The sequence below is a fragment of the Chamaea fasciata genome, unplaced genomic scaffold (assembly GCF_029207755.1).
Source record: "Chamaea fasciata isolate MVZ Bird 193981 ecotype frontalis unplaced genomic scaffold, bChaFas1.0.hap1 SCAF_7, whole genome shotgun sequence".
Lineage (NCBI taxonomy): Eukaryota > Metazoa > Chordata > Aves > Passeriformes > Sylviidae > Chamaea > Chamaea fasciata.
Genome location: NW_027094092.1, coordinates 55,983,765 through 56,263,925, shown reverse-complemented (window position 1 = coordinate 56,263,925; position 280,161 = coordinate 55,983,765). Strand labels below are relative to the sequence as shown.

The 280,161-nt window shown below is 42.2% G+C and overlaps 3 protein-coding genes and 2 long non-coding RNA genes across 14 annotated transcripts; 2 read left to right on the top strand and 3 right to left on the bottom strand.

Annotated features, from left to right (window-relative positions):
- Positions 1 to 1,261: 1,261 nt before the first annotated feature.
- On the bottom strand, positions 1,262 to 18,716 carry SGPP1 (sphingosine-1-phosphate phosphatase 1). Its single transcript, XM_066188998.1, has 3 exons — positions 17,933 to 18,716; positions 7,823 to 7,912; positions 1,262 to 5,587 (listed from the first exon to the last, which is right to left on the bottom strand). The coding sequence occupies exons 1-3, from the start codon at positions 18,524 to 18,526 to the stop codon at positions 5,036 to 5,038; spliced, it is 1,236 nt and encodes a 411-aa protein (XP_066045095.1). The 5' UTR covers positions 18,527 to 18,716; the 3' UTR covers positions 1,262 to 5,035.
- Positions 18,717 to 36,865: 18,149 nt separating this feature from the next.
- Positions 36,866 to 38,141, top strand: LOC136292787 (uncharacterized). Its single transcript, XR_010721961.1, has 3 exons — positions 36,866 to 37,015; positions 37,108 to 37,167; positions 37,520 to 38,141. It is a non-coding gene; the product is annotated as an uncharacterized lncRNA (long non-coding RNA).
- On the bottom strand, positions 37,475 to 42,543 carry LOC136292788 (uncharacterized). The gene is made up of 3 exons (XR_010721962.1): positions 42,471 to 42,543; positions 38,032 to 38,429; positions 37,475 to 37,898 (listed from the first exon to the last, which is right to left on the bottom strand). It is a non-coding gene; the product is annotated as an uncharacterized lncRNA (long non-coding RNA).
- Positions 42,544 to 52,109: 9,566 nt separating this feature from the next.
- SYNE2 (spectrin repeat containing nuclear envelope protein 2) lies at positions 52,110 to 226,219 on the top strand. Of its 3 annotated transcripts, none has more exons than XM_066188996.1 (118): positions 52,110 to 52,143; positions 69,738 to 69,853; positions 79,863 to 79,924; positions 80,900 to 80,995; positions 81,267 to 81,344; positions 81,437 to 81,529; positions 82,705 to 82,886; positions 84,490 to 84,686; positions 85,127 to 85,227; positions 85,940 to 86,041; positions 86,783 to 86,920; positions 87,741 to 87,905; positions 89,796 to 89,908; positions 90,599 to 90,755; positions 92,424 to 92,514; positions 92,674 to 92,861; positions 93,048 to 93,212; positions 94,436 to 94,609; positions 96,804 to 96,947; positions 97,199 to 97,372; positions 98,290 to 98,415; positions 98,566 to 98,721; positions 99,377 to 99,588; positions 99,892 to 99,967; positions 100,559 to 100,677; positions 101,263 to 101,386; positions 102,231 to 102,391; positions 102,840 to 102,990; positions 104,154 to 104,752; positions 105,361 to 105,540; positions 106,500 to 106,650; positions 108,428 to 108,586; positions 109,282 to 109,443; positions 111,791 to 111,892; positions 113,165 to 113,365; positions 114,317 to 114,482; positions 115,237 to 115,349; positions 116,099 to 116,301; positions 116,663 to 116,782; positions 116,887 to 117,175; positions 117,534 to 117,703; positions 119,044 to 119,353; positions 119,962 to 120,126; positions 120,988 to 121,344; positions 121,828 to 121,962; positions 122,941 to 123,102; positions 124,144 to 124,290; positions 127,053 to 127,208; positions 127,576 to 127,841; positions 128,889 to 130,995; positions 131,681 to 132,003; positions 132,699 to 132,843; positions 133,231 to 133,446; positions 133,815 to 134,080; positions 134,837 to 134,993; positions 136,312 to 136,467; positions 139,107 to 139,247; positions 139,582 to 139,764; positions 140,272 to 140,409; positions 141,476 to 141,661; positions 142,667 to 142,789; positions 144,360 to 144,542; positions 148,181 to 148,306; positions 150,650 to 150,844; positions 151,394 to 151,468; positions 152,133 to 152,252; positions 153,027 to 153,134; positions 154,745 to 154,939; positions 156,653 to 156,820; positions 157,787 to 157,906; positions 158,856 to 158,968; positions 159,619 to 159,760; positions 160,665 to 160,796; positions 161,358 to 161,510; positions 161,762 to 161,971; positions 163,137 to 163,238; positions 164,288 to 164,407; positions 164,559 to 164,759; positions 165,114 to 165,287; positions 165,873 to 166,004; positions 167,766 to 167,962; positions 168,188 to 168,320; positions 168,964 to 169,146; positions 169,579 to 169,725; positions 171,362 to 171,538; positions 172,718 to 172,873; positions 174,247 to 174,396; positions 176,729 to 176,905; positions 178,093 to 178,226; positions 178,682 to 178,886; positions 180,810 to 180,989; positions 182,414 to 182,539; positions 183,036 to 183,190; positions 183,538 to 183,685; positions 184,416 to 184,510; positions 185,780 to 186,014; positions 187,414 to 187,608; positions 188,209 to 188,334; positions 190,301 to 190,456; positions 193,982 to 194,140; positions 195,071 to 195,237; positions 207,532 to 207,694; positions 211,126 to 211,313; positions 211,465 to 211,615; positions 212,053 to 212,235; positions 213,532 to 213,669; positions 214,569 to 214,763; positions 215,623 to 215,905; positions 216,263 to 216,331; positions 217,148 to 217,284; positions 218,102 to 218,228; positions 219,826 to 220,037; positions 222,179 to 222,379; positions 222,717 to 222,845; positions 223,322 to 223,510; positions 224,157 to 224,246; positions 224,461 to 224,507; positions 225,088 to 226,219. In XM_066188996.1, the coding sequence occupies exons 2-118, from the start codon at positions 69,775 to 69,777 to the stop codon at positions 225,311 to 225,313; spliced, it is 20,976 nt and encodes a 6,991-aa protein (XP_066045093.1). In that variant the 5' UTR covers positions 52,110 to 52,143; positions 69,738 to 69,774; the 3' UTR covers positions 225,314 to 226,219. The 3 variants fall into 3 exon arrangements, with proteins under 3 accessions (XP_066045093.1, XP_066045092.1, XP_066045094.1); XM_066188995.1 differs by lacking the exon at positions 52,110 to 52,143 and adding an exon at positions 57,702 to 57,838; XM_066188997.1 differs by lacking the exons at positions 52,110 to 52,143; positions 216,263 to 216,331 and adding an exon at positions 57,702 to 57,838.
- A 4,330-nt stretch (positions 226,220 to 230,549) lies between these two features.
- ESR2 (estrogen receptor 2) lies at positions 230,550 to 277,125 on the bottom strand. Of its 8 annotated transcripts, none has more exons than XM_066188991.1 (11): positions 277,056 to 277,125; positions 276,121 to 276,325; positions 275,482 to 275,575; positions 260,805 to 261,277; positions 256,431 to 256,606; positions 253,468 to 253,584; positions 245,252 to 245,551; positions 240,045 to 240,183; positions 237,271 to 237,404; positions 234,984 to 235,158; positions 230,550 to 233,001 (listed from the first exon to the last, which is right to left on the bottom strand). In XM_066188991.1, exons 3-11 carry the CDS (start codon positions 275,500 to 275,502, stop codon positions 232,812 to 232,814), a joined length of 1,725 nt encoding a protein of 574 aa, XP_066045088.1. In that variant the 5' UTR covers positions 275,503 to 275,575; positions 276,121 to 276,325; positions 277,056 to 277,125; the 3' UTR covers positions 230,550 to 232,811. The 8 variants fall into 8 exon arrangements, with proteins under 8 accessions (XP_066045088.1, XP_066045084.1, XP_066045090.1 ...); XM_066188987.1 differs by lacking the exon at positions 277,056 to 277,125 and adding an exon at positions 276,886 to 276,968 and having other exon boundaries at positions 276,121 to 276,346; XM_066188993.1 differs by lacking the exon at positions 277,056 to 277,125 and adding an exon at positions 276,886 to 276,968 and having other exon boundaries at positions 276,252 to 276,346.
- Between the last annotated feature and the right edge of the window lie 3,036 nt (positions 277,126 to 280,161).

Genomic DNA, 280,161 nt, shown 5'->3' with positions numbered 1-280,161 from the left:
TCCCATTACTTGCTCCTGAACTGATCTTTTACAGTTTTGATAGTTCAGACATACCTAGAGTTGTCTTAAGAGCTAATTTCCATTTCAGTATTATCACTCTGATCTTTCACCTTCTAACAAAAATAAACTTGTGGGAAAACTTAGTGACTAATTTAGTCAAAGTTCAGTGACTAATAAAATTCTCCAACTTGATGGGAATTATTCACATTTCCTAGTCAGTATCTTTAAGGTACTGTTATCCCATGTACCCTCTCTTCTCCTTTGATCCTTACACTGTAAGCACACCCTGTTTTTCTTCCTTTTCTTACAAGAATAATTGCAAATAATGCAAATAATTTCTGGTGCAGAATGGAGTGCAAAGAAATTTTTCTAATGCGTGGCTAAATTTGCTTCAAAACCAGCATGTGATAGTTGCTTTTTAGAGAACACCTAAAGTGCTATATCCTCTCTGCCACATGGTATCACATTTCATTTCCAAATTCAGCTTTCATTGCCTTTGTTCAGTATTGCAAGAACAATGATGTCAGGGACCAAATTAATCCATCAATTTGACAAATATATCAATTTGACAAATATACCATTTGCAGTAAATTTTAAAACTGGCTAATATTTATTTTTTTCCAAAACAAAAAGGCCACTTAAAAGCTTTCCTATAGAATAAAGTCTGGTAAGAAGTCATTCAACTTCCTCCCACAAAAAAAAGTTAAGTTTCCTCAAAGTTGTTTGTAGAATACAGAAATAAATTATATAACCAACAAACATTCAAAGGACCACTCAAGAATCAATTACAATGAGCTGAGTCACAAAACCCCAAGAAGTCAATTCTCCTCTCATTTTATCTACTGACTTTATTCTGGGGTCTCTTCATTCACAGAATTCTGGTACAGACGGGGAGGGTTAGAAATGTGCAGCCAGTTCCACCTACAGAGAACCAGCTTCCAAGTGAAGCCCTTTAGCAATCTTGTAAAAATTGGGCTAAGTGTGATTTTGACAAGGAAAATCACCCAAAAGCAAAGCTGTCACATTCAGAAGCCAAGTCACTTGACACACACTGAGCCTGCTCACAGCTCAGCACGGACTGGCCCTTCAGGCTCCATTCTCAGTGTCGTGGGGAAGGAACCAAGCGCTAAACTCCCAGTAAAGTCAGCAGGAGTTTGACAGCAATGCCCCTTCATACCATTGAATTATTAAATATCTTCTGTATTCTGTGTGAAAACCAGAATTTTTTTATTGACAAAGCAAATACTGAAACAGAAACAACTTTTAGCACAACAGATGTATTTACTTACAGCATGCAAAGATTTGTTTTTATATATTTTTGCAGCTAACAACCCTTAATTATTTACAAGTTCAAAAATTACAATCTTCACATAAGTAGCAATTGCTTACAGAAGTTCTGGACACTCCCTCAGAAATAATTAAAAAATGGAGTAAAAAATACTGAGAGCAGTAATTTAAAAAAAAACCAACAAAGGAAAACATACTAGTTTTTAATATCCAGACAATTTAACACTGCTCTGGTAAGAAAAAAAAAATAACACAAAAGCCACATATCACATTTGGAGATGCCATTTTAAAAGAAATGCATCTTTCTGTTTGGTTTTTCTTTCCAGGAGAAATGCTGTACATAACCTTAAAAAAAAACTAAAATAAATAAACAAAACCCAACTCCCCATGGTTTGCCAATTTACCTCCTGTTGCTCCTCCACTTCCTGATCAGAGACCCAACAGCTTCACAGGTGATCACACAGGAGAAAGCAAAAGCAAGGCTATTTTATAAATATGAAACTTTTTTCCAAAATATCAGATTCTAAAACTCACCCAAGATGCAATGCACATGTCAGCTCTGACTGAGGGCCAGGCCAGAAAAAATCCTGCTCCTATGTTTAAGGCAGTCTCAGACTAATCACTGTTCAGCCTCTTGGAAAACAGAATTTTATGTCAAATTGCTCTCTACCTGCCTGTTGGTTTTAAGGTTTATTTCATACAGTATTTTTAAAAAGGCGAATTTAGCCTGCAGCTCTTTGTAATAAATGTGCATTTATACCTGGTTCTATAAATTAGTATTTCTCTCTGGGACTGAGGGAGTTCACTAGCAGGATGTTTTTGCACTATGCCATAAAGTGTTTCAAGCATATTGTCCTTCTGGAAAGACATTTGACCATCTCTTAAAGCTATGTTAACTTTATAAATAAAAAATTTGGTACCAGCTGGTGCTCACACTAAAAATACTTTTCATGTTCAGCTCTAGGAATATATTAGGGCAAAGAAAGTGCTCCAGTTTTACCTGCTGCTTTGTTATGCCCAATTCCAAGGTATCTTAGCTTATTAGTAAACAAAAATTATACCTCAATACAAATACTTTACTTGGATTTTTAAGCATTTGCATTATTCTCTAAAGGTATTCATATTGCATGACATTTTGTGCTAACTGCCCTCTCGAGCCTAACCCCTTATAAAACATGAAAATAGAACAGTAGAACTTTTTCTCATGTAAACTTCAGTGAAGTAGTTGCTGAAGGTGTTGTACAAACACTCTGATGGACATTTCCTGGGTAGTGGTAGGTGGAACGTGACATTTTAAACTGACTCAATGTAATGCATAAAAATATGAAAAATACATTTATGACAGTAGAATAAGCTACAGTGCAATTTTCCTCAGCCTGCTGAAAGCTCTGTGTGAACTTTTTCACCCCTTCCAGATCCTCCACAGTACATCTCATGTTCCATTAATACTAAAAGAGAACAAGCACAGCTAGAAAATACAACTTTATTATGCTCTTTGTGATGTAAACTTGAAGTTTCTAGAAGTCCAATATGTACCTTAAAAAAGTAGTTTTGCTCACTTACCTTTTCTGTGCTAAAATTTAAACATTTTTTGCTATAAACTGTAAAGCTAGGATATTGAAGGAGAATATGCCCTAAATTTCAGAGAAATTATCCTATTATTTTTAACAGTCTTCAGACTAACTGAATATAATTGAAAGTACACCACTTGCTTAGGGCTTTAAGCATAAGGCATTTTGTGTACATTCCCACAGCTATTTATTTCAAGGCTATCTTGGTGTGCAAAGCCAAATCAGTGGAAATCCCACTCCCAAAACCCCAGAAACCAATCTACCTTTTACTGCACATTCAGCATTGAACTGCAAAAGAGGAACAGACACAAAAATCAAATCCAGAAATATGCACTGAAACAAGCTAACCATTTTCTACTACTGGGTAAATCTTTTCAGCTGTGGAAGTTGTTTAACACTCTCAGTTCTGAATACCTCTGTTTGAATACATTCATAGCAGTGCATTCAGGATGCACTGGAGAAAATGCACCAGAAAAGTAAATTTTTCACATCATGCAGTGCCAGCGTACCATAGACCTCATCTGCTTCAAAGAAAGTGAAGTTAATTTTGTAAATCTACATGCTAACAGCTTAGAGAGATCATCTCCAACACACACACACAAAAAACCAACCCTTCTAAAACCAAATATTGTTTACAAAAAAATGTAGGGTTTGTATTCTATCTAATCACCACATTTCCCAAGCAAATGAGGCTTTTCCTGAAAAACATGTTCAATACAAACTGAAGTCATTTGTGTCTGGTCAGACACTAAGACAGCACTTCCTGCATTAACTGTTCCTGACGTGCGAAGAACAGGTCAGGCAACACATGGACAAGACAAAATGAAACAGAAAAAAGCACATGAAATTACACTTGAAGGGAAAAGGATCATGAAAAGCTCAAAAGAACATAATAAAATCCTGCCAAATTTAGACATCACAAACTGTTCATGCATTGACCATACTGTCTTGGCTGCTCACCATCTGTCAAGCAGAATGATTACAAGTTTACTTGAATTGTTACATTGTCTTATAACTATCTAAATCGGGTAAAAGTGATTATCACCTTTAAATATAGTATATTAATGCATAAAAATATGGATTTTTCTAGAATAAGTATTATATTTTCTAACCAAATATCTAAAAGCAGTGGTCCTTCTAGATTAGTTTGGAATAATAAGTGAAGCCCATTTCTTTGCAGAATGGGGTGATTTTATTGTTCGTATGTTTAAATAATTTATTTTTAATATCCATCCACTATATAAACAATCTCCAGAAAAATATATCCTCTTGCAGTAACTTACAATACACATTAAAAATACTTACAAAAGGGACTACTGTTCATTTACAATATCTTGAGCTCAAGGACACAATTCATGGGTCATTTCATTTATGCAATTTTGATCAGGAAAAACTGAACATTCTGGTTAACTTGGACCATGTCAGCAACATGGACAATCTAACATTTTTTAACATCTGCCTAATTACATAAGATTTTTAATAAAATTAGGCATTTTTACATCACAGTATATATGGCATTTCTTAATTGAGCAACAGAAAGGCACAGTTATTAAACCATAAAATATAGTACCTGAATTATATATACTCTAGTGATATCTACCAATGCTAATCCTGACATTTTTCTCTGCAAAGAGGGCTAAAGAAAAAGGCTTCTGCTTGTTTATTTAGAAAAATTCAACCTCATTACAAGTTTGGTCCGTTAGAAATACCTATTAGCTGAAGCAGGACTTCAGGAAAGAACAGAAGAAAGCAAATTTAACAGTCTATGGCCCAACAACTTGAACTAATTACCGTGAAATGGCAAACAGATCATGACTGGAGCCTTCCGATGAGCTGTCAGACATACCTGCTGAAGTGTCAGTGTACAGGGACAGGTACAGACTGGCAGCCAGCCCAGATACATTCACTGCATCACGCACACACAGATTCGGTTATAGCAGTAAGTCCACAAACAGCATTTACAGAGGTCAGCACTTCTCCTGGACTGATGCTTGACTGTTGGCCCTAAACCATCCCCAGAGATGTGCAAAGCCCTTTAAATGCTTTGCCTGCTTTGTATTGCTGTTAATAGGAAGACCCTGCTAAAGCCAATCTGGCCAGCCTTCCCTTAGCAAACTAGTGCACCTCTTCAAAAAGTAACTAGCTCAGTTCTCCCTACCCAAAGTGACCAAAGTGCATCAGGAGAGCCCAATGAAGTGGAAGAGGCAGGGAACAATGAACATGAGGGAGAAGCCAACCATGCCATAGGTGATGTAGCGGTAGGGCAGCTCCACCTCCATGCGCTGCCGGGCCCTGCGCACGTCGTCGTGCGGGATGCGGAATATCTGACACGCCAGCGGGATGGTGGCTTTCTTCATGGCCACTTTGGTTAACAGCAGGACGATGACTCCAATCAACAACCTCAGGATGGCTTTTCCAAACACAGCCACGGTGAGGGAGGACAGAGACAAGGGCAGGCTGTGGGGAGCGGGGTCCAGCTGCAGACCCAGGATGTAGTTGACGTGAGAGCCGCAGGCCACGCCGGCCCCGCAGCCCAGGATCTGAGCCGTGTCTCCTCGCGACGTGCTCCACGTGTCCAGGGTGAAAGAGAAGATGCCCAGGGCCAGATGGAGACTGATGATAATTAAAGGTGCATATTTGTAAGTTAAGTTGAAGTTGTCAATCAGGTCCACAACTGGATGGAAGACAGCCAGGATAAGAACAGCATACAGAAATCCAGCAATAACATCCTGTTGAAGAGAAACATATGCTATCAGTGTAATAACTATTTTAAAAAAACAACCACCTCAAGTTACATCAGCAAGAATACAAGCCTAGCTGCTGTAGTATTAAAAGTAACTTGTGGGTCCCCATCTTTTCCCTTTCACAGGTTTAAATCTTTCTTATGTTAAACATAAGGTAAGGAATTGCATTTGATCACCTCTTAACAAATCACCTGCATCCTGACCAGATCATGAATGAAGTTCTGATCAAAGGATCCTTCATCAAACTTGCAGGTCTGGACTTCTTAGTAAGGCCTGCTGTGACAGGGCAAGGCCTGATGGTTTTCACTAAAAAAAGGGAGATTCACACTGGATATAAGGAAGACATTTTTTTTTCCAGTGGGTGTGATGAGGCACTGGCACAGGTTGTCCGGAGAGGTGGTGGATGCCCTGTCTCTGGAAACATTGAAGGTCAGGTCAGATGAGGCTCTGAGCAATCTGTTCTGGTTGGAGATGTCCCTGCTTATAGCAGGGGGCTTGGACTAGGTGATCTTTAAAGGTCTCTTCCAACCCAAAACTAGTCTGTGATTCTTCTAGGATTTTTTCTACTGGCAACATTGGTCTGTGTCCAGGGCATTCCAACCTACAGTCAGCACAAATCCAGCCCAGCTAAATATGTTCTGCCAACTTAAGTTTGCTGAGACAGCTCAACAGTGGCTCTGAGGGCCCGGGTGCCAACACACCCGACACTGGCAGCAGCTGGTGCAGCAGTCAAGGACCACTGCAGCCAGGCACTACAGCAGCTTCAACTTTCCACCAGCTTCAGAATTAACAATGCTGGAAGAATTGGAACTGTTTCCAAATATTAAAGGAGAGGAAAAGATAATCTCTGTGGCTTCCTAACTGGTTTTCAGTTTTACTATTGTTTTTAAACGTATTTTCTTAATGAAAAGGTTACTCAATTTTTTCTTACATCAGCATTAAATTTCAGTTAACTGTTGACTGATCACTCAGTTGCATGGAATTCTCTGCTACTTTTGTCACCTTCAATTGTTAAAGAAGAATTTGTGCAATCCCAGCACTACAAAGTGGCCTGCCTTCATTTTCATGCTTATCAGCTCTTCCACATGAGCCAGGAGGTGGGACTTCAATCAGCAGTCTGTATTGCTCCAGCTTCAATGAATCATCTTTATCTGCTTCCACTAATTGAAAGCTTGATAAAAGCTCTAATAAAATTGACTGATATAAACATCAGACTTGTTCATTTCAGAAGCAACAAAAACTTTCTGCTCTATTTGCCACCTCCTCCCCCCAAACTCAGGCATTGTGGTTGATGTACATTGCATGGTGAACTGTATTCCCTCACTCTCTGTAGAGGATTCAGATGTGAAACTGCAAAATAGCCCTGTCTGCATGCTCACTGGTGCATGACTTTGTTCTATGACATTTTGTGTCAGCTGAACTACCAGCCCATCACATCATCCGTGACACAGTGGTTTTAGATTGGGAAGCCTTCTAACCACTGATGCAAAAACGTCATTGAGTTTTTCTGAGCTGCCTTATTTTCCCGTGCTCTTTTTACACTGTGTTCATCCACCAGCTTTTCTACTCCCTACCAGGCTTACCCTTTTGTGTCTGTCAGCTTTTCTTCTAGCACAGGATGCTCAAAAACATCTTTAGTCATCCTCATCAGTGGTCTTGCATTGCAATTACCACTTTGTAGTGTTCTTGTTTTCTCCTTTTTACATTGCATACACTTGTGTTTCACTCAGGGAGTTTTAATCCTGAGTTTGTTTTTCAAAGATGACAACCTTGTTACCTGGTTTTAGAAACTCTGGTAAATGAAACTCTAGCATGTAGTGGCACTCTGAAATGCTTTGAGCATTTGACATGCAGTGAACTTTTAACAGACACTTTCTCACTCTGCAAAATTATTTTTACTCTGTAGAGGAAAATTCAGTCTATACTTTAGAGCAGTCATCAATTTCTGCAGTAAAAAATGACATTAAACACCTGTTAAGTTTCAACTGTGGACTGAGTTTATAAAAGACAAGTATAAGTTTAGCATGAGAGCCACTTTTAGCTATTTTATCAACTTCTATGCTGAAGAAATGTAAGTCTTCTATTTTTGTGTGGTATGACATTCCAAAAAATACACCTGCATACAATTTTGCCCTGTAAAACCTTCAATGTGATGGAAGCTTATAAAATCAGAACAGGATTAAGTCACAAGTTTAGTAGTAGATAATATTATTTTCTTACCAAAATTGAATGCATTCCCATATAAATTCGACTACAGCAAACCAAAGAACACCAGCAGAATGCCAGGATAAGCCCAAACATAAAGGGATACTGGTAGGGAAGAAAAATGCAGAAACTGTATTAGAATTCAGAAAAAAAAAAAAAAAAAATCACTCTATGAACGTTCCATAATGAATTTCAATGAATGCCACCGATGCTTGCCCTTTTCCTTGCCCTAGCCTCCACAGGCCTAGCAGAGCACCTCTTCATAAAGTCATTGTTAAGTCAAGCTTTCAACCTTCCCCTGTCCTCTCTGCATTCAGGATACATGAATTTCAGTGCTCTGATCAGACATTTTCAAAGCAATAAGAAATGCATCAATCTCTGTAGCAGTTGCCTTGCCATGCTCTGATATCCCAAATTGACCAGGAGGGCAGAGACAAGTGTGTTCAACTATGGAACAGTTTTACACTGGGTGAAGCAGCTCCATCACACACCAGTATTGGTGGCAATTACCCAGGCAGAATAGTGTGGCTTCACTTTGTTTCCTGAGAAGGAGGAACTCAGAACAAAATTACAAAGAAATTCAATTCCTTCCTCAAGTCTTTGTTTCAGAGCTTCTGCAATCGTTGACTCAATCTCTGGGCATCAGCATGAAACTCCTAAAACAGTGATCTTTTTTGTTCTTTCCAAGCCCACATCAATTTCCTCCTACAAGCCACATTTGTTAAACAAAAAAATCATCAAATAATTACTTCCAATTATTTTCGTCTTCTCACATTTTTTCTATTAATAAGGACTGTTTACCAGAAAGAAATAAAATACTTTGCTTTAATAAGTACATATCATGTAGAGAAGCACTTTTTTAACTTTCTCAGGTTTTGCATAAAACTATGCTAATTTACATGTTACAGCACAGTAAGAAATACTTTCCCCACTATTGCAAAATGTTGTACAAGACAGGACAGAGCTTCCTTTTTTTGCCACTATTCTATAAAAGACGCAGTCACAAGATCAAATGGCACGTTTCCAAAATTGCTTTGCTTCCTACGATAAACATTTTCAATATAAACAGGCAGCCTCCATGTACTCCAACCTAGGAATAAAATCTAAGAATTACAGGCAGTTTTCTTACCCTTGTTCCTTTTATAGGTAATCTGAAAGGTTGAATATCCAACAAATTAGAGAAAAGATCTTTAAAATTACTGGAGGAAGTTCTCTGTCCTCTGTGAAGGCCACTTAACAGATTGTGAAGTTCCAAAATCAGTCTTTCAGTAAAAGGTTTGAGATAGGATTATCACTCTTCTGTATTTTTCCAACTTGCCCTGAATTCTCAAATCCAGAACCATGTTTGCCTGACAAACCTAAAATAACATTCTCAAACTAAGAGAAAATCATGAAGATTTTGTGTGCAGATTTCACATTAAAATAAATTCTAAATGCTCAGCTCATAGTTGTGTTCCATCTTGACTAAACTCTACTTCCTGCAGCAACACTTATCTTTGCTTCTATCACATCCATCTACAAAGTGGATCTAAACAGAACTGTGTGACTCATTTCTGACTGCAATGGTGAAGGAACAAACTCCAGTTTCCTGCCTTTCAGAACTCTGCTAACCCCGGGCAATGCACCGGTGACTGTCACACACATGACTGCAGAGTTACCAGATACCAGCACTGCTGCAGCAGCCACAAACGCAGCCCTTTGGTACCTTAAACTGCAGCCACACCCCTCTGCTCCACTGTGCTTCTCCCTTTACCAGGGCTCTCAGGGTAGAAGGAATGGTGCCTGCACTGTGCTGCTGCCCTCTCCCTCCCTCCCTCCCCACAGCCTCCCCAAGCAGTGCTGTGTGCATGGACAGCTGTACCCTGGGGCCTCTGGAGCAAAGAGCAGCTTCGAGTTTCAAACTGTTTGGCATCACTTGATACCCCCGTCCATCCTTGTCTCCTGACACACATCTTCGGTGCTTTCAGAGCCCAGTTAGGGGTAAGGCTTTTCTTTAATAAATAAAGACTTGTCCAGTTTCTGCAGCACCTGACAGAAACAGGTGCTGGAGCTTTAGCAGGAAGATGGATGAAGTGCCAGGCTCAGCAGGGCTCAGCAGCCATTCAGGACACTGTGGGTAAGAGGTTGGGATTGGGGGAGGGAAGGGCTTAGAGCAACTAAACAGCAAAATCCTGAGAACATGGAGCATAAAGGAAATAGTTCGGTGAGAAGTCTTGTTTTAAGAGTCCTAAGCAGGGGACTGTAAACAGCAGGGAGACTGCAATTCTGAAAATGAAAGAAGAAATGCTTGCTGTCAGGGAATTCACAGGGGAAGGATGTTTGAGGAAGAAAGAAACAGAAACTCCAGCTCTGCAGAATGCTTTGGAAAAATTTTTTGGCTCTGTCATCTCTCACTCTAATTCTGAGTAACTACCCCTTAAACCACCTGGGAACATGGACTAGTTTAGTTTCTCTGTAGCAAAGCACAGTAGAATGGTCTGGGTTGAAAGAGACAGGTCAAGGCCTTCTAGTCCAAGTCCCCTGCTAGGAGCAGGGACATCTTCAACAAAACCAGGCTGCTCAAAGCCCATCCAGCCAGGCCCTGAACGTTCCCAGGGATGGGGCACCCACCTCCTCTCTGGGCAGCCTGTGCCAGTGTTTCAGCACCAGCAGTAAAAAACTTCTTCCCTGCATCTGATCTAAATGAACCCTCGTTCAGTTCAGAACCATCACCCCTTCGCCTGGCACAAAAGGCCAACAGGAGTTGGCTCCCATCTTTCTTACAGGCACCCTGTAAGTGCTGATCACTAATTAAACACAACACCCGGCCTGTTTTCACTCCTCTGCCCTTTAAAGCAGCCACTGGGTTCAAGAATTCCCAGAACACCAATCCGATAACACCTGCTTAAAATCTGCCCCCAGGTGGTAAGACGAGCTGTGTTTGGTCCTCACGAGAAGGGAAAATGCACAAGGTGACTAAAGGAGAACACCAGCACTCCCACACACTTCCGAGCTCAGCAGCATGCCGAGTCATACCACCGACAGGGGACATCACCTGGATCCTTGTAAAAAAAGCTGATGCCATAAACTTACTTCCAGATTGTTGCCTGCAAGGCTGAGGTACCAGCAAGCCTTATAATAATACTGTTTAGTAACAGTGGATTTCAAAAATCTCCTCTCCCAATCATAAATGAATATTCAAATTTAAAAAAAACCAAAACAGCTTTTACTAGGTTTTCTACTTAAAACAGGCACATTTTATGAGAGTAATGTGAAAATTTGAATATAAACTTATATCTAGTGTTCAGGGAAGAAAGTCATAAGCACTTTTTCCTTTTATTATGTTGACTTGGGTCTCTATTTAAATGAGAGATATTAAAGCAAGACAGCTGAATTCCAGCATTTCAGTCCCATGGTTCCTGGCATGCCAGATCAGAGGCACAAAGAACAAAACATCCCAAGTTTACTTCTACCCACCTCCCCAGTTCCCCAATTCCCTGTTGGTTTTACTCATTTAGGCATCAGAAGGCAGACTGGCATCACTGTCCTTCCAGATGAGGGGGGGGAAGGTTATCAGAGATCACAGCTGAGAGGCAGACACAAACCAGGTTTCATTCTCTCAGCTGTTCTTTTTGATAAAATAGTTGGTGTATCATGGTTCTTGGCCACCCTTGGTGACACTTTCAGTCAGATATTCAGGACATAAACATCTCAAACCCTGTCTCCATGCCCTCAATGCATATCCTCAAAAACTCCTCATGTCTCCATAGCCAACATGCCACCTCAATGATTCTGAGTGTGGGGTTTCTTCTGAACTGCATACTGCTTTCATTTTTATAAAATAAAAAACCTCAAACCAATATGCATGTTATTTTAAAAAAAATAAAATTTAATTAGATTTCTTAACTTCACATATTAAGGTAAAGCTGGGGATAAAGCTGACTGAATAAACTACTCATCGTGTTTCAGACCTCAGTTTTGTACCCATATCCAGAATCTTGTTTTAATCAAAGAAATTGAATTAAATTCATATTTGTAAAACAGCAGTGAAACTACTCTCAGTAAGTCTTTGAGAACTTTATGCCCTGTGTTTTTAAATGAAAACTCCCATCCTATAGAAAATTCCACTACATCCTCCAAAACAGGCTTTGCAAACTTCTGACTGGACAACACACAAAACCCTTCCCCATCCTCCTCCCTCCCCTTGATCTTTTTGCCAAGAGTCTTAATAACATAACCATTGTTTAAAAATGCCCATAAGGAAACAATCTGTCCTAAAAGCTTTGACCTAGGTCAGAAAATTCCTTCTTTCATAAGGGAACATTGTTAAAAGACACTCTAAATGCTCACTTCTTTACCTTTTTAAAGCACATTCCTTATCAGAGAGGTTTCCAGCACTCACAAATGATTCCAAAGTAACTTTCTAATATTTTCAGTGTTCTACAGTATTCAGTGATCTTTTTAAATTATATCATAACTCAGAAGGTCAACTTGAGTTTGAGACAATTATTTTGGGCTAAAGTTTCACTGAAGGAATCCAAGCAGCACTTGCAGCACCAGGCTTTTACTGAGGTATTTGGGCCATGTGTTGGCAATAGTCATATGAGAAGCTGTAATCAATGTTTATGGGATTGACTCCAGCACCCTGGCTGGACAGATGAGTGCAAAAAGCACAGCAGGAAAATGATTTTGTGAAGGGAGCAGAAGAAAAAGGAGAAGAGCATCGTTAGAAAAAAGAGAGACGATCAATCGGTCATCTTAGGAAAAATAAACTATTTCTTTTAAAATGGGCCAGGTAGCAAATACCACTGGTTAAGCTACATTTATCAATTATTTTCTCCTTTCTTGCACTGACCAACATTAAAATCATAGAGAGACATAAAAACTTCAATGTTACAAGTCACTTTAAGAACCTCTTTTTAAAATTCCAAGATAAACTTTTCAGTGCCAGTCCTGAAGGAAGTTAAATTGTTCATTTTCTGCCACACCTAATCTGAAAATTATTACTGAGGAGTAATAATAGGAAATAGCTTGTTATTTCTTCTCATTGCAGTCATTAAAAAAATAATCCCTCTCTGAACACAGCTAGCAAGAATCACTTATGGCTCGCTCTCTTTATGCCCCAATACCTAAAACTACATTTTTTTCTGCAAAATAATGTTTTCTCAGTTTAATCAGCACACCCTGTTTGAAAGAACAAGGAGTGCTTTATATGTGTACAATGCACCAAGAAAAAAGGAATTGCTTGAGAAGTATTTCCTTTGAATTACTTTTCATCAAAAACTCTGTATCCAACCTTAGAGCATTTGTTTTTACATGTTTTCCCCCAAGACTCTTTACATTAATTAAAGATTTGCTTAGGCAAAACTGGAAAATACATTTCATGACAATCAGCACAGTCTAACAAGACAGGCTGTGGTATTCCTCTCGCAGAAGCTCCCCAGTGACATTTGTCAGAACTGGCTGAGCCCTTTTCTAACTTTTAAGAACACCTGCATCAAACAACTTTTTTCGGCTTCCTTTACAAAAAACTACAGGCATTAACATGGCCCACAGAAGACCTCACACCTCAAACACACCAGACAAGGCCAGTGCTGACCCTCCAAATTCCCATCTCTCCTCCTCTCTCCTTGTGGGGGTAATTCCGTGTTTTCAGATCATCCCTTCAGCTGTGCTTCCCATGTCAGGAGAGTTTTTGTTTGACTGTTTAAGAACCATGTACAAGAAGATCAATCAGACAAGCATGCACACATCTCTTAGCCAATGTTTCTTCTCAGCATTTCAGTATTTTAGACACAGGCCCATTTGGGCTTCTCTGAGAGGTGATGTGTCTCTTCCTGAAGGGGCTGCACTTGCTCCTGCAGACAGATTTTCTATGTAAGAGATGGTTTTCTATGTGTAGCTTCCAGTTTATCACTACATCAATCTTACTGACAATGCAAGCCTTTCACCAAGGACAGACATTTCTAACTAGGATGTGCCCCTTTCTGCAAAATTCTCACTGCAGCACTGTTGTGATTAGGCAGTTTATTCATCCCCAATAACCAATTATTCCCTGTTTCCAGTGGGGATCAGAGAGTTCAGCCTTTTGAAATCAAAGAGCAGGCAGATAATTCTAGAGGTAATCTTCAGTAGTGGTCAGTCAGAACCACCGAGCAACCCTGAAATCCCAACACAGATCCTGCCAAACCCATCTCATTTCATTACGCTCCCCAGCCTTGGCTGATAAAAGCCAGAGTGCAGATCAAAGATTTCTTATGTGGTAACACATCAGAGTCTTACACGACCAGCACCACAGAGAGTCAAAAGAGCAGTGAGTAAATGAAAACCGCCAATGAAAAATCCATCAGAGAGGTCCCTGGAGAACAGCTGCACCTGCAGTGGGTTTGGCAGTGCTGTTTATCCAGGCCAGCAGCAGCAGCAGGCACTGATGACAGGCTCTGCACATCAAACACTGCCAGGCAGCACCCAGGGAGGACAATGCTGCCACACTCAGCACCACAAGCTGCCTCAGAAGGTAAATCAGCCTTGGTTAATAGAGTTAAAGGCTGCTGCTCATCAGTCCAGGCTCTGGGCTGCTGCTGAATATCAACCAAAGTTTGCTCAGTGGCTCCAGCGAGAGTCAGCAAAGCCATCATTCCCTAATGCACACAGCTACTGCCAGAGCCAGGCTGCATCCTGGGGGAACTCTGGGAGAGAAGGGAATTTTCTGTATCCCCCCCAGCTGACATTTATTTTTTTCTCCTCAAAATCTGCCAGCACAGTTATGGCACATTCAGCTACCATCCCAACTCAATGACCATTTCTAATAAAATACATCTTGATATCTATTTGAAATCAGCAGTTCAACATAATCAAACAAAATATAAAGAATACTTTCTCCAGTAGTCTCAGCCTGAGAGTTTGGAGATTTTGTGGATAATTTGCAGTTCACACTTTATCTTCCTCCCCCCACGTGGGACATGATATAAGCCAGCCTGGCTCAAACTGTCATTATTTCAAAGATACCTACATTGTATCAAGATCTATAATCTCACTGTCTTTTAAGTGTTTGCCCTCCTCTTTCAGCACATCAAAGACAGGGGGGCGGGGGGAGGAATCCACATAACATTCTCGTGAGTCCTTGACATGAGCTTTGTATTTCAAGGTTACTGAAGTGTCTTTGAAATAAATGCTTCTCTCTGCAGAAGTGTAACATATCAAATAAATAAATATGGATTATGCAAGTAGAACCAAAAGTTTCAGGCAAGCTCTCATAATACAAGGAGAAACTGAAAATTTTGGGTACAATGGACAGAACAGGTTGCTCTTATGGAAGTTATCTTAATATGTAACTTGCTTTTGTCTGAAAGACAGTTCCACTGAATATTCCTCATGCCTGAAGTCTCTAGCTGTGATAATTTACCAAACCCATCTTTAAAATACATTACCTTTGAAAATATTTTACTTGAACAATTGCATTTATAGAAAGTATTTTCGTTTTGTAGCCAAAAATCCTTCTGAATACTATGTGAAAAGAAAAGAATTGTAACAGGATTACTTAAAGGTATTGAAAAATTGAAAAGCACAAACTCAAGAGTTAAAAACAAAACCCTACTGCAATCCAAACATGTTTTTAAGTGCACAATTTGGGCCACACTAGAAAAACAGGGGCACATTATCTCTGTTCTCTATGTTCTTCAAGAAAAACACTCAAATAGATTGCCTTTGACAGAAAAGAACCTTTACACAATAGTGGGAAGTCACAGATCACTGAAAGCAAACTGCAAATGAGCTACACAAGAAGGAGATTCCCTCCTCACTGGTGTGACATCCTTTAGAGCAAGAGCAGCTTTCTTTGGTTTGCTATAAACTTCAAAGTGACAAACTAAAGCTGCCTGGATTCCAGAGGAAAAGTCCCTGCAGAAAGTGACACCTGTACCTGCTTAAAGACATCCTCAGCCTCGTTCCACTCCGATTTGCTGAACCAACAGTCCCAAGTTATTGTCTCATCACAGTCAGCCTGTGTAAGGCTTCTTTACACTAAATAGATACAGAAAGAGTTTGCCAGCAGGTTTAAATCTGCACCTACTGGTATATTTGTAGAATTTCATAAAAACCACATTAAAAACTCCTCTATCTTTAACAGCTTTCCAAGAGCTTCTGAAGTCAGTCTTTTTTACCAGCATTTTCAGAAAAACACCATTTTCCAAGACAAAAAAGATGTCACCTAGGTTCTACTCCAATAGAAGTAAAACCAGGAGAACAGAAGAAGTGTCAGATGAAAGGTTAACTCTAGGGGTTAATCAAAAGACTCTTGACATGCCATTGGTTAATTATTGATTAATTTTTGGAAATAATTTAAAAATCAGAAGGGTTTTTTTTAGATGAGTATTTTGAAATGGCAGAAGTTGGTTTCAGAGAGGTCATTTATTCATACTCGTTTTCTAAGAAAAAAAAAATTAAAATCAAGATTCAAACACTTTGCTTCTTCATTTCTTAAGCACAGTCCGACGCAAATAACAAGGCTGAATGTTTATGGTTTCTTACCAAGCATTCATGGTGAGTACGTTTAGTCAATTAGCAGAGAGTTTCACAGACACACAAAGAAGTACGAATCCAGTTTGTTCTTCCAAATGACACCAGCCGCACGCATCCAACCAGCAATAATCAAATATACAGCTTTTGGTCATTTAAATAAAAACTACTCTGAGATGAAGCATCTCAGTGGCAAAACTTCAAATATTTATTTCAAACAGTCACAAAACATGACAGTATAATTTTATATATATAATTATATATATATATATATAATTATATATATATATATATATATACACACACATATATATATATGTGTGTATATATACATATATTATGCCTGCATAAATCCAGCAGATAATATTTCACCATTTCATAGCAAACACAAACCCCTAAGAGCTTCCTTTTGGGCACACGCATTCACCTTGCAGAAACAGATACATATCTCTGGTTAGAGAGGCCAAATAAAACCTCTAACCCTTAATCATCCCATTCCTTTCAGTCACCCATTCCAGATGCTAAGATAGAGCCACAAAGTGTCAGGCAGCGCCAGCCGACAACGGGTGATTGTTACCAGTAACTGGGAAGACAAGAGTTAAGCAAAACCCCCGCACGAAGCTCAGAATCAGAGTCAGTTCTCTCTACCGACATGATTTATATCCAACTTAAACCAGGCAGGCATTACAGTAAGGATTAGTAAACATCAACAACTTAAGAGTCGAGTTACTGCCGAACTTCTTCAACATTACACAACAAAACGCTGCGCTGGACATTTATCTGGGAAAGCGCTCTCCCTCAGCCACAACTGGAAGTGGTGCAGTGATTTAGAGAGCTGGATGTGCTTTCTTTGGAGTGGCTGCTGTTGCCATACCTCCAGCAGCCAGCGCCAAAGCACATGCCGCTGCTTGCGTAAAGCAGGCGATCAACAGTGTTATTTTAACTTACCTATTGACCCCCAGTGCAATACCAGATTTTAGAGATTCTGCTGAATGAAAGCGCTGAAAATATCACACATTATCAGTCCCTGCTAATTATGAACACATTGATAGATTGTTGAACCTCCTGAAAGTACAAATACCAGAATCATTTCCAGCTTGTGGTTAATGAAAATAAAATCGTTAAAGAAAAGGCTAAAGCTGGAACTCAGTGACGCTACAGAGTGACTCGAAGCAAAGAAGGATCAACAAGAAGCCCTTTAGTTACTGGCTCTCCACCAAATTCTCACTCTAGAAAGCCAAATGCCTGTAAAAACACTGGATGCTTATCCAAACTTCACGCAAAGCTGAAAAAAAAAAAAAACCCAAAAACAAAAAAACCCCCACAGGAACAAAACGCAGCTTGTTACCGCGGAGTTTTCACGTCTGCTGAGCTAATCCCCAAAGCCAGCACAACTTCCATTCACAAGACAAAATTACTAGAACGCTTCTCGTTACCTGAGCATTCGCTTAAATCACAGGAAAAAAAAGAAACAAAAATAGGCAAAGAAAAAAGGTACGAATCTCACATTTTCCCAACCAAAATCAGCAGTCAGCCACCTCCCCTCCTGCAGAGAAATCAGGTCTGCCTCATCCTCACACGCCGGGAGTGGAGAGCGCACGGATGAGGACACGGAGGTGCGAGCATTACCTGCCAGCGGCCGTAGCTGAGCAGCAGCAGCGCCAGGGGGATGGCGGTGCCCGACATGGCGTGGGTGGAGGGCATGCTGTACTCGGAGTTGTAGAAGACCTCCAGCTTCACCACGGGCGGCGAGGCAGGACGCGGCCAGCGGATCACGTCCTTGGTGCACTGCCCCAGGTACATCACCCACACCCAGATGATGATGAGCCTCCGGCCCAGCCAGGCGTCCACATTCCAGATGCAGAAAGGGAAAAAGAGGATGTAGAAGAGCTCGTTGCCCAGCTCTGTACCCAGGCTGAACAGATAGTAGAGGAAGCGGCTGCGAGTGGCGAACTCCTGGCTGCCGTCCTCCTCCTCCGTCAGCGAGTTTCGGCGCGGCCTCCTTCTCCAGCGCCGCGGGGTTGCCGCCGCGCCGGGCACGGCCCCGTTCCCGGCGGGATGCGCCTGCCCGCCCGCGGGGCCGCCGTTCGCCACTGGCCCCCGCTGCTCCTCGCCGGCCCAGCCCGAGGGCCCCTCCACCCCGCAGAGCCGCTGGAACGCGGCCACTTTCCGCGGGTCCTGCAGGTGGGCGGCCAGCCGGGCCAGGCGCTGGCCGAGAGACATAGCGGCGGGACCGGGGGCGGGCTGAGGGCGGCGGGGGACTTCGTCTGAGAGGCGGAGAGGGGCACGGGGGCTCCGCGGACAAGACAAGCCGCTCCCTGAAGAGAACCCCGCTGGAAGGCGCGGAGCCGCAGGATCCTGCGGGACTACCCTCGCCTGCCCCGGTCCCTCCCGCCGCTGGCTCCCGGCTCGCTCCCTCACGCCCTGCCCGCTCGCTCGCTGGCTCCCTCCCTCACGCCCGCGCCGGCCCCGCCCCGGCGCGCCTGCGCGCAGCCCCCACCCCGCGGGAAACGTCCATCGCGGCACGGATTGGCCGCGGCCCTCCCTCGGTCCCGCCCCCACGGGCGGCGCAGCCAATCGCAGCTCGGCACTGCGCGAGGCGGTGCGCGGCTTGAGGTGGCCTCGAGCGTGAGGGGCTGAGGCGGCGGCGGGCGGCTGGTGGGATGGTTGTGGGTCTTTCGCGCCTTCGAGCCTTCTCTTTCTCCTTCTTATAGAAACACAACATCAGTTGGGGTGGAAGAGACCTCTGAGGTCATCGAGTCCAGCCTGTGACCGACCACCACCTTGTCCGCCAGACCACGGCACTGATTGCCCCATCCAGTCTCCAGGGACAGTGACTCCACCAGCTCCCTGGGCAGCCCATTCCAACAGCTAATCACCCTTTCCGTGGAGAAACTCTTCCTAACGTCCAACCTAAACCTCCCGTGGTTTAGATTTCTCTTAAGATTTCCCTGCTTAAGGTTTCTCGGCGCCTAAATCTGGTGGTGTGAACACGGGAGGGAGAGCGGAGGCTGCGGTGGTCACAGCCGCGGCGGTCAGGCCGGTTCAGCCGCGGAGGCGGGCAGTGACCGCCGGGCTGCGGAGCCGCTCGGGGAGGTTCTGCAGTGCCTGGGGCGAGGAGTCGTGTCTCATCCCGTCTCTTATAGTCGGGAGGAGATTCCACATCTTCTTGAGTGTGTGTGTGCAGGGCTGGGAGTTCAGCAGGACCAGGATATTTGTGAGCAGGTACTTGGCAAGTCCACAGTTTCTTGCGGTTTCCATTCTGGAAATGCTGTGAGAAATGAGATCTCTCGTCACCTCTGCTCGCTGTTGCTTCTGCATCTGTACTGCAGATGCTGCTCCTGTGTCTTTGTGTCTTGCCTTAAAATCAGGAGGTTAAATAAGGGATAAACTGCTGCTTTGTGCCATTTTTTACAAGGAAGAGCAATATGACCCAAGCAACTGGTTAGCTTAATAGTTATCCTAACCAAAATAGAAAATCTGATGTGGAATTCAAATAATAAAAAGTTGGAACAAAGCAATATGATGCAGATCTACAGTGTTTTAGTTAAAATAGCTATCAGTACAGTTCTGAGGAGGTACTTGACTCGGTACTGCATGATATTCTCATTATACAGTGCCAACAAGCCATACGAATGGAATTTGCTGCCATATCTCAAGAAGAAATCTGTATGACAACTTAGTTGAAAGAGATGGTGCCTAAAAAGGTCCTAGTAGCAGGTTCCATGTCCTGCTACATTTTTAGCAATGATCTGGAAGCAGATTCAAACCTGCTGCTGTAAAAAATCAGCTTCAGGATTAATGGAATTGTACATAATGATAAGGATGGGGCACTGATCCGTACAGTTTGTACAAGCAGCTCATTCAAACCTAGTGAATTTTCATTCTTCAAATCAAATAGCTGTGTATCTTAAAACCCAAGTGTGGAGACCATAACTGAAATATAGAAGACTCTGAAGGTAATGACTTTGAGAAGGATTTAAGGGTCAGATAAGTAAGCAATCAGATAAGGGCTCTCCTGTATGCTGCTACAGCAGAAAAGGATTAATCAATGTATAAACAAAGGATTTAAAAAGTGTTTATTTTACCTCTCATGTTTGACCTCAATAACATCATCACAGGGTAGTGCATACAGTGCTGGTTTTCACATTTTAAGAAGCACATTGGAAAATAAGAGAGAGCCAAAGAATGAAGCAAAATGTTCTGGTGGCTGGAGAAAATGCCTTACGCTGGGATGTTTTAAGAGTTCAGGCTGTTAAAGTTATCTGGAAGAGAATTGGGAGGTGACTTGATTGTAGTGTCTAGGAACATTCCTGAGGGGAAATACAGGATATTAAAGGGTTCTTTAATCTATTGAAGAAAAGCATAACAAGAAGTAATGGCCAGAGGCAAAAGCCAGACAAATTCAAATAGGAAATAAGACACACATTTTTCCATGGTTAACCACCAGAACACATTCCCAAGAGAAGCTGAGGATTTGCCATCATTTCATGTCTTCTGTTGAAGATTACATGTATTTCTGAAAATTAGTTTTTAGCTGAGCAGAAGTTATGCTTTATTTTATTGGATGAATGCAGGTTGAAATCTGATGGGCCATGATAAGCACAGCATTAAGTTGATCTACTGGGAACATTGTGTTTCAAATTCTAAGTGCCAGAAGCAGACATTTCTTTTATTACCACAAGCATTAGAATCAATTCTTTTTTGCCTTGAAATACCTATACACCATAAAAAAGCTGATCTGAATTAAGCTTTTGGCTGCAGAATATATTTACTAAGAAAATAGCTAAAGGTTTTGGCCTTTTTCTTCCTAAATTTACACTCTTGGGATTACTTGGGAAAATTTCTTTGCATTTTAATTTAAATCTCTGAAGGAGTAGATCCTTGTAAGAAAATTCATTTGGTGCATTCTGGTTCTCTTGGCCTTGAGGCAATTTGACATACTTGATGTTCACACTGTGAAATATTTCTTGTGGGATTATTATGCAGAGTGCTCAGGTAACTGCTCCAAATGAATCCTGATAGATTTCCTATATTGTACATTATGTATATTTGTATGTGACATATGTTTTCATCATACAGCCTTAACCTCACTTGAGGCATCATAATATAAGCAATTATATTACCAACAGAGGAGCTGTTGTTACTGAAAGAGGGATGAATGAAATAAAAATAAGATTTCAGATCAGTAGTTTGGCAGAGAAACAAGACAAAATCCACCCCCGAAATGGTACACGATCAATTTTTCTGTCTCGAGACTGGAAGGCGTGCTGTCATTTCTCTGCCTTCTGAGAAATGCTAATCCTGCAAGATGCATGTGCTTCCTAATTTACATGCTTCCCTGGCTCTTGGGCAGAAAATGCAAAGACAGGAGCTGAAAAACAAGCTGCTGCCTCGTTTGTGCATTTTCCCAGAGTCAAGCCACAAACGATCTCCCCTTAAACACGGAACAAACTGAAATCTGTTAATTAACCAGATGACGAGTTCTGGAATGAGATTTGAATAACAGTACAGGGGGGGAAATCAGCGATTACAAAGCAAGGCTTGTCTTTATGGTATGTGCTTGGTAACTTAAAAAAGCAGAAAGTGTTTGTGTGTGTGGCTGAAACTTGTTTACTTTGACTTTGAACTGTTAGTGTGAAGACGGCGTGACATTAATACCGAGGGAGCTTTTAAATTCCCTCTGGGCATTTTAAGGCAAGTAACCATTGCAGTGGTCACTCCAAGAGTGGGGTGGGTTGTGCCCTAACACTGAATTTGGACAGAAATTGTGTTTCTTTGTTGTGTCTGTAGAAGACGGCCCCAAGGCTGTTCTGGATCCATTTCAGCTCAGCACACAAGGGCTGCCTGAGCTGACACCCATAACATGCATTTCCAAGGATGCCTGGCAAGGCAGCGCAGTCGCGGCCGTGTTCTGCAGGCTGGCAGGATTTGACAAGACAGCTGTGGGAATCCATGGCAAATGAGGTGCAGAGCACATCACACTTACAGCTGCTGCTGTCACAGCCCTGCCCCAGTGATAGGAACAGCACCAGGAGTTCCTTTTTGAAGAAGAACCTCTTGCTTGGCACCCACTTAGATGAGCACTGGTATTGAACACACCGGTTCTGCCTTGTAAAGCTTTTACCAATTGCAGATCACTTTGTTCCAGTCAGCAGAAGCCAGTTGCTTTTCTGTCCTAATAAAACAGAAGGAGCAGGTGGCAGGATGTTCTCCAGGATTGAGGGATTGTTTTCTGTCAACACCAGAAATAGCTTGAATCCAGTCATCTTTTTGTGCCAAAGGTATGTAGGATAGCATTTTGTCAAGATATTTAAGATTATTTCCCAGAATGAGGAAGGATGGAAAGGAGTATCCATAGAGGTCTGAAGGACTGTCTTCCCCTTGAAATAATTACTCTGATGCTGCTAGGGTTGTGTTATATTATTAATGATGTTAAAGTGCCTGGAGTCAGAGGAAAGCTTCATTTTAGATGATATTTGAATGTCAATGAATAAAATGTGCTAACCATATCAGGTTTATTATTAATTTTTAAAGAAATTGGTGAGTTGAGTGCCCAGATTCAAGAAGGCAAGAATGTATTTATTATAAGGTTTATTATCAGTCTTGAAAAATACATGAGAGAATAAGGGAAAATGGATTTTATTTCTAATTAATGCTTATTGCTCTAAGGAAAAAAAAATAAAAAGAGGCTGGAAGTGTTTTAATTTGCTCTTGAGCATGAGCTATTGCAATAGCTCAGTGAAGGAGCTGGACAAGTGCTAATGTTCCATTACAGCAGTGGGAGAAAGAACAGACTGAAGGGTTTTAAGCTCACTTAGGCTGTACTTGGTTGTTGCTGAGTCCTGCACAGTACTTTTCTTAGTAAGGAATTTAAGGTATTAAAATATTGCTTTTCTCTGTAAAAGTTACTGCTCATGAATCTCAGTAATGGCTTTTCCAATGGAACGTAAGAAATTCAGCTGTCTTTAGTAAAAACGTATGTAATGAGCCAATGTAACACTTCTCTTAGATAAGGTGTAACAACTATGTCATTCTGCCTGGGCAAAAAAAACCCCAAAAATCCTCAGTAGTTTGGAAAGAATAAGGTTTGGTTCTTGTGGGTTTTGGGGGGTTTTGGGGGGTTTTGTTTTTTGGTGGTGTTCTAATTGCTATGCTAAAAATTTTACCATTGCAATAAAAAATTAATTCAATGGCTTGCTGCAATCTCCTGATTTCAATTTAGCCTGGTTATGCGTTTATTTCTGCAGGATAATGCTCCAAGTTCTGTATGCAAGAGAACCTTTTTTGTTGGTGGTGGTGTTTTACAACATTTTGCTGCATTATTTACTTTGTTAATCTGTTAAATTGTGCTCACGCTGTGCTTTGGCATTTGGGTGCGATTGGGAAAGGTCACCGGGTACTTCAGAAATCTGATCCCTTGGCAGACTGGAGAAATTGAAAGCTGAAGGCCCAAATAACTTTCCCTTAGCAATAGGACCATGAGCACCAAAAGCAGAAATCACAGGCTTTGTTTGAATGGTGCGTGTTTTGCTCTGGAGTTCCAAGCTCGGATTTTGCAGGGAATGGGATCAGCTGGCTTTGGTGTGTTGCTATTTTAGCCCAGGATGGCACAGCAGCACATGTCCTCACGTCACAAGATGTATTTCTCATTATACTGCTGCCTCATTTAGATGAGAGCCAAGTGTGCCCATCATTCCAGAGTCTGCCCAGCTGCTTGGGTTGGTTTTTCTTTTTTTTTTTCCTCTGCATGTCTGTATTGGCACATAATCTGGGAAAGGCACAGAATTTTAGTGACAGCGTGGTTGTATGTGCATGCCAGGTGTGTAATGCTGTGATTTGTTACAGCAAACAAGAATAAAAGAGTTGAAAATAAGTAATAAAAGGGCCTGCAGTGATGGAGTCTCCTCTCTAACGTTGTTCTAGGAATGCAGTTGTTATAGTCCTTTCGTTCTTCTGTGAACTTAAATCCATGTATTTAACCCTGCCATCTCAAACACAATTCAGATAAGGTGTCATTATTTAAGGAGTGCTTCTGTTGTGTTAAAAATGAGATTATTCCATTTTCAACATTATCTTAAAATACACTTATCTCAGTTTCTTACAGTTCTTAATTGGCAACGTATCAGAACAACTCTGCGAGGGAGTGGAACATGTGATTACCACCCCCTTAATTTTACTACTGGGAAAGAGATACTGATTTGGTAACAGTTTCATTATACTTCCATTTCTTCCATTTTCCCATGTTCCTGTAATTTTATATTTTTTAATTCAGTGATGTTCTGACTGTGTGGTGAGAAAATGAAGATTTTTTTCCCCCCCCTGTGGTTTCTCAAAGAGACTAATAAATCCTAAAGCAACAATAACTCCTTGGTCTTTTTGCTTCCTCATCCCAGGATTTAGAACTGAAAATAATTAAATTTGGGGTGCCAGGGGAGACATCGGTTGCTTTGTAGGTGGGCAGAATATGTTTGCTCTTTTTCAGAAACACAAAATAAAAAAAATTTAGAAAAAGAGGAGGAGGTTTAGGTTCCTGCTTTTTCTAAAGTTTGAGCCAATAACACCTTGTTGTGGGTGTGAAACTCTCATTTCTGGAAGTTGTTTTTTCACTCTGGCTACCAGGGATAAAATTTTAGAATTGCTTGTTTTCACTTGGAATAATTGACTGTGCTTTCATTCCCATGCTTCCCTTTATTATTCACAACATTTTTCTACGCAAGGGCCAAGTTGCTAACTTGTGCCTGCACATGTTGGGGTGCCATCACTGTGTTATTTTATAGCTATGTTTTATTACTAGCAAGACAGCAGAGGAGGGGTAGAATTAAAAAACCCCAAACAACCAAAACCTGTGCACAGCCCTTCATCAACCTGGAGCCCAAAATTAGAGGGTTGTCTCTTCCACACATCATCTGGACTCTGGTGGTTATATTGTACTTTCAGCCTTTTTATCCCTGGAATTTCTGCAGATCCCTTCAAGATACCCGTCCTTTAAGAAAGGCGTGAGTTCTTTCATGCTGACTCGCATCAATTACTGCACATTGGGCTGCATTTTGTGTGCAGGAGTGGCAGTTACATCCGTGTCTGAAAGCCAACTGTGCTGCAGGGGCAAACAGCTGCTGGGAGCTCCTGGGAGCAGGGAGATTCTTGTTGGAGCACGCTGAGAGCAGCAGGGATCCCTCTCCTGGTTCCCCAGGAGCAGAACCTGCTCACTGATGGGACAGTTCAAAGGCCTTATCCCCAGGCCCAGGGTGAAAGCAACCCCCTTTTAGGGCATCACAGAGTTGAGAGGCCACCTAGGAAGATGATCACATCCTAGGAATTATAGCTTTGTGGAAAAAAAAAAAAAAACAAAACAAAAAAAAAAAAACCAAAAAAAAGAGCTCCTTTTTAAGAAACTAGAGCCATTCTGATTCCTTGGGCTCATCAAAGAGAGGCATGCCACACCACAAGAATGGGAAGGAATTCATGGGAATCAGCCTGAAGGGCAGGAGCAGAAAGTTCACCACGTGGCATCCTATGACATGAAAGGGAGGAGCATGTTCAAATCTTCCCATCAGGCTCAAAAGTTCATGTGTAGGTAACTAGGCAAGGCATAGATGTGCCAAATAAATCCCTAGGGAAGAGGGATTTGATATACTGAGAGAATCAGGATGCAAAGTATAAGATGTACAGCTGAGGGGAATTTGCCTTTGCATCCACAGATGTGTGCTTTAGTCAGTTCTGGTCTTTTTCTTGGAAGACCGCAAATTGCCAAGATTATGAAATGGAGCAGATTCATGTTCAAGGGTGTGTCAAATTACTCATCCCTGGTGTAGGAGGAGTGAAAGCTTCCCCAGGGTCCTTTCTGACAGCATTTATTCATTTTCTATTCAGAGGGGGAAGAGATGCCACAGTTTTTAAAATGTGTTCGTCATTCATGGAATCATTCACTGGGAAAGGCAGATGCCTTGACAGATAGACAGACAGAGCAGAAGATCTGCAGGCAGATGAGAGAGCTGTTTGGAGCTGGCTGATAACAAACCAAGTGCAGGGATGGCTCTGAAACTCCATCCCACACCTCAAGCCAGACTAAAAGGGAGATACCTTGAATTCAATGCAATACAGAATCTACTGATGGTAGCCAGTTATGATTACTTTTATAAATAATTGGGTAGCTAGCACTTTTTTAGAGGTTAGGATGACCACTTTTGATAAAAATGCCAAGTGGTCAGAGCTCTTGCCAGGGAAGGACATTTCTAAGCCCTTTTAACAATGGGATAGCCAGTATTAATTCGCGCTCATTGTGGTCCTGTTTGTTGCAGGGGAATTGAGGACATCCACGACATGGCCAAGAGCCAATTTTTTTCAATCTGCTGAAAATGCCAGCAATCCACCTCCATCTTCGGAGTGTTACATACTCTCAGTGCTAGGGAGGTTCTCAGGGAAAGGCCAGGTGTGCCCAGCACACATGGTGATGATACTCAGAACAACTTGCCTGCCTTACTGCTGCACCCTTTTTCAGGTAATGCAACCCGTGCATCCCAGGGCGATTCAGAACCTGTATGACGAGTATTTGGGATGGAGCCGGTGGTTCTGCCAGCTCTCGCTCGCAGGGTAATACTTGCTGCTCTTTTTAATTACACAGAAAGTGCTCAGAATTATGTGTGTGTGTGTGATATTTCACAGAATCACAGAATATCCTGAGTTGGAAGGGACCCACAAGGATCATTGAAGTCCAGCTCCTGGCCCTGCACAGGACACCCCACACAATCTATCCTAGAGCGTTGTCCAAACACTTCTTGAACTCTAGCAGGTTTGGTGCTGTGATCATTTCCCTGGGGACCCTGAGCCATTTCCTTAAATGTAAATTAATCCTTAAAATATCATCATGAAGTAAGTAATTAGATGTTTGGGGTGGTGACTTAAAATACATAGGGATATGTGACTTGCCCTCAAACATCCAAGTCATTAAATAAATGCACTGTCATGATGGATAGGTTCTACAATGTTTACTTTGGGCACCAGAAATGGGGTTCAGGTGAATTCATCTGGCCAAGTTCAAGAAAACTACCTATCTTCTAGATACCTATCAGGGAAACCATTTTCTGCTGTGGCAGCTGTTTGAGCGTAGAGGTATGTAAAAATTCCTACCACCGACTGTCCTGGCAGTTCCCTAGGTGACTAAACTGGGCTGCCCGTGCCTGCACAGGTGTCAGTGATCAGTAGGGCCAGACCCTCAGCCTGATTCAGGAACACAGCAAAGGCAGGAGTGTATCCCACAGTAACAAAAAATGCCACTGTAATCCCTGGAGAAGCCCACTCTGCCGTGCTCACTCAGAGCCTTGTAGCACTGAGCCGGTGCCATTCACAGAAAAACCACAGGCTTCTGTGAAAAAGGTTAGGGAAGAGAAGCAGCAGAGCTTCCTTCCCGTAATATCTTAACAAATGTAGTCAGCTATGGAGTGGGAAATCTCAATTCGGTTTCATCTTGGCCTGATGGGATGCAACCCACTCATGACTCAGAAGGCTGCTGTAGCCACTAGGTTATGGCATAATCCAGGGCATTGTGTCTTGCATCCCTCCTCCTGATTTTAACACCTTTGTCAGAGGAATTGGAAGAAATCTAGGATTGCAAGGAGTTCTGTGACTGGGATTTTGGAGATCCACATTTGATGGAGCTTCACTGCGTTGGCTGAGGGGGGAGCAAAGGCTCTTGATCAGGTGTGACCTCCCACAGGCACTGGGAGTTGCAATTTTCAGGCCCCCAAAGTCCTGCCCTTGGAGTTCAGTGAAAGTAGTGTTTCAGGGTTTTTAGGATTTTTGTTTGTTTGTTTGTTTGCTTGGGTGTTTTTTTTGTTTTTATTTTTTGTTTTTTACTACTACATTTGTATTTTTAATATTCCTAGTGAAGAACTGTTATTCCTATTCCCATATCTTCGCCTGAAAGCCCCTAATTACAAAATTATAATAATTTAGGGGAGGGGGGTTTACATTCTCCATTCCAAGGGGAGTTCCAGTTTTCCCTAGCAGATACCTGCCTTTCCAAACCCAGACAAGTAGTCATGCAAACAAGTCATGCAGCTGTAGATTTGGAGTCAGGATATGTAAATGGTAGAAATTGGCCAAGAACACAAGACTGCTGATTCACAGAGCTGTGGAGCAACCATGCTTGAAGCATAACTTGAGGATGCAGCAGCTCTGTGCTTGTTTGCCTGCATGTCTTCTGATACCGCCCTCGTGATATGCCGTGCCTCCTGAAAAGAAACAAATAAAAGACTTTGAGTAGGAGAAGCCTTTTCTAAAGAAGTTGTTAATTTGGGCGGCAGGAGGAGACTGTAAATTTTTGATCACTGTATTTCAGAAAAAAAAAAAAATATGTTTATAACAATACTGGAGGAACTTGCAATGTAGGTTCATCAGTTAAGGACCTAAGCATTCTAAGGATTGTGTAGTTTTGCACCTTTATTGTGCTTGAAATGCCATCCTGCTGATGGAGGGGCTTTTCAAACCAGCTTAGCTAGACAACAAAAGAAGATAAAACACTATTATGAAGGAGCTGGAATTATCATACTCTGTCTTAAAATTTGCAGGTTGTCTGGCTGATCAGATGGTTTTATCCTATTTCTTCTAGGCTGGAAGTGCTCTTTTAATGGATTCTGATTTTGCCTTATGACTGCAGTGCTGTCCCCCTCTGTATGATGTATATGTGTGCCCATACACCTTTTTTATTATGCCTTGTTCTCATTAGCTCTGTCTGCCTTCTCCCCTGCATTGGTTTGGTTGATACTTCACCCACATGTGCAGTCAGGAGAACTCTTAAAAGTCTCTTGGCTTTGCGTACATAGGGTGTTGGGCAGAGTTCCTGCAGCCACAAGCTGTACAACCACTTCTGCCCTACTCTTTAATCCTACCAGCACCCCTGGAGTGCTCACACCTCTGGTCATATGGTGGGGCCAGGGTCATGTTACTCTATTTCTTTTTTTTTTTCACCCTTGAAGTGCCAGCTGCAGAAAAGCACTGGCAGAGTCCTCCTGACAATGCCAATAGCAAGAGCATAACTGGATTTGTTATGGAAAAAATAAACACCAGACAGAATCACTCCCTTAGCAGAATCATTTCTTTCTTGGATATGGCTTGTCAGTCCTACATAGGGAAGGACTCTTTCTCATTTTTCCTTATGAACTTGGACTTCATTAAGAAACTGGAGACACAGGGTGACACAGTTGCTGGAGAACATATCATATGTCCTTGGATGAGTAGACCATAATTACCCGATATCATTTACAAAACCAAATCATAAACAAAGCATAAGTAAAGTTAAATCTTCCTAGATACAATCACAGGCTTCTGCATGTTATCCAGTGTGTAAATAGAGTTTACCCTTCTGTCCTAGAGAAATTTCCAGCCTCTGAGTCTGCAAGATTTGGCATTCATGCCAACAGCAACATATCTAAAGAATAATGTGGAAAACAAGGCAAACATGGTGTAGCAATGACTAATAGACGTATTTCAGGTGTAATAAGAACATCTCCTTTGCTTAACAAAATCACCACCCTCCTAGAAAACCCTCACTAAAATGGCACCAGGACTTCCGTGTCCAGAAGGAAATCACATCTAAATGTCGCAAGAGATTGTTCATCATCATGATGCTGCTATTGCATTCCATGTCCAGTGAAATCCTGGCAAACAGGACTTCACTCAAGTGTCAGATGCTATTGTTTAACTATAAGACAACCGCCTGCAAGACTTTTAATGAAGACATGATTAAGATTTTTTTCTGTAATTTAACAAGCTGATTTCCTTTTTGAAACAAGTGCTTGGAAAAGCCACATGTCAGGCTCTGTTATGAGCTCAGTGTCTGTTGGGGCACAGCCTTGCAGCACCCCAGCAAGGTGAGCTGCTGACACCAGCTGGAATCAGCTGCAGCCCAACAAGGGCTGTGCAAAGGCACAGCAGGGAGGAAGGGCGATGCTCAAGCCAGGAAGGCAAGTCAAGGAGGTCAGGGCAGGATCAGGCACCAGGCCAGGCAAATCTCAGCCTGGAGGAGCCTTCTCACAGCTCTTTTCCCTGCAGTCTTGTCCCAGGTTACAGCGCTGGCCCTGAACACGAGCACCAAACCCCTTGGAGCAGGGTTGTGAAGGGTGTGTTGGTGCTTAAACATCCCTGACCCTGTAAAAACTAAAATGCAGTTGTATTTGTTAGGGCATGCAAAATACTTGCAAAAACACCTCAAACCAGCACAAATTACGGATCTTAAACTCAGATCAGATTCTGTATAAGCCTGTCTAAGTTTTACAATCTGTCTCACTGAACCTGAGCCATGCCTTCAGCAAGTCTGGCTTGAGTTATATATTTTGACTTAAGTGGTTCAAAACCTGAAGTTTAAAGGGTCTGTGTAAATAGTCATTTATAGCCTTCTGGTTTCAGCAGCTTTTTTGGCCACATACTGATATAACTGCTCTTTTCACACAGAGGTGGAGGAGCCCTGCGTGCAAGAACCTGGGTGGCACTTAAACCAAGACCTTAGAAAATGCCACCTTTTACTTTAAGAGGTATTTCCTACAAGGCAGTCTGTGTGGGTTTGCAGCATGAAGTGATCCCCAAATTAAAGGCAGCCACACTATTCTCCCAAGTGTATCATTACAAAATAATACCTCTTTGTAATACCCCACCATGAAATGTTTAATTTCCAGTAAAGATACTGACCGATGCTGTGATTCTGCAAGGGATTATCTTTATGCATCGTGCTCACACATTCCTCTGAAGTCACAGGGAAGGCACTCAGTGCTGGAAGTTGAGCATGTTTGAATCTTGACAAGGTCATAAAATGTTTGGAATTAGTTTTGAGAAGCATGTGGCCCTACTGCTAATAGAATTAAGATGCAGCTTCTTTCTTAGTGTTGAAATACTCCCTGTAAAGATAAGAAGTAGATTGAAATGTAAAGAAATTATTTAGGTGAACATTGATAGTTTTTTAATAGGCCCCCAAGGCTCTCTTAACTCCAGATAAAGTCAAGAGAAGCCAGAAGTCTTGAACCCCTCTGCAAGCAGTCATGTTGTTAGGAAGAATAAACCTTATCAAGCCCTTTTTCCTCCCTGTGCTTCTCTACCAGTAACAGTGAAATAAAGACACTGATTTCCTTTGTAAATCAACTGGTGAAAAGTGCCAAAAAAGTTGCAGTGAAATGCAATGAAAACCTGCTTTTTGTGAATGATTCCCATGTGTCATTTCAGATGCAGGATCTTTGGCACTCATGCAGAAAATATTATTACATTGAATCCACGGATGTTTCCATACCACAAGCAATTAAAATTTAAGGTACAAACTGCCCATACAGTCTTTAGAAAAATAAAATCGATACTTCGAAAAAGCTGTTTTCACATTCTTTTCTTTGTGGTCTAGCTACAGTCAAAATAATTGAGAATAGTGGATTATAACAATATTTCTTTGTTGTGCTGGAAAATGGATGTCAAAGTATAGTAAAACAGTAAAAGCATCACAGCACAGCACACGTGTCCCATGACTAGCACAGGACTAACAAAGTTTAAAAACAAAGAGGATGATGATCCTGACAATGACAAGAGAAAAGCTTTGAAGGGGAAGACCTGATGGAAATACCAGCCCCATGGAAAGCATATCACATCCTCCCATGAGCTGTGACTTTTGTAGTGGGTATTTCCAAGGACTGGAAGAAGGGCAGGGCCCTTTGGGCAGGAGGTGGCCCTGGATGCTGGGCACAGCTGGGAGGGGTGTCCAGCTGCCTCCCAGAGCAGCCCAGGGCTGTCACTTTGATATCGCCATCTGGGTACTGCCTCCTCTGCCAGTGCTTGTGCTCACTGGGAGCCACCCTGCTGAAATCCCTTTGTGCATCCACAGCTGCAGCACGGCAGGAAACAGCTCTGGGGAAAAGACTTCACCTCTCACTGCTCATGCACCACAGCTGTCTGCTCCAGCCTGTGGGCACAGTGAGGTAAGAAGAGATGACAGACCTTCATGGAGGAGAGTGTTTGAAAACAATGCAGAGCTGGGATCAGAGCTTGCTTCCACAAGGACTCTTCAGCCACATGAATAAATCTCCACGAGGTGAAGAGGAGGAAAGAGAGCATTTCACCTGAAAAACATTCTGTATAAAGAGCAGAGTTGACAAGTAAGCTAAGAGTTTGATTAGAAAAAATAAAGTCACAGGACAAAATTCACGGAGTGTTGGCACGAGGAGGGGAGGCTGCAAAATGCAGAGTTGGAAGAAGCTAAGGAAAAGACATGGAACTGATTTTTAATTACTCTGTTGGGAGAAGATTATACAGAGATTAGGGGAAGTGCATGTTTGCAGAGATAATACAGCTTGAGGGACTGCCAAGAGATCAGAGGTTGTTCAGAGGTTTACCACTCGGCCAGTGCCTTTCAGCAAGTGAAGCCACAAATTGAGGCACTCACTGGCCAGGAGGCTCTGCCAGCACTCAGAGCTCCAAACTGTGCCAGGCCAAAGCAAAAGCACAGATTATGATACATCTGTCTGAGCGTGAAAAATCAAAACTTAATTTTGATTAGGATAACTGTAACCTAAAGATCAGCTTAGACATGCACCTACACTGAGGTAACACAGATGGCTCTTGCCCATGCTCTGTGCCCACCAAAAGCTGGGTTCCTGCATCCATGTGGTGCCAAGCTCCAGCAAGAAAGCCTCTGGGAGCAGAGGATATTGACTTTGAATCAGCACCAGGCTACTGTGATAACACAGCTTTTAGTTGGATTATATCATGGACACTTATGCTGTATAAAGGTGGCTTGAAAGGTGCTTGTATAATGAAAAAAAGCATCACATATTTCTAATTGCTTTATTTATTCAGTTATATTACTGCAGAATCACAGATTCATTTAGGGTATAAAAGACCTCTAAGATCACTGAGCCCAAACACCACCTTGTCAACTAAACCATGGCTCCAAATGCCACATCCCGTTGTTTCTAGAACACCTCCAGGGATGGTGACTCGACCATTTCCTTGGGCAGCCCATTCCAATGCTTAACTCTTTCTGTGAAGAAATTCCTCCTGATGTTCACCCCAAACCTCCCCTGGTGCAGCTTTTACCCAGCACCAGTTTTCTCCAATTAATTTAACTATGATCTTCCTCTTCCCTCAGAAATCCAGGGCCTCTGGGAAAGCTGTGTATTGAAAACCAGCTGGTGGGAAAAGCTGGCTGCTACAATCAGTGCAGAGACTTGGATCCAAGCAGCACAAATCAGGACCTGGCAACCAAGAGCACACAGAGCTGCACCAGTGCAGAGCAGCTCCAGGTGTGTTTGTCTCAACCTCTTGCCCAGCTGTGTCCATCTTTGTTGAACATCTGGAGATCGGAACCAGCTTTACACAGGTATTCCAAATGAGACTCTGCTGTTTTCCAAAGCAGGAGCCTTCTCCAGCCTTTTCATCAATAGTTGACTTTCCTCTTTCAGATCTTACATCCTGTGTGTTAGATTAGTTGCAGGATTAGCCCCCCCCCCCTAAAATTTACATGTGAATTTCACGTGTTCTACCTGAAAGAGCTGTTGGTGCAACTTTTCACACCACTGAAGGGCACTTGTCAGGAGACAGCTCCATGGTGTCTCTACAGTGAATATATGACCATTTTTGTAGCAGGAAACAGGAGTTAAATATGTGAAAGGAAGGAAAGTCTGAAATGAATGAAAAATGCAAATCTTGAGTTCATCTGCCAAATCTCTAACATCTTTTAGGTCTGTCTCTGCCCAACTCAGCTCCTTTGTGCTTCAAATAAAATACATTCCATTCAACATGGCCCAACTTAAACAAAAACTCAGGGGAGACGGGTGTGCATGTATTTTTTTTTTTTAACACTGCTGTGGATTTGTGACCCTCTTTCTTCCCCCTGCACTATTCTGTACACAGTCAATGAGCCCCTCAGGGCTTTTCTTTCTGGAGAAAACTTCAGACACTGCGTGCTACTTGAAAAAGATCCTATCCATAGCCAGATATCTGCAGTGTTTAGGTGTGAGCAAAGATCTGTAATTAAAATGGTTAAATTAAAAAAAAGGAGTAAAATGTCTGAGAAGACAAAGCTGGATTTACTCTTCCTGAGGACGTGGTGAGGCAATGCTTTGCATTAACAAATACACATCCTGATTCTGTGTTACTAATTGGTTTATGCTAATGAATTACAAAAATGACTATTATAAAGTTCGACAGATGCACTATTTTGCAAACTTCCATAGCTACACAGAAATGTGTCTGAGCAGACACCTTAGGATACCCAAAATCTGGGAATAAGTCCACTGTAACAAAGTCAAAGCTAAGCATTAGAAGAACAGATAAGGGATTTGTAAAGATTTCGCTGTAAAACTACGGGAATTTAAGAGCTCATCTGCTTAAGGATGCCGTAGCTTTCTTTGTTCTGTCTTTCCCAGCGGTTTGATGATTGCACTTAGGAGCAGTTTCCCGCACTTGTAGTGACTTTGGGGAAAGAGGTACAAACTGTGGGGTGGAAAAGCCACCTAGTGGTACAGGGACATGGTGCCAGGCAGGAGCAGCTACCTCTGAATTCCGAGGAAAGGTTTGTTCTCATGCTGGGACACCGTGCCTTGGCATGTTTTAAAGGGTGTTATTATTATTCGTGGAAGTCTGGAATGTCTATTGTGGATGCACGAAACCCACATGCAAATTAGATAAATTTTCCAAAGGACAGCATCATGAAACTTTGTGTTGGATCATTGCCTGTTTCATATGTGTTGTGTAGACAATAGCATCTCATTAAGAGCTATTTCAGAGAATTAAGAGGATGAATGAGTTTGCCTCATTTTTCTTTTCACCTGTCCAAATAAATGTAGGAGTTGCTAGAAGCCCAGCTGCCTAGAGCCCAGAAAGAGAAGAAAGGTTATAAAGACAACACCCATCCGTAATTTTTTATTTTAATTTTGATTGTGTCATAGCTTTGAGGCATGACAAGTCAGTGCATATGCAGAGCTGAGGACTGGTTATCCATATCTCTGGTCTGTATCCATTGGTGATTTTTCTGAGAATAATTTCTACATGTGCTGAAAAGAGTTGGGAAAGCCATTCAATCTGGGGAAACAAAAATTCCCCCTCTAGCAAAGGGCTGCTGGTTAGGGCTGATCTGGGCACTGCATGAGCCACACCCAGAGTAAGTCTGTCTCTTCAGAAAGGCTGAGAGTGCTTGGGGATTATTCCAACAGATCCATTCCTTCAAGACCCTTCAGCTCAGTGCAAGCAGCACAGAGTTATTGCAAGAATGAAGGCATATCTCCCTTTGGCACATCCGTGATTAAACCTGAGCCTGTGTAAAGAGCAATAGAACAGGCAGCATGCTCTTATCTAAATAGTCAAAATGGGAAGTCACAGCCCACATGCTGAGGTTTGGGGTTTATAACACCAAGGTCTTTGTGCTCAAAGCAGAGTGTTCTCTCCTTTGTAGATTCGTCTGTGCACACACAGACCAAGGAGCTCTGCAGACGCGAGGGATTTGCTCCGACAAGGATGCAGACACAGATTGAACAGCCTCACAGGGCTCTGCAGCCTGGGCTGGGTGTTGAGTGCAGGGAGAGAGAGGGGGGTGACCATGCCAGGCTACAGCTGGGTTAGAAAACTGCTGGAAATTGTGGGACTGTGCCAACAAACACACCAGCACACCCCTGACTGCAGCCCCTGTGTAACACGTGCATCCAACTGTGAGGATCCAGCAGCCCTTAGTCACTGCTTACCTCTCAAATAAGGGAAAGGGGGTATGGCAAAGCCCTCAGCTGTATAAGGGACAGATATGAATGAAGGGGACTGTGAAAATGAAGCCTCTTTAGGTAAATGAATCTCATCTTCAGAATGGGAGGCTTAACAAGCCAAGCTAGGCAATTAGAGTAATTACCCCTAAATGTTTAATTACATAAATGCATCTGCAAATACACGCCAGGCCTGAGGTTTACTGCCTGTAGTAAATGCGCGAATGTGCCGATCTGTGCATCAAATAAATCACAGCATTTGTGAATGTGAACTGACAGAACTGCATCTGCTGAGCTAGAGGGGGAGCAAAGACATGTAGGAAAATACCTGCAAGCACCAACATTGCCCCAGTGGACATGGAGCTTGGCAGCCAGGGAGGTCAGGATGTGGGAGTAGGGAGCAAGGACAACCAACCCAACAACTGCCATGTGAGGTCTGCTCCAAGCTCTGGGGTGTTGTTCTGAAGACAACAATTTCCTCTTTTTGCAATACTTGGCCACCATACGCCTTTGAGGCACCCTTGAGGCAGGCACAGTGTGGGCAAAGAGAAACCTAAACCAGGAGGTTAGAAATCTGGGACGAAAGGTAAAAGGGATGCAGGAAGGAAATTTTGGAAACGTGCCCCATGTGTAGGGTTGTGAGGAGCAGCATTCCCAGACTGTGTGCACAAACATTACACATAGCTTGGTGTAAATTACCCAGCTTTCCAGATGAAGGTAAAGAGAAACCCACGTGTGAGAAGGCACACACGCCTCCCAGGGCACTCATATTGGGCTCTCCATGTTTATTAAAGCTAACAGGAGGCTAATTAGGGTGATTGGGTGTGGGGGTTGGGCCAGAATGCCTGAAACGGCTGGAATTTATAGGTGGACTCGAGGCTGCTACACATGCACTGCTTGTCTCTGGTTAAAACCTTTCAGTTTGGTAAAGATTTCCAGGGGTGCAGCAGCTGAAATCTCCATGGACTCCCTCCTTGAGCACTTCCCACAGGTCTGGACATCCTGCACAGCTGTAGAACCTGCAAGAAGTTACCCAAAACTTCTTAAGCCAAGCTGTTACAACCCCACTGTCTAGTTTTTCAGGGAAGTTTCTTTGCTGCCCTTCCACAGTCCAAGTGTTCTAACTGTTATTCAATGAATCAGGTAATTTCAATTTTTTTAAAGCATAAGTTCTGTCTATCTGCAAATTTCACCTGGTGCTTCTGCGTTGCACCCCTCAGCTTTTAAATGGTCATGTAGGAGCCTGTTCAAATCAATGGTATCACCAGTTGTAGAGTCACCATCCCTGGAAGTATTCAAAAAGTGTGTGGATATGGCACTTGGGGACACAGTGGTGCGCTGGGCTCACAGTTGGACTTGATAATCTTAAAGGTCTTTTCCAACCTTAGATTTTATGACTCTAAATTAGATTCTATGACTCTAATTTTGTTGCAAAGTGCTGCTTAACAAGGATAGCAAGAACACAGGCATGACCTGTATTTCCCTACTTGGGCAGAGGCTGGACCAGCTGACCCAGTATGGTCACCATTCTGTGATTCTGTGAACCTGTAAGCTACAGATCCATAATAAACTACTGCAAACCTTGAGAAAGGATGGATTAAAGGGGCCTGGACCTTGGGAGCTGCACATCAGCACTTCTCTGTACAGCCCTGACTACACAGCTGGGAAATGAACCCTTCTGCTTCCATTGCCTTCTGCTTATACTGCACTGATTTGTGCTTTATGGGTGCATGGTGGGCATGAAAATAACCCACCGTTGGTAAATAGGTAAAAAAGGAGCACTGCTGCTTCATCACCTTGATTGGAGACTGGAGGAGGTTTCCTGAGCCCCAGCACTGAGTTCAGACATCTCTGTGGGTGTGAAGAGGAAAGAGCTGTGGAACAGGGAGGCATTGGATGTAACAATGTCAGTAACAAGGAACATCAGTAACATTCAAGGTTACTGGGAAGCCGTGACATGAGCTGGCACACCTAAGGTGACAGCAGCTTTGTCACCTCCATACTCACGTTAGCCACAGCACAGTGCTGTTGCCCACAAGCCCTCGGGTTGGTGCTGGTGTGTCTTGTCTGGGTGTTTCAAAGGAGAAAGTAAATACAAAAGCATATATGGTGGGTCTGTAATACTGATACTGTCTGGTCAAAGAGGCACTGCTGGGAATTGATTTTCAGTCTCCAGATCCGGCATTGGAGGCTGGAAGAGAATCCTCCCAGGCAGCCAAGTGCAGACGTGATTGCCTGTTCAATGCACATCGCTGTTCCCATGTAGTCCACTCTACTGAGCAAACACAGCTTGGTGCTGGCAGGGATTACTGTTTGTTCTCTCCAGCTGCAGCTTTTCTTTGTCTGTGACTAGCTTTGCCGAGTTTCAATTTAGGGTCCCAATAAAGCTTTAACAAAGCTCCAAACTGCAAAGGCAAACAAAAGAGAGGGGGAAAAAAGGTAATGAAATGTAATGAGTAAAATACTGTTGTATGACCACAATAACTTGAGATACTGGGAGCTGCTCAAGAAGACACTTTGCTTAAACAGAAGCTGCCACAGTGGAAATCACTTCAGAAAAGCACTCCAGCTTTCCACTTTTTCATCCGTGCTGTGTGGATGAGAGATTCATCATCCCTCTGCATCCAAGTCCTGCTATTCCAGCCAAGTCAGGCAGGGAGCCTTGCGGGGTCTGCGAGATTTCTGCAGCAGCTGAAAGGGATACTGTGTGACACAAGACCCTTTATTTGGGGAGCAGCTCTATTGCCTGTTTAATACACTCCCAGAGCAGAAAACATGAGTCAAGTATTTACCCTGAGATTTAGGCTGAGCACTACAGCAATCCTGAACAATAGAGAGTTCCCTATTAGTGTTAGGTTTTAATGAACAATCCTAAACTGAGGAATGCTTTAGCTCTCTGTGTAACCAACCTTATCATTTAAGGTCCTGATTACATTTTTTTCTTTATCAAAACCTGGTCATGTTTCGTAAATTTTCTTTGCAGCCATAAGAATCGCTTGTTTTTAACAAATTTCTTTGAGTCAATGAAGTCAATCAAGATTAGACATTCTCTTCTACATATTGCCTGAGAATATGTCCTGTTTGATTACAGGTCTTATAATTCAAAACTGGAAAGGTAAAGTTTTCACATGTTTCTGATTCATGCTCAAAACTGTGGTTTGTGGGCCTGTGCAACCCTGTCAATACTGCCTTGCTGCCCCTCTCCTGGGGGAGCCCCTGGAAGCTGCTTCTGTCCCCATGTCTCCTGTAGGAAAGTTAGCTCTTGGAGGGATTTAACCTTTACAGTCTAAAGGATTTTTCATGACATGCAATAGCATTTTTCAAACAGAATGCGTATGGGTAGACCTCATCCACTTTGAATTTAAAAGCAAAATAAACCTTAAAAGCACAGCTCCCCTGGTTGTTCAGCCTCTTCTTGCTGGCTCTTGCAGCAGCAGGTTTTTCCTGTAGCCCATCATGGTCTCTCCCACCTTTATCTCACAGTTGTTTCTAAACCGTGGGAGGCTTATCATTCCCTTTGATATCTTTGTTCTTATCAATCAGGGCTATGAAACTGGCTATTGCCTTTTCAGGTTTCTAAGGAAACACCTCCTCCTTTAACTTCTCTTCTAAATTCAACTTATTGGCAAATTGTCCTTTAGAAGCAGAGGGAGAGGCACAGACTACAGACATAAAAATTCTGATTTCTCTTGTTTTCCCAGGGATTGTCAGATATGATTGTGGAGCAGCAATATCCAGCACATGCCCCTGCTCAGTGTTTATGTAAGCGGGCAGCATTGATCTCTGTACTGCAAAATAGGTTGTAATCCAAAACAGAGTTAAGCTCGACAGCAAGATCCCTTCCTTCTGCTGCTTTAACGCTTCAATTTTAAGGCCAGTTTGAGGAGCTTTGACTCCTTAATGCTTAAAACAGACTGGAAAACAACAGGGTGGGTATCAGCTCTGCCCCAGAAACTGGGGGGCCACATAAGTCATTTATAGTGACTTTGAAACTGTTCATTATTGGTGCCTCTCCAACCATAATGGTGGTTCCTGCTTGCAAAAATCCCTTCCAAAGACTCTTTGCCGGCTGCCAGAGTAACGGGGACTCCCCACTAGATGTCAGCGTCCCCCCTGCAAATCACCGGGGGTTGATTAAAAGCCTCTAATGAGGCTCCCTCATTTAGCCAGGCTTCAGTGGGGCTGGTGGTGATGCTCCTGTCAGCCGGCACCTGGACCACACACTTTCCAGAGGAGATTTGCACCAAAACGCTTTCGGCATCGCTCGGAGGATCTGTCGCACTGATGGGAGCGCCTGGCACTGCCCTCCATCCAAACGGCCACTCTGGTCACTGGAGTTGTTTAATTGTATTTATTCTGCTGGAAATAGGGCTATTTATGATTAAATATGACCCTCAGGTGCTCTGCCAGGTTGAAGGGTCCAGCAGCCAGCACGGGCATCAGGCAGAGTTCTGGATCTGACAAGAACCTGGTCTGCTGGGGCAGAAAGAGTATTTTTATTTCCAGTTTATTTGATTACCTGGCTAAGGACAGCTCAAGAAACTCACTGACTATTGAAAAAAGAAGGAAACTTGTTTTCTTCCTCTTGCCTAGGAAAGGAAGAAGGCTGAGGGTGAGAGTTAGCACTTCTTGAAATCCAGAAAAAACCCTCCAAATTTAATTACAGGAAAAGCTCCTTTATTTAATGAATGAGTTAGCTTTATTTTTTTTTAATGTAAGTTATGTGTCATTTCCTGTATGTATTCAGTTATTTCATAGAGTAAAATCAAATTTTAAAGCACTCCTATACTCATTTTTTATTGCAACCCAACTTGACCTAAGAGAAGAATAATCATGTTAAAAAAGAAGCACTATTCACCATTTCTAATAGTTTTATTAAAATATAATTAGGAATCTGAATAAATGCATATACGTGAATAAGTAAAAGCCACAGGTGCCCTCCTGGTTAGTCACATCTAATTAATTCCGACAGCCTCTAAACTTAATCTTCCTTTAAAAATTGGAATGACTGCAGAGAACCAGTGCAAAGAAGAAATTTAAAATAGCAGATAGATATTTTAAATTAAGATTTCCTGATTGTTGAACTTTGTCATTGTTAAAATTCATCACTTCAGTCCTTCCCTGAAATGTACAGTTAATCAGCTCCTCTAAATACAAAGCACAGGAGGCGATTACCCTTCTGCAGCTACATCTCTGGATTCAGCTTATTCATTACATTGTAACTACAATGGATCCCCAAAGTTGTCAGCTGTAGAACCAAAAATGAACGTTTAATAGCACAAACTAAACATCAGCTATGAGCAACTTCAGCTCTGGCCTCTTGCCCTGATCCCATTTCATTTTTGGACTTGTCTGAAGTGAATAAAGAGCACGGAGCAAAATGATGCAGTGAACTTTGTTATTGAAACAGCATGGAATAATACTTTGAACTTGAGAGAGATTTACATTCTGGTTGAGTCCATGGTGGTAGTGGAATAACAGAATTTTTGTGTCACACAGGGCTCTCTTGGGGGCCCATAAGGCACTTGGAGATAAATTGTTTCACTATCCAGCAAGCACACTCTCTCCCACACCCAGCTTACCTTCCTTTGCATTAGCAAGAGCTCAGTTTCATCCTAAAATCGTGTTCTTTTATAGAAATGCAGCCTGCTCGTGCACATCTGCCTGCAGCTTGGTTTGTGTTGCCTGGAGAGACCTTGACCTGGCTTTTTGCTGGGGTTGGTGAAACATCTGGAGGTCTGTGCTGCATCTTGCTGCGTGAGGCTATACTGGACAGTTCACTGCTCATCTGCTGGGCAGCAGCAGTTCCTGCCTCCTGCTGGCCCTGCAGCTCCTGCTGCAAGGTCACACTGGAGGGGTGGCTTTGGGGAGCAGCTCGGTGCATCAAACACCAGCACAGCCAGTTCCCCCATCCCTCCCTTTGGTGCTCTGAGCACAGTCTGCCAGGGTGCTCAACCAGCCCAGCCTGAAAGCTATTTTTGTGTCTTGAAATGAGCATTTGGTTGGTTCAGGTCCCTGAAGTACAAGGTGGCTGCATGGTCAGTGGGTACCAGTGCCAGCACCACAGTCCTGCCCAGCCAGAGTGTGATGGGGAGGGGACCAGGGACAGAGAACACACCTCAGGGGCTGGGGCCACATCGCAAAATCACACACTTAAGATTACTCCCTTTGCATTGTATCTAGTGTTGACGTGTCCACGGGATGAATTTGTTCAGTAAGCTGATCTGATTGATCAGAAGCATTCCAGAAAGTGCCTCCACAGAAGAGGAGAATGGAATAGAATGTCTCAGTTGGGAGGGACCTACAAGGAACATCTCATCCAACTGCCTGAGCAAAAGTTACAGCATGTTATTAAGGACATTGTCCAAATGCCTCTTAGACATTGACAGGCTGGGGGCATCAACAGCCTCTCTGGGAAGCCTGTTCCAGTGTTTGACCATACTCACTGTAAAGAAAGGCTTCCTAGGAGCTTTCTCTTGGATCTTCTGGCTGAGCTGACTCACTCTGGTGACCTCTCATCACTGAACCTGGAAGGAGAGGGCACAGCTGAGGCAGCTCAGGCTGGGATCACCCTGCTGTGACTGCCCCACTTAGATCAGCTCAAACAAAATCCTGTCTCATGCTCACCCATGTGGGCAGAGCTGCCAGAAGCTGCAGCCTGTGGTCTGCCTGCTCTCCCCTTCCCTGATCCATCAACCAGGGCTCCTTGTGCTAGCTCCAGCCAGCCCACTGATAACCAGCTATACACCTTTTCCCAGACTGCTCTGCAACTCCATCAGCTCATTTAAGCTGGGATTTATGCTTCCCATAAGTACCAGTGTGATGCAGAGGAGATGTGAAGGCCACCTGGCTAGTGGTGGTGGGGAAAAGACAGAAATGCATCCTGGAGCAGCAGTGTGGCCCTGCATCAGCTACCCTCCACCTGAGCCCTGGCCCTGCCAGGACTTCATTGCTCTTCACACCCACATTTCCCCCTCTTTGCCCTTGTCCTCACCTGCATGAGCATCAGCTCTGCCAGGGCCTCCTCAGCTCCAGTGTCCCTCCAGATGCTCACCCAGACCACTTTGCTCCCTGCCCACCAAACCCTGAGGAGCCTCAAGCATCAGTTTGACCAACTTAGGTTTGAGCAGGTCCAACCTCTGCTGCCTCCACCAGGAATGAGGTCCTGCACAACGACTAAATTACCTCAGATACCTCCAGGGCCGTGCACAGGCTCTCCTTACCCTTTTTCTGCTAGTGGCAGTGATATGTCCCTTTGCTACAGGAGACTCCTGGATTTTAGGCACTGCAAACTCTAAAAGTAACAACTTCTGGAAGAACTGCAATCATCACAAAATTTCTGCCATGTCTTGATGTTCTCCTTTGGCCTTGTTTTTTCAAATGCAGGCAGTTCATGATCCATGATAATGTATTACATTATTACATGTATCAGTAGATATTCTCCAGAAATTCAAATTTGAAAAAAGCTTTTAGTTTATTTCTGCAGAATAAAGGCCAGGGATTCACTGTATGGCAGCAGGGAGGTGTCCAGCAGCTTCCTCTGGTGCCCAAAGCTGGCAGGGGTAGGTCAGCTTCCTGCTGCACCCAAAGACCCTGTCTCTAGTGTATATCTGAGTGAGATCTGGAACTTGCACAGAACAAGCTATACCAAGAGCAATTTAGGAGTGATAATGAAAGGAGAAGCCCTGATTGGCAGAGGCAACAAAGGGCTATTTCTGCCCTCTGAGGCTGAGCCCAAATCCAGCTGTAGAAGATGTGACCAGCTGTCTCTGAGCCAGGCTCATCTCCAGCCCTAATGCTGGGTGAGCTCACCCTAACACAGGGTGCAACATCCCCAGGATGGGGATGGAGAATTGCCAGGCTGTGGAGAGGTGTGGGGAGACCAGGAGGTTGTGGGGTCCCACCTGTAGGGCCCTGCAGGGTGCAATGACAGCAATGCTGCTCCAATCCTGGTGATTTAACCCCAGCTTTGTGCTGGCATGGACTCTTCCTGCGATCATTTCCTTCCCTTTTCTTTGAGATGGGAGGGTGACTGCCGATATTTGGGCTACACACAAAATAACATGAGGGTTTTGTTTGGGTTTTTTTCTCCTGCAAATTCAATCAAGGTGTTGCCCTGTGGTCAGAGGATGAACAAACAAACCTGTGACTGGGACTGACACTTGGCTGGTGGCTGCCTGCACGGAATGGGATTGTTGGAACACGTGCTTCTGTGGAGCAGAAGATTTCCCAGCGCCTGACACCAGGGCCTTGGTGGCCAAAAATAGCTGGGTCTGCCACAGGGAGGACAATATCCCTGGGAGGCTGAGGCCACACTTCAAGGGACAGTGTGTCACACAGTCAGAAACTCAAGTGGCTCATTTAGCATGCATTTCCCTGGGTCTCAGGAAAACTGCTTGTAAATAAATATCAAATTGTTTGCTTAAGAGAAGAAGACTTGGCTAAAAACCTGCCGTGTTGCTGCACGAGCAATTGGGAGTTCAGGGTCCTCACGGTGGGATAAGGGAGAGGATGTGTCCACTAAGACTCTTTTAAAATAGACCAGTGTGTAAATGACAGAGCAATTTACAGACTCCAGGCAATGCAGGACAGCAAACGTCTCTCAAAATATGGGATCTGTCCCCACACGAATTATAACAGATGACAGTTTACTAAATATATCTGCAATGCCAAAACAAACAGCACTACATTCCAAAGCAAGAGGTCACTGTAGTCTGTCTTCACACAACACTTTTCCTTCTCATCTGCAAAAGACTTTGACCAGGAGGACTGAAAGATGAAGCAGAGAGTTTGAGTGTGTGTATGTGAGGGTTTGCCAGGGAGACGGATCCCCATTTTGGCAAATGCCATCAGTTGTGCCTTCAAGGATCAGTGCAGCAGCTCATTATAGTCCCTACCTATCCCCTGTGACTAAAATAGTCACAGTCACCCACAGAATCTTACACAACAGCAACTTGACACAAATAAGGACTGAATGAACGAGACTTTCCAGACAGAGATAAATTGGATAAATGTTGAAGGTAATAAAAAATTAATTGTATCGCCTGCCCTGAAGAACATTTTAAATATCATCTGCTTTTCAGGCTTGTGCATAAATACGCATAATTCTGCATCTTTAATTGAAATATGTATTCAGCTCGGTTGTTTTTCTGCTGACAGCTCAATGGAGTTACTCTGTTAGTGATCATTACAATTATTTAGTGGTACTGAGATCTTGCTAAGAGATTCTCTGAGACTATAGAAACCTGAAACCAAAATATATTTCCAGCCCAAGAGCTAAAATTCAATAATAATTTTTTTTTTTAGTAACAAAACCCCTTTTGTTTGAAAATAGCAGCCTAAGGGAGTGAGGAGCCCACAACAAACTGAAATTTTTTAGAAACCATAATTATGATTCCGTCAGTCCTCCTTGAAAATCTCAGCCAACTGAGTCATCAGGGAAGAAATAATCATTTTAGTGGGACTCCTACATGCCCCCCTCCCTACACAGGTCTCATCCCAAGTGGGAGCAGTACATGGAGTAGGGCAGTGTTCAGGCAGGCTGATGTTTGCCTGAGCTTTAATCCCCTTGCAGACAAAATCCTGAACTTGAATGCATGGAAAATTGCTGTTGATAATCTTATTTTGAGGAAAAAAATTATTTACTTCAACCAGCATCTGGCAAGGTACAGACCTTTAGCTTCTGACTTAGAAAAATCCTTGTCTGCATTTACACTTGGCTGGCTGGTAAAGTTTCTGGAATTACATTTTTTCCTTTAAAATTTTGGAGACACAATAGCAGCCTGAATTCCCCTTTCCTGTGTTGTGTATCACTGCACAGTGGCAGCAGGGCAGGAGACATTTCATAGGCCATAAAACCAGAATGGGCTTAATCCTCTTCTCACAGTAGATTTACATTTTTGTGACTGTTAGTAAAGTTGGCAGTAAAGATGTTGACAGAGCTGAGGGCTGGCTGGGGCCCAAGGGCACTGATTTTTAAAGGTGGCAACTGGGATTACTAAATACTGCTTCCAAAGAAGCCTTAGCCCCACTTCCTACCCTTGAGAGCTTTTTTGTTCTCCACTGAATCGTGGCTGAAAATGGGCTGTAGCCACCCAAGATATGTCAGTGTTGCAGGGGAAGCCGAGACAAAGCAAACTGCTGCTGCCTGAGAGCTGCTCGAGGGAGCTTTGTCCTGACCATGGAGGGGTGAGAAGGGTGTCTCATCCAATATTTCTGTGTCCTGATTTCCAGTCCTCAGCCCAGGTGTGTCCTATATTGAACTATCAATGCCTGAAACTACAGAGAAAGTTTTTTTCTCTTCATTTCCTTTCCATTCTTGAAGGTGGCAAGGAAAGGAATTAAAACACTGCTCAAAGTAAAACTACTGCAGGTCTTGTCTGAGCCTCAGTGAAAGTGCTTCAGGGGTGAGAGGAGGCCAGCAAGAGGAAAATGCCCAAGCCCTTGCTTGCCTTCTGCTGCTCAGTTTTGTTTTACAAGCACCTGAGCTTGCAGCTGCCGTTGGAGCTATTTGACAAAGAAGCTGCTTGTCCAGCTGCTGTTATTTCCTCATCCATCCTGCGGGTTCCTGAATCCAGACCTGACATTTGACCACTACACTCTGTTTCTCAAGCTTCAGCTATGGTCAGCTGAGTAGTGTTTCTTGGCAGGTTTCTCTCACACAGCCTCTGAGAAATACAGCCAAAAGTGAGATGCCAAGCTGCTGGTGAGATACAGAATGCGTGGGAGGCACCAGCCAGCCTTGGAGCACGAGGGCAAAGCTGACAAGACTGGTGTAGTCTGGATTGTAGGCACATCACTGTGCTTTTATAAACACAGGGGCTGTAGCTGTGACAGTCCAAGGATAGAAGGGATATTATTTTTTCTTAGACTGACTCATGTAAGTGAAAAAAGTGGATAAACGTTTGGGTTTAAGAGAAGGGGATTCTGAATCCAAAACCTTGCCTGAATTTACTGATAAGGTTGGGTCAAGGTCTTATGGGCTCCTAAAGGTCTGTAAAACCTTGACCTGATCAGGAGTCCAACAGACTCCAAACCACAGTGTGCTAAGCCCACTAAGCCAATCAGGAATGCAAGGTTTCAAGTGGGATCCACAAAGGCACTTCAGTACCTGAAGCAGGACTTAGGTCAGAGGTAAATACCCTCAGTAAATACCTGTGATCCAAAAACCTCACTAAGATGGAATTGAGGGATAGGGATGATCATCTTTGAATATTAATTTTCAGGGTGAAACCTGAAGTTACATTTCTTTGTGTAACAAACTCTCCTCACCTGTACCTCAGAAGCTGGTGCACTTTGGGAGGTGGGAAAACAGAGTGGAAACCTTTATTCATGCATGATGCCTGTGCTACAAACGGAGCAAAATGAACCCTGCACAGTTCAGATGGCAGGTGCCTGTCCTCAGGAGACTAACCTGGGATGTGCCTCTGTATGAGCAGAATCCAGTGCCTTAGCTCTGAAAAATTTGAGAGTTTACACCAGCACTGTTTACTTTAAGACAGTAAACACCTCCCTTAGGCAATCCTGTATAGAAAGAAGGAAGACACAAGTGCATGATTCTGGCTCCTGGATGCTGCTGTAAGGTTCAGGTACTAATCTCTAACTGTAGAAGTCTTCAGTTCATCCTGTTTTAGCCACAGGAACCACAATCCACAGGCAAAATCAAGGGGAAAAGGGAACTGAAGAAAAGGTGAAGATTTCTTCTTTGAGAAGTGTAGATTTGCTAATTACGGACCTAATAATTCCAGGAGATTTCCTGCAGATTTGCTGCAACTTCAGCGTTATTAACCTGTTTTTCCCTTTTGGAACTGTGCTCCTCCATCCTAAAATTAGCTGGTGACCTAACAGAGCATTTAGGCATGGGCACCTTTAGCCATCCAAGTGTTTCCACTGACTTCAGCAGAAACACCCGGGTGGTGGAGGCAGCGTCGGCGCCCCGGTGATCTGCTGGAGCCGCCTTACATGCCAGGCACAGTGTCATACACAGAGCTTAGATTAAATGGGAGGGGAACAGGGAGCATTTCTAACATGATTACTGTCAGATTTTCTTTTATGTTTTCCAGAGGAAAATAGCATGCAAATGTTGCACGTGCCTGCATGGATTCAACCTTCCTTTCCTCTTTTTTGATCTCTTGAATTCTGACAAACAAGCTGGCTGTGATTGCTGAAGGGAAACTCTCCCCAAGGTGTGGGGCCGGGGGCATTTTTTTGAGGGGCACAGTGGGTTGAGGCAGACCCGTGTTCACCTGCTTCTGGCTTCACTTTCCCACTCCAGCACTCTTTCTCCAGTTGCACCTCAGTGGAGACAAGGTGAACTGTGTCTGGGAACTGAGCCAGAGTAAAAATAACTGAGGAGGGGAGGGTGCTGCTTTTTTAAGCAGTTTCCTGGTCTGTTTGACAACACAACAGCACAAAGAGCTGCACCAGCACAACAGAGGGAGCATAACCGGACTGGACCATCAAATCACTGCCACCAAAAATGATGCCCGCAAAACTGCATCCATATTTCCTTGGTGTTGCTACATCAGCAGGGTGGAAGGTCCTTTGGAAAGTCCAAAGGTGAGTTTCTACTCTCAGCCCTTCTTCCCCTTTCCTAATGCTGTCTTCTGCAAGTGATGGGGTGAGCAGAGAGCAGCTGGGCACAGAGGCTGATGTTTCTGGCACAGTGCTGATCCCTTGTTTTCTTCCTTTGTGTCCTGTACCCAACTCCAGCTTCTGCTGTGCATTCCTGTCCCTGTGCTGGATCCTGCTGCCCCCTCTGTCATGCTGACATACCTCTTTGTGTGTCCACACACCACAATCAAACCCTGGGAGCAATCCAGATGAAAACAAAGTATTCTTCTTCAGGGCTAACTTTCATCTGGTTCCCAGCTCCAGCACTCACACCGTGCCAGCACGGCTCAGGGGGTTGCACAGAGGGGAAAGAGGAGGGTCACTGAGCCAAAGGTTTGTCCTGGCAGACTGCAGAGCAAACATGACTTGGAGTGTCCAAACAAAATCAGTTTACACAGCCATCTCAATCATTCAGAGTTAACACTTTATCCAGATTGGGGCTGGGACTTGGGGACATTTGATCTCCCTCCAATGCTGGAATCTAGACATGCAAATTCTGTGTTATGGAGGGAATGTCCTACTATGAAGCTCATGCTGCTGATTCCTGTGGGAGCTATGGACCAATCTTCCAATTATGATTGGAAAAGACTTCTGAGATCATTGAGTCCAACTGTTAACACAGCACCATGACATTCACCACTAAACCATGTCCCCAGGTGCCACATCCCCATGCCTTTTGAGCACTTCCAGGGATGGACATTCCACCACATCCCTGGGCATCCTGTTCCAATGCCTCACAACCCTTTCAGTACAGATTTTCTTCCTAATATCCAATGTAAACTTCCCCTGGTGCAACTCGAGGCCATTTCCTCTCGTCCTGCCACTTGTTACGTGGGAGCAGAGCCTGATCCCCACCTGGCTCCACCCTCCCTTCTGGGAGTTGTAGAGAGTGATAAGATCTCCAGAGTCTGCTTTTCTCCGGGCTAAACACCCCCAGGTCCCTCAGCTGCTCCTCATTACACTTGTGCTCCAGACCCTTCCCCAGGTCTGTTGCCCTTCTTTGGACACGCTCCAGCCCCTCAATGTCATGAGGGGCCAAAACTGAACCCAGGATCTGAGGTGTGGCCTCACCAGTGCCCAGCACAGGGGGACAATCACTATCTGGATGCCTTATACAAGAAACATTCAGCTCTGTGACTTTGCCATTCTGGGTGGGGTGGAAAGCTGGTGAGGCAAGAATCATTGCTGAACTGATCAGACCCTCTTTCAGGAGGGAATTTCATAGGAATTGTGAGGGCTCCTCATCCCCACTGCAGTTATATTCACCACTGCCTAACAGTGCTGCTCTGTAGGGCTTTTCCCCAGGGCTCTGTGCATCCATCCAGGCAGCTCATTTTGGACAGCCATAGACAGCAAGCAAGAGCCCTGCTCACACAGCTTCCAGATCTTCACCTTCTGCAAAGCCTGATCTGTGTCAGCCGCCTGCTATCCTTGCTGGCAGCACCCATACACCTGTCAAGCAGTTATGGCCTGAGCACAGGGCCTTAGCAGCTCCTAGCTGGAAGGCTGTGTGGAGAAAGAGATGAAAGGTTATTTTCAGAGTGTCAGTCTAAGTAATCAATGGCCCGAAGATTTGGATACAAAGTAGGCATATATGACTTAATTCTAACTTAGTGTCTCGCTCCTTTTTTATAGAATTACTATTTAATTGCTCATGTTAAACCTGTCCGACAATACCATTTAGTGTTAGCAACACTTAGTGTCATATCTTCAAAGTGCTTTACAAGCAAGTTATGAAATGTGTAATTTGAGTGAAAACAAGCACCTTGGACTGAGACCTGTGCTGTGTTTGACACAGCCTGGCATGCCTGCAGTGCTCTGTATGCTGGGATAAGGAGCCCTGTGATTCATGGCAGGGTAAAGTCAGTGAGAAGAACATGGAGAGATAACGTGGGACGGTGTTCTCTGAGGTATAAAAGATCAAGGCTCTAACGGAGCTTGATTTTGATATTGCATCTTCTTCTCTCCTTCCTCTAGCACAAGACTGAAAATCGGCCGTCAAAAGTCATAAATCAGTCAGAAATGTTTGTTTCACTTCGAGGATATGCATTAAAGTAGCCATAACACAGGAATTAGGAAACCACAGCATAGCCCGAAGGCCTTTGCCTTCAGCTGTGTCCATGGAGCACCAGACAGCTGTGTCACTATACAAACACGAATTAATCCTCAATAAAACAAGTAAAAAAAGTACACAAAGAACCATCAAGGGTTGGTTTGTTGCCAGGATGGCAACAAAGCATGAATTGGACCAGGTGTTTGCCAAGGCAGGGCAGTCGAGTTGTAGCCAGCTTTGATTGTTGCTTCTGCGAGTCACTGTGTTCTCAGGCTCCAGCTGAAATGACACTGAAAAAGGTGCATGATTCACTTTTGCCTGGAAAAGGAAAATTTCCTTGTAGAAAATCAGGGCTCCAAATCTTGCAGAATTTCTTGAAGTAGATCTGTGTAGTAAGCAGGTACATTTGGTTTTGTAGCCTTCAAATACAAGACCTCACTCGCTTCCCACTTTTAAGGTGGTTGGTGTTTTACCAGCACAGACTGAGGAGAAGCCCAGTGTATGGCCACTGGCAGGAAGTGGCTTTTGGAAAGTTACATTTCCTTTGAATAGCTGGCTGACCTCCGGGGGTGTAAAGCAAAGCTCAATCCCAATATTTGCATCTTCTCACTTTGTGAAGTCTATGGCAAAAAGATATCCAGTATCAAACGGGACAAATCTAAGGAATTTCTTCCTTTTCCTCCTCCAAAAACCCTCCACCGAGTTCTAAAAAAATACCCCCAGCTTATGTTTACACAACTGATCCGCATCTGCCTTCCAGAGTTGTGGCTCGGCATGGCCAGATGATACTATCCCTAAACTTGGGGAAAGCCTGAATCTGGAAGAGAGGGGAGGATGGGTCATGCCTGGGGTCTGTTCCTGAGGTGAGGGGAGCTCAGCTTGGGGAGGGCTGTGGAGGCAGTGCAGAAACTGGGGAGGTCTTTTTAAATTTGATTTGGGGGTGCTGCACATCCGTGACGAAGTATTTTATTTTGTGTCTATCACCTGTAACCCCAAACGTTCCCAGATCAGAAAACGGATCCTACCACACAGGGGTTTTCTTACTTCCAGCACAAGTCCTTACTCTAAAGCACATGGACACATGAGCGCCTGTGGCCCTGCCCGGCTGCTCACGAGGGGCGGGATGAACAGCGCCGTCCCGGTAAGCGCCGGGAGGGAAAACACCGGGAAAGCCCGCACGCCAAAGCCGAGGCTGGTGAGGACAGTCCCCTCCTGTCGCCGGGCAGCCGAAGACCCGCGGCCGCTCCCGGCGGGGGAGGCGGGGCCGGGCCGGGCTGAGGGGGCCGCGGCCGCGCCGCCCTCCGGCCCGCGGGCGGGGAGCGCGCTCGCTCGCTGGCAGCGGCCGGGGCGGGGAGCGGCCGGCCCGTCCTTCCTCCTCCTCCTTCTCCTCCTCCTCCCTCCCGCCCTCGCCACCGCCGCCCGCGCCCGCCGCCGATGCCCGGACTGCGCCCGCGGTGAGTCTGCCCCGCCGGGACCCGCCCGAGGGAAGTTGCGGCGCGGCCCGGCCGCGCCTTTGTGCGGGAGCGGCGGCGCTGCCCGCTCGGTCCGGCCCCGGCCCCGGCCCCTGCCATGGCCCCGGCCCGCCGGTACCGCCGCCCCGCTCCGCTGCCCGCGCCCTCCGCCGCGCCGGTACCTGCCGCTCTTTGTTCCCCGCCGCCGCCGCCTTTGTTCCCTCGGTGCCGGCTGCACCTTCGGCACCGCCCGCGCCCCCCGCGGGACATCGCTGCGCGGGGAGGGGCGCGGATGGAGAGACCGCGCTCCCGGAGCGCGTCCCCCCCTCTCCCAGCGCTGCGAAAGCCGGGAAAAGGGGAAAGCACCGCGGCGGGGCAGCGGCGGGAGTTCGCCGGGCTGCGCGCGGGGAGCGCGGCGGGCTCGGCCGGTGGCGGGAGCGGGCTTGGAGCGAGCTTGGAACGGGCTGGGAGCGAGCTCCCGCCCCCGCGGTCCTGCCCTGCCCTCCCCGAGCGGGGGCCGCGCTGCCGGAGGAGCTCCGGCCGGAGCCGGCTTGTCCCGGGGCCGGCTTGTCCCGGAGCGGGGGAGCGCGCAGGGGGTGCGGGCAGGTGACCGGCGCTCCCCCGGGGAGCCGTGGGTACCGCTGGGAACGTCGGTATCTCTTGGGTTGTGTGTTTGGGAGCTGATGGTGCAAACTTACTCCGGCAAAGTTCTCGGGATAAGGGAGCGACTGCTTTTCTGGGGGGGCCGCAGGAGGCACCGGCATCCTCCCTGCGCTGTGTTTTATTATTGCCGGTGCTGCTGCCCTGGGTGAAGCGCTGCCCGCTGAGGACTCGCGCGCTCTGTGCTTCCCGCTGCACATGGGCTCCTTTCTCTTTCCCGCCTTGCTGCCAGCCTCCCTCCTGCCTTCCCTCCCTTCCTCCCATCTTTCCAGGGCTCCTGGCAGCCGCCTGCTTCCTCTCGGAGCAGTTGTTACGGATCTCTGTTATTCTAGCCCATGGGATGCCGCACGTGGGGCTCCCTGTCTGTAACTTGGTGCTGACTTAGTGTCAGGTGCTCTGTGTGTGTGTTTGTGGATTTAAGGGAAGGCTCTTTGTCCTCCTTTCACCTTCAGAACTAAACCTGGGCTCAGTCCTATCCCTGTCTCTCCAAAACTGAATCGTTCTTCTCTGTTTCTCCTGAGAGTTGCTGGAGGCATCAGGAAGTAGAGCAGGTGCACTCTCCTCAAGTTACTCAGAATCTCCAGAGAGAAAACTTTGAGCAAGTTTTAGAGTTTCTCGCAGCCTTTGTAATGTCTGTGACTCTGTACTCCTCATGCCTCTGCTTTCCTCTTTCCCTGTGTCCCGCCTGTCCTCTCCCTCTCTTTCTGTCGTTCCCGGGTGTTCCTCCCTCTCAGCTCCCGGGGTGGGGTGATCTGCCCTTGCAGGACAGACAGACGAAGCCGTAAGTGCCACGTGCGGGTCCTGGCTCGTTATTCTGTTTGGCCGAGGGAGCAGAGCCGTAGCTTGGCGGGCACGTCTGTTTACATCTCTGTGTGAAATGCAATTCCTGCAGAAGGAACATGCCTGGCTGCTGGCGCCTGGTGAGCTGTGTCACGGTCTCCAGCCACTTCTGGGGTGGCTGTATAGCTCTGAGGAGGAGCGCGGTGGCAGCTGTTAACTCTGCTCACGACAACAGTATCCGCACACACGGCCACCTCACGCTGAAATCAGGGCAGCCTAAATAATTGATTTCCGAGGCAGAAGGCAGCGTGTCAGAGCAAGAGAGGATGGGGTGGTGTGGAGTGAGCAGGAGGTGGCAGGGGAGAGGGAGCCCTGGCATCTGCAGGCGGTGGCAGTGGGGATGAGTTGGAGAGGGATGGGTGGTGATGCTGGAATTTAGAGGTGAAACACCAGCAGTGACCACAATAACGTGTCACCATGTACTGATGTGTGCAGTGGCAATGTTTGGGCCCCCCAGTGTGAAATTATGTACAAGTACCTCTTCAGAAGTGTGTAACTTAATGTTCATTCTTCCCTTCTTCCCAATGAATGGTAATGAATGATAATTACCTTTTTACCTGAGTTTTCTATAGAAACATGTATTAATGTTCATTTATTTAAACAATTCTTTACAAATACCCTCAGGAAATTCTATTTTAAGTGCTGCTGATATGCAGTGCTAAGACTTGAGCGTAGTGGTTTAAGAGGGGCAGAGGAACTGTACTTGGATGCTCCTTGGGGGTTCTTTCTAACTCCAGATGTTAAGTGATTCTGGAGATTCTAAAAAACGAGCTGATCTCTCTCCTGTTCAATCTGACGAAAAGTTCAGTAAAGTAACTGAGAATTTTGTTGGTGTCAGTAGCACTTGACCAGTCCTGTAGTGTGCCAGCTATTTTTTATTTATTTGTCAGGCAAAGATTTTAAGCACAGACACAATGAAGTAATTCAGGAACGGCATGCATTGCTGGCTAATGATCTAATAGCTTGAAAATGCTTTATCTCCCTAGCTGCTAATTTTAAGTTTTATGGTGAAAGAGAAAGTAAGAAAAAAAGTCCCAACCAGTTACTGTTTGTTCCTTTGCAGTTTTTATCTGTGTTTTTTATGTTACTCCTTGTGATATGTTTTTGGGAAAGGTTACTTGCATGCTTTGGGAGAAAGTTGCATTGTTTCAGGGGGAAAATGGCCCACAGTTTAACCCATTTATTGAGTTCATTATGCACGTTGTAAAACCCCTTTACTAGTAATTATTCCATGAACAGTGACTTCAGCTCTGCTCAGTTTCCTCAACATGTGAATATAGAAAGGAACTAAATAAGAAGTCCCAAAGTGGGTATGAGGAAGCCCAGCGTGGGAGATCAGGTATAAAGAGCCTCATTCATTTTGGTTTATCTGTAGTACAGGGATATGCCCTTACTCCATGAATCATCTCCTGACATCTGTTTGCTGCGCTGTTTTCTTAGCAACTGCGGCTCTGTTTTAGATCTGGGCTCTCAATGGCCGGGTTTGTGCCGAAAGATGCAAAGAGACAATCCAAGCTCTTCCTAGTGAAGCTGTGCCTTTCAGCCCATTTAGCCAATTTATTTTCTTCCCTGAGGCACAATAAATACCGGTTTTAAAAGTCAGCCAGCTGAGATGCTTTTTCTGTGTCGGTGCAGAGATGCTTATCTGTTGCTTACCACAACTGAAGTGTTTCCCCAACACGACTGGCAGCGTGGGAGAGGATGGCCATGGGCTGTGTCCTGTTGGAGGGATGAGCTGTGTGTGCACCACGCTTGCTCTACCTTTCCTGCAGGTTCTTCTGAGCTGTAATGGTACTTCTAGATGTGGGAGAGGACGTGGTCTTGAAGGAATGCTCCCAGTGATGGCAAGGACCCACTCCTAGCAACGTGCCTGTTTGAACAAGTAGTTGGATTAGGCAGTGGGATTATACACAATGTGGACTGTGGAGCACTGCATGAGTAACGCTCTGGGATGGATCCATAAGCTGTGATTAAAGGGAAGGTGACATTTCATACACCTCTCACCTAATCTTTCCTTGCTTGAATTTCATCCCTGGACGATTTGGGTGGGGGACTCCTGTAACTGAGGCAGAGGTGGCCATGTAGACACTGGCAGAGCAGGTTGATCTGATTTTGCTATTTTTGCTCTCTAGAGGAGGGATCAAGACCTGACTTGGGTCAGAGGGAGTTTTTAACTTCAGCTGTAAATGTAAATGTAAATGTGGTATATCCATGTTAAGGGACAGGCAATGTTCACCCCACTCTCTTTGTGCCAGCATGCAGTTCCTGCAGGAGGAGCAGGAGTTTATACCTGCAGTAGAACATATAGCTACTGGACTATGAGTCATAAAATGCAGCATGTATTATCCCATAGGACATGAATTTGACTGCCTTACCCTTCCTGGACTGACTTGCATCCTGCAGAGCATGAAGGGTGCTGATAGCAAGTAGTCACTGTGAAGGAGGAATGTGTTTTGACTTGGGATAATTCTGAGAGGGCAGAGACCCCTCATGTTTAGACCATTTTCTTTGCAAAAGGATTGCAGAGTGCAGATGGGAAGATTAAATACTGTTGCAGAATACTGGCCAGCTTCCTGCTACCTTCATGGATCACACACAGCTCCTGGTGTTGGTGAGGGAGAAGACAACCTCTATAGATCACCTAAGTGACTGCTCAGAGCAGGAGATGGAACAATCTGCTTCTGTGGAGATGCAGAGGGACCAAGACAGGGGCAGAAGAGGGAGCGGGGCTAAACCTTCTGTTCAGCCCAGCTTGTGTGCACAGCAGAAAGCTGTGTGAGGGAGAGAGCTGGTGTAGAACAGGCTGTTATCTCCCCACAGACGGAGCTTTGACTCCAGGCATAACTTTGGTTAGGGAGGCATGTTTGCTTTCTAACCTTCTTGCAGCCTGCTGATAACTCCCTGCACAATGCAGCTGCACAGATTGGCTTGAGAGGTTTTTAAGGAACTGCTGACCCTGGTACAAGCAATGCTGTTTGTGACCAGGGATGAGGAAGAAAAGAATGGTATTCGTTATCTGAGCGTTAAGACTTGGGCTGCAAGTTCTATCAAAGGAAATGACAATTAAGATGGAAAACAAAGCACTTGTAATTACTTTCATGGAAGTATCGGGAGGAGGCAGAAATGTGAGGTTTGCGGGAAAAGGTTCTGCTTTCTGAATCTTCTGGCCTGTTGGTTGCCAGGAGAAAGACCAGGAGTTGGTGAATGGTGGAGCAAAAGGGTTAAGCAGAGAGGGGAAGGAATACGCTGGAGACCCCCTGGTCTGTGACACACAGCCTGTGTACATCCATCCATGAAGTGGTTATAGAGACACTTGAGGCATGGGTGCCGTTCAATTTCCATTAGAGACCTCTGTGTTGTGTGGGTTTGTGTTGTTAATAACCACCTAAATGATGCAGGGAAAGGAATGAAAGCTGACTCACAAGAAGCATGTCCAGCTTCTTGGAGGCTCTTGAATTGTGAGCAATGTGCAGCTCTGCTTGCAGGAATATTTGGTGAAATATTCAAGTTCAATAACTAAATTAAATTCTAGCAAAGGCAAGTCCAAGGGTGAAGGTGGTTGTGTATCATCTAGTTACAATGCGTTTCTGGGGAAGGGAAACACAGAGCACTTGGAGGGTGTTCTCACTTCACTGTAACCTGAGGGGGTGCTGCTATATCTCCTTCCTTTACCCCATCTTAAAAGGCCACAGTTCATCTTGCCAAACTCTATAACATAACTATCTGCATGAGAGACAGTTCTCCAGACTCCTTTCATAGTCACTGGAGAGGAGCACACGCTTTTGAGCCGTGATTCATCCACACCGAGTTGGATATCTAAAAATACACTGGACAAACTGCCCTAAAAGTGCCTGTTCCTCTCCATTGTTTCTGCTGAGCTCAAACAATGAGCACTTACAGAGGTATTGCTCCTGTGGCTGTTTAGTGTCAGGAGAGCTGAATCTCGGCCAAAGTGTCTCATGTCCCAGCAGAGCGTCTAGGAGGGCTCTGAGTGTCCTCATTTCCACCAGACTCGGTGTTGGTTTTGCAGTGTAAGGTATTTGGCTGTTCCTGAGACTGGGGAGCAGACAGCAACATCCAGTTTAAATCCACCCTTCACCCCTGGACTCACTCAAGCTTCGGGCTGGACCTGACAATCTGCTCTAAATAAGAGGCCGAAGGGGATTTGCAGAGTGGTGTTTTCAAGGTCGCACATCAGGTTAGTGGCAGAGGTGGAAGCAATGAGGACACTCTGGGCTCCCAGGGGTGTGCTCCTTCCGAGCACCTTGCAGCTGCCTTGCAATCTGCTGCACTCCCGGGGGCAAGGCTGGCACTGGCTCTCAGTGGTGGACAGCACCTAGTAGGTACTCACTTCATTTGGCTGGAAACCTTTTGCAAAATTACAGAGGCTCATCCTCCTTTCCTTGTCTTTTCTCTTGCAAAAATCCATAGTTCAGGCACAATGCTGACGTGTTGTTCACCCACGAGGCTGGTGGGGGTGACTGTGTGTGTGCTCTCAGTCACAGGCACCTAAACCTTGGGGTAAATGTCCAACGGTTCAGTCTTGTTGTGGCCCAGGACAGCAGGTGTGGCTATTCCCTGGTGGTTGGGTGATGTGTGGAAACTTTGAACAGACACATCCACAGCGTGCAATAGGTAAATCTACATGCAAACCTCAGGGAGCCACTCCCCGGTCACTTCTGAGGTGTTGCTGCCACCATTGTGTTATTTAGAAGTCTGGAAAAGCAATCACCAGCTCTTGTAGCAAAAGCCGATCTGTGCTGGTAAACCAGGTAGGCTAAGGATAAAATTCCTCCTGTGTGGAGAACTAGTTCACAGAAGAAAGACTTGTTTTGCTAAATGAGCTAAATGTCAAGGGAGAGACTGGGCTGAAGAAATTTGCTTGTGTAGCAGAGATATGAAGCACAGGCAGGTACTGAGTGTTAAATGGATCCTGTGCACGTCTGATTCTAGACAAATACCAGACTATTCTATCTTGATACATGAGAAAGAATATGATAGCCATGAAATAGAAAGAACGTGTTGTCTGAGCCAGAATTGGATTCCTGAAGTTCTTCTTAGGGGGTCTGTGGGTGAACTCCAGGAGGCGAAACAGATTGCAATTTGACCCAGGAGAGAACAACTGGGGAGAGGAGGGAAAGAGCAAATTATTAAATAAGAGCTGGGAGAAAAGCCAGTCTCCAAAAATACACTTTGAAGATCAATTCCAGGTATTTCCTGGCATTGTCATCCTGCTTCTTCAGCTGCTCGGACTGGAACAAGCGGTTTCACAGTTCACAGGCTGACAGGTTTAGGGTTGTTTGGTGGGGTTTTTGTTTTTTTTTTTTAAAGAAAAAGAGTGTATGATAAACTGTTTGCAGTGTTGTTTCTTATGCAAAACTGGGTGGAATGCTGGTGACGAAATACCCCTGGGATGGAGAAAGCAAAGCTTGTTATTGTAAGAGGGATTCAAGAGCAGGACCGGCTTCATTTTGAAGAGGTGAAAAGTCTGAATTTTCTTCCCAATTACATATCCAGGTCACCTCAGGAGTTCATAAGCGGGTGGAAGTGGGTATCTGTGCAATTTAGTGTGCAGACAGTGTTCCTGCAGAGGGGAGTTGTGCCTTCCTAGTGCTGTAGGTAGCCTTGGAGTGACTTTACAGATATTGTCGGTGAGTGAAGGCATCACCTTGGCAAAGCTCAGAGGTGACTCTGAGCATGTTTCTTCTTGCAAATGTTCTGCGAGAAGCCAGTCTGGGAGTTCACTGTACTGAAAGCCAAGTGTGTGGATTGCGAGGAAATTGAAGCATATCCTGTTCCAGGGGCTTGTGTTGGTGATCACACGCCATCTCCCTGCTGGGGTTTTGTTCTGAATGGTGACTCGGAGAGGTGTGTCCCTAAAAACTGTACAGAGACACGCCTCGGTGGGCTGGAGTTGGCTCGGGCTGGAGTTGGCTCATGTCTTACCTCACCTGCCTGGCCCTGGCCGTGCTGCCTGGCCCGGGACAGGATGGTGCAGCAGCTCTGCTTACGCAACACAGCCTCTGGTGCTTGACTGGACTTGTCTGTCTGTAAGTAACTTTTGTGTCGGTAGTGCTGGTGCCTTTCAGCGAGGGAGATGCACGGGGCTCATGGGCATCTGTCCTCGTTTGTCTGCATTGTAAGAAATCCTGATTCTCCAAGAAAGCACCCTGGACACCCTGTGATTCAGACTTGGATGGGAAGACTGTTATCACCCTGAGTGTGCAGAAGTGGAATGCACGATAGAAGTAAGACACCCTTTAATATGGGCTGTTTTGAATTTGCGGTACTTGGCTTTGCAATTGCACCTTATTTTATATTTTTATTTTGTATAGCAAGAACAGTTTATTGTAGCAGTTTACTGTGCAACATTAGGTTCTTCCTCTTGGGTTTTCTATGAGCCCTTTGGCTGTTTGGTCTTCTCTGGCATCAGCACTGGCAGGAGTAACAGTGTTTGGCCATGTTTTCCCTGCACAGAAGAAGTTACTCTACAAGCTTGAAACAATGCTATAAATCAGAGATTTTAGTTTGTGGGGTTTTTTTCTTTCCCTTAAAGCTGCTAATTCTTTAAAAGCAAAGATATTTTATTTGTCTTAAGCGGTAAAGGAAAGTGCTTTTCTTAGTGGAGAAGGTCCTGCACTGTCAGTGTGGGAGATGGCACCGTCGAGGGGCCCCTTTCATGTGTGCAGAGCCAACACAGGCATGCAAACGTGCAGACTGTGCTTGTAGAAAGGCTGCTCTGCCCACAGACCTTGAAGTCCATGGGACAGAAGGCATAAAACAAACGAACAAGGCCCTGAACTAGCACTTTGAAGGGAATTTTCAGCTGGAAGAATTATAGGGACATGAAAAACTCATTCTTTGGAGAGTCAGCCTCTGCGAGTCAGAGGAGCGGTGTGCTGGGGAAGCATTGTAGCTTGCATTGCTGTAGCCTTGATTGGACATGCTCGAGAGAGAAGCTGATGAATTCACAGCTGCCAGGCTGGGACCTATCATTTAAATTGTAATTTGCCCTTCAAATTTGGCAAGCTTCGTTTGCCATTTGCTTGACAAATCTCTTTTGTGTTTTCACTCTGCCCGCGTAAAACAGTGAGCTCTGCCGGACAGAGCTACTTGCAGTAGTCGTTTTCTCTGCTATATTTAGTGGTCACAACAAGTTTGTGATCCTTGCAGGAATATTGCCAAAGCAGACGAGTTTAGCTTGAGACGTGCCCTTTCTCTTTGGCTCCCAAATCCACGGTGCAGTTCACTTTCCTCCCCTTTCCCAGCGCCGTCAGTGGCTCCGTCTGCGAGGTCTGTTGTGCAAACATTGCTCTGCTGCTTCCAGGGATTCTGCTCAGTCAGAACAAGTCCCTGCTTTAGTGGAAACTCCTGCGTTCAGATTGCCACTATCCCTAGTGGCTTTCTCTTTTCCTAACTTCCTGAAAGAGCAGATTACTGCTCCTCGGGAAGGTCTGTTTGAACAGTGTTATGATTTAATTTAGAAACTCCAGGCCTTTTATTGCTTAGGAGAGCTTTGCCCCACAGAATAATGTGTTTGTTAACCATCTAACTGTTTCCTTTATTTGGGGAAAAAGGGAATTGGGAAGGCAGTGGGAAGGAAACATTTTTATTCCTTCAAAGGCAGAATATTACTTGGAGCCTGTTCCTCATGAATGTCATGCCATTAATGCCAAGCAGGTGTAGTTGTTATAAATTGCTGTTTTAAATACCTTTACCATGCAAAGTGGTTCCAGTGTGCCTGTGAGTCTGGATTAAAACACTGACTTTCAACTGCAATCCAAGGGAGGGGAAGGAAATGCTTGTAAATAAGAACAACTTGTTGCAATGCTTCTTGCTTGGTTAGGGTAGGCAGTGTTGCCCAGTTTGTTCCAATCAGGCATGAGAGCTAAAGCTCTCTGTGATTGCAGATCCCATCCCTTCCCTACTGTACAGTGTGACTCAGGGCCAGGAGGGGCTGTGCTGAGCTGAGCTGTGTCACAGCGGCTCTGGCTGGGAGCTGCACAGCCAAAGGTCAGAGGTCTGTGTGCGGCGCCGGCACTGCCCGGCCGCGCTGCGCCCTTTCCCCTTCCCGCAGGAGGCCAGGCCAGGCTCAGCATGGCCACTGCGTGCTGTGCCTGGCCACAGCCTGAGCCTGAGCCCAGCTCGCCGCGGCAAGCGGCCAGGTAGGGCTGTCTGCCGTGGGAAAAGGGAGGAAGGCTTGTGGGAGTGAAATGACAGCGATTGCCGTCTTGCTGCCTGCTTTCCTGCTTCGCCCGGCGCGGAGGAGGAGAAGGAGGTTGTGTTTGTGCGCTGGATGCAGTTCCCAGGTACAGCGTGGATCTGGAGCCAGCCCCTGTTCCTCGTGTTGTTTTTGTGATAACCCTTCCCCACAGCCCCGTTATCTGCGGGAAGCGGCCTTGGGGCTGCTCTGGCTGGCGGGGGAGTGTGAGACCAACCCCTGCTCTGGAAAAACTCTTCCATTCTGGCCTCACAGCAACACACTGTTCCAATGACATGGCTTTTTGGGAGTCATTGGAGGCTTCTGGGCATTGCACAGGTAGTTTTGGGCCAGGGTGTGCTCATGGGGTTTGTGTTTTGGAGACTGAATTGTGCCCAAGCCCTCAACTTGATGGAGGCATGAAGTCACCATGGTGGTTTTGGCTTCCTGCACAGCAGTGGACCCTGGGGTGATCGAGGCGTATGGCATCAGCCTCCTGAGCCTCCAGGCATTCAACACTCCTCTGTTTTACCTTAACAACTGTGATTTTAAGTCCTGAGCAGTTCTTGCATTTATTAACAGTATGGAAAATCTTGGAAACTGGTTGAAAGCTGAATTGTTTCTGCAATTTTAGTCAGTGCGCTTTGGCTCTGCCTTCCCACTTGGGAACAGGTAAGTGTGAGATGGGCTCATATTCTGAGGGCAAGTAATTTCATCGTGCACCTCTATGGGTCAACCTTTGTGACTGTGTGAGCAAGGCTTAGCTCTGTTAACAAAAGCATTTCTCTGTGTGTGTGTTAACATCAACACGGAGTTAGCGCAGTTTTCAAACTGTGTAATTGTACCAGGATGACTGATATATTACTACCCCCCAAAAAAGAGAAAAGGTCGAGAAAGACACTTAGCTAACAGTGTTTTAAAATTGATTAACAGAATGAGAAGATCCATTGTGCTTCTCTAACAGGAAGTGTTACTGATGTGTAAATCACAGACAAACCAGCAACATTTGCTGTCCTTAAAAATGGTGTGGCTTTTGTATACTCATATGCTTCTCCTGGCTGATTTTCAAAAACTATAAATAGATCACTGGGAAGTCCCTGGATAACAAAAATGTACTGCTGCTGCTTGTCATAAATAAACTTACACGAGCTGCCTTGGTCTTGCAGCTCTTCTTTAGAGGAGTCCTTACTTGTCCACTTGGTTCCAGAGCATCGGGTCACATGAGACAGGATAATTTCTGTGGCAGTGGGGTGCAGCTTCATGTCCTGCTCTGAATCTCCTGAAGATCTTATGTTCTCTAGGCCTGGTGTCTTGCAGATATATCTAATGTTGTCTTGGCTTGCTTCTGCCTGAGCAGAGTTGTTCAGCCTTTTCCAAGCTTTTCTCTTTTCGATCCTTTCACCTCCAGCTACTGATAGCATAGGAGTACGCAAGGCTGGGTTTATTTCAACTTCATCCCAGGCAGTGCAGAGTCTCTCTGATGCCACATGCACTAATTCCACTTATTAAGACTGGCTGATACCCATCTGACTGCTGTTGGGTGTTACGTAGGATCAGGAGGCTATAGCCTCTTTTCTGTATCACTTTCAAAGGGGTGGAAACCTAATGGAAGCATTTTTCTTCCTCCAGGGAAGCACAGAGAATGTCATTATTGCATACTGGATAATGACAATTAATTTTTTGTCTGCCAGACATAGAGGAGTTGTCAGTTCCTCAAGAGGGTAAGTCAGGGTAGATCTATCAATGATACTGTCCTGATTTTTGCCTCCTGAGGATCTGGCTTTGAAGGGAGGGGGATCAGCATGTTTTCTGTGTGATCACATTCCACCTGGGAGCGTGGTACAATGTGAGATGGTCCAGAAGAGCGATGTTGGCAAGCGCTTTGAAGGTGGAAAGGATGAACTTCAGTTTAGAGTAGGATTGTAGAAAAAAAGAAGGAGTATTTAAATGCAAAGATGATAGAAAATGCATCCTTTTAACATCCTTTTTTTCCCCACCACTGAGTGAAAACATGGTGAAACCATTGTAAGTGAAGTCTTGAGGAGAGAGCGGGACCATCAAACTGAAGTGCTGTGTGAACTTCTCAGGCTTAATAGAAGTGTGAGTACATCAGAAGTGATAGGAAAACAAAATATAAAAGAGTGAAAACCAAACCAACTTGATGTGGGGTTTCCTGTGATAATTATTTAGGTCATGGGGTCATGATGTGGATGCCAACAATTTGCCTTTAGGGAGGCTCTGTCAAGCTTGCAGAAAATTAGCTTACCAAAAAGGTGGCTCAGAAGCACTTTGCAAGGCTCAAGACTGGCACCTCTGAATGCTGCTTCTTCTCTCTGAATCTAAAATAAACAGAGATCTTTGTTAATAGCCAAAAAGGAAAGGGTCTTCAGTTGGTCAGCATTGTGGAGCTCTACTTCCTTTGGATTGGTTCAGCAAAGATAAAAATCTGCTGTTTCTGTTCATGGTGTTGGCTTGGCTCAGTGCATGAGTAATAATAATCTGTTGCTAGGAACAGTTTTCAGTTTACATGGAGAGGCCTCTATGGAGGGCAGGTCTTTGAGTCCCTGAGTGGGTCATAAATAATCAGTGGCACTTCAAAGGAGGAAAAGTAAAAACAAGTGGTTGGAGATGCCATGAAAAGATGTCTGTAATTCCTATTGCAACACCGGTGGAAAGCATGTAGCCAACATAATTGGGAAAGTATGGGGCATGGATCTCCAAAGGCAAAACCAATGAAGCAGGGATTTACTAACAGTGGGTTATAATATTCAGCTAGCTCTAGCTGGGCTTGTTTGCAAGGTATGTGCTGCTTTCAGCTTCAAGGAGGGCAAAACTGAGCTAATTTCATGGTGTATGATTTTTCAAGATTGGCTCCTGGGGAGGGCCGTGAGGGTACATCTGTGCTGGGACATGCACAAGTTAGCCATGAACTCTGGGACTGAAAATGCTCTTACCTGGGACAGTGTGGAAATCACACGGACTAGTTTACATTGCTTCCTGAATAGCTGCTTTGTAGAGATAGCTTTAAATTTATTGATGGAATACCCATTTGCTGTTTTAGCTGTAGTTACATGCATTGCTTTTTGAAGATGGCAGTGGTTTAACCCTAAGGAGCGTGCTGTGTAACTGCTGGGTTTTCCATGCCGTGGAATCTTACCATCTGCAGTACTTGGAATAGCTGAAAGCCAAGGTTTGCAAACCACCCTGATCTGAACTAATGTTAAGGCTGTGAAATCCTTTCTAATGAATCCTCTAAATCCATCTGAAACTTTTTTCACCCTTTCTTCTGAGACAAGAATGTCCTTATAAAGACCCTGCTTAAGAAGAGCATCTCTTAGGTCTCATTAGGACTTAAGCCTCGCTGGAGACAAGGTATTTAAATCACTGTTGTCTATTCTTATGATAATGGAATGTAAAGCCTGGGTATGATTATTTTCAGGTTAGTTCCTTGAGATTTGCAGTCTGCTACTTGCTCTTAGGTTTCTTATCAGTGTGCCGATGTATGTATGTTAATGCCCAGGATTTTCTGCAATCTGCTGGCAAGTATCAGCTGATTTTGGTAGAGGAAGGGAAATTACAGTAGAATTGATGTGATACAACTGTGCTGATACAATTTCCACCAATTTTTTAGGTGCCTGTTGTGGAAATAGCTAAAGAGGTACAGGAAGAAGAGTTTGAGTCTTAGGAGTGCCCTCAGCACAAGGAAAGCTTTTGTTGATGGTTTAATCATTTGAGCTCCAGATTGAGCCCAGGTGACCAAGAATTTGCCCCTTTGGAGAACATCTTGGAAAGCTTTCTTCTACAGGAGGACATTGCTAATGGCACCTTTCTTGTACAACTTTTTTTATCCTGTGTTGAAGAAAAGATGAGCTTGCAGAACAGCTCTGGTGCAATTCACATAAATTAATTCACAGGAAATGAATCCACTGGAAGTAACATCCCAGTGTGCCTGGAAGCTGCCTCTTTGATACTTCACAGGCTATCCCAAGGTGTAAGCAGTTAATGCTTTCCTACATTAATGCTAGACTCTGCAGAGAGAGGGAAAGACAGGGTCATTCCCTTCACCTTTGTTTTTATCCCCACTGACAAAGTGTGGTTTGAAAACATTTGATTTATTTTTCAACACTGTGGGTATATATTTCCTAGTTGTCCAGCATTTTTTAGAGAGGAAGGGATTGACTTAGTTCTGCAGTTGATTGAGTTGTTATGAAACAAAATAACTGTCTAAAATATGAAGTAGAAAAGATGATCCTTCCTACTGCCAATGAAAACCATTGCTGGTTGTTGGTTTTAGACTCTTCAGAGCTTGATTGTTTTAGACTCTTCAGAGGCTGTAACGATATCATTAAAGTTAATAATGCAGCTGTATTTGAATGAAATTTGGGGCAGGGAGGAGGACAAAGCAGTCATATCATCCCTATATAATCCCTTCTCAGACAATCTGTACCTTGTACCTTTTAAAGAAGACTAATCCTTGCAGGTGTGTCCTCCAGGACTGTGTTTGTGTCTCCCCTTCAAAGCGGCCGTGGAGTCTTCTGTTGGGGCAGGGCAAAATGCATCTGCTGTGCTGAATGGTGAATTGAGGTTTTGAGGGACATAAAAGCTTTAGCGTAACTTTACCTGGTGTTAGCTGTGTGTCTTTATAACCTGCACTGTGGATTTGTTGAGTGGATGTCTGTGTTTAAAGAAAAAAGTTTAAAATTTCCCATCCTTTTGGGAAGGAGGCCAGAAGCTGACTTTAAAAGAATATAAGAGCATATGCTTTTCTTTACTTATATATGTTCTGTGATCATGTGCTGTAATTTAAGTTAATTAATTAATAAGTAATGATTAAAGTTTATTCCTGCTTTAGACCTTAATATACTTTCTGCTTTGAAATCCTGGAAGTTTTATTAGCTTTAACTACTTTACTGGTTGGAGATCTGAACTGAGATTGGGGTCCCATCACATAAAGTGTAGTGCAAGCACATAAAAGGAGACAACATGCTGTCTTGTTGCTGTAGCTAGCGGAGGTTAGGGACAGAGGAGGAACAGTCACAGAAAGGTTAAAAATATATTTTGTGTTGTTTATGAAATGTCCATCACAGTTGTTCATGGATCTTGCATACTTTCCTGTTATTATAACGGAATTTTAATGCCGAATCCTGCTCCCTTTCTCTGGACTGTGGTCCCAGTGACTCTAGCATCATGCAAGTTGGTTGAACATAAATTGGCTCTGCCCGTGTAGTCATCTCAAATGTGGATGCTTTGAAGTTGAACAGATACGTAAGTTTCCATTGTTTGGGAGTTTGCTTACATACTTCCCACTTGGGCCATTTGTCATAATCTTCAAGGTGGTGATCAAAAAACCAAATGCAAGACTTAGTCATAGCCAAAAAATACTAAGGCCACCTGAAATTTTGCCTTTTCCGACTTAGGGTTTGTATTGTTTAATCTTGAGAGAAAAAAAAAGGGAGTCTCCCAGGAAAGATTGCTTTGCCTTGGGCATAGGCAGCGTAGCTGTGAGCACTGGATTCTTGCTCATCCATTGCCCATCCTCAGTTCTTTAAGAGCCCAGTATTTATTATAGAATTCCAGGTGGGAAGGGACCTCAAGGACCATCTTGTCCAATATTTTGTGCTAAAAGCATGGTCCAGACAAGATGGCACAGCATCCTGCCCTGTCAAATCATAACAATGCCAATGTTGTAGAATGCACCATTTCCCTGGGGAGATTAATCCAATGAGTGATTGTTCTGTGAAAAATTTTCCTCTTGTGTTTAATCAAAATCTCCCTAGCAGTAACTTGTACCCACTGCCCCTTGTGTTTTCCATGTGACTCCTTGTAAAAAGTGAGTTTCCATCCTCTCTGTGGGCACCCTTTAATTACTGGAACATGGTAATAAAGTCTCCCCTCAGCCTTTTCTCAAGGCTCACCAAACCCAGGTTTCTCAGCCATTTCCGCACACAGGCCTCCCAGTCTTCTGGTCATCTTTGTGCTCTTCTCTCTCCACCATGTCCACATAATATTTTGTACAGTGTGGTCCCAAGCTGTACCCAGTATTCCAGGTGTCCTGACAAGTGCTGAGCAGAATGGGACCATGACTTCTCTATCTCTGCTGGTGCCTTGTTTGTGCTGCCCAACATCTTGTTGGCTTTCTTGGCTAATTTAGATACCTTATGATTTCCATCCTAACTTCAAGGCTTGGCTTGTTTATATCATCATGTTCTTGTGCCAGCCAAAGATCAAATCAGTCCTTTTCCTCCTGTTTTTGATTGCTAAACATGCCAAACTCTTGCAAAATATGGGGTTTTTTTGATTATCCAGATAGGTCTGACCTTCGCCTGCCCCAGCTAGTACTCCCCTCTTGCTCAAATCTTGTGCCTTGAGCTGCAGCTCTAAGTTGTTGTTGACTTGCAGAAGTGCTGCATGGTCACTGCAAGAGTTGGAGTCAGTGCTTCAGCCATATGAACTAATGTCTATTTCTCTGGAAATCCAGAGGCTTGTTTTGTTGCCTTTTTTCTCTCTGTCTGGCCTTTGCTTGTCATCAGTAAAGTGATGTCCCATGGCAGGGGCAGGACTGATGGTCCATTCCAGCCCAGAGCAAGCTGTGGTTCTAAATGTGGGCAATAACCCCTGGTCTCACGTAGGTGCTGTAAATGTGAATTGATTGATGTTTGTGAAGTGTTCAGATGCCAGAGTGATGAGTGCCACAGAAAATCTTGTGAGGGACTCCATAATCTTGTCATCAGAGCAGCTCTTGGATGAAGCACAAGGACGCACATTGTTCAGGGTGAGGAAAGTAAAAATATTGAAGAGCTCCTCGTGGAATGCATGTTCTCCTTTCTGCTCAGCAAAGGAGGCTGAGAGTGAGGAAAAATAGTATAGAGTGGAGTAAACAAAGGCTGCCTCATGATTCATCTGCACAAGGGAATGGATGTAAGAATTTCTCTGGCATTCCTTAGTGTTGTATTTCCTGACTCATCTACTCACGCCCTTTATTTTGACATATACTTGGTGGATGAGTTGTTAATATATGGTGTGGAAATCCTTGTGTTTCTGGTGAAAAGGTTACAGTTGTGTAGGTAACAAAGCTTGTTTAAGAGGGAGCCCTTATTTAATATGCGGCTTAATTTCTGTTTGAATTTGTTTAACTGCTGGGTTCTTGATGAAAATAAGTCTCTGTCTTAAGCATCCAGTTCTTCCTACAGTGGCAAATTGAACATTACTGCAGAATGAGGAACACTTGTAGTTTTTAAAGGAAGATACAGCATATTGTTTTCAAAAGTTGCATTAGAGATAGGGGATGTATCCAGGGAGAGGAAAATGGAGGAGTTGGAAAAAGAAACTCCTTCATGGTGGTTGAGGAGTAACAAAGTACCAGAGACAGCAGTTGTGTTGATTCTCATGTAATAACTGCTACTTTTTCATTTCACCTTAATCTTTGCAGATTCTGCCTGAATTATTTCCATTATGAAACAATTATCCAGGCAGGATGGGAGATCTGAAAGGTACAAGGATTAAAAAAATGAGGTTTGGCACCTACCAGTCTGCAGAAGGCACTGTGGGCTTTTGTCACCTTGGCTTTCTCAAAGAAAGTAACAGTGTTTGAATTTTCTTAATCCTGATGCTTTAGTTTTCATGGCAAGACCCACTGGGATCCTGGTTTGTATTGTGGAGTGCTGCTGGCCACTGTTAAAAAAGAGTCAAAGGACCAAAGCTGGGGTTCCTGCAGTAGGAACAGTCACTTTATTCTGTATAAACAAAGGAAACAGCTGACCAAGGGAAGAAAACCCAAAACAAAATGCATATCGTGGTGCCACATCATCCTTGGACATCATCAATTTTTATGTAAAACTGTATGTACTGATTTTTTAAAAAAATTTAATTTTTTTTTTTTTTTTTTTTTTAATTTCAGTTTGGAAATTGATTAAAGACTCTCCATAGGATTCAGTATGGCATCACCGCAGTCATCTGCATCAACAGAGGAGCAGGCTTCCTCTGAAATAGATGATCTCCATCTAACGCTGCAAGGTAAGTCACTGAAATTTTCCGTGCCTTTTTAATTCAGATTTTTTGTCAAAAATCTGTGACTGTGTGTGCAAGTTGAAGGGAATTCTGAGAAACCTGTTTAAACTGGGGTTATGGTGAGTGTAGTTAGTTCATGTCTGCGCTTCTTTGCAGATGTTTCTGTGTCTCAGGAGAGAGGCTTCAGCAGGGAAATGACAGATAAGCTCTTGTAGTACTTTCTCATGATATTTTCAGATCAGTTGCCTTTTTTGGTACTGATGTGCTCACTGGTTCTTATACTTTGTTACTCAGAATACATGTTGGTGTAAACTGTTTTCAAAAGAACCAGCAGCTTGAAAACAGGCCAGTTCATTAGTTTCCATGTTTTGAATTTGCTGACAATTAGGTAGTTGCATTGAGCTATCTTAATGAAGTTCTTTTCTTTTCTTTTCTTTTCTTTTCTTTTCTTTTCTTTTCTTTTCTTTTCTTTTCTTTTCTTTTCTTTTCTTTTCTTTTCTTTTCTTTTCTTTTCTTTTCTTTTCTTTTCTTTTCTTTTCTTTTCTTTTCTTTTCTTTTCTTTTCTTTTCTTTTCTTTTCTTCTTTTCTCTTCTCTTCTCTTCTCTTCTCTTCTCTTCTCTTCTCTTCTCTTCTCTTCTCTTCTCTTCTCTTCTCTTCTCTTCTCTTCTCTTCTCTTCTCTTCTCTTCTCTTCTCTTCTCTTCTCTTCTCTTCTCTTCTCTTCTCTTCTCTTCTCTTCTTTTCTTTTCTCTTTTCTCTTCTTTTCTCTTTTCTCTTCTTTTCTCTTTTCTTTTCTTTTCTCTTTTCTTTTCTTTTCTTTTCTCTTTTCTTTTCTTTTCTTTTCTCTTTTCTTTTCTTTTCTTTTCTCTTTTCTTTTCTTTTCTTTTCTCTTTTCTTTTCTTTTCTTTTCTTTTCTCTTTTCTTTTCTTTTCTCTTTTCTTTTCTTTTCTCTTTTCTTTTCTTTTCTCTTTTCTTTTCTTTTCTTTTCTCTTTTCTTTTTTGTTTTTAACTACTATATTCCCCACAAGTGGGGATAATTTTTGTGGCTTCTAAACAAATTTCTTATGGGTCAACAAGTCTTTGGTTCTTTCTTGTCATGTGTTATAACTTGTTAAGGAAGCACTCAGTGGTGATTTTTAATTATTTCAGTTTAATGGCATCAGTTAAATGATGATGAGTGCATCTGACCTGGCCTCTCAGAACTTTTGAGTTTTCCTTACTCATATGTTGAGTTTCCTTCTGTAAGAATTTTCTGTGAAGGTTGACTTTGTTGTGAACATATTCCTGAAGACTATCAAGGAGGGGCCCTGCTGAAAAGCTTGTTTTTGATGTGTTCAGAGCCTGGTTATGCTAGAACGGATGGGCTAACTCCTGTTTCCACAGAGCTATTTCCTTTTAGCTCCCTTGCAATGAAATTTCTGTGGTGCTTGCTTGAGAGCAAATATGTTGAAAACAGATGGTGCAAAAGAATATTCTGTCAAGTCACTTCTGTGATCCATATTTGCACTAATACTGTTGTTGAAGCCGTGTGTTTCGACGAGTGAGTGTTAATAGTGGTCTAAAGCCAAGTGTCTTTAGTGGTGAATTTTCTTCCGTTTTGCCTCAGTATTGCATTTTCAGGAGAACAAGCAAAAGCTTGTAGCAGACAGGAGCTAGTCTGACTTTTGCACCGAGCCCAGCTTGTCAGACACACATTTGTTGTGCCAGTCAAACTCAGCCTTGGGTAGAAAGGCTGAGATGGCTGTTGTTGTGAAACAGATTTGGAAAACACTCTCTAGCTTGAAGGCGGATTTGAAGTTACATGCAATTTTTAGGACTGGGGTCTACTTTCAAATTCTTTTTTTCCCCTGAAAAGTCAGGTTGGTGTTTGTACTGAATAACAATTAAGTTTTTTGGTCAGTATCTCATTGAAGGAGCCCTGCTTGGCAAAATTGAAATGTATTTCTTTCCTGTAAGAAATGGAGCTCTGACATTATGCCGAAATGAACACCCTGCAAATCTTGTGCCCAAGCTGCCTGTGCCTGGCTGTTGTAAAACATTCAGGAGACATCCCTTAGAAGTGACAGGAGCAATTTTTTGTAGTGATTGAAGACACAACAAATGGTACTGACACATTTTGCGTATGGAGCTGAGGCGCTGCAGCGTCTGCTCAGGGTCAAACAAGCAAATGGCAATACAGCTGTGAGGAAGCACCAAAGACACGCTCCCTGACATGACATATAGGGACCATTAGCAGCCCTGCTCACAGATCTGTGGTAGCAAAGGTCAAATAAGAAGAATAGGGTCACTCAAGGAAACAGGTTTTTCCATTAATAGGAATCTCGAGACGAGATTTATGGAGCAGCCGGTGACATTGATTGCTTTAAATCTTCAAGTCCACCTGGGGAAGTGTTGGAGAAATTTCAGATTCAAGGAGTAGCTGCTTATACCTATCAGAGAAGCAGCTTACGTTTTGTGTGACAGCAGATGGATGTAAAACTTGATATTGATCTCCTTTTTTAAAATGCTGGGATATAGCTTCAAAGAATATGTCCAGCATTGTATAATACACGGCATAACAGGAGATGTGCATAAAGGAAAAAGCAGGGGTGAGATCTAGTCTGCATGTATTCTAGATATTTTTTAATCTGCTTTTTTATTCTTTGTGATCTAACCTTCCATTATTCCTGAAAGGCATCCCATGAGGATAGAGCACTTTTCCAGTCTGGTTAATTAGGGCAAAATCAACTTAACATGTCAGCTGGTTTGGTCATATAACTTTGTGAAGTTTAGGCCTAAAAAAATGTAACAAAAACATTACCTTTATATTTTTTTTTCGTTCCCTACCATATGTAGGTATGTTATTTTAGGTATGTTTGACTGCTATTTAAGTTACAGTCTTCTGTGAGGACAGCACTTCTGGGAAGAAAAATAAGGAAAAGAGGGAAAGAACAATCTCCTTTAAGTAATTAGTGCAGAGTTTACTACTTAGTAATTATAGTTATTATAGAATTCCTGTTAATTTATGGCTAGTTGGTTAATAGTGTAAAAGCTTATTAGTGAGTTTTTAGGTAGAAGAGTGTTCAGGGGTGAACATTCCTTAATAGTGTTTGGCCTAGAAGATGCCATAAAGAAATTCACTGGAAAATAGGTAATAATGTAGCTTTGTTCTCAGTGCATCTTTCTTGTTGGCTAATTACTTTAAGCAGACTTAAAAAACATGAAGAAAATAGCTGAAGAAATGAAAGCAGTGTGCTTTTAATGCCCCCATCTCCAGACATTTTCAAATGGTAAAGCTAGTCACAAAATCATGAGGCTGAAGCAAAAAGCTGCAAGAATATAAACGCTTTTATATGGATCCTTTCAGATTTATATATTGCTCTTTAACCATTACCAGTTTTCAAGCTGATATCCAGATGAGAGTAATAGTTACCCCTTCCCTCCCTGCCAAGAAAATGGAAACTGCTATGAAAATGCATGATGTCAGGAACTGGCAGGCTTCTTTTATTTTCTTTTTTCCCTTCCCTCTGTCCCAGATGTCATAATGAAATTTAATCAGATTAAGGTCAACATTATCTGGGCCCTTTCCTTCAGCACCTCTCTGCTTCTTTGCAGTTTTCTGATGCAGCACAACTTAGAGCATCTGCAGGATTGCTTTGTGTCCTTGCACAGCCATGGAAAAGTGCAGGTGCAAAGCCTGGAGCTGGACCTGTTATGGCTATATCCAGTAGGAGAATACTTAAAGAAAGGGTTTCTGCTGCCAGGCAATCTGCAAACATTTTGGTGAACAGAGGATGCTTGTCAGGGAGATGCTTCATTGCACCTCGGGCCATCATTGAAACCTGAAGTCCCTTTTGGTGTAGGATGGGGCAGGCAGGAGCTCAGGGCTTGGCTGGCAATGAGCATGGGAGGAATAAGGCAGGATCCTTGCCCTGTCTCCTCCTCCTGTGTTTCCCTCCCATCACTGCTTCATGGGCTGGCCCTAGAGAGGGGTCCAGCCTGGTGCTCGTCCTTCTGTGAACTGAAGAGGCACAGTCAACGTCCAGATTTGCCTTTGGCTACTTGAGATGACGGACATCACCTGCTTGGTAAGAGAAGGGCTTCCCTGGCAGTGCCTTGGGAGCTGTTGGAATTGGAGCCATGCTTTGCTGCTGAGCAGGAGTGCGGGATTGCAGCGAGGGGAATGCGCGGCTGCAGCAGGAACTCTGCAGGGTTTGTGGCACTCTGGGATGGATTATTTTTTGCTTTTGGAACGTAAATCTCTTTACCTGTGGGAGGATTCAACCTCGATTTCCCGTCCCGTGCACAAATCCTTCCCGTCTTTCCTGGGATAGCAAACAGACCCCGTGTGTGATGCTTCCCACCAAGCCTGTGCAGAACTGTTTTCCCTTTTCTTTTCATGCTTGCTTTGCTAATTGAAATACGAGAGTGTGTTTTAGCTCTTGGAGTTTGGGACATGTACTTACTCTTTCACTGGTTAATTAGCTGCAGGGGTCCTAATTTTTGTCTCCACTTATCAATCTGTGTGTGTGTTACTGTTTATTACTGCAGCCCAAAGGATGATAATACAGGAATGTGGTTGCTAAAGCTGAAGAGAGTTTTTGAAGAGAACTGTTTTTGAAGAGAGTTTAGTGATAAAAATGAATGAAACTGTCATGCAGCTATATCTAATCCTTTATGAATGATTTTTCTTCAAGTGAAATTGCAAATATGGGGATATATATGGATAGGTTTTGTTGCACACCTTTTAATAGGTTGTACTCATCTCTGAGTAAAGGGGTTTTTTTTTTTGGGGACCCTCTTAATTCATCCAGAGGTCAGGTAAATAAATAATTCTTACCCATTTTTTTTGTTTGTTTTAACTGGATGTCTCATCTGTTGAGGCCACTTGCTTATGGCAGCTACACTTTCTTTCCTTTAACCAGAACGATTTAAAAAATCCATTAAGTGTTTATTATAATTTTACAAGGGTGACTTTTACAAAAAGCTCCTGTAGGAGCTATACAGAGATTTATTCCTGGTTTATGCTGCCTGGTTGAGGAGGTGCTCTGCTGTTCCCGTAACTGCACGGCTTGGTGGCGTGTGACAGGGCTGATGGCACTGGAGAGGCAACTGACACATGACACGGCCTTGAAAAAACTCAGTCATGGGTATTTTTGTCTGCTTCACACGCCTGATGTAAAAAATAGATTGTATGGTTGCATAAAAGTGTTGCCTTCTAGGTAAATTTCAATTTTTTTAAGGCATTATCTGGTGTTTAACAGGTTAAAAACTGGCATTAAAATACCAAGGGAGCGGATGGCTCCTGAGGCATCCTGAGGCACCTGTAATCCCTGTTTTGCTGTTCATTTTCTTTAAAATATTAGAAAAGCCACTTTGAATGTTTATCTTTAGAAGGATGTTGATATCTAAATGATGTGCCTTGGTACCTTTTAAGAATTTAACCTCAACCTGCCCATGCCCCTGAGTACTAAACATCACTTTGTGGTGGCAGTAAAGACAGAGCAGGGCTGCTCCAGCAGCTTGGCAACGACGACGGCAAAAGGGTTTAAGAAAGCCAGGAGGGCAAAGCCTGGTGTGAACACACTTCCTGAGTTAGCAGCACTTCTGGTAAACTGGACAACTGGCTATCAAAAGGAAAAAGGAGTTTGAAAGGAGTAGTGCAGAAAGTTTCCACTTGCTTCACTGCTGTGGTAGTAGTGATTTAGTTAATGTTCATGTAATTTTTGGGTTTGAAAAGACTTATTCCTGCCTGTAGATGTATTTTCCTGATCTTCATTGGGTTTTGGGTAAACTTCTCAATCTTGACAAAAAATTCTGTGTTTGTTTTTAATTGCTTAACACCATGTTGCTGAACATAAATGCTGGAAATAACTCTTTTCCCTGCTTTCCTGTCTGCAGAACATGAAACTGTTTCTGGGTGGAAGGGAAGGGACTATACAAAGGGCTTGAGGGTTAATTACTCACTCTCTCCCTGGATTGGCAGGTACTTAATTGTTCTTCTGATGGTTCCAATCATTTAAAGAATGTACTTGCTCGGTGTATTAGTTCATACCAGCAATGCTGTCTTTGAGGAGCTCTCCTGGCTATCCCTGCTTCCCATCCTTTGGTTCATTTTGCTGTGCTGTCAGGGGGTGCGGAAATGATTATTTTGAATGAAACTGAAATGAGGAAGGTGCTGTGGCTGTCTGTGGGCATTGGGTCTGGAGTTAGCCCAACACAACCTTTGTCCCTGCACTCATGGTGGTTACACTGTGTTGTGAACAGCAGCTCTCTTGATCTGTTCCTGATGAGCTCCCTGCACGCTGCTGTAGACGTAGCCTCAGCTGACCTCAGTGGTGAAAGGAAGATATAAAAATATCATACACAAGAGGTAATTCCTCCTGGTGAAACAAAGATGAGAAGATGACAGGCTTGTGCTCATTAAAGTGATTGCTTAAATTTATTTTTTTTAAAGAAGCCATACAGTTGTAAATTGTTCACATTGATGCACAAGTCGTTGTGATAGAAGAAATCCTCTTTGCTGTTGGGTGACAGTGTTTGATGAGTGTAGATGGACAGGCTACATCTGTTCTGCCATGATTTGCTTCCCCCAGCTCCCTGCTGAAGGAGGAGATGGTGCTTTCCTTGGACCTGTCGTTCCCCCACCTCAGCAAGGGAGGCATGAAAGGCAGAAGGGGAGAGCAGACTAATTTTAAGTCTTGTTTTTTGTGCATCGGGGTTTAAGGAAGGCTGAGAGTAAAGCAGTGGCTGGCAGTGCTGCTGCTCTCCTCTCCCTCCTGGGAGAGTTCAGCACTCACATGGTCCCTGCCGTGTCCCTGTGCTCCTAATGATCCGCCTGGTTTGTAGCACTTGTTGGTGGCTCATTACTGAATAAAACAGTCATTGTCCAGCAGTGTGCATTGATTTTTGGCTATCCTACGTGACACATTGCTTGTATTGTGTTATTCCTCCCTGAAGAGTTGTTAACACAGGGTGAAATGCGATGGATTTTGGGTATTTTCAGATTTCCAGGTTCTTATTCTGTTCTCTCAGATCCTATTTTTTTAGCTTAGTGAATTTTGACCCAAAGTAAAGGGAATGATCAGGGTTTGGGGTTTTTTTTATAGCTTTTTAATTCTGGGTCAGTGACATTTTGAAAACTAGGGCAAGAGAAAACCAAGGTCAGTTAGAGTCCTACAAAAAGACCTAACAAAGAATCCATTCACCCTCACAAAAATAAAAATCTGTATTAATTAACCACGTGGTAGAGATAAGAATTGGAGAGCTTGATTAAATCATTAGTGCCTCTGAGCAGCAGCATTGGGGGGTTCCCTGGGAGGGAAAACACACTCAGCCTGAAAGTTACGATACAACCGCCTGCCATGGTGCCAGGAGCACATCTGCACTGAGTGTGTGTGGCGTGGAAACCCTGAGTGCTGCACTGCAGGCTGGGGAAATACTGGCAAGCATGGAGTTCTGTTATTAATTCAGGAGGAGATTCTGTTATTACTATTTGTTTGGGTAGGAAAAAAAGGCACATTGCAGCAGAGGCAGCAGCTGCTTGGAAGGCAGCCCGGTGGGTTGTGTTAGGCAGCTTGTGGAGGGTTTAAGGTGCTCTTACGTGTGTGCAGTGGAATAATCACCTTGTACTTTCACCAGGTGAGACATTTGCCTGAGAGCTGCCCACGTGAATCAACACTTGTAGTATCTGGCCCCTCTTGCATAATGAAGCATTTTAATATGGATGTCAACCAGAACAAGGCCAAGTGTCTCATCCTAACCATCTGTAACCAACCCCAAATGCAAGTTTGATTCTTCAAATCAGCAGCAGTAGTGTGTGTTTGGCAAGAGCTGCAGCTGCAGGAGTCACTGGCGTCAGGCAGAGTAGTCAATATTTGCTCTCTATCCCTTTTCAAGTGCTAGCAATGCCAGCCTTGCCTGCCCGATAAAATTGAGCGCAGCGACTCAATAATTGCTCGTTGGGTAATTAGAATGGCTCCCATGTGGTGTTCAGCCAAAGGGTGTGGTTGGCTCCTGTGCTAACATGAAGCCAGTATCTCCATGCTATTTTTGTCCTCCCTGTGAGCATTGCAGCGTTGTTTGGTCTGTGTGCCATGTGTGTGCACTTAATTTTCTGTTTTCCAAACAAAACCCAGATTTGTCGTGTCGTTTTTGTCCATTAAGATTGCCCTTACCTTACCATTTGAGGGCAATCTATGTGATGCTTAGCAAGAATCCTAAAACAGTCCAGCAAGCAGGGGAAACCTCCTGCTGCTTCATGCTCTGACAGGATGGTGGTGTTGCAGATTAGTGGAGGGCTGTTGAAAGATGCCTTCGCTACAGGATGCAAAGCAGGGCTCAACACAGGTAACATGAATGTTTTTGTTGCTGCTCGCCCGCCCAATGAGGCAGAAGGCAGATTGTGGGGTGAGAAGCAGGAGCCTGGGTTATCCTCAAGTGAATTTCTGTGTTTCATGAGCTGATGAAGCTCTGCAGAAACTCCTTTGGTCTCTCTTGGATCACGAAAGACCCCATGACTGGAGTTTGTGGTTGCAAATTCCCACAGTGTAGTAAAGTGTGGGACATTTTCTTGTGAGTGGCATTTTCACTTCCATGGGCAGAACAGTCAACATTTTTTTTTCCCCCAAGGACTTGGTATTTTTGGTATCCTTCATCCTGCCCAGCCTACTTAAACATACATATCTGTTGCTGAGAAGTCTTGCACTTGCCGTACAATGTCAAACTTGCCTTTGATTAATCTTTTGAGCAAGAACATGCTTCCAGAAGCAGAAGAGATCGTCTGTTCCCACCCTGTCTCCCAGCTTTGTTTCTCCATGCAACCCTTTTCTGGGAAGCCAGCCCCAATGCTTGCAGTCAAGGCTGCTGTGGAAAAGGTGATAAAAAGGAGTTTTTGTTCAGGCTGGCTCTCACGAGCCTTTGGGATGGTTGCTGGTGACAGATGTGAGTCCATCATCTCAGGGCCCAGCACCTCTCTTGCCTGAGACCTGTGTTCAGCCTTCCACCCCTTAGGAATGTGTGGGGTTTGTTGTGTGTCCTGGAAATGGAGTGGTTTTTTGGGAGAGAGCATGGGCTGGCAAGTCAGGTAATGCACTGCCCCAACAGGGCTGGGTGTGGGGAGCTGCTCTGGTCTGACTCTGCTGCTCACCCTCTGCTTCACCTTTCAGGGAAACTGGATTTTTCTCCATCTCAGGCAGGTGTGGGAAATGGTTCAAATACTCTGTTTTTTGAAACATGGGCTTACCCAGCTCCTGTCTCCCTGCACAGCTGCTGGGTTGGTCGTTGCCCACTGTGAGGGCCCTGGGTGCAGAGCTGCATCTCTGTGCCACTGGGTCATGCTTTGAGTCCCACTCCTCTGGGTTTTGCTGCAGCGCAAGTTCAAGCACTTCTTCTTCCTCTTGCCTGTTAAACCCTGTGTGCTCCTTTTTGGCTGGATTAATAATTAGTACCCCCCAGGGAGGGGGAGGAAAGGAAAGGTGGAAAGGATGCTGGTAGAGGCTGTATTTCCCTATGACAGCCTCATAACTCTCTCCAGCCCTTCAGTTAACAAAGATTACTCATTGTGTGGCTTCATCTGCAGATGTGCATTGATCACCTAGCTCCAGCCTGCATCCAACTTAATGGATTTTGGCTTTTCCCAAGTTGCAAGATGTATCTTGTACTGATGATGGCCCCGAGTCCTTGAAGGAACATTTAGGAATGGAAAGAGCTATTGCAGACATATTTCTCTGAAGAATTATGTGTTCACGCTGCTCTTTGTATTTGCTGATCTTCTGAGAAAACCTTCATTAGTTATTCTCTGCATCCTATAGGTTATGCTTGATGGTTGTAGAGGCCTTTGCAGTACCCACTCAGGAAGCAAGAAAATATCAGCTATAAAACAAGAGTTGAGAAAAACTGATACTAAATAGTAACTTAATATCTGGAAGAACAGATCTTAGGTTTGAGGTGGATGCCATGTGTCTTTTTGAGAAAGAGGCATAAAACCTGATCATTTTTTCCATTAACTTTGTTTTCTTTTTTGTTTTTATTTCCCAGTCCAGCGAGAGTTTACACAGAAGAAAACCTTCACTAGCTGGATAAATTCAATATTGTCAAAGGTAAATGGGGGTTCTTTAGCAAAGACATGCCTTTTGCCTTTTTGATTCAGATATGCTGGTTAGAGATAAAATTCTTTAGGAACAAACAATATTAGTACAAGTTTTTTTAGGCACTGGATAGGAAAAGTAGCCCTGAGAAGCATTTGCTTAGTAAGTACAACAGCACTGTATTGGGGCACGTCCAAGGACATTTGTATGAGGTGGTTTGTGTGTGGATGTCACTCTTCCTTACTCATGTGGTAAAACTTGTGGTGGATTGAGGCACATGTCTCAGGGGTTTATGAGTTTCTGAGTTTACAATTGGTTTTACTGGGATTAGGTAAGTGTTACTCTATTATGCAATCCAAGAACATGAGTTTAATGAGATGACCTGAGTGCCTGGTAAGTATTAAAACAAACCACATAGTAGTGGAGGTGCTCTTTAAGCTCTCAGAAAACAGCTCTTGCAGCATGTGCTGGGGCTCTGACTTGCTCAGGTTAAAAAAAAAAAAAAAGGAAAAAAAAAAAAAGGAAAAAAAATGGTTTTGGTCCTTCCTTGAGCAGAAGCTGATGAGCACATGTTAAGTTCGTGTTGTGTGGATGAAAAGAGGTTTAGTTATGCAGCTCTATACTGAAATTTGTACTTAATATTGATTAAGCTCTCAAAATATGAATTAACTGCCTTGTTTAGCGTTCCCCTTCTCAAGTTTTTTTTTTTTTCTTTTGCCCCAGACCTCCTCGAAGAATGTGAGTGCTTGAAAATGAGGCCTAAAATTATCCTTGTAAAACACAGAGGCATGACAAGGAGGAGGGAATAAGACACAAACTTAATAATGGGTTAGAAGAAACAGGATGTGGCTGTTTAGATGGAGGATTTTTATTGCAGCTTAATGAAAAAATTAAAGGATGCTAAATATTATTTAACAGCAGAGTAATCTGTGATGTTTTGTAGTGTGTTGAATTCAAAATGACAAAAGATTGAAATTTGTCTTGCAGCATACCTCTCCTTATGTTGTCTCAGACCTGTATACAGACATACAGCAAGGACATTTGCTTCTGGATCTCTTGGAAGTGCTTTCAGGTCAACATCTGGTAAGACAGAGTAATAAAAATATTACCTCAATCCTTTGTCAAGTCCAGCAAAGGTTTCTGGATATGCTTAAGTGCAACCATATGAATCATCCCTCTGGAGACACAGAGTTAGTTTCAAGTAACTTATTTTTATACCATTGACTCTGAAACACACTGAAGTAAGCTGATCCAGAGTAATTTATGAATCTTTGCAGGACTTCCCTTATCAAAATATAGAATAAAATTAATTTTTATAGTTGAAAATATAACCTGTTTTTTTTTCGCTTTGCAGCCACGGGAAAAAGGACGTAATACCTTCCAATGTAGAAGTAATATAGAAAATGCTTTGACATTTTTAAAGAGCAGATCAGTGAGTATTAACTTCAAAATTCACAACTAAAGCCAGTTTAGCTGGTGGAACATTTTCTTTGTTAACAATGATCCCTTTTTTTTCCTCCTTAGCTGAAGCTCATAAATATTCATGTAGCTGACATTATTGAAGGAAAACCTTCCATTGTGCTTGGCCTAATCTGGACCATTATATTTCATTTTCATGTAAGTATTTCAGCAATGTTAGAGAGTTTTAGTAGAGGGGAAAAGCACAAAAATGTGTTGACTTAGAGATTGCTAAATAAGATGAATTAATAGTAAACAAAAGATTATTTTCTGACATGTGGAAGCGACAGCTCCAGGCGGAGATGCACCAGTGCAGGGGTGGCAGTGATGAACAGTATCTAGCTGCAAATGGTAGGAAGGAAAGATACTGAGATTTTTTTTTTTTTTTGAGTAACCAGTTAAAAAATAGGCTAAACTTTGCTTGTCTAAGGTCTGTGATGATTAAGCTCCAAAAAAAGCAGATAGTGTGAAGTTGCTCATTCATCTCTCTCAGAGGCAGCCCCACTCCTCGGTGCTGACTGTGGTTACAATGTACAATTCTTGGATTATTTTTTTTCAGTTCCAGCACCTGAAATAACACGGAGGCTGTCATAGTCATGTTTCTTACACAATAAGAGTGTCCATCTTGCGTGGCATGAGGTTATGGGGAGGTGTGAAAACACACAGCCTTGATTTAATCATGGTGTAGGGCTGCACAAGATGCTTTAGCCAAACTGGCTTCTAGGGAGAACCCAGCATGGAATAATGCAGGTGCACTAACTGGTGTCTGGGGCTCAGGAGAGCACCAAGAAGCAATGTTTTCTAGCAGTATTTAGACCATACTTTTCATAGTAGAGGTACTTTGATGCCAAAGAATCTTGTGTTGCTCGTGGCCTGTGCAATTACTTTTTTACCTAAATCAAGCTTCTCTAACCACATAGGGATCTCTGAGGTCTATCAAGTAGGTTTTCCTGCACTCTGAGTGAGCAGGCAAACTCTGACTATGCCTAGTGCATGTCACTCTTGACAGTAGAAAACACACAGTCATGGGCTGCTGTCACTGGTTAGAGTAGAAATTGAGTGAGAAGGTCCCTTGATGTAATTGCTGGTACCCACAGCATAACACAGAAGTGTTTGGGTGAGTATATCCTCCCAAAAAGTTGCCTAAAGATAGGAATTCCGCATGAAGTAGTTCAGATTGTGCAGATTAAAAAGCCTGGTTTGATTTTGGGGGGACGGGAAAGCTACTGTTACAGCTGTGATTGAGTCCTGTTCAATTCTCTGTGGTGTTCTGCCATTGATTCCTTGGTAATCTTTCACTGAAACCTCATGAAGTCTCCCATCTTCTCTGACAGATTGAAGAACTGGCCAGGACACTTGCCTGTACCTACGATCAGCCTTCACCTGCTTGTTCAAGTGCTGTTGACTCCTCTTCAAAGGCAAGCAGATCAGCTAAAAAAAGTGCTAAAATTAAGGAACGGTGGAAGGTGTCTGCTACAAAGGCTCTTTTGTTGTGGGCAAAAGAACAGTGCTCGCTGTAAGTTGCATCCTAGACTTGTAATTAGCATGTTACTCTTTGTATTTCTGCTTTCCTCTAAATGTGGTGATATTTCCCCCTGTTTTTTAAGATTACTTAGTGGCAGCTTAGCAGAAAATCCTTGAACTTTCACTTGTGGTTACCAGTACTTTTAGCATCAATCAGGCCCCAAATGTTTTGACGTGAGCCCTTTAACTATAATGAAGTGAAGCTCATCTTACTAATTAAACACAACAGTGTAATCTGAGTTGTTTGGTTTTTCTTTTATAGAGGCTCCTGTGTGATAAGTCTAGTGGAATGTTTACATGATTTACTTGTTTTAATCCTCATGGTTGGCACTGATTCACAAAGTTTCAAGGACTAAAAAAGATGTTTTAAATAGAAAATGTAGGATTTCTATGATTCCCACAACCCATGCTTTTCTGTCAAAACACTGCATGATCCCAAAGACGGATGCTAATGCTGGTTGTCCTAGTCCCTAATTCTAACAAGATGTTTCCTTATGCTTGGTGTACAGATAGCACTGCTGCTTTCAGGGAGGCATTCACAGCGCACAGTCTAGAGTAGATACAGATTTTTACATTTTCTTCAAGGGATGCTGTTTCACTCCTGGATCTTTCAAATATGCTTCACAGTAATGTCAGCTCTTTCTCCACAGCTCTTTAGGTTGTTTTATGTTTTAATAAAATCCTACTAATATTCCATGTTATTAGTGGGAGATAAAGGCCTTCATCAGCACATCAGACACTTTCTGCCAGTAGAATGACACTGAGGCTTGCCTTCTAGCTGTATTTTATCAGAAAATTAATTGGCACATCAAAACCAGCCCCTTATCCATGTAATCTTCCTCTTTCTTTTGCCTATTTTTCAGCAATATTGCTATCTGGTTTGCAGTATAATTTCTGAACAGTTGTTATGTTGAAATATTTTGTTACCAGTGAATCCTGTAGTTTTTGGTAAAGGAACAAATCTTGTAAGACTTGGCCCATTGTTTTGTGACTGAATTTGATTTCCATGCTGTAACACACTCATAACATACAGGCTGGTTTTGGAGAGTTGTCCCAGAATTCACTATGCCCTGCAATGGCTGGGCACCTTACAGCACTGTTCAGGCTGTGAACATTAATAAAAGATGATTTAAAGACACTAAACTAATTAAGAGAAAAATAAATATTTTTTTCTCCACTAATACATCACTTTTAAGATTTGGATTTTCTAAAATGCCAATTCTTGGTGTCTTTACAGACAAAAACATGTTCTGCAGTGCTTTTCTTGTTGCTTTTCCATCCCATAGAATACATAATTGTTGAGCATAAAGGTGATATTTAGAAAGGATTTGGATTAGCAAGGCTTTAGCTTCAGAATGCAGAAGAAGACAAGAAGAAATAGTCATCTTGTAAAATTTGTGTAAAAATGAGTAATTGTTGCACTTGGTAGTACTGGCTGTGTTGTTGTCTGGCTTGTGCAGAAGTTCAGTGGTAAGGTACTTTTGGATTTGGTTCATACTGCATTTTACTGAATTTATATTCTATTTCTAAATTTGTACTTAAATCCTGTTTCTTCAGATGTCTTGACATTTTGTTTCCACTCATTTCTGGAATAGGCATGGCTCTATCAGTGTCACTGATTTCAAATCCAGCTGGCGAAGCGGACTGGCTTTTTTAGCCATCATCCAAACCTTGAGGCCAGGTCTGGTTGATCTGGAGAAGGCAAAAGCCAGAAGCAATAAAGAAAACCTGAAAGAGGCTTTCAGAATTGCAGAACTGGAGCTGAATATCCCACGGCTTCTGGAGCCTGAAGGTAAATGCCTTTTAAGTATCTTTGTTTTTAGGACTGGGAGTCATGTGATCTGCAAGACTGTGCTTAAGTTTGAAATGGAACATTGATGTTTGCTGTAATGCTCAAACCTGAGGTTCTTTATTTTATTACATCAGCACTACTTAGGGACTGTTTGATTTTGAATTGACAGCAGTTGCAGGAACAATGTGGAGAAGAAAGAATATGAAACTTTCCTGTTCATGGGAGAAACTTTTTCATTACTTAATCATGTTCGATTAAAATATTCCCAAGGGAAAAAATGTTAATTACATATTAATTTCTGTCAATGGCATGTTAAGTGAGCTGTTGCAAAATAAACATGTTTCTGGTAATGTGTTTTAATAACTGCAGCATAGTGTTTAATTATGTGATCAGGCCTAGAAGGCTGCATAATTATGTAAATGTTGTATTGGCTCTCGTAGATGTTGACGTTGTGAATCCAGATGAAAAATCAATCATGACTTACGTGGCTCAGTTTTTGCAATACTCCAAGAATTTACCTGAGTCTGAAGAAGACATGCAGGTATGTTGGGTGGGTTATCGCTAAGGCATTATCAAATGAATGTGCTTTCTTTGCCCAGTTTATATTTGAGTCAGTAACACAAGTAGATCCTCTGGTTCTGCTGCTGACAGGAGTGAATTGGCTTCAACCTTCTGATGCTCCTGTGTGATACAAAAAACTCCATGTTACAGATTTTTGATTGATCACACAGGTGGAATTGGTGTGCGGGTTGTTTTGTTTTCATTTAACTATTACAGAGGACATTTTCAAGCTTTGTTGTCTTCATGTGTGCTCTGAAGTGTGTGTAAACGTTGGAGGAGAGGCAGACAGATTTGCAGATGCTTTAAATTTAGTAGCTGACATGTAAAGTGGACAGAAGTTGCCTCAGACAGATAACACTGACCAGAAACCCACATTTTCTATTCTCTATATTCTCTTTGAGAGTTTAATTGGTTATTCACATATCTTAATACTGATAATCACCTTTCAGTAGAACTGCAGTCAGGTCTTTTTTTGATGTCTTCATTTATCCAGGTGCCAGGTTTAAAACTGTCCCTGCAGTGTAATAGTGCCTGACTCAAAATTCATGAGGGTCCCCAGAAATTATTAATTTTTTTCAGTAGCTTTGAATGGACTTTATCATATCCTCAATGAGTGTTGGCTTATGGCACAATGTAAATTAAAAACAATGCTTTCAAAATGGAAAAATGAAATTTTCTGCTCTAATTACCAGGAGAAAGTAAAAGAGGCCATGGGCTGGTTGGCTGCACAGGAGAAGAAGTTAGAAAAGCTGCTGGTGGAAATAGAGAATGAAACATATTACCAGAAGTACAAAGTAAGTTGCATTTCATGTTTGGATGCTTCTGTGAAAAGAATCTGTTTCTGTGAATGTTTTAAATATTTTTCATCTTCGTTGCCTAAACTGGGGTGTTAAATGAGCTTTTAAAGAAAATTTGGAAATCTGACGATGAAATTGTTAAATGCCCTCATATGGTTGAGGGAAAGGTAGGCTAAAATTCTCTCTGTTGTGAAAAAGAGATATGCTATTTCATTTTTGAGCAGAGTTTTTGGAGAGAGTAATGTAGTGTGTTAATTAATTGACGTAGTTGAAGACTTGGACAAGATTCAAGCACGTAGGCCCTTCAGAGTTACTTCTGCTATTTCTGTGCTAATTACAACAGTAGGTTTTATCCAGTTAATGTTGTAGAGGAGTAGTTGAGTTGCTGGCTATAGGGTGTGCTGAAGTAAACTTTCTTTTGGCTTATATTGTAGCCAGAGTTTGTAATAAAGTGGCCCATGGGGAACTGTGAGAGGAGGAATTTTCCCTTTCTCTTGCTGGGAGGGAAGAACTGTGTTCTGGCTGCGCTGACATTATGTTAAATACAGACTTAAGGAATGGCACCTGTAATTTCAGACCCAAATAATGCCTGAAGACAAGAATGCCTCTTGCTGTCTTGCCTTTGCATGCATCACACCCTTTGAAGTTAATGGAACTCATACCAGTGTGTTCAAAGGCAGGAGCTGGCTCTGTGAGCTTCCATCTCTTCTGTGAATTACTCTTCTGTTTTATCCCTAGGAAATGATGTCATTTGTGGAAACATTTAACCAAGAGAAAATCCCCTTTCTGCCTGTGTTGTCATCAAAAAGAAGGGAAGATGAGCTGAGTGAAGACCAGCAGCAGATGAGGGAAGAGTGGGATAAAGTGATCTCTCAGGTCAGAGGCATTTCTCACTCACCCCATTACCAGCATGAGCATGTGGGAGGGATGAAGAAGCCTAAGTCTACCTCAGGAACGCACGCTGGGATAAGTGGGGAGATGTTGCTTTATTTGAGATGGTAAAAGTGGTTTGACTCTGAGCCTGAAGTCCAGACAGTCTGAGTGGCATTCAGTGCCCAAGAGGAGGCAGAAGGTGACTGTGTGTGTTACCCTTCTGCCTCCTGAGCCTCGAGATTGAAACATACCTAGAAAATGCCCTGCATCTGGTTATCTTGGAGCACTCTTCTAATCAAAGTTTTTGGCCTATTTATGCTTAGAAGGTTATTTTGAGACATAATTATGGCTTGGAGCCCAGATACTGATCTTCTGGGATCTGGTTGGTCTGTGCTTTGCAGTGAGGTTGGGATGTGTAGGGCCATGCTGGGAATTGCTGTTTTTGGAAGAGGTTCCCCTGTCAACCCCATGACAGAAAGCTGTTCATCTCTCTTCCCCCTCCCCCCCCCAATTTTTGCAACTAGTTCACTATACGTTTTCCTGTTGCTGGGCCTTGGGATGGTAATCAGCAAAGGATAGGAATGCCAAAATCTCTCTGGTGTTGCAGAGGTTACGGGTTGGGAGCAAACCTGGTTTGAGGTAAACAAGGCTGATTTTAGCTGACTTCACTGGAAACTCATTTTTTTGAGCAGTGACAGGCATGAGGGAGTGGGTTCCTGGGATGTCTCGAGCACCAGCTTATTCAGCTTATATCAACATCTTGGAAAATGGGGAAAAAAAATAATAGTAAGAGATTTAATCCACTTGTTTTTTCCTTTTAAAGATTAACGAGTGGAAAGCAAAGCTGGACCAGATGTTGCCCTCCCCTCTGGATAGAATTGAGGCTTGGCTCCAGGAGGTGGAACGTCTGCAGGCAGAAGATTTGCCTGATTTGCAAGACCCATTCAAAGCAATGTCTGTCTTCAGAGAAATCATTGTAATATTTAAGGTATGCTGATCACAAAGGAAATTCTGCTTCAGTTTGACCCGGCAAAGCACTTGTTATGGAATTGCTGTTTGACATTTTGGGAAGTGGTGTGCATATGTTTGTCTTCTGAAGATGAAAAGCTCTTCTGAACATACCTTTGAAGAATCAGGAGTTTAATTAAATAACTGCATGGGTCTATAAGGCAGGTTTCAGATTTCACTGGGGTGAGATTAAATTTGAGTACTGCCTGAATGAGTAAATTATGCTATTCTTTTTTATGTGGTTCCTGCAACATGTTTGTTTGTTAGATAATAACACAGGATAATTGCATCTTTATCTTCAAATCTATGCTTAATGCATACCTATTCAGAAAAGCACTTGAGCTTAAGGTTACATTCCAGGGAGTTCAAGAAGTTTGTGTGTTTAAAGTTAAATATTTGCTGAATCACTCTGTAGTTCCATTCAAGGCAAGGATATTTTGATACCCTCGTACCATGCAAGTTATTTATTCTGATCTTCAAATATTTGCAGAGATAATAGTTTAAACATCCTTTTGAATTTGAAAGTTCTCAAAGAGTCTATGTGTTGATGCCTGGCTGGTGATCCTAATGCCATTCTTGGGTTTTATATAAACAAGTTTGCTGGTTTTGTGACATTGTCCTTAAAGAGAATTTGAAAGAATGGGCAGTGGAGGTTCTTGCAAGTGGTTTAATAACACCACTCATTTGTACTGTTTGTAGTCAGTTTCTGATACGAGAGATGGCTTTTTAACTGGTAACAGCTTTGTCAGTGTTTAACCATTTGATCTAAGACTTTTGTTATGTAACCTAAGTACTTAAAGTACTTTTAAGAATAAGATAGAGAGACTGATGTCATCTCTTAAGGCATATCTTTTTTCCCATTAAACATATAGGTAAAATCATTGCATTCCTTCAGAAGAAGAAACACATTAGTGCTTAATTTCTGCCAAATCCACTTTTCTTGGTGGGAAGATACCCTGTTGAGAATTTTTTCCCCTTTTAGTATGTCGTGTGTAGGGATCATATTGGCAAAGTGGTACCTTATAATGCAATTTTTACTTAAGATCTAGGAAATTATCCACTAATGCTCATAACTGTCTGACTGATATAGTGTTAAGATTACAAAATCCAATGTTGAATCCCATCAGTATGTGAATCCAAAATCTGTGCGCTGTTTTTGTGGTTGGGGGCTGTCCCAGGATTTAGCCATTTCCATTAACCTGCTTTGTGGCAGATTTTATAACAGAAATGAACTTGTAGCTTGCTTTTTTTTTTTTTTTTTTTTTTTTTTTTTTTTAATATGCCACAGAGAAATAGGCTTATCTTCTGTGCAATATATTTTGTGTTTTGTTTTCTGATAGGGAATTTACATGCCTGTAAAATATTCCCGATCATGCGACACTGGCCATTGAATGGTTAATTTGATACCCTGTCAGCTTGGTATTAGACACAAATTTATTGAGCAGTCAAATGAACTATGGAACAGGTGACATAATAGATTTATTCAACAGGTTTTGCTGTCAGTCTTTGCTAAGGGATAGCAAAGAACAACTGAATACCCCAAAGCTGTTACAATGATGCTTTTTTCTCCTAAAGATGGTAGTGAAAGGGCAGAAAAAACTGATAGCAGGAGTAATGTAAGGTCTGTGGTCCTTATATTTTAGTAGATGCACAGTAATAAGAGAAATTAGGTAGTAGTGCACTAAATATGCACTTCAAAAGATGTTTAAGTAAATACTTACAATGCACTTCAATGAGTAAAGATGCTGGGAGATTGTCTTGTGTAGGCTAGTTCTTAATAGGTCATTCCTTAATGGCAGGTGAGTTGGGGATTCCCAGATGAAATACTCAAGACCAAAATGAATGGCTTACTATGTCTTGTTCTCCCCAGGGCTTGATGGATTGTTTTGATTCTCACTTGGACACCCTTCAGTCATTTAAGAATGAAGATGAGAAGAATATGCCACTAGTCTTGCCTGAAAAATTAGAAGAAATGAAAAGAAGGTTGTGATGCTCAAATTCCCTCTACTTCATGTTGTATTCTAGCTGTGCTGTTGATTTGCTCTGCTGTGCTGAACAAAGCACATAAGTTATCCATGCCTTGCAAAAAAAGAGCATTTTCAACCTAAACACAGGCTGACTGTCAAGTGGAGCAGGCAGAGATCTCTCACTGGTCTAGTGAATGTTTAATTATGTGTACAGAGTGGAGCTCATTAACAGGACCTTTTCAGTTGCCCTTTGCTAGTGGGGATGGGAAACAGCCACTAGGGATAGGAAACTTGAATATTTTCAATGTAAAAATCTCCCTAGTGGTAGGGATTCTCTAAACTTACATTTCCACCATTAAAACTCACTGTTATCTATAGTTTGTACAACCCCAAATATCTGTTGGAGGATATTTAAGAAAATGTCCAGTGAATCTGTATCCATAACCTGAGATACTTTGACATACAGGTGGCAGATGCCCCTTTTTTTGGCATTTAAGGTTTTTCATATATTGAGCAGACAACATTGACTGCTCAATTGTTGCTGCTTAAAAAAAATGAACAGTTGCTTAGAACTTAATTCCTGTCATAACAAAAGAAATGTTTACGTATATGTAATTTTGATTTTTTAGGGTAAAATCCTGATACATTAATGCCTAATATATCCAATGGTTTTGAATAAACTTCTGGAACTATTTTCTGTTTGCAGAATTGGCAATGTTCGTTCCACAAACCCCAGCACTTTTCTTGAGTACCACTATGGACTGTGCTCAGCCATTGCCAATGAGGTGAAGTTAAAACTAAATATCTGGGACATGAAATACGGGGCAAAAGAGTCTGTGGAATCACTGCTGGAAAATTGGAATGTGAGTTTCAGATATATGTATCTCACCCTGATGGTAATTCTTTCCCAGCTCTCTTTGGTTCAATCTTATGTCTTTGTCATCTGAAGATATTATAGTTGGTAGAAGAATGGTGGACCGGTGAAATCTCAGATTTATTCACAGCAGGGCAAGTAGACTTCCCTAGAAGCTTTTCTTGCCCCCAACGTCTTCCATTTTGCCATGAATGGGAGTTCTTTCTTCAGTTTGGAGAAGTAACTCAAGCCATGACTGTGGTTTTCTCTCTGCCCATTTTTATACTTTATTGTGAAGATTTCTTTTTTTCTAGGCTATTTATAGAGGCAGCTGTCGCAGCCCTTCCCTAGCTCCAGTCCACAGAACCCTCCTTGGGTAGTTCAATAGTTGCTTTCTTCAAAACCAACCATTATTCACACTGCTCCCTCTTCCTTTTCCCAGCTTCTTTGCCTCCTTATGCTTCATGGTGAATATGAATTGCCTTGTTCTTTTATATCTTATGCTTAGCTCAGTTTCTGGACTCAAGTTCTGAAACTGATGCCACATGTAGGCTTTTAGGAGGGGATGGATTGCCCAACCCCAAATAAACAAAGGATACTGCATCAGGAGTAGAGGCAGAGGTGAAAATGCCTCCAGTGTTTCCCCATCTCGAGTTAATGGGATTCCTTGTGAATTCCATCTTAGTGAACTTTCTCAGAGGATTCTCAGACTGGCAAATCCATAGTTAAATTAGTGGGAATTTCACCAGCCTCAATACTGGGGAAGGGGGCAACAATAGGTTGTATAAAATAGCAATTTTCCTGAGCAGTGTCAGCCTCACCCTGTAGTGAGATGGTCGTGCAGAGTTGATCTGTGCTGAGTTTGTTGGTTCTGTTTCACAAATACTTATTATCATGTTGTTTCTACAGTTGTGGTTCATGGTCTTGCTCAAGCTGATAGAATGCAGAGCTTTCCCAGGGAGTTTAGGGCTTGTTGCTGGCTTACTTTCTGGGTGTGAAGTCTTACTTTCCCATAGTGTGAAGTCCTGGCTGAGTGGTGATGTGGTGGCCCAGGTGTGTCACAGTCACAGGAGAGGTGGTTTTGTAGCCTCCTGGGTAGGACATCTGTAGGAATGGGACTGCTGGAGTGAGATCAGCTCAGAGAGGGGCTGAGGATTGACCCTCATTCCCTGTGCACACACAAGTCTCCTCTGCTCTCATTTCTTCCTCTTTCACCCTCTCCATGCCCAGTTTGTCTTGATCTGTGTCAGAAACAAGGCACATCAATATTTCTGTGCATGCAGGGAAACCCACCTTTTGCTTGCATCACTTTTTTGACTTAGGTGACTAAATTCTGCCTGACTGGTTCTAGATGCCATTTCTCAGTAGTGCCCTGGGGCTGTAACTTTTTGAAACAAGCAGTCCTGACTCATGCAGGGCTGTGGCTCAGGCAGTGGTATTCAGGTATTCACATTTCTATTTACTTTACTCTCTTCAGAAGCAGAGTAAAAGAACCAGTTTGTTTCAGACTACAGGGTGCAGCTAAGTTGCTGGGTGGGCTTTGCTCAGTTTACATTCAGCCTGTAGGTAGTGGGCTCATATTTTAAAAAAAAAAAAAAAAAGTGTCCCAAGCTGTATTTCTTACCCAGTTTTACGTTGTTCAGCGTTACCCATATCAATTCCTTTTCACTTTGGGCAGAATTTCATTGAAGAAAAGAAACTTGAAACGCAACTAGACACTGCTGCTCACATCTGTGAAGACTTGAAAAACATAAGTGGTCCTGACTTGGGTAAGCTCATGCACATAAGTTGATATGAAGATCTCTATTTTGAACTAATGTGCTGCCACCAATTTTAATTCCATCTGCTGTTTCATGGAAACAATGCTTCTGGTTAATTAACCTCTCTGTTTCCAAATGTATGACAATAATCCCTATTCTGTGTCCCAGCTGGAGATCCTCAAGAAATCAGCAGACTTTTGAAGACAGTGGAGTCAAAGATTTCTACGTGCAAAGAGTATATTTCCAATGTAAATACCACCCTACAGAAAGTCCTGTCCTCCTGGAGTAATTACACAGAAAACATCCACTTACTAAAGACGTGGCTGGAAGAAAACAGAAATGAGGATCCAAAAGAGGTACATGGTTGGATTTCTTTTTGTTTGACAAACGGAAACAAACTGTTTGTTTGACAACCTTTGAAGCCTTCTGGAAGAAAAACATTAAATCTCACAGAGGCCGCTCTTGTTGCTTTTCTGCTTCTCATTTTGGAAATAAACATTTGACAGGGTTCTGCTTTAAATGATTTCAATGCCTCTGTCTAGATCCCTCCTGAGGTCCTGTCAAAGAGGAATTCAATTCATGGTTCCTTAAATGAAGCTGGAAACCATCTCATTGAAGTCAGCAAAGAGCAAGTTGGATCAAATATTGCCAAAGAGCTGAAGAAACTGAACAGGAGATGGGCAAAGTTCATCAAGCGGACACACTTTGTGAGTTACAAGTTACTATTGCTCTTTGCCATGCAGCCTTCAAAGTCATCTTTTCTAGAGTTACCAGCTTGCTAATCAGAGATTGATCAATCTTTCAGTCAACTCAAGGTTGCCAGTTTTAAAGCTTGAGGAACAGAGAATACACAGCAGCATCCTGTTCTTTAGTCTTTGTGACTCAGTGAAATTCTCATTATAACAGGATGGAAAATGTTCAGTTTTTAAATTGAAATCTCAAAACCACTTATAAAAGGAAATCTTATGGCAGAATAAAGCTTTTAATTCAGTGCTAGAGGTGGAAGTAATCAATTTTGCCTGTGGTAAATTCTAGTCTGTCTTAGCTGCTGCACAGATATTTCTAAGGTTGTGCAACTTTTCACCAGCTCACTTGACAGGTTTTTAGGCAGCTGTAAATCCCTATACAACCTGACTAATGTTTTACATATTACATTTCCTAGAACGCTTTCGCAAGAATGACATTTTCACTCTGCCTGGGAATATTAGAACTCTTAATTTTCTGAGTTGAGCCTTTCATTGACACTTATTAAAGGTACTGTTGTGACAGTAAACGGTGGCAAAAAATTACTACTACATTTTTGTAGGAGATGAGCTTAGTGAGAATACAATAAAATCAAAGGGTGAGGGAAATCCAGAGTTTGCTAAAAAAACCCTTAATAGGAGATACTTCAAGGAAATATATTGAGGAATCAGAGAAGTAAGGTGCAAGAAGCCTGTCTAAGGTCTTAAGGACCTCCTGAGTTATTTTTGTGGCATTGCTGTGGACACTATGACTATCATATATAATATATTCATTTTTTTAATATAAAATGCAAGACCAAATGCTTGAGGTCTGGCCTGTGACTGCCAGTACCATTAAACTGTCAGCACACTTCCTGATCTTGATTTGACCAACACCAGGTGCTGTTTTCTTGGATAATTCCCTGGTGTGGGCTGGGGGATCCTGCAGCCCAGGAGTTTTTCCCCATGGTAGTGTGGCTGCTTATAGGGGAGGGGACAAGGGGACAGGCCATATGGGCACAGTTTGTGCTGTCCCACCTGCCCTCAGGGCTGAGGAACTGAGCCTCATGTGGTTTATTTACCAATATGTTTGGCATTTATTTCTCCTTTGATTCCTGTTGAGTGCTGGAGCTGGGAAGTGACCCAAGTGGTGACTGTGTTGGGGGAGATGATGGGAATGAACATCTTGCCCTGCTCTTTGTTGATAGCTTGGAGAAGAGAGCACAAACGCTGCTGAAAAGACCATGGAGCTTCCAGGGAGCCTGGAGAAGATTGAAGAGCTCCTTGGAGGAGTTGACAGCTGGGCAGCAGAGATGGAACGTCTGCTTAGCAAGATCAGTCACGAGGGGCCTGTGGAACCTGAGATGGAGGAACATTTGCAGGTGAAAATGCTGCTTAAAATAATTGTTCCTCAGATTCTCATCTTGCAGCATGGATTTGTAGCTGGAGTAAAATGAGGCGTTATCAGTGAAGCAGAACTTAATGTGGATTTTGAGCTGTAATACTTTAAAAGGTCAAGACAGTGGTGGTGCCTTGTTATTTTTCAGGATCACTCCCAGATGAGCTGTGAGTGAACATTCTGCCGTCAGTGTGTCGAGATGACAAGCGGGTGCCTATGAAAGGCTGTTGGTGCCACTGATCAGCAGCTTGTTCTTGAGTGATATTAATTACTCCTGTCCAGCACAGCACTTGGAACAGACTAGAGCTCTACAAGTTGCCAATTTAAGTAGTTCCCTATGTTATACAGGACTCCTCTCATCTACCCTCCAATGTAGGGAGGAGGTTTAGGACACCTTGGCTCTATTCAAGGCTTACCCATCAAAAACTGGGATACTTTAAGTATTTTCAGCAGCACCTGGGGTAATTTGGGAATTTCATCTTGTAGGCAGTTGTTCTAACTATCCACAAAGAGCACAAATTAATTTCTAACAAGAAATTCCACTAGTCACTATTGTTTCCTGTGTCTGCCCAGGATTACCCCCAGCTCCCAGCAGATGGCAGGTGAAATTCTCTGTATATAACTCAGCAGCTTCAATACAAAGTCTGATTTATTTTCTTCACCTGCCAGTTGAAGGTGAGACAGAACAAAGATGCCAAGCTTTGCACTGAAAAAGCTGAAGCACTGTCTTATGTTGCCTTTACTACTTCTGCAGTAGGGCCTGTATAACCTAATGGTGTGAAGGTGACCACCAGGAGGTTTCAGTAAAACTCCTTTGTATAACTGCTGTAAATAAACAGAAATACTCTTTATTTCATTTAATCTACGTACAATAGCTGCACCAGAACCTGTGTTAGTTTCCTGTTACTTTGTGCCTTCTTGCAGTATTTAGCTGTTGTATATAGGTAATACCTTACAAAAGAAAACCCTTGCAAAAATGTAGTTTAAGCCCTACTACTCTACATAAACTAGCAACTAGCTTGTAAGTTCCCATGTAAAAAAAACATGAAAATGAGAATCAACAATCTATTCAGGTAAGGGAACCGTTTGCACCTACAAAAACAAAGAGTCTATCCCGTGAGAATCCCTGATGAAAATATGTAAACTAACCAAAAATAGAGAAGTGTAATAAACATATACCCTAGCCATTTACCAACCAATAACCTGAGTGTCAGTGTATTGTTAACCAATTAGATTTAACACAGTGCCTTCTGATATTCCGATCAGAATCTGAACTGTGCAATAAAAATTCAGCTTTTCTGCATGAAGAATCAAAAGTCCTGTCTGTTTTTGCTCCAACATTTAGCTGACAGATTTCGGAGTGTGAGAGATGAAAAGGATCTGTTCATCTTTTTGTAATCACGGGCATATGTTTATAAAACAAGGCTTATTTTGCAGTGTGACTCTAGTTTGTTAAAAAAACACGAATTAACAAAGGACACCCTGAAATACAGCCTCCAAACATGTGGCTGGCATTGTATCTACATGTCTGGGGGCAGGAGAGATCAGGTCACTCATTACCTGCAGAACAATAGGTCAAGATCCAGGATAAAGCTCTGATTTTGATTAGAAGAATGCTAATTGACGACTTCAAACAGGGGAAATGACAGGAGAAATGTGTTGAATATTCATAGATTGAAACAGCTCTAATAACGACTTTTCATGATAAATATTCAAACATGGCACATAACTCCTGCATGCAGAACACCCAACTGCTTTCCTGCCTTGCAGTACTGAATACTACAGGAAAATCTGAGCCTTGGTGTGTGCTGGCTTTTGGATGACTTCATGATCAGATGATGCATATCCAAATGTGTGGTTTGATTTGGGAAGCTGCTTGGATAGGAGAGCATGCTTTAAAAACACGTCTAATTGGCTCTGTGGCAAAGACACAGGAAGTATTGCACTGACAGAAAGAAATTGCTTCAGCAAACAGAATCCCCTGTGGATGGCAGCAAATTTCTTTCTCTCCACACAAAAATTTTACAGTGCAGTACACTGACCACAACTGAAATATAAGGCTTTCCTTTACCAAGTATCGACCATCCATGGTCAAGGCTGGCTTTTTCACTCAGTTTGTTTAAGCAAAACGACAAATAAACACTTGTAAAGGCTTCTAATGCTTTTTGTTCAACCAGAGTTTGGCTGCAAGAGGATCCTCGTGCCAAGACCAAGTTGTGGCAGCAGAAGAGGTATTGCAATCCCTGATGGAGAATGTTTCAAGTCAGCCTCACACCACTGGGCTGAAGGCACGAATTAAAGAAGCCAGAGACAAAGTAGAGGTACTTGTTTATAAACACACAGTTATCTCTTAATTTGGCTTTATGGAGCAAGGAAGACTCTTTGTCAGTCATGTAAAATAGAAAAGGTTCTATGCTATTATAATCAGTCTCCCAGACTCTTGTCAGGGCAAAATCTAGAACATTTCTAAGATCAGTATCTCAACTTGAAAAACTCGAGTGATGTTATGAAGCAATAACTTCATCTAATTACTGATACTCAGGTGTGTTCTGAAAAGTCTCTTTCTTCCAAGGGTGTCATGGGTGACCTGAACAACATCTTGTCCAAATCTAAGAAAAGACCCTCAGAGAAGGAGGCTTTGCACAATTTTGAAGAATCCCAGAAAGAACTTGAAGACTCCATTTTGAAGGCTGTGCAACTTGTCGGTCAAAAATTAAGTCCTGAAGAACGTATTTCAAGATATGAGGTGGGTTTATGTTCTAAACCAGCTGAATTTGAGTACTTCTGAGGGCTATGTGGTCTCTCAAAGTCTGAAGTAAGAAAAATACTGGCTCTTTTTTTTTGGTAGCTTTGCTCAGTTTTCTGATTTAGCACTTTATTAACTTGGCCGGCAACTTGAATGAAGAAGCATAAATCTATATGGCAGTTTATTCAGTGCTCTGTCCTGAATTACACCATCACTCCATCAGAACTCATCATTTTCAGTACTACAGCCTTTTTTTTTTTTTTTGTTTGGTTTTTTTTGCCTGATCAATAATTAAGCTTCCCATCAAGAATGACATGCCTGAATTCTTGGACAGGTTGTTATAAATACTGAATCTCCTCTTTTTCCCAGTGGCTAGTTGGTAAATCAAATGTCCTGTCTCAAATCGTGGATGTCTTACAGGGGTGTTAGATATGGAAGTGCCCAAAATCTCTGTTTCCTGGTGTGGCAGAGAGAGAGCTGGGTGAGCAGGAGGGGCACAGAGCCTCCTTTCAGGCCATCCTGGAGAATCCCATGGTGCTGATGGAGACCTTTCACCCACCTGCTGACAGCCATGGGACATGGCCTTGTGTATTCCCCAGGGAAGAGGCAGAGCTCAGCTACCTTAATCTTTTGGTTTTGGTACCAAATTTTCCCCTAAAAGTTGTTACAAGAACAGCACCTCCTTTCTCCATAAAACATCCACTGATACTGCAACCTTTTGCAGATAAGGGATGGAGAATGCCCTTGTAGCCACACACACCAGAACCACACACCCCATATGTGCAATGTATACACAGATTTATTCATAGGTTTTATATGCTACTGATGTAATTTTGTCATTTTGTTAGTCAAATAAATTACATTCAGTTCTGTTTGTTTTCATTAGGTTGTCTTTTTTTTTTTTTTTTTTTTTTTAGGAAGCTTTTAATGTTCTGGACAATAAAGTTCTTGACAAATTTATGAAAGCAGCTGAACAGCTGAAAAATATCTCATCTGATCACGAGAAGCTGGTGGTGGAAGATGATGTTCGTAGGAGATGGGAGGTGAGAATTCAGAAAGAATGAGCATCCACTGTCTAGTCTCATTAGACCTGGCTTCTTGGAAAACCAATTTTTACTTGTCACAGTATGCTCTGATTTTTTTTACTTGTTGTCTTACCATCTCATGGGAACAACATGGTTTGTATTTTGCAGGCAGTCCGTCAGGAAATTGTCTCCTATGTCCAGCTCCTAGTAGAAAGGGAAAAAAAGAAATTTAATGCAACCTTAAAAAAGATCAATAAGCAGTTAGGCAAAGAGAAGAAACTCCTGAGTATGGATAAAACCAAAGGGCTCATCAAGGAACATGAGGTACCTGACACAGTCATTTTCTGCCTCTCTTTGTGAATGCTTTGCTGTCCTTCTTCCTCCTTTTTGGGTTCATTATCTATGGAGCAGGGCCCTTGTGCTCTGTGTTATGTAAACACAGAGAAAAGAGGCCACAAAAATTATTTCTTTACCTTTACCTTTTTTGACTGCAGATATTACTGTTCTTGCAGATTTTAGGATTAACCCCTTCTTATGTAGGTGGTATCTTTTTTCCATTTTTTCCCCAGATTTTCGTATGTCTTGAATTCACCATAGAAAGTATAATAATTGACAAGGAATATTTTAAAAGTAGTCTACTTTTTCTGTAGTCAGTAGGACACTTCTATCTGATGTCAGAGTGAAGAGGACTTGGGACCAAAATTAAAAATTGTAGAACATAATGAATTTCAAAATCAAGCAAGAGTCAGTGTAGTCTTGTGAATATAGTTGGGAACAAGTTGCCAGAAATCCTAATTTACTTTCTGGCTCTATTTTAGAAAGAACCGAGAGAAAATCAGTATGTGTTTCTTGGTTTGACAGCTTAGACTTTTAAGAGCACTCAACCAAGAAAATAATGGAAGTATAAAAAATATACGAGAATAATGGCTTATCCTCATCTCTTAACATGGGCTTATTATATTGTTTTTTCTTTGTTTAGGCCTTTTTCTCACATGAAGGCAGCATGAAGGAACTGAAGAAGTCTTTGGAGGACCTCAAAACATTGGCAAGATTCTCAGAAGAAACTGTCCCAGGGATACAGACATTCACTGCAGACTGTGAAAAAAGGCTAGAAAAGGTTCAACAAATGGTGGCAGACACTTACACAGCACTGCTGGCTCGTGTTGGAAAAGGACAGTCCCCTCAGAAAGGGTGGGTGGCTGAGTCATGGTGTGATGTAGCTTTATAGAAATCATTTTTACACATAAATTTTGGGATATTCTAATGTATTTTGGTAGTACATAACTCTGTACTATATGTAGTACAGAGTTATGTACTACCAAAACATTATAATACTATGCATTACTGTGGCCAGTTGTACATTTAAACACTTAGTATTAAGTTTCATAAACTGGCAAGTACAATGTTTGATTACCCTTCATCACAGCTGCACTGTTTTAAACCTTGAGCTAGGATTTCTTTTTCCCCTTTGTATTTCGTATTTTGTTCTTGCAGGAACTCCATTATGGCTTCTGAGAATGGAGAAGAGTCTGGTTCTTCTCAACAAATTGACAACCATATGGTACAGGAGGTAAGAAGTCCAGACTTACCGTTGGAAAACAGTGCTCTGTCAAAGGGAGGTCATTGCCAAGAGGAAAAAGTGTTTATTTCTCTTACTGTTTTTATTGTGGTAAGACCTTGGGCCTCTGGTCAGAAATCAAAACCCCATTGTGCTTGTGAGTGCAGACTAAGTAAATATTAATAATTAACATGCAAGCAGCAGCTCTGGGCGTCCTGAGAAGATGTGAGCCTCCAGGCTGGAATTATATTTTGCAAAAAAGTCATTTTCAGATGGAAGGGTCATGTGGGAAGCTGTGTTCAAGTGAAAATCCCCCATAGTGTCCCAGGACGATGAACAATTTTCAGAGAACAGAGAGAGCAGTTGGAGGCATTTGTATCTGTGAAAAGAAGGAATGAGCTGGCTGCAAGTATTCCAAAATTTGCTCTTTGGGCTCATGATTGAATTTAAACACATCTTGTATTCATGAATGGTATCTCTCATCTCCCTTGGGACATATCAAGCAATCCCTTCCTTCAGGAGCTCACAGATGTCTGTTAGGCTTTGCTGTGTATTACACAGAATGATGTGGAGGTCACTGTCACCCTTCTTATTTTTACTCAGACCGCAAGACCTGCTGCAGATACAGTTTTGGAGCCAGATGTGAAACATCACAATGGAGAAAGCTGTCCAAACAAGTTTGAGGAAGACGGTGATCTGGTCATGCCAGCTTTGTTAGAGAGGTAATTTTTAAAGGAAAAAATGCATGGTTGTTAAGATATGATGCTATGCTGGACAAATTAACTCACAAATTAATTGAATGTAGCAAACATAAGGTGCAATTTTGCTATGCAGTACACTGTTCTTTTTTCCACGACAGTTTACTGAATATTGATCTGTAGTTGATAGGAAAGCACTACAGTAATAAATGCTTTGAACATTAGGATTTTGTAGCAAGAACATTTCTAGATATGAATGTTTTACTTATTTTCTTGGGCTAGGAAAGTCTGCATCTGTCTTACTAATAACTTCAAATACTGCAAAATAAAGAAATGTGTCAAGTTTTTTAGAGAACCGGCATTTTTACCACTGATTTTAGAGAATGCAGGCTGGCATTTAGACTTGAAAATTAGTCATATGAGCAATCTCTTTAATATGTTGCTCATTTATGAATTATTCATTTGTTTTGGGCTTAAATAAAATATGTATTTACAATAGATTGTGCTTTTTTTTAATGGTACTCTCTTGGTCAGTGAATCCCTTACCCTGAGATGGTCCATTTAATTAAGAGTAATATTGTCTCTGAAAGTGTTTGCATCTTTCCTTAGCTTCAACACACAAAGAAGTAACCTGGAGGAACTTCTGCGACTCAGCAGAGATAAAGCAGCATCTGGCATTAATGACGAATTAAAAGGCTCTTCATGCCTTCTGAGTAAGCTGGTTGAACTAGAGGCAAGTATTCATCTTTTAAAAATATACCTGGTGCCTAAATTATTATTTTGTCATGTAGGGCATTCACTTTTCTGTTCCATACATTGCCAAGGTACAAGCAGCATCCTTGCAACCAGATGTATTAGAAGGAGGGAAGTCAAGGATTTAGGATTCAGCAGAACTGCATTGCTGCCTAGCAGTGGAGTTTTCCAGGTGTTGCTGAAGGAAGAAATTGGTGGTTCTGGGTTTGTTATCTGCGGGCTGAAATAGGTGTAATGGGGAAAAAAAACTGCAGAAAGGAGCTTTTTTTTGGTCAGCAGAGGTGGCCTGGACTGCAGGAGTCATCAGAGTTGAACCACCAAGTGGTGTTTGTGCAGAATGGAGCTGTTCCAGGACATGTAACTTGCTTAGGTTTGTGAGATTCTTAAGGTGTCAACAAAAGGCACAGAGTTGATGTTGGAAAGTTTGTTACTGCAATTTTTCAGGGCCTTTCTTGGAAGGACTACAAAGCCTTCTCAAGAATCTCTGAACTTGGTTCAGTTCGACATCTGTTTTTCTTCTGAACATAGCTAGGTGGAGATATTTTCATTCTTGTAGTAGGAATGCCTGGCCCATTCTTTATTGAACCTTTTATAAAATGTAGCCAAGGCATATATCTCACATGGAAATTGTCAGCATAAAAAGTTGCTGGAGGTTTGCATGCAGCTAAAAATTTGGTCTTGAAGGGGAAAAAAAGTAATAGATACTCTTAGTTTCAGATGATGTTTTCACTGGTTTTGTAGAGACTCATATGACTGTAGTTTTATGAACTGTCAACTGAGAAATACAAGATCATATTAATGCATTAGAACTGCTTGTCTTCTAGGTATTAATAGACAAGGAAATCAGTTCTGCTTGGACAGAATTGGAAAACATCTCATCTTCCTTAGAAAATCTTGTGACTGAAGTGCAGCAGGCTGCTCTCTCTGAGGCAAGAAACAAGCTACAAGGTGAATGGAAAGAACTTCAGGATATTATAAGTACCAGGTATAAAATAACACTTTATGCTATTAGTTAAGGAATTGTAACTGATTGTGTGTGTTGTGAAGGGAATAGTGTGTGTTGCAGAAAACAGTTGCACATTTTTAACCTTTTCTTCATTGCAAAAAATTAAGCTGGTCCTAATTTTTCTTTATTTATATACATGTGGAAGATAGTGTAAGTCTCCCCAAGAAGAGGAGAAGCAGATCTTTGTAACACAACTGTGCAATACTCCCATATATTGCTGTTATTTCCTTTCATCTTTTGGTGAAATTCACAGTGATTCACATTGCTTTTCTCACTAATCAGAGAAAAACTCATCTGACCTCAGGAGGGGGAGGATTAGATCTGTTAGACAGTTACAAAATTATTTTTGTGGCTTTTTGTGCTTAAAAAGACTGAATGTCTTTTCTTGCTTGCTTCCTCAGTTCATGTTTTATTACTTTTCTTGCAGAATGAACTCTATAAGGACTGCTTCAGAGATTGTTTTTCCAATAGAAAATCAATCCATCATTCTTTGTCAAAGATTAGATGACTGGCTGAAGAAAGAGTACATCCACCAGGTTAATCTGAAGACCAGTGACCTTGCCTGTAGTGAACTGATGGTAAGGGAAGATGCAGAGACCACACCCTAGCAAGGATAGGTTTTAGTATCTAGGAAGTAGAGAACTTCATGGGATTTTCACTCAGGAGGTTGGGGCTGCTGACAAGACTTGCCAAACCTTTTCAAATCTGTAACTGCATTTTTGTCCCTGTGTTTTAAACAGCATTGGTCCTGTAGAGGCAGCCAGAGGCCCTCAGTAGGTTCTGCGGTAAAAGCCATTGTTGTGACCATTTCATTGTGGGTTAGAACCTTCTTTTGATGCAGATTTGTGGTGTTCCCACCTGGCCTTATATCACCTTTTGGCGTTGCGCACTGTTAATTTATGAGCTCAGCCAAGCTAGCCTGTGTCACATCTGCTGCAGTATCTGAGCACAGCTCAGGGTGGGTTTGGAAGCTCAGTGTGGGTGCAGTAATTGTTCACCTGCTATCAGTATCTGATGCCCAGGCCCTGGTCCACTGGGCAGGGTGAATTCGGTTTTATTCTTGGCTTGCCCTCTGGGCTGGGCACACTGGCAGCTACACAGAACTGAAAGTTTGCATTTGTCTGCCCTTAGCTCTCCAATGAAGTAGGGTTTAGGTTCTCAGGCTGTAGGGCAGAGAGCATGTGTGCTCTGTCTGACCAGTTTTTGGCTGCAAGGACCCAGAATTTTTGCCCAGCTCTCTGCACAGCTGGGCTTTCACAACCTGAACATGCTGCTCTTTGAGGGCTCTAACCAGAGAGCCTGCAGTCTGCACCAGGAGATTTTTATGTGCACAGAAGTCTGCTCCAAAAGTATAGCATAAAGAACTGAAAAGATGGCAGAGTAGTAAATACCTCTGTGCCTGCCTGTACTTTCACTGATGTCCTGCTGTGAGAGCTTGCTGCTTTCAGTCCCAGGACTGTCATCATCTTTCTGTCCTTCTTGTATGATTGCTGGAAGGAGTCTTGAGCTTTCTGTAGTGCTGATCAAATTCCCTGTGTGTGGAATACCATTTTATTTGATTATTTTGTCCTTTTCTCTTCCTGCCACTGACATCCAGAATAGGTTTTCTGTCTTAACCACCCTGTTTAGCATACTTTTTTTACTGCTATTTAAGTTGTTTTTCAGTCATAGGTTCAGTTTGAATGCAGGATATATGTTTTCTTTCACTTGCTAACACTTTTGGTCATTCTCTAAATTTCAGGCACTGCAGAGATCCATATTAAGTCAGATTGAAGAGTGCAAACAATTGGAACACCTAGACAGCTCAGCAAGGGATGAATTAAATCCTGTAGACGTGCAAGCTATAAGCAAGATTATGATTTACTGTCAAAACCAGCTGGAAGAAAGGAGACATAAAATGCAGCTCCGTGAGGCAGTCATTAAAGATCTGGAAGCTTTTATGGCCTCCCTGAGGAGGATCCAGTCTTCCATCAAATGTCCCCCAGATCCCCCAGATCAACCTGAAATACAGCGAAGAGCTTTGAGAGAGGCTGCGCAAGAAGTTTCTCATATGGCAGGAGAGGCTGAGTGTTTGGATGAATGCTTGAAGACTGCTAATATCTGTTTGGAAGATGCTGAATGTGGGGGAAAGACTTGCTGTGGAAAACTTGTTGGGACTTTATCTAAAGAGCTAAATGCCATTCATGATCCCTCAAGTGAGCAGGTGCTTACAGAAGAAAAAGATTTATACGAGACTTTTTCCAGAAAAAACAGTGAACTCCTTAAAAACATTCAGGATCTACGTGACAGGATTGACAAAATAGGCTTGAAGGATCCAACAGTTCCAGCTATTCACAAAAGGTGAATTATTTTGTAAAGCTCCTTTAGTTTCCTAATTTCATCATCTTGGGTCCCCTCTGCAGGAGAGCACTGAAATTTGAAGTATCTGTGCAACATTGACAGAAGCTGTGAGCTTGTTGTATTTGTTCCATCACAGCCTGAAAAAGGAAGCCTTCTCCATTTTTTTTTTCTTTGAAACTCATATATGTGTTTTAAGCAGCATTGAGGAAGGAAAGATAGGAGATTGGTTATTGTGATGTTAGTTTTCAGTAAGAAAACCGTCAAACAGGGAGATGGCTCACCTTGCTGGGCGCTGATGCACCTGATCTGAAACTCTGTTGTGTAAGATGGACAGACTGCACTTGTTTTTTAATACAAATTGATTTCACTGTGTTCATACAGACCCAACTGCCCTTCAGAATGTGGATTATTTTCTCACAGTCAGCATAACTCATTTGAGGGCCTGTGTCAGATTACATGAATTGAAGATCAAATTAGACTTTTTATGATGTCATTTAATACAGTATGTGGAGCTCAGGATGAATTTCTGGGGAACTTAATAATCACATTGTGAACCAAATCAAAGGCTTACTTTAATATAAGGCTGTATTTCATTTTTTCTAATAAAGGATAAAATCATTAACAGAATTGGAAAAGGAATTGGATCGTGCTGCTGCTGAAATGAAACCTGTGCAAGAAATTGCTAATAAGCTCCCGCAGATCAATGAGGAGAAAGCAGAGGAAGCAAATGAGCAGTGCAGAGTTACAGAGAGGTTATGGGAGGATACAAAGCTCTTGGTTGCTGAATGGTAAGGAGGAAAATTGCATTTTAAAGTAGTATTGTTCAAGTGAGACGTTTGCTTGTGAAATCAAACAGAAAAAAAACCCTGCACCATTCCTTAAAGGTACAGTGGCAGATGTTAGCATTGTGATGACATAAACTATCTTTAAACCAAGAATTGCACGTGGAAGTTTGCAGCCAAAGCTCACGAATTTTGCATATTTTTAAAACATCACAGTCCCATCGTTTAGCAGGTATGCAGTGATGTGTTGGACTTAATTGGCATCCAGAAGAAAAGCCTGGCTGCTGCTGGGAATGCTGTGTCTTCTGTGTTTGCTATGAATTTCTTGCCAGCACATGGAAAAAGAAAAGACAAACTGAAACAAATGGAAAAGGACAGCTGGGAACACAGTCTCTTATGCAGCAAAATAAAGGGTGCTTGGTTTGATAACTCTCTGAGAGTGGGACTGGGAAAGGCTATGGTTGATTGCTCAGGGCATCTTGTGCTTCAGATGGGGTTTTTGAAGATGCCCAGAGGCTTTGCATCGACTGGCACAGTTCTGGTTATTCTCATGGCTTGGAGAGGTGGGAGTAACTTGTTTTCATACCCCACTGAAGGATGGGCTGATGTCCGCCATCCAAGCTGCTGTGAGATCTGCTGCACGTGGTATTTCAGTTTACTGGTGACTGAGCTCACCTTTCTGGTGGAGAGGATCTTATGAACACGACTGCTTATCACAGTTAAATGTGGATCAGAGACGTGTGATGGTGAAGGGCATTTCTGATTCCAGAAACTGTCTGGATACCACATAGGTATCACACATTATTGCAGGATTTAACACTGGTACAGTTCATCATTCCTTTTCTCTCATCCAAACATAGCTGTCAAACTCCACACGTGTGTGAATATAGGAGAAGGAAGCAACACAGGAGGTTGAGGCTGCAGGTTTATGCTTAGGCCATAAATAATACATCTCTTTTTAATAGCCAGGAGCAGTGTGCAAGGGTTCTGGAGCTCCTGAAGCAGTATCAAAGCTGCAAAACGAGTCTGACCAGCATCATCCAGAAACAGGAGATTGTGCTTTCCCAGCAAACTTCTTACATGGGGAAGGAGAATTTGAACAGACTAATAGCCAAGGTGAGTAACAACTTAGTGGAAAGGAAAGAAAAGCCTTTCCTGGGAGCATTCAGATGCAGAGTTGCCCATCAACCCTCAGCCTTCAAGGCAGATGTTAAGGCTTTGGTTTCACTTTGGCTTCTAAAATACATTTAGAGACTCCATATTTTTGTTTTAAGTAGATTTAAGTCTGTTTTTTTGATAGTGAATCGAAGTGTTGTTAATGGAGAAGGATTGAAAAACCAAAACCAAACCCCTTGGAAGAACTAGGATCTAGTATGAAGATGAGATTAGGTCCTGTCCTTTTGCTCCAAGCTATCTGTGACAGCAATTAAACATTTCCAGTAGTTTTTACATTACTTGATTACTTACATTACAGCAGGTACTGCTGGACATCCCTTTATTTAGTTTGAAGTTTTCCACCTTTTCAGTCAGAAATGTGATAGCCAGCTTCTTGGCTACATGCAAACAGCTACTGAGTCTAGTTGTCCATGGTTAACAGATGAGTGAACTGCAGCATGTCCATCATGACCATTTTACTGCACAGGTTTCACATATCCTGGGTTATGTAACTTGTTTTTTCAGATCCTATTTTTAGGGCTTTTTGATGAGACATCACCCATAGCATCCAGGAGTGTTTGCTCTCAGGCAGTGCCTGGGCTGGTTAAATTTAAGAAGGAGCATAAGTGGTGTTTTCCTCAGGCAGTGAGATGGTGTCTGCTTGTACCAGCTCCCTTTAGATGAGGCAGGGTCTCTTCTTGGTCCCACCAGTGAGACTTGGGGCACTTTGTGTCACCTGGGCCGCTGCTGCAAGGGGGGCACTGCCTGCATATCCCAGCCCCTGCTTGTATGGAGACCCCTCTCTGGGAGCAGCCCTCCCTCCTCACCTCCAGCTGTGCCATTCCCGCTGCCAGAGCTGTGGAATGAAATTGCTGTGGCACAGTACAGGCATGTCCTTGAGTGCTGATGGTTTGTTATATAGAATTATACGAAATAATAGCAGGGGAGGGTCCTCTGCTTTGTTCTGGTTTGTGAGAGCAGCTCTGCCATCCCTCCCCCGAGGTCAGTGCCTGGGAGGATTGGTATGTGAAGATGCAATTTCCCAGGATGTCTGTGGGAAATAAGGAGAGAGCTGTTAACATTAAAGTGCCTAGCACTAGGGGTCAGTGTTTCTTTTTTCCAGGAAGCTTCCATGTTGTTTGTAAACACTGACATTTCCAATTAAACACAAAGAAGCAGCTTGGTGTTTAAGCAGAAAGTAGGAGAAAGAGACATTTCAGTTTCTGGCAGTGACATATTTGACGGTGTCTGTGTTTCAAGTCGGATCTAAGCTTTTTTTTTGCAAATAGTTCAAAACCTGTGGATCAAATGCAGGTTATATTTTAGAGTTGTAGTAGTATCTCAGCTGATTATCACACTCGTGCATTGTTTATCTCTGTAATCAAGGTTCTGTGTGTGGATGTATGGTCCCCTTGGATCTGGCACTTAGGACTTAAAAAACAAACCATTGTTTTGTCTCTCTTAGAAATAAATTATCCATATTCCCACTCAGCTGTTCTGCAGCCAATAACAGAATGATATGGATTTCTAACAGGGAAATATTCCTGCCAGTATGGCAAGGATGTAACAACACAGGATGCATTCCTAGTCTCATCATACTGTATGAAACAAACTATTTTATGTAATGTTGTTGTTTCTCTAAGCAAAGAACCCCCAGCAAATCAGTTAAAAAATATTTTGCTGAATAAACAATCATAAGCAAATATGCTCACAAATATCCATGTGGTCTTTTTCACAGATTGAAGCGGCAAAAGAGGAATTTAATGATCACTGTGAAGATGTAGACAAAATAAATCAGATCTGCAAAAACCTGCAATTCCAGCTGAATAAAATGAGAAGCTTTGAGGAGCCTCCGTTCGAGAATGAGGCTAACATTATTGTGGACAGATGGCTGGATGTATGTAAAAAGTAAATTATCAGGGTGGTCTTATCTGTTATGCATTATAGTAATTGATTCTGACGCGGGTGTAATATTTCGAATAAATTAAGTGCAATATGGCAGAGATTCTTAAGAGATAAATCCAAGTGTTTACCAGAGCAAAGCTTGCAGAGTATCTATGGATGTAACATTTCCGATCTCTCAGGTAGTTCATATTGTCAGTACTCCTTGGCAGTAAATCTAGAAAGTGCAGAAAGGCAATAATTGTGCTTTCTGCATGAATCTGTAAGCTTCCATAACAAGTTCTATGGATTTAGACTTTGGAGACAGTCTGGAAAATTACAATGCTGGTGCTTTTGGTGAGAAATGTTCGCCACTGTCGATCTAAGCAGGGCATCAATACTGAGATTAAATGGTATTTACTGCGAGTAGATAAACATTAATGAGCAAGGCTCCTTCCTAAACCTGCCTTAAAACTGGCAGGCTGCTGTTGTGATTGGTATGTTTGGTGACATGTGTGACAGGGATTTAAATATCTTCTCCATGACCAGTTTACTGTGAAGACATGAGATTTTTTCCCCCCTTTTTGCCGCTCTTGTTTTTGTGGGTGGTTTCATCTCGCTCTGATTTTATTGTGCTGCTTTTGCTTTTAGAATGTAACGCAACATTTTTTGAAATCTCTGTGTATCTTCTGTCTATCAATCTAATGGTAGATCAATGAAAAGACCGAAAACTACTGTGATAATTTGGGAAGAGCTCAGGCTCTGTGGGACAAACTTCTGGACTTATCTGGCGCAATCGATGCTTGGGCAAACGCAGAGCTCAAGAATGCAGAAGACCATTGCCTGACTGAGGAGGACCTCACTCAGCTGAAGGTAATTTAAATGGAAAATTTTACCTTTCCTTTATACTATAGTGTTATGGGCTTTGGGCTATAAACATGCACATTGCATAGAAATACCAGCGGAGGAGGTTGTAACATTTGCAGTTGTATCTGCATGGGTGGTTTCACTGAGGATGTTGTCTTTATTTGGGGATACAGATCTTGGAAACTAATGCACAGATAGTGTGTATGTGTAGTAAATGGTTTTCAATGAATGCAACACTGCAGATGCTGTGTTGTGCTGTACAAAGATGGAGCAAAGAGAAGGCCTGTAAGGCTGTAGCCTGGAGTACAGCGGTGCACAAAGAAAGAAAAGAGTGTATATGGGCTAATGATTAGTTTTCCGGGTAGAAGTGCCCTGTCAGTGAAGACACTGGAGCCTCTGGGACAGCTGGGCAAAGGCACAGCTCAAAGAGAGGTTTCAGAGGTGGTTTATTTTCCCCTTGTCCCAGTGTGTTCCTCACTGTAACTTTTTGCAGCCTCTACAGAGAGTGGCTGCTGAGCATCTCCAGGAGCTGCACATGGCAGTCAGCAGCAGAGCCTGGGCTGCTCGTGCCCCTTTGGCACAGATTATAACATTAATTCTCTGTATCAGGGTGCAGCTGGGTGCAAAAACACATGCAGCAGGTCTGTGCCATTGAAAGCTTCATGTATGGGGGTGAATATTTTAATTTCTAACTTTAAAGCCACAATGGACCTGCTGTGATGCTTCGTTGTGGTCATAACCAGTGTCTGCTAAGCAAAAATAATTTCCTTCTTGAGAGTGATTGAGACATAAATATATCGCATATCCTCTGGTTTGAAAATTTGCAGGCAGTTTTTCCTCAGTGTTTACAAGTTAGAAATGGCCTGGTTTTTATTATGGTTGTTTGCAGCTTTCCTCCTACTGTTAGCACTGCTCATTTGTTTTAATTTGCAGAGCAGTAAAAAACCAAGGTGCTCTTCGTGTATGGATCTTCACTAGGAAACAGTGGCATATCCACTGTGCAGCAGCGGGTATTTTGTCACATCATTTTTGTCTCTACCATTGTTTTGTCAGAATTTTCCTGGAGTAGTTTAGGTCCCTGGAGTCTCCAGTAAAAAATGCAACAGCTGGAAAATGCATCTTTAGGGCCATTTTGTTACCTGGAAACCGCTCAAGTCCAGCGTGATGTGACCCTGCCCCTGGCATGACTGCTCCTCCTTAGGAAGGGCTGTGCTGGAGGTGGCTACACTGAGGTTATTCTGCTGCTTCCCTGTGGAGAGATAACTCTCAAAAGAGGAGGGAGCAGAAGAGGGCAAGAGACACAGAAATCATGTTCCCATGAGCAACTATTATAAAGCAGAATGGAAGGAGAGAAAACTGAACCCAGTGCGTTTGAATTTTTGCAAAACAATTCCAAGTGCAGAGGGCATCAGGTTCATTAGTCACTTTATTATTCCTCTTTTTTTGTTGATCCTGAAACATCTTTGCATTTCTGTTAATTCCAAAAAGACCCCCAACTATTGCAATGTGTATCACGTTACACAGGGTTCAGACCCAGGGTCCTTTGTGAGCACCCAGCAGAGCACTGGTGCATGTGTTTTCAGGGAGCCTGTCACAAAAGAACAGAGCAGTGAATTATCGGATTGTGTATTTAAGGATAATTTCAGTATAAATAATGTGAGAGAAGTTCTGCTTTCCCCTGTAGCCTGTATGCAAATGCAAACTCTTTTAAGGGCTGCAGCACATGAATGGGTTTTGATGATTGCTTTTACCGAGACTACAAAAGGAAGGCTTTGTCCTCAGGGAGCTCGGAATATCAATTTGGGAATATGAAACAATGTCATTATCATAAGTTGAAGCTGGCATTTTACCTTCACATTACTGACTTGTTCCAAAATACGTTCACATGAGTGGAGGTCTTTTCATATGCACAGGATTTACATTTATAAAGTGCTTACAGCATGTATTGATGTATTGTATTTTATCACTTCCATACCAAAGCACGTGCCACCACGTGCCAATTCTTGACTTAAAGTCTGTGACATCTGAGAATATCCCTTTTAGTGGAAGCAGCAAGACATAAATGCAAAATTAAAATTGTTTTCCTGCAAATTTATTTGGAGCAAAATAATTAAGATTCTTAAATATATGCTAGGTTTGCATTATCAGCTGCTTTTGCCTGAGGAACGGGGTGTTTCTGACTCGAATACAAAAAATGCTCAATTGCTAAAATGAAAATCAGGAAATGAACAAATTGTGACACCTCTCTATGCCAAAATGCATAATCAGAATATTTTAATATAATTTTCTAACATAAACATGGAGGTTAATTTGGAGGGAAGCATAGTTAGCAGTGTGTTTTTTCCACCTTTAGGCATGCTTTCGAGTCCAAGAGAAGAAACTCCAACAATTCGACAACACGGTGGCTGAGATAGAAGAACTTCTGAATAGTAATGAAGCTCCATTGGAGCTACAGGTACAGAGGAGCTTTTACAGCAGATAACACCAATGCTTCTTACTACTGCCCTGCTTCTAGTATTGGCTTTGCCTCAAGCAGTTACTGGTTTTACTTGTATCCGCTCAAGGAGATTTGGAGGCATTTTGTTGCCAGTGGGCAGTGGTATTTCCTTTGTTGTATCTCTCAGGCTGTTGGAGGTTGTTAGAACCAACCTTGCAATTGTAAAAACAAAGGTCTTTCTCACTTCTGTGCCTTTTTAAACCCTGGGGCCTGCCCAAAGAGGCTGATGTCAATGATATCTGGTGTTTAGTTGTTAGTCAACAGCAGGGCACAATGGACTTCATTACTCCTTTGGGGATCCCAGGAACTCAGCTTTACTGATGGTCGATTTTAAACGCTACCTTTGCCTGGACATGGCTTACTGTAGCTTGGTAATGTGGAGTTTCTTGCAGAGAGTGATGTTTACTGTGGTGTTTTCCTTTGGCAGTATCACAAGGAAATCTTCGTCTTTCTGTGTTAGCTTCACGCAGCAAAGAATACATTCATGTTTCAGACCCTGTTAGCTTACCTTGTTCCCGTAGCAGTTCTGTAATCACCCTCTCATGGTGTCTCTCAAATGCACCTTGAGCTTGACCGTGTTTAGCTATTTCTGTGTTTATCCTCAGCAGGCAGTGAGCTTGGAGGAGTTTCACTGGGTAAAGTGATCTAAGGAGCTTAGGGAAGGACTCAGCAACCTTGTGCTGTGCGTGCTGTGCTCCTGGAGAGCACCCTGTGTCCCTGGGGTGGTGTTCTGCCACGTAATCCCACCCAGCTGCTGCCTCAGGCAAGTCAAGGATGAGGTTCAGGACCTGTTGCTCCTTAGTGAATAGTCTTGAGGCAGAGCTCCCAACCTCTCTGCTGGCCTTTTTTTGGGTCATTGTGGGGAATTTCCCCCAGTGGAGTCACTGCAGGGGGCTGTGTTACAGAGAGAGCTGCCCGCCCTCTTTTTCATGGCAGCCCTAGCTCCTGGAAGGCCTTTATCCAGCTCAGAGTGGCACTGGAGAGATTGACAAATAAAACAGCACCTGTACAAATGCTAATAAAGATAAACTGACATCACTCCACCTCAGAAAAGCAGAGCTTAAATGTTTTTCAATTTCTGGAGTGGGAGGGAAAAAAATTGAAACAAACTGTAGTTGAAATGCCTGGACTTCAGATTACTTAATTTCTTTTTATGTATGTCATAGATTTTTGTAATGTTCTGGGAAATGAATCCAGTATAATTGATGTATATTTATTCCCAATTTTAAGGTCATCAGATCATCTGTTGTGCAAAAAATGGAGCTAATAAAAGAGCTCTTGTCAGCCAAGCGAGGGACCAGTGAACTCACCGTGAATACAGCAGAGCTGAAAGGAGACCTTGATCTGGCCAAGACACAGATTGGAATGACTGAATCACTTCTCAAAGCTTTATCGCCTTCAGACACTTTAGAGATCTTTACTAAACTAGAGGTAACATGCCACAGATGGTGTATATTTTATACATTTGTTCATAATTTCTCTCTTGGTCAAGTGTTCGTAAGTGTTCATCCTGTGTAAATTGTAGACTGCTGGAATAATTTAAGTGAAGAGCCTGGCATGCATATTTCCTTAAGCTGCCAGAAACATGGAAGAAAAGTCTCTTTTTACTGGAATTATCAGATATATTTAACCCTTGCAGCTGCTGGAAATGGTTGATCCTAGGCACAGCAGCAATATTGCCACCCAGGATATGTTCAAGCAGTAGTGCCTGTTTGGGTTGACTGTTCTCCAAAACTGGATAATATACAGAAGATGCCTTTGTGCCACTTGGGCCTGACTGCAAGGGGAGTTCCCAGTAGACAATTTCAGCTAAATATTTGCTGAAACGTGAGCTTGCAGGCTTAGGCTGGCAAGATTTAAGCCTCCTGTGGAGCGGTGAGTGGGTTGCTTGCATTGTGGGTGTCAGACCTCAAATGTTTGGGCCAGTGAAATCACAGCCACTGGAGGAAAGATAAGAGTTTTTAATTAATTCTCTAGCTCCTACTAAGCGACCTTTCAGCCCGTGGGGTCTTGACACACAGAGTAAGGAATTTAGGGGGTGGAATAATGCCTATGGCAGCTGAGGCATTATAATTTGTAAGTATTATATGCTCTGGAACATACAATAGCACTATTCACATATCTATTCTCTGGGGTTATGTGTGCGCACAGGTGTATACACACTGCTCAAGGAGAGCCTAGTGCTCATACCTACTTAGTGATGGCCTTGTTAATGCAAACATAATTTAAGAAATTATTTTGACACACAGGCAGGGCTGAACCCTTTTGCAAAACTCTAGTTTGTACTAAAGCAGCTCTGTAAAGTGAACTTCTGCTTGGCATTCAAAAGTTACTTTTGAAAACTTCTCCTGCTTTGTTTTTTGTTTTTTTTTTAAACCTTAGGAGATACACCAGAAAATTCTGCAACAAGAACACCTTGTGGCATTACTCCAGGAAGAGACAGATTGTCCTGATGTGGATGAATTAAATAAGCAGCTGAAATGTGTCACTGATTTATTTAATAACAAGAAACATGTGCTTCAAGATCACTTCATGGGTGTTTTGAATCGTAAGTGAACACATTTAAATTATTTACCTTTACAGGTTTGCATTGACCACCACAATGACTTAAAGGTTATGCAATTAATTGGTTAAGTGTCTGAAACTGTTTTGATATCCCAGACTGCCTCAGGGTTGTGAACAAGATAAAGATTTGCCGAACAACAGATTTTGATCCCAGCAAACCACTCAGTCTGAATCAAAGTATTTGATTTCTTACTTTTGTGTTTAAAAAAATAGATAAAAGAAGTGTAAAGTATAATTCAGAAACAGATGTCAGAGTATTTAATTTAAAAATACAGATATCAAGTGGTTTATTTTTTTCCAGATTTTTTAAATTTAAAACCAATTGCAAGAATAAATGGTGTTGTTATTCTTTGCTTTCAGCAGACACAGGATTATGCAAGTGGGAAAATTGCCCCAAATATAGTCTCATGTCTTCAAATCTTTTTTAAATAGTATTAATCTCTGTGAAAATGAGGAAAGTTTCCACCAGGCTCATCCAAGTCTTGTTTACCCAAACTGCTGTGTGTAACAGACTTGCCTGTTCCTGGGGAACAGGTGTGTTGATTGTCAGCTAATGATAGCTAAAAAAAATAAGAGCTGCAGCATTTTCAGTCACACATTCTGTAGTAAAAAGCAACCTTTGACAGTAGCACTGATAAACGAAATTGTAAATTATCTGAATTCTTCATGTTAAACAGGATTTTCTTTTACAGAATGCAATTAATGAAAAAAAATTGGAATGTACCTTTTTTTTTCAGGTCAGTGCAAGAATTTTAATGAATGGTTCAGCAGCACTCAGCTATCTCTGAAGGACTGCTTTGAGCCCTCAGAAACAAAACCCATAGTGGAAGAAAAACTACAGAGGCTAAAGGTAAAGTATTAAAATACTGTAATTTCTCAAGCTGATTGTTCTTGAAGTGTTGCTCTTTTTTACCCATGAGAGTGTTCTTGGGACTGAATTCAACTGCAGTGGTTTTTTAACTGGAGGCTGAAAGAACATCTCGTATAACTTAAAGCATTAGGAAAAAAGAGCAATGAAAATAAAACCTAATGGAATGAAGTCAGACAACTTGGGCAAGTGAGAGACAGGACAGTAGTTAAAGAAAATCAGTGGACCTTAACCAAGTACTTCAGTGTGCAAGGCTGCAGAAAGTCAAATATGTAGAGAGTACCATGAAATTCTGACCCCCAGTAGACTCAAATGTGAAAAAATTCGCATTTAATTTGTTGTAGCAAGATTTTCTCTGCAAATCAGACAGAATGAACAGAAAACAGATGGAAAAGCCACAACATCTGCAGGAAGCAATCACAGTTAAGCAGCAGCAGGAGATAGAGTGATGTCAGTTGCTACATTTGGGTGCTGCTTGCCTGCTTCTGTGTGTAGAAAAGAAAACGAGTCATCTGTTCCACTTTCTCCTTATTTTACAAACAGCAACTTTTCCATTTACATGTGCAGTAGTCAGCAAACTGTGAATTAACATAAATTCCTTTTCAGGAACTGAAATTGCTGGAAAACAATTCTGGCAGAGATAATGGGAGCTGAAAAGCTCTTGTAACATAAATATCTGTTACACTACAGCAAATTTGACAAATGCATCTTGTGCTTGTGTTCTTTTTCAGCACTTCCTAACATCTGAAGGCAGAGATAGAGACATCCAAGAGGTTAAAGCTTTATTGAATAAAGTGAAGCCTTACTTGCCCAAAGCAAGCATTAACCACCTCAACAGTCGTGTGAGAGATCAAGAGGCAGAACTGCAAAGGTTGATCTCCAAATGTCAGAAAAGAGAAAAGGAGCTTGGTGCCTCTCTCCAGCAGCTCAGTAGGTAGGGAGCTAATCTTGTCTCTGACATCTTAATCACGAGTGGTATCAAATGAGTCATTATTAGACAGCCATAGGGAATGGCAAGCAACCCTTCTTTTTACAAAAGATGGTGTTTTAATCAAATGTTTTGTTGTGTGTTCAGTGTGGGTTGTTTTTTTCAATTTCACAGCAGACCTGTACGGAAACTATGGGCAATTTCAGTGACATGAACAGAGATAGTTAAAGTTAGGCTTATGTTTAAAATTTAGCTTGATCAGACACTGTATTTATGTTATTTTTTCAGGAAAACACTGCTGCCAGCAGGTTTTAGCCATGTGATGCTTCTTATTTTGACCTGAGTCTCGATTTTATTCCTCCTTTAGCCTTGAAGAAAGCAGCATGGCCTTGGAAGAATGGCTCTCTGCTCAGGAGGAAAAAGTAAAAGACATCAATAAAGATGATACAGAACTTGAAAATGTCTATAAAACACTATTAATGCAGAGGTATTGGTTTTTTGGTCTAAGAACTGTCATCTAAACAAGATTGTTCCATGTTGTTAAAACATATAGATGTTGATATTTTTTTTATTATTATTATTATTTTTCAGGAAACCATTTGATTCCCTGGTTCAGCTATCAAATTCTTTGAGGGAGGCTGGGCTGACAGAATATGAAACCCTTTCAGAAGCCAGTAATCTCATTAGCAGGTACCATGCACTGACAACACGTGTCAGTGAAATGGCAGGGAATACTGAGAGACTTCCAGTGGAAGGACAACATTTTGAACACCTTGTCCAGGATGTTTCTTGCTGGATCAAAAAGCTTGAGGAGGCTCTTAATAAAATGAGTTCACAAGGAAGTGAGTTGCCTTCAGATGAAAGGATTAATCAGATAAAGGTATTGTGTTGAATATTCCTATTTCACCTTTCACCTCAAGCTAATGCTTGATGAGTCAGTACCTTCTGAAAGACACTGTCACTGCTCATAGCCTGTAGTTCTGTCATTTGAGCGTTTTTTTATTTGTCACCACAATATGGGTCTTCTTTGTGGAGAATAATTAATAAATCAGCTTAATTTTCCCAGACTTTGAAAATTAGATGATCTGTTTATGTGTCAGCTATGTAATATATTAGAAGAAGACTTCTGTTGTCTTGAACAGCAGTGTGAAAAGTATGAAAAAAATAATGGTAATGTGTTTTATTTTGTAACCAAAAATAATTGTATGGGCACTGCTTCTGCTTCTTGTTTAATACAGGAAATCACAAGTCTCAGAGATGAAGCTGAGGCCAAAATACAGAGCATGGTGGCTCTAGGAGAAACTGTATTGAGAAATGAGAAAAATAAGAAGCTAGAGGTTCAGCAGACTATTTCTGAGCTCCAGAAAAAGTGGGAAAACATCTGTCAGCTGGCCACTGAATGTACCAGGTAATGTGGAATTTGCCAAGAGGGAGTGGAGATCACTTACTACTATATTGAATTTTTTCTCTTCTTCCTGCATCCGTTCCATTAATTTTCTCTCCTTTGGGGGTGGAACAAGATACCCACAGAAACAGTTTAATTTCTGCAGAGTTGTGGAGGGCCAGGTCACAGTTTGACCTGAATGGTCAGGTGGAGAATAGCCAGAGATACTTTCTGGTGGGGCCATGAATAGCCAGAGAATCTTCTGTTTCCTCCTGTTGTTATTGAGCTCTCAGTAAAAACAGCACAAGAGACGCTCGGGAAGATGTAGCGTTGGCTGTGTTGGATCCAGCACAGCATTCTCTTCACACTGTTAAAGGCAGGAGAGGAGGTGCTCCGTGTGTCTGAAGAGATGCTCAGGGCCTTGCAGGATCAGGCTTGTGAACAGCAGATGCACCACAGGAACAACAGCAGTGAGAAGCTGGAACAGGGAACTTGATGCAAGAGCTCTTCACATATGCGAGGCCGTGCTTTGTTTATTTGCCAAAAAATATGAATCTTGAGGGGCAGAACCCAAAACAGTGAAGCTTTGCTTTTGTCCTCGATTATCCTGCTGTACTTTACAGAATTATATCCAGACTATTTATTTGGATTTGTTTGTGTGGGATCATATTTTTGAATGTCGGCATTTAAGTTCCATCTGGAAGATATCTGAGCTCCATCACTAAATGTGAACATACAAATGTTACTTCTGTCTCATTGCATACTTCCTGTGGACAAATGCAACCTGTTCACCTGCAGCAGATCAGCATGCATGCTTATAAAGCACGCTAAGAGGAATCCAATGTAAAGGTCAGGAGAGTAATCACTGGATTGTACTAACATACCCCATGTTGTAAATGCTGCGTTTGTTGTCTGTATCTCTAAAACACTCCCCCGCCCAACTAAATGTGATGTGTGTCTTCTCCAGAACATTCCCTTTCAGGAGGCTGTCATGGGAAGTCGAGGAAAGCAGACTCATAACCATATTGTACTTTTTTAAACAGAATTTCTGCTGCAATGAAGAGCAGAAGAATACAGAGCTTGAGCATCACATCTCAGATGCTAGAAACTGTGGGTTTATAGGTTAAGCTTTAAGAGGGTTAGTCACTCGTCCTTCATGTAAGTCAAGTTCATCTGCAATAACTTCAGTGTTTTTCATCACCTTGAAAATTCCAGTCTGATCAGTAATTTAAAATCTGGAGTAAAAAGTATTCAGTACACTCAAGTTCATTCTCATGGTTGACTTGTTCACACTTTGACATTTTCTAGGTAATCAATACATTTGTGGATTTTTACCACTGTTAAACACAGCATTTTTTTCTTAGCCCTCAGGAGCAACTTCAGTGCAACAGGGAGCAGTATGAGCAAAGCAAAGAAGATCTGAAACAGGCTCTAATGGAACTGGAGAAACAGCAACAGGAGATTTTTGCCCTTCAGCCTGGTTTGGAGGAGAAGCAAGCTCAGCTGGCAAACTATGCTGACCTCCTGCAGAAAACAGAAGCCTTGACTTCCCAATTTAGCAAATTGAAAAGCCAGAAAGAGCATCTCCAGGGCTATGCTGTTGATCCCTGCTTCACAGAGGCAGAATGGTCAGAATTAAAGCACCAACATGAAAATCTGCTCTGCCAGCTCCAGGTTAGGACCTCACTCTCCTGTTGGTTGGGGTTCTCACTGTTCAGCTGTGGTGTCATTCAGGTGGGAAGGTTATGGGTAAAGCTGGGAGGGGAGGGAGTTCCTCTGAGAAAGGGCAGGGAATATCTCCCTCTCACTCTCTGAGGGCTAAATACTGAAACAAATGAGAGCAAAGCAAGTGTGAAGAACATTTTGTACAGTATAAACAGATTTGGATGGTTATAATATGAAGCATTTGCTCTAACATTGTTCAAGCCATGGTGAGTTTTCTTCCTTTTGGAAGGATGAATTTGGAAAACATCTGAAAGATTCTTTTCGAGCATCTTGCTTGTTTTTGTTTTCACCCAATGTAGTGCAAATTGAGTTTGTACCCTGTGTGGCATTCTGTCTGTAATGTTTCATCAATTTTAAGAGAAAACATCCTTTTTACAAGTACATTTCTATGAAATGCCAACCCTTCTGCTTCCTGCTATTCATAAAAATGTTATGAATTATATTTAAAATATTTTATGGGAAACAAGCAAGTCTGTTGTACTGGAAAAGCTGGAGCAGTCTGTGGATGATTGTTTGAGATTACGATGGACTAATCCTAGAAACTCCTTGGTTTCTAGACCATGATGCAGACATTGGAAAGCCCTGTTCAAGAGCACCAGGAGGTTCAGGATATGGTAACAGACCTGAGCACTGAGCTGAAAACTGTCTCTGAGAAGCTTGTTGAGTGTGATGGTCCAGCAGTGGAGCAACCATCAGATGAGCCAAATCAGTTGAAATCACAGGTATGTTGCAGTTTCTGTATCATGGAGACCATCACATTTGTAAAAGAGAACTGCTCATGGTGTCAAACCAAAAAGCTATGAAACCTTTCTAAAATCAAAAGTCTGTAATGTTCATTTATTGAGATAATGGTAGGACTCAAACCAGTCTTAATGAACTGGGGAGACCTTTACTATTGGCTGAACTGAAAGTCCAGGAGGAATTGTCCTAGCTCAGGCATGCAGGATTCTTCAGTTTGGTTGGTTAGGATTTTTGGTTTTTTCCTCTCAGGGTATAATGAGGAAAGACATGACTGAATTTGGTAGTAGTACAGGTCTTTAAGTTAGCCAGTGTGAAGAATTTTTTTAAAAAAGTCAGTGAGCCAAGTTCATTTTTAAGAAGTTTCCTTCATGCATAAATAGACATTCTTCTGCTCTTTGGCAGAATGGAAATCTCAGTCTTGTAGCTGTGAGCATAGAGAGCTGCTGTAAGCTGAAATCATAGCTCAGATATGGATCACTGCAATTCTCTGTCCTTCAGAACTTGGTAAACCTCTAAGAAGAAAAAAGAAATAGGAGCGGAGGTTAGGGGGGAATTACCTGTTCAGAACTTGGAAGGATCATCATGTACCACCCAGTGTGCTGTTGGAGTATTTTATCACTGTAGTGCTTTTTGCTTCAGGTGTTCTCTGTGCATAAAAATGGCTGATGAAATTATTGGTTTAGTAATTGACTTTCTGCCGCAAATAGGTCTGCATGTACCTTTCAACACAGTTTGTTGTTCAAAACAAGTGTTTATGATTTTAGAGGTTGACTTTAGATCTTAACATTAGGGATGTTGAGTGAAGATACTTTTCAAATAAAATGTTTTCTTCGCGTTTAAAGGAACAACAGGGACCTCTTAGCCGATGTGAAGACACTGTAAAGAAAAGTCTGGTTTTAACAGAAACTGTTCAACAAAACACCTCTTCACCAGAACAGGAATTTATTAAGGAAGAGATTGAAACACTTCAGAGCAAACACAAAAGTCTGGAAGAAAGACTTGAAAATGTCGAGCAAAAGAAGGAAAACATTTTCAGTGAAGCCCTTGAGTTAAAAGATGAGCTTGGTAATGAAATACAAAAGGAACATAAGGCAGATACAACGCTGAAGAGAGAGACACAGATCACTTCTGATACTCGAATCTCTGCAGAGGAGACCCCCACAGCAGTGGAGCTGAAGGAGCCTTTGGAAATGAGTGATGTGAGTTTATTTATTGACAGCAACAACAGTGGAAAGCTGGCTAAAGAGACATCTCAAATGTCTTCTGCACATTGCAGCCTTAATTTCACTGAAATTAAGCCTCCTGTTAATACAAGTGGGGGAAAAGAAGTGGCAGGAACTCTAGTAACTTGTTACAGCAAGTCTGTAAGAGGCCAAAAATATACTTAAAGCAGCAGTTTTCCATTGAAATACAATTCCATTTAAATGCATGTAATTTTCTTTTGCCCCTAATTAGAGCAGGTATTCTTGGTCAGGACACGGGGAGAAGGTGTAAACATGGGAAAACTGCAGATGCACCTCTGCCTAAGAGTTTTGAGAGCTTCTCTTAAACCAGGGAGACTTGTTTAGAACTTCAGCACAATATTTGTCCTGTTTGTTTTCAGAGAGAATAATTTTTACCGTTCAGAGATTCGATGTTAAAATACAATGTTTATGGTAACACTTTTCTATCATTTCTCCTAGGGTCAAGGTGTAAATGGAAATATGTCTGAGAAAGAGAGGCAGGATGCTCCAGTTTTGGAGGAAGGCAGTGTATTGTCAGACGGCCCATTACAGGACATCCATGACAGCAAGGACAGATTGGGGCAGGCTGTTCAGGTACCTGACAAATGTGTTTTAATTTAAGTCAGTGTATGTGTGTGTGTGTGTATCTGTGTTCATTAGAAATCCGTATGTAATTCCTTAAAATTTGTTGTCTTATGGAGGCATATTTTCCTTATTTGATGAAAGGAATGATGATAAATTATGTTTTCTCCAAATTATCCCCTCAGCCTTGCTCATGTGAAGAGTGCAAGAGATTAAAGTGATGATCTCTGCAAACCCCAAGGGCTTGGACCCACTTTGTCCGTGATGCAAAATCCACCACCTACCTGTGATTTCATAAAATAGATCACAAAATGGCTTGGGTTGGAAAGGATGTTAAAGTTCATCTAGTTCCAACCCCCTGCCGTGGGCAGGGACACCTTCCACCAGACGAGCTTGGTCAGAGCCCGACCCAGCCTGGCCTTACACACTTCCAGGGGTGGGAATTCAACAAGTTTCATCACTGTAGGTAATGGGAGGTCACTAACCTGGACCTGATGATTTTTTTGGGACCTCAGGATATTGATGCTGTAAATGACTTGTGAAAATGTAAATGGAAGTGTGCGCAAGGCTGAGGGAATGATTGGGAGTACTCACTGACCTGACCATGGAGTGATAAGAGTACCTGGGAGAGATGACCGTCAAAATATCACAGTGGAAACTGTCCATACTGGGATTTCTGGAGAAGGGGCAAGATCAATAGTTACCAAAAATGTCTAATCAGAAACTTCTATAACCATATTAAAAATCATGTGAGCACTTGCTCCTATTTAACCTGTCCTGAAATTGTTTCAGAGTGGGTAAGATCCCAGTATGGCAAACTGATCTAAGCAGAGGCTTCCAGCACTCTGACTTTGGGTTACCTCAGCCTTTTTCTTCATTAATTAAGCTAAACTGAAGATACAGTAGGCAGACTGTGGAGTGGGAAGTTTCTCAGCAAATTTTGTACTGTGACTTTTACTGATTGTAAACGTTTTGCATTTTTCAAATCAGGGAGAGACTGATGAGGAGAACCCAGATATGGATAAGCCTGACAGGATCCAAGAGGATGCTCTGGACAGTGCAGTTCTGGGTGGTGAAGCAGAACTGGGAAGACATCAGGATGGTATTGATATTGAAGGTGATCAATCTAGGAAGAAAACCTATCCAGCACAGGTAACTGGACATGAGATTACACCAGAAGGGTTGAATTTGAGGGTATATGTATCCAGTTTAGTTGCAGTGGGGATGACACTGCTAAGAAATGAGTAAGGAAAGCCCGAAGTTTACACTGAGCTACTTTTGTTTGATGTGATACTCAGTATGTGGTAACTTGCTTAATTCTTTCCTGTACATTTAAAATTGGTATAGAGGGAGGTTTTTTTGTCTTTAGTGGTTAGCTGAGGATCATTCCAAGGGATATTGCATTGCAACACCTGGATTTATTGTGAATTCTGACCATTTTGCCCGAATACTGTTGTTATGCTTGACTTGCATAACGTATAATACAGATTTCTTATTTACATATTTACTTTGCATGTGTGAAGGCTGCATTTGAGATGCTGTGCCCTGTGTGGTGCACCCTGGTACAAGGGGAATTTTGACACCCACTGCAGTGTTTAGGAGCTGGAGCCGTAAGGAATGGGAAGAGGCCAAGTTCCTGTTGGAGATGAAAAGGCTGACAGGGATCTTATTGCTGTCATCCCCTCCCTGAAGAGGGGAGGTGTTACAGAGCCAGATTCTTCTCAGAATTTCAGTTTTAGTGAACTCTGTGAGATACTTAAACCTACATCCAGCACATCTCCAGGTTACCCATGGGACTATTCTGCCTGGGTGTCTAACCAGACACTCTGTCTACAGTACAAGTCCAAGTCCTCAGGAAAAAGCTAAACCTTTAAAAAATGGATTCAAGACTGTGTCCAGGAGCACACAATTCAAGGTCCCTGCTTAGAATAATGAAATATGAACAGCGTAGGTCAGAACACTTGCAGTTTATTCTAAAAATTTATAACAAAATTACAGCACTGCTTCTTGTAATTGGTTTCCTTTGCCATAACCTTGCTCACAGTAAATTATGAGGTGTAATTATGGTTTTCCTCATCTACCTATAATTATGGGGTTTATAACTTTCTCATCTCAAGCACTGTAATTACTACTCAGCAGGTTTGATTAGAGTTTTTTGATTACTGGTTTCTTTTGTTTTTCTTACACCACAAGGAGGAACCAAGTGATGTTGAGAATCAGTCATGTAGAGAAGATGGGGGGCAGGTTCAACAGAAGCTGTGCCAGAAAGGTCAAGTCCTGGAATCTGCCGCAGCTGAGAAAGATGGTCTGAGATCAAATCTCCCAGTCCCTGCACATGAGGTAACCCACAGTCTGTTATCAAGTGAAATGTTCCAGTTGTTCAACGTCTGTTTCCACATGGCCTCAGCTGAAGTTGTTTTAAAAGAGGAGACAATTACATCAAAATCAAGACCACTGTGTATAGTTCTTATTTATGTCCATGGTAGTTTTGAACTTCATCCAAAGTCCTTGCCACATCATAATTTTCAGTAGATCTGTTCAAAAAACAGTTCACCCTAGTTTTTAGAGCCATCATAATCAGTCTTTATGATATTTAGACTTTTTCTTTAAACTGTTAATCGATGCAAACTTCTTTCCATGTTGTTACAGTCAGTTTTGATAGTTTTGCCATCATAAGGAAGGCAGATCAGAAAAACGAAATGCAAGGGTGATCCAGTGTGAGACAATAAATGAAATAAAGTAGAGAAAGGAGAAGGGATTCAAGCTGAATTAATGACAAGTTACATTACCAAATGACTTTACAAGGTCTACTCTTCTTTAAGAGTAAAGGAGTTACATCACAAATGCCCCGTGACTGCTGATCTTGGACACCACATTCTTAAATTGAAGGTAGGGCTATGATCTAATCTTCATGGTGAATCTATAGGTAGGTCCATAACTGGCCTGTCCATGTCTTACCTGGCAGGTCTTACCTGGGACTTGCACGTCTCTGTTCTCACTGGAAACCCAGCAAAGTCTCCCAAGGGTCTTGGGACTTAAAAGAAGTCCCTGCTGACTGGAAGCTAGCAGTGTTATTTGAACTTACAAAAAGGGTGTGAGGGAAGATCCAGTAAACTACAGACTTGTTAGACTAACCTCAGATCCTGGAAAAAAATTGCGGAGGTCATGCTGGGTACTCCTGTAAAGCATTTAAGGAACAATGCAATTATTATAGGATCATTTGGGAGAAAAATTCTTCTAAGACCATCAAGACTAACCATTGACCCAGCACTACCAAGCTCACCACTAAACCTTGTGTCACCAAGTGCCACAGGTCTTTTAAATCCCTCCAGGGATGGTGACTCACCACTGCCCAGGGCAAGCCTGTTCAAGTGCTTGACCAAAATCTATTCTAAACCTCCACTGGCAGAGCTTGAGGCCATTTCCTCCTCTCCTGTCACTTGTTATCTGGGAAAAGAGACCAACCCCACCTGGCTACAGCCTCCTGTTCAGGGAGTTGTAAAGAGTGACAAGGTCTCCTCTGAGCCTCCTTTTCTCCAGGCTGAATAACCCCAGACTTGTGCTCCAGACCCTTCCCCCGCTCTGTTGCCCTTCTCTGGACGTACTCCAGCCCCTCAAGGTCTTTCATGTAGTGAGGGGCCCAAAACTGGACACAGATTTTGAGGTGCAGCCTCCCCTGTCTGGAGGCAGTGCCACAATGCGCAATGAGAACATGACACAAACAAGCATAACAAGTACACAGCAAGGTTTTTCTAAAAGTCAGGACACTTCTCTGTGTCTTTTGATGTGTTGATATTTCAATCTGGTGGAGTGGATTTCCTCCTTTCTGTGTGATAGCTTAGCTGAGTTTTAATGCTTACTTCAGTTCTATGGCACTCCAAAGTCTCTTGAGATTAAATCTTCTGTCTGAATTGAAACAACTGTTATGGATATGTACACAGAGAAATTGAAAAGTTCTCCAACTGACTGCTTCATGAGTGGCTTCTTCAGTTTTGACTGAAAATAACCTAGAGTTCAAATAAAGAGAACTGTTATTCTCTGATGATGTGTACTACGCGCTGTATGTTTCCCATACTTGAAAGCAGGTATATTTTGCATAGCTCATGACCCATAAAGGGACAGATGACAGTGACAGCTTGCAAGTGATACATGGCTGCAGGGATAGCTGGCTGCTTCTAATAAAACAGTGTTTAAAGTAGCAATACATGAAGTTTGTCAGACAAGAATTTTTTAACTGTTGCTGATTTTAGATGTTAGTACCATGGAGAAGCTCACACACAGCAGCAGTATCTGTGTATTTTTATGCATTCGCTCATATAAATTTTATACATGGAACAACAGATCACCAGATACAGGTAGTGGGAGAAGGGAAATGCAGAAAGATTTTTAAGGGATCATCATGTGATCCAGCTAGCCTGTGACATTTCATTTATGATGCTGTCTGCAACAGCTGAAAGTGATGTTAAACCTGGCCCCTGCCCAAGTCCTTCTGTCGTGGGAATCAGAGGCAGTGCCAGGGACTGGCTCTGGAGCCTCCTAATCCCTCCCCACCGTGACTGAGACATGACTCCCTACTGCTCTCACCTTACCCCAGATCTTGCATAGCACTTGTGACAGTGGCAGCTGTGGCTTTGTGTCACAGCCAAGCTGCTTCATGCATGAGCTGCCCTGTGAAGAAGAGCTGAAGAGGTGTCCTGGTGAAGGACACAGCAGTATTGTCAGGGCAGGTGCTGAGCAGAAGGAATGTGGGTGTGAGGAGAGGATAAAGTTCCGTGAATATGTAAGGAAAGAGGGAGAACGCACAACAGACCTGTGAATTTATCAGTAGCAGAGGTGGGTGCAGGGAGGATGTTATTTGAAGGTGAGGGTGTCAGATGGGCAGAGATTTCAAAGCTATCTGAGCAGTGCTGACAGGATGGGGTGACTGGGGAACAGTGATGGAACTTCCAGTTTCTGGGTCCTGGTTGATCCCCAGTGGCTGTGGGGGAAACCACAGGATTTAACAACCCCAACATGGCATAAACACGTGAAGCAAAATACTGCAGTCAGAAAACTTGTTGGTTTAGACCCTTCAGAAATAAGAATCTTGTTTTGTGTTGTAGGACACAGGTGCAGAAGTGGTTGTCCAGAAGGAGCTATTTCCCAGAGTGCGAGTAAACAATGAATATTTTGAAGAGGAACAAAAGGTCAATGAGCTGAAAAACGAAGTGGCTGAACTGGATATGGTGCTTATAAATGAGCAACTAAAAGAGCTGGAGGTATGGAAACTGTAAAGCCATTCCTCGTTTTTAATGTAGTGATACACTTGCAGAATTGTGATTCACTTGGGCAAACCGAAATTGTTGCCCCTAGCCTTATCTGAGTTTTAACTGCACAATTAGTTAGTTTGTCTGCAAACATCATTCCTTGATGCATGTCCATGTAAATCCCATAGTTTGTACTGCTCTGCCAGAGTGCAGTGATAGATACACCTAGGATTGCTTCCATGATGTTCTCCTTTGCTTGTGGATGAGCAGGAGTGTGTTCGTAGGTGGATCAGTATTTAGCTGTATTTTGTGTTGAAAGCTGAGAGTCTTTAAGATCGTCCTCTAATTCCCTTTCTCTTTGTGGTGGGCTTGATTGTAGAATTTAAAAACTGAGCTGGAAACGTGGAAATCAAAGTCTCTGTGCCATAGTGAAGAAGCAATTCCCAATGGAACAGGATCAAACAGAGCAGAGCTGCAAACCACGGAGCCTGTGGTGCCCTGTTGGGACAGGCTGCTCCAGGAACTGGAAGCTATTAAGGAAGTGAAGCAACAACAGTGCTGTTTAATTAATGAATACCAAAAAAATCTTTCTGCTGCACAGTCCTCCATGAAAAATTTGTCAACAGAAAAAGATAACATAAAAATGTAAGTATAGTGGAGGGGTTTGGTTAAGAGAACTTGTTATTTGCAGAACAAATATGGTTCTACACTGAATTTTGTGACATGCTTCAGTAATGCTCAGACAATATGGAGTTATATCCACTTCAAGAGAAGTCTTAGAGGTTTGTAAGTTTGTGAACAGAGTTAAGCAGAAGAATTTCTGGTGTCTCTCTGCCGTCCTTAAACAACATCTACTCTCTTTATTCTTTAGGGAAAACAAAGAAGTAGTTGCTGGGCTAAAAACCTATAAAAATCCATCTTAAAATATTTTTTTAAATGTAGCAGTCCTTCTTTAAGGACTCATAAATTCTAAGTTTTTTTTTCTGAATGAAATATCTCTTTATTTTGAAAACTAACCTTACTTGATGGGAAAAATTCCATGGCAGTAAGTAAGTCTACGTTGCCGATTCAGAGCTAACGAATGCATAGAAAATATTTACTATGTTTTGTGAATTAGTCTTCAAAACACAGAACTAATTTGTCATGGTAATGTACCAAAATAATTTGAAAACATTTAAAACTTACGAAATTGTTAATTTACAGCAAAGAGATTAAAAAAATGTAATAAAAATCTACCTGCTAAGTGTATTTTAGATGAGCATTTTAAAATACTCCTGGAAATAAAAGATGAGTAGATTCATTTGGAAGAGTTTACCTTGCATGAATGGGAATTTCTCAATTTTTTTGTAACCAAGTTTTATCTTCATTGTGAACCAGAAGTTATTGTAAAATGTTGCTAATTCACTTAGATATGACATAACAGTATTGCTGTTCTCTATTAGTAGACACTGCAATTTTAGAGAATATACAGTAGAACGTACCTTGTGTGCACAGATATCTATGAACAGTGAGTGCTCTACAGATCAGCAAGAAATAATGATGGTTAGGGAATTCCTAAGAGAGCCTTGGGAAATACATGGGATTAAGTAAATAAAGTTAGTGAATTGTGCTCTAAATAGTGAAATTTGTTTTTTAAAAGTCTGTGTATGAGGAGAATTCATTGTTTTTAAACACTACTCATGTTTTTGGCAGGGGTCCTATGAACAACGCAGTTCTTCTGGAGAAAATTAAGGCATGCATAGAGTCCTTACGAAAAGAAAGAGATGTCTTAAACCAGTTGCAAAGTCAGCAGGAAGTTTTATCTCAGCATTTGACATGCATGGATAAAGTGTTGACAGAGAGCCAAATGAGGCAGCTGGAGCACTGGTGGCAGCACATGGAACAAGCAGTGCAAAAGAAACATGATCAGGTTGTGGCAGAAATCGATGAATTTAACCTGCTTATGAATAAAGCACGGGATATTCAGAGGCTGATACAAGAACAGTATTTGCAAGCTGAATTACATTCCTCAGCTGCAGGAAAAGCCAAAGACCCTCTGATTTGGACCACAGAGCTACAGGACATTAAGCATGGTCTTTCTCTATTAAAAAGAAGGATTGAGCTGCAGATGAAAAGAATTTGGAGTGATCAGGAGAAGGTGGCTTTGGAGAACTCTATACAGGATTTGCAGAGCAAATTGGAAGCATTATCAGCACAGCAAACGCCTCAAGAGGATACTCATACCACTGGTCCCGCTCTCATGAAACATGAAATGATGAAGAGGCTGAAAGAAAATATTTCCTGGGTCAAAGATTCACTGTCCCACCTCGATGAGAAAGCAGCACTTTTCCCCAGTGATGTGAAGTCACAGATTAGAAATTGTCAGCTTATGAACACAGACATCCTGAACAGAGAACCTGTGATTCTATCCCTGGATTATGGTCTCCAGCACATCCTTCCCAGCTTGGAGCCAGAGGAGGTCTCTGATATGACCTTCCTTTTACAAACATTGAAGAATTCATACAAGGCTCTTGTTTTAAAATCTGCTCAAAGATTGCAGCACTTGGAGCTCCAGCTGGAGGAGAGGCAAAGACTCACTGCAGAAATAGACAAAGTTCACTCTCAGCTTTGCAAAGCTGAGCTGATGGCCAGGCCTGACCCAAACCAAACCAGCACATTCTCAGAGCTGGTCAGCCAACAAGCCATTCTGAAGGAGATGCTAAAGGACATACAGGAAATAGAAGTGCTTATCTCATCCCACTGTAATGAGAGTCAGGTCACAGCTGGGCAGCTGAGCCTGTCTGAACAACTCTTCTTGATTGATCAGTTAAGGAGTCTGAAGAACAGAGCAAGGAAGACACAGAGGCAAATTCAAAGTAAACTTCATGAAGTAGAACAAAAGACAGCTGTCTCCAGGGAGTTTGCTGAAGGAATAGCTTCCCTGCAGCAGGAGCTTGATGACCTACAGGATAGTGAAATGAACCTGAAAGATGATGAATTAGTAGGTGCCAAGCAGGCGCTGAAGGACAAATGCCAAGCACTGAAAGAAAAAGTGTTAGCTTTTCAGTCTAGTTTGTCACAAGCAATTAAGTACAAGGAAATATTTGAGTACGTAGGACTGAAATGGGACTCACTGCAGCTGGATGAATTGCACACTAAATTTTCTAAAATTAAAAATAAAATTAAAGGGAAAATAATACACTTGGAAAATATTGTTAGGGAATGGGATAAGATTCAAGGATTGCTAAATGAAATCCAGACTGTGACATCCACTGTAAGAAAAGAAGCTAATATCCTAAATGATACCTCCAGCTCTTCTCCTGCTGAGGATGTCATATCTGCACAGATTCTATTGCAGGCAGTTCAACAAATCTTGTACCTAACCCAGGAGGCAGCAAATCAAATAAACAAAAATGAGGTCTTTGATCCATCATTCAAAGAATCTAAGAGGAAAGAAATAAAGAGCCTGGAGAAAAATATTGAGGAATTAAAGCAGTTTCTTCAAAACTTGGTCTCTGGGCTACAGAGTGTAAACAAGGAAGGTAGCCAAAATGAATTAGAAAATATATTTCACATCATAAAGCATATTCAATTACAACTTCAGCAGCCACTTGTGATAGACATCAATACAATGCAGGATGAAAAGCTCCGATGGGAAGCAATTCAGAATATGATGGAAGGAAAGTTTTCTGCTCTTAAATGTATGATGGAAAAAGAGAGGGAAAAAGAAGAAAAATCTCCTGCTGCTACAATAGAAAAAAAGTTAGAGACATTGCAAGGCCATGAAGCACAACTGAAGGCAGACATTGCTGCCCGTGTTGTAAGTATATTTAATGAAAGTGAAGTATTGACATATGCCTTTCCCCAATAATTAGTTTAAGTGTCTGTGACTGTGGCATTTTTATTTTCATGACTCACATCCTCATTCATTCTAACAGTTGAATTGGCCTGTGATCATTTCTGCACTGGTGGATAGGATGGAATCCTGACAGAAACCAAGGATACAAAGAAAGTTCTGTTCAGTTTGATTATAATCAATCAGTGGGGATTAGCACAAGAGAAGAATAGTAAAGAGGAGGAAGGAAAAGGCTGTGTTGAAATATTCAGCTGAAGAGAGACTGGGTGCAGTCATCTTGTGATTACAGGCAACATTTTCATTAGTGACAATGGTGAAAAAATCCAAGCACCTTGTTTCTGCTATAAAGAGAAGCTTTACCAGTTGGGAATGATCAAGAAGATCAGAGCACAGGTCGAACCAATGTGATCAGGAATGGTGAACATAATTCCTGTCCTTAGTGCAATAAATGCATGGGTTACAGCACTGCTCTGTGACTACATAAGTAGCAGATGTGTTTGCCACATGTCCTCCCTCACCTCCTCAGGCCAGTTCTTCTGGGAGCATTGGTCTCAAAGACAGCCAGGTGTGAAGTTCTAAGACCATGTGGTGATCCAGAGGAGAACAGCAGCCTTATTTTATTGTTCCTTTCTCTTTTTAATGCTTTCAGAATGCCCTGGAGGAGGCATGTAGGGCTGGTGAGCTTTATACCATGGCGCTTCAGAGGGCTGCCGGGTTCCTTGAGAGCTGTGAAGCTCCAGCCCAGGCTGCTTCAGCAGAACTCTGTAGCTCAGTGGAGATCTGTCAGACTCCACACTGGAAAGAGGAAGAGTTCAACTCTGCAAAGGCTGACCTAGAAAACCTGCACTCCAAGCTGAAAAACCTAGTGAAGCCAGAAGACAGAGTATGTCTGGAAAATGCTTTAAGAGACCTAGTGGAAAAGAGTTTGGCATTAAAGAAGAAGGCTCAAAGAAGGGAAGCTGATGAACAGAGGTGGGTTTAAGAGATATTCATAGATCTTGTTCCTTATTGTGAGAAACTTGACTGAAAATAAATCCAGTGTTGTTTCTGCTCTGATAGAAATTCTGCTATTCAGAAATTCCAGCAGAAAGTGTAAGCATTCCTGTTTTCCTCAGGTGTGATTGTTAAGGGAGGAAAATTGCCAGACAATAACCATATTGCTACTAACTTACAGAGCAGTCATTTCTTATATATTCCAAAATGTGGGGCTTGAGTGAGGGTTGTAGGGTGCCAGAATCAGAAGAAACCACATTTCTAGTCTCTAGTTCAGTGCTGGTGGAGGTTGGAATAATTTTCAGAGGGTCCCTAATTCATGTCTTCCATAGACTGTTCTAGTGGCTTGGGAAAGTAAAGCCCAAACAAGGCACAGGCTGTATTTCCTTCCTTCAGGTACAGAAGAAATCTGGAGGGCCTTCAGATACATGTAGAGAGAAGGTTTGGGAGACCGAGTATAGGATTTTTAAATTGCTTGATAGTGATCCAGTGATGAGTACCTCAGATATCAAACCTGTAGTGTTTAGCAAATGCTAATGGGCAATAACTTGCAAAACAGTCAGGACTAGAAGTTCATAAGGTTGGTTTTTTTTTAAATATTCTCTTGGCCGTTACGGTTGGAGAGAGGAACAACAATAACAAATTGTAATTGATCCATTCATTGTTTCATGCAGGTATTTTGAAAAACACAAAAGCTACGCAGAAACCAAAGATAAAGTGTGTGATAGTCTTAAGAAACTGGAAAAGATGCTTAGACAGTCTTTGTCTAAGATTCCAATGTCTTATAAAGAAGCTTTGGAGCATTTGGAAGAAAGCAAGGTAAGAACTTGAAAAGCTCATGCAAAACTAATGCAAATATGTATTCAATGGGACATCATAGTAGAAAGAAGTGGAATTCTTTATCCTATATTTATGTATCTATAAAACCACTGAAAAAATTAATATATTTATATACTCGTTAAAAAGACCAGGTATAATAGACTATGTGAAGTGAATATATCTTACTGCTGTAGAAATGAGAAATTTTGTTTACTCCATCTTTATCCACAGTCTTAACCAACAGAACTCCCTCATTATGACCATAGTTTACCAGCTCAGTGGAGTGATTGCCATTTTCCTAGAGGATCCTAATCATGTTACTGAATACTTCATGAACACTCCAGACTGTGGCATTTTATTTATTGATGTGTTTGTTTTTCCTGTCAGATTTTAGTCTCCAGCATTGACTCTGCTGAAGAGGATCTCGTGAAGCTGAGGCAGATCTCTGGAGAGATGATGAGGTTATGCAGAGGAAGTGACAGGGCCCTGGGCAGGATTGTAACAGTGCTGTGGGAAAACTGGCTGGGTTTGCTTGAGGCAGCCAAAGGGCTGGAAATTACCTGTGAAGAACTAAAACAGGAATGGAAATTCATCAATGAAGAGGTGAGTTGCTCAACATCTGTAAGTTTGGGGGGTGGAGATGGGGCTATGAGTAAAATGGCCTGTAAAGGGTTGAGATCAGAGCAGAACATCATTTCCCACCCACTCCTCAGTTACCCCCACCCTTTCTTGAACCCAGAGTGAGAAATGGTGGGGATATTTATTCAGTCCTCTGAACTCAGAGCAGTTCTGCACAGGGTTATGTGCTTTGTTAAAGCAAACTCAGAAGTTTTGTCACACTTCAAAGGTTCAAGTTCTGACTGTGTAATTCCTTAGTACTTAGTCACCCGTGTGAGTAAATGAATAATGTAACCTCAGATGGTGGGATAAAAAAGCACTTTATCTCATGCTTTGCCATGGTGTTTACCTAGCTGGAACGAGAAGCAATAATTCTCGATAAGCTCCAGGAAGAGCAGCCAGACAGCCTTAAAGAGAAGGAAAAGGCCACCAGAGAGGAACTAGTGGAGCTACTTGATTTTGTGAACTCATTTGAAGAAAACATCAACCAGCAGCAGCTCCTCTTACTCTTGCTTCTTCACCGGATAAGAAACATCTTGAATACACCTGAAAATGCTGAGGGAGAAGCTGCCCTTCCTGCCTTGTGTGAGATAAAGGCAATGCAAGAGCGCTGTAAAAAGTAAGTGATGTGAAATTTCTGCTGAAGATATGAGGTAGGACTATTCACAAGCACAGGATTTTACTGGATTGCAAAGAATATATCAAAGCTGTAATGCAGTTAAGAACAATAAATGCTCTCCTGGGTCAGACCAATGCTCCATCTCACTCATCTGCTGTTTCCAGTATGGGCATTGGAGAGTATTATTTAGGGGGAAGACCTGAGCCTGGCCATATCATTTGTGGGCTGTGATTTGTGTTCAAATGCAGTAGGAATCAAGGAATGATAGTCAGTTTTAGAGATTCCAAGTGCTTGTGAATTTTCAGATTTTCCGCTTTAAGGAAAATCAGACCTTGTGCTTTTTGCAACAATACAATTTTCATCTTAGTAAGTGAGTGCCACTGTCTAAAATTCTCCCCAAATATTTTTTACAAATCTGATGATTGTATTCACCCTTCTCTGGGTTTGCTTTTGGACATGGTAATCTTTGTGAACATCTGCTCTGCCAGCATCTTCACACTGAGAACCTGATCTCTGCTGTTTAAATATGCCTGCTCTCTGGTTTGGTCTATCAAGCACTATCTGAGGACTCACTTTAAAGAAACTGAAATAATAAGTGACATAAAACTCATAGATTTAATAACAGAAAAACCCCCTAAATTACAGACAAATGTGGTTCTGGATATATACCTACATAATATCTGCATTAAGCATGCTCTTTGCTCTAACTTAATGTAGAGTCTAAACCAATGTATTCTTTCTGGTAATCTTGCATAGGTTGTACAAAAAAGCTCAAGACCATAAAGATTCTGTGAAAGCTGAGATTCAAGAGAGGAACAAGGTCACTGAAGAAATAAGTGCTGTGACAAATGCATTACAGAATGCTGCATCTGTGTTGTTGCAGGATGCTGATGGAAAGGCAGAACAGCTGGAGGTTGGTAACAGCTCTGTTATTGTGATATTCAGAATTATCTCCTGGTTTATGCTGGTGCTTGTACATGCTCCAGATAAAATTGATGGCAAGGTCTATGCACATTGACTTAAAGACAAGGAATCTGGCTCAGCAGAATACAACTGCACAGAAACCAGTTTGCAGAGACATGCTTTGTTTTGGAGACGAGAGTTGTAACTGATTCTTTCCAGTTCAGGTCAGGGAATCTGTGAACTCCCATAAATATTGGCACAATCTTAATTGGGCCATTTGACAACAGCAGCCTTCTCCCTGAGAGAATGAGGCACACAGCTGTTTCCTGGTTTTGAGGGTTTGGGGGTTTTTATTATCAGACCCAGTTGTTGTGGGATGACAGGAAATAAATCAGTCTCAGTGTCTTACATATTTCTTCTGTGTGTTGCATTTGTTTGAAGGAAAAGATTCTCAAGAGAAGACAGTGAGTTAGTGGATTGCCATTACTCCTGATTGAAAAAGCAAAGACAGTTAATTTTAGTGTCTTTCATTGCCTGGTAGGAGGTTTGGATGATTTTTCCCAATAACTTGAGTTAACATTTGAGTTACTCAAAGAGCTGAGCACTGGAGAAAGGAACCATAAAGCCAGCAAACAGAACCTTCCAACTTGAAACTCTAGAAAACCTTGCAAACAAATGAATTTCTTCATTCTTTCTGCAGGAGGACTTAGCTTGGATTTTATTTCTAGGCCACAGGCTGTAGACAGTTGTTCAAGCTTCTTTTATCTCATAAAACCTACATTCTTCGTGCAGAACTGGAAACTACTGTTTTGAGAGGAGCCTGCTGTGCTGCTCTGCATAATTACCTGAAAGCAGACACTTCAGCCTGAAACCTGTTGCTTTTTGTGGCCTTTGTGTTGTTTATAATAATGAAGGGATGGACATTGCCTATTAAACGTCTTTCAAAGGGAAAAATGCACTTTTGGCAAAAGGGAGTGCGCAAAGGTTAACATTTAGTCACAGGAGCTCTTCAGAGGGTCCCTTTGCTGTGGCTGTCAATGAACGTCAGTGCGTCACTTCCCCGACGTGGGGCAGTATCAGGTTTAATTAATTCTTACAGATTGAAAAGCATCATTTGATTAAATGAGTCAGTATTACTTAGAGTTTATCTGCTTAGAGGTGATCATATCAGGTTTGATATCCCAAACCCAATTTTTCCAAACCATAATCGTGGTAGGAAATACAAAACACATTAAGTGTGTATGTATATACAAATATATATGTACATATACACCCATGCACTCAGTGAAAACTGGGTAAAACTGCTGAAGTTATTCTTAATTTTGTAGGAGCTTCAGAGTGTGATTGGCAGAGAGAGTCAAGCTCTGGAGGATATCATGGAGAAACTTCGGATCAAGTATTCTGAAATGTACACAATAGTCCCTGCAGAGATCGAAACACAGCTGGAGGACTGCAAGAAAGTATTGCAAGACCTAGAAGAGAAGGTAACTGACGATGTAATTTTCATATTTATCTATTTGCAATGTATAAATCATTCCTCGTTACTAGGTCTCTTTTTAGAACAATCTTAGGGGAAGCAGTGTGAATAGAACATTTCTATTTTTTATTAAAAATGGACATGGCAGAATCTTTAGCAAAAAAATTTAATATGATATGGATGTTCTCTTCTATCCAATCTGATTCTTAAACTGGGAACTCGAAGTTGATTACAAAGTTTGCATAGCTTAAATGGGAAAATATTTTCAGAACTAGGTTAAAAAAGGACTTTGGAACAGTTTTTTTTTTTTTAATGTAATTTGCACATGTGGTAGGGTATCATGACATGGTTGTTTTTTGCCGCCTCTGAGAACGTGGGTGCCTTCCTTTAAAATCAGGAAATTTAAATAACTGAATCCCACTGCATCAGCTTTTTGCAATATATTCTATCTACAAGGGATATAAGCAGTTAGCTGAAAGCAAAATTAAGGGAAAATGGAGTAATACTCTCAGTTTGGGGTCAAATTTTTAGCCTGATACAATTACCATCATTGTTACTTACTCATTTGTGTTATTTTAAAAATGAAAAAAACCCAACCCCTTTCAGTTCTCATATTTCAGTAATAATAATGTTCAATGCTAATTTTTAAGGTTAAATCTCAATTAATTTAATAAAATTTGAAAGTTTAATAAAAGTTTTGAAATCAAGTTACTTTTTCGTGTCCATCAAATTATTCATCTTATATGAAATATTATAATAGCAGTATATTAACTAAAGCTTATGAGTATTAATTTGGTTAACTTTATAGTTTCTGTTTCACAATGGGACTAGTCTTTTCAGAACCAACAACAGGGAGGAGAGAAGAGAAGGAAAGCAAAACAGTATTTATGCTTTGGGGTTTTGTTTTTTTTTTTTTGATGTTTACTGTTTCATTTACCAAGATAGGAAAGGTTATCCCAAAGCACACGTTGTGTGTTTGAGTGAAAAAACTGGTCCTGGAAGCTAGATTATGTTTGCTTTTCACATTTAGATGTTAGAAAACAATATAAACTACTTTAGAATTTTTCAAAATGCATTCAGGAAAAAAAAAAAAATCATGGTGGAAGTGGAGGTCAGTTCAGTTGAATATTAGGAGATACCAGCATGTGTTAAATTGAGTTGTCATATTTTAATGTCATTCTGCTTTCTTCTAAATCTCGAACCAAAAAATGAAAACAAATTGTGCATTTGATGCCATAAATATAAAATGTTATCCCAGTAAGAAGTATTGAAATTAAAATCCTGCTTTGTTGATGAGCAGAGCATTGACAGATGAAGTGGTTTTATCCTGAAGAAATAGAAGAAGTCAGAGCTTGATCTGTTTTCTCATTTCCAGCCGTGTCACATCGCTCATACACGATTCTCTGTTATTTTGGAAGCTGGCACCACAATTATCAACAATTTTTCATGTTTGGTATATTTCAGGATAGTGTTAATGGTCAAGTGTTCAGTGATTACAGCCTGAATTCCTTTTTTTCCAAGAAGTTTTAGGCACGAAGTACAGACTTCACAGGTTTTATGGTATAAGCAGGAGTATTTCAGAGGAGCCCTCCAGTTCTTTCTGTATATATTTATTTTGATTAATGAAATTTTATCAGGACGACATTGTACTGTGGGTACTTTATAGAGATTGTGTTGGATTCTATAAATGATTTTTGAATTTAAAAACTGAATGATTTTTTAATTCCTCATCCCACAACAGTGATAAAGTGTTTCAGTACTAGGAGCTTCAAACTAAAATAGCTATTAAATTAAAAAATCTTCGGCATCAAGGCAGCATGAAACTGTTCAGTGTGCATTTGCCCCTTAAATCCTAGGGCTGCAGCTGACAAGGAATTTACCACAATTTAACAATTTCCAGGTGCTTGGCTGACCCTGGCAGCCAGCAGGGTTTGGTAAGGAAAGATGTCAGTTTTGGGCAAGATCAAGGACTTTTCTCACTCCCTGCACTTCATCTAGCCCATAGTTAACCTGGTAGCTTATGCCTTGTTGCTCAGTCCTGCACTCAGGCAATTACTCAACTTCAGCTTTGAGAGTTTTTCTCTTTACACAGAAAATCAGGCCCTCCAGTGCATCAGTTTTTCATTTCTGTGGAGTCCTGCAGAGTGAAATCAAGTTCCTCACAGCCTTTTATTTTTGTGATAAATCTCCAAGTTTGTATCGAAATATTCACTGTGCATTGATGCACTTGATATTCCCTTATTTGTTACATGGAAGTCCCAGCTGTCAGCTGAGACACAAAGGTGTCATTCTGGGTTTCTTACAGCATAAATCCAAATCCTTCCCACCATGCAGCATGATCAGCCTCTGTTAGAGGTGAGAGCAGGGTGAAGCAAAGCACCCAGGGAGCTGCAGTGCCTCAGTGCTTGTTTCCTCAGGGATTGCTTTTCTGAGCCAGGCATTTTTTTAATGGGAACAAGTTAGTGAACTTGGAGATATTGAACCTGCTCACATTAATGCTTCTCCCTGCAAATTTAGCTCCATTCCAGTGTTTTTAACTGACTTGTCAAGAGAAACAAAAAGAATTTGAATATTTTTGGTAAGGTGCTGTACAGAAACAAGCAAATCTTTATAATCTCTCCTATTGTTTTCTCTTTGCTCTGGCAGGTTAGCTCTGAAATCTTGCAAAACTCTCCTCAGTATGTGCTGAAAAGAAAAGCAGAAACTATTAACAATGGCCTTCAAGCTATTGAAAAGATGTTACAACAGAAGAGTGAAAACATTACAAAAGCCAAAGAAGTTCAGAAGGTAATCTTGCCAAAAAAATAATCTGTGGGTGTTAAAAGATTTTTGGTTGTTTTTACAGAGCCTGGTTTAGCATAAAGTGGTCTTCCATTCATTTTATGTCTGTAAAAGGAGAAGTACAAGCAAGCATTTAGCTGGTGAATATTTATCAATTCTTTCTCACAGGAAAAACCATGCTTTTTTCAACTGTGTAGCACACCAGTAGATGCAAAGTGTTCTGTTCTCATCATATCAGTTCTGAAACCTTTGCAATTCATGTCCCACATGAAGAACAAATAATGCTGCCGTTATCTTTGAGCCTGACCTCCTATTTCATTTCCCTCCTCTCCACATGCAGCAAATTTGGGATATGCTGGACCTTTGGCATTACAAACTCAACGAGCTGGATGCAGAAGTGCAGGATGTAGTGGAGCAGGATTCCTGCCATGCCCAGGAGTTGATGGATATCCTGGTGGCCCCACTGCGGCAGTACCAGCAGGTCTCACAGCGTGCTGAGCGCAGGACTGCCATTCTCAACAAGGTAGGTGCAAAGGGAACACTTCAATAAAAATCCAATCCTATTAAAAAAAGTAACAGAGTGAAGGCTTTGCATGAAGCATCATGGGAGGCTGTCAAATGAGTATACTGAGTCACTAGCCTACAATGGCAAGGCTTATTGTACCTGGGGTTTCTGGAGTGGCTGCCCCAAAGGACTGGCTCAAACCATGGTTGAAGGGTTTATATGGGGAATTCTTGTCCCTGGAGAGGTGCTGAGGTGGTTCTCTCAGACTATGCTAATGGCTATTAAAATGCCGTTGCCATATAAGTTGCAGCAATGCCCCCATGAAATGTAAAGAGGCAAGCACCAAAATTACTTTGGTGAGAGGGAAATCATGAAACTGTTTCAGAAAAATGGTTATTTCACCATGCTAATTTGACTGATCACAATGTCAAATACATCCTATTTTCTTTTAATCTTGTTCATAGATTATCTTATACAGTGAAACTATTAACTTGTGACTTTCTGTAAAATTCTGTCATTTCCTAGGCCACCAGCAAGATGGAGGAATATGAGGAGCACTTGAAGAATGTGAAAGATTGGATAGAAAGCACCAACAGTTTGCTAAGAGCTGATGGTCAGCATGACTCTGCAAAAAGCTTACACAAGCATACTGATGAGCTCCAGGTAAGAGTTGATGCAAATAAATGCTCCTGTTAGCACATGTTGCTCTGTACAGATGCAGTTTTCCATTCTTAATTGTTACTGACAGAAGTAATTTACCATTTTCAGAAAATCCTTTAAGTGAAAAAGAGTTATAGTTGACACTCATGAAATACAGATGTTTTTTGGTGCTGGACATGGCTATCTTGTGCAAGTGCAGAACTGTTGAACAAGTTCCAGAAATGTGTGATTGTCTTCTGTAACTCTGCTGAGTGGCTCTGGTCAGTTTTTACTGCCTGCATATATAGAATTCTCTCTATATTGTATCTGAGCCAAAAAGGCAAAGTGCTTTTGATGAAAAGGGTTTTTTGATGTCTGTGTTAGATGGAAACTTTGAAGTGACTTGTGGTTTGGAAGGCTGTGCTCACTGTTTCTTGAAGGTAATTCTGATTGGTAATTTCAAAAATCAAATGTTTGTAATATTACAGGAAAGATCAGGCCCACTGCCAAAAAAAAAAAAAATTCTGGCAATTTTGTACTTAAAATTTGAGTTTTCTGTGCGTCCACTCCTTGCCTTAGACCAAGTGAGAAAGTTGGTGTTCTAAACATAGACTTTTGTAGTAAGACTAGTAAGAATCCTTGACAGGGAGTAGCTGGTCATTCTGGGCTGATATGTTACAAAAGCATGTAGCCACAACAGGGAGAATGTGATTTCTAAAACCCATGAACGTTTTTTGTGGCAAAACCTTTCTGTCTCTTGTGTTTGTGAAATGGAATGTTTTGTTTGTCTTGGGCTGTGAAACTAGTGGATTTGGAAATGCACCCTGGGCTTGCATTAGAGTGGAAACATGCATTCAGTCCTTTTCTTCACACAGCACCCAGACAAATGGGTCACATGCATTTCTTGCAGCCCTGACTGTTCTTCATGACAGCGTTCACTGCAGTTAATTCAAAAGCTCAGCCAGTTCAGTGCACATCACCCACAGCTGGCCTGATACTTTTTGGAGCATTTTGTTCCTTCTAATCCTTACCTCTGTAACTTTAATGTTCAGCAGTGATGTATCAAACTAAGCTCCTGTTTTGTCTCCAGATGGCTTTGGAAGACTCAGAGCAAAAGCAAAATCTTCTGCATGGAATCTCCATGGAGCTGGAGGAGCTGTCACCTGTCTTTGAAACTGACAATGTAATGCAACAGCTGAATGAAATAGATGTTCAAGTAGCAGCTTTACAGCACGAGATAGCAGAGATTCTTCCCCAAATCCTGCATGTTGCTGATGTAAGTCTGAGTGACCCATAAGTTCCTTTAATCAGAGCTTCATCAGGTGTTAGGAAATGCAGATTATATCACCTGCATGGAAAACAGGGTTGTGGTGCTGGTTTTTGTAGGTGTGCCATGCAGGGAAATTAATTGTTTGGAAACAAAACATCAGAAAGCATTTGGTAACTAATTAAGCTGTAAAGTTCAGGATTAACACAGGATGTAGGAGGAAAGGCTGTGAGCCTGGGTTGGTTCAGCCCAGAAAAGTTTGGAGGGTGACAGGTTGATATTGCTGCTGTTTGCTGTTATATGATGGGAGATTACAGACAGGATTGGGCCAGGCTCTTCTTGGGGTGTTCAGCAAAAAGATGAGCAGTAGCACACCTCAAGTGCAACAAAGGAAATTACATGTACAAGGTAGGAAGGATTTTAATTTTTTTTTTTTTTTTTTTTTTTTTTGCAATGAAATTGGTCAAACACTAGATCAGGGGCTCCAAGCAGGGCTAATATTCCCACCTCAAGAGATACCCAAATCTCAACAGGATCAGACCCCAAGTGCCCTGGTTTGATGGGTACCAGAGACCTTTCAAGGTGCTTTCCAGCCTAATCTACCCTGTGACTGTCTTTGTGAGAGTTCTCAAACAGCTTTCTGTGGATTCCTATTCCGTCTGACAAAAGTCTCTTCCTGCTGGAAGCTGCAACAGTGTAATTGTAGTACTTTCCTATTCTGATAAATCAGCACTGGAAAACTGTCTTCTCACTACTGGTAATTCATAATGTGATTTTTTTAAGGATATTTCAGTTCTGTATTTGGGATTTAAAACAGACCAGATGATCTTAAATACTTAATTCCTTTAGAAGTTATGACTAAAAGTAATTTATAATAACTAGCCATTAACATATCCTGCATATGCTGCAGTCATTTTTCAGTATTTCTTCTTAAATTTAAGTGAAAGACAGAAATGTAAGTTGGCTTTGGTGTTTGGGCTATCTGCAAATACTCTCCTTGTTCCCAAAATCCAGGAGTTGGATGCCATCGAATCTCATGTGAAAGTGTTTGAGAAGGATGTTGCAGAAATGAAGACAATCCTGTCATCAGAAGATCTGTTAGAATTTTCTCCTAAAGACCAACTTAAGCATGGACAGGTCTGTGAAAACTCCAATATAGGTTTTTTTTCTCTGATCAGTGTAAACCCTGAGGTGAGACTCTTGAGAGACCTTTTCAAGAAGCACAGTCATGGTTTGAGCACAAAGCACTTGAAATTAAAGCATTCTTGAGAATACATCCACAGAGAACTCGAGTGTGTAACTTAAGCACATGTCAGGCACAGCTACCACATTGGAGGATCTCCATTTTTTGGGAAGTTTATGTTCTGATTTTCAAGAGACACTTGCTGCACACTGCTCCACTTGGCACCAAATGGAAATCTGAAGTTAGAAAATTAGGCCTTGTTTTTCCAAAAATGGAGGCAGAATTTGGCAGCTGGTTCTTTTATTTCACGCCATGTACAGTCAACAGTGTAATCTGCCTAAAATACAAAAAGCAAGGGTTCAGTTTTAGGTGAGGAATAAAAATGACGTCATTCCTCTCGTAGCAGTGTAACTCTCATAACAAAGCTGTGCAGCTTGGTTACCCAGAGAACCATTTTGTAATAACTAGATTACATGGAAAAACTAAAGTAATATTTCTTCTGGAAAATAATATTCACCTACTTCCTTACTGTAAATCAAAGCCTGGATAGTACAAAAAGTTACTGATACAATCTGCTCATGAATGAGAGAATAAGCATCTTTATTTCCACTGGAGCATTTTAAAACAAAATCTTCTTGAGAGGGAGTTTAAAAGAATGTTAATTAAAAGGCCTACAGGTGTATTGTATTTATATTATTTTTTTCTTCTGGAGTTCCCTGCTGAATGAGGTCTCAGTAGGATTTTATATTTCTTAAGGAGAACCAAGAAGTTATGAATTGCTATTGCCATTCTGTCTTTCATAAATAGATCACTGAATCTTCCATAAAACATGTGTTGTGCTATGAAACTGCACATTTCTGTTCATCCCAGACTGATCGAGGTGGTTGTAAACTGTGCATTCACTCCAAGTATTGTGATATGAAATGCAGTCCTTGACAGGAGAGCTATCTTCAGGGGTTTCTGCTGACTTCCATCTTGATTCATGATCTCATCTCTGTTGATAAGACTGCTTTTAGGACCATCATGAAATGACTGGTTTGCTGGACAAAAGACAAAACCCAGATCTTGCCTAGAGTGACATCAAAGAATTTGCACTATTTTAACTCTCCTCACTGCCTACGATGTTCTGCTTTGAAATAAGCTGCTTAGTAAATAGCAACTAATCTGAGTGTGAGCCTTTTTTGTCACTGTGCAAACTTTGAATATGCAGAAAAAACAGAATTGTAAATATAACTTATATCTTTGTCTTGCTTTAGACCACCTCACCGTGGATTTTCACTTACTTGTTCCAAGAACAAGAATCACAGAATATTCTGAGTTGTAAGGGACCCAAAAGAATCAGAGGACTCATTACGAGTCCAACTCTTAAATGAATGACCCATATGGGGATTAAAATTTCTTCCTTCTTCCTTCTTGGGAAATTCACCAAAGAGAGTTTTTGCTCATTATTAGTGTAGTATAAATTTGTGTTGTTGTTTTTTCTATCTCAGTATCACATCCATCATCTCTGTTCTATCCTGACAGGTCATACTTGAGCATGTTGGTCCCATGCAGAAAACTATTGTTCATATACAGTCCTATGAAGATGCTCTTCAGCTGCCAGGGCTGAAAATGCAACCTTTCTCAGTCTTTCAAAGAGCAAGACAACTCTTGAGAGAATTGAAGAAATTAGAAAAAATTACTAAGGAACAAAATGAGCTACTGGAGGTAATTGATTTTTTTTTAATGGTTACCAGAACCACATTTTTTAAAGTAATTTTGATTTTTAAAAAGTATTGCTTTTGCAGCCATGTAGTTACACCTACTATGTCTTCTGTGCAATGGTTTGGGGATTTTTTTTTTTTTTTTTTTATTCTAGCTTATTTTTTTTCCTATTTAATTTGATCCTGCAACAAAGCACACTGAATAGTCTTGACATACATTTCAGTTTTCCAATTCAGTCACAGCTGACAACATACTGTAGAAGAAATGAAGGCTCAGGTGTTTCATGCCCAGGTTTGCACTGGTGATTGAAGTCCAGTGTTAGATGCAAGTGCTCACATCTGCAACCTTCAACTCCTGAAAATCACCTTGACCATGGAAATTCCTTTTGACAGCCATAAGATAGCAATTGCTAATAGCAGAAGGTCTTTTACTAACACAAATCAGTGAGCCAAGAAAGTGGCCATTCCCTACAGCTGTGTCATGGTTAACTCACTGTTTTGAGGCAGGCCAGCATGTGACAGGGGACTTGGAGATGCTGTTGACCACGCCAGGTTTGGAGACAGAAAGGAAACAACAACAGGAGAAGGCAAAGCTGTTGGGTCAGTGAGTGTTAACTCCAGGGCAGGGAGAGTTATGGAATAGCTCCAAGCCTGAAGGGGTCTCTGTGCAGCACTTCACTGAGCAGTGTGGTTGTACCAGCTCAGGGAAGTTGTAATTCAGGACCTGGTCATGCTCCATTGCCCAGGCTGGAGGAAATCTGGAGTTTGGTAACACAAGTTCCCACAGCAGCAGAGGAATTAAAGTTCTCATGTGACCCATCCATTTCTTGGCAGGATGCTGACAGCACCTAGAAAAATGTTGCATTATCTTTGCTGATTTGGTTTTCCTAAGCTATTAGGGTAAAGCAGAATGCTTTAAAACATCTAACTGGGCATTTCAGAGGCCAGGCAGACAAATTACAGCTAAAATAGGATGTCTATTTTTGATTTTCACTTTGTGAAATTAAGAGCAGAACACAAAGAGAAAAACTCAAACATGCCACATGACCAGTGCACGCTTGGAGTCAGGAAAAAGCAGTGACTGTATTAGATCTGCATAATCCCTACAGTCTCTTTTTTCTTATGTCCAAAAAATGGATGTGGTAAAATGTACCTTTTTCAGAGTTACCAGATCAGATAATGGAGAATTTTCAAAACACTTTAAAAGCATCAGAAACAGGGTGCTTTCAAATTATCAGTTGTTGTCATGACACTTGTAACTGAGTTTTGTGCAGTATTATGTCAAATTTTAGATTTTTCTCCTTTTTGTAAAGCTGTGACCTCTTTTTGCTCAGCATTTGCCTTTATCTTGTAGACACCCAACAATCTGTAGCTGAATGAAATTTCTTTGTGAGAAAACAGATTGGAAAAATTGCAGTTCTTGGCAGCTAGTGTATCAAACTGTGCAAAAGAGATTTTCCAGTGCAGTTGAATGGGTTGAAAGCAGCAGTACTACAATACAAGTCCAGCACCAGCTAAGGTGTAACAAAGGATAAAGCCATTAAACCATGGCATTTTGAGTGCTGCATTAAAAAGGGGATAAGAATCCTGCTAGAGAGGAAAGCAAATGAGAGCCAAGCTTCCTGTACAAATATGTACTTTCTTCCTCTGGGGATGAGTCTTTGGATGAGTCTGCCCATATTTTGCTATGGATGAAGCAATGGAATATTGCACCAGTAACTTTTGTATAATCAAGTTGCATTGTAACACCTGAAAGAGTCAGTCACAAACAAAGCCTGTAGGTATTGAAAATGCTCTTTTAATGTTTAAGGAGCTTAAATGACTTAGTTCTCTGTTGAATGTTGCCCTCTGTTTTTTTATTGCGGCCTGGTAAGTTCCACACCTAAATAACGTCATCAGGAAGAAGATTTGGAAGGCACATCTGCTTCTACTGGTTTTCAGTGCAAGAGAGTGGTATTATTTGCATACCTGATGATTTACTGACCTCATTTTCACAAAGCTCTTCCAAAACAAATACACTGCGGGTAGGTGGGCCTTTTCCATGGGTAGGTCTTCTGGAGTTACCACAATAGGAAAAGTAAAGAATAACTGTTAACCAGGAAACAACTCAAAAGAAAGGCAGCACCTGTGGGAAGAAATTCAGTCCCACATATGTGGCATAATTTGTTATATTGGATAAAGGATAGAATCAGATTTTCTTTTTGCTGAGTAGAAGGCAGAAACAAATTAATTATCTTCAGGTAAGTGACTATATTCACATGTTGGTCTGTGACAGAAGACATTGGAGTCTGTATATGAAATATTCAGAGTCTTTAGTTAGCCAAGGAAATTTGAGGTAGGACTCAGTTTATTACTAAACAGTCCTATTCATATGGAATTGAAGGTGTGAGTAAGAGAATCTTCCTTTTACTTTCTCATTAAAGCTGAGCAGAAGACGACCTATTCCTTTCTCTTTCCTCTCTGATTCTTTGCCTGTGACACTAAGATTATAGGTCACAAAAATCTTCCCCTTCAAATTGGCTTTCTTTTTTTAAGCGAGGAAAATAGTTTCTTCACACTTTTGAGACCTGTAAAAAAATAATGGTTATTTAGAACCTTATTGGCCTGCATTTTCTTGAGAGGGAGTGCTGCTACAAAGAAGTGACTGAAGAAATGGAACTTTGCTCTGAAAGGCAGGGTCTGTGAACACTTTGCAGTGAGATCTTTGACCTCTTGGGTCATTCAGGTGCTGCTGTCAGCTCAGTAGGATCAAGCCTGTTGACTTCATTGTTTCTTCGTTACCTTTTGCAAGCACCTGAGGAACAGTCATTTGATATTTTTGGTTCTCAGCCTCTGGGTCCAGAAACACAGAGCCACCAAGTGCTGTGCATGTTCAGTGTTTTCACAGGATATTCTGACTTGTAGATGTGACAATTTCCTAATGACCTGAGACATGATGACAGGCTGTGAGTGACAAAAATGAGTGTCTGGGGAGATTGCCCATTTCTGCATGAACAGCAAAGCCTGGGGGGGCAGTGAGATTTTGCTGTCACTGTCAAATGAGTAAAAGTGAATTGGGCTGTTTATAACATGTGATATGTTTTCCTATAAGCTGTGTAAACAGGAGAAGTTCATATGGTGGGAATGCTTATAATTTTTATTGCAAGTATTCAAATAGTCAGTCAGTGTGGTTGGGTTATCCTCTCAGCTGCAGTGTTTGCCTGGTGTACAGCAGTTCATTTCTGGTCAGTGCAGAACTAGCTGGCAGTAAAGACTTGAGCACCAGTAAAAACCAGTTAGGCTTTCTACTTGATATGAAACCCTTTAATTTCTCTCTTTTCACCTTTTCTAAATTGTAGTGAATGTGGTGAAATCAGCTCTGTTTTCATTCGATAGCCAAATTCGTAGTTCTGCTCTGGAGCTCCTAGACAGAATACTCCACCATACTTCAGTTTGTGGGTAGAGCAGCTTGTTTGTCTTTAGCAAGTGAATAATAAACTTCCTGAGGGATGGGGTTGTGCAAAGTTAGCAGGACAAACACAGATTCTGTTATACATAACTGCAGATACAAAGGAGGCTTCAGTTCAACTTTGTTTCCTTACTGACTCATTTGTTTGTGTGCTCCTTATTTCAAAATTATTTATGGAGATTGCTATTTCACAGGAAACTGTAAAGAAAACAGAAGAATGTGAGCAAGAAATTGAAAAGTTGAAACAACTCCTAAAGAACCATTTGGTTGAAATGTCACATGAAGATGAACCGCAGGCTCAGAAGACTCCTTGTCCAGAGGTGGGTTTCATTCTTTTCTCTCTCATGTAGCTCCTTATCCTGACTAACACTAATCGTGATGATGCAGACCACTGAGAAATAGTGGTGTGATTCCCTTCTCCACCACAGTCAAGCAGGCAATTGAATGCCATAGTGTGACCATGCAATTAATTGCAATTAATATTACTTTGCAAGTTGGATATGTCTTTCATAGTATACCCCTTTACTGATTTTGATATGTCATTTGTGCCTTTATCAACTTGGAAGAAAAAGTGGGTGCTGTTTTGGTGAAACAATATGCAGCACTGAGAGCTTACCTGTGCTCAGCATCTTGCTCATTTTCCTGAGGTGGCAGCTTGGGATAGTGCTTAAGGAGAGAACTAAGTCCTCTTCTGATGACTGGTCATGTAATGCTGCTTTTGGGGGTTCTGGTTAGGGTTAGATTCATTAGATTCTTTCCTTGTCCTCACTGCCACACTGTGTTTTCATCACTGGTAAACGTGTTGCTTTTGTCTCTATCTACAGTCAGCTGCTTTCTATAATGGATTAATTGATTTTTTTTTAATGCAAAAATAAAGTGTGTTTTAAGGATTGCACTGCAGAAGTCAGGAAATTACTAATTAAATGTAAAAACTATTTATAAAATGCCTCTGAAATGCTCGGTTTTTTCCAGTCAGTCAGAGTAAAGTTAATAGACTTACATTGTACTTGCCTAATAACTATAATCACTCAGTAGGCTCCTAAGTACATAGCTGCTCTGCTGTCAGCTGGTTGGATGTTGGAGGTTGATGTAGTGCTCAGCATGACTCATTTCCTGATTCTTCCTTGTTTTTGTCTCTGAGTGTAGGATTTTATGTTCAATAATTCTTGTTTTAGCAGAAAACTTGGCAGATACAGCGTTGCATGAATAGAAGTGGGCAGTGGAATTGCCCATCTTACTGAGGGATTTCAGAAAAAGAGGTGATTTTAAGAAAGATTTGGTTTCTGAGGAGGTTATGGCTAATTAAGTTTGCAAAAGAGTAGCTGGTAAATCTGTGCTGGCAAGTCTCCTACAGTGAAATAAATAGATACACTGTTCTAGCGGACATTTATAAAAACTTGCCAAATTGTCATGGATGTCTGATCCTTCATTTCAATTATGTTTTCTTTCCTTTACCTTTGGATGATTTTATCTTGTGGTTTTGAGTGTACAAAAGGAAGAAAGCATTGTCAGAGCAGAGTTCCCATGTCCTTTGAAAATTTGCTGGAGTTCCTCCCTCCACCTTTGCTGCCATGCTGCCACCCTAGAGCTATTAACAGAAGCTGTGGTGGAGACAGGACCAGCAGTCTCACTGCTTTCATCTGCCACAGATTATTACTTGCATAACATCACTAATGACAGGGCATGGTGTGGAGCCAGTGCTGTTCTCACTTCAAGCCTGGCATCAAAGCTTGCTGTGATCAACTGAGCCCAGTGTGCAGAGGAATATTTAGCCAGGTTTCAGCCTTCTGAGCAAGGAACAATGCTTCAAAGAGCTTTAGCACTTTCAGTAATGAAGGGAGTAGGGCAATTCATTCCATGTCCTGTCTTACTCTGTTATTTGCTGGTGTTTCTTGGTTCCACCTGGAGGCTGGGTGGTAAGGAAAGCCCTAAGAAAAAATTCTAAGGGCAGCACACTGGCTGGAGCAATAGTCATGGCCAGGAAGGAGACCAAGACAGATTTATCTCCCCCTTTGTTAGTGCAGTTACTTGGTTTATTGTTTAGTCTCTGTGGAATGTTAAATATTTTCCTTAAGGTTTGTTGGGGTCCATTTATTTCTCCCAGTATCACATTCAGAGACATGGGATAATTTTGGCCCTAGCCACATCCCCAGCACCCACCAAATGGTTTCTTTCCTTTAGGCCAGCTTCAGCAAAGACTGGGCCCTGAGCTCCCCTCATTTGCTGTCTTTGCCCTCCTCAGGGCTTTCCCAAGTGTTCAGTGTCAGGCTGCCAGGGAGGGTGGTTGGAAGTAACATCACCTGCTCTGACACACAGAGTAATGTAACCCATCTGCATTCCCCTTGTCCTGGAGGAAGCTGGTATTCTCATGGATATGCAGCACCTAGTTAGAATTCGTTCCAGCCTGCCACATTTCCTTCACACTGCCAAGTTCTGCATCACAAGTGAGAAGCGCTGTCCTGAGCTGAATCTGTTGCTGTTGGTTTGCATGAACGTGGACATCTCCTGCAGTGACAATGGGGAACTGTCCCAAAGCCCAGAAAAAGGAAAAGGGGGAAGTAGCCCCAGTACCAGTAAGATGCATCACTGGTGTCATCTGTTACGTTGCTTTTTGGTTAAATTAAAAAGAAAAATGGGTGCTTACAGATGTTGTTGCTCCTTAGGGAGAAATGGAAGCTGTAAAAGAAGAAATCATAAAGCTGTGCCAAAGAAAGGAAGACTTCCTCACAGGGATGAAGAATTCCATGTCTGAGCTTCACCAGCGCCTACAGCAAGAAGCGCCTGAAGCAGCAGATGAACCTCCAGCCTCTGTATTAGCACAGAGTGACCTGATTGGGATGGATGTTTCTGGCCAGCAGGTAAGTGATCACTCACCTGAGGGCCAAAGAGGGGAGGTAAAAATCCCTTCCTGCTCCTGGGGGAGTGGCATGTGAGAGAGGAGCACCCCTGCCCATGTGAATCAATACTGTCTCTCCTCCCCTTCGTGTTCAGAAGGACGGAGTGTGAGGCATGTCTAGAAGGTAAGAGAGGTGTGCCTCTGGTTATTTCTTAGCGTTTTTCACTTTCAACATGAAGTTTGCATCAATCAGCAGCAGAATGCTCCACGTGTAGTTTTGTTGATAGTCAGTTTTTCTGGGATTTTCAATAAATTATTTTCATGGGGCAAAATGAAATTTGTCTCTTTTGTAGCTGTGCTGTTGAAAGCTAACAGCATCAAATCCCAATTTTCAGAGGTGCTTAGAATCTGCAGCTTTCAGTTACTTTAATGTAGGTTGCCAGATGTTCAGTGGTTCTCCAAAAGGGGATCTCAGGTGGTAAATTTGTTTTGGTTTACAGGCAGAAGTGAAGAGGCTTTTGCTGTTGTTGTCATGATTAATTGGGTTGTGTCTCTGTGTGTATTTTTGTAGTTGAAAAAAAGAGGAGTGATATCTCTTCTACCTTCCTTAGATGAAGAATCAGAAGACTGTTCTTTACACAGCAAGGTGAGTCCAGTGTATTTTATATGTATGAACTTAAGAACAAAAAGGGTATGATTAGGCTATTGGGAGTGAAGTTAGGATAGAAGAGATTTCCGGGAGATTGGGAGAAACTGGGGGAAACTGCCCTACAGGTTGCTCTGAATCTGAGGGGTCTAAGTGCCCAGGTGAACTGCAGAGGAGCAAAGCTAATTGCTTTTGGAATAAAACTTTGTGGCAAGACAGTGCAAAGAAATCCAAACACCTTGGAGAGCTTTGCCTCACTATTGATCCAAGCACTTCAGTTTCAGGGTTTTTCACTCTGCACTTCACTGGCACAATTTTCTTTACATGTAGGACTTTTTAAGGGACAGGACAAGAGAAAGATAGATAGTGTCTTCTTGATGGTTTGGTGGTTGTTGGTTTGTTTGGGGGTTTTTTCATGGCTTTTTAAAAATATTGTAAAAAATGAGAATACTCTGCAGTCTCTAGAGAACATTATCAATGTCATCCAGCTGCCATTCATCTTGCAGCAGAGCTATAGAGCAAGGAGAGAGATGGGATTTGGGAAATACAAATATAGATAAACAAGGCAGAAATAGAGCAAAATGGTATTAGAAGTTTGCAGTGCTTTCGATTGCCTGGAGGAATATCTGAGCTTCCTAAAGCTGAGCTGTTACTGCTTTCAAAGGGAAGTACAGCCACAGAGAAAGATGCAAGTTTTTGGCCTTCAGAAAGAGATGATGAAAGGCTCAAGGAAGACAGTGCAACCTCCTGGTCTTCTGGTACCTTGTCAGATGGCATTGTTCAGGTAATGCATTCAGGTTATCTCTGTGGAAATGGGAACTCATCTTTGTGGAAAAGATCCACACAAGTCCTAAGTATTGCTGAAGCCTGCAATGCAAGAAAACTGTAGAAAAGTGGGACGAGGTGTCCATATTCATATCTTCCATCTCGCACAAAATCTTCCCATTTAGAATCTCTTTTTTTTGTTGTACATGTTGGTTGGACTCAGTGACCTTAAGCGTTGTTTCCAATCTAAATGGTTCAATGATTCTAATTCCTTTTAGCTTCACAAAACCCCCAAAGGTAGAAATGCACATTTAGTAGCAGCAACTTGTTTCACTGATTCCTGGAAAGGCATTAAAAACATGGGGGATGATCTGTGGAAGAGGTTCTCCTTGTACGTGAGAAAATCAGTGTTTAGGACACTCAGGTACAGTTTTGGTGCCATTCTGTTCTGTTCTTCATGGTGCCTCAGTAATGTTGTGACAGCTGCAATTGTTTTTCTGTACATCAGTGCCACAGGCATAACAAAACTGCTCTCTGTGAATATTCTTGGGCAAGGACCATAACAGGCTGAGTGGTTGCTGCTCTTTCCAGCTTCTCTAGCACAACAAGGCAATGGAGCATAGAATCAGAAAGTCATTTAGGTTGGAAAAGATCTTTAAGATGGAGTTTAGCCATTTATCGAACACTGCCAGGTCCACCACTAAACTATATCCCAAAGTGCCACATCTCTACTACTGCGCTATTTGTATGGAAGATAAGAAATATTTCCACTGTTGCTTCTCTCTTTCTCCAGGATGAGGATGTTATAACTGAATCACACAGTAAGGATAATGAAGAAACACCTCTGCCAACTTTGGAGGGCACTGAAGGTCCTGGCACAGGCAACGGCAGTCTGGCTGTGGTGAGTTTGAAGGCCTGAACAAGGTGACCTCCTGAGTGAGTTGTGTGACCTACCTAGTGGGCAGAGGCCGTTGGTCCATTGTGGTTTTGCTACTGTAGTTTGCTGCAGTATGATATGGTAAGATACCTGCAGCCCTTTGTGGGCCTCTTCATATTGGTGCTCTGGGAGAAAAAATTTCAATTGCTCCTTGGAAGTGCAATTTTCTATGGTAAAAATGGAGTATTTTCAGCAAGGAAGCTGCTGTCATTCATACAGGCATGAGTGCAGGGGTTTGAGTGATGTAAACATAGATCAGCCATGGAAATTTTAAATGGCAGTTACAGGAGGAATTACGGAGCTTGACATGTGTTGCTGCTTTGTGGAAGACATGCAGAGGCTAAGGGAAGAGTGGGCAGCAGCCTATAGGTTAAATACAAAGGAGTGTATGGAGACTTGAGTGCTCCAGAAGGCCAGGAGCAGCAGTCTGGTGGCAGAGCAGCTTCAGCTTTTGGGATCACAGAATCCTGGAACTGTTGAGGCTGGAAGAGACCTCCAGGATCATAGAGTCCAACCATTAACCCAGAATCACTGTGTTCAGGGCTAAACCATATCTCTAAGTCCCACATCTACACATTTTTTGAACACTTCCAGGGATGCTGATTCCACCTCGGCAGCCTGTTCCAATGCCTGACAACCCTTTCAGTGAAGAATTTTTTTCCAGTATCCTGTGGCAGGGGGATTGGAACTAGTTGACCATTAAAGGCTCCTTCCTAGCCAGACTATTCTATCATTCTGTGATAACATTGATAGCTGGAACAGTGCGGTTTGGATCTCTTTTTTTTCCTGCCAAATCTCATTTTAATATGAAGCTTGTGCACTAGCACTGGCCATCTCAGTTGCCTGAATGTGTGCTCTGGAGCCACGGGAGCATTCAGGTAGTTCTGTTCTTGTGGTGGTGTGCTTCATTTACTTACTAAGTACCAGTGTGTTTGCATGTGTGGAGCCATATACAGACCTGTGCAGCCTTCTGAGTCACTGCTCTTTATCTCCAAGTACTTTGGACTTTTGTTATGGACATTTGCAATGCAATATTGCTTCTTCAAGGAGTGTATTTAAGAAGACTTGCACAAGATGTCCTTAAAAATACACTGGTTTTTTATTGTGTGACCTAGAGGCCGAGTAAAGCATATTTCACTGTTGGAACTGAACGCACACAAGTAGCTTATAAGTGTTGTCCAAGAGCTTGTTTTGCAGCTTCCAACTGCATTGCTTTTGCCTGTAACTCCCACAGAAAAACATCTCTCCTCAGGGGAGAACAGGTTAAGGGTGAGTCATCACTTCCTGTGCACTCAGCTATAGCTGCTGTGCCCAGGTAGATCCCTGCAGATGCAAATCGCTGCCTGGAAACCTGTTGCACCAGATCTTGGACTGCCTGCCTGCTGTGTTTCCCTTTCTTTCCTTTTTTCCCTTCTTGGTTTGTGGCTTCCCCCCCCAAGTCTGGGAACGCGGTGACAGAGTCGTTTTGGGGCTCTGTGAGTGTGGAAGTTAATCATCTCTCACTGGTAAGGGGAGGGGAGGGAAATTACAAAACCAGGTCACTCACCAGGCTGCTTTGATGTGCTTTGCTCCAGAGCCACCAGCCGCATCCAGTCCCCAACGCCGCGCTGGATGGAGGGAGGTCCGAGCCAGAATCCATCCTCCTGGTGTGCCAGGCCCAGGTGGCAGAGCTGGAACAATGGCTAGACAAAACTAAAATGTCCCTGAGGTCACACCCTCAGACCCCCCAAAGGCAGCAGATGGTGGAGCCGCAGCTTGCTGGTTGCCAGGTAAGGTGGTGACATTGCTGCTGCCATCCCCTTCCCTGGGGGTGTGTCTGCCTGCTGCCTCTCTCCTGCTTCAGCAGCTCCCTCACTCTCTGCACAGAGCAGGTGACTGCTTGCCTTCAGCTTTGCCAGGGTTTGGTTAAAACACCTGGTTTTAGAGTTGGGGGTCTGTGTGCATCCAGGGGATTTAGGTAGAATTCTGGAGTATATGTAGAGCTTTGGTTTGACTTCGATTATTTTCAAAATAATGGCTGAGTGTAATTTGAATCCTCTGTTAAAAGGCAATTTTTCATTAGTCCTGATCAGCTAGAAACAAAAGAGCATTTTATTTTCCTTTTGACATTTTCACTTTCTGCTTGTCAGAGTGATTTAAAAGACTGGTCTAAGAAAGCTTCCACACTGCTAAGTTCTACTTTTCCAGTTTTTTCCATAAACTACCAGCACAGAAAAAATAGTGGCTTTCCCCCACCCTCTGAGTAGTGGTGATATTTGGACCTACTGCCATGCACCTAGGGCAGCCTCTTGCCCCCATGGCAGCAGAACAAAAGGAGTGGGGTGGTACCTGGTGGTGAAAAAGGGAGGAGGAAAACAGGATTGGCACGAGGGGCTGGGTGGGAGGCAGCCCTGGCATGCAGCATGTGCAGATTAAAACGGGGCTGGGGCTCCCCACGGTGCCAGTCTGGTGTGCCAGTTTGCTTCAAGCACTGAGCCTACCTAGAGCAACAAATTTCGCTCACAATAAAGGAGCCAATACCAAAATGTCCCTATTTTAAATTACTGAGAGACATTACCAGCTGTTTTGTTGCTGTTTTGGGTGGTTGTTTTTAATTGGGCTGCCTCTGGGTTTAGGCTGTGATTCAGCCAAGTGCTCAGGTGCTGAACTTTGTGGGAATTAGGATCCTGAATGCACCTAAGCAGCTGGCTGTGTCTGGATCCTGGTCAGGGTTCCTGTCAGGGCAGCTCCAGCTGGTGAAAACAAGCAGGCTGAATTCCTGTCAGCTTCAAACTGTCTGGCTCAATGTCAAGACGAACTTGGGCAGGGGAAGAGGGTTCTCTAACCTAGTCAAGATCTACACAGACAAATGCACACAGAATGGAAGAGAAACAGTCTCTAGATATGGGCGTATGACGTGAAGCAATTCATTTGTTGCAGTTGATTACTTGGCAATTGAGTCATGGTACCTTTTTCCGTGCTCACCTTAAAAACGTGACTTTAAAGTGTGCAGGGATGCACTTTGATTCACAGCAGCTTGGATCAAAAGTCAGCTTCCAGCAGTTAACAACGGCCTGGCTGACACATGGAAACATTCCTATGTGTTGGTAGTTCAGCATCATTCCTCCCAAAGAGTGATGTGAGCTGTGTGCGCATTGCCTCTTTCTCCCCCACTGAGGTGCGTTGTCTTCTTGGTTGCATTCAAATGGAGTCTGTCATTTCTGCTCTCCTCTTTTATTACTTGATATCTGAGTTAAGATAACCTCCTGCAGATGCTCTTGTTTGAAACAGTTTTAAGACTAACTCTGTATAAAATTCATTTAATTGTCCAGAATAGAAAGACTATATTGGAGAAAATCTAGGGGCGTTGCAGCTATTTCTCTTTTTCCCTGCATGTTTCTCATCTTTTCAGACAGGGGAGGTGTCAGCATTGTCTTCAGAATGTTGTCAGAAAAGGAGTGTTGCCCTTCTGAGAATGAGTAATTATCTGCTGTCCCTTCTAGGTGAGGTTATCAGAGATTGAACAAAAGGTCCTTTCTTTACTGGAAGATTGTGGAGATAGTGCAGACTACCAACAAAAGACAGAGGCACTTTCTTTGAAGCTGAAGGAGGTGAAGCGCAATTTGGAAAATGTCCAGATGATGCTTCAAGACAAGTACAGTGAAGAGCAGGTAAAGCATATGAATGTTGTGCAGGGCAAGAGTTGAGTCCTGGTGCTTTAATGGTCCGCAGTTGCAGAAGAACAGTTAGAGCTCACCACGTAAAGCAAGGGAGGGAGAAATGTCAGGGTTGCCATTATTCTACTTTACAGTGCTGTACAATTGCTTGTAGTTTGCAACAAGTATTGGATTTTTAATGAGTCTCTGAACAGCATCTTGTCTGCTTTAAGTGCTCAGTGACAGAGGTCAGCATTTTGCTAAGAGTACAGGATAAGGACTTAGGGTTTGGTTTTCAATGCCTCCAAAAAGGCCATGATGTTTGTCTGTGACAGTATCACAGCAGAGAGGCCTTTTAGTAATTTTCTCTTTGAACAATGCTCAAATGCAGTGATTCTGTCAGCTCTCCTGCACCACAGCTGCACAGTTTTTGCTGAGTTTCCCAGTGGGTGAGATGGTAACCCCTGGCTTCAGAGCTCATTCCCTCTCTGTTGTGCATGGGATCAGAGAAGCGCACCTGATGTATTCATTTAAGAGCAGCCACAGTCCCTCTGGTGTGAATCAGCACTGGTAAAGGCTTGTTGTTGAAATATTTCTGTGAACACAGACAGATTGAAAATCCAGGTGCATGACCAAATTTATAAGCATAAATTGCACATCCCTGTATTTTGGTCAAGCAAAAAGAAGGGAGGGTTAGTATCAACTAATCTGCTAGCAGGAAAAGCGAAGAAAGCGAAATAACATGTTGGGGGAGACATGTGAGGACCTTGGCAGAAAGTTAGAATGGTTAGGATGTTAAATTTCCAGTAAATTCAACTGGACAAAAAGCTCTGCTTAAGGAGCAGTTGTGTTTCGTGTGCTGCTGATTCTGTGTATGGTAAGTCCAAGGCAGCTCTGCTTTTTGCCCTTTCCCCAGGCTGCACCTGTGGGTGCTCTCTTGTCAAGCCTGGAAGCCTTCCCACAACAGGTCTCCTTTTACAGGTTCCCAACAGGGAGAGGATTGACCCAGAGCCCCTGGAGATCCTGCACTCTGATGGTTTCAGCACATCCCAGCTGCCCCTTGCCCGTCATCCTCAGCACAACAGGCTCCAGCAGCCACAGGTAATTAATTCTCCTCCCATCCAGGCTGCTCCGCATCCCCCGTGGGCTGGGGGGCAGCTGCACTTACAGCTGCTGCAGTTTTTCCCTGTGGGATCAACTCTGTCAGGGGTAGGTTTCAGCTACCCATCTCCTCCAGGATTTGGGGAGTTTGTCAGGATGGAGAAAGGCCTCACTCCTAAAATCCCTTGTCCAGAAGCTTTAGTAGTATCAGAAAGCTAGGAGATTGGAGGGGTGGGTGATGCCATCTGAATCATTGTGAAACAAGTCTAGAGTCCTAGCTTTAAAAGACTGATGTATTATGAAATCTGAATCTATACACTTGATGCTGGTTTTTTTGAAGGTAAATTTGAAACTAAAGTTTTGTGAACTTATTCCCATGGCATAACTCACTATGACTTTTAAGGTTGTTGTTAACACAGTATAAAAATCCTGTAATGTTCTGTGCTCTGCAAATTACTTCTATTTTGCTAACTGTAAATTAACTTTTGCCTTTTTCATGCTATTGGAAAAGAGCTGGAGAAAATGGTCCATCTTGAGCTGCTGGAATTGCTCACTTTTCACTCAACACTCTCCTTTTAACTAATGGAACTCAAATTCATATTTGAGCAAACCCCCATTTTCCCTTGCCTATTTCTTTATGTAAGGATTGCAGTCGGTGGTGTTTAAATTTCTGTATGCAGTTTGTTTCTGGTTCAGCTTTGCTTTTAAAACTTTAGCTCAGGTAGAAATATATTCCATAAAAATGCCTGTTTGCAGAAAATGGTTTGTTCTGTAAATTCATGTTTAGACAGAAACTGTATTTTATTCTGAGAGATGTAGTCTTATTTTCTTAGCTGAATGATTTTTTCTGTGCTAAATGATTTCACGTAAAATGTGATTGGAAAAGCACAATCATCATTTCGGATTATTACAGTTCACATAACTGTTTCATGTTATTCTCTGTGCACAGGACCTGAAATTAAAAGCAGCTGAGCAGAAAAGCCTCATTGACTTTATTGAGTTGTGCGTGGAAAAAATGCAGCCACAGCTTGAGGACAGCGTGACTCCGAAACCAGAATCCAGGTACAGAATAACATAATCAGTTACACAATCAGATTCAGTGATGTCAAACTGCCTAAACCTGCTGAAGCCCTGCAGTGGCACCCCTGATTCTGTTCTTTGGTTCTGTGTGCCTTTAGAAGAAAAATGGCAGAAGCTTGGGGGGTTTTTGCCATCAGCAGTCCAGAGAAATGGAGGCTCATTTATGTGACAGCCCCTCTGATACTGGGCTGACTCCAGAGTTTGGGATCTTGCTAACAGGCATGACTGACATCTGCCATGGGCTAAATCAGGCTTGTCTGTGGGCAAGTTGGGTAACTCTGTTCACAGCCATGGCTGTACAGCTGCACAGACACACCCAGCCAGTGTAAAGGCAGCAGCTTTGAAAAAGGGAAATTGGCATCAGGCACCTTCCAGCCCGGAACCAAGACTTCCTACAGGACTGTGCTCCCCATGTTGTCATTTCAGAGGTGAAGGCTGCCAGCAGGCCTCTGGCATGTTTCATGTGAAGGGGAAAGTCCAAACAAGTTTATCAAAGCTTGGATTAATAATCATACATGCACTTGGTTTCACTTTGCTTTTGAGGCAGGAGCAAGAGAAGCTTACGCAAAGAGACCTAGTTTTACTTACTCTGCCTCAGTAATTGTCATTCTAACAATGTTTTCTTAACACAGTAATGGAGAATCTGACTCAAAGAGGAAGCAGGCTGATGCCACCTTAGCTCCAAAGGATCAAGTGGGTAATAAATGGCAATATTTACAACAGGAGCTGTCATCAAAGATGAAATCTCCTCTCTGCCAGCTTGTGGAACCTCAGGTTTGTTTAAGTTCCATAAAACACTCAGTGTAGATAGAAATTAGTGTATCTTTCTGTGTCATAGTAGCGTGGCTCTCCATCAGATAACTGAAACCTGTGCAGGGGTTCTCCAGAGGAGATTGTTACTGCATAGTGTTTTCATAATTGTCTTTTAATTTTACTTTGAGGTAAATCATGTCTCTGAAGTAGTGAGTGCTAAGCATAGTGTGGGAGCACTTAGGTGAATCCATGTTGTTAATATTCAGAGTAGATGTTATCTGCTCACTTCTTTCAAGAGAACTAAGGGAATTATCCAGCAAGCTCGCAGCTGATTTCTGTGGATGTGGGTGAAATCTCAGTTCCCACAAGTGAAAACACTTTGGTCAAAGCAAATCCCTGACTTAAATTTTGTTCTGCCATTCGCCATTGTGTTCTCTCATTCTCACACATCAAGAGCAGAGTTTGAGCTGTGTGCATGTTCTGAACAGACTGCAAACTTTTACTGCTTGGACAAGACTATAATTCCTGTTATTAACAGTTTTGTTCATACTAAATGAGAATTACTAGATTTTCTGTCCTCTGAAATTGCTGTAATACGTGGAAGAATATCAGGCATGTAAAAAGATGAATGTCAGCTCTTCTTCAGGCAAGACTTACCCTGCAGTGGGCAGTAGGGTTGCCTTAACCCAAACTGCAGCTGTAGCCCATAAAGCTGGGAATCAGAGGCTCCTTTTTCAGTCAAGCTCCCATCAGGGCATAGTCTGTCCGACTTCTGCCAGTGGAAGGGGAACCCTGCTATCCAGGTGCTCTGTGTCAGTGCCTTGAATCTTTTAATGCTTTTTGACAGGAGTTTTATTTTGTTTCCCATAGCCTGTCTTCATTTGAGCTGTTCTTCTAATTGCAATGTTCTTTTTCCAAATGATAGATCACAACAAAGATGAACATGCTGCCTCGAGGCACATTCTCAGGTGCAGGAACTCCAACTGTGGAAGAGCTGAAAACTTACACTGTCCAGCTGGGAGACCTAAGCCAGGAAGCAAATGTGGTGCATGCACAGGTAAAAATGGCATGTCCTAAGCATTGCAAAAAACCCTGGGGCTCCTAGGCACGAAACACTATTTGGACACTAGGAAACAGTAATCGTATTATTATTGCAAATGGCATTCACTGTAGTGAGCTTTTGTGTTGGGTATGGACTGTAATGTAGAAATAGGCTGAGGATTTTGAGAGGAAACATTCCAAGTTTCCACTACGATACTTGTACTTGAGTCCAAAAGTTTGGTACTGTGGGTAAAAATCCTCGAACTGTATAAATTAAGGAACCTGGGAATGGTTTCAGTAAATCTGCAGGCTTGGAGCTGACAAGACAAACTTCTTGTGCTCATGCCTGAGATTAGAGACGTGTAAGAGCACAGCCACTGTCCAGTACATAAAGGGTCATTGTCTCAGCTTTGGCCTTGACAGCTCTGAATGTTCCATGGATATATCCAAGCCTGTCCTTCAGTATTTCATTATTCCATTTTTCTATTAGCTGAGCAGACCTCTAACCTTATAGGAGTGAATGAATCTTAGGCATGCCTTGGGTGAAAGTACTGAAAGCTGGCTTGCATTTACCCAGGATAATGTGGCAGAGGAAGTCTCTTCCAATTTGGACAGAAAATTGTTTGAGTTGCTTCTGGCAATCAGCCGGTGTTTGAATAACATGGAGGAGATGCTGAACACCTCCGTGCTCTCCACTGAAGAGGCAGCCGTGCAGCAGGCTCTCTATGAGGTAACTCCCCCAAATTCTTCAGGGGAGGAGAAACCCCTGTGGATTTCTGATGCAGCAGAGTATATATGGCCTGGTATTTCCTCTCTGTTCTGCTGGCATCATTCAGGAACAGCACCACCAGACTATTTTGTATTGCACAGATTTGGGCCTGTTGCTTTTACAATTATCAACTCGAGTCCTGCTGTCTCTTATAGACAAGAGTCCTTGCACGGACCATTTTCACTCATGTTGTTTTTCTTTCAACCCTTTAGACACTGTCTGTGGAGCTGCAAAAACTTCATGCTGATCTGAGTGAGAAAAAGGAAGATCTTCTGAAGTCCATCAGCTGCGCTGGTGGGAGCACAGACGTGTTCTGCGAGTGCTTTAACAACCTGCAGGCACGGCTGGAACAAACTCAAGCTGCCACTGCTTCGAGGAGCAGCTCCATGAAAGCTGGGCTGGATCATAATAGCAATTACCTGGTACTCCACTGCCAAATGCACATCTTGTTTCAGAGCATCTGTTAGGCTTGTCAGTGTTAATGCAATTGGGTTACAGACCAGCAACCTCTAATGGGCTTTTTTCTTTTTTCGCTACTTAAAAAACTTGTCTTGGCCTCTCAATAGGCAGATTAATTTTGCTGGTTACAGTGCTGTTTGCGATGCTGACTGCCACAGAGGCCTGGATCACACTATAAAATTTGCATGCAGAAAGTATGGAAATAATCTGGGATCCCATGGAGGCTGAGCTGCAGGCTAGAGCAAGTTTCTGTGCATAGGGCTAGGCCAAGGAGGGTTTCATGTATTCTTTCAGCTGCTGTGTCCTCAGGAGAGGCAGGTTTCCTCCCTTGTGGTGCCATGTCTGACACTGGGCTATTTTTAGCAATGTACTGGAGATTGATTTGACCCCACTGCATTTACTGTTCCTTTAGGTTTTGTGCCACAGATGCAGAAGCCACAGTTTCACAAATTTTCCTTCTTTTGTTCTTTGGTGGAAAAGCAGATTGTGAGAAGCTTTTCTTTTGATTCTTGTGATGGGCTAAATCTGTTGCTGGAAAATATTCAGATCAGGTGTTTAGTCTGAACTAAGGAAGGAAGAGTCTGGTCTTTGAAATACAGTTTGCAATGTCCACCAAAACTCCCAATGTGCTCATCATCTGCAAGTCATCCTGGCCCTTTACTGCTGAATAACAAAGCAGATCCTTTGAAGAACACTGGGATGTTGTCTAGAAACAGCCACAGAACTTGTCTTGCAATGTTTATTTATGCAGAATCCATAGAGTTACATCAGTCCCCAGTAATGGGCTCATTTTCCCATTTTCAGAAGAGAATAATTTGATTCTCTTACCACTTTCCCAGATTTTTACAGCCACGGAGGATCACTATGACTGAGTAATCTGCTTCTTATCACAGACTCAGAATTTCCCTTGTCCAATTAATGCTTGCTTTTGGTGTTGGGGTTTTTTGTTTGTTTGTTTTGTTGTTGTTGGGTTTTTTGTGTTTTGGGTTTTTTGAGGGGTTTTTTTTTTTTTGAGGAAAAAGATGCATTCACTTAAAGAGGTAATAATTTTGTTTGCTGTGTAATTTTGTCTGGTCATTATTATGCTCCTGTTATGTGATATATTTCTGATGTTTATTCCTTTTGTAGAATCAAACCAGGCTACTCTATGATCAGTTAACTGAGAAAAAAGCTGCTCTGCAACAGTGCTTGAATGAACTACGTGGACACAATGTTTCTGAACAGCTTCAGGTAATTTTATTTGAAGGAAATTAGAGTTTTTACAGCATTAGCTATTATTTCCAGTTTTCTGCAATTTGTGAAGTTTCATATTTTCTAAAGTGTGAATCTAACTTAAGTTTTTAAAATGGGAAAAGGAGTGAATTCTTCAGTATTTGCTGTATTCACCACCACCCCTTTTCCTTTTATTTTTTTTTTTTAACTACACCCCAATCCATACTCAGACCTAATTCCAGACATTTTAGTGGTTGAAGTGGAGGAACCAGTCTCTCCACAACCTCCCAGAGCAAATACACCCCATACTATGGCAGGGAACAAAAAGAGCTACACGTTATGCTTTTTCTTATGCCAAACTAACTTTTCTTTGGGAATAGAACTCTGGTATTTCTATCTTCTCATGCAGCCTTTATGACCACTTTTATCAAATGGAATTTGACCAGTTAAGCTATTTTCTTTGATCTTTATTGGGATTAGCAGAAAATTAAAAATTAACAGGCTGCATATCCTGCCCAGAATGGTGATTGGCCATTTACCTACTTATTACCAAAGCTGGGAGGATATTCTGAAGCTTTTTTGTTACAGGCTCATAACCTTGTTTAGAGGCATAATTTTCTGCCAGACTGAGAGTTGTGTTCCCTGCTGAATTCCCTAGCAAGGACTGGCTATATTCTGTTGGGTAACCACTCTTGGAAAAGGAATACCAGAAGTACATAGCTTTCCTTTCTTCAGAGGGATCCTGTCTCAATCCCTGAGTATTTCTGATTCATAAGAAAAAACTGTTCTGAGTCCATGATTCCTTTTAATGGCTGCTCTTGAATTAGTAAATAGGAAGGCATGTTGAATATTGTCCTGAGACACAAGACCTGAATTCCCTTCTTGGCTGTGCTGTGTGAACACAGTAAGTTATGCCACGTTTCTCCATTTAGTTTATAAACTAATCGGATTTTCTGAAGTGCTAGCACAGAAGAGATTCAGCCACTGGATTCACTGCACTACCAGTGATAATGGCAAGTTTATTGGAATGGAACTCTTCCTAATAGTTAATTTTGTCCTTCATCCAGAAAATTGATGCCTGTACTGTGGAGTTGCAAAACTTTGAAAACCAAGTAGCAAAATTGAGAGGCCATGGAGAAAGATTGCAGTTACCTATCACCTTAATCCAGGAAGCTTATAAATTAGAGGTAAGAGCACAGTACAGTTTCCACTTAATCAGCAATGTTTGATTCTCTTGAGCAATGCATTTGCAGCATCAAAATGGTTATTTTGTATTCTGTGGGTTTGTGGGATTCGTTTCTGTCCTTCATGAATCACTACACTGTGCTTACATTGTAGGATGTTCTGGATGACATGTGGGGGATTCTGAAAGCAAAGTATGTGGAGCTGAATTCCCCTTCCATCAGTGAAGGCCAGTATGAGGACTTGCTGCACGGGTTTGCAGAGCTGGTAGCTATTGGAAGAGAGAAGATGGCACAAGATCCAAAGCACTTAACAAAAAGCAGGGAAGCTCTGCAGTCTCACCTGAAAAATCACAAGGTATGAGTTGTTCATCACAGCACTGCTCAGGTCAGCATAGCAAGGTGCACTGTTTTCTTTGACTGGTTTCTCTCCAGTGTAGTGGAGGAGAGTAACTGGCTCAAAGCAAAGAGGAGGGAGTGGTGTATGTGCAGAAAACAAGGACAAGATTTTCAGTAGACCAAAATAGTGCCAGTTCTGGTGATAAATTGCTGTTTCTGCTTACCTCAGAACACATTGCTGTGTAACTATTCTTTCTTATAGTTATCCCAAAGGATTTTTGTGTCCTGCCTACTACTTAAGCCTTAGAACTCCTGCTGTGGGAGTGTGATCTCTCTTAAAGAGCAAGCTTTAACTTGGTTTTTTTTCCCCCAGGATTTTTTCCGCAACCTCACAACACGCATGGCTTACATGGAAGCGTTTTCCAAGAGAGTGAGTCCTTCTGTCCTGCAAAAGAGAGAGGAATTCTGGAGAGAGCTGGTGAATGAAGTCAAATTGCTGGAGAAGAAGGCCTGCCAGTATGGTATACAGTTAGAGAGCCTGTTAAAGGTAATAAATCAAAAGACACCCAAGAGTAAAACCTGGAGGGAAGGAGAAAAGTTGCATCTGGGGCAGCTCTTGTCCTGCCAGTGATTCTTTGGATAATAGTTGTCCTTTCCTGTTTCCACTGGACAGCAGCAATCTGTTTATTACTTACTCTACGTGTGTCAGTAAACCAGCTTCTTGAAAATCTCTGGAAGTGGACATTTTAACACAACACACTTTATGACTTCTTGCTCTAATTTCTGAGTGTCTGGACTGACGAAAGAGCCCTTTAAGGCAGAAAAATACCAGCACCACTTTAAAATAAAACTCAAAAAATGTAACAAATAATCTGAGAACATCCCTAGAGAATAAAAAATTGCGTACAGCACTTTAAAATAAGAATCCTTAAAGATTTTGGAGAATGTTTAATTATTTCATCTGTGGTGAAATCATGTCTCACCTTGATATTTACATATTATTCACTTACTTTTGTGTTACGTTTCATTAAAGCAAGAGCTGCTGATGCTAGGGAAGGCATTAAGGCCCGAATCTGGTGTATTAAAATGCAAATGGATCTGTGCAGTGTTAACAATTCAATGTATTTTTTAGGATTGGATGGTGTTTGATGAGGATTGCCTCGTTTTCAATAAGGAGTTAGAAGCACTTTCCTCTATGTTGCCTTCCGTCAGTTTGGTTGAAGAAACTGAAGAAAGATTAATGGAAAGGATTGCACTTCTAGAGGTATTTATGTGTTTGTCACTGCTTTTCTTTATAGATCAGTAGATACGGCAAAAAATATTAGTCAGTATAAGAGGAGATGATTTGCAAGGCACTGCTTCCTTTGTGTCCTCAGCTGTGTGTGGGTGCAAGCTCAGAACTAATTTTTAAAAGTAGAAGATTGGGCTGCTAATTCCAGCCAGGGGCTACAAGTCCATTTGAGTGGGAGTAATGACTGTAACTACTTTATAAATCAGTTTTCAAAGGAAAGTATTTGGGATAAGATGGATGTTGTGCAGGCTCCATGGATCCCAAGAACAGCAAGAGCCTTGGAGTGAACATAGTGCCACTGCTCTGTAATTCAGAAATTATTTTCATGCCACAGTGTAAAACCTATGGAAAAGGAGAATCAACCTAGTGCTTTCAAATATCTGAAAATACAAATACCTGAACTCTTATTGCAACACTGGTTGCAGCTGCATCTCTGATGACAGAGCTACATCTTTATTTACAATTTATTTATTTATTTCCAGCTCCAGCTGGAAATATTTTATCCACGTTTTAAACACATTTAGATGTAAGGATATGAAAGCAGCATTTGTGGTTGTGTTATAAAATTAAGAAGAAAGGTTTATAAAATTAAGAAGAGAGATTTTCTGTAGTCTTAGTGATGTATTTTCAGAGAGTGCTCTGCATTCCTCACAGGTTTGACCTTTCTCAGTCTTCAGAGGACACGCTCTGTTAGAATTTTTTGAATTAATAAGTATTTAATGAAAGCAAATTAATGAGTGTTTAATAAATTACTAATGAATGTTTAATAAAGGAAAAAAGTGCTATAATGATTTAATCTAGTTGACTGCAGGAAAGACATCACTGGACATTGCCAGGAAAATCTGAGCTACACTAAAGCCTTTGTAATAAATCAGCAGTAGATGTTTACAGTCAGAGTGGCCCTCTGGTGCTTTGGATACCTGTAGCACTGAGACGAGACATGCAAAATTTGCACAGCCATTGATGTGAAGTTGCCTGGTTTTCCTTGGCTTTTTAAGTTCCTCGCCATCTCTTCACTCTTGAGTCTTTATTTGTCTTTAAAGACTTCAGAAACAAAGTCATAAAGCTTTAGAAGATGTTTGGTGCAGGGTGAAACTCTGGAGCTTCACAGTTTCAAAGACAGAGCAGAACAAAATTCTCTAGGGCTTAATTCCTGCAAGAGAAATACCCCCAAGACCTTTGTTTTTTACTCAACGACTTTACCGTCCACTCTTCATTTCTCCCTGCCAGCATTATTCAATAATTATCCCAGCAGTTTCCTTCAAAACAGTGGTAATATTTTTTCAAATTAGGATAGAGCCTGAAGGAGGAACAGTAACTTTCAGGAGCAAGGAAAGACAATAATTTTATAGTATGAGCAGTCAAATGTTTGGACAGTGCAGCCAGATCTGATAGAGGGTGTTTGTCCATTGCCTGAGGTCTTCAGGTGTCTGAAAAACCAATCAAATCATAACACAGTCATTCTGATAATGTATAAATATAAAGTATTTATAAAGTATGTTGAGATTTGTCTTGACCTACCCAGAGGAAACAAGCAAACAAAAAATAAACAAAACCACAAAACCTGTGTCCCTTTTGCATGTAATGAATTACAGATTTCTATCATTTGGAAAATTAAATACATTACAGACGAAATGTGTGATTAAGAAGTTAGAACAAGTGATATGTGTTTTTCTAGTTGTGTTTTCTGTCTTTAAAATGTTACTGTTTTGCAAACTTCCCATATTCTGACAGAAAATCAAAAGCAGTGTTGATGAAAAGCATGCCAGGCTGTACCAGATGGTGAAAGAAGGGAAGAAATTGCTGACTGCTGTGAGCTGTCCAGAAATAAGAAGCCAGATTGGGAAGACAGAAGAGCAGTGGTTGTCTTTAACCAAAAAAGTTGGCCATGAGCTACACCGACTTCAGACATTACTGAAACTCTTGGTCAGGTGGGTCTAACACAAAAAAAACCCAATTTGAAGTATCAGCTAGACATTAGTTTGTGATTTTTTTTATGGATGACAGCTGAAGCCTTGCTTCTGCAGGGTTATGCAGCAGCAGTGGTGCCGGACTAGTACCCTGGGCCTTCTCACAGGGAAGACAATTTGGAGGGTGAGAAATGTATACCCAGCCTCAGCTAGATATGTGTTTCTGTGTTTTGTTTCCTCCTGTAGCTACAACAGAGACTCAGAGGAGTTGATGAAATGGTTGGATTCTGCTCAGCAGAGAATGAATTTTTGGAAGGAGCAGTCTCTCAATGTGTCACAAGATCTTGCCACCATCAGGGACAACATCAGCAGCTTGTTTGTAAGTCATTTCTGCTGCCAGGTTTAGATAAGACACAGTGAATTCTGGTGAAAATGACCCTTTTGAGAGGTTTTTTGTGTTTGCCATGACCTTGAGCCCCCACGTAATACAGCACTGAATGGCTGTGTGCCCCAAAGCCATTGACAGCTGAACCTGGGGTGTGGGCTCAGGGTACAGGAGTGAAGGCGGTCGGCCAAAGTCAGAAAAGAGAAACATGCTGAATTGCATTTCATGTCTTTGCCTGCTCCCCTTGGATGACTAGCCAGGAGCTTCAGCCCCAGTGTGAGGCCAGACCGAAGGAGCAGTGCACAGGGGGAAAGCAAAGCATTATGATGGTTTGGCTGGTAGATGTGAGCTGGCCAGAGGTCTGAGGACTGGGGTTGCTCCCTGGACCTCTGTGTGAAGTGGGGATCAGGATATTCCTAGTCTCTGTGGGAGCAAAAGGTGGCATTCATCACTGTAGATCAAGGTGGGCAAAAAAATTCTTTATCTGCCAAAACATTTGAGGTTAGGTTTTCTGAATGTTGCCATCTTGGTAAAAACTGTTTGTCGAGGCATTTGATCCTGTGTAAATATGGCTTGTCTTCATTTCAATAGATAAATAAATATTTACCCTCTCTTAAATTTCTCCTGTGCACCGCAGGCATTTTCTAAGGAAGTTGATGAAAAGTCTTCCCTAAAGTCATCAGTGGTGAGCACTGCCAGCCAGCTCCTCCACGTGAAGCAAGCTGATACTGCAGCACTTAGGTCATCTTTGGCAAAGTTTGAGCAAAAATGGGGAGAACTGATTACACAGCTCCCAGCCATCCAAGAAAAGCTTCACCAGGTGAGTGAAAAACTCTGCTGCCATCTCTCAGTTCAAGCTAAATATGTTAAAATGCTGCTGCTGGGATTCAGTTGCCTTTTTCTGAATTAGCTGTGCCATGCTTTCAAAATAACCCCAATACTGTACTGCAGTTTAAATATTGCTGTGTTCTTCCTGAGCTGTTTTACATATATTTATTATCTTTATGGTTTTGCATGAAAGCCGGTTACTTAAAATTGGAAAGAATTACTCAAAATTGGAAAGATTTTTATTTCAGATTCCTGAATTCTTGAACTGAAGTCATTTTCCCCTCTGGAGCACAGGGCTCGCTTTCAAGTTCATGCCCCAATAATGCGATTATAGTGCCTGAACCTTTCTAAGAATAGAAATGTCATTTTCCTTGGTATTTCTAACAAGTAGAGTGTAGAGGATTCATTATGTGCTTTACCTCAGCTTCAGATGGAAAAGCTTTCATCACGGGAAGCTATTGCTGAACTAATGGCCTGGCTGGACCATGTGGAACAACAGCAGGAACGTGAGGAGCCAATAAATTCACAACACAATGCTGCCCAAGTCAAGGCCCTCCTTCAGAAGTACAAGGTAAATGGGAAACTGTAAGTCCAGGCCTGGTGTAAAAAGGATGGAAGCAGCCTACAGGCACTGTCATATCCTTCCCCTTGCTCTCAAGAGGGTTCCTCAGTCTGAAACATGTTGTAACATCCTCCTTTATAAAACCTTATGCTTCCATGACACACAAACCACTGCCTGTTCTGCAATACAGCTACTGCCTGCTGGGCTGTAATCTCCTTTTCTCATGCTGTCCCATCTGTCTCATTTGTTCTCTCTCTTGCATTTAGATTATAAAATGTAATGAGCAAGAAAGCTTCCCTTCCTTAGGAAGACAGACTGAATTTTTGTGCTGTCTTCTACTCTGTCTTTTTAACAAGGAATACCTCTTAATGGAGCTCCCATAACCTGAATTCATTTAACTAGAGAACAGGAGGTTTTAATATTATGTGTCATCAAAAGAAATAACCTGCTAGGAAAGAGGGACAAGATGAACATCCCTGCAGAGAGAGAGAGAGAGAGAGAGAGAGAGGCTGCAGCAGATTCTTGGTGCTGTTCAGATGTCAGAGCACTAGTGGCAGAAGCTGATTGCTCCAGCCACAGGAAGAATTCAAACTGTGTACTCCAGAGATGCCAGGGAGCCCAGCCTCAGCGCATGAATGCCCACAGAGCCATATTTTCTCTGCCCCTGCTCAGGGCTCAGACAGGCTGACAGTTCTCAGGCTGCAGCTGCAGCTTGCAGGCACTTTGGTGCTCCACAAAAGGCAAGTGCCAATGCAAACATTTCTTTCCAAGTGCTCTGGTATAGCACATATATAACATTTTGGTCTGTATTAGTTGGATTTGGCAGTTGGAACATGTAGGTGAGGTGCTGTTTATAACACTTTGGATATTTAGAGGTGGGTTTGTAGGTGTATCTTTTGCACTTGTCAGCAAGGTGGTGTTGTATGTGCTGAGAGAAAAGCTGGGACGAGGGTCACAAATTCCTAGAGGGAAGCAGCTGCGGCTTCAGTACCTCTGCTGTGGTATTCCCTGGTGACTTTCCTGGGCACTACTAGATAAATATGGAGCCCTTTCCTACTCTCTTCTAATACCCTCTGCAATAAAGAACATTCTCTTGTTTTCACTTTGCGTGCAGTTTCGCACTTATCTCTCTGCACAAGAGATGCTGGTGCTAGAGGACACTTTTTCCTCCCAGGTATTCTGATATTCTGTTCTGATATCAGATACTTTGTTAAAAGGAGTAGAAGCTCTTGCTGCAGTTGCCTGTGAGTTGCAGGAGTATGGGAAAGCCTTGATCTTAGCCTAATCTGGGCCCATGGCAGTATGATGGTTTTGTCCAATAATGCGATTGGATTACAGGGTCTAGTACCCTTAGGTTTTATTCCTTGCTCCATCACTAGCCTGTTATTACCTTGAACCACCCACGTAATGACAGAGCTTTTCTGCAGAAATTTCAGTGGATGGAAACAGCTATACAAATAGAGAATGGTAAAATCTGAGAATTATTCCTACAGACAGGTCTCTTTCAGAAAAATATTTCAGGTCATGATTCAAACAAAGCCGTCAATGTCCCACTGCCACACCACGAAGCGTCATTGGAACTGATCAGATTAAGACTACAGAACTGATTAGTTTACATTTTTGCTCTTCTTTTTTTCCACTGCAGGAATACATGATGGAAATGAACTTTAAGCAGTGGATGGTAGATTTTGTTAACCAGTCCCTGCTGCAGATGAGCACCTGTGACGTGGAGAGCAAGCGCTACGAAAGGACCGAGTTTGCCGAGTGCCTGGGCGAGATGAACCTGCGGTGGCACCGGCTGCAGGCATCCCTCAACAGAAAGGTTGGATTGAGTTCCCATGGCTCTTACAGCTCTGATTTTTCCTGTGCCACTGCTCTGTATTAAGCTGCCAGCATTTTTCCTGTTGTAGCAGTTGGATATGTGAAAGCAGCAATTATTAAGTAGGTAGTGTTGACAGCCACGTTCATATGGGGACACATGAGCCTCCTGGACAAGGCACAGCAAGGATCTGTTCCCAGCCCTGCTCCAGCCCTCCTGGGTCACTGAAAATGGGTTACTCTGTGTCAGTGTTCTCCTGCAGTAGTTAAATATGCATTCCCAGTGGAGTGCTTTGAAGGTCAGCAGCTGATTAAGTCACTCTACATGCAGAATTTTCCTATCAGCTCATAATCTTGCTTCTCTGGAGAAAATCTGTTTCAGGCAATGCCTCAGAATTATTCTATTCTAGTGAGGCTAGAAATAATCTATGCATCCAGAATTAGATGCTGCTGCTTATGTGCCCCAATGCCCAGAAAAGCTGGTGTGACTCATGGAAAAGACATGGGGGAGCTTAGAATCCCAAAATGAAACCATGAGGCTGCTCAAATGAATCTCTCTACCAACACATTTCTCTTCCATCTCTGTGTCTCAATTTATACAGCTTTAGGAGAAGCTGCCCTTTCTAAATCCAAATACAAAGACTTCTAGTCAGATGGAAAATTTCCAATATTTTTTAGTTCAGAAAGTCTTCCGGATACATTTTTAAGTGGAAATTTCCTTTCCCATACAATAGAAAATTGCCAAGATGAAATTACAGTTCTGTTGGGGAAAAGGTTATCTTTTTTATCCATTTTCATGAAATTCCATTCTAGGATTTAATGGATCCTCAGGGCCAAGACCAAAGATCAGAAACTTGAGGTCTCTTTCTTATTAGTAGCCTGGTTGGTGGGTTTTAGTGAGAATGAGATTTTCCGACTCCGTATGAATGTGTCCACGTACCCCAGGGTCCCCCAACCTGTCAGTTCTCCCAGCTCCAGAACACACATTGCCTTGTTTCTTCCAAAGGAAAAGGTCAGATCCTAAAGAGCCTGCAAAACTTTTTAGGTTTTCCTTTCAAAGTATTTTCTCGAAAGACTATTTCCAGCATAGGTTTTGTAATCTCAAATTTTGTCATGGAAGACAAAGCCCTGTTTCTGCTCACCTGTAGGTTTAAGTAAGTTAAAACAGTTTTGTAACTTTCAGATACAAGACCTGGAACACATTTTGGAGGATATTACTGAGAATGAGAACAAAGCCCAGACTCTGTGCAACTGGCTGGAAGCTCAGAGTGATCGACTGAGATCCTTACGGACCCCAGCGAGTCTGATCTCTGCACAGAACACCTTAGATGATTGCAAGGTAAAGCATGACATGAGTGTTATTACTGCAAAAGACCTATTTAGCACACTTTGCCGGCTCCAGGCTAAGGGACTGCACAGATTTTAACAGAAAGAAATGTAAAGGAAGTTGCCATTTCCCCGAAGAATTCTCCAATGTCATTTTAATTAAAGCATGTTGTATTCGGGTGATAAAGAGCCAGAGCCACTTTTAATGTGAGTGGCTATTCTGTGGGGTTTTTTCCACCAACTGAAGATGCATCTGCTTTTGCTTCATGGTATTTGGAGTGTTGTGCAGCAATATTGTATTCTGAGGTACTTCCAATAGAAGTAGTTCTCAGTTCAGCACAGCCATGGCAGGAGTTATCAGTTCTATTAGTTTGAAGAGCTCTGTGATGGGAATATCATGGAAACTGCTCAGTCCCATTTGGAGAAATAGCTAGCCTCTCTACTTCTGGCCTAGATTGTAGTGTAATCTCTCTGCAGCAGCCTCAAGGATCTGGGTGTCCTTTGTTATGTTTTTCTAGGCATCAGATCCCTCAAAATTAATACAGGTGGCAGCCAGCTAATAATTGGTTCCTGTTACTCTGGCAGTCTGCTGTTTTCATTCAGTACAGTGTTCCCTCTCTAGTTTTTCACATGGAATATTTGTTCTTTCATTGCCATGGTTACATCTCTCTCCTGTAATAGGCTGCTTTTATTGTCTGGAGTGCTGTGTTACACACTGAGTTACTTGCATCTCTGAAGTGTGTGGAGGGGCCAGAATGGAAGAAAGGCACAATGGTAGCTTGGACTAAACACTCACCTGCTCAGAGCAACACACAGTGCTAGGATACAGGTGGCTAAAATGTTTTAATTAAAATTGATCTGGTCAATAAAAATGAGGTCCAAATTTAAAAATGTTTTGAGGACGGTCAGTGAGAGGTGAAAAAAGGTCATGGCTTTAAGTGTAGCATTATAGGAAAATGCTGTGGCCCATTGTGGGTATGGATAGTTCCTCACATTGTGAAGAACTGCCTGCTGAGCTTTCCCCAGCATGTCAGGACTCTTATAATCTTGCTGGTTGTCTTGGGGAAGCAGTTATTTTCCCAGGTATCTCCATTCGTTGGTGATTGTTCTCACTTGATTTCACTGGAGTTGATTTCACTGGAATTTCTGCCATGGGAGTCCCTCTGAGCAAAGGGACAAACTGAAAATGACTTTCTAGAAGTTGTTAGGATGTCAGGGACTCGCCCATTGCAAAAACAGTTCCTGTCTTACCTTTGCATGACTGAAGAATTGCACAAAATTTGTTTTAAAGGAGGAATGTTTATCTAAACTCTTCACAGAAGTTTTTTTCTACAGCCTCATTAAAAGATCTTATTTATCTTTTTTTTTTTTTCCCCCATTATTTAGGAGCTAGAAAATCAACTCGCAGCTAAATCCAAAACTCTTGATGAACTCAAACAGAGTTTGGCTTCGAATGGCAGTGCAGAACAAACCCCAGAAGCTCAGTCTCTCAGGATAGCTGAGCTGTGTGAAATGAAGGACAGCATTGTAAACCAGGTAAAAGCCTTGCTTGTGTTCAGGTTTCCTCTGCTGCATGTTCTCACCACCAGTGTCATTAATCTTCTTCATGGGATGGCAGGAGCTGGTACAAAAAAGATGCAAAGTATTCCTTACTCTTCATCATCCTAAGAATTTAATTTTAAGTCTTTACTGTAAAGTAAATTAGTGTTATATAGAATTAGTATTTCTGAAGCTGAGAGAGAAAAATTAGTCTGATCTTGAAGCAGTTTGAGTACAAAGTGGGGAGGAACAGATCCCCATCTGCAGTTTAAGAAAATAGAGAAAGAGCACTGCTATTTTTCAGTCAAGCTGAAAATGGAAACCTTAAACCCTCTTACTTGATCTCCTTCTCTTTCATACCCTGCTCTTTCTCCTCTGTAGTGCAACTGGTGGAAGCTGCCTGCTCTGGCCCTGTTCTGACTGCAGCTTTTCCACCTCCCAGTTACTCTTTCATCCACACACCAGGGTGGCTTTTGCCAGCCTCAAATCCTGTGCACTTTCCAGTTGCGTCAAGGAGAGTCTGGCAGATTGGTTTCCCATGCAAGCTAACTCTCTAGCAGTTTGTATTTATAATATCTTTATAATTGGAGCTGATATTTTTTTTATGTGGATGTAATTGATAGGTGCAGGAGAGATAATAATGAGTAAATTTATAGATTTAAATTGTGATAATAAATAACCATGTACTTTAGAGAATTATACTTGATGGAGTGATTGTGTTTCTAGTTAAGATTGCTTTACATTTTTTATTGCAAACTCCTTGCCTTTTTTCGTCAGAACTTTGTGAAACCTGGACCCTTTTGCTTGAACTCCCCACAGGAGGTGTTGATCCAGTATTGATCTGCTGCTTCTTGGTTTAGGTTTCAGCAGAAAGCATGTGGTTGTATTTTACCAAGAAGTAGGGAAATTTATGTCTATGAACATGATGAAAGTTTTTCCTTCTGATGTATAGCTGGGGATAGAAATTGGCAGAATTGACAGCCTCATGCTTTTTTTCTTCTTACAGTCACCATGGGTCATGTTAATTTTAGGGATTTTATGACTAAACTACGGAACTTGCAAACTACAGGATATTCTTGGAGCTGAGCTGTCTTGTGTGTGCAACGAAACAGCAAGTGCAGGTTCCTTCCCATGGGTGACTGCTCACATCAGAGCCAGGCAGAGGTTTCTAATCCAGCACTAAGGAGATGTAATACCTTGATTAAATTGTCTGTAGGTTGAGCTCAAGCCTGTGAGTCTGTGGCCCAGAGACATTTCCCGAGAACAATGTCTTCCCATCTTCCTTGTGTGGGCAGTAATTAGCTACAGGCTACAAAAAGCAATTAGAGATTCCTCCCACCTATAACCATGATTCAAAAGAGAATAGAGATGATTAATCCACCAGCCTGTGTGTGCCTGAAACTAGGATACTGGGATAAAATGATCTGTGCAGTCTATTTAGGGTGAACTATGGTGTGAACATCTTTTCATCTTCCATTGTGTGGCTGCATAGTCAGAACCAAAATCTGGCATCTGGCTTTTTTTGTCAGGTCTCGTGGAGACATGGTTGTTTGTCTGCCTGGTTTTCATGCTTTTCTCCAAGCATGATTGAAAATAGGTGCTGAACTAGATGACTCTTTTGTTTAACTCAGGACATGCCTTATGTACTTGCCTGAAACAGAAGGAAAAGAATGGCTGAAGGAGGACTGTGTTTTTGTGCTTGCAGTGTCTAGGAGCCTGTGGCATGCCTGCCCCAGATAGATTAGACAACTGTAATAATGAAAAGGGACAGAAAATGAAGGGGATATTGTTTAATTTTGTGTGAAAATCCTGAACTTGCTAGCCTGGGATCCAGGTGGGCTTGCATTATTATAGCACAATGGCATAAGAGGGATGACAGCTCTCAGAGTATTGCAGTAGTGGCTTCTTCCATGCAAACCAATTTCTGCTCAAATTGTCCTTGAAAGGAAACTTGATCTCTGGATCAAACTATCTTCTCCCTAAGAAGATTAAGGCTTTCAACTTCCTCCCACTTCAGGTTGAATTTGGCAGGAAGGAATAAGCAGTTCATTATTTCAGTACTTCCTGGGGTGTTCTGGCATAATAGTGCTACCTTGAACTCCAGTGAAATTTTAATTTCCAGCAAATTCTTATACTTCACAGTAGATACTGTTTACTGCTTTTTTTTGAGGCCTGCACAATTCCTTTCCGAGTAGTAAAACACTCCAACTTGGCAAATTCTTGTGGATTGTCATGGATTGAGCATTTAGTTTAGATTTTTAAATTAATTTAAAGGTGATTATATGTCAGGACTACCCAAGAAATATTAACAAAAATTATTTGCCTGCAGATTGCACAGCTAAAGGCCTCAATGGAGTCAACACTGGAGGAGTGGAGAGCATATGATGAAATTTATGCAGAAGTCAGCTTGATGACAACAAGATATTTGTACTGCATAGACCAATGCAAACCTTCTGGGGAAGAAGCTTCATTGGAAGCTTTAAAAAAACAGGTCAAAACTCTCCAGGTAAAGTTGTCTTATTTCTGTACTTTCTACTATGCCTTTAGGCAAACAAACTCCACTGAAAAAAAAAAGATAAAATTATCTGAACAACTTTTTCTTTATTATAATGACACTGAAATTAGTACAATATTACTATTTTTTTTCTCTCCAGAGGCACTTAGACTTCTTATTTTATGTAGTGCATAAGTTCAACTTGAGTGCAATTTAGGTACCAAGGTTCAAGAAAAAAGCCCGCTGAGTCCTCATGGTCCCTTGCACCTTATATTGATGCTGAGCCTGGCATTTCTACTTGTTCCAGCACCAGCCCAACTATTCTGTCACCCTCCAGAGAGCTGGAGTCTCCTGCACAGCCTCTGAACGGCTCAGAATGCCAGACATAAATGCTCTGGATCCTCCTGCTGCTCTGCTTGGCTGTTACAGAGTCCAAGTGGAGCGTCTGGAGTAGGCAGTTAGGCTGGCCCTGGGTCTGGGCATTTCACAGCTCTGGCTAAAATCCCTTTTCTTGGCTTTAAATGAGTGTTGAAAGGCTGTGCAAGCACTCCCTGTTTTCTTGTAAACATGGCCTGATTTCGGGGTGTTTTTTGAGTTGTATCAGAGGTGGTGTGGGACAGACTGAGGCTGTGAATGCTGGGTATGGGACTCTTGGCAGTAAACCTTGCACAAGTGCTTTCCACCCTCACCTGGGCTCATGTTATAAATAAAAGGAGCTGGGCACCTCCTCACCTCCTTCCTTCAATCACCCAGTTTACTTTTAACCTGGAGCAGTTCACAAACACACTATTAATTGCCTATATCAGAAGGGGGAACTTGCAGCTGAGGACAGGAGGTGTCAAGCCAACTTTACTGCCAGTAGAAACAGCAGCTTTAAATTAAAGGATTTTTTGGTTTCTAGCAAAAATTCAGTTTAGGTGTGTGGGTTTGCTAAATAAGCTTTGTCTTTAACAGCCAATAAATTATCTCAGTTTAAAACAGGTCTCCTGGATGGTTTGGTTTTGTTTTGTTTTAACTTGGACCATTTCACCTCTCTCAGCTTCCTAATTCTTAGGAGCAGGTGTTAAATTTTCTGCAAACGTTTTAATCTGTGCTGCCAAAGTATGGCAATATTGCTGCCCTATCTCTACCAATCTGGAGGGGAAGTTTCACTTAGGTAGTTTATCCCCCACAATTAATTGTAATAATCCATTCTTCAGGCTCTTCAAGATGAATCAGAGAACAGTGAAGAAAGCTGGGCCAAGCTCCAGGCTGCTGCCAGTAACCTGAAGAAGAACTGTTCCCCCTCCTTTGCGGAGATTATTGACCAAAAGTGCATAGAGGCACACACTAGGTAAGCCTGCAAAATCAGACCCCAGTTATTAGTATTTAAAAAACCCAAGGTTTTGAGGCAGGACTCAAACATCTGTCAGATTTTCAAATCTATACCAATGCATCTCACCTATCTAAGTGAATCTGTGTGAGGAACAGAATCACAGAATCATGGAATGGTTTGGGTTGGAAGGGACCTTAATGATCATCCAGTTTCAACCCCCCTGCCATGAAAAGGGACACCTTCCACTAGACCAGGTTTCACCAAGCCTCATCCATCGTTAAACACTTCCAGGGATGGGGAACTTGTACCTTTTACCTGAATGCTTTTCGTGTGATGGGTCCCACAGCACTAACTCTGCCTTTCAGGAACATGGGTGTGGATGCAAAGCAACTCCCAGAGGAATCCTATGCCAAGTGATATTCTGCAGGAGAACCTACTAGGAAAACGCTCTTAATCCTTTGATATTTTGGCAGGTGGAACTCAGTAAATGAAGACATCACAGATCAGCTGCGGGCAGCACAGGCAGCTCTGCAGCTCTGGGAGCCCTTTGATGCTTTGTGCACTGAGACAGCAGCCAAGTTACAGCAGTACAGCCAGCAATGTGCTCAGCTCTTGGATGCTCACATGCCTGAGGAGAACACCATAGAAACCCTGGAGCAGAGGATACAGGAGATTAAGGTACATGAATAAGTTTCTGGTTCCTGGTACAAACTAAGATTTATTTTTGAGAAACAAGGCAAAAGAATGCCAATGATCCAGTCAGTGGAAAAGATAAGATCTGTGGGTTTCTTTCATGAACAGGAACCTTTTGTATTTCTTTTAATCAATTTGACCAGAGGCCAAACCAGAGTTAGTGTATGGTGAGAAGAGAGCAGAAGGGAGTCATATTCCATCTCTGCCCTTTTCTGCTCTACACAAAAGATCAGGCCTGTGTTGGAAGCAATCACTGAAAGAAAAGTTATTTACCTTATGGGGCATCACTTGGGAGGAGGGATAATATCTACTAGAACTATAGCTGAGGGAAAAAAACAGTTTTCCCAAGCACAGGGTCATTGTGAGCTCTTCCACAGCCTTCAAATTGTTTTTAATTGGATTTGGTACTGTGTTTTGGTCTGGTGTGATGAGTTCACAGATTCCTGAGCTCATCAGATTATTCTAAATGCTTTTGAATTTAGGCAAATGAGATCTCATGCTGAAACCACACGGTACATTGGACTCTCTCAGGCAGCAAAGCTGTCATCAGGTTCTGACATTTTTTGGTTTCTTCAGACTGCAGTAAAGAAATACAATAATCCTTATGTCAGGACAGAGCTGTGATTCATCATGCTGTATGAATCTCTAGCCACGAACTGGAAGAAGCCCAGAGTCCATTTTGCATGTGGCCTTAAATAAGAAACTTTACATTACAGGGAAGAGAACTCATGTATTTCTTTCTTTGTCAGAAAAAACTGACAGCAGCATAGCCTAAAGTTTTTTTCACTTTTTTCTGATCTACTAATGGCTGTGACAGAAATTCACCAATATGTCAGCAAAAGGAATTGCCTTTTTTGAAAATTTTGGGGAAGAGTGTAACACCTACTAAGCACGGCATGGCCACCTGAAATCCATTAGCACAGCAGATCCTGTCCTCGTGTGTGTGGGTAGAACACACGGAATTTATTGTGGGGTTTTTCAAGTGGTGAGTTAAAAGAATGGGGATCAGTGAAATGGCATATGAGTTATGTGAATTTGAATGTAAAAAAATTGTATTTTAATCCCTCTAATCTTTTTCGCTCTATATATTAGGAAAGATTATGGTTTTATGGATTTTTGTCACCACAAAAAATAAAAATAAATTTCAGTATAGAGAATAAAAAAATGAAAATGGGTTATTTATTAAATGGCTGGAGTGGTATTTTATAACATGATCTTTTCAAACAAAAGAGTCAGGAAGCAAGGACCATTTTGCTTTTTGGGGAAATGTGTGTATTCTTTGCTATTGATCAGAAGACTTTGCTTATTATTCTCAGAAAAGCCAATACATAGTGGCAGATTTCAGGGGGTTTCATGGCTAAAAGTAAATTCACTTGTCAAAAAAAAAAAGAAAAATATCAAGTACATTGAATGAGTCTAAAATTATTCCCTTTGTTCTTGAACTGCCTTTAGAGTATAATTTTATGGCACCTTTCTTAGTAAAGGGGAACAAATAAAACCAAACCCATAGTCCTCAGTCACTGAGGGATCCAAAGTAACTAAAAAGCATTCTTCATCTGCAGCATGGGCTAATTCCTCCATCTTCCAGTGTACACACATCTTGTAGGGAGGGATATTCTGATTTCCCTCTCTGATTTCCTCTGGAGCAGCAGCATCCTGCTGCCTGAAGTCACTGGTGCTCCATTGAACTTTGAACTGTGCCTTTCCCAGCATCAATGGATGCAGTTCCCATTATCCTCCAAGTAAAAGACTGAAGCTTTCACCATAGCTGAGCTTGGCTCCCAGATGGGATCAACAAAAAGAGTTTAGTTACAGCAACAAAAGGTACCAAATGAAAGTGGCACATGAATGATGATCTGATTCATTTACTGACTTTTTTTTTTTTCCCCTTTCCCCTTCTCTCATCAGAATTTACAGCATGAGCTTCAAAACATTGCAGGATGCCGAACCCAGATTTATTTGCAGGCTGACAGGATAAAACAGCAGGCTGGGACAGCTGCTGAAGCCGTTCTGATGGAGAAGCTGCAGCCATTCCAGAGAGCAACCTATTTGGAAAAGATGTTGCAGAGGAAGTTGGATGAACTTCAGGTATTTTTTAAAATTTTTTTAAAATACTGAATTAGCTGACAGTGTAGGGTAACACCTTCACTAGATTCCTGTGTGAGCCACATTCCTCATTAGAGCACTATAGTTCTTGAATTGAAATTTCAATTAAATAAAACTCAGCAGGATGATAAATTATATAAATTTATTTCTTTATGCATGAAGCCAGAGAGACAGGTGGAGGATTTCACCCTTACCTGCTTGTGTTGCTCTAACAGACTTTCTCAGTGGGCCTGTTATCCCCAGGACCCTCAGATGATTAAAGATTAGGGAATGTATTTTTATTTTTTTGAACACTGAAGTAAGTAGTAACCTTTCTCAGCTCTGCCTTGAAAAAACACTGTGGGCTTCAGTTTTCCTTGGGAAGAGTTCCTATTGTGAACCTAAAACCGAACAGAAAACTGTGGCCATTTGATGTAATTCTGAGGACCAGATTCACATTCCTGTTCAGGCCAAGTGGGGAGAGACTTGGATCCAGGAGCTTTGCTCAGAATAGTGGAGGATTGACTTCTCCTCTGCACAAGTATTCCTGAGAAAGCTTCCAAGCAAAATATGCTGCTGGACATTTACTGATGTAGAATTAGTCTGTTCCTGTGGAAAAAGTCTAGTTTCAACAAATTGTTCTGTTTTAAAGTAAACCTGAATTCATCAAGACATTTGAAGCCAGGTCTATTTATGATCCATCTACCAGCCCAGTTAATGGCTAGAAGCCAGAAATCTTTGTAAAGATAACAGGTTTCTTATATTCCCTGTGAGCTTCTCACTGCATGAAAAAAATGCATTTCTGGGTAGTCATTTTCCATGGTGTAACCCTGTAGTATTACCACAGCAGTCTCTCTCCACACACCAGTTTTTGCCGTTCATCCCTCGTAAAACTGTTGTTGTGTATGTGCTCTCAGAGATGTGGAGTTTAATTCTGGACGGAAAGTAAAAGCTCTCCCAGTGCTGTTCTGCTAAAGGAAAGTTGAATTCCAGCCCTACTGATTCCTCCACAGAGCTCATGTAAGCTGCACAGCTTTGGTTGTGCAGGGACACGGGAGCAGGCTCTGTGTGTACCTCAAAGGAAGCTCATTTTCACAAGTTTCCCCCCTCTGATAAGCTGAGTTTCCCATTTCACAGTAAGTTAAATAGCACAAAGCTATGAAAGGTATCACAGAAACCCCTATTCCTTTCACAGAGTTACAGCTGTCTCAGAATTTTGAGATTCTCTTTCTTGCTCTCTGCTTTGGGTTAAATTTTCCCCTTACCAGTTGAAAAATGAAAAAAAGTTCAATATAGTGTTATAAATACATTAGAATTTAGGTTTAATAACTGTTTGTTTTCCTGATAGTATTGCTTAGTGCTCCCTTTTGTATCCTGAATAAATGTAATAAATAGTAACTAATGCACATTTTCAATATTCACCCCAGTTCAATCTTTTACAACTGGAGGATTTCAACAGTTGCCTGGAAACGCTGGAGGGTCGTGTCAAGAATTGCACAGACACCTTTGATAGCATCTGTCTAGAGGAGGGAGACAACTCAGAATTGCTCATGGTATGTTTGCATTCCCAAATACAAAAAGATACTACTCAGCTCTTGCCCACTTCAAGATGCTCTTTGTGTCCTGGATGTCACAGTTGCAGCACTTCCATCAGAGTAGCTATAATTCAGCCAAAACACAAAAAGCAATGATTAAAGTTTACAAATTCTAGATCTGCACTTCAGGCCAAATGTCTGCATAGAAGGGAGGAAAATCACCCAGATTTGGGCTTGATGGGAGATCTTTCTCCCCAGCTTCACACTGGAGCTATCCTGTTTCCCTCAATGTGGGGTATAAAGTGGAGGTACCAGGTCTTGAGTACCTGTTCAGTACTATTGGGAAAGTGAGCCCTGTGTAAAAGAGTTATTACTTCTTTTCCCCCCCCTGTATTTTTTGAAGTTATCAAAGAAATGCTGGACATTTTCAAGTTGTGGAGACTGAGCTTCTATGCTTTGACATGAAAGAAAGGCAGTACCTCTTTGCAATAATTTATTTTTTCTTTACTTCCAGAATCAGACACTGGAGCTTGCTGCACTTTCTCCAAGCATAGAGAGTTTGAATGAAGCAAGCATAAAGCTGCCACTCACTGACTTCACCCTGAAGAAAATGCAGAGCCTGACTCGACAGTGGAGTCAGAAAACAGCAGCTGCTCTGGAGTGTTGCAGGTCTGAAATGAAAACAAAACAAAAAAATCACTGGTAACAATTCCCTTTGCTGTGATTGAAATGAAAACCAAGTTAAAGCATGGGATGTCTTGCAATCTGTTTCTCAGGGGCGTGCCAGGTGGAATTCTGCCCTTTCAGTTTACTTGATTTTTCAGTGGCTGTTTGTGTTCCAAGCCACTTGAAACAAAAACCTGGATGTTCATAGGGGAAGAAGGGAGCAAAGTGCCAAGTGAAACGCCCCCACCATGCTATGTTGATTTTATTAACCACCACATTAGAGCACCCGTAAACATACCCAGAAAAACATCCACCAATAGAAGTTTCTGGTTATTCATTTTGTTTTACAGTATGCTTGAGGGACCCCAAAATGATGAGAAGAAATTCTTTCAGAAATGTGAGAAGTGGATGAAATTCCTAGAAAAGATGAAAGAAGCCTTAAAAACAGATATTCCAGGACGGTTTGAAGAACTGCAAGAGCAACAGAGAGTATATGAGGTAAAGTTAACTCTAAAAACAGAAGCAGCATCTTGAATGATAAAGGGAGGGGGAAATCACTAGAAAATGCTGTGCCTTTTGAAATTAGATCTGGGCAAGATTTTATAGAGCATTTCACTCTTGAAATCCTTATTAAGGTAAAAACTCTGAAACATGAAAATCCTTTTCCAAAGGGACAGATCCCTTTTTGCAAGGATCACACCTTTAGGAGTGCATCTTCAAGTGCTGTGTCATGGAAGTCCTAAATTTCTCCAACCCTGAGGTGTACTTGTCTGCCTGTCCCAGAACACTGGAGCCTGTGGCAACTAACTGGATACGTTGCTGGAGACCTGGCAGCAATCTTTAACAGTTTCTGGAAGAAATGCATTTAAAATAGTATTTTCACAGCATATTTCTGGTTTGACCAATTGTTAGATTTTGGTGGATTTTTTTTTTCCACTGGCATTCTCCCAAACAGGTACTGTTTGTTACAGAGAAACAGTCAAAAAACTTTAGGTTTCAGATCTGTGTCATCCAGCTTGCGGTGGGGTTGCTATCACATCTGTGCAAATTCTTCCTGGTGTCCAAAAACTGTGGACTCTTAGGGTGCATTTGACACTAGCAATCGAAAATAATAGAGTTTTCAGCATTTACAATTAAAAAAATGCCATCACTCTGGAGGAGCAGAAGCAGCTTTCATGGCAAAGGTTGTTCACTGAATAGTTAAAACTTGTTCTCTCGGTATTTTCAGATGCTGCAGACTGAGATTTCCATAAATCAGCAGACATTTAATTCTATCATAGAAAAAGTTCTACTCTCCTTGGAATCTGGAGAAGCAGAGAAAAGGTACTTTATTTGGTTTTCTCCTTAAGATCTTGGCCATTTAGTGAATATGCTGTCTTCCTTGGAATTAGTATTGAATCTTTGCTCTTATGAGGACATAAACCCAAATTCTTAGCTGGGTTCACTCTTTGAATGATCACCTGTCACATTTTACAAAAGCATGAGGAGGTGCAGTGAGAAAGAAACACAGATGCCCTGGCCAGACTCCATTTGGGATAGTAACAGGCTGGGCTGAAAACAGAAATAATTGCTCCTGAACAGGAGCCTTTTGTTGTGTACCTGTGGTTGAGAAGCTGCCTGCCCACAGAGCATAATGAGGATGCTGCATATGAAGGATCCTCTCCCCCTTCCTGGACCTCTCTGCTTCTCAGAGTGCAGAGGAGTGGACTATCCACATTGCTCCTGGCACACATGGGCAGGGCATTGAGTCACTGGCCATGAAACCCCAAACACATGGTGCCTAAACCTGTTTTTTATCCGCATGATCTTACACCTTAATCAATGTAGCATGAGAAACAGCAGGTAATGCTTGTGAGCAGAGGTTCAGCTGCCTCAGGTGTTTGGGGTGCACAGATTTCCCTCCCTGCCAGATCTTGCTGCTTCCAAAGACTTGGCAGGACAGTGTGTGTGCTCCCCTCAGACATGGCAGTATGAAATCCATAGCTTGGCTTAAAACTGCCAGGGAAGGTAGGGCTAAGGTAAGCTGAGCTGCTGGATTTTTGTGTTGGGAACTACCTGCGCAAAGGCAGGGGTTTGTCTAAGTTCAAATCAGGGACAATGGCCTCCTGCAGAGAAGCAGAATTGACAGATGAGGTTGCCTTAATCAACCAGCCGGATCTGCTGGATCATGTGGCCATGTTGAGGAAGAGGACAAAATCACTGCTTAAATGGGTTCAATAACTACACGATTTTCCATTGTGCAGATCAATTTTGAAATGTAATCAGCGACCTTGTCTCACTTGGACTGACCTTTTCGTTCTTCAGAGAAGCGTTTAGTGCATATTGTGTCTGATGGCTGACTATATATGTGGGTATACCACAATTGCAAGATGGACTTGCCTTACCCTTCTTAGTATCTTGTAAAAGGTTGTTTGGATTGCTTAAAAGACGGAATACCGAGAGCAAGACTGAGCTTAGGGCTGCAAAGGGCTTTCTTGCATTGTTGGGTATTATAATTGGAAAACAACTTTGCAAATGGAGATCCATCACAATTACTGTAATATGCAGCCTTAAGATCAAAATAAATTAACATTCAGCCCTTGTAATTTTCAGGACCGAGTTTATTTCCAAGCTCACGTTGCTGAAGGAGCAGTGGCAGAATGTTATCCGGATGGTTCAGCAGAGGAAGAAAGATATTGATGGACTTGTGAGCCAGTGGCAGCTCTTCAAGAGTTCCCTGCAGAGCCTCAACAGATTCCTTGATGACACAAACAGCTTCCTTGCAGCTGTGAAGAGCCAGGACTGTTACAGCCTTTACCAGCTTAGAAATGTAATTCATGATTTCAAGGTACTGTGTTTACTTCTCATAACTCTAAAATATGTGGGCTTTTTCCCTCAGACTGAAACAACTTCTGTCCAATAAGATAAAAAGCTTTAAAATCACACACTTTCTTGGGGGAGAAATGATTGGTGATACTTTTCCTTTAAAGCTGAGCACAGATAAGAAAGCAGTGACATTGCAAAAGGTTCATTATATTTGGAAACTCCTTCGTCAGCATGGCCCTTTAGGAGCTTTGCATGCTTTAAAAATATTATGGATGTGAAAATGGAAATTCAGGGTGCCAGAAGATGAGACAGACATCCTAGTCAGCAGGTAACATCTAGGTGGGCATCTTACTGACATGACTGCTGAATTCAGGCTGTTTATTGTGCCTGAAGGAAGGTACTTACCTGGCAAGACAAGCCATAGAGGTCCTGTGTGTGCAGGGATGGGCAGGAGATGCCAGAAACAAAGAAAAAAACACTTGTAAGGGAGTCTATTCATTCCAAGCTACACAAACCTGGTGAGCAGTTCTTCAGAACAGTGAGTTCTGCATTTTACATGCAGAGGAGAGAAATATTTTCCTTTGTTAATTTTGGATATTTTGGTTTTACATTTAGCTATGCACCTCTTTGTTTTATAGGAAGATAGAAACAAGCAGTGAACTTGATGGTTGTGTAAGGCACTCTAAAACCTTTTAAAATCATGCTGTTGAATGCTGTTTGCACAGTCCAAGGTCTGTATTGTGTACCCACACACCTAGTGTTGATGGATTAACACATTACCAGTGTTCCATTTGGTGCTTGCCCTATTTATTTCATCTTTATTTCTACGTGCTGTGTAAAGGTGATTTTCAGTAGATTTTACAACTTAGTGCTCATGCTTTTTTCTTAGTGAGAAAAGCCAGAAAGTCTTCTCCCTCCTACTCCGAATTGCCCTTTTCCTCCTGCTGCTGTTCTACAGAAAGAAACTCGGATTATATCTCCTTGTGTTAGAGATCAATTTGTTGTGGGCAAATTATTATTGATGGCTTACTTCACATGGAGTACATCATGATTAACAGGGCTGTTGTCTTTGAAAAAATTAGCCTAAGATGTTGAAGTTAGAGGTGGTCGCAGAACTTAGATTGTATTTTTTGTTTTGAGTAACTCATACAACTGAATTTCCATCTTTTTTTGACTGCTGCACTTTCACCCTATAAATCCAGTCTGGGAAAAGCCATTGCAGAGTTTTATTAATCAAAATATCAAGAAAACATGATTTTTCTGAAATGAAAGAAGCCCATAGGAGATCTATTGATTCCTCTTTCATGACCTATGAACAAAGTTGTGCCTTGCGAGTCATCTTCCCAAGTGAAATACTGGGAAAACACTTCTGTAACTTTTTAAGAACAGCTTAGAAAGTCATTTTTTTTTTCCTTCTCAAGAGTAAGGCAGTGATCCTTCAGAGGTGGCAAGCCATGTACACCTTGGTCATCGATGTCGGGGAGAAGTTGCGCACTGTCTCCGATCCCGAGACCAGCGCCGCTCTCCAGGAGGAGCTCAGCCAGTTACAGCAGTGTTGGGGGAAAACCCAGGCCCTGCTGGAGAAGAAGAAGATGCAGTTCAGTGGCACCCTACAGGTAGATGATGCCCTCCCCACCTGCTGCTCTGGCGTTGGGTCTCAAGAGCTTCCCTGTCCCACCGTCTCCAGGGCTGAGCTGCGGCTCGCTGCAGGGGCACTCTGAGGGAAGTGCCTGTCCTGTGTCATCAGGGCTTGAGGGAAGCTGACACTGTGATCCTCTGGTTCTCCAAAGGAAATTGAGTTGGATTCCGTTTGTTGGAACAATGGATGTTCCTGCTCTGATTGTTCTCAAGCTCCCCATGGCCTGGAGCTCATTCCTGCTTTGGACTGTGAAGCTAAAATTTAGCTTAGAGTTAACATGACTTGTTCCTCCTCATGTTGTTAAACGTCTGAATAGAACGGCTGGTGACATTTATTTCCTTAGAGCAACAAATTTGCTTTCATGGCTGAGTAGCGCATTAGGTGTGTCTTAAAATTGAATGCTGTCACTGCTACAGTCCAAAACCCATACTTAAAACCTCTTGGGTTGAACAAAACAAAAAACATGATAGATTATTTCAGTGGGTTGAAGATGCTATTTTGTAACATATCTGTGTGGTTCAGTATGTCATGATGAATTTTCCTCACCTTTTATACATCCTTGGGTCTTCCTGAGCAGACTTGTGAGCGCTTTGAAAAGCAAATCAAGGAACTGGAAAGCAGACTGCAAAAGCTAAAGGAGAAAGTAAAAGATCCACTCCCTGTTGAACATGAAGAGCTCCACAAAGCCAAGGAATATATCAAGGTATGAACAGCCATATTGTGTTTAAATTGATGCAGTCTTTGCACAACACCTCATTCCTGTAAAATCAGTTTTCCCTCTTACCTGCTCTTCATTGACACTGAATTTCTCTCATCCTGATTGCTGCCCATCTCCAAAGTGCACACCAAGAAGACTATGAGTACTAGTAGTGTTTGGATTTTTTTTCCTGCTTCTGCTCCCTTTACAATCTGCATTTATAAAATAAATAGTTTCTCAAACGAAAGGGAAAAAACTCCCTTCTCTCAGTTCATTTGGCTGCTATCCCCCTGACTGAATCTCCCTTTTTGTTTCCCACTCCATTTTGCACATGGAGCTCCTCAGGCAAGAGACCTTATAATTCTGCAAAGCACCATACATACCTGCAGGATCTGGGAATAATTAAAAAGAAGGAAAATTAAGAGTAAGGGAGTGGCAAAATTCCTTGCAGCCCATAGTGCACCATGAAAATTAAATGGCAAGAAACGCATTTCCAAGGGATAGGAGACGTTTTGTCTGGAGTGGTCAGTCTTTCATCATCCTTTTATGAAGTGAATTGTTGACCTATGTAGTGGGAACAAATAAGCTTATTAATGAGCCAAGGCTTTGAACTCATTATCAGCTGTCTGAAATCTTCTTTGTGAGTGCTGGCTGCCTTTCCCAGGGCAGCAGCCTTGCTGTAGCCCTGAATTACCTGTGAGATGGAAGCACACAGCTTCTGCCTCTTATCCCAGCGAGAGAAATTCAGCTGCAGAGGCATCAGGGTGAGACAGTGCCAGTAAAAGTGCTGCTAGTTGGTGTCATAATACAATAAAGGCCTAAAATGGCATGGCATGCTCTTCCTGCTTTTCTGTCTGGAATAAAGCTATTTTTCTTTCAGCCCTGGACCTTACATGAGGCTAGCAAAGTCCCATGAAATTCCATAGTTAGCTCTGTAACTGCTCAGGATTTGCCCCTTGTTAGGAGGTATAAATGCATGTGTGCACATCTGTAGGAGTACTGTGATCTCAGGTAAATTTTAGAGTCATATTTGGTTGGTATTTTCCTCTAGTGTTGAAACTGGGTCAAAGACCTGTGAAAGTCCTCACAGGGTTGAGACCCAGCACACTTCTGACACAAACTCTCACGTGTTTTTTTCCCTTTAAAATGAGACAAACTGGATTCTCTCTAAAGAGGGGGCTTTTTTGTTTGTTTTGTTAGATGAGTCAGTGACCCTTCCCAGTGGCTATTTTTTGCAAAATGGACCTAGGACCTTGTGTGTAGAGTGTCATATTCCTCAGCTGCACACAGTGGTACCTCTGCCTTTTAGGTGACATTTTTAACAGCGTTAAGAAAAATGTGTAACTTATAATATAGAGAAAGGGGAGTTGGGGGAGCAAAGCAGAAAAGAGAGCCTGTTTTCTGTGAACAAGCAGTTTAAAAGCTCCACATTCCTCACAAATCTGAGGAAGTCCCTATGAAATCAGTCATTAGAGAAGGCAACTGATATATATATTTTTTTTTTTTGTGGCTTGAGAAAAATAACCTGAAAGTGAAGCAAATGCAGGTGGAAAGCAACTTGTCCAAAACAATTATAACAGGAATAATGGAAACCCCGAAGAAGCGGGCATGTGCCGGCCTGGGAGTGAGAACCCGAATGCTGCCCCGGAGCAGGGGAGCTGCCAGGGCCAGGCTGCGTTCCAGCACTTTGGGATGCAGCCATGGTACCAATGGGCCAGCAGGGGCACTGCCGTGGGCTCCAGCGGGGATCCAGTGGGTTCCAGCGGGGATCCAGTGAGGTTCCAGCGGGGATCCAGTGAGGTTCCAGCGATCCCCCGGGGATCCTGCCCAGCACAGCCCCACTGGAGAGCGGCCCAGGCGGCTGCACATTCCCAGCTCTCCTCCCCCGCAGGCCAGGCAGGGGATTAGCGAGCAGGTTTGGAAAGCCGAGGAGCTTAGTGCCAAGGCTTGTGCCGGGTGCATTTCCATGCAGGAGCTGGAGCAGTCGCTGGCAGACTGGGCCCACGACATGAAGGAGCTGCAGGCCATGAAGGCGGAGCTGGCGCACCTCATCCTCACCGAGGACATGATGGTGCTCAAGGAGCAGGTGGAGCATTTGCACAGGCAGTGGGAAGAGCTCTGCTTGCGGGTAAGTCTCGGCCTCCTCGGGGGTGTTTGTTAGCGGGGTGGTGTCCGTGGGGCCTGGCAGGGAAGGGGAGCAGTGGGCCAGCACAGGGGTTTCTCCTCGTCTTGGCTCCCTTTGGCACTGCTGGGTGGGAATGGGGCTGCTCCAGGGATGGAGTTGGCCCTTTGTGTTCCTGGACAGGCTGCCGAGGGTTTTGTTGCAAACAAACCCTTTGTAAGAAGTGAGTGTGGAGCTGCACAGAGCCCAGATGCAGCTGTTTACTGGAAGAGGTGCCTTTGTTCCAGGCTGCCAAAGGCAGGGAGGGATGAGCACAGGAATTGCCTGAGGCCGTGGAGCAGGGAAAGGAAAAAAATAAAATGCCAGCAGAGAGGAAACTTAAATGTGTTTAAATACTAACTCCTTGGGTTGAACACATTGAGAACTGATTTGTCTTTTTTGTAGCAGGAAAATGCTGTGAAACATTTGCATTCTTTGTGGCTTGTTGCCGTATCACACTTAATTTAGTCCTGCGTGTAAAATTGCTGGGGAGCATTTACAGCAAAGTCGCATGGACTCGATTCATTAGGTTATTATGCAGTTTGAATGTGTTTACTTTGCCCTGTTAACAGGATTGGAAGAGGTAAAACACTTCGGGGTCTTAAGTTACTCTGGGGGGCTCTACACACCAGCAAGCCAAACTCTTGCAGTCTCTTTACTGACAAGTAAATAGCTTTTATTTTGCAGTTTGTAATGAAGTATTGAAGCCAGTTAGTATTTTGTTTCTAACCTTTACACAGGCAAAGGTAAAGCAATCTTGGTGGGGATGTTGCCAGAGTAATGAACAGCTGTGCTTATTTCACAAACTGTTATGATGAAATAGTTATTTGGTCTGATTGAAATAGTTAATTTCTTTTTGTATTGCAATGAGAAAGAAGAATTTAATTTAATTTAAGAATTTAATGTCCTTAAACTGGACAGCTGTTCTCCAACCAGTGTTTTCTCTGTTATTTTTTCTGAACTCTGAAAATAATTCCAGAGACATCCTCTCCCCTCCTGAGAAATATAGGCCATTATTTTTTAAATCAAAATGCCTGAACCATTTTCCTAATGGAAGTCTGTAGTTAAGCCTATAAATGAGAAAACTTCATTGTTTTTCTTTTTTTTTTTGGTGAGCTGCTGAAGCCTGCTGTCCCCACTGTGCTGAATAGCCCTGAAAATTAAAGTTTTTTTATATGTGCTCCAGTCTATTAGGTAGTAATTTCATGTAGTAATTTAAGTGCAGATTTTACTCAAAATTTCCATTTTAATTTCCTGCGGGAACAGCGTTGAGTTCAGTGTGTCTTGGAGGGCGGAAAGAGGTGACAGTAATGTAACTGTGTTAGGTACACAAAATCTGTAGTGGGAGGAATCTGTTGAGTGCTGTAGGGAGGGAGATTCTGAATATTTGCACAGCCCTAATGAGTCTCATGAGAGCCCAGGGTGGTGTTCAGTGCTGGACACCAGGGTAGGAGAGAAGACTTTATCAGCTCTGCTGTTGGCATGACTGCTTTATTTTGGATAACAAATTAGAGTCAAGATGTATTGTGTGGAGGAGAGTCTGCAGAATAAATGCAGGGAGGTGAAAGAGCTGCAGCTGTCACGGCCCTGGGGCAGCCAGATGCCTGTGCTCAACTGGGCAGAGGGAGCAGATGCACTCAGGGGATTAGCGTTTACAGAGCTGCCTTTGCAAGGTGCATGTAGGTCACAGATTTAACCATTGAACCCAGGCAGCATCCTGTGGGATGTTATTTTAGCCTCTCTTTGGAATGCACGATGCTGACATGGTGGGTGCAGAATGGGGGTGGTACCAGGGCAGCTGGGTAGAGGAGAAAGTGCTCAAAGCAATGGCTTGAAAGGCTCATGTTCCTAGAAGTTTGTCTGGGATTTTTTGGATTATTCCTGTTTTTTACTCTCAGCCTGTATTGCTTAGCCAGCTGAAAGGTGCTTCTTGCTCTTAAAATCTTGCCTTGCCCCATTCTGAGCAGGCAAACATGAAGTTAGAGACACATCAGCTCTTAGAGCTTGTTTTGCTGACAAGCACAGTCTGTTCTTCCACTGACCAAGTAAACTCATCTCCAAATATGGGAGATGCTGCAAGTGATAAGGATGAAGGATTCACCCTCCAAACCTCTGAGGCTGAGGGTACATGGGAGCATCCCAGAGCACAGACACTCTTAAAAACTTTCTAAGGTCCCTGGAATCTCCAGGCTTTTTGCTGTGGAGAACTTGGGAGACTCTTTCCCTGTGTCCCAAGACAGTGCGTTCATCCTCTTCTTTGCTTAGATTGTCATGAAGAATTCAGAAATCCCTTTCAATTCTCCATCCCCTCCTTGAAAACAAGTCAGAATTTAAGGGACAAAAGCAGTGTGGTGGGAAATGGCTTGGTGCCTTCTGTTTTGATCCTGGTGTTACATGGAGCTGGCCTTGCTTCCACACTACACATTTAAACTTCACTCTGGGATACAAAATAGTGTTACAGATTAGTCTAGAAGAATCAACAGTGGGATTCTGAGTAGTCATATGCTGTATCAAGTGCATGTGAGATGTGAAGAGGGAGTGTTTCCTGCCATGGGGAGATATTTAGAGTGGCCATTTACAGCCAAGACAAGCAAAATGTTACGCACAGTCCTTAGACAAAATTTATTGGTGAGAATGAAGGGTTACTTTTTTCCCTTGCTTCAGTAGAATCATTTTTCATTTCCTTTGTCCCATATATCTTAGTACAGGAATCCATCAAGGTAAATAAATAAATACATATTTAAGAGCCCTAGGCTAGAGACAGGTGCTATTAGCTAGTAAAGTGTGACCCTGCTTATTTCTGAGATATTGGAGCAATGATAATAACTCTGCATTTTCAGGCAGTATCAGACCTTAATTTCTCTGTCTAGACAATTTGTTTATCCATCCTGGAAAATGCATATTTTGTTGGAGGGGAAAAAAATCCATAGTTTTCAATGAAAAGGATGGATCCTTGAGGCTGATTTTTTGGAAGTTCTCCAATTACTGGTGGAAAGAAATGAAAATGGAAAGAAAAGAGGGAGGCTTTTATAGAGATAAGATAATTGCAGTCAGTAGCTGCAAAGTTTCTCTTAGAGTGGCAGATAAAGAACTTATCTAGGTGTTATTTCTCTTGTGTTATATATGGGGCCATAATAAGCAGTATGTAGTAATTATGTATTTTATATTTCTTCTGTGTTTGACATTTTCAGTTTTTCACTAAGTAACATTTAAATTACTATACAAGCACATTATTTATAAAGCTGTCACTCAGTTTCATTCTTCTGAGGGAGAGAATCTGGTATTTGCTGGTCAACTCTTTGTCCTGCTATCCAAAATAAGATGTAATAACAATCTGCTTGCTGGCTTTGGAAAGGAAAGTGGAATACTTGATAACTGCTCCTGTAAAATAGAATAAGATCAAATGCAGACTAGAAATTAGAAGGCTCATAATTGCTGGTTTCCTTCCTGAAAAAGCTGTTGCTGGAATTTCTTGTGTGTGCTTTTCCATAGGTGTCCCTGCGGAAGCAGGAGATCGAGGATAGGCTCAATGCCTGGATCGTGTTCAATGAGAAGAATAAGGAGCTGTGCTCCTGGCTGGTACAGATGGAGAGCAAAGTGTTGCAGACTGCAGATGTTAGCATTGAAGACATGATAGACAAATTGCAGAAGGTAAGTAGTAATGCCACTTTCCTTCAGTTGCAGTCAGATAACTCCTTATAGAGGCACCATTCCTCATGTATTCCTTGCTTCTTGGAAGTGATACATGATGTAAAACCAACACATACAGGCTTTTGTGAGATGAGCTCTTCTGTCATTAGCTCTTCTTGATGTTCAGACTTGGAGCTTAAAGCAGAAAAGAAATGCCACCAGACTGCATTTAGTCCTGGAGTGTGAGCTGTGGTGGTGGGGTCTGGGTTGTTGGGGTTTTGGGGCACATGTGCACACCCAGCACTGCTCAGAGTGGTGTCCTGGGAGCGCTCACTGCTCTCACCACTCCGTCATCCACACAACTGTAGGCAGAGGGCAAAGAAAAGATTGAAGCATGGGGTAGGTCTTATGCCAGGCAAACAAGTTACCACAACCAAAAATAAAACCTCATTCTGCCCTTCCCCATGGGAGTCGGTGCTCTCTAATGCTTGTGTATTTGCTTGATTTTGAAGACCACCATCACTGTTCTGCTGTTCTTCCCCATGGCTAAAATGTCTCAGTATCTAATCCCACATCTCCTCTGGATAGGAATGCCAGCAAAATAAAGCCATCCTAGACTTGAATTTGTCTTCTTTTGAGGTAGCTTCATTGAAAAATTATGTTAAATCAGGGAAACAACAGATAAAATTAAAACATTCAATTGCTATTTTTAGGAATACTTACTCCTGGTACTTGAAAGTCTTTAAGCTGCTTATTTTTTCATAGATTGTGAGAGGGCTTCTTCATTGAGGCTTTCTTTTTGTTTTCGGTGAGAGTTCTACATGCTAATGTAGAAACCTCAGCCAAACCTGATTCCACATCTCACCTGGGAAAAGAAGTACATATTTTTGTTTTAGTATTATTGTTTTGTTCTGCCCTGTAATTAAGGCAATGTTTGTGTATGTTTATCAGGACTGCATGGAAGAAATAAACCTGTTCAGTGAAAATAAGCTTCACTTGAAACAAATGGGTGATCAGCTAATCAAGGCTAGCAACAAGAGCCGAGTTGCAGAAATAGATGATAAACTCAACAAAATCAATGATCGCTGGCAGCACCTCTTCGATGTCATTGGAGCACGGTAAGAAAATGATTTTCAATGTTTTATGTGAGAAAAGTCAGAGGCTTGTGTCCTTAACCATCAGAAACAGCGTGACATGACTTTCCAGTTAAGTTAGAATTTATGACTGAGAGTCAAGCCAAAGGAAGTGCTGTTTTTTTGTAACTTACTGCTATATTATGACACCAAATGTCTTAATTTATCCAGTAGTAGAGGGCAGGGTGTAAGAATTAGTATAAGATAAAACTTTAATGACGGGAGCTTTGTAAAAGGAAGAGTCAAAGTGATCTCCCCATTCCATGTGTTGAATTGCAATCTAATTTTAAGGCAGCATGGTAGGAGTTCATTTGGGCTTTTTAGGAGAGCCTCCTATTTTAACACAAGCCTCTATTTCGCTCTGTGTCTGAATGCACAGAATTTAGGAATAGGTTCTATTCTGCCTCTGTAGACAGTCATATTTATATGATAATGTTTTTTACATTCAAAAGTGTTTGAAATTTCATTTAATACCAGTGCTATTTCTTTACTCAGTCTCCCTTCTAAAAACAACTGAAAGACCATATGAGTTTCTTTTAAATTCAGGATCTTCTGTATGATGGTGAAGTGGAAAACACTATCAGTCGAAATTAAAACAAAAACCTGCAGTCTAGGCAACAACCTCTTCTTAACGGATTAAGCATCTTTATTATACTTGACAGAGTTAAGAACATCATGATCATTTCAGTATTAGCCTTACTGAGACGATCCCATTTCATTATTATCTCTGAGTTTCTGCCACAGCTTGGGGGGAGGATGCTGGGCTGGTCTCACCTCCTGCCGAGTTTATTGGTAATCCAGAAATAATAAGGCTAACACCAAATTAGTACCAAGTGGTCTCAACTTCTCTCCCAATGTTTTTTTCTGCCTGTGATCCCCCACTCTGGGCTCTCAGCAGCTCTGTTGCTTGGTTAAATTTGGGACAGATAATGCAGGTGATTGTGCTGTGACAATGTTGTGCCAAGTGTGCTGGGCCTTAATCAGGAATGAGATCTGAATTAGTGGTGACACACGAGCTGTGAATGATTAAGCAGAAGCTGCCTTTGTAAGATCTGACACTGCAGATAGACTTGCAATGGTTGTCTCAAGGTGTCTTTGTTTCTGATCTGGTGTTGGAAACAAAGCAAGCTTCACTTTAGTAATAGCACTTTTTCTGTTCTCATCTGATAGTAATGTGTCACTTTTAAAGGTCTTTTATGATCATTTTTTGTTCTGCTATGTGTTGGTTTTGAATTGTAGCAATTTTTAAATGCAGATTAAAATGCACTGTTTTAAAAGTGAGGTAAGCATGGCACATTTCTGGTAATCTTTAGGAAAATATGCTAAAGAACTGATGGGACATTTAGAGAGAGATCTGGCAACGGTATTCCAGTACTCTGTAACAAGGACTTGCCTACCTGGTGTGTCTTAAATATTTACCTTCAGGCAAGTGTGCAGTGGTGCTTTGAGGTACATTATTGTGGATTTGTCTAGAGCATCATCAAGGCTCCCAGTATTTGGTATCTTAAGTGGATATTGCAGCTGCTGGGGAATTGTTGTGACGCTTTATGATTGTTCCTGTGTTCTTAGTTCCTAAATGTCTGTAATATGCCAGCTTCTACTTGTGATTTCCACCAACTTGGCGCTCAGGAGCAGGGTAATGAACTGGAAGGGCCTGGCAAAATGATTTTAAGCAGCTCCCTTGGTGGCCTGAGATTATCAGGCAGCCCTGTGGGCTCTGCTGGTCCCCTTGGAGTTAATTCCAAGACAGGTTCAGCATATGGCAGTGTTTTGCAGCACCTCTCCTCCCTCACCTAATCCACCTTGGTGGGGTTTGGCTCTCAGCTGCTCAGTCATAAGTAACCACCAGGCCAGACACTCACAGCAGGCTCTGAGGACACTCCTAAGAGTTTATTTTGCCCTGCTATAACCTTCCAACTTTCTGCTTTGAGTTTGCTGCTATGGTGCTGGCTTGCCACTGAGATTTGGTGTCTGAAGGATTTAAATTAGTCATCAGTTGACTGAGATGTCCACTCACTCACTCAGAGGTGTGCTTTGGGGCACTCAAGATGAGGTTCCTCCTGTTCTTTTGAGCAGCCTCTCTCAAGCTCAGGTGATGGTGGGGAGGCAACAGCTCAACCCATCACAAATGTGACACAAATTTGGCATCTTTGAGGGAGAGCAGAGAGGAGCAAAGAGCCTTGGGTTGGAGGTGAGGTGACCTGTGAGTGTGAGTTGTGATGCCCCATGCTGATAAATTCTCTCCTTCCTTCTCAGTTTGCTTTTGCAGAAACTGTTAAAAATTTTTGTATTGGGGCTGTGTTGAATGAACACATGTAATGGATGGTAGCAGAATTTTGTTGTCCCTGCTGGATTAAGCCATCACAACCCAGACATCCTCTCACAGTGTGCGGAGGCTGAAGGGAATGGTGCATCCACTGCAGTCCTGCAGAAGAGACTGGAGCACTGCACAAGTGCTGCCACGTCTGCAGACCTGTACAAAGCCTTTTTTATTGGGCACTGCTTCATTGCTTGAGGAAAATAAGAGGAATGGAGGAGATGCCTCGGGGAAGGAGTGCCCAGAGGGCTTGGAGGGTTTGAGGGTAGGGGAATGCTACTGGAGAGAAGTGACAAATTTTGACTGTGATGCAGAGAAAATCTTGTCTTTCTCCTAAATAAAAGTTACTTGTAGGTACTTATTTTCACAGCACATCCATGAAATGAGGAGGTGGTTTTGCTCCTGTTTTTTCAGATGAGTAGCTGTGGCAAGTAAAATTGAAGTGAAAATTTTCTGAGGTTTCAGGTGCCAAATCTGTTGTGACCACTTGAAGGGGTTTTTATTGACAAATACAGCTCCAACAATTTCTGTTAAACACACAACAAGCTGCTGCCTTTATTTGTATTTGCAGCTGGCTCCCAGTGGCCCACCCACCATCACAGGGGCAAGGACCAAGTTTCAGTATGCCTTCATGGCAGGCCAAGATTTGGGAAGGAGGTGAAGTACAGAGCCAGGCACTGAGTAGGAGAAAATGTATATTGAATAGCTGTGTGTTCAAAGCCAATTCTTCATTTTTGGGCACTGAATCTTTCTTGTAGTTGAGCCCTTTTTGATCCTGTGGTTCAGGTGTGAAAAATAACCTGTATCCACAAATGAATCTTATTGAGATATATTGCCAGCTTCAGTTCTGTGGTTGCTGATGTCCCCGTGGCTGTCCCTGCAACCCATGTAAGATTTTATCCTCTCTGCAGTGCAGTGTATGGCTGTGTGATACCAGCATGAAACCAAACCAGCCTGCAAGTCAATGTATCAATGCGGAGCATTCCTCCTGATAGCTTATTTCACCTTTTTAAACCAATAAACGTCCTGGAACAGATGGGCAAATTAGGTGAGGTCCCCATTTAGTCCTTGAAGTGATTCTCTTAGTTCATGGTGACAAGCTCAGATTTGCCATATGGCTGCACTTGCAGGACTTAACACTTTCATTACCTGCCTGGGCTCAGCCTGTGTGGTGACAGAAGCTTTGCCTTGTGTGTTGCACCAAGCTGCCGTCTGGCTGCAAACCTGGAAGAGTCTCAAAATGTTAATTTTCATGGGATAAAGTAACCATCAAGGCATTAGCATGCCGGGAAAGGAGAACAAATGAATTCTGTTCAGCTCAGAAGATACTCTTACCACAGGAGGTTTGTGCTGACATCTTTGTTGAGGGGTGGGGAATACAAACATACTAAGAAGCAGGAAGGGAGCGTTGTGCTGACTGTAAAGATGGACACAGAAAATCTCTTGCTTTTGTTACTGAAGGAGGAGGAGTGCACAGGCTACATGAGGGCGGTAGACAACCGAAAACCCATGGAGTGGGATTTACATCCTCAGCGTGCTCTGGAGCAGCACTCCTGGGCCATGCATTAAGAGGAAAGAACTAGAAAGGAACTGTGTTGTGCATGGCCGTGTTCCCTTTCCTGGGCCATCCATCACTGATTCTACCTCCACACTTTGCTTCCCAGCCCGGTGAAAAGGAAATGTTTTCCTTCTGCTTTGCTGTTTGCTTAGTGCCTGTCTTGAGGTTGGAGGAGCACCGGTGTGTCACTGAAGGGTGTCTGCACTGCCTGGGGCTGTGCAAAGCATTTGGATGATGCTTGAACCTTCATTAAAGCCACCAGGGCCTGCCTCCAGGAGTTTTGGGTCTGCAGACCAGTCTCTGCAGTAACTGATGTTGCATTTCTGTACCTCTGGGCATCCTGCAGCTCTTGCCACTTGCGGCCAAGCTGTGGGAAAGGGGATGCCACTTCTCAGCTGCTCTGGCTACAGGCACACTGATGTGTTTTCTTACTTGGTGGGTCTAGTCCATGTTTTCAGCCTTGTGGAGAAAGGCAAAGCTTTTGTGTATGTAGCAGGAATGGGTTCAAATGACTGCGACCTTTAAACAAGCATGAAAATTCAGGGAAGCTAGCAAGGTCAAATGTGCCTTCTCATTCTTTTAAATGCAACTGTCCTTGGCAGCCGGGCCTTTTCCCTGTGTTTGCAAGCTGCCAGCATCATTGCATTGTCCAGGAATCTTAAACTGCCCCACTCAAGTCAGCCCTTTCCTTCCTTCGTAGAACTTGGGAGACTCAAGGTGTTTTCAGCTCATTTCCTGCATACCCTGGGGGGGGCTGAAATTCCAGAACAGACTGGAACTTCTCAGGTTGCAAAAACAGTGGGAAGGAGTTGAAGCTCTCCAGTGACACGACCTTGTGCTGTGCTGGGGGTCCAAGGAGGCTTCATGGGGAGTGCAGTGAGCTGCCAGTTCCCTCTCCTGCCTTGCACCCTCACTGTGCCTGGGTTGCCCCAAAAGTCGCTGCAGCAGCAGCAGCAGGCCCCGGATTATGGGTTTGGGGAGCGAGTGAGTTCACAGCACACCCATCAGCTGGTCTCTATTTATTTTCCACCACATTGGTTACCCTTTGGCAGGGCAGACAATCAGGCACCACATATTGGTGTGCTGTCCTACCCTGTGGCGGCCCGCAATCAGTGTGGGTGCACTCGGGGTTCAAAGGTCTTTTTAAATTGCTGCAGATCAATATTGCATGGCACGGGAAGCGAAATAATGCTGCAGGGAGACCTCCCCAGGTGAACAAGACAGCAAATGTCCAGCAGAATCGTGCTGGTTTGTGGCAGTACCACTGTAAAATCTCATTTATGGGTTTGGGGTTTTTTTTGGTACACAAAATATGTGGATGGTTGAAATTTCACTCACAAAGTGCCTGCTTTCTTTCCGTGTTCTCTCTGGCCTTTGAGGATTATGCTTCTCTTCAGTGTAAAAGCTGTGACAGAATTCATTATTGTCTCAGGCATGATGGTTGGGCTTATTTTGGTTATGCAATGTGTGCAGGGAGCAGGGGGAGCTGGCAGTGCAAGGGGAGTCCCTATCTTCTGCACACCATCTTCACTCCCAGTGTCTGCTGCAAAGCTGGGGGTTATTTCCCCATTTACTGAGGTCAGTCATTTCAAATGTGGCTTTGAACCACTCCGGACAATAAACTGTGGAGGTGATTTGGCGTGATTTACCTGTGCAAATGTCCAAAGCCCTCTCACAGTGTGCTGTGTCCTCTCAGGCACTGTGTGTTCTGCCATGTGAGCCATCAGCAAGTCAGTACAGGTCTGTGGAAAATTACCTGAATACTGAAAAACCTTTGATTTCAAAATCATTCTTTGCATTTTTGGTGGGATTATCACAACTTCTTTATTTTTTTCCCTGATATTGGTTGGGTGGGGAGTGACTTGTAACCCAAGGTTCTCCGACTTCTGCCTTTTTTTTTTTTTTTTCCCACCCCGTGATCTCTGGCAGTCATAACACACAGAAATCATGACAGTGTGTTTTTCCACAGACGAATGATATCATAAATGAAGATTAGAGGTTATTTTGTCCTCTGACATAACAGGCTATTTGCAGTGGAGGCCTTCTGCCTGCTCTGGAAGGTTAAAGAGAGGACAGGTTAGTGTGTGGGAGATTTAATTCGTACTTTAATACCTGGGATATAATGGTAAAGGCGAGAAAGCAGAGCGCAGGGGAAGTAAGGATACATCTTTGTGCGTGGTGCCTGTGCGTGGACGTACGTGTGCTCGTTTTTTTGGGTTCGCTTCAGACCGACTCTGCTGCAAACCATCCGGGTCTGAGGCTCCAATCCCTCTTTCTCCCAAGAAATGAGCACCGCATCCGCCCTTCTCTGTGCCGGAGGCTCCAACCCGCCACCTTTTTGTCGCCAGCCGCGGGCATCCGCCCGGGGTGCGCTTCCTCACGTGCTAACAATTCTCTTGTGTCAGAATAAAGCTCTCGTGGTTTTGTTCTGAGGAGGGATGCGGCCGTTCGCCAGGTAAAATCCCCACTCAAAACGTAAGGGTTAAAACAGGGGGGAAAGAGAGAGAGAGAGACAGAGCTCCGGTGTCTCCCCAGCTCGGGGTCGGGGAGGAGGAGGACGGGCGAGCCTCCCCCCCACACCCGGGATGCTAAAGCGGCGAATAAATAGGGCATCTGTGGAGGAGGGGTTTCCTCTGCCATGCCTGCCTGGTCGCACAGACGGTCCCCCCTTGCAGCCTTGGGATTTGCAGGCTGAGGAATGGTTTTCTCGTGCGAACCGTAAGTGCCGTGTGGGTTCGCGGTGCCGGTGGGTTCTGGCGGAGCAGCGGGACCCGGCGGCCGCGGTGGGGGGAGCGATGGATGCGCTGCGCCAGCGCCTCGCTGCAGCTCGCCTTGGACGAGTGGATGAGTGGGAAGTGCGGCACGTTAGCAGCAGGAATAGTGCTCAGGGGCCTCTGGCTTGCGATCAGCTGTGTTTTGGGGCTGGCACCCGAGGCGGTGGAGAGCCTTGACAACAACCTTTGGGCTCGCCGGCGGGGTGACGCGAGAAAAGCCTCCCCCAAAGCCTCCCCCGGGGCTTCTCCCTGCCCGCACAGAGCCCCGGGGCACGGGGCGGCTGGCACGGCACGGCACGGCGCGGCACCGGCACCGGCCGAGAAACGGCCTTGCCTTCCATGGGAAAGGCCCAAGATTTGCCTTTGGCATCACCTCTCCAAAGCGCGTCTTTTGTCCCTCGCACGGTCAGGCTCTCCCCGCGACTCACTGAACAAAGGTTTCCTGGGCTGTGCATCTCATTTGCTTTGCCGCTGGTAAACAATCCTGTCAGCTGGCAGGGCCATTTCAGCCCCTCCTCCTCCGAAAGACATGTACGGAGTCGCTTTTTCTGATGACATTTGCGCTTGTGAAGGAGGGTTTGGAATATATGCCAGGATGGTTTTCGTTCTTTCAGACACTAAAATTTGAATGCTGCTATTTACCTTGTTTGAGCTTCCCCCGTACCTTTCCTTGCAGCATTTTGACAGCTAAAGCGATGCAATAGGGCATGCATTTCGTAATTCTTTTTGTTTGTGTGAGTACATTTCAATCAACCTGGAAGCTCCTCCTACTGCTAGGTAATTCTTGAGTAGTTACTTCAAATATACTGTGTATTTCTGGGGCCGTGCAATGATTCTGCCTCAGATAGCTTAATGCTTTTCTCTCCTAACCCAATGTTACAACTTCAGTGAGAGTATTAAGACCCAAAGCCAGTCTCGAGTCAGGTCAGTTAGTCCTTCTGTTCACTTTTGCAGTCAGCTTTCAGTTATAATCTCCTACTTTTGTTCTTTTTCTGCCACTTCTATTGTGGTGTAAAGATAAAAATATTTAAAAACTGGCTTTGTTTGGCTTATTCCAAGCAATTTATGCATGTGTCTAAGTGCTAATCAGGGTAGATTTTTTACCTTGGCCCATTGCAAAGGACAAGACAAGTTTGAATTTGTTGGGGTTTTCTTAGATTAGTGGTAATATTTTAATTGGATTTTTTTATATTATTACCTTTTTTTTTTTTTTTTTCCTTTCTGGAGGCGTGTTGAATTGTGGCAGGCGAGTTCTCAGTGGGAGGTGAACAATGGATAAGTAGGTCTTTTTCTGTAAACAATGAGTTTTTCCTTTTTAACCAATCTCAATTAACTTGAGAATCACACTTCATAAAGGAAGAATTCGATCATCAGTGGTGGCACCTTCCACCCTCTGGAAAAAGATGGTTTTCTTTGCCGAACTTGAACTTTAGATGCTGTTAGTTCACTGTGAGTTGGGTGATTGATCACCTGGATCTGGCAGGAAGCTTCTGCCCCCAGGCTTGGAGGCTTGCACTGTGCACCCCCACCCAGCTTCTGGAACCAGAAATGCTCAGGATGCATCTCAAAAGAGTTCATGAAGTTTCTTTCATGCAAAGGTCAGGTGATTTGTAAGAATATTTTCAGGGTGCAGATAGGCTTCTGAGAATGGTGGTTGCAAATGAAGACTTTTGTGGATGTAATTAGTCTGTTTCACTCTCTTCTTTGAGCTGTAGCTGGGAAAATAGCAGTTATCTGTGACTTCTGTGCAAGCTGGGGATGCTCATGTTTTTCACCAGTTTACCTCTTGTTTCAGTGTAGAGCCCTTTCTCTTGGGCTCTGTGTCTGCTGACAGGAGCAGATCACCCAATGTGAGTTTCTGGACGAGGCTGCCTTCCCATTTATGCACCGTGCTGGTGTGAACTTCTCTTAGGTTTTTGTTTGGCTGCTTAGCTCAAGTTTGAGATGAATGGCTTAGTGTGTTAAGGGTGTTTAAATGACTGGCAAATGGCAAATTGTATCCAGAGTAAATAACAGATTAAATTACTAATTACAATGGTGTGTCTAATGGCAATTGCTAGAAAGTAAATACATGCTCTCAGTTCCACAGTGATGCTGCTGTCTTTGAGACTGTTGCTTCTGGTAACACTAGAAGATAAAGATCCTCATGGTGACATTCATAACTTGAAAATCAGAGTGATTTCTAAGCCAAAATAATATTGGAGTGGTGGTGCAAAAAGCCACGCTTAGATTCTAAAACTGTTGCTTTTTAAATTTATCAAATGTACTTTCAGTCATAAATGCATGTATTTATAGTCTGATATCCTTTGGTTTTGCTTTGGACTTCCCTGGCAGTGTTCATCTATCCACTGTGCAGACTGAAGAAAGACATTTAGCAACGTGTGAATTTTTCTGTAATGCAGCTTAGGGGTGGGAAGCGGGTGGATAGAGGCAGAGAAGGGAGGACAGGGAGGCAAGAGATGATCCTGAGCAGCACAGTAAGCTGTGGTGGCAGCAGGTCAGCTGTGCCATCAGATGGTCCCAACATGTGCATGGCTCCAGAGCAGTTGTGGGAAGCATCATAGAATATGCAGGAAGGAAATTGCCACAGAATACAGTCTGGGACAGGGCAGAGATCAAGCCTTGCTTTCCTCCCGACTGGCCTGAAGTCATGCAGAGTTAATAATGCAACAGTGTAGATGTTTAGCTCAGACTCTGCCGTTCTGTGCTCAGCGCAAAGCCTGTACTGTCCATCTCTGCAGGGAAAAGAGTTCTGAGTCACCTGCCTTTGGAGGGCCACATGCCTTGGGAGTCACTGGCCCTGCTGAGCATCATAACCAGCCAGTTCCAGATTAACTGGTGGGAATAGAGCAGAGGAAGAATTAGTTCTCCTGATAAAAAACTGCCAGCCCATAACAGCACAAGAAAATGATACAATGACATGTTTATCGAGTAGCATTCAACAGAAGCAAAACCAAGAGCAGCAAGATTTACACAGCAGCTGTTTGCTTGGGAGCCAGATTCTGCCTGCATACAGGGTTGAACTTGGGACCAGAGTTCTGAAAAAAAACTTGTTAAGAAAAGCAATAGCGGCTAAATGCTTTTGTCATCCACTGGTTTCCTCTCAATCAGCTGCTGCAATGGAAGACAGTCCTTGTAAAGGGGCAGAGGCAGCTGCTTTGCACCAGTGTCAGCAGCTTTTTGGGTGCAAGGCAGGAACAAGGTGGACCATGGACTTGGGCCAAATCCTTCAGGCTGGCTGGCAGGCTTGCAACAGTCAGACAGTACTAATTTTACTTTTGGAGAGTGCCGAGTTGCTAAATACCATCCAGGAGCTTCTGCGTAGGACTGTTCTTCTCACCCTCCTTGTAAAACAACTGAAAGTACTGCCTGGTGGTTTTGGACGAGAGGAAGGGGGAGCTTTCCATGCTGCTAATCCGTATGAGACACCAAACTTTTTGGCCTTACTCTGTAAACAATAGGACTGAACAAATCGAGCAGGATCATTCCCATATCTCCTCCATGAGTGCTTTATCTTAAATCAAGTGTCTAGCTGATGTGTGTATCCTCTTTGGTCACCTTAAGGTTGTTAATAAGATGGGCTGTTGCTTACAGGGTGGCATATTCATTATGGATTAGGTGTCTTGCATATCTTCTGTCATTGTATCATCAGACACTTGCAAAAGCCATTCATTACAGATAGTTTGGACCACTCTTCTCTAAAACTTGCCAGGATAGTTTGACAACAGGCAGGACAGTGGGCCCGGAAACTGTCCAGGTACCCTGTGTGGGCATTTCTGCCATGGAGCAGTCTGTCTCTTCCTGCATTACAAGAGATTACATCCCTCACCCTTCCCCAGTCCCAGCCTGCACAAGACCTGTGTTGCCAAATCCATCAGGGCTCAACTCAGACCCGTCAATAGTCCCCTGCATTTGGGGACATGCAGTGAACCTCTTGTACAAGCTGTCCTTGCAGTTCCACTGCTGGTTCTGTTTATATGGTGACAGTTCCCAGCCACTGTTGCCAGTGGATGGGAAATGTTTCAGCCTTTTCACAATACAGCCTTTTTAACTTTTTGTGCTGCGTTTGACTTAAATAATTGAAGCTCATCTTGATAGTTGTTGGACCAGGCAGTAGCTAAAGGTTTAGTTTGTAAGTTTGCATTTTAGAAATCACTTGCAAGGTTCAAAAATTCATCCTAAGGCACAAGAACATAATGAGAGATCAAGAGACCAGCACAGCCAGCAATGCTGGCTAAGAGGTGGGCTCTCCCTAGGACATGGGTGGAATGATTTCATCTGACTTCAGAGTCTGCAGTGCTGATATTTATAGTACTGCAGGGTAGACCATTGCAGGTCATGGGGAGAAATACATGTTTTTTGGTACAGTTCATCTCATCTTGTGATCTGGATGTTTAAGACAGGTCTGATACAAATCATGATTTCTTTTTTCTTCTCCATTTTTTTTTCTCCATTAAGACAGTACCAAGGTCTAGATGACAAGCTCTGAAATAAGTCTGAAGAGATAAGTGCCACCCTGGTGTTGCCTTTTTAGTATTTTTTGTTGGGAATTGAAATAAATGAGAACTTTAAGAAAAATTGGAGGCCAGTGAGGTAGTTTACCAGATTTTCCTCTAACACGTGGAGACAATTTTCCCAAAATATAAAAGCATGCTACTTGGGTAATTTGAGGGGCTGATACGGGGGTTTGACATGGGAATATGCTGCTATGGCTGGAAATAAAAAAAAAAAAAAGGTTGTCTGCAGTTTGAGAGCTGTGCTACAAACAGCTGTAAGAAAAGGACACAGTCTCAATGGTTCATTTGCTTGTCCACTGCACAAGTTTCCCATGCCATTTGATATTCTCCCCCATCAGGATTGTTTATTTTAATTTTTCACCTGTCAGGAGAGTCTGGCATATCTCTGCATGTTTTTGTGGTGTTTAGATGAGCTTTAATGCTGTGATGCTACAAGTTCTATAGTAGCTGTTGTTCAGGCCTTCTCCTCTCCTGTCAGCATCCAGAGGTTGGTGAGGCTCTGGCACAGGTTACCCAAAGAAGCTGTGGATGCCTCATCCTTGGAAATGTTCAAGGCTGGGTTGGATGGGGCTTGGAGCAACCTGGAATAGTGGAAGGTGTCCCTGCCCATGGCAGGTTGGAGCAAGGTGATCTTTCAGGCCCTTCCAACCCAAACCATTCTGTGATTTTCCCAGGTATTGGACCGGTGGTTTGTGCAGGTTCTGCCTCTCTTGGCAGAGTGGTACCTTGTTGATTAGTGTGAGCCTGTTGTTTGCTGAAGAAGACGCCAAGCAAAATCCACGGCAGGAAAATTAGACCATGGATACCCTTTTTAGTTTAACTGTGGCAAATTATGATGCAAATTTCCACTTAGATGAATGTCCAGTGCTCCCTGGCAGATGAAAATTCACCTTGCTTATACAGTTTCATTAAAGCCTTCACCTACTTGCAGCTGTAGAGCAGGGGCCTGCTGAGCCAATTTAGGTAGGTTTTGACTCAAACACGGCTCTGATTTACAGGCCGCAGCTTGACGCGACATGGCTTCATAAAGCCATGCCTGTCATCACCTCCTGCTAACATCCTTTCCACTGATTGACCATCTTTGTAACAAAATGTTCTTCCTGGTTTGCTTAGGGTGAAGAAACTGAAGGAAACATTTGCTTTTATACAACTATTGGACAAAAACATGAGTAACCTTCGCACCTGGTTGGCCCGGATTGAGTCTGAGCTTTCCAAGCCTGTTGTTTATGACATCTGTGATGACCAAGAAATCCAGAAGAGACTGGCAGAACAGCAGGTGGGAAATAGCAGCAACCAGAGTAAATGAGCTAAAATGCTGCTGATTGGTCCTGGTATAAAATCACCTGTTTCTTTTCTTTAGCAAGCCCTTCTGACTGTTTGCTTTGCATGGCGTGTTCCTGCCCAGATGCGTTACATGGAAAATTTCTGTTTGCTTGCAGTAATTTCAGTATTGTGTTGAATTTACCCCCACTTCTCCCTGCCCCCCCTGCACCCAAGGAAAACATGCAAAATACAAACAAAAGCAAATTTGCTCAGTTCAGTACAGCAGACTTCCTGAGGACTAGGCAGGGCGCAGACAGTGGGCAGAGTACATGAGCATGACTTAGACTGACAAGGCGTGAATGCCGCTCTCTGCAAAATGGCCCTGTCAGGTCCAAGTGCTGAGATTTGATGCGTTGCCCTCACTGGCTCCAGTTCTTGTCCCTTCCTTGCAGACAGCAGAGTAAGCTTGGCAGAGCAGGATGTTTGAGCTTTGGGAGGTGGATTTGTGCAGACACACCTTTGGCTGAGGTTTGGTCCAGAGGCAGGCTCTGAAGATCCCTCAGGGCTGAGGGAGCTGGCGTGTGAATCCTGCTGAAACAAATGTGAACCAACCTCGCACTGCTGGGTGTTGGTGGGCATTTATCCAAGGCAGGGCTTACCAGGGGGATCTTAGGAGAGGAGTTGGGACAGTCCTGGAGTAAATTTCTCTAGCCAGCAGCTAGGCAAGGAAAAGGAACTTCTCCAAAGCACAGACTTGCTGGTGGAGTCACCCATTGCTCAGGGCTGTGCTGTGAGTCTGACCAGGTTCTAAGTGCTTGGCTGTCATCAGGCCTTTGTGTTAAACAGCATAGTTGCCCAAAAACTAAAGATCAGGAATAAGTCTGTCAAGTTTGGAACTTGGAAGCTTTATGGCATCTGCCTTTAGGGGCACTTACTGGTATCCTTCCCATCCTTTCCATCTTTTCTCTCTGGCTTCTGCTTTCATGTCTGAGGATCCCTGAGTGACCCAGACTTGAGGACTCTGTTCTCTGCTGGTTGGTGTGGCTGTCTTTCTTGTACTCATGTCCCATATGTCACAGGAAGGGCCAGCTCCTCTGTGACAGGATTGAAGGTGGCTCCCACTGACTGCACCGCAGGAGCTGATCAAACACCAGCACCTCTCATGATTTCATCTGCATTGTGAATGGTCATGTAAAGCCCAAAGAAATATTTTCTTCTCATTCGAACCTTTTGCATTCTCAAAGGCCATGATAAATTGCCAGGCAGTGCAGAGTATGGAGCATAAAGGAATTGTGTCCAAACTAATTTATTTTTATTATCAGCATTCAAGCTTCAGCTGGCTATAAGAACCATCATCTGCTGCTCAGAGCTTCTTACTGCTTCATTTTTTTTGGATGTTGTTTTAAATACAAACCTCTAGGCACTTCTAGATTCCTACAGTAGCTTTTTAGCAGGCTGAGTATGAGAAGACTCTGCTGACTAAAAAGACCACAGTAAAAAGAAAAGCTGCTTTTGCTTGGCATTAGGGAAACATTTATCTGAATGCAACAAGTGAAAATTCTTTCCTGGTTTTATCTGAACAATTATTTCAGCAAGAGCAGAGCAATGGTGAGAAATATGCCCTACAGGCTTCTTTTATTTGACATCCATGACTGGATGTCAAATAAATGTCAATGCCTGTACAGTCTTGAATAATGAAATTTAAAAACCTTGTGTATCCACAGAGGTGTTTTATGGCATGTTTGTTCAATTAAAGGATGACGATTACAAAATGAATAATATTAATTTTAAGATTGCAAAGCTGTTTCACCAATGCAAAAATCTAGCATTGTTAAAGCTCTCTGGGCAATGCTATGCAGAGTTGAAGGAATCCTCTTGGGGCTCCATATAAGTTTCTCACCCTCTCCCTTAGTTTGTTGTGTTTGTCTCACTTAATGCAGTCAGGTCATTTGGAAAACAGCAAGGATTCTGTCCAGGCTATTCCGTGAACCCAGGCATGGTCTGAAGTAATGAGATCATGTCAGCAACATTACTGTAGTGCAAGTTAGAATTAATCTGTAATCTCTGGTCAGAATTCTCATTTTCACTAATACACCTGTAAATCCGGTGGAATTTAATGAATTCAGAAGAGACTCTCCAGGTACCAGTAGTGAGGTAGAGCCTGCTCCCAGCTGTGGAGCCTGTGTTGAAAAGACACTGATGCATCTTGCTCAGTAAATAGCTGTGAATCCTGTAAAAAATTCTGTTGGGTCTCCTTCTGGCAGTCTCATCCATGTAAAGAATTTCACTTCTGCATTCCTTAAAGCTGTTCATTGCTGCAAATCCCACAAGCCGTATATTTGACCATTTATGGCTCAGCCCTTGATTCAGGTAGCCATGTAATCACTGAAGACTGCACTGAGTGATTCTCAACTCCTTGCAGCTTGTTGGCTTCTGTGAAAAGTCTTCCTTCAACTCATTTTTTTATTTACTACAAGCCGTGTCTGTTTTGGAGGGGTTTATTTGTTTTATTTTGTTTGGGTTTTTTTGAAGTCTAGAGCAAAACCAATTCTGCTTCATCTGTTGACTGAAATCAGTAAATACCATTTAATGAGAGCTCCAGTTCACTTTTGTCAGGAAAATACTCATTTGTGTTTGTTAGTCTAGTGTTATTCAAGCAAAAGTCTCTGTATTCTTCATTAGAAAAGCCAGAAATAGGTTGAAAAAATGGAATTTTAGTGGCTATTTTTATTCTACTAATATTTAAAGTTGGTAGCATAGTACAGATCTACCTTTTCCATAAGAAATATTTAGATAAGGCTTTTTTTTCTGTCTTTCAATTTCACTGACTTTAGGAGTAGTGACAGGTACAGGATGAAAGGCTGGACTATCATGGAGTTCCAGGCTCTGAAAAAGAAACCTGTAGTGTAGATTAGACAAAAGGTCTTTGCCAGACCCTTTAAAACAGTCTGTCAGAACAGGAGCCCTACAAGAGGGAGTAAGAAAAGTAGTGTAACACTAGGTACTTGTGTACTGTGTTTGTGTTTAATGCTGCAGCCTGTGATCAGTGACTAAAATGCACGTACTGCACCAGGAGTTCTCTGATGAGCCTTTCAGTGTAGTAAGCTGATCTGAGACAGTCATCCTGTGCTATCAAAATTAATAAGAATTTATTTATGGCGTAGGTAAGGTTTGGATTTTGGATGCACAGTAAAATTGTCCAGACTGTTAATGAGAAGATAGAGTTTAGACTGAGACACAGAAGGTGGACAACCCTTTCTTTGCATGGCGCTTCTCTCTTGACCTGTGTCATTTGCACAGCTCATCCTGCAAGTCTTTTTGAAGGCTCAATCAGCTGTTCCTGACGCAGGAGTTGCTCTTTCCCCATCCTCTGCAGCATTTTGAAAGGGCATGACTGACATGTAGCCACGCACGTTTCCTTCAACTGACGCTGTTCTTTTGCAGGACCTGCAGAGGGACATAGAGCAGCACACGGCGGGCGTGGAGTCCGTGTTTAACATCTGTGAAGTCCTGCTGCACGACTCTGATGCGTGTGCCAATGAGACAGAGTGTGACTCCATCCAGCAAACCACCAGGAGCTTGGACAGACGGTGGAGAAACATCTGTGCCATGTCCATGGAAAGGCGAATGAAGTACGTCTCCCGTTCTTACCCTACAGAAGCCTGTGGCAGCATTTTGAGGAAAGGCTGTAGCTTTTGCCACAAGCTGAATTTTGAGGAGGAAGAAAGAATCCAGAGTTGATAGTTAGCTTGTGATAAAACCTTTCTGTTTTTGCTCTCTCAGAATCGAGGAGACCTGGCGTCTGTGGCAGAGGTTTTTGGATGACTATTCTCGCTTTGAAGACTGGCTAAAAGCATCTGAAAATATAGCAGCTAGGCCTAATTCTTCAGAGGTCCTGTACACACATGCAAAAGAGGAGCTGAAGAAATTTGAGGTGAATTTTTTAACTGCCTTTTTTTATGCTCAGCATCATGCTGCTGAATACTTACTGTCTGTGCAAAATGTCTGAATCTCTGGAAAACATTAGTCTGGCATTGGTAGTATAGAGAACATAAGTAATTTGGTGAGTGTGCAGATGTCTCTTCATCTCCAGAATCTTTTTTAATGTGGAGAATACAATGCTCTGAGCAGACACAAGTTTAAAGCCTTGCTTTTTATAGGCAAGAGCCTTTTGTAGTTTGATACTTATTTTTTTCTTTCTTTTCCTAGTGAGCTAAGTTTGAGCAGACAGTTTAAAATATGAGTCTTAAAATCTGGCTTTAGTTCTGCAGTTGGAAGGTCTGTTTTAAGGGGAGAGGGCATCATCTCTCTCCATGGATAACATCCACATGCTGACTTACCAGGGAATGAGCTCCTCTTTGTGCCTTGCAGGCGTTCCAGCGGCAGATCCACGAGCGCCTGACGCAGCTGGAGCTGATCAATAAGCAGTACCGGCGCCTGGCCCGTGAGAACCGCACCGACTCGGCCAGCAAGCTCAAACAGATGGTGCACGAGGGCAACCAGCGCTGGGACAACCTCCAGAAACGAGTGGCTTCCATCCTCAGGAGGCTCAAGGTGGGGGCACAGTGGGGTGAGGGAGTGAGGAGCACTCGCTGGGCTCTGCAGGAATCACCCACGAGCAAAGCCTACATCAGAGCAGCTCTCTCTGTCCTGAGCTACTGGTGTAGCAGAGGAGCTCTGGGAGGTTCACTGAGTACATGGCATAAACCTGACCTTGGTAGATTGGTTCTTGGTTGCTGAAGAAAAGCGTAAAGGAGGGAGGAGTGCAAATTTTGAGTGGTTAGTTGTAATTTCAGTGGTCAGCAGTTGTCACTGCTCCTATCAGAGTTTCCTCTTACCCACCTGTGGATGTGTTCATGCGCTTGCACCTTTCCACAGATAAGAGGCAGAGAGACAAAAGGGCCCCAAGTGCAGGTATGGTTTGGAGTTTCCAGCTCAGCTCTACTTAATGCCAGGTTGTGATTCACCAACGAGGCATTGAAGATGGAGATGTGATAGAAAGCAGCTCCTGCTGTGCTGCCTGCCTGATGAGGAATGTTGTTGGGGAGTGTATTGGTGGCCCTTCAAAGAAGGATCCTGCTCATCAATTAAACTGATCTCTGGGCAGATACTCTGTGTTGTGCCCTGGGGGATACTTGTCACTGCCAGATTTTTAAATATAGCAGTGCTGCAAGCAACTGTCAGAGAAAACTGTTAGCTTTCAGAAGTCAGTGGATGAGGCAGTGAGAGCAGTGATGGGTTTGATCTGTGCAGCTGTGAATTGTTATATTTGGGATGTTACATGATCCCCTTCCCGAAGAGTAAATCCACCCATGAGAACAGGCAAGCTGCATGTCTGTTTAGCAGCTTCTGTGGGGCATGCCATGCCAAACGGTGCATTAATTACACTGGTGTGGTCATCCACAGTCCAGCCTCTCCATTATAAAATCAGTAAAAACTGATTTTAATCTCATAGTTTTAATTACTTTAATTAGAGATGGGGGTTGCTTTCTTTGTTTATCTCTGTTTTAAGTTTAGAACAAATCAGATGTTAAGCCTCAGTCCAAATAACAGTCACTGGTATAATGATGTGGGAGGAGGAATGTGTGGAATCAAGAATTTTATAGAAGCATCTTGAACTGCTAAAATTTTCTCCCTCTTTTGTACAAATACTGTACTAGTATAGGGTGTTGTTCTACCATCCCTACAGGAAGAGGACAGGTTTTATACATGGCATGCTGCTGTTTGTGTCCTGATGGCCTTTAAGGTGAACAGGAGTTTTGAAATCAAACGCTGATTTCAGAGAGCTCCTGTGACCTGTCTCTTTCAGTGGCTGAAGTCATGTAACACTGGCTCCTTTTTTCCATCCAGCACTTCACCAATCGCAGAGATGAGTTTGAGGGGACAAGGGAAAGCATCCTTGTCTGGCTCACAGAAATGGACCTACAGCTGACAAATGTGGAGCACTTCTCAAAAAGTAACTTTGATGACAAAATGCGCCAGTTAAATGTACGTATCATTGTGAAGCAGTTGTTTACTATAGCCCAGTGATCCTCTTGGGCTGCCGTTGCCTGACAGAATCATCCATTTTCTGTAACTCCTCAATAGCCACCAGACCTCTGTAGGGTTATATTTGTTTGAAGACAGCAGTAAATTGTTAAGACATATTGTCTGAATCAAGATTAAGCTGTGCAGTATCTAATTCAGATTTAGTGTTCAGGCTCAGTTCTGTCATGCCATTTTCTCTCAACAGTATGTGTCAGTGACAGTGGTATCTGGCCTGAAAAGCAGCAGATGCTGCTTAACAGTAAGAGCTACATTCCTAAATTCAGGCATTATTTTTTGGTGTGAACCTTTTTTGAATTGACATTGTAGTACAATCTCTCCTTGGAGCTCATCTTTGTAGCTGCGAATTTCAACAGAAATTAGACATCAGGAATGTGCAGTGATTCTGAGGAATATACTAGTTCTTTCCGACATCCTATGCTCATTTCTCCTTTCTCCCTGCACTGTTACTGTTCTGGGCTGTAGATTTACTGTTGTGTAGGTTGGAGGCCCAAGGAACCAAACAAACTTCTTGGCTACTCAGAAAAAGATTGTGTGTACCCAACAGAAAAATAAACCCTGATTAGCTGAACTCTCAAATCATGATCCCCTACAGGCTCAGGACACTGCAGCCATTCTGATGGTGCACATGGGTAGAAAATGCTACTTCATTTGGAACTGTAATTCTGCTGACAAAAGAAACCTTTGGACCTCCTGAGTAAAAAGATATTTGCCAAATTAAATTAGACAACAACGTCAATTGCTGCTTGTCTTTCACTGCAGTGAGCTAGAAAACAGGGGCAAACCTTAGGCTAGAAAGGGCCAATGGAGAAGTAATTATTTTTCTCGTATGTTCCAAATAGGGTTTCCAGCAAGAGATAACATTAAACACCAATAAGATTGATCAGCTAATCGTTTTTGGGGAGCAGTTGATTCAGAAGAGTGAGCCTTTGGATGCCATCCTGATTGAAGATGAATTGGAAGAACTTCATCGATACTGTCAGGAGGTGTTTGGGAGAGTTGCCCGGTTCCATCAAAGACTGACTTCAAGGGATCCTGTAAGAAGCAACAGTTGTTTCAATGCTTTGACAAGATTTTGGTGTTTGAATTGCAGTGCTTATTTTGGTTTTTGAATTGCAATTGCTTATTCCTAGCAGCTTGACTGAGTGGTTTGAGCTCCAAGGGCTCAGGAGCTCTGCAGTAGATGTGCCAGCCTTGCTAAATCTTTGTCGCCAATCCTTTCATGCCTCTCCCTCTGCAGAATCTGGATAATGGCATGAAGGTTGTTCATAAGGTTCAGAACTATATAATTACGTCTTGAAGGCTTCAAAACTTTTTTTTTTTTGGTGTTTTTAATATCACAAAAAAATTAATATTTTTTTGTTGTCCTTACCATCAATAATGTGTTTAGAATATCTCTTTATGTATTTGGTTGTTCACTCCATCAGTCCACTTTGTTGTGAGAACCCTGAATGGGCAGCAGCATGCACTTTGCTTTTTCCCTGGGAACTTTCAGATGATTCTCAGTTTGTTTGGCCTCAAAAAGAAAAAAAGACATCTGTTAGAAAGCCAGGTAAAGGAAGTAACGTGACCAAGTAGCTGTTCACTCCTGCCTGAGCATCATTTCCTTCCTGACCTGTTAAGCCTATTTGGAGCTGGGTACTCCTCCTGCAAACTGGAGAGATGCTACGGTGGTGGGTGAGTGCCTTGAAAGGGGAGAGGTAGCTGCTGATGTGAGGATTGGTTTTGGCAAAAGATGAGGAAGGCAGAAATTATGTCTCCCTTTAATTTTAGGCACATAGTCTTTGGTTGTTGCAGCTGACCACAAAACTGGTTTTGGTAGTACTGTGTGGTTCAATCATTAGCTTCATCATCTCTTGTAAAACTTACTAATGTGCAATAATTACTTGCTTGTAGGGTTTGGACGATGAAAAAGATAACTCTGAAAATGAGACAGATCAAGAAGACTCCAGAGAAATCCAGAATGATCCCTGGCATAAGAAAGCCATCACCGAGGGGCCCTCATCGACACAGTCCCTTTGCCACCTTGTGCCCCCGACTCAGGGCCACGAGAGATCAGGCTGTGAGACCCCTGTCAGCGTTGACTCCATCCCACTGGAGTGGGACCACACAGGTGATGTGGGAGGTTCTTCCTCTCATGAAGATGATGAAGAGGCCACATACTACAGTGCTTTGTCAGGTGAGAACCAACAGAGACAAACCAGCAGTTTGGTTTGACATGGACAGCTGGAGGATGTCCCTGTGTGGGAAGGGAGGGGGATTGAAGTCTTGCTCCCACGTTGTTGCTTGGTTTTCAAGTACCATTAATAGATGTGAGCAGACTCATCTCTTAGATGAAGGAAATGGTACTGTCTAAACCAAGCTTTTATTTTTAGAAACCTAAGAAGATTTTAGAAGTCTTACTGTTTAAGAATGTTTGAAAATGGTACCAACCACTTACTTTGTTCTTTGTCTTTGCTGTCCCTCATTGTTTCAGTTGTTTTTAATAGCTGGAAGATACCGAATAGTGAGGAAAATGACATTATTCTTTTTTCAGATGTAGAAATCACTGAAAACCCTGAGGCATATCTTAAAATGACCACAAAAACTTTGAAAGCATCTTCTGGTAGGCACCTGCTAATGCATGTGTCTGAACATGGCAATCTCCCTGTGCTGCACGCTATATTCCTCAACCTCTCTCATATGTAATGTCTGACTTCCTGCCTTGTGTGGACACCATGTCTCATCCTGTCATGGTGTTCTTACGCTGCAGTATCCACATGGACATTAAAAGCAGTCAAGAACACACCATTTAGATTTTGCCTGGTAAATGCCAAGGTGGTTAACGTGCATTTCATTGTACTGATCCAAAGTCTTTTGGTTCTTTCTCGGTGGTTTGCTCTGGGTAGCATCAGTTTTTGGTTGTTGCTAATTTTGGTTGCATAACTACTGAATACTGAACAACTCTGCAAGTATTTTTTTTGTGGTTTGTGCATGACAGAACTATGTGTGTCCTGTCTGTTAAATCCAGAACAAACATTCTCCAAACCAGGACATGTCTAACTTGTTCCCTCTGACATGTTGCAGATGTGTGATGGTTATTGTTGGGATGCAAACTTTACAAAACCATGGTGCAGCCTTGTCTTTTGTTTTTTGGTTTTGTTGGGTTTTTTTTGAATACTCTAACCTGTATTCAAGCATTTTCCAGAAGAAAACAGAATGTCCCATAACTGCATGGCTCTCATCTCATTACCTTTGAAACACTGTTGATGTTTTGCAAATGTGCATGCTTTGCAAGGAAAGCTGCAAAACTGTCATTTTTATGCCATAACTTGATGCCATTTTATTCAAAGCGCTTTCTAACTTAACACAAAGCAACAGCTTCCTTGTGGAGGTGGGATCTTGCACTCATGGTGTGTGGTCTTGGTTTTGTTTGTTTCAGGAAAGTCTGTTTCAGAAGCTCATCCTTGGCACTCTCCGGGTAGCCCAGTCTGCAGGAAACACAGATATAACCAGGCAGAGATGGCTGGAAATGTGTTGTCTGGAGCAGAGACAAGTACTCCCTATAAACCAGACTATGTGAGTTGGAGGCTCTGTGGGCACTGAACCTGTACTACACAGTCTCTTTGTTGTTCTGTGTAACTCCACCCTCTTCACTTCTCCAGCATCAAAGGGAAGAATAGTTGAAGTGGGGAATTTTCGCTTCACTCAAACTTAGACATTTTTTCTGGTGGCTCAGGTTGAACTCTTCATCAGTCAGGGTCTGGAGGAGCTAACTTCCTCTCTTGTCATAGGACAAGTCTAGGAGAATTGAGCGCCCCACAAAGGACAGTGTGTGAATCTCTTGATATTTCCTGACATATTTCCCTTTCCTAAGCAATTTTGAGGGATCCTAATGTGCAACACACCATTTAATCTGCTTCAAGGCACTGAAATATATGCCAAAAAACTTTCTGTCCATTAGTGGCTCAGCCTTGGTGGCTGTTTGCCAGCCATGGCTTCACCAGCAGCTGCCAGGCTCAGTGGATCTGGACCCATTGTCAGCACTCTTCCAGACAGGGTGGCACTGGTATCTGGCTGCTTTTGTCATCATTAATCCAGTCTCAGAGCCTTTGAGATTATTAATCCTGCAAAGACCTACAATCCAACAAAGAGCACCAGCAACTGTGCCTTGTCTGGTACATGTAGTGCAAAAGCAATTAATTTGCCATGTCCACTCTTGTAGTAACTGGTATCACCATGGTGTGTGTTTGTTTGCTGGAAAGGCACAGAGAGCCAGTGTAAACTGTAAGTGTAAACTCAGCAGCAGCCCAGGCACCCCAGAGTAACACAGATCAGGGTGGATCTTTGTCATGCTGTTAACCTGCAGGGCTCACCCACCAAAATGTCATTCCAGGTGAAGCAGCTCAGCTCTGCAAGCAGCAGCAGCAGCAAGGAGAAAATTCCATCTGCCAACATGAGCGATGAGGAGCCCCAAGATGACCAAGAGCTTGTGAATCTAGCAGCAGGAGAGAAGCAGTCAGGTACAGAGCATTAGGAGTGGCTTTGGCGCTGTGGTGTTTTTCCTGTGACTCTGGGGGGACAAAGCAGAGATGGCACAAAGGCAGCATATTTGGGAACAACAACAAAAAATTAATGTATTTTGCCAAATTTCCAAGTTTCACTGAGCTCCCTTGTCATCTGGTTCTGTCCAACCCATGTGTGCTGTTCAAAGCTTTCACATTTTCTGCCAGAATTGAGATTTTTATTTCATACCATACTTCTGTCTCTTTGCTGCTTGTAGTAAATGGGAACAATTTCACTTTTGTCTGATACTGAACACTTCAGAGACTTCTAATCAGATTTCAAACCAAAGGTTCTGTCTAAAATAAGATTGCTATGTGGAGTTACTGGTGCTCCATAGAACACGATGCTACAGTGCCCGTTTGCAGAAATGTGTTTTCAAAGCTGATAATGCATTCTGTTCTTCAGTATCTTTACAGTGGTCCTTTCATGCAAACAGACCAGCAAGCTGGTTCTCTTGACCTTTTAGGACCTCATTTCTGGTTTCAGGTGCTTGGGATTGTAACAACACATTGTACTGCAGTCACAAAAGCAAATCATGTGATAAAAAGAAGGCTGCAGCTACATGCACCAGCTCACTTTGTTTCTCTGGTCTCACAAATGGTCCAGGGTTGTGTCCCATTCATGGGCTGAATAGGAATAGCCTGAGAATAGTTGAGATGTGCTTTCAGAAAGTGTCAGTGATCACACAGGTGGCATCTCCGTGTCCTTTAGCATTGAATTGATGAAACACAGAGTCATTAGAATGGTTTGGGTTGGAAGAGACCTAAAAGTTATCCATCCCCCCTGCCATGGGCAGGGACCCCTTCCTCCAGACCAGCTTGCTCAGAGCCCCATCCAGCCTGGCCTTGGAACACTCCCAGGGATGGGGCAGCCACAGCTTCTCTGGGCAACCTGGGCCAGGGCCTCAGCACCCTGACAGTAAGGAATTTCTTCCTAATATCTAATCTAAAATTGCCCTCCATCAGTTTAAAGCCGTTATCCCTTGTCCTGTCATTCCGTGCTCATGTCAAAAGTCCCTCTCCAGCCCTCTTGGAGCCCCTACAGGCACTGGAAGGTTCTTAAAGGTCTCCCTGGAGCTTTCTCTTCTCCAGGCTGAACAGCCCTAGATCTCTCAGCCTGTCTTTACAGGAGAGGTGCTCCAGCCCTTTCATCTTTGTGGCTTCCTCTGCACTCTCTTCAGCAGCTCCACACAGACATAAAACACAAACCCAGGTTCTAACTGCTGGATCATACTTGTCCACCAGATCACAGCTGGGCTCATGGAATTCTGTCTCCTTAGATTTGGTCTGTTCTTCCAAGTGAATTAAAACATCTCCAATTAATTTCATTAAAATTCTGTGGAGTATTGCTATGTGGATAACTTGACCAACAATAGGAAATTTAGACACGGCAGAATCTCAAGAAAAGATGTGACTGAATGACAGTAATACATTAAAGCAGTTATTTGATCTCAAGTAGAATGGAGAATAATTTTCTTTGGAAATGTCTTGCATCTGTTTTACAAACTCCTTCCTTTACTGAGGATGTAAATGGATTTTTTTCTATGATTTATAGGCATTATTGATAGGTGGGAGCTCATCCAAGCTCAAGACCTCAGAAATAAACTTAGGATGAAACAGAAATTGCAGCAGTGGCAGCAGCTAGACTCAGACCTCAGTGACATCTCTGCTTGGCTTGATAAAACTGAGCAAGAGCTGGAAGAGCTGCAAAAGGTGAAGCTTCCAACCAGCATGCAGGCACTGGAACAAAAGGTCAAGAAATTGAAAGTAAGTTATGGCCTACAGGGAAGAGGGATTTCAAGATGCTGATGTTTCTTAAATCACTGTGTTCTCCTGGGATCAGTTGGCAGCATGGATGCCAGTAGCAATGTTCCTGTGCCACAGGAGAGCTGAACTGCTCTCAGCTAAGAGGACTCAAGAGGGTCTTAGGCAAGGTGCTTCTGTCTTCATGTACAGAGATTGGCAGGCAGAAGTAAAAACTTCTCCACTTCTCCCTTTCTGTTTTCTTGCACAGTGATACCTACATCTTTTCCTTGTGCCATTCCCCTCTATGCAAACCAGAAACAGATTGAAAATTAGCCAGATCAACAGTCTGCAAAGTCTAGGCTGCTTGTTTGTTTTTTTTTTTTAATTGAATTGAGGGTGGGGTGTAATTCCAGCAGGAGGCTGACAAAGATCTGCTCTAAAGCTGTGGTTTCTGCAAGCTGAGCCAACAGGTTACCAGGGCACATGTGACTGCTGGGGTCTGGGACTCAGGCAATGAAATGCCTCAGGTTGAACTCTGAGAGAGCAAGTGTTCCTAAAATCTGTGGAAGTGCAAAATCCCTGTGTGCTCACCCCTCACCAGCTGCCCCATGTGGAGTCACCCTGAGGCTGCTGGTCAGTCTGGTGTCACCCTCGGGGTGATGCTCACAAACAGGACACTGCAGGACAGAGGAGGGATTTCTTAGGCATGCTGAGAGTATGTTTAAGCCTACATGTCCTGGAGTAGTTAGTAGGCCAGGGACAATGACTCTGCACTCCAGTAAGATCTATTCTGACTCCTTCAGCCAGTCTGGATTAGGCGCCAGGCCCTAGGAAAGGTTTGATGGTGCCCCCTGAGTGGAGGGAGGTGTTTCCCTTCAGCCTGGAGTTGGGTGTCTGACCTCCTCAAGGAGCAGAGCTTCACTTCTTCTCTCTTCTGCATCTGCTTAAGAGCAGTCCAGCTGGCTGTAAATCCCATTTTCAGACAGTTTGGCTTTAGAGGGGTGTTAAAAGGGACACTGTTCTCTTAAGAAGTGAATTTCATGCAGTGTCAGGACATCCCAATTGCTAGGGATAAGGATAAACCCAGTCTGCCTACAGACTGGCTTACTGGTGTTCAGATGACTTTTTGCTTTGTCTGATATTAGAAGAAACTTTATTGCCTGGAGGAGAGGGGGGACAGGTTCCTTTGATGGGTGGAAAGCAATTTAGACCAGCAGTTTTCTACAAGTGGAACTCAGATCTTGAGAATATAAAGATTGACACTCTTGGACAGAAAGGCTGCTGAGAAAAGCAATCTGAGCTTTGTGGTTTGTGGGATTCATCCTGCAGCTCTTACTTCCCTACTGCAAGAGCAGCCTGGAAAAAAATGAGTACCCTTGTTTCAAACTGTAAACTGGAGGGTACAAGGAATGTAATATTTGGCTTTTTTTTTTTTTTTTAACCTTCAGAAATAGAGGCTCAGTCTTAACTTAAAGGTGGTTAGATGGTATGACCATGACTGCAAATTCCATATTATTCCCCCTACAATTCTAAGGGAGAGGAGGAAAGCAGGCAGGACCTTGAGAAGTCAGAGAAATGGGCTGACAGAAACTCAGAGCAGAGAGAAGAAAAGTGATTTCTCACAGTGGGGTGGTCTGGTGTGGGACCAGGGGCCCAGAGGGGACAGGGAATCTCCATCCTGCAAGATGAAAATTTAAATAGATGAGGCCCTGAGCATCCTCCTTGGAGTTTGAAGTAGGTCCTGTGTGAAACAGGAGAACAGAGAGCCTCTAGATGACACTGTCAGCAATGTTGTAGGATTCTGGGGTGGCAAAACCTTTATCAATTAGGAGAAAACACCGTGTGATGACTTCTGGGAGTATTTGTCCAAATGTCAGGGAAAGAGGCAGCTCAGAGGAATTAAAGGGCAGTTGTGGATTAAGCCATAATGCCTGTGACTTAGGGAGACGTGCAAGCCCAGTCACACTCATTTTCTTCAAAGTGAAGATTTTGGCTTTGAAAAAAAACTCAAACATGAACGTACCTCAGTATTGAAAAGCCACCAGATTCAAGCATCCTTCCCCAATACCTGTGATACATTTGAGCACATGGTTTTATTGAAAATAAAAACGCTTTTCATCATTCGTAAAAGCTCCTAATCCTCTTTTTTTTTTTTCTACCAGGACATGCTTAAAGCATTTGACAACTACAAAGCAGTGCTGCTTTCTGCTAACCTGAGCAGCAAAGAATTCCAGAAAGCAGACAGCACAGAGTTCAAGGAGCTGCAGAACAGGCTAAGGAAGGTCAACTTACACTGGGAGAAAGCAACTCGTGCCCTGGACAACTGGAGGAAGGGTTTACAACAAGCCTTACTGCACTGCCAGGTGCATACCACATGCCAGCTTGTAAGGGAAAACTCTTGGGGATTCTGTTGAGGATAGGGCAGAGGGGTAATTCCTGCACATCAGTAGAATGGTCACTCACAATCCAGGACACTTGGTTTCCTGATAAAGTTGCCTCTGGTGGATTGAAACGGTTTGGTAAAAATACCTTTCAAGCGGGTAATGCCCTTTTACTGGAATACTTTAACAAGGTTTCTGTACCCTCACTAATTGTGAATTTGTGGTGGCTCTGTCTGATCTCGACTGGGCATTTTGTTTGTAGGTGAAGGGGCTGCAAAGGTGTTTTTCCTCTTATGTGCCAATCTTTTTGTTTCTCTAGGATTTCCATGACCAGAGCCAAAAGCTAATCCTGTGGTTAGCAAGTGCTGAAAGCCGCAGGAATGAAGCACAAATCACAGATCCCAATGCTGATCTCAATACAATACTGGAATGCCAGAAGGAGCTAATGGTAAGTGTAGTCTTAACTGCAGCACCTCAGCTCTCACCACACAGTGAACAGCAGGATGTTTATCTCTCAGTGTCTGCAGCCTGTCCTTACTTGTGTTGTATTCAGGCATGTGGGTAGTTTTTGAAATGGACAAGGATATTGCCACTACAAGGCACTTTTCCATAATTACACATCATAATAAAGTTCCTTATGAGTCATCTTCATGCTGGAGTAAGACTTCCAATTTCCAAAATTTAATGTCTTAAATTAAACCTGCTGCCAGAACTATTTTTAAATGTTGGTTCAAGCAGGTACAACCAGTCTCTTCAAGAGAACTCCATTTCCAATGTAGCTGTAATAACCATTCCTGTGCCTTGTGCATTCTCAGGCAGGTTGTGTTGTTCTTTAAAGCCTTCCAGAGTTCCTCCTTTTGGGAGAACATCCATGAAGTTGAGGGTAACAGTCTGTTGTGCTGTTTTTCGTTTGTTTATTCTCAGCAACTGGAGAAAGAGCTGCTGGAGCAACAGCTTAGTGTAAACTCCCTCCAGGAGCTCACTGCCTACCTGCTGCTGAAATCAGATGGTGATTACATTGAAGAGGAAGAGAAGGTCCATGTAATTGGAACAAAACTGAAACAGCTGATTGACCAAGTCTCTCATGACTTAAAAACAATACAAGGGAATCTGGTGAGTTGGAATTTAAATACTTGTTCGTAGATCTTCCTTACTGAAAAGAAATAGCATATTAAGAGTGAAGATATTTATAAAAAAAATGACTTAAAGCTTGAGTACTTGCACCTTCATAAGCTGAGAAAAGAGCAGTTCCGGCTGTAGGAAGGACTTCAGCACCCCAAGGCTAGTACAGTATTATAACAGAGGGGTTGTGCTGCCTCTGTCCTCAAGGGGTTCGAAGAGCAGGGAGGATAAAGCTCTGTGTAAGGCTTTTGGTCAGGTCTTTGGGCAAGAGGTCTAGTCTTTTGGACTAGATGAACTTCCTGAAGTCCCTTCCGACCTGAATTTGTGTGATCCAAACCAGGTGTCAGGCTAGGAGTGTGTAATGAACACGTAGGAGTTGAAGTTCATAGCAGTGGTTTGCTTATCCTGAGGCCTGTCAGAAATATTTTCAAGTTAATACCTGTATGCACCATTCCATTGTAATTCCTTCAGGCTGGGCACTGTGAACATTTCTTTATTCTGGGAAACTGGTTATGCTCATGTGAAGGGGTAGTGGGCTGTGCGCCTACAGAGGCGGTGAAAGGTGGCTCTTTTTGCACTTCATTTATTGTGAGTTTTGAATGTACATTTTAAAGAAGAAGGTGGTGTTATCTTTTAGGATACCAAAACGTTCCTGCTAGTTCCAGATGATTTGGACTCAGGAGTCTACAATCCAGAAGAAGAGAAATCCAGCCCTGCTATGAAGAAGGCAAGTATTTTTTTCCTGATATTTTGCTGTCAGCATATAATGTATTTTGACATGTTTAGTGTGGAAGTTCCTCAAGTATAATGATTTTACTTTTTAGGTCCGTGTACCTTTATTACAGCATTTACAATTGGACTTTAAAGTCTACAGCTGTCTTTTCAGAGAAATTCCATGCAGTTTCTGAAACCTGCATACTAAAAGCTGTTTCTCTCAACAGATGGCTCTCAGGAGAACTGCTGATGGCAGGAATGGCAGCAGCACAAGGTAATATTTTATATATGCCTGATTTCTAGAAAAACAGTGAATATGGCAGAGGTGAGCTGTGTGCCAGGAGAAACCTGGGCAGCTGTTCCTTGTAGGTTGACACATGGGTGGGGGTGATTTCTGCCTACCTGAAGAGTCCCCTCTGCCTACCAGCTCTGGGCTGCTCCTTAGGGAATGGTTTCCTTTAGCACTTCTGCTCCAGGACCTCCACAGTGATGTGCAACCCCTGGCTTGAGAAGATATTTATTGTGCCAGATGGGGAATATTTTAAGTTTAAATCCTCCTTTAATTCCACCAGCATGCCTGGAAAAAGAAACTTGCCCCTGAGAGCCACTTGGTACAAACAGACCATGAAGGACAAAGGGAGAGTTTAACCCCCAGTCCACTGGGGCCTGTTCGAAGGGTAGATCTCAGTAATGCCAGGGCAGAGAAGAACCTCATCCAGTGTGAATGATGTCTTTCCTTTGTGCTTCAACGCCTGTTTGCAATGGCCTGTTTGCCTCCTGGGGAAAATGGGGTGAAACCAACTTGTTTAACTCAAACGCTGAGGTGCCGGTTGTTCTTTGTTTCTCCTTTTCAGGAGCGAAAGCCATCCACAGCCCGTGCAGGCACACCCTCGGTCTCCCTCCTTCTTCTACCGAGTGCTGCGAGCAGCTTTACCTCTCCAGCTGTTCTTCCTGCTGCTTTTGCTCCTGGCTTGCATGATCCCCTCCTCTGAGGAAGACTACAGCTGCACCCAGGCCAACAACTTCGCCCGCTCCTTCTACCCCATGCTGCGCTACACCAACGGGCCCCCCCCGACCTAGGACACCCTCAGTCACACCAAAACACTCTTGGGTGGTGCTTTTTTTTTTTTTTTTTCCTCTCATGCTGCTCTAGCATCAATCAAGCAGTGAGTTTCACATCTCAAAAATGTATATCTTGACAAAATTTCAGCGTTTTTTGTACGGAAAACAAAACTTTTTTCTATAGATTTTTTTTTAAAAAACTGTAAGCGACACACTTTATACTTTGATGCAATAGATACACTATTTTATAGGGGCAGTGCTCTTAAGCTCGCAAGGTGTTTGGATACTGAGTTATTAGATGAAGAAACGACATCACAGTAATCTTAAACATAGCAGTCTGTTTTGGGTTAGCATGACAAACAAGTGGGTGAAGAGGGACTTCATTTAACATGATTTCTGCACACACCTCACGTTACTTGTATCTTTTGGTACTGTAGTCACTTGGTGGAATCAAAAAAATTGCATATTTTTGGATCTTTGTTATTGTATTTTATTCATCTAACACATTCAATATCATGATGCACATTTGTTTTGTTTGACATAAAAGTGTTCTAGTGGTTAGGACTGCTGTGTTGTCTTTTTATACCACCTTTGAAATAAGAAATTGCTGCATTGCATGGAAATGGTTTATAATGCACATATTTTCTAGATGAACATGATTATGTAGACTATCCCTGATGTATACAAATAGTGCAATGACTTTTTTAATGAAAGTTTTTGTTTGGTTGGTTTTTTTTTTTTCAGTTTTTAACCTGCTGAATAGTGTACAGTACCTTGGGAGAGAATTGTGCATTTTTATAAGCTTTGTTTTTAAAATGAAACTGGCGTGTGGGCAGTGGCTGGAGAAACACTGTGTACAGCCAGCATTGCCCCTGCCCCTCGGTTGTACAGTTTGAGTACTGTCATTAAAATTTTGCCAATGTCTGCAGGACTGTGGGTGTGTCTAGTGGGGGGGACCAGCTTCGTGTTCCAGCAGTGCTGCCCCTTCCCCTCCTGGAAGAATCCATTTCTTTGCCTGCTGACAGGGTGGTGCTGGAAGAAGTACAACCACTCACTCCCTTGTCAGAGCCAGAGATCCCAAATCCAGCAGTGGGATCTGTGTTCTGTGGCACAGATCCTTTCCTTTGCAACTGATTTCCTGGAGGAAGAATACAAAGTTCAACCACTGAATGCTTATTATGAGTTTGAAACTAGTAATTTTGCTGAACTAATTCCCACTCTGGAACTGACATTCTCTCGTGGGAGTGCTGGAATGGGGAAATGCATGTGGAGGAGAGCTCAGTGCAGCAGTAAGGGCTTTGATCAAAAGCTTTTTGTGTGTTGCAGTGAAAATGACCCAGGAATTAGCCACTTTCTACAGTGCTTACCCATAGAAAATAAGGCCTCTGACTAGCCTGTGAGTTGTCCCACCCTTTTTACACTTGTCACCAGATGGTTGCTGATTCCCCATCTTCTGGCAGGGGGTTTATGAAGCAAACTGCTTTGTCCTGATGTTCAGAGTATGGCCAAACCAACAGCTTTTTCCCAGCCGTGGTGGCAAACCCACTGTGGTTTATTTTCAGGATATTAAACTAAGCTCACAAGCTGTGGTGAGGTGCCAGACTTGTGCTCCAGCACCAACAGTTCTCACACTGGGACTGTATCCAGAGATGGATCCCCCTCACCCCTCACTGCACACTGCCACACACACTGTCCTCTCCCCCTCTGCAATCATTATTTGTTATTTTCAAAGCAATTACTTTAAGATGGAGCTCATTTAAGTTTCTTCCTCTGTAGAATGAGCCAGCTCCAACCATTATTTCATTGCCAGGTTGTCACAAATGCCCATGCAGACCTTTCTGCCAAGAAGTAATAGGCAGTTGCTGATGTGATATTCAGTTCTTCTTCCATTAAAGAACCTGTGCAAGGGAGAAAATTGAACAATGTTAAAAGGTTTAAGGAAAATTTCATAGCCTACAATTTCCTTTCATTAGGAACAGTTATATCAAATCGTTGAGCTGATGTAATATATAAAAAGAGGAGCTTTCAAGAAATTATCTCTAAATGTCACCAAAAAAATGTCTGGGAAATAGTTTAAATCTTTTTTTCTTCCACGCCTATTTTAAATAGTTTATTTCCAATTGATTAAAATTACTGCACTGTAGGCTGACACTGAAGTCTGCTTTAAACAAGTCATTTTATATCCCCAACAATTTCTTTATGTCATCATCTCTCTCAGAACTGGGTTCTTAGTGGCCAGGGAAGAAAAAAAAATAAAAATTAAGGAGAGGGCAGATGCAGTAGTGAGAGCAAGCACAGCCCCATTGTGGTTGTGCACATGCATTGAGAAATCAAGCCAAGCCAAAACTAGTTTTGTATTGAAGTCTTATTTTTTGGCAGTGAGTTGAGGCCTCGGTCTGTTCTCAGCTACATCTACCCTCCTCCAGGACAGCCAGGAGCAATGAGAAGGCTCCAGGGAGACTTCAGAGCAACTTCTGGTACCTAAAGGGGACCTGCTAGAGAGCTGGAACTGGGCTTTTTACAAGGGGATGGAGTGTTGGCCAAAGGCTGATGGCTCTAAACTGACAAAGGGCAACCTTTGGCTCGCTGTTAGGAAGAAATTCGTTGCTGTGAGGGGGGTGAGGTGCTGGAATAAGTTGTGCAGAGAAGCTGTGGCTGCCCCATCCCTGGAAGTGTTCAAGGTTGGATGGGGATTAGGGCAACCTGGTGTGGTGGAAGGTGTCCCTCAGTCACTGAGCGCACACTTTTACCTGCTCCTGAGAGCAGACTGAGCTCAGCTGCAGGAGAGAAATGAACAAAAAGCCATATATTTACATGATGCCTGTTCAGTCAGCTGTACCAATCCATAACTGAATGAAACCCAACTGCAGACAAATACCATCAGTTCACAGAACTAAAGACACCTGGGGGAAAGGGAGGGGCTTGGGTGTTGTGGGGTTATTTTCACATTACCATAACATACATAGAGTGCTTTCAAAGGCTCCACTTTCAGTCATTTCCATTACAAACTCACAGAGAGTGAAATGTTGAAACTAAAGTGACAGGACTCAGAACAAAACATTTTGTGGAAAGTAGGCATAGGAGATGTGCAGTCAGCACTGGTAATGGCTCTGCCAGCTAATATGTGACACTGTGATGAGTGAAGAAGGCTTTGTCTGTTGAGGCAGTGGCAGCAGATGTTGGCATTTTTATAGCAGAGCAGTCTCATTTTCTTCGTGCACTTAAATGGAAATCGCTAACACTCAGCAATGCATGAGGAGTGTAGGGGATTCTTAACTGTAAAGACAGAATTAAATAATACACAGATCATAAATAACATGAAGTCTTAGCTATGAAAGTGCCATTTAACACATCACACTTCAGTAGTAAAATACTGTGGAAAACGTCGCATATTGTAGCAATCCACTTGCTTTTCCTGCTCCCATTTGCAATTCCAAAGTCTCTTTGGAACTGGTTTGGGCACTGGGTCAGCACAACAGATGACCGCGTCTTAACTGCTTTGCTCACCCATTACCTCACTGGACTTAAGTAATGTCAAACCATTTTTTTTCTGAGGTATCAAAGGTGTTTCCATGGCTCCTAGGCCTGGCTGTATGGAAGTGTGAAAAGACAGCCTGGGGTAACTTAGAGGAAACTGGGAAGTAATGTTCCCATCCCAACAGTACAGAAATTAGAGGGTCAAATGCAGTTGCCTCTCCCTGGCTGGAACACAGCTGGCATGTTCAAAACTGTTCCACAGTGAGTCCCCACACCCACAATCTGCAGCCAGAACCTCCTGAGAGGGATGGAATGGAGGATGGGGTAGATTGGAGACACCTGGCCAGGCTCTGTGGAAATCCCTGCAGGGAGGAGAGCTCTCCAGGGAGACTCGGAGCAGCTTCCAGTACCTGAGGAGCTACGACAGAGCTGGAGAGGGGCTTTTGACAAGGACATGGAGTGACAGGACACTGAGGGTGTTGAGACAGTGAAACAGGTTACCCAAAGAAGTTGTGGATGCTCCTTTCCTGGAAATATTCGAGGCCAGGTTGGATGGAGCTCTGAGCAGCTGGGTCTGGTAGAAGGTATCCCTGCCCCTGGCAGGTGAGATGGTCCCTTCCAACCCAAACCATTCCATAATTCTATGCTAAAATTCCAAACAAGACAAAAATTCTTACCTCAGAAGAGGACGATGACTGGTGGCAGCTCGAATAGGATCAACTGGCAGCTTTCTGGGCCTCACTGCATTTTCAGGCTCTGCTAAACCACTGCAGTGATGCAAACACAACAAGTATCTTTCATACTCCCCAGCTCATCAAGAGTAAAATTAAAAATTCCAGCACTTAAAACAATTAAAAGGATGATCTCCTTTCACCATGATGATCCCTGTATAGATCTATCATCCAGTCAGCAAGGAATTAACAGAATATGACTATGGAAATATGCATATTTATTTAAAAAAAAATCTTCAAATGATTAGTTTGCTGACCTGTCTTAGTTTGCTATTTTATAGGAGCACTTACCCTGTTGGGCACTATCTCAAGGGAGAATGTTTCAACACATCTACATATCTTTCCCACACGCTCTGAGTGGAAAATGACAGCACTAAAAATGGGTAATTTGAAGGAAGACAGAGGTGTGGAAAAGGCCTCATATTCCTGGAGACAAAGCTTTTCACCTGTCTGAAACCACATTTCTTTTAGAAAAAAAGAGAGAAACCCCCAAAAAACAGCTGAGATTGTTTTACCATCTGGTTCCAGTTCCAGACTTGAGAGCGGAAGCTCAGCATGTTTTCCTCACGTGTGCTGGTAATCAGTTTGGCCTTCCCTCCTTTTTTCTCTCTTAATTCATGGCAGGTTTCCCTCTTGCCTGAGCCAGGTTTGCTCACCTCAGTGAACATCCCAGAACTGCAGCACAATTTCTCCTCTGGCACCTCTGGCAGGCGCCAGCAGAAGCTGAGTTACAGTCAAGCAGTGAAGGCAAGCAATAAAACAGCCCCTGCAGGTCCACTCATCCACACTGAGACTGGAATAGCCCTGATTTCCAAGTGGAAGCACAGTGTGACAGCTCTGCTCAAGGCTGGCAGGGGACAGGGATGCCCACACCAGGAATGCAGCATCTGAGACAGTCTGGGGGGTCCAGACCCAAGACAAACACAACATCTCAAGAGACCCAGGCACCCTCATTCAGTCACTGCCACACACCTCCCTGTGCTGCTGGAGATGAGCATCTTCTCCTCATCCCAGGATGAACTCAACTACATTAATCCAGACTCCACAGCTGTTGACTTTCGCCCATTTTAGAACAGTTAGTAACTTTTAATAAAATTATGTTCAACAAGACAAAAAGTAGGTTAAAATCACAATGTTTTCCTATTTGCACTGTACTAATAGCAACATACATGAACACCACCATGTAGCACAAAACTGCAGCATATCCCTTTTACAGAGTCAATCCACAGCAAATTTCCATTTAGAAGGTAATTTCATGATTTATACCCAGTCTTTTCCATTTTCTCTTCTAAAGGTTTGTTCCAAGATTGTACATAAATTCAGCACTTTTAAAGCAAAACAAACATCACTTCAACATTTCTTTGAAAAAACTGTATTAAACCAAAAGATTACACAGGATAAGGAAAATCAGAGAAAGAACAACACAACAGGCAATGAGGCCAGACCACAATCAAGCCCAAGAAATACTGAGACAGGTTTGTTTCACAGCAAAACATCTCTCAAAATGAAAGTACCAATAAATTCAAGACTGTACTCACATTTTTTTCCTTTTTTCATTGTAAATATTACACATCTTTAGAAGGACACTGCTATATTACAGTTTCTTAAAAACAATAAAAAGGCAGAGAGTAAAAATTTAGATCAGCAGCAGCATCTGGTATAGTACAAGATCAAAACAGACAATAGACGTGTAACTCACTGAAAACCTCCTATAAAAAATACTGTCCTTGGCTTTAAAAAACCACCAAGATTAATGGTTTGACTAATATTCAAAATATGCAAATGGCATACTAATCAAAGTCCCTAATGCAAAAGACTTATTGGCTGAAAATAGACTTTTGGTGTGATCCCAATTTATTTCACCATAATGCCCAGAACATGCATGTGCTATATTTAAATGTTTCCATGTAGAGAGACAGTTACCAGAATGAAGGATGCCACCACCCTGCTGATCTCTGAGGTCGTCAGCCAGGCCATTCAATCACGTTCTTTTTTTTTACTCAGTGCAGCTTAAACACGTACAGAAATCAGCACAAAAAGGAAGTTTAAACCACTACATCTTCAGTGTAATTCAAACAAGTCATCAAACTTGCAAAGCAAAGTAGTGCTTTACATTATCCCCATCTTTACATTTACCATTATCCCCATCCTCACATTAGCTTTACATTTACCATTATCCCCATCCTCGCTCTTTGAGGGCTCCCATAAAGATAAGAAGACCACAGCACAAGGTGCCATGCATGCTGAGGACAAGCAAGCAGCAAACCTCAGGGCAGCAGCCAAAAACAGATCCCCATCCATGTTCCCATCCAGTGCCTCACCCCCTGCAAGAGGTTTTGGGTGGGCAGGACGTAATTCCGCACACCAGTCAAAGGGGTGGGAAGATTTTTTTTTCTAGCTGGTTTCACAAGGCCTGATCAGCAGATCATATACAAATACAAACAGTTAATATTCACAGAGCAACTTCTTGTACCTAATTATTAGAATAGATTTAACATCATTAATAAATATATAAAACAACATGATAATCTCACAGACAAAACACATTTCAAATTTCAGCATTGACTGAAATATTCAGACGATTTGGTCGTTGCTTAAAGCACTGAAGAATTATAAGCAGATAATGATGTGAGTGCTAAGAACAGGCTCACAAAATACAAATTTCAGATCAATTTAAACTTTCTGCAGAGGCTCTGAACTGACCCTAGAAGCTATTTCAAATGACCTTCAAATGAAGGCTCTTGCAGCCATTGCATATTTGAGGATTAGCTCCTTCACGTTGTCTGTATCTCGGCACTTTATCTTGATCAGCTGCAGAGCAGGCATTCCCCAGGGCCCAGCACACAGAGGTAAACATCTGTCCCAAATGATGCTGTTCTACGTTTCACACCATCCCGTGCTGAATGAGGACATTGTTCAGTCAGTGCTTAGAAGTCTTGCTCTGGGAGACAGAGACCAACGTGCTCTCTCCAAGCTTCTTCTGCCATCTCAAACCTGTCCCTTTACATCTCCCTCTCAGTTCTGCCTCTGAGAAGGAGAGGCAGCAATTCCCTGTCCCACGGTGCTGTTCTGAGGCTTGATTTCATAAGGTGCTTTTGCAGAGTCTCAGAAAAGGCACTATAGCAGTGCAGCTGTTGCAATGTCAGAAACACAGAGGTGAACGCCCCGCGGCCTCTCCCGAGACACCGATGTGCAAATCCAGAAGGGATGAGAGCTCACACTAGGTCACACTTCTGCAGCCCCATCACAGCAGTTCTGTTTTCTCCCATAGCTCTGAAAAAGCCTCACATTTCCAGGTCTCAGCACAATTACTGGGGTGCCCCATTCCTCAGGCTGTCCCCAGGCTCCATTGGCTCCAGCGGGCCAAACTCGGGGTGTGTGGCCGGGGACTTCCTTTGCCCTCGCAGGGTGTGAGCATTCAGCATCTCCAGCAGCAAGTCATACACTGGCACCACGTTTTTACACTTCATGCTCAGGAGATGCTCCATTCCCTTGTTACTGTGCAGGAGAACAGAAAATAACTCAGCAGTCTGGTTCCAATAGTGCAGAGAAGAAAAACATGCTCATGGTTTCAACAGAGTCCCTGTTTTTAATTTGGATTTAAGAGGATTTAGCTGCTGTGGTCCCTGAGATCACCTACCACTACCAACAGTGACAATATCCCAATTCTTTAAGGCTGAATGTTCTACTATTTAGAGAAGCAAACTCTTTCAGGAAATAATTCTGATGCACCTACCCTACTGAAAAGAAAGGAAAAACTACTTGGATGCTGTAAAGGTGGGAGGCCCTATATTGAAGCTTTATGCAAAAGAGGGATTTACTACACGCAAATTACTAATGACTACCTACCTCTCCTACCTGGCTGAGTAGGAAGATCTAATTACCCAGTTAATTTCAAGTATTTTGTTTAATCTCTGCATGTCTAGTGAGAGGATCTTGCAGGTGGCTGCAGACTTTAAAATTAATCTTTCTGTTGCGTAATGCAATACAATGACACCTTGCTAGCTTGAACACTCAGTGCTGTATCATGGTTTAGACTAAAAATGGTTATTGCCATTGCAGTCACACATATTTCTGCTCCAGATGCACTCAGGGGTTTGGGGTTGAGATCTAAGGGTCCTTGCTCAACACCAAATCTACCCCAGTGGAACAGACAGCAGACAGCCAGCACAGCTGAGTTGGTGGGTTGGGCTGGGAGGGGGGCAGTGCTTCCAGACAAACGAGGTTCTGCTACAATTCAAGGGTTATAAATATGTTAATGGCCAAGAAGAAATTGCAGCACCTCTCCCACACCCAGCTGTCAATTATTTCCAGAACAAAGTCTACTTGACTGACCAGCACCAAGCAACCTAAAGGAGCCAAGACACAACAAGCAGCCTCCAGACTCCGGCTGAGGGGAACACAGCATAGAAAATCATGGCTTAATGAGAAAATAGAAACATTTCACAAAGATTTGTGATGTTTGTTCACGGAATGCCGGAACAGCTCCTGCAAAGCTTTGATGTGGAGTCACATCACAGAGCACAATCCAGGTGACGGCAGAGATCAGAGCCATGGGACAGGTTCAGCTCTGGCAGGTGCTGGAGCTTTTGCAGGTCCAGCTTTCAAACTCACGCCCAGTTCACAAACTGACTGTTAAAATCTGTCTTTCAGCACCATCAGGTCCCTGCTGCTGACCTTTTCTTTCTCCCAGGAACCTTATTGCAAAGGTGACCATCCCCTTTTCAGTCTCCCTATAGATGTGCCCAGCTCTCCTTTGTGTTCTCCAGCCCAGTCCCAGGACATCTTCCCTGGACACACAGTCCAAAGTCAAGCCATGAGACAACTTAGTCCACAGCTGGCCTCTGGGTAATAATTGAAAATGGTGGCAAACAGAGTGAAAATTAAAACCCCTCTTTGTAGGATCTGCATTTCAGTGTGCTGTACCACAAGCACAGATGGACCCCTCAAGGAGGTCCAGGAACTGGAGCCACTTCCCATGGGAAAAACAGGAGCCTGACATTGCTGTAGCATGAGTTATTTGGTAAAAACTCCGTGGCTCTGCATAAAAGACCACAAATTTGGTCTGGGAAAAACACGGCCCCCAAAATCCACCTTGCTCTACCAGAGCCCACACTGCAGATCAGTTTTGGAACAGATTTTCATTTTTGAATGGAAGGGTTTTTATGGCTGGGTGGGGTGTTTTTCTGAAAGGCTCAATCTGTGTTATTGTTAAGCATTTCAGGCAGACACATAATGACTAATTTAATGTAATAAGGTTAAGATGGCATTTTAGTATCATCACATCATTGAGTGCCAGCAAGCACTTGAGTTTACTGCCTGTTCTGTTGTGCTAGGAAGGAAAGCCCCACAGTGACAGAGGTGAAGAGCAGCACCAGGATTCCCTCAGGAGTGCTCTGGAGCTCCAGCCACCTCTTTTTTTGGTGTAATAAACAAACACTAACATAACACAAGTGTTACACACACTCTGTAAACTGTACCTGGCGTGTCTGACGTGAGAGAGGAGCATCAGTAAATTGGCCAGGCGAGTTGTCTGCTGCTGTGAGGGGATCCCACTCTTGGCAATAACCCACACCAAAGCCTCTGTGACCACGTTGAGTAGGTGGTGCAGTTTCCTGTTGCTTTCAGGTTCCTCTGCTGACAAGGGGAACATGCCTAACCAGAGAAGAGGAAGAAATATTTGCTGCTAGTGAGGAAGAAAAAAAGCTACGACTGTAGATTTTTAAAATATGTAATATTACAAATTATGCCCCATATGCCACATCAAGCCAGAATTTGATGGCCCCTTCATTTGCAAAGTGAGCAATTCTCTGAAATCCTCCCAAGACATGTGGCATATAGACCCTTCAGTCAGGTCGTGACATGCTCTCCATTCTGCAGGGTTTCCTCCCCCTGTACCTTGTTTTTTGAACTACTATGAACTATAATATTATGCTTGGTCTAATCCTGTGTTGTAAAAAAAAAACAACACCTTTTTCCCTAATTATATAGTAGGGAGGGAGGAGAACATGTCAGTGACACTGCTCAGAGTGATCCAGCTGGTCATGGTTTCCCTACAGATCACTAAGGATGTCATAATAATGCACATGTCTGCACTGAGAAACCTTGAAAACCAGCAAAAACCAAAACCAAAACAAAACAAAACAAGAGGCTTGGAGGTATGGACAAAGAAAAAAAAACATCGCTAAGATGGTCTGGAAACACACAATAACATTATTGATAAAGCAGAAGAGAACTGGGACAAGGGAAAGAAAAAATCAAAACAGTTCCTCCAGAGATACCTATGGAAGGACAGAGCTCCAGAACACCTTGAAAATTAGAGGCAGATTATTAATTTTGTCAAGGAAGGAGAGTAGAAGAAGAGAAAGGACAGATCTTTTGAGACATGAACATTGAAGAAAATATGGCTGATGAATGTGGAGTTTGGTTGGGGTTTTCTGGCTGTGGGGTTTTTTTTGTTTGTTTTGTTTTTTGTTGTTGTTTTGGGTATTTCAGGGAAAAAAAAGAACAGCTTTTGTTGTCTGTTGAAATAGTGGTATCCACAGAAGCATAGAATCATCAAGGCTGGAAAAACCTTTAAGATCAAGTCCAACCTTTGACCCAGCACTACCAAGGCCATCACTAAACCACATCTCCAAGTGCCACATTTACACGTCTTTTAAATCCCTCCAGGGCTGGTGACTCCACCATTTGCCTGGACAGCCTCTTCCAATGTCTGACCACTCTTTTGGTGAAGAGATTGTTCCTAATATCCAATCTAAACCACTCCTTGTGCAGCTTGAGGCCATTTCCTCTTATCATCATCATGAAATCTCATTTCCCCTCATCATCATCACGGCTTTCAACCACTGTTCCCCCAGCCTGTGTCACTGCAGGAGGTTTTGCAGGTGCTCCAAGTACAGGACCCAGCACTTGGTCCTGTTGAACCTCATGCTGTTGGTCTTGACCCATCAATCCAGCCTGTCCAGATCCCTCTGCAGAGCCTTCCTACCCTCCAGGGGAACAACACTGCTACCCAAATAAGGGTGCAGACAAGTGGGATTGCAGCTGGACTGTTCCCCTTCAGTACTGGACTAAGAATTATGCAGCAGCTTCTTGCTGAAAGCAGTAGATGTAAATAGTCTAGCTGCTATTTTGTAATGGGAATATTTTTTGGTCAACATTGACCCCAAAATATTCTGGAGAAAAAACCTATTTTTACTGCAAGCTGCCCTAGACTAGCAAACACTCGCCTTGTGTGAGAGGCTGCAAAGCAAAGTTCCTGTCCTGAAACTCATCTTGCAGAGCTGTTGAGTACTTCCAATCATTTCTAACCAACTCATTACCATTAAATAGGAATATTTAAGCCCCATTAATCATCACTCAGTTGAGTAACTAGTATTACTAGAATTAAGAATCAAGGACAGTTTGTAGGGTTTTATGGCAACTTTATAAATGACCAGGATCCACAGGGATAGGAGCAAAATTTCCCATTCAAAAGGACAGATCCCCAGCCTGAGCCATGAACCCCACCTTGTGAGAAGCTGTCAGAAATTGGGTTCTTTCATGCAGCTCTTACAACAGGACATAGCCCTTAAATACAACAAATGATACAGCTTAGAAGTTTCCTGAGCAAAAATCTTTACAGTCTATCAGAGATTTTTCCTATTATTCTCTTCCAACAGCTTTTTATCATTTAATATTCTGGGGGTTTTGAGGCTGATTTCCCAGCTACCCTCAAGATAAAAGGCACAGTTTGGTGAGTATTAGAGCCAAGCACATACTCACTGGAATTGAGGAGGATCATTGCCTTGACACACAGATACTCCTTGTGCTGCAGTTTCAGCTCTCGGAACCTCGAGGTCATGGCCAGGAGCATATCAAAGATCTCCAAAATTCCCTCTACACATTTCCCCTCATCCCTATGGAAACACATTCAACATGTTACCAAAAAAGTAGAATTAAGGAACTGACTCAGACAGATGAAAGTCAAAGCATGAAGGAGGCTGCAAAAGGCCTATCTTGTCTCATCTTTGGGAGAATTTAAAAGGCTCTATCCTGTAATCTAAATTGAAAATTACACTGGTATGAAAGGTCAGCATTTATAAGAAACTGATTTTACTCATTAAATCCTGCAAGCAGGATTGACTGTAAGTGTGATCAGATTTCTGTACCCTCTCAGCCTGTATAATTCTGGATAATCAGTTTGAAATCCTGTAGTGCAGGGCAGAGTACCACCTTGAATAATTTTCCAAATTTGTTTCACAAGGAGTTACCCACCAATAACCAATAACATAATGTTTGTACCTAATGGAGGCCTCAGGACTCGGTAAAAAAGAGAAAGACTTCCTAAAATAAGTTGCTTGGAATAACAAGACATTTTTAAAGAATAAAACAACTCTTGTCCCTATCTTCTGGCACTTTTTTCTGTTTAAGTGTTGAAAGATATTTGGGGTTTTGGTGGTTTTGTGGTTTGGCTATTTTTATTTTTGCAAGTGTTTACAGAGTGCAACTTTCTCCATCTTGGATATGAGAAGTGGTCCTATTCTCAGATCTGGAAAACACCCCAAACAAGTAATTCCTATTTGTTTAAAATTCAGCAGTGGCAAATTTCAAACTACTGAAGTTGCTGTTCCAGTTTTTTTCTTAGTTTTGTTTTATATGCACTGGACTAAAAAAGTGATTAAGCTCTACAACAACAGTGTTCAAAGGGAGGCTCCTTATACTCTCTGTAACAGGAGATTTTTTTTCCCTCTGTAATGTTTTTAAGACTAGACAGATTTAAACACAGCAGTGCAGGAGAATAAAAAGAAATTTACTGGATCCCAAGAGAAAGGTGCTGAGCCTTCAGGCTGGAGGCAGGAACATGCAGGTAACACCACCTAGGGGCAGCAGGTTCTGCCTGCAAAAAGGATTTTTCATTGCCCAGTTTCCTGTGTTCCTCATCTCAAAAGAGAATATTAAGCTTTAGAGAAGGACAGGCAGCTGCCAGATTCAAAGCAAGGACAGAGGTTCCAGAGAAATATTGTCTGCAAAGATGATGTATGAAATGTATCTGAAGGCTCCAGGGAGACCTCAGAACCCCTTCCAGTGCCTAAAAGGGCTCCAAGAGAGCTGGAGAGGGGCTTTGGGCAAGGGCCTGGAGGGACAGGACAAGAGGGAATGGCTTCAAATGGAAAGAGAGTAAGTTTGGATTAGAGATTGGGAAGAAATTCTTAACTGTGAGGGTACTGAGGCCCTGGCACAGGTTGCCCAGAGAAATTGTGGATGCCCCATCCCTGGGAACGTCCAAGGCCATGTTGGACGGGGCTCTGAGCAACCTGGTCTGGTGGAAGGTGCCCATGGCATGGTGGTGGAATGAGATGATTATTAAGGTCCCTTCCAACCATTCTAGGATTCTAAGTTTAACTAAGATAAAAACAATCAAGTTACAAACCAAGTTCATACCAGGATGTCCTGAATAAAATTACAGCATGCCCAGACAGTTGTAAGCTCCCACTCTGCCATGTCTTGAGGAAATGAAGAAATGCATCAAATATTCTCACTCTATTCAGCACATATTAACTCTTGAGCAATTAAATGTATTGTACATTTTCATCAATTTCTGATCTTTGCACTGAACAATTTCTGATCTTTGCATTGAATTTTATATGAGCAAATAATATTTATTTCCTCTGTTTCATAAATTAGTTTTTGTTCTTATTAGTCAATTTTGCCTATCTGTATCTACAATAATAATTATTGATTGCAAGTCACAGAACTGGTACAAATCTGAATTTTCCCAGGTTGAAAAGGCTAAAAGACATTTTAAGACTACCCAAGAGAGTAGATTGCTTCCCTGACTTTTTACCAATGTGAAGTACAGGTCAAATCCTTCTAAGGTTCTGTAGAAAAACTTCCTTCCTAATCCATATTCTTCCTTCCTGGTGCATAATGCTATGGAGAAATAATCTTTAAAGTTCAAAACACCCTGCTGTGCCTTGAAAAAAATATTCTTAGTATCCAACAGAAAGCTAGGGGTCTTTAAATCCCTCTTGGCTAGTGCTCCAGTGTTCACTATTATAGCTAACTATGAAGTCTGCTCTAGTGGCAGGAACAAAAGCAGGCAGGAAACCTACTTAAAATAATTAAAATACTGCTCAAAATACTGCCTGATGCTGTGTCTTCTTTTTAATGGGAGATGTAGGGACAAATGAACAATGCAGTGCCTTGTGTTGCTCTATTGACAGTTTCAGCATCTAGAGACCTGGAACAAAGGGAACAAAACCACCAGAAGATGTGAAAAAGTGCAGAGAAACTTCACACTCAGTGCTACAGGAGTTCAGGAATTTGCAAGTTCAACCATGCTTTTAAAGCTTAGCATTCCTTAAGCTCCTGTAAGGATGTGGAACCTTAGGATATTATTGTTACAAGCACAAGTAAATTATATTGTTAGATGAAATATTAATAACATCTGCCATGTTTAATCCTCTTCCTCTTACAATTCACCACACCTTCAAACATGCTAAAATGAAGTATTAAAGTATCCAAAACCGTTTCCTCAATAAATTTATTCCTCTTACCTGTCTAATACAAGGTCTGGTGCAAAAATCAGTTTCCCAGGATGGTCAATCGACCTCCACATCAAACCAATCATTAGAACTTCCATCCAGCAGCTCTCCAAGAGTCTTACTTGGTCATAGAGGCTGAGATCAATGAAGCCTGAAGTGATGCAAATAGCATAAAATAAATCAGCTTGTTAAATGCTCTGTTTTGATAAAGAAAAGTGAGTATATGAAAAACAAACAAAAAAACCAAAACCAGAAAGAACTACAGGGTTGTGAAGATGAGGCAGCACTGACATCCAAAGTCCCAGGCTGCCATTTCAAGTAGGAACAGAAGTATTTGCTATTATCATCTTACACAAAATATTTGGAATAAAGCACAGTGGTGTTTTAGTGCAATTAGTCCCATGCTGCTGGTGAAACTCGAATTACAGAGTCACCTGCTTTATGTTCTCATGCTAAAAGACAAGAGATGTTAGAAGAAATATTGTGAGGGTGAGGCCCTGGCTCAGGGTGCCCAGAGAAGCTGTGGATGCCCCATCCCTGGGAGTATTCAAGGCCAGTCTGGATGGGGTTTTGAGCAACCTGGTCTAGGGGAAGGTGTCCCTGCACATGGCAGGGGGTTGGAATGAGGCAATCTTTAAGGTCCCTTCCAACCCAACTCATTCCATGATTCTATGATTCTGATTCAATGATTTATTTTCTCTCCAGAACATATAGCAAGGACAGTCACAGCCCACCTTTTCTCTTCCCCTCCAAAAAAAAAAACCCACCCCTCCCCAAAAAAAAAACAAACAAAAACAAACAAAACAAAACAACCAAAAAACTAAACCAAAAACACACCAGAAGTGTAAATTATCAAAACATGAGTGGGAAAACAGATTGCTCGGTCAAGGAAGAAAAAAGAAAACACAGATATGATGAAGAGCTGCTCAGTGATCAAAAACAAGATCAGGACACAGTTTTCAAAGCTGAGCTTCTTTAGCTGGGGCCCTTGGCAAAGGTGCTCCGTGTCCAGGTGAGCTGGCATCTCTGACACTACGTGGTGACAAACCCTTACAGCCTGGCCATGGCAGACAGGCTTCCTGAAGTTCTTCCCAGTTGTCTGAGGTATTACAATACACTTAAAATAAAGGATATTTGGGATATTTGGGCTGCCAAAGAATCTCTCTATCAGTAATTTATACAAAAGCTTCACGGATTTCATTGTATTATTTTATTACACTACTCAGCTGGAAGACAGTCAGTGACAGCCAGGGGCTGACATGAACTGGGCAATGCTCACTTTTATCATCGCTGAACGTGCTGCTTTTCAAAACTGGTACAGCCTTGCCTCTGATTTTATAATAAGGGTGAACAGGAGCCCAGGAGTGGTACCTTCCCTCCTGGATTCCTCCACCACAGAATTTACTACAAGACGGCCAACAACAGTTATCTGCCACACACGCTCATCATTTAAAACTACTTTTAGGAAAATATTCATGGAAGTGTGAAATAGTACAAAAACGGACAGCGTCAATTTCCTGGGAAACAACAGCCCAAAGACACTTCAGAGTATATTTAAATAAACATTTACACTGGCTTGTACTAATTTCTCTACCATAAACAAGGAATTATCAGGTTCAAAAACTCTCTCAGTTGAGTGAGATGTCAGACCAAGTCCCAGGGTTCAATCTCAATCTAGAGGTTTGTGAAGATCCAGATTTATCTGCTAAACTCACATTAGCAGCAGCAGCAGTAGGAGCTATGGCCATTGAACACAGAAGTAGAGAAGGACTCTGCTTCTCTTTTTCCTAACAATCTTATGCTCCAAAGATCCAGGACAACAAACAGCCACCACAGCTTTCACTGCAGTGTCAGGAGCCCCATTTAATTTCCTCCAGACTACATTAAACTAATAATTTTTCTCTGACTGTATTACATGTCCTTTAGACTGTGGGCTCTATTCCTTATCATTTAATTATCAATTGCTAAGACAGACAGGAAAAAAAAACCAACTTGTGCTGGATGTGTAAAAACTAGAAAAAGACACACTGCTCTGGTCAGCAGCACACTAGGCTGCATAATGAATCCAAATTTCGATACTGTGACAACATCTTATCGATTTGCAATACAGGTTCAGCAATGAGCCGTGTTAAACTCTTTTAGACTAGGTCAACAAGGCAAAAGGAAATGACAGAGGCTGTGTTCTGCTGCCTGACAACCAAGAATTAAAATACTTGGAATTCAGGAGGGAAAAAATCCAGACGTGAGATTCTATTTTACTGAGCAACAAAAAAAATATAATCCATTAGGCTGAAAGTCCAGAACAAAAAATACAGCCACAGAGTAAAATTCATAACAAAAAACTGTCATTAAATGTTAAATATCCACAAAATATTAACATGCTTTTTTCCTATTTAGGCAAAAAGTTACTGTTAATACAATAAGGAAACATAATTTTTTTTCACCCTCAGTGAGTGTCAAACTAATATCCAATAATAACTTGGAGATGAAAATGGGCTTCTAACCCAGGTGCACAAAAGCAAATATTCAGCTTTTCAGAAAGTAAAATTACTGTTCACTGGGCCATTAGTTGAGAACTCTCTATTTTATTCCTAAGACATTACCTCCAGAAGCCAGGCAGGGATGGACATGATTACCTTCAGGCAAGAGTTTTTGAAAAATAAAATTCCATGCCCTGAACTTTAGTCATCACAGTTTTTTTAATGAAAAACAAAAAACCAATCCACATTGAAGTAAATGCTCCAATACGGCGGTGTCACTTATAATTGGTGCATATTAAACATAGCATCTATTTTTGGCATTGCTCTACAATGCTGTTTATTTTTGTTCCCTGCAACAGGAGAGATCAGAAAAAATAAACAGAGTTGACACAGTGTCAGCATTCCCAGGAACTGTTTTGAAGGGGTTTGATTGCTTTCAATGGGTTTTCTTTATACAATTCTCTTACTGCCAAGAGAAAGTTTTTTATTTCTGACACATGTTGAAAATAAACTAAAAGTGATTGATGCCAAAATTCGGGTTGGTTTGGAAACTGATCTTGTAAAAAAATAAAAATAATTAATCTTAACTGCTGAGGGTTTGGGGCTGTGGGTTTGTTTTTCTAAAAAAGTCTCTGAGTTAAAAAATAGAAATTAATAATAATCAGAAATTGAAAAAGGTTGGGTGGGGGGGGGGGTGTTTCCCACTGATATATTGCTTAAAATGAGCAATATTTTCTCCAAATGAGCAAACCATTTGCTAAGACTGGTTTTCCTTTACAATTCATTTCCTACCAGATAAATATAATTAAGTGAAGTCCTCTGAAATGGCACATTTTAATCACACTTTTATGATTAGACAAGAAATTACAGCAACAGATACCATTTAACCCCTTATGGTTACTTACTTCACAGTTATTTTCAGAGTTTCTTAAGCCAGGAAAAATAACGATAAAGGATTTGGGCTCTCAGTTTTGCTGTTAATGTGTGATGTTTTAAAACTATCATCACTTTGCAGATGTCCAGTGTGGCTTGAGATGGTCTGGGGTGCAAACATCTCCCCAGCAGCTCAGCAGCTGGCCTGGAATCTGCACACCCCAAAACCCTCACACCTGGACCCTCCAACACAGTGTCTGAGACTGCTCTGCCCCTGGGAGATGTGTTCAGCAGCTGGGGCTGGAAGCACATCAGCCACTCCACCTAGACCTGAAATAGGATGGACTTCCCTGACTGCTACATTGCTAATTTAAGGATTAAATGGAATATTCTTCTCCAAGTTTGCTTCCTGCACTGTGCACACGCTGTGTTTCTGGAGGGAAGGGTTCCTGTCATGTTTTCCCCATGTGTGTTCTTCAGCAGCAGCAGCTCTTTACAGTGCACACCATGTCAAGGGCAGGGCACACAGCAGCACACTCTGAATCCATCAGCGCAAAATCCAGGAGAGGATCCATGGAGTGCTGGCTCCCAGCAGTGCATTCTAACTGAAGCTCAGGACCAAGCCCCATGCTGCTATGAGAGTCCACCAATTATTGCACGCTTTTATCACACTTTTAGTTTTTATTCTGCCTGTTTCAGTCATGGGTACTTCATGTAGAAGGAATTCCAAATGCTCACCATTTCTGGTTCGTGAGAAGTTAAAAGGTTCATTGTCATGATGCTGTGGACATATTCGAGACATTCCAGGCAGCTGTACTGCAGTGTATGTTCTTGTTCTTTTTTGTTGCCAACAACCAAAAGAACCATTACTGATTTTTGTTTTGAAGGAGTTCACATGATAAATCTGAAATCAATACCGAGCTCCACTGATATTTTTCTGCAGCAGCTCTGTCAAATGAAACTATTGCAGACACCCAGGACTTGGACCCCTTTCAGTTATCAACAACTACTAGAAATCTTCTATCAGGACTCAAGGAAAAAAATGGGTGTTAAATGAACCTCCTAAATCAGCTTAATCAGGTATTTACAGCTGAGGTAGAAATTACATACAATACCACCTCTGCTTCGTAGCAAAATTAACAAGTATTGGAGTAAGAATAGACAGCAAGTCATGGGTTACATTGTGTCTAAACCAAAAAATATCCAGGTTAATTACTGAGAACAACAAACTCTCCATTACTTAGCAGGATAGAAAGCATGGCTTCTATACCATGCACTTACTGTGCTGCTCTGTGTGCTGGCTTAGCACGGATAGCAAAAACCAATTAGTGACTGGCTTTAAAATTAAAACCCACAAGAGAACTGTTCTGTGTTGTCAGTGGGGAAATTCCATGGTAGACTAAAAGAGACCTCTCTCTAAAGGAACTGATGAAAGACTATTTTATAGGTGGTAAACTGACCAAGAGTTCCAGGTTTTGTCTCTTTATGTTGTCAGTGGGAAAGTGAACAATTATGGGAGGAGGAGAAGTGTTTCAAAGGTTTCATTTTGATTCTCATTTTCTTCTTTTAGTGTTTAGTAATAAATCTATCTTTATACCTTTTGAGTTTGAGCCCGCTTTGCTTTTCTCCTAATCCAATCTCACAGCAGAAAAAGCAAATGATTATGGTAGACAATCAGACTGGTGACATTCCAGCACGGTGAAATTCCAGCGGCTACACTAAATTCCACCACTACACTAAATTTAGAAAACAGGAATTTAGAAAAAAAGGAGTGAAACCATTACACTCTGTCACGCCAAGCCGAGGAGGACACATTGACGGGTAAGACCATCGACTGAAACAAAACAGAAACAAGGAATCTCTCACCGGGAATTTTCTTGGCCCAGCCGATCATGTGCACCAGCTCTTTGTCGGCCAGCTTTGTCAGGGACATCATCATGGAGGCCTCGGTGAAGGGTTTGCTGGGCCGGCTGACCAGCACGTGGGGCGGCTCGGCCTCCAGCAGGGTCAGCACGAACTGCTCGGGGCTGACGGTGCTCAGCAGGATCTCCTTCACCCGCGTCGCCGCCTCGTTGTAGCGCTTGGCCCGGCCCAGGCAATGCGCCCGGTCCTCGGCGCTGCGGTGGCTCCGCAGGATCCGGTACCCGCAGCGCTCCCTTCGTGAGCCTGGCGTGAGAGGGACCTGGTTGGCATTGGGGAGCTTTCCACACCGAATTCTCCTCCCTTGTGTAAACCCAAATGGGTGGGAACGCACCTCCCAGTGGTGGGGTTTGCACCCCACGGTAGCAGCGGTTTCCACTTTAGGAAGGGATTTGGGTTTCATTCTTTGTCTTGCTTATGAGGTAAAAACCCAAAGACTTCGATACTTTTCTTGCCTTATTTGGCCACGTGCCAGCACAGAGACATCTAGTTGGGTCTTTAGAGCTGTGCCTCCAAACCTGTTGCTATTTCTATTGGGCAGGATGCCAAGAATTCCCTCAGTTGTTAGGTACTTAAGAGGGAGCACAAAAGCCTTCGGTGCATTTTGGGGATGTTCTAGCCTTGTTCTGGCATGGCTTTTTTCCTTTGTTCTGCATTGTTTGTTATTTTCATCTTAATTAAAACATTGTGCTTTTCAAACACCTCCACTGGTACCATCTCACTAATATTTTTAAGCCATTCTGGGGCTGCCAGCCAACCCCAGAGGCGACACACCTGCCAGGAGCTCATAATATCTGGCTCCCCACGGCTGTGTCACAAATGTTTGGGGAGAAGGGGGGAAAACCCTTTAATATTGGATGTTCTAATATTGAACATTAAGTTTCTTGGACATTCAACATGGACTTAACTTTGTCCCCACTGACTGCAGCTGAGGGGTTTTGTTTATTCTACTAAACAAAAGTAAAGTTTAAAAATGTTTGGTTTTGAACAACAGTTAACTCAGTTTAAAAGTCCAGTGGAAAACTCCCATTGACATCAAAAAGATATAAATCAGATTTTTAAAGGCAAATAAAGATAGCTGGTTGTAAATTTTGCTTTATATGTAAGCTAGGGGAATAAAGGACTTGAAAGTCTGGTACATGTTACAGATTAAATGCCTCAGGAACAAGCACAGCTGGGCCTCAGAGTTAGCTGGATGTTCAGCCAGGGATTCATAAGATTCAACCCATTTTCTCCTCATGCCCCAAAGAGCCAGCAGAAGTTTCTTCAAAGGGAATTCAGATATTTACAACTAAGAGCAAACACCCTGTGTGGAGTTCTGTCTGCAGAAGGCTATTCTTCAGCAGCTGTCAATCAGCATTTGGGTCAGTCTGCAGGAGGGGTGAGTGCGAAGGTCAGTCAGGAACAACCTGACTGAACAAAGACCAGCAGAGTCTTCCATGACTTTTAGGATGTGGACCTTTTGGGTGCACGTGGCTCTCACTCTCTCACTTGCTGTTCAGTAAACCATGTAGGATGCAGGAGGAAGTTAAAGAAGTTCTCATTTAAGAGGTTCTCAGTATTGGAGAGCATGCTTTCCATGGAAATCCAAGAGATTGGAGAAGACCAATAGTCAAAGCTGGTTCAATGAACAGACCTCAGGCACAGAACTATCCAAGTAGGACAGGCCATTTGGAACTGGGAGTATTTTTCAGCTGCAAGTCCAGCTTTAGACCTGCACCATTTGGAGAAAGGATGGGTTTGCAACTTCAAAAGGGATATGGGTATGATGAAATGGACTGAGTGCAGACAGGATATTTGCACAAGTAATGGATCAAAGGAAATAAATAATTTGTAGAACCAAGTGTTTAGCCAAATGACAACTAGCTAAAAGTTGCCAGAGCAGATGAACAGCAACTAAGGGAAGATAACATACCAGCAGGGACAGTCAGAGCGTGACACATTATCTTATGTAGATTCATGGAATGAAACTTGATGAAAATATCAAAAAAAGCTTCCCTGCAGAACTACAGAAGTAATGAAGCAATTTCTTCCACCATCACTCTGGGCAAATCCTTCCTGAAGAGGGCCAAAGGCCACCAAGGCATAGACTATTTTCTACAAAGACAGCTGGATAATGTAGTGAACTCTGTGCTAAGCCTCATTTCTTGACTAATGCACAAAGGTCAAGAGGAAAATCTTTAAGTGGTTTGTGAGCTTCCAAAAAAACCCACTAGATTGGCGCAGTGGGCTGCAGACTGTTCTGAAATCGTGTAATGCACAGAAAGTATGCATTTTCCATCAGGGAAGACAAAAAGTAAAGGCTGACAGTGAAGTAGGCAACTGGAACAACAGTGCAGCTGGAGACAGATGAGGAGATAGCCAGGAACCAGGGTGCTCTGCCTACAGATATCCATGACTCTGATATCCAAAGAATGGGAGAGGCCATAACCACAAAGAAAGAAAGCACATTGTTTTCACTATTTAGAAAGCTGAAGCAAATTTCCCAGGGGCACCCTGAAATACAGAACAAGAAAAATAGCAGAGGGAATAAAAGCCACGGGCAGGGTAGAGTAAAAATTTTCTTGGGCTATCCAAAAATACCAAATGCTCTGTGACATGTGTTGAGTTGTCCTTTCCAATTCACTGTTGTAAAGATATTTAAATAACATTTTATAGCCTATAAATATAAATTTGAGCTTATATAAATATACAGAAAATATAAACACATGGATAATTGAGCAGATACTGTAGTGACTATCAAAGAAATCAAATTTAAAAGCAATTTTAAAAGTAGTTCAGCATTCTGTTCTAATTGACAAAATCTTGAACAATTTCCATCTGCACAGCTGTACTCTGTGCTCCATCTAAAGATAATTCAATCAGGTTATGGTTTTGAGAGTATTAAAGATTTCAATACCTGTGGGGAGTTCTTAGTGGGAACTAGCAAACTCCTTTAAATTACTTTGGGTTATTTAACTGAATTGAGGGGTTTTTTTTATATAACCAGTTCTTACTATATAAAATATGCTCCATTTAAAACATAAACCAAATTTCTATAATCACATTACCAGTGCAAAAAGCCACACTAGGAGTATTATATTTTTGCATAAAAAAGTTGCAACTAAAGAAAATATAACTGATGACAAAAACAAGGTGGGAAAAAACCCAACCAAAGCAGATTCTGAGTTATTTGTGGTATTTTTTATTCACCTTATATTGCCAAAGCAGAAGTAGGCTGAATCACTGAGCAGTGTACATAAAAGATAGTTAAAAGAGATGCCATTTATAAATGCTTTCTATTTTTTTCTGCTTGCATTTAAGGACAAAGAAAGCTACATTTAAACTTTCTAGCCAAATGAAAGAGCAGAAGACACCAGATTTTCCAATTGAAACAGCAATTTTCAACAACATAAAGGAGCTTCTTTGCTTTCTATTCAAACCCAAAGTTTAGGCAGGACTAAGAAATTTTACCTATACATCTATTAGCATGCAACAGACATGTATAAGTGTTTATAAAGCTATATATTATAAATAATTATCAATCAGCCAAATGTTTTGCTTAAGTAGATACAGAGATGTGGATCAAGGTGTGTAAAGGCAGAGCAATAAAATGCAGCTTCCCAGATTAGGGACTATCTTTGACTTTACCACAAACTCCCTAACTCTACTTAATATCTAATATTCATTTCTATAAAGGTAATTCAGGCAATTGCAGAAGTGCAAAATGATCAAATCCCTCATTCTTCCTAACATACTGTCATTATTTAGAGCTATTTTGTGCAAGAAAATTGCTGCATTCAGCTGAGAATGCTGGGCCAAGGGCAAGACCTTGAGCTACAGCACCACAGAACACAAGTAAATGACCCCAAGATATAAGAAATAAGGCACATTGGAAAAAAAAGTCATTAAAATGAGCCCGTTGTTCACTCAGCCATGAACAAGCCACAGCAGGTATTACTGGCAGTGAAACACACTATTTTTCAAGCTTTGCAAATTCTCTGAAAATCACAAATGCTGTCTGATATGGTGGGCAGTTCCATGGCATTTTGCCCTTCATACTGATTTTGGTCCCTGGCAATGGCTCCTGTAACTAACCAGTTCTGTAGCAACTGCAGACTCTACCATTGAATATTTTATAATCAGTTTTTGAAAGTGTGTGAGCTTAAAACTGGCTCCAGCACACATTGGTAAATCATTATCACTCCAGTCACTTTTGAAAGCAAATGCAAATGTTCTGGTAAGTACATTCTCCAGAGCAGACTCTCAAACTGAATTCTCAAGAGTAGAGCCACTGACAAAGGAGTTGCCATCTGTATTGCGATTTCTATAAAAGCTGAAATTCAATTAATACGTCTGATGTCCAGAGAATGTCTTGAAACATTTTGTCTCCACTTATTTTCTGTGTGAAAAGTACTTTACAGTATTTTAACTGCACACAGCAGCCACACACAGGAGAAACAGCCAAATCATGAACCAGCCCAGAGAGAAATGTTTTTTCCTTCCTGCAAACTCGTCAATGATGCCAGGATTCAAGAGCAGCATCTCTCCATCATTTTTGAGTGTGGCCTCTCAGCCTCCTCACTTGTGGCTGAAAGGAGCTTTCTCTTTGGAACAATTTTAACATGCTGAGAACTGACACATGGGGAAAAAGATATAGGAGCAGGGCAGAGGAGGGAAATAGAAGTCAGGGAAGCTGAAGACTCCTTGTGAAAGAAAGTCTATTTGAGCCTCAGGAAGCAAACCAAAAGCAAAGCAGGGCATAGCTGCTCCAGGAGTGAAAAGTGATGAAGCAACTCCCCTCTTCTTCATTGCCTTTGACAAACAGTCCGAGTCCATTTCAGCTCCCCAGGTAAACACCAGAAGGTTCCAAGGGAAGATCAGTTTTATCCTGATCTGTTTTATTCAAGTTTGCTGGGCAGAGTTTACTGCAGGTTTTCTGTTTTCTTTGTTCCTGATGAGAGTGCAAATTTTTAGACAATTATTTTTCTACCACTGTTAGGAGTCCTACTGCCAAATTTTAGCAGGAGTTTCCTTGTTCGGAACAGCAGGGAATGTGGATTTCCTGCAGAGGAATTAGCAGATGCAATGTTTACCACTCTTATGTTTTTGGCAATGATGTATATTTCATTAGAAAATCCAGTATCACCTTAAATACAGGGCACCCCCAAGCTGGCCTTCGCTAAAATACCTGTGGCCTTGTTGGGCTGACTTCTTAACATTTTTGAAGGCCACGAGATCCAAGAGAATTTCAGACCGAGAAGCTGTAGAGCAACACTTTTCTGCCGTCTCCTACTGCATGGAAGGTGGCCTGTACTCCTTAATCACATGTAGGCACAGAAACGTGTTTTAAACACACAAGTACCTATGTGTGCGTTTTTTCTCGAGTTGTCTATTGAGAATATGCAAAGCAAGGATTTAAAGATGTGATGAGAATGGTGCCGATATTTTATGAAGAGCTCTCATAAACTACAAAGTGGCAATTGAACTTCTTTTATCACTTCTGCTGGATACAAGTCTCCACTGAGCAGAAATGCGCTCACAAACCATTCTACCCCATCCAGGGCTTCAGCAGATGTGAACCAATCCTTTCGCTAAGTGACCTCAGAAAGGGGCAGAGATGCAGAAAAGCCTTCATTAAAAACAAAGTGTTTTCTTTTATGGCTTTCTACAATAAAAAGTTTATATTAGAGCACAGTTTTTGTGAGAAAATGTCTGAGAGATAATCTCTCTGGTCTGCAGGAAATGGCATTTACATTTCATGCAAGAAATACTGCCTTAAAATCTGTCTGGTTGAAATGTCTGTCACCATGTGTCCATACACCAGGCATTACTCACAGGTGCCACTTAACTCATCAGGTGACTCAGACAGTTCTGAGTAATTTTTATGCTCTTTTTTTCTGAAAATAAATTGTTCAGACTCTCAAATTATTGAGTTTCAAGCTTTAGTGCTACTATTTTCAAAACTAATTATTTAAAACTACTTTTTTTTTTTTTTTCCTCAGTTATAATTTCAATCTGGTTTGGTTTTGGTTTTGTTGGGTTTTTTTGGTGGTTATTTTGTTTTGGGTTTTTTTGTTGATTTTTTTTGTTTTGTTTTGTTTTGTTTTTTTTGTCTGGCATAGTCATCAATGTCCTGCAGACAATCCCTATTGTAAAAAAAACATGTTTACGAATATGTGACAAGATTCAAGGGAACACAGGCTAGGACACAAGTGCATACTATAATTTATTACTTGTAATAAATTATACAGTGCCTATGAGGTTTAATCACACACTAGGACTTTCTGGACAGCTAGAATAAAAGGATTAATTTAAGGCAAGCATTGTGGAGGCCTACCTTATAATATCATTCTGGAATCAATCTTCACCAAACCTTTCCCACTTCAGAACTGAGGCTTTATAGAAACCTCCCTTGGAAAAACTTTGAGCAAAATTCTGAGTCATAAAAATGACCAAATGACAGCGGCATAATTCAGAAAGCAAGATTTTGAAAGGATTATTTGCAGGCATAAGGCTTTCCTTCCTGGAGGTAAGAACACCAATAAAGTTGAAATGCATCATCACTGCAGCAATAGACAGGAGCTTCACAGAGAAGGAAGCATCTGACTTGAGCAGAAGAAACTAAATGTACTTCAGGAGCACAAAAATAATACCAGGAACAGTTGAAATTTCAGTTCTACTCTGTGAGTGAACAGCTAGAAATGAACAGGGAGGCTGCAGTCATAACAGATCATGGTGTGATCATGAACTGCCAGCATGATGTTACCTTGAAAAAGGCAAATAGGATCCTGGGCTATGCACAGGGGAAAGCTCCCGCAGCAACAGAAATGTATCAGTGGTACTGCAGTGAGGAGAGTCACCGGAATGCTGTCCATGATTCTGGACATCCAAGTGCAAATTGAGTTATCTCTGCCCAGAGCAGGTGGAGGAACAAGCTACCCTGATGATTTCCAGATTCATCTACTTTCCTATTTTGCAAGAGGAAAAGTTTTCTTCATTTATTTAGCCAACTAAAACAAAGGTTTTGAGGGGATGTGATTCAGTCCTTAAACAAAACCAGGCCTATAACAACAAAGAGAAGAGGAGCCTCTAAGCTAAAATACAATGTTGTTGCAAGGAAAAATGGACACTAATTGTTCAGCAATAAATGCAGACAACTTCTAAAGAATGTTCCTAATGAAAGAAGTCATATTTCACAGTCTTCAGATCAAAGCTGTGGGAGGATGAAAATGGTGTCTAGTTTTGAAACAGAAAATAGGTAACTACATTAAATGGGATGAAATAAGATGCACGCCTGCAAATCATGGACAAACAAGCACAGGGACCTTCTCGTGCCCACTTCAGTGTTTTTATGAGTTATTTTCCCAGCCTGTTTCTATTACATACATCGGGGAATATATAAGAAACAGCAAACCTTGACTGTAAATATACATTAGATTGAAATATTTCCTCAAATAATTTTTTCTTAGAAGTAACCTTTAAAATATCATCAGTAAATGATCAACTGCATTGCAGTCACATTGCTGTAAGTACGAGATAGGGATGAAAGAAAAGGCTGAGTAATTCTGAGTGGTGCAGTGACAAACAGTGGTTGTTCATTATTCTTTTTAGTGGAAGAGCTGTGGGGCATCATCTGAAGATAGCTTGTTCAAAAAAATGAACAAGCCTTCCCCTCACTGCCCCACCAAAGCCCCCCACAAAAGTCTGGCAACCAGAGGACTGGTTCTTCCCAGGATGGGTGGCCAAGCTGCTGAGGAATGTTGTAGATGCTAAACCTTTATAAGATTAAAAAGAGGGACAATGGAAAATCTGTCATTCTACTAGTGTCCCTCCCCAGCCGCTAATTTTTGGAAGCTGAGAGCTGAGAGCAGTAGTTCCACATAGGTGCTGGTCTCATTCCTACACTCCTCCTGAGGCACACACACTTGCCTCTGTCAGAGGTGGAATTGTGGGTTAATTAACCTACACCTTGCCCCTTTCCAGGGGTTTTCTCCTGAAAATGATAATTCTTCAGCTTTAAGAATCAGTTATTTCCTTCCTATAAAACCTGCTTAAACCTTGCTTTAGTTGTTGTGCCTTCTTAGGATCCCAAGGGGAAAAAAGCTACAGGATTGGCTGAAGGGAAGAAAAAACCAAAAGCAGCAAAACCCAAGCTAAGAAGGCAGAGATGCCAAACTCACCACACTTCATCATCCCCACTTCGTAGCACTTGCGCAGCCGGCATGCCTGGCAGCTCTTGCGGCGGTTTTTGTCTATCGTGCATTGATTGGTGGCCGGGCAGATGTAATCGTTGTGTCCTGCAGGGGCCAAGGAGGGAAAACTCAACATTTCCAACCATCCTGGTCCTTTACCGAATCAGGAATGTTCTTGACTTTAAACAATTCAGCTTCTTCCCGTGTGTGTATCTAAGCTCCTTTAATTTAACTGATGCAAAAATGCATATTTATCCCATGTTATGAACATCAGCCTGTGGCCTCCAAATTAACCAGGCAGCATTGCTCAGTTTTATAGTGGTGACTGTCAGATAACCAAGCATCTTCTAAAACCAACTAATTTTTTGAAAATGGAACATACACTCCTGTGGAAATTTTCTCCCAACCTCCAATTTCTTACTGCATATTGGGAGTCTATAGCTGGCAGATACCAGATTTTAATTTTTTTTCCCCCTCAGCAGAATTGAAAAGAGCAGCTTCAGTCCTGCAAAGATTTAAGTAAACTACAGGTCTATTTACTGAACTCTGACGTGGTGAATTCCAGGAATGAAGAAGCCTTTGGAGGATTGACCCTGGACCAAAGTTAACAAAATGAAAAAGAAGGCCAAGATAGAAAGCAGACTGGTATGAAATAATGCATCCTGTAACTACAAAGAAAAGCACAAGCAGAGGGTGAAAGTAATTAGATATTCTGTGTAATTTAGAGGGTGTAATTTAGATGTTCTGGACAAGTGTTTATCTTATTTTCATTAGTTTTCACTGCAGCCTCTTTTGTTCTTTTCTTTTTCTTTCCCATATCACCTCGTTCCCACCCAAACCCCGTTACGTTACTGTATTTCATTAATCAGTAATCTGGTCCAAAGGTTTATTACTGTAAACTGGACTTGGGTACAGTTCTGGTGTAAATACAGTTGAATGATCTCCTGCCAAATAGTGGAACTATCTCTTGCAGCAATTATCAAAGGATGCAAAAATATTCATTCATTTACTTTTCTTAATATCTTTCCTCCCAGGCTGCTTTTTAAGTTGGTTTGGGTTTGTTTTTTTTTTTTTTTCCCTACCAAGAATAACATCAGGGAAAAATACAGCTACTAGAGTGATTTTTTTTTCCACTTGGTGCAAATCCAAGAGTTCATGTCCCTAAGAGTAATTATTTAACTGAAGCATTGTGACTACTGCCATGCAAAATTAGAATTATTTTAACCTTGAATTTTTGAACTGACAATTTAAAAAAGAAGATATCATGTTACAGTTTGTCCCATTTCCTACTGGCAGATACAACTGAAAAATAAATTACTGTTTATCACTCTTCACACAGCATGGAGGGAGAGGAGGAGGAGGAAGCTCTCTGTTGCACACAGGAGTATAAAGGGATTGAAAATTCTTGTTGGGAATTGGCCTTGGGATAATTTAACTTGCAGGCAGATGTGTAGCGATGTGGGACAAACAGACTACACAACAAACTCAGACAAGCCAAGGAGACCACACACAGTTGCTCAGTCATACTTCTAATTTTAATTTAATTAATGAGCCCCACATTTTTGGTCTATGCAGGCCCAGAAGTTTTCTATTTTAATACACAATATCCTGCCTAACAACTGCTGCAACTGAGTGTGTGATAGTGTTTTATGCCAAGAACTGGCTTTCTTTTATTTCCCTTTTTTTATTCTTTCATTTGAATTACAAACACCATTACCTGACAGGGTACACTGAGGTGTACAAAAGACCACAGTGGGTAACTTGCTGGTGGCCCAAGTACATGTGAGCAACACAAAGCAGGCAAAGCATTTCCTTGACAGAAAACACCTTGAGATGAAATTCAGTCTCCATTTGTGACAAACTGGACACAAAGGTCGCTTTAATTATTTTAAAAATTGAAAGTACTTGTGCCAGCTTGTAGAAATTGCTATTCACCTGTGCAGAATTCACACATTGAATTGAAAAGGCAAAACAAGCTCTGAATTAAATTTGATTCTCCTAGTGGCACCATCTCTGCTATATTGAGCAAAAAGAAAATATCTGAAGATTACTAAAGGCTCTGCAGGCAGAAGAAGAGGAGGAATATTAAAGATCAAACAGCAACAGCATTTTCTCCATTCGTATCCACATGTAGCAGCCAATGTCAATAGAAATGATTTTCCACCAAAAGATCCCAGATGAGGCCAAAGATCAGGGTGACTAAGCCAAGGTTAACGAAACTAAGTGCCCCAAAGCTGCAACAGGGTGCCTGAGTGACTTCCACTGGCTGTGACAGCAAACGTGGAGCCCCACATTTACTTCACTCTGCAGCCACGCAGCAAACTTGAACTAAATACCAAATATTTAAGAATTCAGACAGGGAAGTGGAAGCATTATATAGAGAGATCTGGCAGAGTAAGAGATACTGCAGTGCAGGTTCTGAGGAGTGAGGCTTGAGCGCTAACAATAATCAGGTTAGTACCTGATATATGCTGCACTTATTTTTCCGTCCTCCATGGTGTGTAGATATTATACACTATGACTCAACAGCTCCAGGCAAGAGACTCTTGTCAAGTAGAGCACCCAGCAAGCAAAGTCTCCAGATAATTTCCTACTCTTACTGTGTCTATGACAACCAATTCTCAATTACTACAACCAAGCTGGGCCACAAACCCCCATCAGGTTCACAGGTCTGCAGTGCCATCCCACCCAGGCCTGTGCTGCAGGGCCTCACTGAGCTATGAATTCCACATCTTCTCTAAAGAAATCAATTGCTCACTCTGTAATGCTTCCAGATCTTGATAAGATCAGTGCCAAGAGATGAAACAGTCAAATCATGTGTTGCTCTATTTTCAGCATGGAGCACCAGACACCAGGATTTCAGACCAGCTCATTAATAGGTCAACTGCTGCAGCCCCTGGTCACATGAAACAATTTATTTAAGCAAAATTATCAAAACCTGTTTATCCTACCTTGAATGCTTCTTTTAAAAAATGCTTTGCAGCCTTCACAGGACCAGACCCCATAGTGGTATCCTGAAGCATAGTCACTGCAGACTGCACAGAAGTGGGCATCCTTTTTTGAGCCAGGATTATTTGCAGTTGGGCTTGTACAGTCATTGCCATTAATTTTTCTTTTTAATGTTTCTCTGATAGAAAAGAAAAACATCTGTTATAAAAGAGGAAAAATTTAAACAGCACTGCAAAGAGTTTCATAATTTTCCATTGTCTTCTATTCTCTCTCTATAGAGCCTTCATGTTGCTGAACACAGGATAGCGTGAAACACTGCTAAGCCTTTTCTGACAAGATAATTTAAAGCATGTAGTCTGATCCCAGTGATGACACACTAGAAAGATTTAGGCATAAAACTGGACTGCTGCTGAATCAATTGCATGAACCCTGGGAAAATCATATGGAATGCTGATGGGTCTTGAAGAATTATTGGAAATGTGCAAGTCCAGGAGTTTGTGAATCAAGTAGATTACGCCTCTTGGGAGCTTCACATGGAAAAGGAGAACTCAGATATCTCAGACTGACATTATAAACGTTACAATGAACTGAGCTGCAGTTGCTTTGTCCTCTTAGTAAGGCAAAATTACAACACACATCCATTCTCCAGTATTTAATCTTTACATGAAGCTTTACTCATCCAATGACATTCTGTAGATAAGTAACTGAGGTGTGAATCTCAGCCTACAAGATCAGCTCATGATGTCAGACAAAGTTTTCTGTTTAAAGTGACAGCCCATGTTGATCACTATAATGCTAAACAAAAAGAAGCCTGAGTACAAGAAGAATGAAGAAACACAATTAATAAAATACTTCCATACGTTAAAAAAATTTTAGCTCTATAAAAATTAGTAAGCTATAGACATCATAAGTGTTGCAAAGAACTCCAACATACAGGAACTATTCTTCATGACTGGATTAAAATTAAAACAGGAAAAAAACCCATGAAAAACCAGCCAATTCCTGACACCAAGATCCTGTAAACAAACACCAGAGGGAAGGAACTTAGATTATCAGTCATGTTGGGTTTGGGTATAGGAAGTACACCCATTGTATCCTTTTTATCTGGACCTAATTTTCTTGATGGGTTTTGCACACCGTGCTTTCAGGGTCAATACAATTTCTAGACAGAGAGAAAATAGTGTCATGTGCAAACTCTGAGCAGCTCAGAGTCTGAGAAAAGAAATGCTGTATAGTCATCTTATAGGTATAAACTTAAACATAGAGGCAGAACTTAGGAACTCTAAAATTTTCCTCATCCCACCTTCCAGAAGGATTAGGGAGGAGAAGAAAAATCAGTTAGGATAAGACAGCAGGTAGCATGGTTTATGACTTCTACAGAACAAGGGCAAGTTTAGAACAGAATATTGGAAACACACTGAAAGTGCTGTCACAGAGGCTTAAGCTAATATATTAGAAGTAGTTTTTGTGCTGGTTTCATGACAGGAGGTAAGGACAAACACACCCACATGCCAACTGAAAACCATCAAGTTCATAAGTTTTTGAGGAGAACGTGCTCCAATTTCCTGGTAAAAAATTTGGAAAGGAGGAAAAGGTGCTTCTCAGAGCAAATTTCAAAACAGAAAAATTAAGGTATCCATTGTACAATTAAGTTACTGAGAGACATTTAAAAAATGGTAATTCATTCAGATACAGCAGGGCAGAGGAGTGTTTAAGTATTTAACAAGCTCGGTCTGATTACACACACACCTCTTTAATGGGTTGGTGAATCACGGAGTTATTTCCCTCTTTGCCATGTTGGGAAGACCAGTGAGGGGGAATTCACCCCAAGAGTAAAGGGGCTGTATCACACATGCCTAAAATGCTGCTAGTGCAAGGAGGGAAAAGCATTCCTATTCCTTCCTATTCCCCTGTTTTTGAAAGCAGAAGTAATTTGGTGTTTCACATTAGTAAAAAAGGTATGTTTTTAAGCTTAACTTGGGAATCATTATCCAATTGTGGGGGTCAGAAGAGGCTTAAAATCAGCTGGAGAGCCTCTCTGTGACTGTTGATCTGCTGTGGAGAAATGTTTATTTCCCTTGATAAAGCACTGAGGTTATGGATGAAAATAAAGAAAAAGCACACACCCTAACATCTCGGTGAGGATTGTCGGTTTTTACCTCCCAGTCATGACAAGTGTTTTTAAAAATCACTTTTTCTTTCCTTGCTTAAAAGTTTAAAGACAGCCACCCCTCACACGTGCAAGCTGCAAGGCTTCCTCAGACTTTTGGCAAACTTGCACTCAGCGGAGCCATCTGGAACAAGTTCCTCCTGTGGGCCAAGCAGCATCAGTCACTCGTCTGCGACAGCTGCAGGACACCAGGAGGCTCAAACCTCATCAGTTTGTCACCACTGTCAGTGAGGACAACAAATCCTGCAAACAGTCAGGGCTTTCAGGTAAACATCCCATACCCCGAGACTCTGCTGCTCCCACAGCGTTTCCACCCACAGGGCAACCCAGAGAGGGCAGCCCCAGGCGAGGGTAGAGACCACATCCCAGCTGCTGCAGGACTGGGGCAGCCCAGGATGCTCAGCAGAGGAATGAGCTGCCAGGTCCTGCAGGTGAGCTGGAAGTGGCTGGATGGATGCCCACAATGCTCCTGCACCAAAGGATGCAGGAAAATAGGGGATGTACCCTGGCAGCTACTGAGGAACCACACAGTGAAAGATTTATCGCTTTATACCTCCTAGTACCTGTCTGTAAATTATGACTGTGGCCTCTATATAGAGATACTACCTTTATAAAAAAGAATTAAGAGTTCACTTGTGGTGGTGTCTGGAGTCGTTTCACACCGCTACATTCACTTAAAGTGAAGTCACTGATTTACTCTTGGTCATCCTTCTACTCTGAGCAGCCTGGTCTAGGGGAAGGTGTCCCTGTCCATGGCAGAGGGGTTGGAATAGATGGTCCTAAAGACACTTTTCAATACAAACCATTCTGTGAAAAAGATGTTATATTCCAGATTTTCTTGATTTCTCTTCAAGTTAGGTCATCATTAGCTGCATGGGCAATAGTCCTTATATAACTTTATGAATAGCTGATGACTTATTTACTTAAACTCCCTTCTCTCTGTAGTAGGGAGGGCACTGCAGAGCATCAGACAGGGTGCTCTTGCTCCTGGGTTATTCCAGCTGCTGTCCCAACACCTGGACAGCTTCAAACACTAACCTTCCCAGGGCTGTCAAAGTTTTGGAACCTTAACCAAAGGTTAAGAGTTTGGATGTTACTCCTATACACATCAAAGCTGCTTGGGGAATTCTTCTCTACGTGAGTGCTACCCAAGGAGCCTTTCCCAATCCACACATCTACACTGAAAGCATATTTGTACTCCAGAACTGCATAAAGCCCACCCATTGCAGAAGGAGTGTGGGTAGTCTCAAAAATAGCACAAATCCTTTATTAACCATTGAACTAAAACTGTTGCCAGGACACACTATTTTTCCTACTCCAAATGACTGCTGAAGTTAAATAAGGAGGCCTATGAATAAACATAGAGCTGCTGAAGCAGGAACAGCACCTGCACACCCTGAGTTTTTATCCATCCAACAGTGTTGTGCCCATGAATGGAGCAATTTCATCAGCTGATGATCCAGACGCTGATTAGGACAGGTAAATGTGCAGAACAAGAACGTGCTTTTGCAAAGAGTTTCTTGTCAGCTGAAAATATAGCCTGTGACTTTGCTCTTCACAACAACTTTACAGAGTTGGGAACAGCACCAAGAAACAAAGTCAGGCTTTTACAGCAGCAGCCCCCTTTTAACATGATGCATGCTGCTGTGTGACTGCTTATACCAAAACCAAAAAGCAAAGAAAATCTTTTCTTTGAATTTCACCTTAACAAAAAGCCTTCACTTCTATTAGAACCAGTAAAAAAAAATAAAAAAAAAAAAACTGGGTAAAAATGAATTCAAACAATATTGTATGAAAAGACAAAAAAGAATGAACCTTCTACCTCTTTCACGTGAAGGACTTAATCTGTCAGAGCATAATTAATTTTATTACGCAAAATAGTACCTAGCAGTCTTGAACTTTTGTTTACACAATGTAAACTGTTCCCACGCTGAAGGTATTTGTAATGCTCTGTGTTGGTGTATAGTACTCTAAGGAGGTATTGAAAAAAACTACATTCCAGAAGTTACATTAAAAACAAACAAACAAACACCACCCCCCCCCCCCCCCTTCCCAGGACTGATTGGTGTCTAGTGGAGTTTTTTTGGCACTGTTTTGTTTTTCAGAGGAGCCAACACACAGAATTCAAATGTAAAAAGAAAAGACTTGAGCTAAGGAAGCTATAAATAACATTCAGCCAAGTTTTAAAGCAACAGGCAGCACTGACCTGCTCCCGGGCAGCACTGGCTCCATGGGTCGTGCCTCGCACCACAGGCTCTTGGGCTGCTCTGCATACAGCAGTGAGGACTGGCAGTGCAGAGTCAGAGGGGACAGATGGCCAGGAGCAGACCACAGCGCACTGGGGCTAGAGGTTTGCCTCACAGTCACGCCCTCTGGATCCCCAAAATTGCTGGCAATGTTGTAATTCACCATAGCAGGGCTGCAGAAAGCCATTGAGGAATATTCGTGTCTGTTTTCCATGTAAGATGAGGGAATGTAGACTGGACTGTGTTCTGCTGGCAGCGTGGACTGATTGCAGCTGTAAGGAACTGGAGAGATGACACCAGCAGGTGAATTTTTAATTTCTGTTTTATTGCATCCAATATCCTGAAGTGGCAGCAACTGAGAAAAGTCCTTGTGAGAAGATGTGCACAGGGACATCTTGAAGCAAGATTGAAGAGTGCTGTTTAAATATTCATCCTAAGACAATAAAGAATAAATAAAAAAAAAAAAGTAAGAAAGCTCTGCATTAAGTCTTTTATAGAAAAGAAAAAAGGCACCAGTAAACCATAAAAACATCTCGTTAAAACAGATTACATACCAAATGCACTTAAATAGTCAATGTACAAATTTACTACCTTTTAGAGAAAGAAAGCTTTCTAGAATATCCTTAAAAATAAAGGCTAAAACAAAGATTCAGACTCCCTTAAAATAATAATAATAATTTTAAGAACAAAACTACTTGAGGTCTGCCTGAACGAAAGATGAAAGCAACAACTTGGATCTTAACAGGAGTTACAACCAGGGTAAATCTGCTCTCCATCAGAGATAAAATTACCCCAAGGTCCACAGCTATGGAGGAGAAATCAATTCTCTTTATAACAACTCACCATCTCCTGCTGTTAACTGCACTACAGTCTTCAGCCTTGTACTTCAGGGTGCTTCCCTTTTCCATCACAAACATGTAACAGCAGGCATTTTGAAAACAGACAAACACACGCACATGTATATCCCCTATACCTTCCAAATCCAGAACTCCACTGCACATCCCTCTACACAGAGGAGGAAGACAAGTAGTGGATGTCATCAAGCAGTGCAACTTCATCACTGAGAGGTCCCTGGATACGGCACCTCTGAACAGAGCCATTGGAAAAGTAGAAGTCATAAAACGCAGGTATTTCCAAAGCTGACAATAAAACTTGAATGATTTCATAAGGCCCAGGAGTTTTAAAATTCCCTGCAACTCTCCCTCCCCATCCCAACTACCTCCTGTCCTTTCTCCCATCTGACTCAGCTATCAAAACAAAGACTTTAAATTGCCCACAGTAAATACACTTTGCCAGATTTAAGCATATACAACTTATTTAAGAGACAAAATAATTCTTAAAAGAAAAAAAAAAAAGCCCACCAAACTTATCCCCCTGAGACAGACTCCTTTCCTAGAAGCATTATTTTGCTGTAGCATTTTAAAACTTTTTTTTTCTTTATTCTTCACTAAGAGTTTCATCTGCAATTCATTCCATCTCTGAAGACAGACATAGTTTGCAATTCAAAACAATTCTCTATCCAAAATAGCAAGTTTCACCCCCCTGAACTGATATCACAATGTACTTTTTCATATGGTAATAAGATCCTAACATGAGAAACCACAGGATAACTAAACATTCACCCACAGCTTTGCTATTCCACAAGTGGCCAAGGTATAGATGCTAAATGTTCTTACCTTTTTTTTTGTCTCACATGACCATAAAGCAAGATGAGGAAGATTCAAGCACGGGTTTGTAGAAGTACCAGCAACCTCCCTGTCCCCAAAGTCCTCAGCCCAATGGCATTTCTAGTATGCCACCTTGGGGCATTGAAATATTTTTCTCCTCTAGGATGAGGACTGAGAGTAGAAGCATTAACAGAAAATGCAAGAAATAGACTTTTTGACTAATACGGATAGTTGAGAGTCCTTCCTTCTTCCTCACTCTGCACTCTGGCAATGGAACTGAAGATATGTGTAGAAATAATCAGAAACTCATTTAAATCAGCTCAGGCGCTTCAGACCCAGCTGCTGTTTTTTCCTTTGTGGGAAACAGGAAAATGAGATATCTCAGCAGCTGTTTGTGTCCAGCAGTTCTTGGACTGGAATTCAGAGCAGTCAAAGCAGGGGATTCTGACCTAAACTCCTCACACAACCTACACGCTTCATCTGCCCCCATCAGATGCTTTATAGCCTCCTCCAGGAAAAAACAGGCATTCTGCAAACTCCACTGCAAAAAAACCACTGATAAACCCAAAGGTGCTTTTACTCCCAGATTATGGGTGGGTAATTTTTTAGAAGCAAGTGATGGAACAAAAAAAAAAAAAAAAAAAATAATCAGGAGTACTTTCAGGGGTTATTATGAGTGGTCCTAATGAGCCCACTGGACTCAACACACATTTAAAGATTCAGTACAAGCAAAGCTGTACTCCCCTTGCAGTCTCAGAGGCTGCAGGTATTCAGGATGAGCATGGGCACTTTGCCAGAGGATCTGGCACATCCAACAAAAGCTGTTTGTGCTTACTTTGTCCCTCTGCCTCGTTTGGAAGGGCACACAGCACAGGGAAACCCCAAACCCTTTGGAGAGAAGGACCTGAGCAGCATCACGGCAACATCTTTGTTACAGTCAGCTAGAGACATTCTGCTGTGACAGTTTTGCAGCAAGCAACTGGTTGTGTAGTTTCCCTCAGTATTTAGCAAATAAATGCCTGTACACCGTAGAAGCAGAGAGAACACAGAGCTGCTGCTACTGTGGAATTTTATGAACAGAAATCAGCTGAGATTTGAGTCATGTTTATCTGCAGAGGGAATCTACTAATGCATGTGTGCAGGATAACTGACTGCTTAGCAGAAGGAGATACTGTCACCAAAGGGCAACACACAGTATTTAGAAATATACACAGAAGTTATCAGAAGCAAGAGTGAGGCTTGTTTTAGGGGCAGGAGCTCCCACAAGACTAAGAAGTCAGTACAGCCTTCCTGAAAAACACACTGCTCATAACTTATTTACAAGAGAAGGAGACTCTGGGGTCCAGCAGGTTAAAGAAAACTGTACTCATGGTCTTCAGCAGGCTGTAATGTAGTGAAAAAATAACAGTATTGACCTGAGATTATTAACTTGGGTAGCAGAAATAGTCTAGCCACAGTAAACTATGGGTCTACATGGTCAAATTTCTTGACACCCAGAGAATTTAAAATGGGAAGCCCAGAGCCTCATAAATAAAGTGAAACTGCTGAAATCATGCATTCTTTCTCAGAAGGTCCTAAAAATTGGCTGCCAGACTGTGAAGTAGTGTGTCTTAAAGAAGAACTGAAGACAGAAGAAGACAGATCTCAAGATCTGAGACTTGAGAAAACAAACTCCACAAACACCTCAGAAGGAAGCACAACCACATTTAATGAAAGGATTACAATAAGTAGCGCAATAGGCTAATAAATGTGTTCCATCTTGGTATAATGTCCTCATATCTTAAACACTTCTCATTAAACAGAAAGGAACTACTTCCTAAAGTGAACTCCTGTCCCAACACTCCCTCTTCCTCTGAAAAAAAGATTTAAAAAGCAAGATTCAATGATAAAGTACATTATTTAGATGCAGTCTATCAGCCCTGCACTAGATCTCTAACAGACACAGAAACAAAACAGGTGTCTATTATTTTTATACTCCTGGGAGCCTGCAAATGTTTCAATCCACTGAAGTCAGTTTAGCTTAGCAAGATATTCAACACTGAAAAGCCATTATTAAGTAAACAATAGCTATTCTGGCCAGTTCCTTGAGTAACACTTACCATTCACAAATCTAAGACACTACAGGCAGGATTTACTTCTGACACAAAGCAGCTTCATTAGCTCCAGTACCCAGAGGATGACACCACAATCAATGAGGATGTAGGGAAAGAAACCAAATGTTATGAATGTTCTCCATGAAAAAAAAAAAAAAAAAGGTTTCTTGTCTTCGAATAACTCTACAACAACCAAATGTTCCTTGAGAGTCACCATGCAAGACACGCCAGATGAGGCACAAGAACTGGTTTAGATGTCATAGTCAAACAGACACATGGGTAAATAATTAAGCCATCTGACGTATTTCAACAAACTTGAAAGCCACTTACTGCACATTACCTATACCAAGTACCTCTTTAAAAGCCTTGTGGGGAAAAAAACTAATTAATTTTTTCCCCCCTCCATTCTATGTTTGGTTGGTTGGTTGTTTTTTTTTTAGCTTTGGAAAGGGGAAAAATAGGCAGAGAGGGCAGGGTGCCTGCTTGGGAACATAATACAATAGCTTTTCCTAGAAAAGTACAGCACTTCAAAAAGCAAGGGAGTGATGGATATTCTCAGGCACCCTTCCATCAACATACACTACAACATGCTTAGCATTTTATATGTATTTTGAGTAAAGATTTTTTTGCAATAGAGAATATCAAGATGACCTTTTTCTCTGCTAGGCTAAAACTAAAGTGCAATCATTCTGCCTTTGGGTTTAATAGAGGTGATTCAGCAAGCGTGCATTCCACCACCCCACAGCCAAAGATCCTCAGTCATCTTGCAGAGCATTCTATTAATATTCTGTTAAGTTACGCTTTATACAACTCACTGCAACAATAAACTGAATCATCTTCTGGAAAAGTGATTATTACAGGAAAGTCATTGCTGATGATGATACTTGTGCTTCAGGTTTTGTGAAAAACTTATTACTCATTAAACACAGCAGCGCCAGATATTGCCAACAGAAGGCAGCCAAGTAAACAAGTTTATTATTACCTGAGAAGGACTGGGTGCAACAAGTAGGGGAGAGATAGGGAAGCAAAATGCAAACATAGCTATCTGTCCAAACTTCAAATATGGTACTCATTCCTCCAAAATTAATAACCTGTCCTCAATGACATCAAGGCCTACTCTAGACAAAGTACTGCAGCTCAAAATCACACAGGAAAGAATACTTTGAAACAAGTAAAATGAGCACTCTTTAGCCTAAGTTAGCCTTTGAGTTACTCAGGACACCGACAGCTCCTAGATTATTCTAAACATCCATAAATACATTTCAGGGCTCAATGGATATGACATGGGGGCACCAAAGGAACTAGATTTGAATACACAACTTTAGTCTTCTAACCCCTGAAGTGGACTTACAAAGACAAGAAATCCAGATTCTTTTTACAGAGAGTGCACAAGTCAGGAGATCACAATCATATGCCCGTGCAAGGAAATGTTCCAGTAGAACATGGGGAAAAAATCTCCACAGTGAGAATTAAGTGCAAGAACAGGATACCCAGAAAGGCTGTGAAATCCCTACCTTTGGAGAGATTTATAAAATACTCACTTTGAGCAGGATGCTGGATTAGTTGCTCTCTAGATCTCCCTTCCCACCTTCCCATTACTGGAAAATATTTTCAGATCTCAGTTCAAATTAGAGTTAAGGTTGACTTTACTAGTTTTTAGCCTTTAAATTTGTGGACCATTAAAATGTTACCAGATCTGAGAGCGGATTTAAGCTTTTTATGATTTGCATTTCTTAAATATGTTTCATAGACTTAGGATTTCAGACACCAGAAATGAAAACCACCATCCTGCTCAAGAATACAAATGCAAACTGAGACACTTCAGCTCCTTTACTCTCCATGTAATTATTTCAAAGTACAGTGTGGACTTCTTGATCAAAAAGAATATTTGCAATTCAGCATGAAAATTGTAGTGTGTTCCATTGGAAAGTAACATCTATTAAAACTATTACACAAGTTATAATTACAAGGATCTATCTGAGGATTTTGTAACCATGCTTCAATCTGCAGCAGTATTATGGCAAAAGCCAGTACAAAGAATAGCACCCTTATCCAGTAAGAACTTCATTACCAAAAAAAAGCATCTCCTCGGATGCAAGAAAAGGCAGGGAAGAGCAGCACAGGGATTTAGACTTTCATGGAGCTGGGATATGCATCTGTATCCAGCATCTCTGAAGCACACTTGCCTCTCTCAGCACATACCAATTAATGAAGCTAATTCTAAAAAAAATATCATTCTTGTTTTGATTACCACACCATAGCTCTGCCACAGTAGCATGGAATACACCAGTACCTTGGATCCAGGAGGAATTAATTCCTTCACCCAACATTTCTCTCTTAATGACAGTGTCCTAGAACAAATGTATATATGCCTTCCTCCACTCCATTCCTTACTAGTCATTTGCAAAATGTGTATTCACAGAATTATAACTGAATCTATGAATGGTTTGGGTTGGAAAGGACCTTAAAGGTCACTTAGTTTCAGCCTCCCCAAGCCATGGGCAGGGACACATTCCATGAGATCAGGGTGCTCAGAGTTCAATCCAACATGGCTTTGAACACTCCCAGGGATGGGACATCCACAACTTCTCTGGACACTCTGTGCCAGTGGCTCACCACCCTCACAGTAAAGAATTTCTTCCTAATATCCAGACCAAACCTGCTCTCTTTCAGTTTGAAGCCATTCTGTCTTGTTCTATCACTACACATCCTGGTAAAAAGCCCCTCTCCAGCTCTCTTGGAACTCCTTTAGGCACTGGAAGTAACTGAGCTTTCTCTTCTCCAGGCTGAACAATCTCAGCTCTCTCAGCCTGTGCTCATATGAGATGTGCTCCAGCCCTCTGATTAATTTCATGGCCTCCTCTGGACTCACTAAATCTTATATTCTTCATATTTCTGATGCTGAGGGTCCCAGAGATGGATGCAGCACTCCAGGGAGGCTTTCACAATAACAGAGCAGAGACTGCACCACAGAGCTTGGTGTCATCAGCAAACTTGCTGAGGAGGCCCTAGATCCCACTGCCCATGTCGCCATCAAAGATGTTACATAATTCTAGTCAGCTGAGGAGCAGAGTCCCATGCTCAATCCTCTACCTTCAACAAGGGAAAAAGCATATGGATAATAAAATGCCTCATTTTGCCCAGTAGAACTTTTACACAGCTTGGAGGGTTTCTGAATAACTGTCTCTATTATTGGCAGGGTATAGACACGAGCTGGCACAGGGGCTGAGATTTTTTGACTCAAGTCAGGTTCCTTCTCTTTACTCTTAAAACAAATCAACAGCTCTTGTATTATAAATAAATTGGGAACTGAAAATTCCACCTCACTTCTTTCCTTTTCCCACAGCAGTTTCCCCACTCAGGTCTGTGAGGATATACAATAGCACAAAGAGAGCACAGCCTGCAGCAATGCACTCATGTCAGGCAGAAATTTGAGAGGAAAGAAATGGTGGCTAAAAAAGTCAATATGGGAAGAAAAACAAGTAAATCAGCCAATAGGGATTGTAGGAATTTGAAAATTCCTACACTCTCATGGGAGATATTATCTTGTTTTCTGATGAAAACAAAGATGAGACTTTCCCTTGGTAGCAGCTGTCCTTCACTAGGCATAAAGACCTGTGATAAGATTAAGTCTTTTTGCCAATTGACAAAAGAGAGAAGTCATCACTGGCCCTTAAAACCTGCCCCCTGGCAATCTATAGGCAACAAGTCTGATGTTGGTGGACAAGTGGGACACATCCCCAAATTATGTGAACTCATTTATTTCTGCAGTTCATGCTCTACCACCCTGGCAGGTCTGACCTGCCATAGCTCCAAAAGACAAGGTGGGAGTTTCTGTTTGGCAGTGTCAGGAAATGCAGGATTCATTGCTCCTGGCTAAGCAGACATTGGCTTTCCCTTGCGCATGCCATGCCTCAGGCTCCTCAAATAACCTCTTGTTTTTCCGGGCTGAAAAACAGTGGTGATAACCAGAGCTGTCTTTGGCAAAAGAAAGCCTTTTTTGAAGAAATGTTGTCAGGTAATAATTTTTTCAGATCTCAGTGGCATAAAAAGTGAAGAAAAAGCAGTGGACTTTTTCCTGTCAGACTAATTTGCAATATGTCTTATTCTACTTTCTCCTCCCCCACCCCCCCAAATGAAATGGTGTTATTTACAGTGTTTTTTTTTTCCAGACAGCATTTTTACTATGCAAATGATTCATGATTTAGGATTAATTTAGGTAGCCAAAGAGTAAATAAAAAGTGTAAAACTTTTGTGTTTTTAGTCATAAAAGTTGAATAAGCAATCTTTTCTACAATGGTATAGAAATTAAACCTATGTATGAATAGGCACAAAATGCAGAAGTCCTTCGGCTCTTCTATTATCTCTTAGAGTAAATTAATTTTCTTACTGAAATTTCTGTAAAAGACTATTACAATTGCATTAATTTTGTCGTGCATCTTCATACTAACAGCAAATTCAAGACGAAATATCTTCATCTCTGCAATTTTATTCTAACTTCTTTAAAATGAAATTTTTTCAATGCAGTTTTTTCAACCCTGACTTTTGATGACTTAAAAGACTTACAAACACCTAATAAATGAACCATCATGCCTTTACTTTCTCTCCACCATCACTAATGCCCTGAAAGAGCACAGAAACCAAGGCATTGCTTATTCCTGCCTTTCAAGCTGTGAAATACTCTTATAATGCTGCATGAAATCCCAGGTCTGATACATTTAACACCATCCACAGGTAACAAAAGTTTGTGTATATGTTTTAGTTCCTTAAACAAAGAAAGTTGTTCTAGATTTGTCACATCATTAACCTAGACATGAAAACCTGCCTTTTATCGTGAGTAAAATACTGTCTCAGCTGAGACAGTCAGAATTTTATTGAGGATTCTCACAGATGGACATTTATCTAACATACTAATTAAGACAAAATTGTAATTCTCTCCTAGTCTTATTAAAATGAAATCTGAGAAATTATTCTGGGATTCCTGCTTGCTGAGCTTCCTATGTCCTGTCACTCAAGGAATGGACCAGGAAACTCTTTTATGTGAATATTTCTTGCTGCTAGCCAAAGCATGCTGCAGATAGCTGGAGAAGAGCACTGTAAAATAATGAATATGAAATCTGGTCATCCCCCTAGATCACCATCCCTTGTCACAGTAAGCTCTTTCCTACTTTTTCCTTTAAGCCAATATTCAAGAACCAGGTCTAAAACTAAGAGCATTTAAAGAGATCACGTACTAGCTGGATTTATAGTTGTTTTAATGAATACATGTTAATCCATTCTTGATCAGAACATCATTATAGACACTCACACTGGCTGACTTCTTGAAGACAATTCTGCAGTCACAACATTTTAAGAACACCTCTAAGACTATGAGCATTTTCTTCCTCTGATATTTAAAGTTTTTCAGGTTATCAGCCAAAAAATTCTCAAGAATATAAAATAGTTTGTGTGTTTTCACTTTCTCCAGAAACACTTGAAGCTCCATTTACTGGTCCTCATTTACGGCACTGAAGAGATAAACTGCAAAGAAGCATCAGATTTGCTCCATCCCTTCAGGTCCAAAATTTTTATTGCTATTTCTCCTTTGAAAGCCAGAGGAAGCTGAGCTGTTCACTTACACACAGAGTTACCAGCCTGACAAGGAAGACACTACAGCTGACTTCCACTAACGCTGTGTTACAGTCACTGTGTCTGCAAAATGCAAGTTACAGCTTATTTTAAAAGGTACAGGAAAGTTCAGAAAGGAAAGAAAAAAGGAGGACAGCCACAAAGGAGTGCTTGAACTTTGTTCACAAACAGAAAGAAGAATTTTAATAAAGTTCTCAAATATCAAATAAAAGTTCTAAAGCTCTAAAGCAGAAATACAACATGTATTTGTTTCTTCAGTAAAAGCACCAGTCTCAGAATTCTCCCCCTCTTGTGGGGACAACAGATGAGCAAGGAATTTCAAGGATATGGATGAGAAAATACATTGCTGGTAACACTGAGCACATCAGAAGCAAATTTTAAATGACTTTATGTTCAAAAGCAGTTTCTCATGCCACCCATAATCATATCAAAACTTTCTCTACACACAAATGGTAATTGTGCATCATTCTCCCCATGACAAGGTTGAACCCTTTCCCAGAAAGAAATAGCACATTTACCAACCATTCCAAGGTATAAACTGCACAATTTGCTGTTTATCCCATCCTCTCTCCAGGCTGAAATTTATTGTCTCTAATAAAACCTTGGTTATAAGGCATCCAAGATTAAAGACCAGATCATTCTTGCCATTGCTAGCCAAAAGTCTTTTATGAGCATTCAGGCAAACGTTCTGATGGGTCTGATGAAGATTTACACATGTGCTGTCCAATCTTTAGTTATTGTTAAATAAACCTTTTAGCAGTGCCAAAGCAAACTTTAAAAACAGGCTTGGAGCTCATTGTCTAATTAGGAAGATCCTTCTTAAAGCTGAAGATCATATTAAAAGAGTGTAAATCTATATCACCAACTTCAATGGGAAAACTACTTCAGAACTGTAGAAACAAAACTGAGACATTTATCAGTGAGAGATTTGGAATTTCAAAAGTCAAGTCAAGAGACCTCCAGTAACCCCAATTTGGTTTGAATCAGGATACCAATTGCTGTGATACTTGGAAGAAGCATTTGCCTTTTATTAGTATTTTTATCTGTGGAATTTCCCAAAAACCTTAAAACACCAATTTCCTAATATATGTTCCAAAACACTCCTGTTCTCAGTGCAGCAACCCCATTCTAATAAGATTCTTAAGCCAAAGACCTAAAATATAACAAACTTCCATCATTTTCTCTGTATCCACAAGTATTTTAAAACCCCAAACCTGTTGGAAGATCACTTAATCTGCATAAACCGATAAACTTTGAGATCAAATTTACACTGGAAAGAAAACTAATACTCTAGATAATTTAAATATCTAATTTCTCTCACAGAAGCTATTGTTCATAAATCCAGCAACTATCAATTGCAGACCTCTGGCAACATTTACAATAATAAATATTTCATTCATTATAGCACGTACCTGATTGACACTGAATAGGGTTTCTGCTCTTTATAAATGCTCTGACAGCATTACATGTCAGCAAGATTTTCTCATAGCAGTTCTGGATTTGTTTTCCTTCTTTCCTTTATCTCTGATTCTAAAGCAGCTGTGCCCACCACCACTTAGTCATCAGATCTCAAATATGAATCTTTCCAAAGCAATGTGGTGCCTGCTCATCAGTGCAAGGTTACAGGGATACTATCAGTGTTTCCCTTCCCTCTGAAGGCAAGTCCTAAACAGAAGTTCCTCCTCCTCCTTTCTGACATAACAAGCCTCTGAATTTGTCGTTCACTGCAGTTAAGTCTCTTACACGACGGAATCATTTTATAAGCCAAGCATTCTCATATGTAGCACAGAAATCTGAAGGTTAATTAACCAGAAATTTCTGGCACCAAACATTGAGGTTTTTAAAAGGCTAAATCAAACTTTTTATATCTTTGTCACAGGGAAACCTGAAACATAATTAACATTTCTTCTGAAGCAGAAATGTACTCATCTTAGACATTTTGGGCAGCACAATAAATAAGCTCCTTTGGCATTGTTTTTTAAACACCAGATGCACAAACACAGACAAGGGAGGGTTATTTTTCTTTAATGTAACTACGCTCATTTTCAAGAAAAGCAAATTAACCAGAACCCATCTGGGATAATATCTTTGTTTTACTGCATGTTATGGTTTAACCCCAGCCTGCAACTAAGCACCACACAGCCACTCACACACTTCCCCTCAGTGAGATGGGGGACAGAATTGGAAGAGTAAAGTGAGAAAACTTGTGGGTTGAAATTAAAACAGTTGAATAGGTAAGGCAAAAGTCTCCCACACAAGCAAAGCAAAACAAGGAATTCATTCATCACTTCCCATGGGCAGGCAGGAAAGGAGGGCTACATCACATCTAACAGTGACTGGAGAAGACAAATACCATCATTCCAAACGTCCCCTCGCTTCCTTCTTCTTCCCCCAGTTTTATATGCTGAGCATGACACCCTGTGGTCTGGAGTATACCTTTGGTCAGCTGAGGTCAGGTGTCCTGGCTGTCCCTTCCTAGATTCCTGTGCAGCCCCAGTTTCCTCACTGGTGGGGTGCTGAGAAGCTTGGACTCTGTGTAAGCACTGCCCAGTGATAATAAAATCATCCCTGTGTTATCAACACTGTTTGCAGCAAAAATGTAAATCACAGCTGCATACTAGCTACTATGAAGAAAATTAACTCCACCCCAGCCCAAACCAGCACAACCTCCACTTCTTACCCCATACCGTTTACATCATGCTCAGGTCCTACACATCATCATTGCCCACTATCCTCATTTGCACCGTTTAATACATTTAATAGATAACAGTCTATGGACCACCCCTGTGAAATGTCTGTAAAGGGTCCATAAAAGAACACAAGCATTCACAAAATGTCCAATAGGTTCATTCAGCCCATGATTTTGTGCTCCATCTGGTATGGGGCTCACTCAGGGCATGAGAGCTGCTGTGCTGTGGGGAGTTGTCAGACACAAAAGGCAGCTCAGTTCAGGTGTCTGCTACAGTTCTGAGGATTGTCCTCCACTGCTTCTGGTGGCTCCTGCTGTAGCAACTCTCATAACACACAGCTCAAGTCATGGATCACAACAATTTAAACAATTTCCACTACCATCTCCACTCCTGATCCCTTCGAGTGAGCTTTTATGGTTTAACATTGCAATGGCGTCCTCCCTTCATTCCTGCTCCAGCTTGCACTTATCCACAAACTGCAATCCCTCAGGGTTGGACCTGCTCCAAGTGGAAGTGCTCCAGCATGGCCTCATGCACAGCTACTGAGCTTCAAGATGTACCTTTTCCAGCACCAATTCAAAGCACAGCCCATGCCAGCTGCTATGAAGAAAAATAGCTCTACCCTAGCCAAAACTGAATTAGCACTTACCAACAAAAATCACACAAAACCAAACAAACATAAAACCAAAACAACAGAAAAACTCATAAAATTTGAACACAGTCAGCAAGATCCATTCCTCAGTTATACATTGCAATGTCTTTCAAAATCCTTGATTAGTTGCTAAGCATTAATTTCATTTACTCAAGAGAAATTAATATGCTTATAAATTTGCTCAGATAAAGCCTCATTTTATTCATCCTTGCATTTTGGATACCAAAACACCTTCAAGTCTTCACAACTTTCCAAAACTACTTGTCAGAATTAGAAGATGAAACAACTCTGCCCCCTTTGCCATCAACATCTTCTCTGCAAGCACAGCCAGAACCAGGCCAAGGTAATATCATTGTCACTCAGTCAGCCCTTCCCATAATTACTTTTTGCTAATGCAATTTTTCTCAGTATCAAATTTGTCTCTACCTTGTTACTCTGTGCTTTCCTTGAGCCTCCTTGCCTTCTCACATTACAATTTTGCAGGTCCAAACACTGCTGCTTTTAATTTGAATTTCCTTTTGTTTTAACAGATAAAGCCTTTTGCAAGCTAGAGGGGATTTAAATGCCAGTGCTTTTTGATGATTAGTTCTTATATGGAGTGTGACCCTATCTACATAATCCTATTTATGTCTGTTTAAGGACAAGGTCATGTTCCCTGTCACCCTCAGGGCTAACGGGACAGAGAGTAAAGGTTTTCAGCTAAACATTATAGAAGTGCACCTTAGTTTTTTGCACATAAAAGGGCTGCATTCCCCTCACATCCGGATGTAGCCCCTCAGCAATCTGTACCAGACCCTGGTCCTGTAAGTCATTTACTTGAAATACCTGGGAACCAAATAAGCATTGGGAGCAGCATGAAGGGGTTACCTGTGGATTACATCTTTCCTCTCCATTCAGATCTCCACTCAGTTAGGAGCCACAGCTATTTTGGGTTATATAAACAAAACCCTTCAATCAAGGAAAATTTGCACGGTTTTTAAGATGTTACATGTTAGATAACCAAATGGAATGAAGGATATCTAGGTAAATGATCAGGAACAGGTTGGCAACAGACAAAGAAAAATAAGTCAACTTCTCTCTTTTATATATATAATGTAAATTAATATTTCCTAATATAATATAAAATGAAGGCCTTTAATTAATGTATTTTCTAGGGTTTTTTGGGAGGAATTGTAAAGATGGGAATGTCAAAATAGGAGTTTCCACACATGGAAAGAGATGATCAGACCCCAAGCTGCAGCAGTTTGTAAGTGAAGCAGCACCTGCCTAGCAGACATGGGGAGCAGCTAAAAGGAGCCTTGAGGCAATACACAAGAAAAAAATAATCCAAATCAGATGTAGTTCAGGATATTACACTCCCCTGTGTGTCCAAGTACATGAAGGAAAACACATTAGTGCCAATATATTCAAAAAGCAGTTCCTTTAGACAAAGGTAGTGTAGAGAATAAAATGGGTAAATTTACCCACTTGACAATGCAGACCCATCCCTGATGACTGTCTCATCCCAGACAGAAAAATTTACTTACATCATTATCACCTAAAATTACTGAAGGTTGAGCAGTTCCTGGGGCCACAGGACACGCTGTGCCCATTCCATGGTGTGTACTGTCCATATAATCCCCAGAAAAGCACCAAGTTTTCTCCTCAGCACTCCCACTGTATTCAGCACCAGGCCTCACAATCACGACTTGGCTGTCCAGCAAATTCACTCTATATAAGCAATTTGAACAGTGGCTTAACTTGAGGATTCACTTAACAAAGAACATTTTTACCACCTATCACAAGTTTTAGAGGTGTTATAGTAAAAGGATCACTCTGAAGGAGGAGTGAAGAAGCAGGGCCAGAGCAGAACTGCAGAAAGAATTTTCCTGGACACTGTTCATCAGTGGTTACAGGTTTTTACGTACCTCATTAAATTCCTGCGGCATTCTCCTTAAGGACACTTGCTGATTGCTGTAAAATGGCTCCACATTTTCTCACATATCCATTAAAACATGTAGACTATAAGGAAAAGAAGGATGCAATGTTACACTTGCAGAAATAAATAACACAATTACACCTAAAATAATTTGAAGAAAACTACCCATCCCTGTGTTGTTTCTGCAAAGGTATATTCTCCTCATTCCCTGTGAGTACCTAGTGGGTGAACAGCTTGCTTTGCTACCACAGCTTCTACCCCAGTAGCACACAGAAGAAAACAAGTAAAGTTTTAAATTATTTGATAATAAATTATTGCAACATTCATTAGGATTGAAGATTGCTGCAGTATTTTATTCTCTTCTCAATTAGTTGCAGTCATGGCAAGAGACAACAAAAGTTAAGAGCTGAAAGCCACTGGCTGAGAATGTGGTACTTGTGTTTCTTGATTCTGTGCGACTTTCACTTCCTCCAATTTATGTCATCAAATACATGTTCAACATAGGTCATTTTGAATTCAAGTTGGTTTTTAATTGTAGAAAAGCTGGGTTTCCAGAGACTCAACATGAATCTAAAACATCTATATAAACCATACATGAAAAACCCAGGAGTCTCCATATCACACATACAGTATAGGATATTACTAAATAGGAGGCTTGGTCTCTCAGGTCCAAAGGATTTCCCCCCCTGCCACAGCTCAAACTCCCTTCTGCCTTCTTTCAAGTCCTTCCAGATGCAGCTCCCAGCCATGGGACTTTACATGTTTGACTTTACAGCAGATTCCTCTATCTTCCCTTGGTCTCCTTGGCCTTGAACATCCTGCTGGACCAGAATCTGTATGTAGACACATTAGTCCTGAAGTAGCAATTAAATGAATACATTATAATAAACTATTATAAACAAATATTGCTTTCTTCTGAAATCTTAGCTTACTGGCAGGTGTTATGAAAGAGGCAACTCTGCCTCCCCAAAATCAAAAGCAAAATTTGTTTCTCCAGCCTTTCTGCTTCTAGAGAAATAGGGCACAGAGATAACAGAAACTAAGCCCTTTAATACAAACATTTCAAACATAAGTTGTTTATTGCCAATACACAACCACGGTCAAATCATGGGGAAGGATTTTTTTCTTGCTGTCTGAGAAATTAATACTCATTTCCTTCTCCTCCTTTTCACCTACCTCAAATACCCTTCAGGGCCCCAACCTGCTACTTAATCCCTAAAGGAATTCCTCCCCATACACTGCAAGACTAAAGACAATAGATTCATTTCCCATCTACCCTACAGTACACTAGTCAAAAGTATTTTTGGGGGAGGCTTTTAGTCATTCCACTTCATTTAATCCAGTTACATTTAGTCTATTAGACAAGTTTAGGAAACAAACCCCAAAAATGTACATTAGAGTGTAGGAGTCCTTGGAGAAGGCTGCCCTTTCCATAAAGCCACAAAATATCAGCAGAGAGGATTAACAACATTACAGACAGACAGCTGACAGGTGATACCTGTAAATGATACCTGAAAATGTAAACCATGCAATTCCAGAAGATAACAAGTAATGTCATAACACCTGTTCATGAGATCTGCTCCACCTAAACCTGCAAATGATTGCTGCCTCCTCTGTTTGCAATGAGTTTATCAGAAAGTAGGCAATGAGAGGAGAGAGAATAGTTTGGATAAAACAGATAAGGCCTTTGAGCTTAAAGCAATCACTAATGAAGTGGATTTGGTATGGGGGTGAAATGTAATTGGTCACACCCACTGCTCTTCAATAGTTCTTTAACAGACATCCAGAACAGCTATTCTGAATTCAGTCTCTCTTACAAGACAACAAATACACTCAAGTTAGCTGAAATACATTTTCCGTCCACAGCAGATAACCCAAATCTAACTAGCAAAGCAAAGTTCAAACACAGAAGAAGATGCCAGCAGAACAAAAGAAGAGAGTTACAAAGACACCTGAAGTGGCTAAGAGGTTCCCAAAGTTTTTAAAGCAATTGAAGCAACTGAACTTCATTTTTTGATCTTTGCAGGTACTTAAGAACATCTTGCCACCTGAAAGATCACAGTGGTGAAACTGCTATTTCTCTTTTCAGTGTCACCACAAAGAGGCAGATAAAGAACCTGGTAGTTCTAACCACACATCTTTTTAATGTGCAGTTTTCTAAATCAGATCTCATTTTGCAACAAGTTTAGTTCAATTTTTCCTCAAAATCAATGTTCTCAATGGCAGCAGCTACTGGCAGAGGTTGGCTTAGACACCTCCTCCTGTCTGACATTTCGCTGCCATCACCTCTGGCAGTATCTCTCTCTTGCCTTCTCAGGACCACATGGTCCTTCCCTGTCCCTCATGCTGGCTCTGGAGCTCCCCTGATCCAGGAGAAGCCGCTTCAGCTTGGGAACTTCACAGGAAGCTATCCCAGCAAAAGGAGAGGGAGGGAGAAAAAGTGGATTTTCTCCAGAATCGCTAGGAATTTAGGCAAAGTCTTCAATGCAAATAGGCTTTAAATGTAGTAGAACATTAGAGAAAATAAGCTGCCAATGTATTAGCAGAGAACAGGTCACCTACTACTTTGCTAAAGGAAGCAGAATATACATAGCACATGAATGAAGACTGTCCTGGATGAGCTCAGTTCCAATCTACCACTGTTTTAATCCAAGTGCTCATTAAACCATTTTTTTGGTGGGTGTTTGTGGTCTAGCTCTGTTCTAAGCCCATGCTCCTGTACTCTGTGGGGTCTGCAGTCATCTCTCTCTGGATGTTTATTTGCAGAATACATGTAAACCACTTGTTCTCTGACCAAGGAAATAATCATTTGGAAGTTCATTTTATTCTTCCAGAAATATTTTTTACAAAAAGCTCCAAGCAATTTTTGTTCTTCTCTCAAGTTCATACTAGAAGCACTTCTCTTTTTAGTTGACTCTTTCCTTGCTTATTTTCATCACACACCCACCAACAAGGAGATCAACAGTTCCAGGTTTTACTGGCATTCACAGTGGTCTCTGAAGTAGCTTCCCATGTTCCAATTATAGTTAAACAAAGGGGCTCAACATTGTTCCCACTTTCTGCTAGAATGGAAACCAGCACGCCCATCAGCTTAAAGAGATTTTTAACAAGAAGAATGTAGAAAGCAAGAAGCAACAATGGATAGTTTTCAAAGGCCAGCTTCCATCTGAGAGTCCAATAATGTAGAGTGCCCTTGAAAGGATCAGGGCCTGGACACATAAAATCAACACGTAAAAATGAGAGAAACTTGACATTTTAACCTTAATCTCTTTCTGACACTTTCCTCATGTACAAGATGAAGAGCAAAGCTCTGAGGGATCCTCACACGAAACAAGGAGCCAGGAAGAAAGTCAAGAAAGGATATTCACAGAATCCACAGGATTGTGAATACTGAACACAGCAGAAGCTGCAGTCACTTACTTCCACTGCATCAGTCACGAATGTAATAAAAAAGGTGTCAAAAACTAGAAATGGTGGGTGCAGTTGAATGCAAAGAGCATTCCTACTTATCCCTCAAAGCTATATTATCTTGAATAGCCAAAACAATAATTAACATTAGAGACATGTCACTAATTAATGTCTTATTTTGTCAATCTCTGCCTGGGCAGCATTGTGAAGAGATGTAGTAATAGTGATGGTAGGAATTAGGAAGGAATAGAAGAGGCCTCGCAAGAGAGGCCCATGCCTGAACAAATTTTACACGTAAAATAATGACTCTATTCAATTATTCTATACAGGTGAAATCTTTGTAACATGCAAACTAAAACCATCTGGCTAATACACCTCTTTTGAGAGATTTAGAGGGGCAAAAACCCCAGAAGTGTGCACATACAAAGACACAACCACAAGAAACAAGATAAAATACATGCAGTCTAGGGCTAGTGGGGAAATTGTCAAGAAGACAACACCAGAGCCTGTTGCCTGAAGACATCAGAAATGGATTAGGGAAGAAATACGAGGATGAAAGGAACAGATTTTCTTTTTGGTGATTCTGTGCATGAACTGGAAAACAAAACTCTCTGTTTTCCCAACTCACTGTTACGTGTGATGGGGTCCTGCTCTCCTGGGGATGGTTGAACACCTGTCAGATTACGGGAAGCAGTGAATTAACTCCTTGTTTTGCTTTGCTTGTGTGGGTGTCCCCTCCTTTCCCTATCAACCTGTCTTTATCTGAACCCACAGGTTTTTTCACTATTACTTTTCTGATTCTCTCCCCATCCCCCCAGCTGGGGGGAAGAAAGAGTGAGTGAGCGAGTGGGGATGTGCTGGCTGAAGTTAAACCTCAGTTCTGCTGAAACTTCAGCAGTTGCAGGAGCTGGGAGATCTCTCTTTGTCACAGCTGATTTGCTGTTGTTGATGTGCACTGGTCACAAACCAAACAGGACCCACACCAGGGCTAAGGTGCCTCAGGGACACTCTTGCAAGCCAAGGTGGCAGATCTTCCCTACAAACACTTTGAAAGGTACCAGCTTGTCTTTGGCAGACACCCCTCAAGACTGATGACTATTGTATGAGTACCAGAGAGAATTAATGAATACTTCTGGTTAATCCACTCTCCTTCAAATCCTAGAATCTATTTTTTTAAGTGTGCTCAGCACTGAAAGAAGAGCCTGTAATTCTGGACCAGACAGATTTCTATACAATTTATTTGCTCAGATTATTCCTGCCA

Coding starts and splice junctions, on each gene's coding strand:
- SGPP1 (XM_066188998.1), bottom strand. CDS start 18,526: ATGTCTCTCGGCCAGCGCCTGGCCCGGCTGGCCGCCCACCTGCAGGAC. Junction 7,913..17,932: donor TCAGCTACGGCCGCTGGCAG/GTAATGCTCGCA, acceptor CTTCCCTACCAG/TATCCCTTTATGTTTGGGCT. Junction 5,588..7,822: donor TGGGAATGCATTCAATTTTG/GTAAGAAAATAA, acceptor TCTCTTCAACAG/GATGTTATTGCTGGATTTCT.
- SYNE2 (XM_066188996.1), top strand. CDS start 69,775: ATGGCATCACCGCAGTCATCTGCATCAACAGAGGAGCAGGCTTCCTCT. Junction 166,005..167,765: donor AAAGGATTGCACTTCTAGAG/GTATTTATGTGT, acceptor ATATTCTGACAG/AAAATCAAAAGCAGTGTTGA. Junction 213,670..214,568: donor ACAAAATGCGCCAGTTAAAT/GTACGTATCATT, acceptor TGTTCCAAATAG/GGTTTCCAGCAAGAGATAAC.
- ESR2 (XM_066188991.1), bottom strand. CDS start 275,502: ATGCCGCAGGAATTTAATGAG. Junction 240,184..245,251: donor CTGGGCCAAGAAAATTCCCG/GTGAGAGATTCC, acceptor GCATCACTTCAG/GCTTCATTGATCTCAGCCTC. Junction 235,159..237,270: donor AATGATCCTCCTCAATTCCA/GTGAGTATGTGC, acceptor TTCTCTGGTTAG/GCATGTTCCCCTTGTCAGCA.